At 39.9% G+C, this 234,069-nt stretch overlaps 8 protein-coding genes across 12 annotated transcripts; 2 read left to right on the forward strand and 6 right to left on the reverse strand.

Annotated features, from left to right (window-relative positions):
- Positions 1-37,728: 37,728 nt before the first annotated feature.
- shisal2a (shisa like 2A) lies at positions 37,729-52,795 on the reverse strand. Of its 2 annotated transcripts, XM_088928327.1 has the most exons (4): positions 52,614-52,795; positions 46,140-46,284; positions 43,575-43,596; positions 37,729-37,889 (listed from the first exon to the last, which is right to left on the reverse strand). In XM_088928327.1, exons 1-4 carry the CDS (start codon positions 52,793-52,795, stop codon positions 37,729-37,731), a joined length of 510 nt encoding a protein of 169 aa, XP_088784453.1. The 2 variants fall into 2 exon arrangements, with proteins under 2 accessions (XP_088784453.1, XP_088784454.1); XM_088928328.1 differs by lacking the exon at positions 43,575-43,596 and having other exon boundaries at positions 37,729-37,913; positions 46,148-46,284.
- Positions 52,796-88,580: 35,785 nt separating this feature from the next.
- Positions 88,581-140,329, forward strand: slc1a7a (solute carrier family 1 member 7a). The gene is made up of 11 exons (XM_088927366.1): positions 88,581-88,721; positions 108,048-108,127; positions 126,301-126,516; positions 132,280-132,322; positions 132,896-133,121; positions 133,955-134,054; positions 134,373-134,606; positions 136,809-137,003; positions 138,665-138,799; positions 139,427-139,526; positions 140,081-140,329. The coding sequence occupies exons 1-11, from the start codon at positions 88,581-88,583 to the stop codon at positions 140,327-140,329; spliced, it is 1,719 nt and encodes a 572-aa protein (XP_088783492.1).
- A 4,893-nt stretch (positions 140,330-145,222) lies between these two features.
- podn (podocan) lies at positions 145,223-162,042 on the reverse strand. Of its 2 annotated transcripts, none has more exons than XM_088928346.1 (12): positions 161,843-162,042; positions 161,162-161,296; positions 159,039-159,212; positions 156,174-156,462; positions 155,691-155,784; positions 154,933-154,997; positions 152,664-152,773; positions 152,139-152,295; positions 151,317-151,432; positions 149,908-150,565; positions 149,089-149,237; positions 145,223-146,769 (listed from the first exon to the last, which is right to left on the reverse strand). In XM_088928346.1, exons 4-12 carry the CDS (start codon positions 156,447-156,449, stop codon positions 146,613-146,615), a joined length of 1,782 nt encoding a protein of 593 aa, XP_088784472.1. In that variant the 5' UTR covers positions 156,450-156,462; positions 159,039-159,212; positions 161,162-161,296; positions 161,843-162,042; the 3' UTR covers positions 145,223-146,612. The 2 variants fall into 2 exon arrangements, with proteins under 2 accessions (XP_088784472.1, XP_088784471.1); XM_088928345.1 differs by having other exon boundaries at positions 156,174-156,569; positions 161,843-162,026.
- Positions 162,043-166,492: 4,450 nt separating this feature from the next.
- On the reverse strand, positions 166,493-190,358 carry scp2a (sterol carrier protein 2a). Of its 2 annotated transcripts, XM_088928348.1 has the most exons (16): positions 190,221-190,358; positions 188,869-188,926; positions 188,434-188,505; positions 187,807-187,938; positions 186,430-186,494; positions 185,492-185,618; positions 184,871-184,934; positions 184,419-184,505; positions 183,402-183,552; positions 181,735-181,882; positions 180,794-180,901; positions 175,927-176,080; positions 173,438-173,537; positions 170,819-170,948; positions 169,638-169,717; positions 166,493-167,687 (listed from the first exon to the last, which is right to left on the reverse strand). In XM_088928348.1, exons 1-16 carry the CDS (start codon positions 190,344-190,346, stop codon positions 167,592-167,594), a joined length of 1,698 nt encoding a protein of 565 aa, XP_088784474.1. In that variant the 5' UTR covers positions 190,347-190,358; the 3' UTR covers positions 166,493-167,591. The 2 variants fall into 2 exon arrangements, with proteins under 2 accessions (XP_088784474.1, XP_088784475.1); XM_088928349.1 differs by lacking the exons at positions 187,807-187,938; positions 188,434-188,505 and having other exon boundaries at positions 190,221-190,307.
- A 528-nt stretch (positions 190,359-190,886) lies between these two features.
- cpt2 (carnitine palmitoyltransferase 2) lies at positions 190,887-195,855 on the forward strand. Of its 2 annotated transcripts, XM_088928350.1 has the most exons (5): positions 190,887-191,289; positions 192,026-192,106; positions 192,344-192,450; positions 192,605-193,912; positions 194,650-195,855. In XM_088928350.1, the coding sequence occupies exons 1-5, from the start codon at positions 191,099-191,101 to the stop codon at positions 194,976-194,978; spliced, it is 2,016 nt and encodes a 671-aa protein (XP_088784476.1). In that variant the 5' UTR covers positions 190,887-191,098; the 3' UTR covers positions 194,979-195,855. The 2 variants fall into 2 exon arrangements, with proteins under 2 accessions (XP_088784476.1, XP_088784477.1); XM_088928351.1 differs by lacking the exon at positions 192,344-192,450 and having other exon boundaries at positions 190,918-191,289.
- Positions 195,856-196,108: 253 nt separating this feature from the next.
- On the reverse strand, positions 196,109-200,135 carry czib (CXXC motif containing zinc binding protein). The gene is made up of 8 exons (XM_088927624.1): positions 200,113-200,135; positions 199,949-200,032; positions 199,145-199,201; positions 198,661-198,742; positions 197,548-197,579; positions 197,010-197,087; positions 196,846-196,911; positions 196,109-196,515 (listed from the first exon to the last, which is right to left on the reverse strand). The coding sequence occupies exons 1-8, from the start codon at positions 200,116-200,118 to the stop codon at positions 196,438-196,440; spliced, it is 483 nt and encodes a 160-aa protein (XP_088783750.1). The 5' UTR covers positions 200,119-200,135; the 3' UTR covers positions 196,109-196,437.
- Positions 200,136-201,985: 1,850 nt separating this feature from the next.
- Positions 201,986-205,021, reverse strand: magoh (mago homolog, exon junction complex subunit). The gene is made up of 5 exons (XM_088927788.1): positions 204,848-205,021; positions 204,135-204,193; positions 203,807-203,917; positions 202,829-202,911; positions 201,986-202,195 (listed from the first exon to the last, which is right to left on the reverse strand). Exons 1-5 carry the CDS (start codon positions 204,933-204,935, stop codon positions 202,096-202,098), a joined length of 441 nt encoding a protein of 146 aa, XP_088783914.1. The 5' UTR covers positions 204,936-205,021; the 3' UTR covers positions 201,986-202,095.
- A 1,773-nt stretch (positions 205,022-206,794) lies between these two features.
- uck2a (uridine-cytidine kinase 2a) lies at positions 206,795-233,802 on the reverse strand. The gene is made up of 7 exons (XM_088927675.1): positions 233,587-233,802; positions 220,855-221,014; positions 217,929-218,025; positions 215,702-215,844; positions 214,695-214,792; positions 213,112-213,160; positions 206,795-211,929 (listed from the first exon to the last, which is right to left on the reverse strand). Exons 1-7 carry the CDS (start codon positions 233,689-233,691, stop codon positions 211,793-211,795), a joined length of 789 nt encoding a protein of 262 aa, XP_088783801.1. The 5' UTR covers positions 233,692-233,802; the 3' UTR covers positions 206,795-211,792.
- Between the last annotated feature and the right edge of the window lie 267 nt (positions 233,803-234,069).

Raw genomic sequence — 234,069 nt, forward strand, 5'->3', positions numbered from 1 at the left:
ATGATTTCCGAGTGCGGTCAAGGGAGCTGTGAACCAGAAGTTTATGTAGATTGGGTGGTCGGTGGTATGAGATGATTGAGCGGTTAGAAAAAAGGATACCGATGGAGGGATCACCTTGTAAAATGGAGTAGTTGTTAATAATGTTCCTGGGGATAGAAAGTGTGTTAGAGTGGTAGGGAAGCACCAAAGGAATGCAGTTGTGAGACCAGGAGTTCATGGTCCAGTTGATGATCTGAGGGCTGTTTTTGGCCCAGGTGTGGGCCCTATCAATAACCTGGGTGGGGGTATCCTCTGTTGATGAAAAAATAATACATTTTGAGTGCTTGGTTCTGGAAATCCATGTCAACATTGCAGAGTCAACTTGGCCTCAGGAACTGTGAAAAAGGGAGAGAGTTTTTGGTGTGAGTGGTATGAAAAGAGCTGTACAGGAGATAGCTGTGTGAATCTGTGGGTTTGTAATAGACCGAGGATGAGAGTCGTGGATGGTTAAAAAATAATTGTATTGGTATTAAAAATAGAAAGATAGAGAAAGACCTTGAGTGCACATACAGAGGGCTCCTGTGCTGCTCAAACTGTAAGCACCTCTGGTTGGAGTGTGTCCATGGTACTTACACTATGCACAGGTTTTAATTCTGCTCATGTGTTCTGAGGGTTTGAGCAGTAAAAGCTGGTTGATAACTGGTGGTTTCAAATAGGGGTAAAGTGAAATACAGCCGATTCCACATTGTTAAGAAATTTCACTGACTTTTGTTTCTATGTGCTGTAGCAATGGTAAGAACCCTTGGGAAACTTATTTGCAAGCAAATTCATATTCCTATGTAATTATATTTCAGGTGCAGCTATTTAATCTTTTCAATTTACCTGAAAATGAATGTAACCCTGGGAAGCTTTTAAGAAAGTGTCTTTATCTGTCACACTACTACATTAAAGGAATAGAAGGATTTTTCTGGAGTACAGTGCAAATCTTTAAAGACTTCTTTAAAGGTCTGAGCTGCATAATCATTGCTTTTATAAGATGCAGAAATCATTAGCGTTGATAGAATTTAATTCAGTATATTTATACATTGGAAGCAATTTAAAATGCTTCCACATAATTATATAAATGTTTAACCGCTCACTGGGTTTATGGACATGAGTAGTCATAAAACTGTAATTTTTACTGTCTTCAGTAGGGAAGGAAGTATCTTTAAATGTGGCCTTCAAAACTTTAACATACTAGTAGCTCCAATAAGCACATTTAACAATTTTTGAAATTATATCTCTGCAGGACTTCCATTTCATTTAAAACAGATTGCACACCAAGGCATCAGCTGAAGTAAAAGGAGTAGCACAAGATTGAAACACAACATAATTTCACAGTTTCAAGTAAGTGAGCAGGAAATAAGTATTCAATACAGGCCCTAACAGCATTGGAATCAGCTAATATAAACTAATGAATACTAGACATTTTCAGTTTCAAAAAGAAATAAATCTGGGTACAGCAAAATCAATGCATAAAACTCATACAACTGACTTGGAGGAGTAAAGATATGTTTGTGAATGAAATACAGTACTTTGAATATGTTACTCTGAATAAACTTCCTCATTGGTTGATTTTGTTAAGTCAAAAATAACTTCCCCTGCTTTCATTTGTTCTGCACGTAAAGGTGCTGCTGCATACCAGATGTCACTACTTTTGCAGTTTGAAATGATCTTCACGTGTACATGTATTAATTAAATTCCAGATTTTCTAAATATTCACAACATACAATAGATGAGTAACAAAAAAGGCGTTTTTAATTGGTCCTTTGACTTTTGAATCCAAGAGTTTGGAGGCAGTTTAAACTATCCAATTAGGTTGGACACCTCCTGGCAGAGTGTCTCTTTTGAAGTTTTGTTCCCTAGAGATTAAGAACTTGAAAGACATTTTTTTGTTTTAAGATAAAATAAGATAAGCCAGAAAGGTTTAATAGCAGGAAAACCTGCTATTAAACCTTTAATAATCCTTTAAGGATTTTAAAAGTAGATCCATATTGCTCTTGCATATCATTATTTCTCCTTAACAACTATGGGGGTGTTTCATTGAATTCAGGCAGTGTTGGCCATGGGCCCTTTAATAGGATAAGTATGTCTTTCCTGAAAGGTTTTAAATTGTTAGTAGACCAAAAGCCAGTGCTGTGCTAAGGGGCTCTGGTTTTTAAGCAACAGTGTATTATGTACACCTCTAAAGGTCTTTTGCATATTATTCATCTTATGTTTTTATTAATTACATTTAAACGTGGCATGGGTGCATAGGTCAAAGAAAATATGGGAGGAAAAAGCAAGAAGAAAACAAATTCTGCCCAGGCTGCCATTTACATAACGTGGTGTCAGAGTTCCCAAGCTTCACGGTTGAAAAGGCTGCTGCTCCTTCTTTAAACACTCAATTGTTTTCTCTGATATCAGTGTCTCCAAATGTAAACCATTCATCTGTCATCATACATCTGACTAATACTTTAAAAAGATTTTCTTTTTAAATTATAGTGAATATATTTAATATTGCCCAAAACATATCTATTGGTTCTCCTTTAATACACTTCCAAAACAAAGAATCAACTACCATGGTCCATCTCACCTGCTTTGAACAAATCCATTCCATATGCCCTTTTGCTTGTAGTACTAACAATTACATTCACACACCTGAAAAGAAGAAAATGGATAAGCGATCTCAGACCTGAGGTATGCCGAATCAAGTCATTGTAATAATGCAGAATATGCGTAATAATTTGTATTTCATTTGGTTTTGAGTCTGTCAGCCCCATGTAACTAGCGAACAGTGGACACGCCAAAGAGTAGACAGTTGCTAAACGAACTGTTTTCAAGCTAGACACATAGACTGTATGAGGTGTTTTAATAGAAATTCAGATTCATGTTTCCCATAATTGTACACATGCGTGTGGGTCGACTGCCTGGCCAAACAAAAACGTGAAAGTGAATGTACAGTACATTGTATAGTACAATACAGTACACTGTTCATTAATTATAAGTAATTGGAATGAAATGCATTGTTTTCCTTGCGAGTCCTCCTGTATTTCATTAAATGGGGTTATTGTGAAGTTAATCTGTAGTTCTTTGGATTGCAGTCACTCTCCCAGTGAGAGTGGCAAGAGCAGAGAGGAGGTTTTCGAAGCTCAAATTATTTAAGTTCGAAAATATAGGCAAATTGGTAGAACTTTTTTTATATAAAACTCTCTTACCTGCTCAGCCTTACTAATCTCACCTTCCTTGTTATTGAGGGAATTGTTTCTTTATTTCGTAATTTAATATTTATTTCTACTTATTTATCTACAATTCCATTCTACAAAGGTTTCAATGCACTTGTTTTGCTATCATTTTGAAGTAACAGAGGTCCTGTGTATCCTTATTTATTGTCATTAATGTTCTTGTTTATTACTTTCAGTGTTAAAATATATTATCTTTTAAAATGAGAGCTTGTTTATGTTAGTGTGTGTTCTTCAAAGATGGTTAATAAAAGTTTTCTGTTTATATAATTAATTTATTTAATTGTTCTAGATATTCCAAAATTTCGCTTAGGGCCCCCAGAAAGCTAAAACCGGTCTTGAATGGAACAGTAATATTGTAGTAATGTGACTTTTGCAATGTAAAGTAATACTTTTTTAATGTATTACTAGTGAGACTCATCTAACAGTGAAACGGGGATAGACTGTATTTGAGTAACACTGGTTTAGATCTGATAAAAGAACTGGTGGTGGCTCTTAACTGGCTTTTGCATATCACATGCATGTAAATTTAAGATGTTTTTCACATTTCGGATGTACACAAACATGTGTTACCCTTTATTTTGGATTTTACTGCTTCTAATTGCTTTGGTACCTTTTGAGAAGGATGTCCAGCATATTGTTGCTGAAGCTGAACTGGTTCGGTAAAGGTAAGTAATAATGTTACGTAGCTGTATATCCATTGAGATCTTAAAAAAATGTAAAAGTTTTTTTTAACTATAATGTGTTACTACTTGGTAGATTAGTGGAATCTTACCACAGATTTAAGATTCCAAAACAACTACAAAATGTGAGGCCTTTTGCTAGAAATGTATAGAAGGGTGCTGCTGCTTTTCAATGTTGAAACATAGACAAACCCCTACAACAAAAACATTAACAGCAAAAACTACTCCCAGGCAAAAAATGTGTAGACAAATACTAGGCTATAACTGGGAAAAATTATTACGAACAAGAAAACATGAGGACATAAGACAAGAGAGGAGGCCATTTGGCCTATTAACCTTTGAGAGTTAGCAGTTAATTAGCAGCAGTTTATTGATTGACCCTCAAATGTACATCTTTATCCAGTTCTTAAACTGTGGTAATCCCACAATTTCATACACTGAGAGAATAACTTGGGGCAGAGTATGGAATGAGTACAGGCATGCAGATAATAAAACAACCTGTGGAGGAAATGTTTTTTTATGAAAGACGAAGTCCCAGTAGATCATTACACTGAAAAAGCAATATAAGAAAAACAGTATCTGATGTTATTGTCACGGATGTTGGAAGGGACGAACCGTGGAGAGGCAGGAGAGCGGAAAAAGACCCATATGCATAGTTCAGGAGTCGTATAGAAACCAATGCCCTCAGGCAGCGGATGTAGGGCAACCTGGATGCTAGGCGGGTCTCAGGACATCCGAACATGCTGGGTGAAGGTGAATCAGAGACCCGAAAATATATAGCCCCAGAGAGAGAGACACCAGAAGGACAGCAAAGCACAGGAAACTAGGGACAGGACAGAGTAGGAGCAGTTATATCCAAGCTGTAAGATAAATGACTCTGAATGTGTTGAACATGTCTTCGGTTAATGTCTAGATGATATTCAGTTTTATTTCAATAAATGTAGTTGGTCAAATCGAACTCTGCAACTAGCAAGATCTATTTTATGAATCTGATAAAGCACCAGTATACTATAACATAAATCACATTAGATGGCTGTGTGGTCAGGACCAAGTCATCTGCAATCATTTGATTTTAACTGTTCTGAAGCAAAGAGTGTGTCTTTCAGGATTAGAGAAGTGGAAATATATCATGCAATTCATTTCATTTAATTTAGCAGCTGTGTGGGAAATATAAAAAAATGAACTTGAGCATCAGCTACAATTGTCATTCCTCTTAAAAAGGATTTGTACCAAAGCGCTCATCTCACAATTTCCTTCTGCAGTTCGTGTTGACATCTTGATTGAATTTCCTTTTTCCTTTCCTGGACATCCTTCTTCAGCTTTTTTGCCCCCTTTCACTCCCGTCTAAAGAGTATCTTGTAGCCTGTTCTGTGTTTTTTTTCCATTTCACAGAGCTGACTGATTCTCCTTTGAATTTTCACCGTTATTAAAATTGGGTAGTTCAAAGCAGGGGTATGCATATCATGACTACTCCATTCTGTTCCCCTGAAAGACTATGTTCCAATTACATTCTGGGTCAATCACATTGTAATAATACTGTCTGATGTCCTGCCAAAAGGGGCTTAAAAAGCATAGTTTGGCAGTGCTTGATTTACTAATGTATTACATGCTATTGGATAAAATGTACCCTAGCAAGTTGAATGGATATTTTATATATACAAAGAGGTATTAAAAATGCAACATGAGTATTGAAACCAACATATTGAACCCAATATATGGTAAATAATCGCTTCATAGTGTTAAAGAGCAAAATGTATTTTTATCACAGTAACACAGTGTAAAAAATCTGTATTACTTTTTACTTATCTTAAAAATATTTTTTTCTCCCAAGATGTGTGGACCTGTTTTCACCAAAAGTTAACATCGCAAACTAGCTCGGAAAAGAGTCATAGCAAAATTATCGCCTTAACTCTCTTCAGCACTCTTTAAAGGATTTAAAGGTTGACTTTTGCTTTCAAGTTATGAGAGCGGCTTCTGGAATGGTCATTGTTAATAATTGTTACGGATTCGGCCATTGAAACCGAAACCAAGTAATGAACCCACTTGCAGGAGCCGATAGAGACAAGTCATGATCCAAATACCGTAGACAAAGGAGAGAGCCGAGAGTCCAGGGGAAGCCAGAGATCCAAACTGGGAGAGAGCAACTGAAGCCGAGCCGTAATCCAAAAAACGTAGTAAAAGGGGAGAAACCAAAGTCGGAACCAGAACAGTACGAAGAGGTAGAAGGTGTAGTGCAACTAAGTAGCTCGAAAGGAAAACCAATACTGAGCGAGGAGGTAGGGAAACACTAGTGCTTAAATACAAGATGAGACGGAGGTGTGGTGGTGAAAGTGTACACTGATCGGTAGACTAATGAACTAAGACTATGCCTTCTTCTGCCTCTTTCGTTGCCGGGAGGCAGGGATCGTAACATTACCCCCTCTCTACGGGCGGCTCCCGACGCCCTAGCGGGACGATTAGGGAAACTGTTATGGAAATCCCGGATCAGGTTTGAATCCAGTATATCCTTTTCCGGTACCCACAACCGCTCCTCTGGACCGCAGCCCTCCCAATCCACTAGGTACTGCAGGGATCCACGAGACCATCGGGAATCCAGGACCCTATCTATGGTGTAGGCAGGGAGTCCATCAATTACTCGAGGCGGTGGGGGTTTTTGTTGCGGTTTAGACAGAGTGGATCTGTGAAAGGGCTTAAGGAGGGAAACATGGAATGTAGGGTGAATCCTGAGGGTAGGAGGCAAGGCCAGCTGATAAGTTACAGGGGTAACCCGGGTAAGGACACAAAAAGGACCGATGAACCTGGGAGCAAGCTTGCCAGAAGGTTGCTTTAGAGGAAGGTTGTGGGTAGACAACCAGACAAATTGTCCACGTCGAAATCTGGGTATGGTTCGACGGTGCCGATCCGCCACGGTCTTCTGCCGAGCTGCAGTGTGAAGAAGGGCGGCTTTAGCCTTCCTCCAGAAGTCCTGCAGGTTTGTGATATACTCCTGAACAGATGGAACTTCTGTGTCCGGCTGGGAATCCGGGAAAAGAGGAGGCTGATAACCTAAGGCACACTTGAAGGGTGACATGCCAGTCGAAGAAGTATACAAAGAATTATGAGCATATTCTGCCCATGGAAGCAATGACACCCAGTTATCTTGGGTAGATGAGATATATGCCCATAAGTAGGTTAGCAGTTCTTGATTCATACGCTCAGTTTGACCGTTGGCCTGAGGATGGTAAGCTGAAGTAAGCGAAACTGAGGCTCCCAGTGACTTACAGAAGGCCTTCCAAAATCATGAAATAAACTGGGGGCCCCTATCAGAAACAATATCTTTAGGGATGCCATGAAGGTGGAAGATATGCAGTACGAACAAGTCTGCTACTTCCCTAGCCGAAAGCAAGGAAGGCAGGGGAATAAAATGGGCGGATTTAGAGAAACGATCTACTACTACCATGACTCCTCGGCTTGGTGGAAGGTCAGTAATAAAATCAACTGAGAGGTGGGTCCAAGGACAGTCGGGGATAGGTAAGGGTTGAAGAGGGCCTACCGCCCTCATCCGAGAAGACTTAAATCGGGAACAGATAGAGCAGGCCTGGGCATACTCCTTGACATCTTTAACCATGGTCGGCCACCAGAAGTCTCTAGAGATGAAATCCAAGGTACGTCGGAATCCAGGGTGTCCGGCGAAGTGGGAGTCATGTCCCCATTGTAAGACATAAGATCTGACTGGGGTTGAGACAAATAACTTGTCCTGAGGGCACTGAGGAGGTACAGTTTGTCCAGCCAAGGTGCGTCTAACTACGACTTCTATGTCCTATCTGACAGCTGCCAGGAATTTACCAGAAGGGATGATGGGTTCAGGAAGCAGTTCAGCCTCAGGGGGGTTGTGGATCCGTGAGAGAGTGTCAGCTTTGATGTTCTTAGAGCCTGGGGTGTAGGTGATAAGGAAATTAAATCTGGTGAAAAAGAGGGACCATCTGGCCTGGCGAGGACATAGACATTTGGCCGATTGTAAATACTCCAGGTTTTTGTGATCTGTGTATATCAAGAATGGATGATGAGCTCCCTCCAGCCAGTGCCTCCATTCCTCCAATGCTAACTTAATAGCCAGAAGCTCATGGTTACCAACATCATAGTTCATCTGTGCAGGGGATAACTTCTTACAAAATAAGGTGCAGGGGTGAAGAATCTGCTTTTCTCCATGACGTTGAGAGAGAACAGCGCCCACACCATGGCCAGAAGCATCCACCTCAACAACAAAAGGCAAAGAAGGATCAGGGTGTTTCAGGATGGGGGCAGTAGTGAAAAGGTGTTTCAGGTGCTGAAATGCCTCTTCTGCTTGGGGGGTCCATTTACCTTGTCTGGGTCCTTTGCGAGTTAAAAAGGTTATGGGAGCAACCACCGAGCTGAAGTTTCAAATAAACCTCCTATAGAAGTTGGCAAAGCCAAGAAACCGTTGTATGTGTTTAAGGTTCTTGGGTGTGGGCCAATCAGTAATTGCGGAGACTTTACTTGAGTCCATTTCCACCCCTTCTGGAGAGATGATGTAACCTAAAAGTGAATCCTAGAAGCATTAAAAGTGCATTTCTCCAGTTTGACATAAAGTTTATTCTTTATGAGTCGGGAGAGTACTTCTCTGACATGGAGAACATGATCCTGGAAGGTATTAGAGAAAATTAGAATGTCATCAAGGTATACCAAGACAAACCTTTGTAGCAGATCACGAAAAATATCATTAATAAAGGCTTGAAACACTGCCGGGGCATTTACCAAACCAAAAGGCATGACCAAATATTCATAATGTCCATGGGCTGTCATGAATGCCGTCTTCCACTCGTCCCCTTCCCGAATACGGATTAAATTATTGGCCCCTTGTAGATCGAGTTTGGTGAAGATCTTGGCCCCATGCATAGACTCAAGCGCTGCCGGAATTAGGGGCAAAGGGTACCGGTTCTTAATAGTGATCTCATTAAGGCCATGATAATCAATACAGGGACGGAGCCCACCATCCTTCTTTTCCACAAAAAAAAACTGGCACAAGCAGGTGAAGTGGATGGGCGTATAATTCCAGCCTTCAGAGAATCTTGTATATATACTTTCAGGGCCTCGGATTCCGTATTGGAGAGCGGAAATATACGACCTTTAGGAGGAATAGTTCCTGGAAAAAGGTCGATGGCACAGTCATAAGGTCGGTGGGGTGGGAGAGCCAAGGCCTCTTGCTCATTAAAGGCTTCCTGTAGATCAGAATATTGGGGAGGTATCGTAGGAACACCAGAAGGGGGCGTTTCCATGAGTGCAACTCTTACAGGCAGACGACAGCAACTACCAATACATTGGGGTCCCCAAGTTAAAATTTCTCTACTGACCATGAAATGTTAGGGTCATGCTGTTGGAGCCAGGGAAAGCCTAGTACAAGGGGATGTGATGGGGTCTTGAGGAGATAAAACCAGATATCTTCCACATGTGTGGTGCCAATTTGCAATCTTATTAATTCAGTTTGCCATCTTATAAGTCCTAGAGACACTGGGGAACCATCAATAGATTGTACATGAAGAGGAGGAGTCACCTGGGTCAGGGGTAATTTCCAAGCTTGTGCTAAGGAGGCGTCGATGAAGTTCCCCGCTGCCCCCTAGTCAATAAAAGCAAGAAGTGGCATCTGTTTATTACCCCAAAACAGTGTAGACATAATAGAAAATCCTGAGGAAAACTAAGAGGATTGAGTTAACTCACTTACCACAGGATCTTGAGTAGTTGGGAGGCGCCTCAAAGACGAATGTAAAGCAGGGCAGTCAGCTTCCACAGTACATACAGCGGCCCTCTTGTCTGCGTCTCTCTCTTTCTTCCGGAGTTAACTGGGTGCGGGTAATTTCCATAGGTTGTTCCGAGTCTAGAGTGTTGGTAGGTGGTGGCCGAGGAACCTCTAGTATCTGTGTCCGAGATCTTTCTCTATTCCTCTGACGAATTCTAAACTCTAATTCCAACACCTGGGAAATTACTTCCTCCAAAGTTCTGCCCAACTGTGGCATAGTTACCAGGTGATCCTTTATTTCTTCACATAACCCTTGCAGAAAAAGAAAAATTAGGACCTCATCATCCCAGTGAGTCTCTGCTGCTGCTACTCGAAAGTCTATGGCATAATCCTGTGCAGACCTGCGGCCCTGGTGGATAGATGAGAGGCGGTAGGCAGAGTCTTGTCCTGCTGAGGAATGACAAAAAAACCCCCCTTAAATTTCTCTAAAAAGAGATCATAGTCCTGTACCTCAGGAGCCCCACGATCTAGTAGGGCAGTAGCCCATTCAAGAGCAGGGTCAGTTAACAGAGAAACTACGAAGGCAATCTTGTCTTGAGGAGAAAAAAAAGTTTCCGGATGGAGCCTGAAAACCAGTGCACACTGTGCTAAGAAGCCCCGACATTTCGTAGGGTTGTCGTCAAACCTGTCAGGTGGTGTAAGTGGAAGAGGTCGAGGAGCGGGTGTAGAAGCTGGCGGGGGCGGAGCCGAAGCGGCAACTCCAGCGTTATTTTCACTATTACTGGTAGGCGGCATTGCCGACAGGTACGCCGAAATCTGCTGGACGGAAGCCTGTAACTGGAGTAAAACTTGCCAGTGCTGATCCAAAACCGAGCAAAATTCCTCTTGCTCTGCTGGGTCCATGTTAAGTGGCTCAGTATTCTGTTACGGATTCGACCAGTGAAACCGAAACCAAGTAATGAACCCACTTGCAGGAGCCGATAGAGACAAGTCGTGATCCAAATACCGTAGATGAAGGAGAGAGCCGAGAGTCCAGGGGAAGCCAGTGATCCAAACAGGGAGAAAGTAGCCAAAGCCAGACCGTAATCCAAAACCGTAGACGAAGGAGAGAGGCGAGAGTCCAGGGGAAGCCAGAGATCCAAACTGGGAGAGAGCAACCGAAGCCGAGCCGTAATCCAAAAAAACGTAGTAAAAGTGGAGAAACCAAAGTCGGAACCAGAACAGTACGACGAGGTAGAAGGCGTAGCGCAACTAAGTAGTTCGAAAGGAAAACCAATACTGAGCGAGGAGGTAGGGAAAGACTAGTGCTTAAATACAAGATGAGACGGAGGCGTGGTGGTGAAAGCGTACACTGATAGGTAGACTAATGAACTAAGACTACGCCTTCTTCTGCCTCTTTCGTTGCCGGGAGGTTACTGATTTGAATCTCAACTAACCAATCATCATGCACACACTTTTAAATATGAACAGTCTGCTGCCATAGCATGTCTATCTTAGTTCTAATGTAAAAGTATTTCATATGCATTGCATTTTATTTGATTAATTAAAAAAATGAATTATGAAATTTGCCAAGAGTAGCATTTCATGGGGAAAAAATGATTTATTGGAGTAAAATCCATCAATTTACTAAGACTTGTGTGTTACGAAGTGAATATTAGGGCAGGTCACGCATTTGTGAAAATGAAGTGATTGCTGAAGAAGTGAAGTAATGGGAAGACAGATTTATAAATATGGTAGTGCATGCTAACTGGATCTTTTACAAAACTGAATACCTTTTTCTTCTATTGCTCCTGCTTTTATAATACTTTTTGAAAAAAGCTAGAATCCTAACCTACCAGTATATCTTTGGTCTTTGGGAGGAATCCCATGTGAACATGGGGAGACCATAAAAACTCCACGTGGATAGCACATCATGGATTTGAACCCAGGGCCCCAGTGTTGTAAGGTAACACCAAAGTGCTCGCCAAGTATTTAATATTAGATATAAAGTTATTCATAATTACAGTTAGCTTTGTTTGGGCTTAATTGTTATACTAATAGTAATAATAACAATTATTTGACTGTTTTTCTGTCAAAATACATTAAAGCTAAACATTCATGCCTAATTTTTCTCACTGAGTTCTCAAAGTAGGCCTTAACTAGTCCAAATTATTTTAAAAGGTATTCATTGCTGCTGCTCATGTCAGCTTTTCCATTTCATTACCCCTTCCCTGAAGGTTTGCAAACAGCTAAATATCTATTGAACCCACTTTGCGCCTATATATACTGTAACGCATATGGCCACCATTGGTTGTGAGAGCCGGCTTACCAGCGCGGCGACGTCACCGCCCTTCCCTGTGGATAGCAGGGACCGCAGCTGTTGGGCTGACGGGAGATTTCCCTTTAGCTGAAGTGGCTGGGTCCCTGTTGAGTGACACCGGAGGCCTGGGTTCGAGTCCCTGATGGTGGGGGGCCGACCTGAGGTGGCAGCGGTGAGGGTGCATACCCAAGTGAACCCTATAGCGTTACATTACATAATTGTATTGTTGGCAATAAAACATTGACCACCTACCTCAAAGCCAGGCCTGGCACACAGTGATATCCCTTACAGAAGCTCCTAGTTTGCAAAAGTTACTATAAGTCTTGGCTTCAGATGCCTGACAGATTTTCGCTGTGCTGGATTTGACGTGATGGCATCACAAATTTGGAGAATGTGTGAAAATGTGTACCAAGGCTTTGTTGTTGCTTATCCCGAAGCTATGTACAAATGAATGCATTACCATGAGAACTTGTGTGTTTATTTACCAAAACACTCAGACACATTAGAGATATCTCAATAGCCCTTCTTTGAAATCAGCCTTAGAGAAAATGCAATGTGATTTAAAATGTGAGTTATATTGTTTGCTTCATTTGAAGCCCCATCAGTATCCAGCATAGATGCTGAAGAATAATTTTGCATCAGAAATGGAATGAAAGGATTGTAGAATTAACTAGTGACATCAAAACATCTTTGTCTGATTTGTTCACCTCTATTTAGTAACCTATGTTAAAACTCCACACAGAACACTACGCAGTCTAAAACTAGTGACAAAAATCCTTCTGTGTCTTGTTTTCTATCATTATTGGTTTGTTGTTGTGTGAAATGATTAATTGCCCTAATGTCTGAATGCAACCAGGAAAAATTACACAACTATCTTTCAAAGATCAGTCTCTTCAAATCAAGATCACTTTATCTGCCATATACAATTTCTTGCATTCGGAATTTGTCTTTTTGGATACTGCAACTTGCTCTCCATGTGTTTCATTCAGGTATTTATAAATTGGCTTTTCAGAGTGATAGTGATGCTAATGCATAGAAATGGAAATTAGAATACATTCATGTACAGAAATTCAAATATTTGTTGTTTGATTTATTATTTGATTATTGCTCATTTCCTTAGAAAGCAGTGGGAAAGGATCAACTTTAATTCTAATGAACTGGAAGAAAAGATATGTCTGCTAATTCAGAAACACACAACTACTGTTCTGGCACCACATGTTTTTTTTATCTTATGCATTATAAAGTTTATTTCTCACAGAAAATTTCCAGAATCATAAGTTATCATTAGCTTGGTTTAAATTGTTCCCCTATGTTAATTTATTAAGTGTAGCTATCCAGACAAGCCAGAATTGACTGGAATAGGTCTTCTTAGCTCATGGAATGACCTTCAGGATTACCGAAAATATCTACGGCACATTGCCCTGTGAATGACTGGCGTCCTATCCATGGTGTATCCTGCCCTTGCTGCAGTTGCTTGCGGGGATAGTCTCCAATCCTGTACTGGACATAGCAGTCAGAAAATGAATGGCTGAATCTCCAGGACATTACAAGATAGCTTGATAGTTTAAAATGTTTTAATACTTGAAAATATAGACTGTGCTGTAAATGAACTCATAAATAAGGCACCAGTATCTCCAGAAAACCACGGAGTAAAGAACTTAAAGCTAAAGGCTTTGAACTGCTGCTAAATTTTACTTCCAGCTCTTTTGTGAAATGTTGTCTTTGATACTGAAAGAGTATTTTGGATACATACAGTTCATAAAGCTTCTGAATTGTATGGCTAAGTACAAGCAAAGTGTTGGTGAGGGACCTCAACAAATAAAATCCCCACAACATCTAAGTTGCTAACCTTTATGAATGGGAGACTGGTGGTAACATTCTGCCTTCCTGCTGACACTGAAGAATGGTTGAGGCCATTCCAGCACACAGTATGATAGGGAAGGACTGAATGCGGTCTGAATGACTCAGGCAGTGTGCATGTGTGTTCATTTCCTTAAGATCAGCATAAAACGGGGAACGAATCTGGGCACGAAACCCAGCTGCTGCTGTTGATTTCCAAAACATCAAACAAATATTAGTGAGGGAAACAGGCAACATCAGGTGCGCACATATGAACCCGATTCTGGTTTACTTTGCTACTCAGATGCACGGAACTTTCTTTTCAGGTAGAAAGTGCATGAAGCACAAACCTGATACCTTTGCTGATACCTGATACCTTTTGAACAACTTTAAAGCATCTCAAAACGCTGAATGAATATAAGAAAAGAAGAGCCTCACATGGCTGTTTAGTCAGGTGACTCAGCCCAGGGAGCTGTCACAAGGCAGCTATTGATATGTTAAATCCACAAAATCAAAGCATAAAGCTTCGAAAAATAAATTTATATTATTTCACCTATTCGCCTAATGGAGTTCTAAGAAATGTCATGAGGGATGAAGGCAGCTGAACTAATTAAACAGTGCATCTTGTACCTAATCCCAACGTAATCGCCTCAGTTCACTTATACTGTATATGCCATAGCTCTTCCTCGCTTGTTTTCACATCCCTCCTCCACCCCATCTCCACCTTTATAGTTACCCCTTGGTCACCTTTTCACCAAGCATTGAGGTCCTATGGCTGGGAGGTTGGCCCTCAGCCAAGCTGGTTAAGCCAAAAGTTTCACTAAATTCAATAATTTTTCTACAGTCACAAACCCTTCGGTTGCTGTCGTTCTTTGTGAAGCGTTTTAATGTTTGACAATAAAACAAATTGCATTATACAGTAGTGCACTATAAAGTGTGTTACTCCTTGTCTAACAAAGCCAAATGTTCTTATTAATTAGCAAACAGCAAGCAAGTGCTGGTTAATCCCTTGTTTTTCTAACTCCAAACCCTTTCAACCAAAGTGAAGTATTCTTTTCTACTCTCTAGAACAGTTGCCGAGTGCAGTAGTGCCCTGCAGAGTTCCTCATGACTTGAAAATGTCAATAAACCATTTGGAATCTCAAGCTCTCGTCTTCTTGCCTGTTGGGAAGCTTTCAATGAATATAGATGATGCCCTAGTAAACAACTGCAAAACAATGATGTCATTCGAAACACTGGCAGGACAAAATAAAGCATATTTCAGGTTTCCAACACCAATAATAATTTAACTCTAATTAGTTTTACTTTTACACATCTATTTCTTCTCCATTGGCAAACCTGTGTTTTTAAAATTGCTTTAGCAAATTGGAAGCTAATTGTGATCTGAATCTGTACATATATTTATTCATGTGTTGTAATGCATTTATAGAGTTTAAGAATAAACATTAATTTACTGAGCAATATCACTACATTTTCTGTTCAGTTCTGTATACTTTAAAGGAATAAACAGCATGTATTTAAAAATCCCTCTCTATCTGAGTCTTTACAGTCAATCTTAAGTGCTATTTCATCACCTATAGATATATGAAACATACTTTACATTTGTGTTTTTTTTCAGGAGGCATAGATTGAGAAAATTGCAGTTATAAAATAATCATGCTATGACTACAATAAAATATTATTTATTATTACAACCCATTAAACTAATAACTGCCTCTGGTTGTAATTAAAAAAACACTCTTGTGCTGATGGGATTAGGAGCTGCATTGCAGATTAACACTTGTGTTAAAAATGATTTTACCATAATGAGTATGGTTTTTCCAGAGTTTGAGCCCAGCGTTTATTTATATCAGTAATGAGATTTACCAGTTGTAAAAAATATGCATTGGAAGTGAGCTGTAGGCAACACTTTAAGGCAAATGATTCATTAATGAGAAAATGGTTTGCTTTGATAGTCTATCCAAATCCTGGATCTTTTGGCTGTGATTTCCATAACATATAACTCTGCTGAACCGATTAGTGTGTATGTATTCTTAATGCTGTTGTAACAGAAAGAATAAGGTTCTGGATCCCGAGATGAAGTTAAACAGATGAGTTTATTGCATGCAAGGAACAATAAAGCCGAAGTCTTGTTTCCCGCAAGAAACAACAAAACCGAAATATTGTTCAAGGTGCTGGTACAAACTTTAGGTTTATATATCCTTTCCTTTCCGCTTCTGACATCACTGTTATTATGGTAAAGGGGGGAGGTCACGTGTTTGGCCAGTTTACAGCTTTTTGGCCAAATGGTCAGGGATTAAGTCCCCAGGGGGTTCCCAAGCTCTCCTAGCTCACATCTGGAATCCTTATCAGTTAACCCCCTTCCTGCCATAAACTCCAGCCTTAGAAGTCTAATCTTCATGCAGAAAGGACTTAAAATTAATCCCATCTTCACATCTTACTTCAATGCTAAATCCATCAAGAGGTTTTTCATCCAAGCAGGTTTGTTCATGGCTTCTTTGTCAGCATTTTGTCAAATTTCCAGTTCCATGCTTTTGTAAGAGAAGCCTCTTCACCTGAGGTGTATTTTGATCAGCACGAAATCAGATTTTTTTCCACTCTATGACTGTTACAGAATGCCGGCCAAAATAAAGGTTGAAATGGACCCTATGCAGTAGTCGGTGGCAAAGTAGAAACAGGATCAGGGAAAGCGAGGCATTCTTAACCAATTCGTAGAATGAAGAACCATAGTCTTGGACGAAGCACAGGTCAGGAAGCCAGGGGTTTGGAAGATAAGCAGCAATTGTGAGGTGTCTAGGAGAAGAACTAGGAGTTCCACTGGTAAACCCAATACTGAGCACCATGTTGATGGTAAAGAGACCTTAAGTACTGTGAGAACTCAGAGGTGTGGTGAAGACCGAGAGGTGTGATTGGATGATTATTTAATGTGTTGGCGTTTGCGGGAATTGGACAAGGCTGATCTCTGGGGTGGGGTGGGGCAGAGCGGAGGCTCTGTGGCTAAAGGATCCACACCTGTGGCTGGAAGGTTACTGATTCAAATCCCACAGCTGGCAGAGGAATCCTACTCTGATGAGCCCCTGAGTAAGGCCCTTAACCCCAACTGCTTGAGGGGCCCCATGCAATGGCTGACTCTGTGCTCTGACCCCAAGCTTCTCTCTTTTTTTATTTATTTTTTATTTTTTATTGAGAGCAAGTTGGGGTATGTGAAAAAGACAAATTCCTAATGCAAGAAATTGTATATGACTAATAAAGTGATCCTATCTAATCTGATCTTATTTTATCTGATTATGTGTGGCAGTGACAATGACAAGTGATGCATAATTATGTACATCTACATTGCACCTATTTTTGTACCAGAATAACATCAATCATTGCATTTTTAATGGCGCACAACATAAAACTGTTCATTTCTTTCATGATGTTATCAGTGAATTTATCATATCATGCCGTTTTGACAGCATGTATTGAACTTTCTCTGTCCTCTAAAATATATTAGGGGATGAAAAATTACACCTATTTTCTAAATTACCCTAAATATGACATTTTATTCTCTCTAGATAAACTTTTAAGAAAAAATGCAAGGACATTGGTTTATACCTCTTGCCCCCATCCCTGAACTGGTAATGCTTCAACAATGATCTATAAAATTAAGGCACAAATTGGAGAAGAATAACACCTTGATCCAACATACTAAATACAGAGCATGGAAAATAGGGATAAAGTCACACAATTAAGTTCAGGCTGTTATATCTATACAAATCCATTAACAAGCTAGCATGGAGCCAGGGTAAGGTTACATAAGGCTGTCTGCTTTCCCAATTAAATATGATATTTAAAAACTACTAACTAAAAAATGTGCATTTCAGTTGAATTATCTCAGAGAACAGTAAATAAGTAAACAACAGTTGCATAATCATGTCCAAAAAGATATATAGAGCTATACAAAAACACACAAAATACAATGAAAGACACCACACCAAAACATTATGCATGATTACATAACGTTACACAACAGTGTATGTTCATCAATAAGAGTGTCTCAGTTTGCTATTATGGCATGCTATGGGTGTGACTGAGGTGCAGATCTACTGTATAAATCTGAGTTTGTTTTGGAAATTTACAGAGAAGTGTTACCTGCCTAATCACAATATATATCATCCAGATACCAAGAAATGGCCTCTGTTACCCTGGGTTATAGAAATCCTACACCTACGTGTGTAGATGGATACTAATTCATAAGAGAGAATTCACATAAGAAGCGCAAAGCATCCATTAACCAAACTTTTTTAAAATGCCTTTCTGAATTCTGTAAGCTTTTAAAACTGGAGATTAATGCACCAAATAAAGAAGCTTCTGTCTTCAGTTGCTAACTGAAGAATAAAGAGAATAGCATTTCTTTGATTATTAGCAACAAGAATCACCACTTTAAAAGTAAGAGTGCATTTCATGTTTGACATGTAATCTTAGCCCTGGTACTGAAAGACTGAGCTGGTTTTCATTTCAGCTAGAACCTTAATCAACAGTGCTATTAGATTAATTTAATTGATTTTGCTCATTTGTTAAGCCTTTTTTGCACTTAGGTCTTGTTTTAAAAAACACTTTTGCTAAAGTATATAGTTTCCAACACATTCTTCATAAAAAAGAACTTTATGCAGTCTATCTTGAACTTGCTAATTAAACATTTGCTCCTCTGTTTCTGACTTACCAACTCTTAATTGGTGATCAATTTATGATGAACATTCAGGTGAGAATGACAATTTATCTCCTTCTTCCTATATCTAGTTTGTTACATTTTGAAGGGGGTCCTGATCTTCAGCAAATGGCACTGCGTTAGAAACTCCATTAAACTTTTTAAGAGAAAGAAAATGTATGAACTTTACTAAAATTGAAAGCTAAAATCCCTTTGCCTGTGATTAAGAACTTGGCTGGAACAAAAACCATTGTGTCCTTTTTTTTCTGCATGCAAGATGTAACTACAGTAAGTGTTGAATAATTGCACATCTTAGTACATTAGTTTTCTAAACTCTGATGTCTTATCCTCTCACAGTGTAAAACTCTGCTAAAGTTAGTTGGTGTAGGGTTTTGTTGCTTATTTTCTTAGTTGAGCAAATGTGTATTTTCTAAACACCTTTATAATTTGATAGGTGGAAACTGCGTTTGAGCTCACAATGTCTCATTCTGGGACATATTTGGTCCTTTTTTGGAAGAGCTAATAACTGTAGTCTTCTAAAATGACAAGAGAATGGTTCTGCATTTAAACATGTCCTCCAAAATATTCCCCTTAATCCAAAAATGTATCATGAGTAAATTTAATTATTTAATATTATGTCAATATTGCTATTTAAAAAAATAAATCAAATGTATTTTTACTTTTTCTGTTTTTACTGTATTTGTTTTTTATATTTACTTAATATATAATATTTTAGGTTGTATACAATAAGTGGCTCCATACCAAACAAATGAATATGTGAACATATTAATCTCTTTAATATGTTCACATGATGGAATGACTAACAATATCAACTTCAAAATGTTCATTGAAAATCAGAAAGTAGAAGCTCATGGGTTAAGTTAAAAAAACCTTTTTTGTGTAGTCAGTTCCCTTTAACTGGCTGAAGCAATGTCTTGATTAGCTGTATTAGCTGTATTGAGCTGTATGATTTCAGAGAGGTTGATTAATACTTATGTCTGAAGAGTGACTGCAGGAGTTGTGTGTTCTGATTAATCCAATCTATGTGAACAGGAATCAAAGAACATATTTACCTTATGAAAGATAAAACACCTTTCTCACAAATACAGAATTTGTCTGGTGCTGAAACTGTTTTGTATTAAAAGGCCCAGATTCTGGCATTAATTCTGAAACATATTTTGTCAGTTCAACTCATGATTAAATTATGAATAATTTTGAATTAATGACTTTGAACCTAAAGGTTATGTCAAACAATATAAAATGTAAAGTATATAATATTTTATGTATGTAAAATGTAATATGTGTAAAATACAGTATAATGTAGCTGTTAACAGCAGTGCCCTCTAAAATTGGGTTAATGAAGTGTAATCTGGATTTTTCACTATGAACTCTAATAATCATTGAACATAAAAAAATAGTGTAACTGATAAACATGCATTCCAGGTATTTTTAATTTTAATAACATCAGTTTATTTATATGCTTTTGTGGCAATTAATTGTTTAGGGGTGGAGTGGTGGCACTGTGGCTAAGGATCTGCATCTGTGGCTAGAAGGTTGCTGGTTCAAATCCTGCAGCTGGTGGAGAACGCCTACTCCGTTGGGCCCCTGAGCAAGGCCCTTAACCCCAACTGCTCCAGGGGTGGTATACAATGGCTGACCCTGCACTCTGACCCCAAGCTTCCCTCTCCCTGTCTGTGTGTCTCATGGAGAGCAAGCTGGTGTATGTGAGAAGACAAATTCCTAATGCAAGAAACTGTATATGGCTAATAAAGTGATCTTATCTTATAATAGAGTCGAGCTAAACATCTTAACAACTTACCGCTTTTCCGTTCAATGTTCACAGTCAAAAGTCTATAAATCTATAAACCAAGGAGCTTTCTGTTAAAGAAAAGTAGGCAATTTTGAAGCTGCAAGAAAATAAAAACCCAATCAAAACAGTAGCACAGAAACTGGGCATCAGCAAAAGCACAATTTGGAGTATCTTGAAGAAGAAAGCACAGGTATAATTACCAATTAGTGAAGACTGGGTTAGGCGGAAAAATATCTACAGATGATGAAAAAATGATCAGAGTTGTCAAGTAAAACCTTAAAACAACTGTGACTGAAATCACCAACGACCTCCAACTCCCAACTTTGCTGTCCTACCACTTTTGGAAAGGTGAAAAAGTTTAAATTATATAAACTGTTGATCAAGAGAAAACACTCTAGGAAGACAGCAAATATTTTGTATTTTAGCTGTTAAATCATATGAATAGAATTCCTGCAAGGAAAAAAGTAAAATAAATACCACTACCTGCCTGTTTTCCAATTTCACGTTTATCGTGTATAGTCTCAATATGGTGAAATAAAAATGTATTTATCACCATTTAAATAACCAGCAGATGAATGTTTTTTTTTTTCACCAGTGCTACTTGGAATACAGCAAGGATAGCGGTCAATGTTCTTCTAATCTTAACAGTCATAATTTAAATAGGTACAGGATTAAACCAAAGTTTCAACCCAACAGTCTCTTAGACTAACAATATTTGGTTTCATTTTCACCTGCAGGTTCTATTTCCTTTTTTGTGCGAGTTACTTGTATTGGAGCTTTCAAACTGAACAAATTCCAACATTCGAAATGAACCAAATTCTAAATAACTCATACCTGAAGAAGGGTCCACAGCTGAAACACACTTTCCTTTACCTTCCAGCTTTGAACCAAGTGTTGGAATGAGAACTCGTAAGAAAGATGCCCAAAAAGCATGAGAGTTTTATTGTGTCTCTATTTCCTTTTAAATCCTCTAATAACCTTATGGTAAGAGATAAAGGAAGCCTCACAAATTGCCAAACTAAAAAGAGGGGGGAAAGTCTTAATTGAGGTATGAAAATGTATTTAAAAAGTTTCTGTGACATTTAACAGAAATTCAAAATGAAAAGTCTTTCTGCGAACCTTATTTAAATTGTATTAATACTGTTTTTCTTTTTTCAGACACCTAAAATAAAATATTTTCAGCAGATCCGTTCATCTCTACAAAAATTCCTCCATATCACTTGTGGCCTTTTAGTGGCACAGTAGTGTATCAGTTCATATCGCTTTTGTTAGTTTAAACCTTGGAATTTCTCCTTGGAATGTTCTGCTGCTCTAATGCCAGCCAATTTACATTACTGCATATAGAATCACAGAGAAGGTAGAAAACATTAGTTCCAGCTTTTGCTTCTATCTGAAGAGTTTTTCTTCAAAAACATTTTTCTGCAATTAAACTTTGTTCTTTTCTTCTTTTCAGATGTAAACTCTTTCCTTCCTTCTACTCTTTTCAGTGCAAAATATGTTCATTTTGTAGTTTGTGGTTAACACACATATTTACCGTCAGCTTGATTGGCATTGTCATACATTCATAATTTCTTTCAGAAAATTAAAGAACTTAAGTTCTCTCTAGTGAAAAGCTTTGAAATTCCCACTGTGAGTTATGATGATGATTATAATTGTTTGCAAGATCAAGGTTGGATGAATATGAATTTAGCAGTTCTTCAAAAGAGTGATTCTATACCTATTTGAAAACAAATCACAGATATCCTCCCTGGGGAGAATATACAGTGTTAGATAGATGATTTCAGATTGTGTTCATTCTAGGAAGTACATTTCAATAGTTTTTCAGAAAACGAAAACATACATTTAGATATATTGAGAGGACCTTGGGTTTCTCTGCTCCTGTGAGTTGAACGTCATACTTTCAAGGCTTAACAATATATTATTTAATATGTTTCAGGGTCAGTAATACAACCTATGTAGAATCAAACTCATGCATAACCGTACAGTTGTCGTTTCCTTAAACTATGGAACACCTAATGTGCTTAACACTGGAAAAACACTCATGTTTTTACTTATAGTGAAGAACAAATACATTACTGCCATTTTGTCATCAGTAACGAATAAGGAAGCTTTGTTTTAAGATTTCATGAAAAAAAGCAATTTTAGAAAATCTATATAATTAAATTCAAGGTAAACAAATCTAGAATAGACTTTATGTTTCATCTACGTACATTTAAAGCTTTGTGCCTTGTTGCTGTTCTTTTTTCCATTTTGCATTTTATTAGTGGTCTGGACAAGTACAGAGCAGATAAAAGAAAAAAAATGTGTTCTATACAGCTACCTGTATTATAATACCTGTAAGTGCTGACATAGACACAGGATAATCTGCCTCAATCTGTCCTCACGCTTATGTACAGTAGGTGTAATGGCTCAGATCTCAGGACTCTGTAAGGAACAAATTTGTCTTTAACAAATTGCGAGGTGTTCATAATGTGTTCACACAATCCAAAATTAAACACTTGTACTTTATATTTGTTAGCTTGTTTTTCTGTTTTGTCTGTTTAACAAGATAGTAATTTAATCCTGCAAAGCTTTGCAATTTTATTGCATACTCTCTGTAGTGTCAGCATGTTTGAAGGGTATCTGTCCTACATTATTGAAATTCCTTTAATTAGGTGAAGTGTGCACAAGTAAGATTATATGTAGGCTAACTTTGAAGGGAATGCAAATAGATGATATGAGCTCCTACTTAATGCCTTATGGGTTTTAATTTTTTTCTATAAACCGTTAATCTCCTAAAGCGTTTTCCTGCACAGTCATTGATTAAAAAAATCAAACTGACAGATACCAATTATTTACAGTGCATGAGTCTTCTGCATGTGTCTGTGTTTGTGTTTTGACATTTCCAAAGATGAGCTGCAATGGTAATGATGAATAGAAGATGACTCCCACATGGGTGACCATAACAGAAAAAAAAAATATGTACAGCAGGCACTGCAGTTTTTGTAGTCATTTGTTCCCAAAACAGTGCTAATGTGATGAGTGTGGTACTCCCAGTCAAGGCCAGGATTCAGGATAACCCTTTACTGTAGCTCGCCGGCAAGTAAGACTCCACTCCTAAGACTCCCTGAACGGTACAGCACCCTGTCTAAAGAAGCATCACTGATTTTTCCTTTTACCCAGCTATCTCTTCTTACTCTTCATACTCTTGGTATGAGGCAAAACATGGCCTTCATTTGCTTGTCCTCTTCACATGATTCTAGCTTTTTTAAAATCTTTTTTAGTGGCTTCTTTATTTTGGTCTCATCATCATCAGAAAATCTGTGAAATCTTGGGATCTTAATTGCTCTCCACTTTTCTGGCTTTTTTTCTGAAACATGTTATCAAAGTACATATTTCATAACATACTGACTAAATGGAGTTGCAGCTGAACTTTCTGATTTGAGATTTAACTCCATTGAAGTGAATTCAGGACTATATTCTATTTGTTCTTGAAACAGGACTTTTTAACCACTTTTCTGTGGTTTGGATGGTAAAGTCTTTTTGATTACATATTTCTTCCCAGCTTATATAACTGAACTGATAAGTGGTTATAAGGTCTGCAAATGTTAGTGGAATGGCATTCCAGGCATATTTCAGTTCTGTTTATCAGTTATTGGTTAGAAATGATTACACATTCATCACTATTAATTTTTTAAAAAGACATAATAAATTATTTTAGTTAAATTCTGTGTCAAGTTTCCAGTTCATCTGATTTTATATAACATCAGTACTTTCAGACTTATAAACATTATCCCATGATATATATCTTACAATGACCACACACTCTGACGTAACATAGAATCTGTACTAGGTTATAAAAAGTTCTTAATCGGTTTGCTTTGCCGGTGGTTGATAGGGCTGGACCCTAAAATAGTCCCTCCTAGCCCTTCCACTGGCTGTTGTCCCTGTATCTTTTCCCTGTCCTGGCTCTAAAACTGCAGTTGTCCAGTCCTCTGCGGTAGCTCAAAGCAACAGGTTTTCCATCCTTAGTCCCTGTAAAGGACCCACCGTCCTTTCCAGCGCTCCTTCGCTCCAAGTGGAAAAAAAACACTTGGCGATGTTGCGCTTCATCTTCCTGCTGAGGTTCACAGGGATCCTCTCCTCCAGCTCCCTTGCTCCAGACTCTATGTTGTGCTGGATGAGAGAGTTCCTCATGTTCCTCAGTCCTTGACTGCAGCCATAGTACTGTAGGTACTATGTCCCTGTGTCCAAACCAGCTGGATACACTGGTAGCTGTTCCCACGAGTTGTACAATGTTGTCCAATCTGGCCCACACTGCTTTGGAGAAAGAACAGCTCCAAAACATGTGTTCCTGCATCTTCTCGATGCAATGCGTGTCCTGGGGCAATGTGGTTTTCTGGTGATCGAGTGGCTGTAGAAGACGTCTCTGGTCACCAGCCTCTGGTGTGTCACCCATCCAGTTGAGGTCCTTTAACTTATTGTCGAGTTCCAAAGCTACATCCTTTCCCAGAATTTCTCCGGGAACCCGCAACCTCTCTCCGATGACCAGTTGCCCCCTCACCTCGGGGCCTTGTGGTTTTTGCACTATTCTGTCTCCACTTGACAGAGTGGGTGTAGGTCTCTGGTCGCTTTTCCACTTTTGGTCTAGTGTTTGACCACTGGATCAGGTGGCTTATTGGGATGGAGAACCACAGCCTCACAAAGTACTGGTATTTGTGGCTGATGGATCCCACAACTGACAGAGGTTGCAGAAAATGATGCAGTCGGGTTTCAGGGGAAAATGCGGCACATCTCTCCCCCCTTCCTTGACCGCCTGACACATCCGGTTTCTTGTGACATACTCACAGGGCCTGTCCTGGACATAGGTGACCTAGAAGACTGCCTAGGGCCCCATGGTCGCCAGGTCCCACCCTCAATGTGCAACACAACATATTTTAATCTGAACAATCAAATGTGAGATAAAAAAAATTCACTATAGTTGTTGTTTTTTTGTTGCTACTATCAATTATCCTAATGGTAACCCAACCAAAAAATCAATCATAATCGAGCATGTGATGTTTCTGAAGCACAGAAAAGAAGAGCAGGATAAGCGATCTCAAACCAAAGGCAGGCCAAATCAAGTCATTGTAACAACGCATAATGTGCATAATGTAATAATTTGTATTTCATTTGGTTTTAAGTCTGTAAGCCCTACGTAACTAGCAAACGGTGGACACGCCAAACAGTAGACAGTTGCTAAACGAACTGTTTTCAAGCTAGACACATAGACAGTATGAGGTGTTTTAATAGAAATTCAGATTCATGTTTCCCGTAATTGTACACATGCGTGTGGGTCGACTGCCTAACAATTAGCACTGCCCTGCTGAACAAAAAGGTGACAGTGAATGTACAGTACAAAAGGCTGTTCCACGACTATTTTTCATTTGCATAAAACACATTATTTTCCTTATGGTTTCTCCTATATTTCATTAAATGGGGTTATTGTGAAGTTAACCTGTAGTTCTTTGGATTGCAGTCACTCTCCCAGTGAGAGCGGCAAGAGCAGAGAGGAGCATTTCAAGTTACTTAAAGCATACCTGAGGTAAAAAATATAGGCAAATTGATTTATAGAACATTTTTTTCTAAAAGTCCATCTGCTCAGGCTTACAGATCTTACCTTCCTTATTATTGGGTGGGCTTGTTTATTTATTTCCTACTGAATTTCATATTTATTTCAACAATTCCTTTCTACAAAGGTTTCAGTTCAGTTATGTTTTGCTATAATTTCGAAGTAACAGAGGTTCTCTTTATCATTATTTAGTTATTAATGTTTTTTATATTACTTTGAATGTTAAAATACAGTACATTATCTTTGTAAAATGTGAGCTTTGTGTTCTTGTTTATAAGTTATTTATTATGTGTTCTTCAAAAACCATAAATAAAAGTTCCTTTTATTAGGACACTCTTGCCATACCCCGGACTCCTGGGGCACGAAATCCCCCAGATGTCTGTTCACATTGACCGTGCTGCATTCAGTACCCTTCAGAGTACAGTATCTTTATCTAGTGGCTGAAACTTTCTAAGAAACTGATGTGTTCCAGCACTCTGACCTGTGGTTTACTCTGTCGAAGGCTTTCTTCTTATCCAGACTCACTATAATCATGGGCACGATTCTGTCATCGACCCAGGCGATGGCATCCCATCTGATTTTCTAGCTGACAAATCACCCTTCCACCCCACATGTCTGGTTGCTGTTGATTATGTGGGGCACGGTATGTGGCTCAGGATCTTGACGTACACACAGAGCATCGCTATCGGTCTCCAGTTTTTGAGGTTGGTGGCAGCCCCCCTGAATAGCATGGAGATGATGCCTTCTCTCATAGTATTGCCGAGCTTTCCAGGGCAAATATCTCACTACCTCCACCAGGTCAGCCGGCAGGGTATCCCAGAAACAGGTGTAGAATTCCTTGGGAAGTCTGTCTGGCCCCAGCACTTTGCCATAGTCCATGACCAAAGTCCTCCTTAACTCCTCCGGCACTCTCACCTTGAGCCTTTCCAGAAATGTATCGCCCACCTCCGCCTCAATCTGGTTTCCTAAGAGTAGCACCCTGTAGAAGGCAGTCGCTGCCTCTATTTTGTTGTCCTCGTCCAGCATCTCACCTCCATCTCTCTGTCTCACACTGTAGATTACCCTCTTTTTCTGGGCTCCCCAGACCTCTTGGCCTTTGCCACCACTGACACGCAGTTGTGGTTGGAATATCACACCGAGGACACAGCTATAAACTCCAGGTAGTAGGTTGTGTGCACAAAGATGTAATCCAGGTGACTGCACACTGTCACAAATGACCCACTGAGAAATTAATTAATTAATTGGAATTAATTGGTCTGATGGAAATCGAGGATGAGTGTTCGGTCCAAGATATCCTTTTCGGGAACCCAAGATCTCTCCTCTGGTCCGTAACCCTCCCAGTCGACCAGGTATTGTCGTGAACCCTTGTACCAACGTGAGTCTAGAATTTTTTTGACTGTGTATGCAGGGAGACCATCGATCAGACGAGGGGGAGGGGGACGGGGTTGGGGTCTGGAAAGAGGGGAGCGATAGAAGGGAGACATGAAAAGTGGGGTGAACCCTGAGTGAGTGTGGAAGAGACAGACGGTAGGAGACCGGGGTAATCTGGGAGAGGAAGCAGAAAGGGCCAATGAAGCGAAGACCGCGTTTCTTAGAGGGTTGACGCAAGTGTAGGTTCCTGGTGGAGAGCCGTACGAATTGACCCCTCCTAAGTCGAGGAGCCAGACGCTCCAGACGGTTGGCAGCCGCAGCGTGACGTAGGGAGGTCTTCTGGAGAGCAGCCTTGGCAGATTTCCAGATGCGACTTAGTTTAATTTAGTAACGGTGGACAGAAGGAATATCCGAGGCTAGAGAGGTATCGGGGATGAGTGAGGGTTGATATCCCAAGGAGCAGAAGAAGGGGGGCATTTCAGTGGCTGTGGTGACTAGGGAGTTGTGTGCATATTCCACCCAGGGGAGAAGAGGAGACCAATCATCTTGAGCAGAAGAGGTGTAGAACCTCAAGTAGATGAGGAGGCTCTGGTTTGTCCTTTCAGCTTGACCATTAGCCTCCGGGTGGTAGCCCGAGGTGAGAGAAACAGAGGTGCCTAAGGACTTGCAGAAAGACTTCCAGAACCTGGAGATGTTGTGGGGCTCTGTCGGACACAATATCGTAATGTATACCGTGGAGGCGGAAGATGTGTTGGACGAAGAGGTAGGGCGGGTAAAGGGATGAAATGTGCAGCCTTGGAGAACCGGTCTGTTACCACCATAATGGTGGTGTTACCATGACTCTTGGGGAGATCAGTAATAAAATCCACTGATAAGTGGGACCACATGGCAATCCAGAGTGGGAAGGGGTTGGAAAAGACCAGCCTTCTTACATCGGGGGGTTTTGGACCTGGTACACACAGGGCATGCCCGGACATAATCAGAGATGTCCTGCTTGATGAAGGGCCACCAGAACTCTTGGCTGATAAGGTCCAGAGTACGGTTGGAACCGGGGTGGCCTGCTGAGCGGAAATCGTGCCCCCATTGCAAGACAGAGGAACAAAGTGGGTTGGGTACAAAGAGTCTATCAGAAGGACATTGTGGGGGAATAGTTGTGTTGGCGAGGGCACGTCGAACCTGATGGTCGATGGGCTCAGAATTCTGGACGAGGTCCGGAGGGTCATGCGGGCGGGAGAGGGCGTCAGCCTTCAGGTTCTTGGAGCCAGGCATATATGTGATGACAAAATCGAACCTGGAAAAGAAAAGAGACCATCTTGCCTGTCTAGGATTCAGACGCTTATCAGACTGGATATAAGCTAGGTTTTTATGGTCAGTAACAATCACAAACTGGTCTTGAGCTCCTTCGAGCCAGTGTCTCCACTCCTCAAGAGCCAATTTAATGGCTAGGAGCTCACGATTACCCACAACTTCGTTGACCTCGGCAGGGGATAATTTCCTCGGAAAAAAAGCACAGGGATGTGGAAGGTTTTTCTCCCCATAGTGTTGAGAGAGCACAGCCCCAACACCGTATGCAGAAGCGTCCACCTCTACTACAAACAGAAGGGAGGGATCAGGGTGATCAGGGGGGCTATGGTAAAGAGGTGTTTGAGTCTAAGGAATGCTTGGTTGACTTCTGGGGTCCATGTACCGGTGTTGGAACCCTTGCGGGTGAGGGCAGTGATAGGGGCTTCAATGGAACTAAAGTTCCTGAAAAAATACCTGTAAAAGTTAACGAAACCAAGAAAGCATGGAATTTGTTTTAGATTGTGAGCTGCGGGCCAGTCCTGGATAGCCGAGACCTTAGCTGGGTCTATCTCCACACCCCCGGAGGAGATAACATAGCCGAGAAAATGGGTCTTGTGCATATGAAAAGAGCATTTTTCCAGCTTGGGGTAAAGATTATTCTCAATAAGGCGAGATAGGACCAGCACGTGCTCTATATGATCCTGAAAGTTAGAGGAAAAAATTAGGATGTCATCTAAATAAAACAGTACAGATTTGTGGATGAGATCCCTGAAGATATCATTCATAAAAGCCTGAAAAAACGATGGGGCATTAACGAGTCCAAAGGGCATCACGAGGTACTCGTAATGCCCGTGGGTGGTCATAAAGGCAGTCTTCCATTCATCCCCCTTAAGGATCCGAATAAGATTGTAAGCTCCTCTGAGATCCAACTTGGTAAAGATGGAAGCTCCACGTAACGATTCTAAAGCAGCTGGTATAAGAGGCAGGGGATAGCGGTTCTTAATAGTGATTTTATTAAGATCCCTGTAGTCAATAGAGGGTTGTAGGGAGCCGTCTTTCTTCTTAACAAAAAACCCAGCGCATGCCGGAGACGTGGAGGGACGAATAAAACCAGACTGCAGGGATTCCCGGATGTATTCCTCCAGGGCTCTAGACTCCACCCTAGAAAGTGGATAGATACGCCCTCTGGGAGGAAGAAGATCTATCGCACAGTCGTAGGGGCGGTGCAGAGGGAGTGACAGAGCCTTCTGTTTACTGAATGCTGAGCGCAGATCAGCATATTGAGATGGGATGAGGGAGGGGTTGTCCCACGGGAGTTGAGCTGAGGAAATCCTGACAGGACGACAGCAGCATGAAGACAGGCAGCGGGGACTCCAGGAGAGGATTTCGCTACGTGACCAGGAAAAGTTGGGATCATGTTTAAGAAGCCAGGGGTATCCTAAAAGGAGCAGGTGTGATGGAGAATCCAGGATGAGAAATTGGATTTGTTCCCTGGAGTGGTTCCTGCATCATTTGGCCAACACCTGCCGATGTTATCTACGAGGGAGAGCAGCGACTCCAGCTCTACAGAACTAGCATGGCCCCCCTTCTCCCAGCCGAAGTTGAAATCATCTGTCTGTTGTAAAGCAGATGGCCAGGACAGCAAATTTTTCCTTCCATTCCGAGGGTTCAGTTGGTCCAACAGAAACAAAGATCACCCTCAACTTCTGCCCTCTCCAGTTGATGTCTGCGACCAGGATACAGCCCTACACCACAGAGAAAGTGGCACTCAACTTCGTGTCTTTATGTCCAGGAGGATTCCCACACTGGAAGAATGTACCCCTACTCTCCAGCATGATTTTGGTCCACTCTTTTGAAAAAGTCACCTTCATTCCTCATGGACTTCCAGTAAGAAACATACTAAGAACGGCACAGAGGCCAAGTAGTAGTAGGCCAACTACTGTCTTTTCACTCGGTCTCTTAGACCCCTGACATTAGTCAACATGAAAGTGAACCGCCATGATTGATTTAGTGCAAGATTTTCTACTTTCTCTGCTTGTAACTTACCTAGGCAGGAGTTATACATCTAAAGACTAGTTTTGCCTTAAATGTACCTCCTGTCATTCAGAGACCAGGGAGAATACTCCGGGCTCCCTCCTGGTCTTGCTGGGGAGTGGAAGGAGAAAACCCTGGCCAGGTCTGTTCCTTCTATCATTTCTAGCTCATCGGGGGCTCCGCAGTCTTCCCTGTCTGAAACAAAAAGGCTTTCTGGCCCCCTCATAGGGAGGCTCTTCTTCTCCTCGCTCGTCTGGGGCTCCTCTTTTACCTCCTCCGTCTCACTCTGAGCCCCGGAGGAAAGTGTCTCCGGAAGGGCTTGGAAATGGTTCTCCTCAAGGAACTTTTTCTTTTGTCCCTCAGCCCTGCTCCGGTTCTTCCCCTTCCTTTTTGCTTTTTGTGTAGGGATGATCCAAGGACCTGCCTCTTATTCCTCTTATTCCTCTAACTGGTTAGTGTCTGGTGTCGTTGGGGGCGTCTGATTCAGAAAAAGGATTTCCCAACTCCTTTTTCCTCTTACTGCTGGGTTTCTGCCCTTGAGCACCTGTGCAATAGATTGCTTGCTTACTTTGCACTGTCGGAGCAGAAACCCTTCAGTGCTGCATCTGTTGCACTTCTTGGCAGCCTTGTAGTCCTTGGCCATGTGACATTTGACCTTATGGTCATGCAGCTCTTTTCTTTACGGCCATAGTTTCTTCATTTTGCTGCAGAAACCCGGTTGTCTCTGGTAATAGAGGTGTCATCTATCTCCCCGTGTGGAGAATTGGGCTGGTGTATTTGGAGTCTGTCGATGGTATCTGGGTCTTCCCTATATACAGTATATAGATATCAGTTCACTGCACTACATAGTGCAATGGTTTAGAATGAGGCTGGAGGCCTCACAAGATAGTGTAGTAGATGACATCACAATGCCAGCCTGGGTTTTGGAATGAAACCAATATACAGTAAGTTAATATTGTTAAAGTTTACAAGGCTTTATTAATCTGCTAGGGATAATCTACAATTTCAACCTCAAAGAAAAAAAGAATCAGTGGTGCACTTCTCTCATTAACAGGCCTGCTGGGACTTGTGTTGTGATGATGCAAGGTTATGCAGTTCTGAATACATGTGAGAGGGAAAATCATTCAGAAGTGCATTGTCAGCATGTTCTCCACTTATTATTTAAAAATTGTCTATATTTGAAAACGTAGTGTATAAGAAGATGTGCTTGGTCATTGGGTATTCCTGTCATTGTTCTTCTTAGTATCCAATGTGCTTTAAACTACCCGTGTAGTAGCATTCCTTTGACACAAGCCTCTTATCATGATGGCTGTCCTCTTGGTTCAGCAAATTTGTTCCCTTACTTGTGTACTGTGCTGTTTGTAGGGTGCTGGAGACTCCTAAGAGATGAAGGCTCAATTCCTGGACAGGCATGTTGTAATTCAGATTATTCTTTCAAAAGACTCTGAAAAGCCCATGTATACATGTGTAGCTCTGTAAGATTTGTATCTGAATACTTTTCTCAATAAGATTCTAAAATAGGCAATATATTGGAAATGGGGATAATTAGACAAGATTTTTTTTCTCATTTGAACATGTTCCTCATATCTGTTTGAGTATAGAATCTCCTATGAGTGTTTAACTCGTAATACAATAGAAACTGTTTCTACTTCTTATTCTGTGTTCCATGAGTGACTGAGGATGTTTATTGTCCTCACTTCCAATACCTCAGCTTTTCTGCTCCCAGCATGAGTATTCCATTCACGTGCTCAGGACAAAAGAATTTTAATTAATACTTCTAAAAAACACCTTTCATTTAACAGATGAAAGCGTCCAATTCCTTAAATCAGTCTTCTTCACCCACCATCACAGGACAATTCGGGTATGAACTGCAAATTCTTGCTGTACAGTATCTCACCATGATGCCACCTTCCCTTTAAACCTACCATTAGTCTTAATTAGGCAAGCTTGTGTTGAATTTGTTAGCTTTGTTTGATTTGTTGTAATTTTACATAGTCTTGAATGATGAAAATGATACATTTTTAGTGTGGTTTCTGTTACTGATGTTGTGAAAGATGACAAAAAAGGAAAAACAGTATAAGTGAGACTGAAATGTCATGCCGTTTCTTTCCATCTTTAATAGCGTTCCGTAGTCACACACCCCAGTGACAATAACAAACACCTGGGACAATAAGACTCACTTGAATGATCAATGATGATAAGATTATATACTGCACAAAACAAATGATCCATAAGGCACATGAAGGAATCTGTAGCCCACTTTCTTATTTCCTCATATTTCCACCTTTCATGTTAAATTATTAAAAACTACTCAGAACTGTCCCAGTGAATTCAAAATATATTCCTCTATACATATTAATATCAGCACAATATCTACACTTTAGTACTTTCATAAAATATGTATAAGTTTTCAGTTAGTAGTTTCAAGCATTCTGTACTTTCCTAAGCAATGTTTCAATTTGGAACGCATCAGAATGCACCACTCAGTATAGGAATGTTCATAGCATCCAATGTTAATTGTAATATAGAATGAGACAATGTTACTTTGACCACTTGTTTTGTGTGGCAGTGATTGAGCACCTTTGTGGCACAAGTACCACACAGAACAGCATAAAGAAGGACAAGATTTTCAATTTAAACTATGAAGTGTAACTAAAAAACACCCTATGCGGACGACACAATCCGAAGAAGTGAGGAAACACTGGGGAAAAGTCATGCAGGAATACGGGGATGAAAACAGGGGGACGTGTCCCAAGTGCGCTGGTGCATGGGGGAGGTGTGGCCAAGGCAAACAATCCAAAGGTAATCAGTCCATAGGTGAATTCAAAACCACAAGCATAAGTCCATGGCCAGGTGATCAATGCAGGACAGGAACCGGGTCGGAACCAGCAGGGGGAACAGGAACAGGAACAGAGACAGAGACAGAGACTTAAAAACATGACGAAGCCAGACTCATCAGGACCCGGGCTCGCACTATATGGAAATCAGATGCAGAGCCCGGAACTGACTGAGTGTCTGGCTTTTAAGGGGAACAGAAAGGAGTCTGGAACAAGGGGCAGGTGCACAGAATCAAGTCCAAAGTGAAAAGAGCCGAAACGCCCTTAAGGAGGAGGGACTACAATTGTGACACTGACAAGGAGTGTTCTGACACACATGCTTTGAGATTACCATCCAGACCACGCTTTGAGTATCAAAGGTTACAAAACAACTTTTAAGAAGTCATGAATTCCATGTGCTGTTACTCTTTTAAACTCTGATATATGGGCCTCTTTAAAGCATTGCATGGACGTCATATACTGTATGTGCAAGCAGTCACACTTGAATCTTATATTTTTGTAATGTGTTGTGTGGTATGACTATATTACATTGATTTTATATATGTGTAAAAGTAGTTCATGTGGGTAGCTGCGTCAGCATGCGTAGGCTGCAAAATAATAGGTAAAGTAATAGGTTTATTCCATGCTGAAAGGAGAAGAAAGAAATCACAACATTTCGGATGTGGAGCCTTCTTCGGGTGTTCACTGAATGTTTTATGCCTTCTGTATCTACACTGCTTTTATTGTTGTCTCAGTGAGGCCAAAGGAAAATTTCCCCTGTGTGTTGACAGTAAAGTATATTTTGATTCTGATTCTTAGCAGAAGGGATCAATCTTCTTGTCCAATTGAATATCTCAAAGTCAGTCTTCAGTCACTTGTTTTAAAATCCTTAAATCTGGGACATGCCCCAGATTTGTGTGAATGTACAGTGTTAGTAGAATGGACTGCTGACTACAAACACACTTTATTACAAGTCTGCAAAATGACAACTGATAGAAACAGATTATTTTTATGTTTTTGTTAGTAAAGCTTGATTATGTATGAAAGAAGATACTTCACTGCTACATGCTAGAAGTTCTTTGGATATTTCCATTGGCCAGGTGGTGAACATGAAATGAATGCAATACTACAATATATTCCTGTTTGTTTGGTATTATTTTTAAGCTAAAGGCATTTCATAATAAAGAAATATCTAACAATGTCATGTGTCATTCAACACATGTCAAGGACACTTGCTTTATTTGTTCCATAGGTGTAAGGATGGTATAAAACACTACATAGCTGAAATATTACTCAGATAAAACACTTAGTTATCAATAAAATAAACTCAACTGAATGCTTAATGCTTGTCTTGACAGCATTCAAGGCTATTGAATCACATTGGATTACACAGTATGTAAGCACAGACCTGCTGTAGTGAGCTTTTGCTTTCAAAGTGATTGCTGCATATAGCTGAATTTGGCGTCATAAAGAAAGAACTTGCACAAATTTTCCTACTGCAGCTTTATGGTAAATCCATTTTTGGAGATGGACAGTTTTCCCTGGGTTGGTTTCTGTCCCCTGCTGGCGCATAGCTTAGTGCAAAAGTAACAAGTGACAGTGTTACACACGGTCACAGAGCAGGGCCGTCTCAAGGGGCGTTATGGGTGTCGCGGGGCCCAGCGTAGGGGGGTTCTTGTATGTAGTGGTGGCGGCAGGGAGCAGCGTTGAGGTGATGAAACAGCTACCTAACTGGGCTGCGCAAACAGACATACAGAACCGAACAGAACTACTAATCGTCGTTGTTGCTAATGCTATCGGTACCATCAGGCGTCTCAATGCTAGCATCCTTGTCATCGTCGAGATCACCGCCCGTGTCCGTTTCTACAACGAACCTTTCCAAAGACCCTTTTAAGCGCCACATTTGCACCTTCCCTCTTCTGCTTCCTTTTTCTTTTCTCGCACCCAGTGTAGTATTTTTTAAATCTGTCCCCATCTCTGCGTGTGCTTGCCATTTTTCCACCGGCTAACTTTTTTCCAAGCTAGTTTAGTTCTGCCGCAATCACTTTTAGCTGGCAGCTGATGGCCTACGACGTAGTTAGCGCGGGACACACCTCCAGTTCTGAATAAAGCACCTGCTCTCCCGCTATTATTTAGATTTCATCTTGCGTTAAAATAAGAGTTTTGTGTGTCGCTTTATTAAAATATTGAAAATGTATGTATTTATATTTTTATATGTGTGTGAATCGGGATTGGGAATGGGAGGGGGCTGATCTGCGCGGGCCCCCAAAGTGCGGGGTCCTGGGCAGCCCCCTCCCCCCTTTGAGACGGCCCTGTCACAGAGGGACCCTAACCACTTAAACTCTCTTCACCCCTCCCTCATCAATTGCCATGAGTGTAAAAAGCACCAAAGAGTGGTGATAGCCCCCATTTTACTTGAACACTACACCACTGGTTTGTGCCCTGCTCCCCTGATTTATTCCTCTTATTCCACATGGATCTGCCTTGATTTAGCACAACATACTGTATATGAAGTATGTGTGAACATGCATACATATACTGTACCTGTAATTCAATGTATTTGTCACATACTATATATAAAAGTATATAATATTATATAGTAAATAATATTTACCAGATACAGAAAGAAACGCACTGCTGTTCCTTTGTCTATGAACTGCACAATTATAATCAGAAGGAAAAATGCACAACCTTATAGCACACATTAACAGTGACAATAAAATTACACCCTCAGTCATAGGACTTCAGTTTCTTAAGCATTTATAAAATAAAGTTATTCGTATAGAAAGTGTTATGGCGATTGTAAATATATTTCATAACTTTATTTTAAATGATGACAAAATCTAAATGCATAAATAAAGCTTACATCTTGATTTGTAAACATCAGGTCATCTGCAGCATTGAATGAAAATTGCATTCTTCTGACACATCAAATACAAAGACACCAAAGTAAAAGTCACCAGCTGTGCAAGTTAAAAGCGTAATCTAGTACAATAATCACTAGTACAATAATTCATCATGAAACAGGCATATTGCATACAGTAGGATACATTGTAGAAGAATTATTCTTGAGACACAAATGATATTTCTCTACATCAATGACAGGAAAGGACACTTAAAAGTTGCTTTGGCACTGGTAGTGTCTGGCAGAGACTTCATTGGGTTCATGTGGCATCTGTGTATATACTATAAATATTGTATAGAACTATACAGAGAGACACCTGCACCTGTTTTATTTTAAATGCACAGATGTTACTATACCTATCACCAGATTTTCTTTAAGGTTGCTCAGTCTGTTAACAATTCATCACATTTGAATGTTCAACAATTTGTTTTTCATTAAAGGAAAGCTAATCCCAGTGCTGTGATGTATTAAGACTCAGGCGAACTAAATACACAGAGAAAGCTATTTGATCCAGTAATTGTTCCCTTTGATTCTAATGTAACAAGACTAAAATATGTTTCTGTCTTTATCTGGGTAAATGAGCATGGTAGTTCTAGGATTAAAAGCAGTCTACATAGAAAAGAAATACTGAAATGATTGAAGCTTATTAAATTGATAAGCTTCCCCTCCTATTGAACATATTGTTAATGCAAATTGCTGGTTATCATTGCCTACAAAAAACAACACAATTAGAGAGCTGAGAGCTTTGTTAGTCATGTCAGGGTTTGTAACAAGCAAATATTGAAAAAGAACAACCACATAGACACACATACTGTATTTATCTTTAAAAAAACTAATTTAAAAAGCATAGAACATGTTACTTGTAAACCCTAAAGTAAATTCAGTCCAGACTTTTGATTTTTACAAGGTTCATATGGAGATTTGTATCAGCATGCAGGTTGCAAATGAACAAGAAAGGGTTCCACTCTGAAAAGACAGCCTTTTTTGGACTCCTTCTGTCATATCCCTTTCTGTCATCATCTCTCTTAGAAAGCTGCATAGCCAAAGCATTGTTTCTGCTTTTCATCCAGGAATCAACCTCCACTTGTTCATCTGTATTTTTGCTACCTTGTGCTGTTAGCTCTGTGGAAAAGGCCTTGAAGCTGTACAAACTCCATGTCACGTGAAATGGAAAGAGGTGTTCTTTGGCAATGTTCCCTCATGAAGTTTCTGGACTTGGCTTTGTGCAAAGCTAATAGCCACAGAAGCACCCACAGTGTTTCCGTCATCTGCCTTAAACCGACATCTTTCATTTCTACCGATATCAGTTTGCTCAGAATCTAGCATGCTCAGAAGGCTGGTTCTTTTAAAAAAATATTTACATTTTAGACTTCTCACACTGTCTTGAAAGCAGACTGCTGTAGAATGTCTGCACAGTTGTTGTGTCTGCCGTGTCTAGGAGGGCCCCTCAACATTTATAGTGGTCACAGTGGCCATGAAGCACCTCTGAAAGAGTCGGTCAGGGTCGGGGGGCTGGTTGTCACAGTCCAGTTTGCGACTCAGGAAATGCTTGCGGAATCCCTGTGGACCTGTTGGTGCATTGGAGTGGCTGGGCCCTTCCAGAGCCCCGAGATCAGCACCTGTAAGGCACAGAAACAAGCTGTTGCTAAAGGCACAGCGCACATCTAGGCAAACATCACTTAGCCAAATAATAACCATGCTCCTTGTGCAAATCAAAAACGTTTGAGCGTCATTACTAATGTACAAGGCACCACAGTAGATTAAAGATTGTATGCATTTGCGTACATTGTATAATCAGATTTTAATGACTTCAGACATCTAAATTCTGAATAATTTATGAATGTGAAATATTGACTCAGGAGGTGAAGAACCTCACAGGAGGTTCTGCAAAAGGGCTTGCAGATTATGCCACTGACTCCAATTTCAAGCTCTCCAGCTCTTGCAGGCTGCTGAACAACAAGAGAGCTTAATGTCAGAAAGGAACAGACGTCTAGAAGATTTAGTGGACTTGAGACTAGAGCCAGTGATATTATTAGGCTTGTGTTACAAAAAACCCATACAAACTGTTTGGTCAGAATGAGAAAATGCACACAAGAATGTAGAATCATACATCTAATGAGACAGCTGATATAGTTGTAACATATTTTAAAGGGAAATTGTGTTAGAAATTTAATTGGCCTTTAAACATGACTAAAAGGCTCTTGCATTAATAGGGTCCTTAAGAAAGAACTGGTTGACCACTGAATTTATCATATAATTAAAATTGTGATTAAACCTGAAAGATAAATGCAGTTTATTTCAGCCCTGTCTGTGTCTACTGTCAGTGAAAGTTTTTGAGTATTGAGTGATATTAAATAGTGAGACTGGACAACCATGTTGTGACTCCTCAGTCATCAGTCTTGGTTGATCTATTCTCCAGATTTGAATCCCTGTGAATTAATTTAAGACAAAGTGCACAAGGATAACAAATGGGTAACTGAAGATCTGGAAAGAAAACTGCTCTACCGTTGCAATGAGTGGTGCAGAAGAACTGAGTTCTGCAGCAAATACTACTGGGACAAGTTGTCAGAGTGGATGGAGCATGTATCGTTTTTACACAAAAAAAACATGATCTTCTTCTAAAGACCCCCAAATATTATAATATATAATACACGTTATTGCTAATAAACTGTTTATTGCTAATAAAAAAAGACCTTTTGTAAACACTTTGTAATGTTATGTACAGCCCCTGTAATTCCACTGTTCCAATACATTGCATTGCTTCAGTACTGAATATTACACTGAACAAATTACCAAGGTCATCAGCTGTGCTAGCTAACTACCTATGGCAGTGATTGACTATGCAAACCTGTATTGCACACCATTTACTGATGTTTCAATATCATACATTTCTCTGCGTTCACAGTCACGGTGAGCTTCCATTACACAACCTATTGGTTGTTTGTCGTTTGTTAAATAATGAAATGCCACTGAAAATAATATGACAAGTCACCTAGCATGGTCTGCACCTTGTTAAGGTATTGTAAGTGACAGCTGTAATATCAGTAACTTGGAGGTTAATCACCTGAGATACAAATACATTTATCATTGTATTCAGCAAATATATTAAGTGAATACTGAAACATTGACTTACTTAGCTTAATAAGCAATATTAAGTAAGTTTATCATGATTAAATAACACTGCAGAGAAAATTGTGAGAATCTTTTTCCGACTCTTTTAATACAGTTAAATGTAGCCCTTTTTCGGCATTTCCATTTTTCTTTACAGATGCATGTTGCCATGACTCAAATCTGTCGCTAGTGCCTAGTTAGTGAATAAACAGATGTCAAAGTTCCTGTAAATGTTAGTGATGCTGAATGTTAATGAAATTGTATAACATCCCTGGCAAAACACCTGTCCTCAAGGGCTTTATGCGTGGGCTTTATAAAAATAGATATTTTTAAAATCAGACTTGGAAAAATGCTAAATTGGTGCGCATTAACAAATCATTTTATGGCTAGATTAACAGATGGAACTGATTCTCTATGTAGATATTTATATGCAGACTTAATAGAACAGTGATATATCAATTTCCCACTACTTATTTGAATTTTTGGTTTGAAGTCTAAGTCGCATAAATCTATATTAATTTTCACAACGTTGTGGTTGAGTCATCAATCTGAGCAAGTCTATCTTAACTGTCATTATGCCTTAAATATCACTGGGTCACAGAAAAATTGCCAAATGATGGGAATCTTTATGTATCAATATAGGCCCCCAAATCAAATTGTCAACTAACAAGTGCTGGATGATGAAAAGGCAGTGTCAGATGGAATATTAACAGCCTGGATCTGCTTCTGAAACAACTGCTTTTGTTTCACTGTCATTAATTCTGATAAGAATATATAAAAATTGCATTGAGAAAGAAACTAATGTAGAAGCTTTGTGTTCATACACCTTGCACCTGAAGAGATCTGTGAAAACACTACTGTTTTATCATTTTTCATACTAAATTCATCTAATGGCAACTCTTCTATAAAAAGTGCACGGAAGTTGCAAACTGTGCCGCATTAGGAAAAGCTTTGAGACCCGTACAAAGCACCCTCTAATTTTAAATAAGATAATTGACTCTGACCTTCTCAGTTGATCAATCCTCTGAAAATGTAATGCATCCTAATCAGTAAGCAGGGCTTGGCCTAGAGAAGTTGAATATTTTGTATTATTCTGAACTCTATTGATCGCTTATTGTGTCACACGGTGTACTTATCTACAAAGCTAATGAGACAGTGAGACCCCCTACCTTATCACTTGTAAACAACACAACATGTCATTATTCCCATTTAACCAAGTCTAAATTTAAGGAACATTGTGGCAGTGAGTACAGGCTCTCTAATCCCTGAAAGCAATTATTATTGCATCATCTCTTTTTTGAGATTCACAGTAGGGTTCAGAAACTCAACAAGAGAAAAAAACACTCAAATATAAAAAGACATTCACTATGTTTAAGGACACCTGGAGGAAGTGTATCTTCTTGCTGGGCCATTTTGTCTTTGCTATTATTTTATTAGCAATATACAGTAAATACTGATAATGGGTAAACCTCATGCTCAAAAGGGCTGGTCAGGATGAGATATGAACATAAACAGTTGAGTGGAAAATTGGTAACAGTAAATAGCATTCTGTATCTGTTTGGCAATAGAACAAACACTGATTATGAAAAATCACTGTAAAATCTTTTTAAAATATGTGAATGGCACATTATGTGTTGTACAAATGCTGTAGTCATGCAGCAGAAAATAAGCTAATTTTGATATGGCCATTGTGCAAATTTGTCCTCAGTATCCCAAACGTAATAGCTGAGAATATTCAGCTCAGCTAGTGAAGAGAAAGTCTAGACAAGGAGTACAAAGAGAGGAGCTAATTTTGCATCATTCTCTTTCTCCAGTGTAGACTTGTCTACTGTGTTGATGGTCTATCAATAACATTTTTAAGAGTCTGTATTGCAGTCTTCTATCAAATAACCTTCCCAGCAAAAGGATTTCTTGCTGAACTGCTTAAAATATTTTTCTTACTTTGAATAAAACAAAGTACACCATGGTAATAGTCTTATGATCTACAGTCTTAAATACTCAACCTCATAGCTTTCAATTTTGCCTTCATGTTTTATCACTGAGCATAAAGCTATTCATTGGGCTGACTTTGTCAAAAAAAAATTTCAGTGACCTTTCAGGACAATACTTGGAACAAGTCCCCTGATAGTGTTTTGTGTCCTAAAGTACAGACATTAATTTTCTTTAACTTATCAGTGAATGTCATTCCCTTTAGACTTAGAACTATTGTGGTGGCCTAAATGTTAAGAAAACAATTTTCAGCTGATTGCTGTTTTTGATTGTGTTTTGTGTTTTATACTTTTGTTGATACCACTGTCTTTCTGATTTTTAATAAGACAATCCTGCTTTTTAAGTAAGAAATGATTATATGCTCTCTATGAGAATAGAGAATGTCAGGTATATGTAAAATCAGCTGTTCCAGGTCTAAGCTGAATGTGTGTTTGAAACAATACAATATGGGAAAGCTAAGTAAATATACATTCCATTTACTTATTTTTTATAGTTATCTGAGCAGCTCTGCTACTGTATAACATGCACTCCTGCCAGGACAGCCTAAAGAGAATAGCTTATGATACTTTAAAGGGATTTCTGGAAATGCATTCCTCTAAGCATGCCGCAAAATATTAGATGTCACTTAACACCAGAGTAACCCATTAATGATTTGTTAATTGCAAAACAGGCTGCATCATTTTCAGTGCACACACTGGTATCTGTTACTAGTCACTGATAATGTGAAAATGGCCTTAAATTATTTAAATCAGTTCTATTTAATTATACACACTGCATTATTTAGGAATCATTTGCATGATAATATTGACTTTTAGCTCATCAAAACAGCATGCGCTATCATTGAGAGAGTTTGCCCCTGCACTTATATTATTACTGTCTTGGGACACAGTTTGTTTGGCGGTCTAGGTACTTTCTATGCAAGCTGACACAGTGGATGCTGTTCTACAGAAAAAAAAAGATTTGTTGCTTGTTGGCAGGACTCTTGGCATTAGGTTCTTGGTATAAAGCATTATACCACAACACAATATCTCTTCCAATATCTCAGAGCTCCCAGATTTCCGTCTGGGTAATAAACAGAGCTGCTGCCCTGTGTGAACTCAAGGGCTGACCCTCGCTACTGGTCTTGTCTGTTTCAGTACCTTCTGAATCTTAGGTTCTTTATTTCCTCTCAGCCTTTTCCAAAGAACAGCTAATCTAGCCTTGTTTGCTAACTCTCTCCTGAGAATACCACATTTGGTTTTGTTACAGTATGAAGATTAATGTCATACAGCGGCAGTAACACCCACAGATGTGTGTACTTCAAATCATATGTACCTGTGTGTATGCAAATCATAAGATACGGTCACATATTTTGAAGCGCTCAAGAAGTAGAATGAGTAGTTAAAACTCCTATGTTCTGTACTATTCAAATTCCATAAATTATAAGTGAAGGAATTAACACTGAAATGCCTACAAAAAAATGTTTTTACAGGTTTGTTCCCCATTCATTTCTTTTGGCTGTTGAAAATATGTTTGAAATCACTAAAAATCAGGACCACCTCAGAACCCTGGTGAGTACAGCACTGGACCCCCTGCAGTTCGCCTATCGGTCACACCTGGGAGTGGAGGATGCAGTCATCTATCTGCTACACAGAGCTAACTCTCACCTGGAGAAGATGGGGAGCATTGTGAGAGTTATGTTCTTTGACTTCTCCAGTGCCTTTAACACCATCCATCCACCTTTACTGAGAGATAAGCTAAGGGCGGTGCAGGTGGACACTCCCCTGCTGTCCTGGATTATAGACTATCTGACCTGCAGGCCACGGTATGTACGGCTACAGAGCTGTGTGTCCGAACAGATTGTTAGCAGTACTGGGGCTCCACAGGGGACTGTCCTTGCTCCATTCCTGTTCACCTTTTACACCTCTGACTTCAGGTACAACTCTGAGACATGTCATCTGCAGAAGTTTTCGGATGACTCTGCAATTGTGAGGTGTATTAGAGAGGGGAGGGAGGAGGAATATAGGAGCTTGATTACCAATTTTGTGGAGTGGTGTCATCTTAACCATCTCCAGCTTAACACCAGCAAGACCAAAGAAATGATTTTTGACTTTCGAAGGAATAAGTCTCCGCTGAACCCTGTTTCCATCCAGGGTGAGGACATAGAGGGCGTACATTCCTACAAGTACTTAGGGGTACACCTGGATGATAAGCTGGAGTGGTCTGGTAACACTGATGCCCTGTACAAGAAAGGTCAGAGCCAACTCTATTTTCTTAGGAGACTCAGGTCCTTTGGTGTGTGTGGAACACTGCTACACATTTTTTATGAATCAGTGGTGGCGGCAGCCATCTTCTACGCTGTGGTGTGCTGGGGCAGCAGCATCATGACAAAAGATGCAAATAGGCTCAATAAACTCATCAAGAAGGTTGGCACTGTGCTGGGGATGAGCCTTGACCCCATGGAGGTGGTGGCTGAGAGGAGAATGCTGAACAAGCTCACAGCCATCATGAACAACACCTCTCATCCGCTTCATGGGACTGTTACTGGGCAGCAGAGCACATTTAGCAATAGACTGCTCCAGCTACGGTGTTCAAGGGAACGTTTCCGCAGGTCTTTCCTCCCGGCAGCTGTCAGGGTGTATAACGCTGCCCTAGGCTAGGACTGTTAGCCCTTCATTTGCTCGTCTATGGACAGCATGTTTACTCCATTGTACTTTTTGGACAATCAGTCTGTATAAACCTATGCACATTTTGCACATATTTTATTGTTTTTACAGCGACTATGATCAGCACATTTTGCACACACCTATGTATTTATTTATTTTTATTTATTTTGTTTGTCTTTTGTTTTATAACTATTCTGATGTCTGTTTTGCTTGTCTTGGGCTGGACTGCTGTAACACATCAATTTCCCTACGGGATTAATAAAGTATTATCTATCTATCCATTCCTCTCCAGATTTTACCGTCTGCATAGGGTCCTAATTACTCACTACACGGGAGTCAGGACTGGCGCCCGTGACAATCCCAAGCATTAAAAAAAAAATTACTGGGTTAAAGATTTAAAATTGCCTGTTTCCTGATCTTTTAGGTCCTTTCCATGTCAAACACACGTAATCAGCTTCCATTACACAGCTGAACATATCTGTAGGACTATTGTCTTTTATCATCCTTAGTAGATGCTGTACTTACTGAGAGAAATTTACAAAGCAAGATTAGCAAGCCAAATGAAGAAAATTGCCTACAATGTATGTGAATTGCCATTTTATTTGGAAAGCATGTTCAAACCATCAACACAATGCAATAAAACTTCTTTCAGTATCTAATTTTTAAAGAAGGTGACCGACATTAAGTCATAAATTAGGTACCAGAGTGCAGATAACCATTTTTGCACCCAAGTCAAAATTCCTTTTTCAGCATCCTTTCAGTCATCACTATCTGTTTTACATTTACAGACTTCAGATCTAGAAAAGAAATACTCAACAGTGTGATAAAATCTGCTTTTTCCAAACCAGAAAGCTGAAGCTACATAAAACATGTCAAGATCAGTTTTGAAAATGTCAAATTCCTTAAGCTGTATCATCAGTTTCAGGAGTTTCTTCCTCATGTTTTACTGTGCAGCTGGGTAGTGTTAAATGATCTATCACAGGCACATTTCCTGATCATGATATTTCACCAACAGAAGCAATGTATTTACAAACTTGAGGAGGCCATTGAGTCAATCTAACTGCTATGGTTGTTAGTAGCTTAATAATCCAAGGATCTTTTTTAGTCACAGTAGATTCAATGGACTTAAATAGTTGCTCTATCATCAGGATATACACAGATCATATTATCTAGAGAGGATGATAATCTTGTCTTTCCAAGTGCAGTATAGCCATGCGCTATAGTGTTATGATGGAGATCATTCCATGGTGATGCTACTTTTATACTACATTGCAACAACCTTAAATGACGGAATCTCAATGTTTTTAAGTACTTTCTACACTACATATTTGACTAAAGGTGCAAATATAAAAGTAAAAGTTGCAACCACTTGACCTAGCCATCTTGAGGTCTGGGCAATAATATCAGACACCATGAAAGTACTATTATAAAAGATTATTGCTCGGGAAATGTTCGGGAATGTTTTCTTCACTTTTACCCTGTTTTTCCTCTTTTTATTATAGAAATTTATCTCACAAAGCTTTTCTGTGCTTTTAACCTGCTTTTGTGTGATTTATGACACTTGAACAGCAATCCTCACTCATTGTCCTAGAGATCTACAGCCTTGCAGATTTAATAGAAAACTCACACGTAATGCCTAAAGAGTTGTAAACAGTGGAAATTAAGGTCAATGATTTACAAACTCAAGGAGGCCATGATATACTCATGAAATAAGTAATTAATTCAATTAAGTTATATGGAGATCAAAACAGAAAACAGAAGTGTTTCTCCAGGACCAGGAGTGAGGATCAGAGCATTGTGATGACACTGTGACTAACCAGGTCAGTAATCATAAAAGCTTTGCAATGCTAATATTGTGAATGTGGACTGTGTGAGTTGTATTTTCAGTTTAGCAAAGTTCAGCACAATTAAAGCGTGATACAGTATAACTAAAGAAGATCACAGTGAAAGTATGCTGCTGTATATTAGTACAACCTGTAGAGAAAAACCACAGTGGTGGAAGCCAAAAATTCACCAGGTTAAATTTCAGAAGGGGTGTCGTTCAAGTTTTTGGAGCAGCTTGGTATCCCATAACCCTGAGCTACTTCTTCCTCAGCGCACTGTCCTACCTGGGGCTCGCAGCGGAAGTCCATTGTCCAGCCGGCTGGGCTTGGTAGCAATGAAGAGGTAGCAGAGAACACACACGGTGATGACAAAGGCAAGTAACACCACTGCTGCAATGGACAGGCCTACCAGCGCCCCCACACTGCCAATGCAAAGCCAGAGAAAGACAAGACAAGAAACAAAGGTCAGGAAAACAAATAAGACTCCAACTGCTTACCGGTTTGATAATTTACAAGCTGCACCCTCAAAACGCTGATTGATTTCTACTAAATATGTTAGATGACATAGAGGCATCCATTTCTCTTCTAACTGCTTCGTGCAATCCAGGGTCACGGGGGAACTGGAGCCTTTCCCAGGAAGCAACAAGAGCAAGGCAGGATACACCCCAGATGGGACACCAGCCCATCACAGGGCACTCACAGGCAGACACATACACACTTACACCAGAGCCAATGTTCTCAGAAGCCAATTAACCTACCACAATGTTTTGGATTTTGGTAGAAAACCAGAGCACCTGCAGGTGGTTCCATACAGATAGCACTTCAGGTCCAGAATTGAGCTCATGATGCCACTTTATCTGCATATTTTCTCAAAATATAATGTTACAGCTTTAGGTGACTGTGAAGTGTCTCTTACATTTCTAAGATAAAGTTTGTGACACTTGGCATAGTAAACACTTCTAGCTTCAAACCTGAAAGGATGTTTGCTGAGGTCTGGGGGGTCCCTTCAGCAGATACAATTGTAAAGTTTTTCTTAGTATACCTAGGCAAGTTATATGATTGCAAAGGAGCATGACAGAAAGAGACAATATAAGATCACATTAAGAGCACAGGAAAGAGAGGGAAAAAACAAGAAGGAGCAGGGAACAAGGAAAGAGAAGGAAGTCCAGAGGAGTTTGGACTTGAAGCTTGGGTCAGGTGAGAGCCCCTACTTCATGATCATCCAAATCAAACCTGACTGGAGCTAAGTATTTGAACCTTGTTAGAGAGAGTGTGCTGTTCTGTGTTTTATAACATCACTTTATAAACCCTATACAATCTCTTGCATTAGGAATTTGTCTTTTCACACACCCGAGCTTGCTCTCTATGAGACACACAGACAGGGAGAGAGCACTGGGGTCAGAGCACAGGGTCAGCCATTGTACAGTGCCCCTGGAGTAGTTGGGGTTAAGGGCCTTACTCAGGGGCCCAACAGAGTAGGATTCCTCTTCCAGCTACAGGATTTGAACCGGCAACCTTCCAGCCACAGGCGCAGATCCTTAGCCACAGAGCCACTGCTCCACCCATGTTTTTAGGGAACTTGTGTAAAAGATACCTCAGTTAGAAAAGTCTTTCCTGCTTAGGGTGCATTTTTATGGACAGGGATATAGGCTCCCATTTATTTTGTGGCATCTCGGGTGCAGAGAGAGAGATTGAACTGCAGGTTGCATTATATTTAGTTAGAAGGTAGCTCATCTCTTATGTGGCCTCTGTAGACACATTAAGAGCTTAATGCTTAATAGAAGTCTGGGGTTTTCTGGGTGACCAGAATGTTAGGCCTCTGAAACGCCTTGTTTGTAAATACTGTAACTTATATGTTGTATGTTTTGTTGTTTGTGGTGTAGTTTGTGTTTTGTCATTGTAATAAATATTTGTTTAATCAAGTGTGTCTGGATTATTATCCCTCTTAACAAAGCTGTGCCAGAGAACAAAGAATTAATTTGCTTCTAGTCTTTCATATTAAATAAATGTCTTTCAGTTAGAATCTCAAACAGACCTCCAAGGTCCTCCAGACCTGCAAGGGACCACATAGAGGAAGGTCACACCAAAAAATGTCTGTTACAATTGTAACAATGCGTGTATATCTTGGACTGTGTTTAACACCGGCTTTATATTAAATACCCTTGAAGGAGGTAGAGGGCCAATGTGGAACCAGTCTATAGGCATCATGTCGATCAAAGGGTTAAGGGATGAGCAGATAGTTCTATTCTCCTTTTTAGAGAGAAAATACTTGTGCGTCTGAGCTCAAGTGCTACTGGCATGGTTCTGAGACAAACCCTGTGGCAGCCACATGAGTATCTGATATAGTGGTACTAATTTACTAATGCGGGTGTTGTCAAGGAAACTGCATGTCCACGTGGTTGTCAGAAAAAAGAAGACGAGTGTGCCACCTTCCTTGTTTAGGGGGCCCTCTAGAGGTGACTATTAGAGACACAAGGTGAGATAAACCTCCACCATGTCCCCATAGCTGAAAGCTGCCTATGAGTGTCCATACAGTGGGTCCTGGAGAGAGCATCAGCATTCCCATGTGCTGAACCTGCACAATGTTCCAACGTACACCTGTAGGGTTGTAGAGTCGGGAACTACTTGGTTACTCAGGCGTTTTTGTCCTGTTACTCTTCATCCAGGTGAGCAATGCATGGTCCGTCACTAGGGTGAGTTCCCTGCTGAGCAGATAGTACTGCAGGGATTCAATAGCCCTCTTCACTGCCAGACATTCCTTTTCCACAGCAGCATAGTTTCTCTCTTGTGGGATCATCTTGCAGCTGAGATAAAAGATGGGATTCTCAATCCCATCAAACTTCTGAGATAAGACAGACCTCAATTCTCTCTCAGAGGCATGTGTCTGCAGAAGGAAACAGCGCGAAAAGTCTGGCACCCTAAGCACTGGATCTGTACAGTGTACCACCTTCAGGTCGGAAAATGCTTTAGCTGACTTTAGCTGACTAGAGTCCAAGGAATTGTCTTAGGGCCAGACCGGCACGTCATATCGGTCAGTGAACTGAGAAATAAATCTGCATTAATAACCTACCTGTTTTGGTGCAGTTGGGTGATAATATCCTCTTTCTCTTTTGGCCAGTGACAAAGGGAGAGGGTTACTGATTTTTTCACTTTTTTCAACAGCTCAAATGTGAAGAAGACCCTTCGCCAGGGTTAAATTCATGCCATTATTATAATATGTTGACATGGTAATTGTTTTCTTTCTTTTTATGATCGGAATGGTTTGTTCTGTATGTTACTGGCCCATTTGTTTCACATACCTCACAGGGACCTTTCCACAAGACATAAAGTTTACACTTAGGGGTGGTTTGTAGTAACATTACCCGGTCCTGATTTAAACTTTAGCAGTTGTGCCTTGAGGTTACAGCTCTGTTCTTGTCTGTCCTGTGCCTTTCTGAGGTGGATTTCTACTAGCATTCTTAATTGCTTAAGTCTATTGTAAAATGTATTCATATAGTTGAGGACATTGTGCAATCTGAGTCTCCTGAGCCACATCAACCATTTCCTACGGTTGTCTCCCACACAGTAGTTTGAATGGGGAAAACCCCATCAAGGTTTGGGGGTTCCATGATAGCAAACATTAGAAGAGGAAAGAGTTAATTCTAATCATTTTGCTTGGTTTGAGCCACCTTTTTCAACAGCTACTTCAGGGGGTGGTTAAAATACTCCACCAAGCCATCGGTTTGGGGGTGATATAGTGCATTTCTTAAGAATTTAATTTTTAGAAGAACCACAACTGCCTGCATGAGGCGGGAGGAGAAGGTAGTTGCCTGGTCCATCATAATCTCTTACGGTAGTCCGACTTGCATGAGCAAATTGACCATGTCCCTTACTATGTATTGCTGACAGCCCTGTCCAGGTAACATGAGGCATAATCCACCATTACTAATACGTATCCTTGACCCTGGGAAGCTTTAGGGAGAGGATCTAGCATGTCCATTGTGATGCGAGCAAAGGATTCCTCAATGATGGGTAGGGGCTGCAGCAGTTACATGCAGCCATTGTTTTGGAGAGCTAAGCTGACAGTCAGGACAGTTATTACAGTAGCACCTGATGTCGCCATACAGCATATCATGGCCAAAAAAATCTTTTTAGTACCCTTTCTTGGGTCTTCTCTATCCCCAGGTATCCATCAAGTAAATGTAAGTGGGCCAGTTTAGGCATGAATTGCCAATATTGTGGTTATGAGAAGTTGCTCCAGATTCGGGCCGTCAAGTTGGTAAAGGAGATCATTTCTGATGATAAATTAATGAGTTAGTCGTGAGCATCAACAGGTTGTCCATTGAACTCAGAGTCTTGTTCCCGTGTGCGTTTCAATGTAGGATCCTCAACCTGGTCTCGTTGAAAATGTGTGGTCAGTATTCCCATTTCCCAAGGTGTCAAGGGGGTCGGTACAGGCAGAGACACCATCTTCGGTGTTTTTTCTTATCACCAGCACTTCTGTGTCTTAAGAAAGTGAGACAGTGCTCCAGCAAATGTTTTCCAGAGAATATCTGAATATTAGGAATATCATGCAAAGAAACATTACATCCTAGACAGAAGGGTTAAGGGATGACTAGATGGTTCTATTCTCCTTTTTAGAGAGAAAATACTTGTGCGCCTGAGCTCAAGTGATACTGGTACGGTTCTGAGGCAAACCCTGGGGCAGACGCATGAGACTCTGATATAGCGGTACTAATTAGTAGAGCGGTTGTTGTGTAAGTGGACCCTCTAGAGGTGACTAGTAGAGGCACAAGGTGAGATTAACCTCCACTATGTCACACAATGCAACTTTTCTGAAGTGCATTAAGCAAGGAAAAAAACTGATCAACAAACTATATTTGGGAATTTATAAAGAATTCAGATGGTTATAGTAATATTGCACATACTGTACAGTATATGACATTGTCTGCATACAGTAAATAACTACTGGATGCAAATAACATATAACAGTAGATTTGCACTGACTAGCTGTATGATACTGCACACTGTTAACTGTCCAGTCTGCCCCTAAGTTAACAGCCTATTCAAACCATTTATACCATTAAAACTCTGCACCTTGAGCAGTGAAGTTTGATTTTGATATGGAAGCCTTCAGTGTGCACTATAATCAACCATGGGAAAGTGTTCCTTGTGGTCTAGTTTAGATGTGTAATAATTTTCATTGCTCTGGAGTGTGCAGATTTCATCTCATCGATGTTATACTTGTTCAACTAACTTAATAAATTGCCTTCAAGATCTTTAAGTCACAGGTCTAGTGTAACTAGTGTAAACTTACCAGTTGATGAAACTGGTGTCTATTCAACAGGTGAAGCCACAGAATGGTCAGAAATGAAGTTGTGGAGAAAATGACTGGTGAATAATTGGGGTTGCTGGTGAACAGGAGCATTTTCATTAGCATAGGCATAAGGACATAAATCTAATTTCTAAATTCTAAATTCTGAGGATGAGGAAATGAAACAATTCTCGTAAACCTACTTCACTGAAAGTAGATGTTGTAGAAAGGCCAAAGCATCATTCCAATATTGCTCTCACCCCAGTTTGTTTGTTTTTTTACATCACAGGACATATTCATTGAGACATCATGATGACTGTACTATATTTTATTCCTCCCTCAAACTGACATTTATGTAGAGAGGTGCAAAGAAATATCTAGGGATGGTGTATTTACTTCAGTCATAATGACCACAGAAGTAGAACTGGAGACTTTCAGCAGTCTTTTTATTTGGTGGATGCAAATGTTCTGTGGACTGAGGTGACCTCCAGTTACTTTAAAATGTAAAATAAGATTATTGTGAGCCACCACAATCCCCTTTAGCTAATGAACCTCACTCATCTGGAGAAACATGTCTGGAACTGGGAATAAGGTGATAAATCTTTTTGTAGAATAAACTGAGAGACAACTGGTTCCCTGCAGCCAATTAGTAATTTAAAAATGAATAATTTATCAGCATCAATGGGGACAAAAACCTATTTAGATATTTCATTTCATATTTTATTAATTATGTATTCACTAGTCATCTACAATTCCTTGGCAAGAATTCACTGATTCTCAACTTTTTAACTTAACTTCTGTGTTAAAAAAGTGATGCAATGTTCCAACAAATATTTTCCAAAGAATATTTGAATATTTGGAATATCAAGCAAAGAAACATTACATTAAAAAAATTATGACAAAGCAGGGGAAATAATAATTGCACACATAGCAATTTAAACCAAATAACTACGTGAAATAAGTGAATAGCTTCGGTTATTTTAAAATACTTTTTTAAACAGACGGGATAATTGAAATAGTTTTCTTCTTCGTCAGTATGTTGTTTAATATTTTCATTACTTCGTTGGATTTGTGAGCACAATAGATCGTGCACAATGAAAAGGGTTGTCCATTATCATTCATACAAACCTATGGTAGCTATAACAAGCCTAGAAATTGCCAATTTGCTTCAAATTGCACGGGCATTAAATTTCTCTTCAGCAGTAATGAGAACAGGAAGGCATCGAATTAAACTTGCTTATCACATTGCATTTAATATTATACTCGCCAGAAAACACATTGACAGCGAATGTCTGAAACCAGAAAACCCACAAAATTAACAGAGACAGACGTGCCGGTTGGTATTAAAAAAAATTGCATAGGCATAAGGACATAAGTCTATGAGGAAAAGAAAACCATTTCTTCCGAGTAAACACCTTAGCAGTGAAAATGATAATTTCGGTCAAAAAACAGCCTTACCTCAGCCACCACATGTACCCATATTCATAGGGAAAAAAGCTGTTAGGGTCATCACAGCAGTATTTGATATCATTAAATCCACAGCAAAAGACCGCACTGGCATCGTTGCCCGGTTTGGGACACGTGAACCCACTCACAAACACGTTTTCTGCACTGTAGTAGCTTGTACAGTCCGCACTCATTCTGGTCCCTTTGACGGAGAGGTGAGCTGCGTCTGAGGCACCCCACACGCAGGTAAACAGTTCAAGAACACAAGCGAATCGCAGTCAACTTCCTTTAAAGTAACCGTTTCCAAGACTGTACATAAACTGTTGCATCCCTGAACTATCCCATTTTTTAAAGTGTAATAAACACTAGAACCGAAGGTAAGATACGTTATATACTGTACTGAATGGGTTTTGGAAGGGTGTCCGCAGATGGTGTTCGCCGCGTATGCCTATGTGAGGGAATGTATTTTGTAAAAATAACGACAATATTTCAAGCACTCTGATTATCCCGCTTTGTGCTGACGTCTCTCTCGCTCGGTCTCGCACACTCGCTCTACAGTGATAAATGAATGACTGAAATTATATGATCAAATGACATAATTATCATAAATCTGAGTATTTTATAAGTGTCTCATTTTTTTAAATGACTGATTTTTTAACATAGCTCCCTAGTACATTTTAAAAGAAATGCCTTTAATGCAGATTACATTTTAATTTAAATGGCACGTGATAAATCTAACTTTTAGATTTAGGCAATTAATAAAATAATTGGGCACACATTAAAGAGATGAGAATAAAAACTCACTTTGTTTAAATAAAAAAAATGTGCCAGTGTGTTGAGCTCAGAACAGAACCCTTTTTACCAGTATATTTATATTAAAAGCTAACCATTTGAGAGTTATTCAATAGAAGGAGGGTCAGGATCTTCTATGGTATTTATGCATAACAGGTATAACCAATAAGAAGACCATTGATACACTTACTTTTTCTACATACTCTCCAAATCTCCATAGTCACATGTCCCAACATACAGTACAGTAAGACCTGTGCACAGAATCTAGTGTAGTGGAAATGTGGATCAAAGCCCTATGGCCACAAAGGTATTGCTTTCTGCAGTTCTTCACCATTTGCAGATCTGATGCTTCTGTAAAGGATCAAAGTGATTTAAATCCCTGGGAGCAGGTGAGGCTGTGCACCATGTCCAAGGATAAGTATACTATTGTAACGAATATGCCCCTGCGCATAACAGGGATGTTTCGGTGAACCCTTAGCTACTCAATGCATGTAGTCATATTGCTAATGTAATTAATGGGGCAGGAAAATCTCCTTTACTCCATTTATAGGCCAGAGCAGACTGCCTGTACCTTGATTGTTTAAATTTGTTTTTCAGTCAGTATAAAAAATACCTGTGTTGATGAAACTGCATTTACATTTGAAACACTTCAATAACATAAATTAGGCAGTGATGGATCCTCTCATATTCAAACTAAGACATTAATAATTGGGTGCTAGAGAAAGCAGCAGTAGTTTTCACATGTGTAAGAAAGAAAATAAAGCAAGTAATTCATTTAAATTAAAATTGCCATCTCTGTGATTTTGTTCCTAACCTAAACATTAATGTATTACACATTCTCTGAATATACCAGGCCACCCCCAAAATGAGGTGCCCAAGCTGAATATTATCTTGTAATTCTCCAGCATTTCTGTTGATTGTCTCATTATTTAAAGACAGGGTGTGACTAGACCTTGTGCTCTTTAAACTTAGGTGCTTGCTTGGCTGTGCACTGCAGCGTTATGGTGAAATAACAGATAAGGAAAGAAAATTAAAAACAAACCCGATTTTCATATCCTTTGCAAAAATCTTATCAGACTTGTTTATAAAATCCTCATTACTGTCTTTAAATGATCAGCTCTTGAGTTAACACGTGCAAATCTAATAGATCTACTATCATCCTCTTTTATTTCAAATTCCTATGCATACACAGAAAAGGTTTTCAATAAGACACACTGCCTATTGTCCCTCTGTCTTACAAAGTGTGAAACCTGAATCCTGAGATGTGCAAGGAAAGTAAAGACAAAGGTTAGATTAATACTAGAGAATATTTTAATTGCTTTCAGATACAAGCTGTGCAAAAAAAACAGGCAAAAACTGTATTGGCCAGGAAGATCATTTGGCACATGTTCAGAAACCTGTAAATTGGTTAGATCTGGGGGGCTGCATCAGTTTCAAAGGAGCAGGCAGAGGCTAATTTCATGCTGGAAAAGTAGAAAATGTACAGTACTTTCGTTTTTAAAAATGTTTTTCAGATTCTGTGGAGCCTTCTTCACATCTGACGTAGTGAGCAAGGATATAGATACAGTTGAAAGGGATTACAATTGTAGGGAAATTATATTTGTCTAAAACTGTAATACCCTAACCCCAACTAAAGGAGCATATTTAAATAAGACGAGAGAATAAGACTAGAAAAGAGATTTATTAATCTCAGTAACTTAATTATATTGCAGCTCTCAACCACCTTGTTTGATACAGGTTTAGTTATTCCTTCAGATAAACTGAAGGAAAGAGTACGTATATTCAGAAAAAATAGAGCAAATGTTGCAAAGAAACCAGAAAGTGTATTGTACCAGCAAGAGATTGCTTGAAGAATAATATTACACCAGCAAAACAATAAAGGATGCAGTGATAGTCTCATTAATATTTTCCTTGTTGTCTTCTAAAGTGAGTACAGCTGTACAAGAGGAATCATGCTATATAATGTCCCACTTGGTAGTCACCAGTAGATTCTGTGCATTCTTTCACTTTGTTACTTTCACACTGTCTCCAGCAAAGTTAAATTTATGATAGTGCAGCACTTAAATTTACTAAAAATAATTGTATTACAGCCGCAAATATCGGTGCTGCCCAAGCAACAAAACCTGGAGATTGTAGAATTTGTAGCACCTCTATGTATTCAATTTTCAGGATAGACAGGAAGATACTGTCAGGATACTTCTCAGGATAGCCTGTAAGATGTACAGTACATACAGGTTCTGCAAACTATAATTCAATTACTCAGTAATTTAAATCTTTTTAAAACAATAGTCTCTACAAACTGGCAATTACATAATGGAGACAAATGCAACTAAATCAAGTGTTTTTAATCTTTTGTGTGGTACGCAGAATTAGATGGATATGTAGGTATGTAGATACAGGTAAATAGAATTAACACTCAATCAATCAGTTTTCCTAACTGTTCTAGTCCAATGCATCATGGGATTGAATGCACCTAATTCTAATAAGCAGTGTCTTCAAGAATTTCTCACAGTATTTTATAGCTTTTTTGGCAAGCTGCACTTTCTGTACCTAACTACATTACACCAGATGTTAGCATCTCTAATTCTATCTCAGTCTTTTAATTTATTCTGTGTGCTTTCCACAATGTTTGCTGATTGTCCTATTTTGGTATCATCTGAGTACTTGACCAGTTAGGTAAGTATACCAGAAACTCTAGATCATTGACAGAAATTAGAAAGATTGTTGTGATATTCCGCTAAGAAAATCACCCCAATATGAGCATTCTCCGTATCTTATCTGTACTGCTATTCATCCATTAACAAGCAGTTAGTCAGTCAGTGCAAGCGTTTCCCTGAATGAGTACTGCCTCCACAGTTTGGGAACTAATTTTCTTTAAAGAACTGTTTTAAAAGACTGAAAATATGAATATGCCATATTGAATACTCTGTTGACATCTATTGCTTTGGATGCTATTCCAAAAATTCTGATTTAAGCAACATTATGTTTTCCAAATTCCTGTTGACAATCTCCTAGAATCCTAGTCATACTGACGATCCTCTAATTATTGTTTTGATAACCTTACGAGCAATATTTTTTCAAACATAATGGTCTATAATTACATGGTCTGTTTTTTTTTCACCCTTTTATATGGATGGATGCTAAATGAGCAATTTTCCAGTCACTGAGTATTATCCATGTCTTGAGAGACTGCTGGAAGTGTTCTCTCATGCTTATGAATAGCATGTCTTCTTTCTTCAAGTGAGACACTATCAGGCCCTGTAGATATGTTGATCTTACATGCTTCTAATATCTGCAATATGTCTGACTCTTATGCTAATATCATTTAATATACAACTTTGTCTTTGCTCAGCCCAAGGTGTGTAATGCATCAGACTCAATCTTTTCATACTTTTCATAAAAGTTTCACATTTTTTATTTCTGAGATACTTTAATTAATCCTTTATGATGATTTTGTATCTGTCTTGGCCTTTCTTACATCCATTCTTTACTTGATTGTGGATCCAGGATTTTCTTAACTGGGTCTGGTGCTTTCTTTCTCCTCTTTTTTCTTAATTGATTTTTAAACCATGGGAGTGACCGCCTTCTAGCCTTTGATTCGCCTGAGACTCGCTTTGATTCTGCTCTTCAAGCAGAATATCTTTAATCGTATGCCATACATTCTTGGTTGATTCCATATCTATCCTATCTCATTCAACTTCTTTTACATTCTGTCCCATTCCTCCATAGCCTTCTCTTCTGACATTGTAACCTTCATTTGGACTCTACGAGTACAGTTTAAAAATATCAAGCATCGAGCATACCATATCATGATTACGGTTCCCTGGTAGTTCTGTTGCTTTTGTATTCTTTACTCTCTACTTGAAAATAGTTAATCAATACAGGTACCTAACAGATACTCTAAAATAGCAGAAGGAGGCAACCATAAGCCATTTTTGCCATTTTAGTTTTAGCTGCTGACAAATGTGAATAATATTTTTTCTCCTGTCTCCTCACAGAATGCTACGTGTCCACACATATTTCTTTTGAAGCCATTACTCTCGTAGTTGTGTTTTAGGGATTCCAGTAACTTTGTGCTGACGAGCTCTTGTAATCACTTCTATATCTTGTATTTTGTTCCTAATTCTCTTGACACTTAAATGTAGACATTTATTTTCCTAGTCCTTTGACATGGCTCATCTTTTGTCTCTATTCCTTGTGTATCTCAGAATACTGTACATATTACTGCTGATGCTGCCATTCCATTTATCCCAACATGAAAACCGGCTGTGTCTTCAGTTGCTTTTTTCAACTTGTCTAGATTTTTGACAATGTTAGGCGGGAAGCTGCAGGGAGACAGCTTACTGTTGTTAACTAAGGTACCTTGATATATTTTCTATCGTACAGTATGTTCCAACAGTCACTATTTTTTGTGTTTCATGTGACTTTGGGAGCTCTTGTATATTTGAAACAGATATCTGAACATAATTATCTGGGAAGGTGGTGTCCCAGGAGCTGCTGCCTAAAGCTTACAAGTGCTGATTGTCTGTTCCCAAGTCCTGGAATGGAGCGGATTTATTTGGAGATATGATGTATGGTGTGGTTTTAGGTTAGTCTACTGTATTTTATTTCCTTTGATGAGGTTTTTAACACAAGGCTGATTTAAGTACATGCTTTAGTCTTTAGTACAAGGGTACTTAAGTAAAACTGAGCACAGGTTTAACTTTTCCAGCCCAAAGGACTGTGGTACTATGGAACAAGTTTCCTAGCCATGTTGTTGAAGCTGATACCCTGGGCTCCTTCAAGAAATGGCTGGATAAAATTGGATCAATTACCTGCTTACAAAAATGGTGATGCTTTAAATGGTCTCCTGTTGTTTCTAACAATTGTCAATGTCTTAGAAAAAGTATGTCATCTGAAGAAAAGAAAAATTGATTGAGTGTAAAGGTGGCATGGTGGCACAGGGGTTAGCATTGCTGTCTTGCAGTGCTGGAGCCTGGAGTTCAATTCCAGAGTCCTCTCTGTGTGGAGTTTGTATGTTATCACTGTGTTCATGTGGGTTTTCCTCAGGGTCCTCTGATTTCCTCCCACAACACAAAGACCTACTAGTAGGAAAACTGGCCCTGATGTGAGTGTGTGTGTGTTTGTGTCTGTGTTTCCCCTGCAAAGGGCTGGTGTCCCATCCAGGGTCCCATGCTCCCTGCTCCCACTGCATGCTGGGATGGGCACTGGCTCATGGTGGCCTGTGACCCCAAAGTGGTTAGAAAATGGATGGATAGATGTTTGAGTTTACATTGTTCCAGAGAAGTCCCCTTTGCAACACTCTACGTGCTTAAATGCAATCATTCCATGTCTGAGGGTCATAACAACTGTACTGTTTCAGAAAAGATTCATGATTAATATGTTATCATTTGTTTTGCAAACATCCTTATTCAAGGCACTCTTTTAATATATTTTGAAAGTTTTCATCATATGTAAGTACAACAAATTCAAACATGCAAGTACAATGAAATTAATGGGAAAAAAATAAAGCTGGCTGTGAAATACACGTGCCACAAAAATGAAATGCTCAATCCATTTTCTAAACACATTATCCAATACAAAGTAGTGGGCAGCCAAAGCCTATCCCGGAAAGTGATGGGAGCAAGGTAGGGTAGAGTCTGGACAGGATGCTAGTCCATCGCTGGGTGCACACACAGACACAAACACACACACTCACACCAGGGCCAGTTTTTACAGAAGCCAGTTAACCCACCTGTGGGAGAAAGCTGAAGCATCTGGAGAAAACCCCTGTAATCAAACCCAGGGTCCCAGCACTGCGAGGCAGCAATGCTAACCATTAGAACAGTAATCATAATTTTTATTTCAAATCTAAAATTAAAAATAAAATAGTCATTTTAAAATAGCAGTAGATAGTGTGGATACAAAGCAGAAATGTAAATGCACTTTAGGCACTTATTCCTCATTTACAATGAATACAATAGCAAGTTGCCATTTTCTGTATTAAAATAGTACAGTGTAAAAGTTACTGAAGGATGTACTGTAGTTCAGTACGTAGAGATTGTTGATGCTGTGTACACAGATACAGATCTCATGCAGGTGCTGAGAGAAGATCAGGGACTTCAGTCCAACAGGGTGGGGAAACATCATGCTCTGAAAGTGGACAAATGGAGGCAGGGTGTGTCAAGGACGTCCAAAGGAACTAAGCGTGGAGAGCAGGAGAGCGGAAAAAGACCCAGATGCGTAGCAGCAGAACGGGAAAAAGGCCCGGGCTCAGCAGTTCAGGAGTCAGGTAGAAACCAATGCCCTCAGGCAGCGGACGTAGGGCCACCTGGGTGGTTAGGCGGGTTTCAGGACATCCTAACGTCAATGCTGAGCGAGGGCAGAGTGCAAGACCCAGAAATATATAGCCCAAGGGAAAGAGAGGGACCGGAAGGACAGCAGGCAGGAAACTAGGGACAGGACAGAGTAGGAGCACCCTCTGGCCGCAGAGGGCGTGACAGGGTGAAGTGAAAGGGGTTGATTTATTAACACAACAATACTTTGTACATGTTCAGAAACCTGTACTTCAGTTAGATCTAGGAACTGCATCAATTTGCAAGGAGCAGGCAGAGTTGAATTCCATGCTGGAAAAGCAGAAAAAAACTATAGTTCTGGAAAAATAGTTTCTCAGATTCTGTGGAGCATTCTGCTGTACACATCTGAAGAAGTGAGCAAGGATACAGATACAGATGAATGGGAGTATGATTCCATGGAAATTATATTTTCCTAAAGCTGTCCAACACAAGGAGGATATTAAAATAAGCGACTAGAGAGTAAGACCAGAAAAGAGATTCATTAATCCCAATAACTAACTTATCTTGTTGCTAACAGACATCTGGTGGAAAACGAGGAGTGAAGAGTGAGAGACTGAAGACAGGTAGAAGCGATCATTGAGACAGTGTTCGCAGAGAACTGTTAAATTATTTAATGTCAATGTGTGCACATGCCTTTATTGTTCATGTTCATTTTTCAATTTAAAAACACCAGTTCTTTTTTGTTATGTTCAGTACCCACACGAATCTCTAGTGGTGTGTTTCCTCATATTGGCTCACTGAGATGAAGCCAGTGACCACTAAACAGGTAGAATGAGAAAGTGTAGACGGACTCCTGCAACTCTCCCACCTTTGAGTAATTCAGCTTTTACCACTGCATGTACCTCCATACAGGAGGCTGAGCACTGATTGCAGGAGGGGCATGACCCTCATGACAGCACTACAAGCCTGAAGGCCTGAAGGCCCCCCAGGGGCAGCTGGGTCACCAGGAGCCGAGAAGAGACCTGGCCAGCTAATCCAGCTGTGTTAAAGTATTTGACCACATCTATCACCTCTGCAGCTTAAGTAAAGTCATGATTTATCTTGATTTCATATATCGTGCTTGAAATATGAATAATAGTCCATTTTTGGGGGTGTACCAGAGAATATTTCAAGTTGCTTGTACATATTGTTTTGTGTTGTTTTTATAACAAAAAGTATTTTGTCACCATGAAGAAAGACATAAAAAGACACAGAAAGATACATAAATGCATGCACCTGTCCTTCATAAACACTTCAAATATCGCTTTTAAAATCCACTTTGTACAATTTATGTACACCAGTAATAGCTCTCTCTGGGGAAGGAAATTATTGAGCTGTGTTGATTTTAAATGTCTAGTTTCCAAGAAAGCTCATTCTTCTATTTCTGTCATTATAATGATTCTACTTTCCCTTACTAATTCATTGAATGAAAGCTTCTGATGATCCTTGAATGTAATATGATTTCTACCTTTATTTAAGACCTCCAAGGATCATTTTTAATGAGTCAGTACACTTCATATATCTTCATATACCATGTCTAGTAATAACTAGACACAGTATTCTCAGAACCATGAATTCAGAGGTTTTCTGGTTCCATTTTCATGGTTTTTCATGGTTTTTAAGCATTCTATTTATATATAAGAAATATCCTATTACATTTTTTCTGCTTCAGTGGCTTTGACACCATTTCACTGGGACACTAACTTGCACACAAAATGTGTTCCGCTAAAATGTTAAGAACAGTTCAGACGGGGTCTAATTCATTTTCAGTGTTTCCAGATGTCAATTTTTTTTAAATGTGTTTAACATGCCCGCCTTTTAAGAATTTCAGTGTGAATCAAAATTAAATTTCTTCACATCTTTATGAACACTTATGACACAGCATTGTTTTAAATGATCTTTATATACTGTGATATTTTTCTAACGTTTTATATTAAGCAGGAATCATTTATGTTGTACTTACTGTTGCTTGACATTTACAGCAGCAAAACACTTATGTTGCTCACAAACAATAAAAGAAATGCAACCCCATTACACAGTAGGATGTGAACTATTTTTAGCTTTCTCTCTCTCTTCAATCTAAACATTGATCAGTGACAAAACCACTGCAAGGAAATGATAATCAGGGTTGATAAATTATCCTGGAGCTTTAAAAATTGATTTTTTTTAATTGTCATTGTGGTCATGGAGTTATAGAAAGCACTGTGGAGTGGACAGTAAGTTTGCTCTGATATATGTTTTGTGTGTTCTTGGCTATCAGTATGTTATTGAAGCTGGAACTGTCCGAGGTCCTGATCCAATGGACGGACATAAAGAAAAAATGTTGCAGGTACTAAAAAGGTTTTTTTGCTTCTATGGCATTTAGAAGGGGTTTTTAATGTTACTTTTTTCCTTTGACACATCATATTCTTTCAGTACTTTCACGCTCTCATGCTTGTCAAAGAACTTTAAAACAAACTGGGTTTGCAATGTCATTTCTACTTTTAGTTCTAACAATTGTGGTAGAGATGTGAATAAAATCTGTATACCCCCTTGGCAAAAAAACTCACAAAATAATACAAAAGAAAGACCATAGTTTACCAGTGTGCGCTATGGCAGGTGTTACTATTCTCATGTTATGCTAGTATGGATTTCCATTTTCTGGATTGGATTATGCTATCTGGATCAGATAAAACTGCGTACACTAGTACTCTGCTTATCAACAGAAAGTGACAACCCAGCTCTTTTCCTAGAGTTACAGAATATTAAAATGAAAAATGGATTGTATCCCATGAGATGGCAACTTTCAGGAATCAGAATCACTTTTTGTTTTCTTTATTTCTTCTGTCAATTTTGGCAAATGAATACTGTGTTTAGCTCTAATCACATTATTACAAATGATCTGTCTACTTGCATTGCATAAGTATTCTTTTCACAAACAATGGAATGGCAAGGTAAAGAAGTCAGATCATTCATGATGCCCATTCAGTGTTTGAAATTGCTATTAAAGCTGGTTTGTTGTGCTCTATGAATATGGCTAAATATAGTTGTGTAATTACTTGGTATTATTATTTTTTTCAGGATGCGTATACTTGGCTTCACAAAACACTCAAATTTTCACTTGGATTTTCTTAAGGTCCTCCAGTTTCCTCTCACAGACCAAAGACATACTGGTAGGTTATTTTGCTTCTGGTGAAATTGGCCTTAGATGTAAGTGTGTGTATGTTTGTATCAGTGTGGGTGCCATGCAATTTACTAGCTCCCCCACAACCCTGAATTGGATGAAGCCATTAGAAATTAGATGCATGGAGATAAGAGATAAGAGATAAGATAAGATCACTTTATTGGCCATATACAATTTCTTGTATTAGGAATTTGTCTTTTCGCATACATACTTGCTCTCCATGAGACACACAGATAAGGAGAGAAGCTTGGAGTCAGAGCCAGGGTCAGCCATTATTATCTCCATTATTATCCCCATCTCAAACTTACCCTTTCTTGGAAAAATTCTAGAATGTGCTGTCACATTTCAGTTGCATAACCACCTCATGACAAATAACCTTTTTGAACCCCTCCAATGTGGCTTCCGTCAACTTCACAGCACAGAAACTGCCCTGATCAAAGTCACTAATGATCTTCTAATAGCTTCTGATTCTGGTTCTCTTTCTATACTCATCCTTCTTGATCTCAGTGCTGCTTTTGACAATGTTGACCATGATATCTTACTTTCTCATCTTGAGACTGTTTGGAGTTTCTGACACTGGTCTCAAATGGTTCAAGTCTTACCTCACTGATCACTGTCACTTTGTCTCTCTTAATGGGTTTAGGTCTGCAATTGGTCTTGTTAAGTCTGGTGTTCCTCAGGGCTCAATACTGGGCCCCTTGCTCTTCAGCATTTACATGTTTCCACTTGGTCAGCTTTTAAGAGCACATGGCCTCAGCTATCATTTCTACACTGATGATACTCAAATATACATCCATTCCAAACCTGACACTGATGTGGCTGTTTCTATTCTATCTAATTGCATCTCTGACATAAAAACTTAGATGACTCAAAATTTCCTTCATCTTAACTGTGACAAGACTGAAGTCATGCTTACTGGCACCCCCCATCAACTTTGTAAAACCAATCCTGTAACCCTATCTGTTCTGTACGGTTCTGTACTTGAGCTTCAGTCTAAATTGAAAAACCTTGGGTAGATATTCAATTCTGGCTTTACATTCGACCCACATGTGCAGCATATTGTCAAAACATCTTTTTGTCACCTCAGAAATATTGCTAGACTACACCCTATGCTATCACTATCACTGTGGCTGAAAAACTAATCAGCACATTTGTGTTCTCTCGAATTGACTACTGTAATGCTCTACTCGCTGGGGTATCTAAATCTACTTTGATCAAACTCCAGTATGTCCAAAATTCAGCAGCCAGGATCCTGACCATGTCTAGTTCAAGTAATCACATTACTCCTATCCTGGAGCCCTTGTACTTGCTTCCTGTCAAATTCCGTGTGGACTTTAAAGTCCTCATGCTCGCCTATAAGGCTCTGCATGGCTTGGCACCTCAGTACCTGTCTGAACTATTATCACCCTACTCCCCACCTCGCAACCTTTGCTCTTCTAACTCTGGTCTCCTTACTGTCCCCCAAGCCTGTCTACATTGTATGGGTGACAGGGCCTTCTCCTGTTATGCCCCCAAACTCTGGAACTCTCTGCCCAAGGATATCAGAGAGTCACCTTCTCTAAACTCCTTTAAATCCAGACTCAAAACCTTCATCTTCAGAAGAGCCTTTACTTAACTGGTTCCATTCTTCACCCCTCTGCTTTTCCTAGTACCACCATCCACGGTCTCCTCTCCATATTGTAATTGTGTTTTATTTTGTGTGTTATTTTTATTTATTGTTGTTTTCATTCTGTAAAGTGTTTTGAGAAGCCACCTTTAAAGGCGCTATATAAAATAAAGTTTATTACTATTATTATGGTGCATTTTTACTGATGATATATTTTAATTTAAAATTGCAACACTGTTATTGTATAATGTAATATAATACTGTATCTTGGTATGGGAAATGGAAGTGATTGACATGAGGTGAAGTGAGAGGGGCTGGTTTATTGACACAAGAAAAGCTTGATGCAGGGGTCGAGAGATTTAGAGATACTAATAGGCATGGAGTATTCAGGGTGTTAGTTCCCTTCAGAAGAGAAATGCCAAACTTTATTGCTCAATTTCTAGATACAGCTTATCACTCACAAGTCTTGCAACATATTTGAACAGGACCCATCTTGAGAAATTCAGATTTATACTCTAATGGCTACTGAATACCAATCTTATACACCAATATGTGCTCCCAATTAATGTGTGGACCAGAGGACAGGCACAGTCAGCATGCATAAAGTGGACAGGCACCAATTCACCACCATTATATCCTCGTGGTATAACCACAGTGTTATTTTCTGTCTCATCAGGCTCACTGTTCAAAGTATGGCAAATTCGCTCTACCATTTTTAAGCAGTTTGACATACTGCAAGCTCCACAGCTATGCAAGAGAGCATTCAATGTGCCACATGAACGAAGTTCTGAACAATCCCAATACAGTATTTAAGGTGAAGGCTCAAAGCTGAAGATTGACAACAACTATAATGTTATTCAACGGATTTATGGGTTGTAGACCCACAAACATGGCATTGATTGAAATTCAACAATGGCAGGAAAGACTGCTTTGCTACTCTACGAGTGTTTTGTCATCTTTATGTTTCAAGAGATGTCGGAAATTAATTTGCAGCTCATTTATGAAGTACTGCTCAGTAATTACAATCTTTTCCTTATGATAAATAGCCATTATTTTGTCTGCAGTCTGCTTCATAGGTAGACAGCATCTCCTTCATTAAGTAGGCTATTTAGTTAACGCTGCGCCTTTCTCTGGCTATCTATAGTGGTGAGAAAAACACAAACCTGAAGGCCATTTTATCCTGAACATTTCATAAATCCCAATCTCATAATTGACAACAAGGGCAAGGCCATAGCTGGGTTGATGTTTTGATGGCCTACAACTGATTTCCATAGTCCTGGCAGGGAACGAACAGAGAGGGTACTATGGTGTTTGCTACCATTGTATCACTTGCTGTAACGAGGTTTATGATATCCGCCAGCTGCTGCTTATATGACTTTGTATTTTGAGCTCCTTTGAACTGTTACTTTGTTTCAGATAGTGTCAAAACCTTTTGAAAGAAAAACTTGGAACATCAAGAAGTACTGTAAACGTCTAAAAAAAACCTCAGTTTTTTTGCACTCTTGTTTCTAAGCTTGCACAACCCACCCAATACCCTTGCCAAATTGGTATGATTCATTGCTTTCTCCACTGCTAACACTAGTTATCATATTGCTTCGGGTTAGCTGAACTCTTTTTTGATTGGGGTCTGATGTTCTTGCATGCTTAATTACTGTCTCCATCAGTCATAGCCGTTTCAGCATTCATTCTTTCCTTTGGGTAGTACAGGTGTCTCTATTTAGCCAGGACATTTTCCCTTACTGTGTCTTGCTCAACTGAATGTAAATGATTTTTTTGTTTTTATACTCATTTTATTAAATGAGTATTTCTACAGTAGTTTTATTTTAGGAATGATCCCATAAGAGAAAAAGGTGAATTCAATTCATTATAAATTTCCCTTTTTATAATACTCACAGAATTGTTCAGATGTTTGTGTTACACTTAGTTTTCTTTTGCTTTTATTTGTACAATTCATTCATTTGATTTGAAAAAGGAATGGCCTTTCAGTGAGAGGAAATGGAAATAGAGCTATTTTGAAGTTAAGCACAGTTGCTGGGATGAGCATGAAAAACAAAATGGAAGAGGTGAGGCCGCATTTGTTTCTTTGATGATTCTTTGATGATGGTGAATAGGGGGGCTCTCTTTCAGAGTCCTTTAATTAACGGAGCACAAAAGAAAACTAGACTAGAGCAAAGGGAATGTTTGAGTGAATTGCAGAAGGGAGCAACAGAGCCTAACCTGGAAGGCAGTGTCTTGTTCGCAGCAGACCTATGAGGTTGTCTGCCAAAAGTAGGGTCCTTAAAACCTGAAGAACAGGCTTGGATTTGTCACAAATCGCACGCAAGCAAGCAGGCATCACCGCACATACCCACGCACTAATTAACACCACGCTCCTCCCTATTTAAACGCCCTTGTCTCAATCCGTCCTCGTTCACCATTGAGGCCTTCCTCAGCAAGAACTACTCCTCATCCCGAATCTCTAGTTCTCTCGCGACCTTTTGATAACGACCTTTTGCTCACGCCCTAGACTCCTATTTTGATTAACCATTTGGATACCTTCGCTTCGTTCTGCCTTTTCTTCGCCAGCCTCACACAGGGTCCAGCTAATTAACCTAAGCTTGGGCATTATTGACAGGATTTGGCCTTCAGAAAACTGCAAGCAATTAAATAAAAAATGTAAAAATCAAACAGTTTCTAAAAAGCTATATAATTCCAACTAAAGCTGACATAGATATTATTTACAAAGGAACGAGTAATAGGTTTATTCCATGCTGAAAAAAAAGAAGAAAGAAAACACAACGTTTCAGCCGTGGAGCCTTCCCCAGGTGTGAGAGAGACAAGGCAGTAGGCAAAGGTAATGTAGCAGGAGAACAAAGGCTGGGAGGGAGGAAAAGTGAGAGGTGGGAGCAGGGGACAGAAAGAGAGGCCAATCAAGAGGTGTGAAGTCAGAATGGGTGTAGAGAGGTGTGAAATGAAACTTCCAATGAATGGAGAAAATTTAAAAGAACACCAGTCTGTCATTAAGAGAACGGAGAATGTGTGATCCTAGCTGCAGAATAATTTTGGTGTCGGTAGTCTTTCTGATGTATGAGTTTGGGAAACCGTCTTTGAGAACACAGATGGAGAGAGTGGTCGTGGCCGTCAGAGGTGAAATGAGAAACAATGGGCTTGGAGAGATCTGTAATCTTCACAGCCCTGACGTGTTCTCTGAAGCAGTCTCCGAGTCTTCTTCCTGTTTCTCCAATGTAGATGGCTGGGCATTTACTGCAAGAGATGCAGTAAATAAGGTTGCTGGAGGTACAAGATGCCAACTGGGTGATCCGGAATTGTCCTGAGGGGCCTTGAATGAGTGTGGTGCTGGATGTGTACTTGCAGGTGATACAGGGAGCTCTGTTGCAAGGGACAGTGCCTGGTGTGGATGGTTGCTGAGAGCGGTCAAGGGAGCTGTAAAAAAGGAGGTTACGCAGATTAGGTGGTCGGCGATATGAGATGATGGGGCGATCAGAAAAGGGTGCCCCAATGGAGGGATCATCCTGTAGGATGGAAAATTGTGGTTAATAGTCCTGGGGATAGGAAGTGTGTTGGGGTGGTAGGGAAGCACCAAAGGAATGCGGTTGTTACGGTGGGTATTATAAATAATAATAGATATTATTTATAAATTTGGCTGTTATGCTGCACTTTTTCGGAATTTAAAATAATGTGTTTTTTTTATTTTTCCTCTGAAGTTCCCACATAGTACATTAGTCTTTACATTTTGCCCACATAATACTTTACTCTAGTCCCTTTGGGAGTTAGGAGATGTTAAATGTTACAGCAACAATTCCTCTTTCCTTCTTTAAAAAAAAACGCGATGACTGTGGCCTCAGCGATTGAACATTTTCTTCACTCAAACACAGCGATTCAGTAGCTGAATTTGTTCTATTATTTTCACAATGGCAAATTATGTGGATTGTATTATGTAGTGTCTAAAAATGATGTCTACAGTATAAGAAGATTTCAAAGTTGACAGTTAAATTACATTTCATGCTAAATCAGTCTGCTTTTTCTCATTTTAGAGCAGATACAGCATAGCAGGCTAAGCATGCTCTCACTAAACTCTTTTCTTACGTGTAAGAGAACAGAGTACAAGAAAAGCATGAGAAATATCAAGATAATTTTTAATCCTCCCCAAAAAATCTAAAAATGTCTGTTTGTCTGCAAACTGTTCAACTTTGAGGTGGCATAATATAATTTATGGTATGAGCAGTAAACAACTTCTTTTAAAAAAGTCCAATAATTCTCTAGGTACAAAAAAGAGAATTTGATTATACAACCATAAATACTCATTGCTGTGCAACAGCTGTAAAGTGTACCTGAATTCAAAAGAAACTCACAAGGTAGAATCATCAGAGAAACATGGACTACAAACAAGCTTCTGTTAAAGTACCTAAAGATTAGAACGGCAGCTAGGGCCAAACCTATACTTTTCATATCTTGAAACAAAAATGATACAATAAAAACATTGTAGTAAAAATTGTACTAAAGGGTTTCTTACATAGCATATTTTTTTAGAATTTTCCAAATATTATTGATACATAAAGGGAACATGTATAAAAATGGAATCATATCTCTATACCTTTGTTCTTTTGCTTTTAATAAATGGTGTCCTTTAATTCTGCAGTGTAACATATTTGTTTTTCTTTACAAATTGATTATAACACAGCAATATTGTGAACTTCAGGAAATATTAGTTGTCAAACAACTGTCCTGTAAGCCTTTTTGTTATGGCAACAAAATTGATTGCTTTCTTAGACATTTCATTAACTAACCTAGACTGTTACCAGGCTGAACTTCCTCAAGGAGGTTTAAATATGATCCACTTAGCTGCACTTATTATTTAGCTGAATTAAGGCATTGCGAACAACCTCCATCACTTAAGAGACTGTTTTTCCAGTACTATGCTTAAATGCTCTTACTCAGGAAGTCACAAACAATTTCGAGTGTGTTACATATGCGTAAAATGTGCACAAGAATGAACAATCCTTTCAGGCTGATCTACACACAATTGTCGTTTGTTCATATTGGCCTCTGAACATTGATTGAATAGATTAACCAGAAGAAAAGCAGAATTAGTCTACAATTAAAAGCATGGTTGGAGCACCATCTAGACGTCTCCCCTGAGTATTGCTTTCTTACTCTATTTACTTATATGTGGGAAAAAATTAACAAAAATGAAAAGCAACACAACACAACAATCAAAGATATCCCAAACTCCAAGCCCTCCTACTCTTTCCCACACTATCCCACAGATGAACTCTGACAGCTTAAATCTAAAGGTAAAGGATAATGATTAATATAATAGCTCTCATACAACGTCAGCCACCTTTTCCTTTATAGGAATAGGCTTTTTAGTCTACTGTAGTACACTGTACCTATCTCTTAATCACACACGGTTCCTGGAGAAGTAGGAGAAGTACTTTTGCCATTCTAACACTAGAGTCTCTGAGTTAGAATTGACAGTCCCTCACTTAATAAACTAGTCACAGCAAACCTCACAACTGCATACATCCTTGCTAATTCCTGAATTTATACCTACATGAAGTGTTATGCACATGGAGGTCTTCTAGTCTTTCCTAGTGAAGACCTCCACTCTATATTTATTAGTGGACTTTTTAAAAAATTCCTTCCATCCCCCCATCCAAAGATGAGAATATAAAGTTTGGTTGACTGCTCTAAATTGTCCATGGGGGGGGGGTTATGAAAATAGAGAAAGAGAATTGAAGCTTGATGAATTGAATGAATTGAATGGCCTCCCATGGTTTGTGACCATTTTGATGTTTTTGTTAATGACTGTGACTCATCCCCTAAGAGATTTAGTGAGTAGCTATTGCCGAAACAAAGTGTGCCATTTAGCTCATAAGACAGCAAACATTACAATACGGTAACATAATTTTTCCAGGGACTTGGATCAAAGCCAAAAGCTAAAAACGCTGTAAACATACAGGTACTTATAGTCAAAAGCTTTTTCCTGCTCAGCAGATATAAACCTTGCATCAAAACAAAGCAGCTTTTATGCTACTAAGATATTCTGAAATACAAATGTCAATAATGGACCTTTCAGGTACTGGTTGCTCAGTGTATTTAATGAGCCTCATTGCAGTTCTCAAGTAGTTTGCCAAAGCCATGGACAGAATTTTAGAATCTGAGCAGAGGAGACTAATAGGACACCAGTTCTTCATATAGTACAGCTTTTTGTCAAGGTCAACACTGTACAACAGCAGCTCAGAGGCAATATATTATACCTTACGTACTCTGGGAAGACAGCAGATCTCCTCTAATCTGAGGCCACACAGTCTTGTTCTACTCCACAGATTGTCCTTTACTGCCTGGGGCTTTTCATGCTTCCATTCATTGCCTCAGACAGCTGCTGGAGTGTCAGATTATTATTTTTCTTCTTCAGGAAGCTGGTGCATGGGACATGTACAGTGCCACTTCCCTTAAAGAAAGAACAGTGAATGAGATTACATGATCAAATTGACTATAGTGCAATGTCTGCACCCAACTGTCATAACATTACCAAAAGTTAATGAAATAATCTTTCATTTGCCCCCTGTTTACATTTCCTACACAATTGGACTTTCAATTTCTTATTACAAAATCTGTTCATTAACAATAATTATTTCTTGTTTACTTCAATCCTGAAATTCTCTAAAACAAATCCTGTTGTGGATTATATATATATATGCATACTGTACAATCTACATCAGGTCTTTCAGCAAGTGAAAAATGAAAAGAAGCACATTTTAATTAAAAACAAAAATGCAGCTGTAATGCATTGTCAGCCCTGGAGAGGATCAGACCTTCTTTACGTTAAATATTGGATACCAGTATTGTCAATGAATTTGATTGAACAATACTGATATTCTTTCTATTGTCATACTGTCATTTTTCTGATTTAGCTTGAATTGGAACATCCCCACTGATATGCTGAGCAGTGGCTCTTTGCTTGTTTTGAAGATTCTGAACTCGTTCTGAGCCCCATACTCAGCTAGGTCAGGACGCCGATAGGAGGCCTATGCCTACAAGTCGAGGGCGTAGGGCGACTTGGTGGTAGGCGGGCCTCCGGGTGTCTGTCTTCAAATGCAGGGCCCGGAATAGAGAGAGCGTCTGGCTTTTAAGGAGGGGCAGGATTGGAGGCAGGTGCACATAATTAACTAAATTGTGAAAGAGCCGGAGCACCCTTAAGAGGAGGGATTACAATCGTGACACCATTCTTAAAACAATGATTGCAAATCATATTTAGTACTTCCAGCTTCTTTTGTAAATTACATGCAATTCATACTCACACACATACTACAAATGAGTTTACAATAATTAGGTAGTTTATCATTAATATTGTTACAGGCTGAAGTACATGGCAATGGAGGTGTCACTAAGAATCTGGACACAATGGGTAAGACCTAACTTGTGTCAATATTCCACTACCTAGAGCTTCAAAGCTTCAAGGGATGTTTACTCAATTGTGCTGGATGTGAGATACACTGATCAAAAGAATCTTCTGGTTTACCTTAGTTAATTAACTTCTGGTTAAATGATGAAGTATCAATCAGAAGCTCAGAAAGACACAATATAAGTTAGGAAGAGGAAAGAAAGAGAAAGATGGTCAGACCACAAGAGAGAGAGGAGTCAGGAACTTGAAGCTTGTGCCAAGCAATAGCCCTTACTTCATAACCATCCAGACAAAATCTGAGAGAAAGCTTGCTATTCTGTTTTTTTAGGAATCTTTGGTTTCCTGATTCGGTAATACCTTGTTTAAAGAAGGCCTTCCCTGCTTATGGTTGCATTTTTAATAGGGAAATAGGCTCCTTTTTATTTTGTGGCATCAGGGTGCAGAGAGAGAGATTGCACTGCAGGTTGTATTGTGTTTATTTTAGAAGGCAGTTTATCTCTTGTTTTGGTCTCTGTAGGCCAGAAACAGTTCTGATTTAGTGACTCCTCAATTTCTGCAAGTTGTTTGTTTATGTATGTGTTTCTTTTCTTTTTCAGCGTGTGTTTGTAAAGTTTTACCGTGTCACAGTAGCTGAGGCATAGATCTGTGTTGTGTGGTTGTCTGTGTTATTGATTTGAGAGTTTTCGTAGTGCATTTCTGATGTTTTTACACTCCGTATCAAACCACTTTTCTTTTGCTTTTGTTTTTTGGTAGTTTTTTTATTTAGTTGTTTTTACCTTAGATTTTGATGCTAGTTTGTGAAATAGGTGATTTAGTTTTTGTGTGGCCAAGTTTATGCCTAATTTGTTGGTTTAATATGGATTGTTTAGAAATATGTCCAAAGTGTCTGAATTTTGTCATCGCCCAGTGCAGTTTGGTATCTGTCTAAGCTGTCTGTGTAACATCTGTATGCCTGGTTGAGGTCATACAGCAGGCTGGGCTGTGTCAGTGTGTCTCTCTGCTGGTGTGCTCTTTTCAAGTAGAGTGTGATCTGGCCGTGGTCGGAGAGAGGAGTTTGTGGCCTGACAGTGAAGGCACTGATACAGGAAGGGTCCAGGTCGTTGATGGCATTGATAGATACTTTATTGATCCAGTGAGGGAAATTGCAGTGCAACAGCAGCTTAACACAGACAACACAGCAACAGTGTAACGAATGATACGATATATAATAATACAATACATACAATACAATCAGTACAGTGAGAAGTGCACTAAGAAGAGTTACTCACAGTCCAGAACACACAAAGAACAAACCAGAACAGAACAGTACACAAAAAAAGTCGTATTGCACAGTATAAATATAAATGTATTGCACAGGTCCCTGGCATATATTGCACAAAAACGGTTGTAAACGGGAAAAAGAAAAAGAACAGATGTATCAGTTTACTGTTCAATCCAGAAACAGGTCACTGTCAATGTTGCCTCTGCCCAGACGCAAGGTGGATGCGTTGTACAGTCTTATGGCAGAAGGCAAGAATGACCTCCTGTAGCGCTCCCTGTCGCACCGTGGATGGATCAATCTATTGCTGAACGTGCTCTTCATTTCTACAAGCATGTCATAGAGGGGATGGGAGACGTTGTCCATGATGGCCTCTAGTTTGGACACCATTCTCCTCTCAGCCACTACCTCCAGGGGATCCAGGCCAGAGCCAATGACAGAGCTTGCTCTTCTGATGAGCTTGTTCAGCCTTTTAGAATCCACTGCTCTAATCCCAGAGCCCCAGCATACCACCATGTAGAAAATGGCGCTTGCCACAACTGACTGATAGAACATACAGTATGTAGCATCTTACTACATACATTGAAGGACCTGAGACTCCTCAAGAAGTAAAGTCGGCACTGACCCCTCTTGTAAATGGCCTCGATGTTCTTAGACCATTCCAGTCTATCGTCGATATACACTCCCAGGTACTTGTACGAGTCCACCATCACCACGCCACTCCCATGGATGTAGACAAGAGTAGGTTTGACCCTTTTCCTCCTGAAATCTACTACCAGTTCCTTCATCTTTGTTACATTCAATTGCAGGTGGTTCTCCCCACACAACTCCACAAAGCTGCTGACCAGTCCCCTGCACTCCTCCTCCCGCCCACCCTTGATACATCCCACAATTGCAGAGTCATCTGAGAACTTCTGCAGGTGGCACGACATTGAGTTGTATTTAAAGTCCGAAGTATAGAGGGTGAAGAGGAATGGAGAAAGAGCTGTCCCCTGAGGAGCCCCTGTGTTACTTACTACCTGTTCAGACACACAGTTCTGAAGTCTCACAGACTGTGGTCTGCCTGTCAGATAGTCAGTGATCCATGAGCTCATGGAGGCACCGACTTGCATCTCCTCCAGCTCCAGTATTGAAGGCACTGGAGAAGTCGAAAAACATAATCCTTACAGTGTTGCCAGCCTTGTCCAGGTGTGAGTAGGCCCTTTGCAGCATGTAGATGATTGCACCCTTCACACCAACACTGGGCTGGTAGACAAACTGTAGGGTGTCCAGTGATGAACTAACCAGGGGTCTCAGGTAGGATAAGAACAGCCTCTCCAGTGTCTTCATGACGTGAGAAGTCAGCGCAACTGGTCTGTAGTCATTTAGGACAGAGTGGCGCCTTTCTTTGGTACCGGGACCAGGCATGATGTCTTCCAGAGCACAGGGACTCTCTCCAAGTGCAGGCTCTGGTTGAACAGTCGCTGGAGGACTCCCCTCAGCTGATCAGCACAAGCCCTCAGAACTCTGGGACAGACGTTATCTGGTCCTGTGGCCTTACCCTGGTGCAGCCTCTTCAGCTCCCTCTTCACCTGGTCAGCTGTGATGGTCAGCCTGGCCTGGGGGATGGTGCTCATAGCGCTGTCAGTGCTGCAGGTGTTAATGGTGGAGGTGTTGGAGAGTGGCAGCTGTGGGGGATGGTGGGGTGAGTAGCTGTTGGGGGATGTAGTTGTAGGCGGCCATGATTGTGGGGGGATGGAGGAGATGTTGGGCAGTCGCAGCTGTGAAGGCTTAGGGAGCGTGTGGCTGTGGGGGGATGGGTGTTGAGCCACAGAGGGCCCTGAATGAAACCTGTTAAAGATCTGGTTCAACTCGTTGGCCATCTCCAGGTTCCCCTCCGTTGCACCCCCAGCCTGTCTGAAGCCAGTGATCTCTCTCATGCTGCTCCATACATCCCTCACACTATTCCTTTGCAGCTTGTCCTCTACCTTCCTCCTGTAGGCGTCCTTGCTCTCTCTTAACTTCTGCTTTAGTTCCCTCTGTACATGCTTGACCTCTTCCTTATCCCCCCTCCTAAAGGCTCTCTTCTTGTCATTAAGAAGAGCCTTAAGGTCGCTGGTGATCCAGGGTTTGTTATTGGAAAAGCAGTGTACGTCTTTGTTGGAGATAGTGTTGTCAACGCAGAAGTTAATGTAGTCAGTGACACAGTCCACCATGCTGTCTATGTCGTCCCCATGTGGTTCGCACAGCACATCCCAGTCGGTAACCTCCAAAGCACCACGTAGATCCTCCATAGCCTCCTGAGACCATCTCCTCACAGTCCTCATTGTTGCAGGTTGGCACTGGACAATAGGCTTGTATAGTGGTGTAAGCAAGACAAGGTTGTGATCTGATCTGCCAAGGGGGGGAAGAGCTGTGGAATTATATACATCCTTAGCATTGGCATATAATAAGACCAGTGTTTTGTTTTCTCTGGTCGGGCACTTAACAAACTGGTGGAAAGTAGGCAAAGTGGTGGAAAAGACGTGGTTAAAGTCCCCTGAAATAGCCATAAAAGCGCTAGAGTGCTTTGTTTGTAGCCTGGCTATGACTGTGTGTATGACGTCACATGCTGCCTCTGCATTTGCCATGGGCGGAATGTAAACAACAACAAAGATTGCGCATGTAAGCCCCCGCTGCAGATAGTATGGACGCAGTCCTATGGCAACCAGTTCAATGTCCGGGTTACAGAAGCTCTCCTTAACAGTCCACCCCACTGTTAAAGAGCACCACACTGCTGCCCAGAGCTGAGCTGTAGGTGAACCTGCCTAGAGAGTCCCCTCTGGTCCTGCTGTTGACAATGTACATGCCCAGCCTTTGACAGAGCTGGAGCAGCTCGCGCCTGGTGCTGTTGACCGTGGTGTCATGGCTGCACCTGTGTGAGGTGACCGGTGTGTGGTACAGAGGGGATTGTCCGAATACATGAGTGTTTCCCTGTGTGCTGGTGAAGTCTGCCAGTGTGCCTGTTCGTGCATTGAGGTCACCATAGAGCAGCACGTTTCCCTGGCCCTGGAAATGACCGATCTCCACGTGGAGACTGGGGAGAATTCCCTCACTGTAGTTAGGGGATTCTGAGGGCGGGATGTAGACAGCACACAGGAAACCTCATTTTCTGTACAGATTATATTTCTTTTGATTTTAAGCCAAGCTCATGACTCTTCTCTCTTTACTAATTGTATGGAGTGACTGAGCTGAGCTCTGTACCGCACAATGATCCCCCCAGAGTCTCTGCCCTGGGTGATTTGGGTTTTTTTGATAGAGGGCACCATGATCTCCTTGTAGCCTGGGGGACAGTGGGTAGCCAAGTCTCCCCAACACCATGTCTCCTGTAGGATCATGATGTCTGTCTCCTTTACATTCTTTCTAAACTCAGGATCAGTGCTCTTCAGCCCAAATGTGGACAGACCCAGACCTTGAATGTTCCACATACTAATTGTTAGAGATCTCATTGTGAGCGTTTGAATTATCTTTTCAATTTGTTATTGTTATCTGGAACTGTATCAGATTCGTGTCGGACATTTACATCATCAACAAAAGCAGAGTATTGTGTAGGCTTTATTTAAGAGTTGAATACTTGAAAGCAGTCTGGGGCTTTCTGGATGATTAGAATGTTAGGCCTCTGAAAAGCCATGTCTGTACATACTGTAAATATAGTAACTTTCGTGTTTCATGTTTATATTGTGTGTAGTGTATTGTGTTTGTATTGTCATTGTTAATAAATATCACCAGACATATGTCAGAGAACAAAGAATTCATGTGCTCTAATTATACCAACCACTCAGGTATATTCTGGAAAAATCACTTACAAGCTTTGGGGATATGAACAATTATTTTACTTATTGACTAAACCGCTAGATCAGTTCCTGATATTCACCATTTTTATAACCCCCAATTTGTAACAATATAATTATAGTTTACAGTATATGATTTATAAGAATATGTATACATTTTCCTTGGTTAATCCCTGAAATCTTTTATTCGCTCCACTGATGTTACATGGAGAAACTGAAACATTAAATGTCCTCAAAAACAGTAGCATTATTGAATGTGTTATACTAATCATAATTTTAGTAGGCAGAAATATTCAAACAAAATTTGTTAATAGACATGGTTCAGTAATGCTTTAAAAAAATTAAATTGAAATTTTAAATTTAAAAAGTTATTGACATTATTGCTAGGTTAGCCAAATGAGACAGCTGGATTTTAAAGGTGTCCTGAAAATTAAATTAAATTAATGCGTACATTTAGAATACAACCCCAAATATTGCTGGTTAACTACCACTTGGTACCTGATATAGCATTTTGGATTAAATATTTCCTTTTTACTTGACCATTTTCATTTATATGTTTTGAAATAGTTGCATCTTGTCTCTGTTAAATTATAATCCTAATTTACACTAATTATCATTCTAAAGCCTTCATTTATAAAAGCAACAGCGCTCAAGTACAGTATTTACTTATTTAATCATCAGGCTGTGCAAATTATGATAATCGTATAAAGGCAATGTAAATAACAACTTTTAAATTAGGATGGCTTTATATAACAGGTAGACTCAAATACCTGAGTATCTATTTTATATGCCATTTTACTATAAAAATTCATACATAATGCAACTATTGTATCATCAGGTACCTCTTATGCAATGTCAGTTTACAAGAGACCTTCAATTTATGTGATAACATATTTCAGTTTCAAGGAAACAGTGTTTTTTAATTTAGAATCATCAATATTTTTTTATTATATACCTGCTCAACTTGGAACCATAAATTGTGTCATTTTCACATTTTAGCAGTAGGCTAAAGGCACACTGCTACAGGAACACTGCAACCACACACAGGAGAGAATGAGAACCTGCTCACCTTTGTCTTTGAACACATCTTATTAGAGAGAAAGCATGCCTGTTACCAAGAGCACCCATGAGGCTACAGCGGTCCCTCTAGTGCTGCAAGTCAAGAGAGCCGTGGCCAACTAATCCCAGCCTACAATCAGTGGCGCTAATACTGCATAACCGAGGAGTATGTTCTCTGATGCTTGACGGTCACAGTCGACTAGTGACATGAACCAGACTCGAACCACTGATCACAAAGCTCAACCTGAGCTTAGGAGAGTGCCTTTGCCAGTTGCCAGTCAGGGCATCAGAAGGAAGCAGGTGGGCAGTAGCAGCAGCAGAAGTGATAATGGTAGCAGGCTATCTGTGTAGAAGCAGTATCATGAATCACTGCCATGCCTTGGGTAGAAACAGAAATAGTGTCCTTAGTGGAAGCGGGATAATCTGCAGAAGAGATCATTGAAAAACTGAAAAATGTATAGGCGGGCCCATGTACCCTCATTCTATGCTGTCATCATTGCCCCTGGGTCAGCCAATCTGATCTGGTTGTCAGGTTCATAAAATATATGTGCAGCTGCAGTTTCAGCTCCCAGAAACTATTTTTTTCTGTTTCATTTGTTTTAGTACTGGCTGTATACCTGCTTATAACCCATAATAACCCAGCAAACTAACTTATGATAATTAAGATTTGGCCACCCCCTTTCCTCAACAGTTTTAAAAATAGGATCCTTGGGTTCTTCTTTAAGCTTGTTGACAGAATCCTTTGTATTTCAATCAACCTTTGAAAACAGACAAAAAACAAGTACATGACAGCATGAAAAGATTTGTGCATTGCCATTAATCATAGCCATTGTTCAATTATTTGTATCTTTGTTTTACAATACACATACAAATATATACAGTTTATATTTATTTATAGGGGATTTTTCAGCTCTAATCTCATGCAGTTGGGTTTGAGTGGAGTTTGCTCATGTGTTTCTTTCAAGGCCAAGTGTTGTGTATTGGCTTCTAAGAGGACATGCACTGGGAAGTGGCTCTAAAAAATTGTGGTGCTGTACCTTTTCTGACCAATAGGTGGAAGTTGTGCTTTGTGTTGTTACTTGGTTTCTGACGTCATCCCAAACACCATTTACAAGGTTTAGGTGAGGCAGACAACCATTGCTTTTATTGGGTAGAACCTCGTAACGTCTGCTCCTTACTTATAAAGCCTTAGATTAAAACATAAGGTCAAATAAATGTCACTTTACTTTCATCTTAAATAGAAGATCCTATCACATGTTATAAAAGAAGAAAGAACATATAAAAGTTCTCTGGTCATTCTGCACCAGCAAGGGATATACTGTATACTGGATGAGACCACGTATCATAACTCCACTTCATTATAAACTGGTTAGATTGCTGTGTGCATCCAGACTCCCTGAAACTGTACTAGAAGTCTGCATGGTACTAAACATTTTAATGCAAAAGACTAATATCCTTTATTTATTTTTGTTGTTTATTTAATAGTTTTTCTTTCTTGCACACAAAAAATATACATTCATTTTATTAATGAACAAGGCAAACCTTTGCAAGCAGAACTCCCATTAATCCTAAATAATCCTGGCCAGATGAATCCTGAAGGAGGGAAAATACTGGCAAAAGAGAAGGATTAGGGACCCTGAGAGCTGTGACTGTGTACACTGCAAGAGAACACTCACACATGGCATGTTCATTCACATTGTTCCTCCCAGTTCCACACAGCTTGATGTTCTGACATTTTAACCTGTGAGGGATTTGAATAACCGAATGGAAAACTAAAAAATGCATCTGTTTCAGAACCCATTTGCATTTTCCCTCTCCATCAGACTAACAGTCTAAAACAAAAATACAGGAGCAGGATTTGTAGGGGGGGAATATGCCTATTTAATAATCAAAGTTCTCATTGTTTTAAATGAGGATGGGGTTAAGCCATGCAGTTTGTTTTTAAAGGGTGCCTGATATTTAAATGTTGAATTTGCTTTTTCTATACCTGACTTGAAGGCTTGTTTTTCCGAACTGTTTACAACAGACAATGCTACGGCACTCCTGTGTCTCTGTAGACCTATTGGAACAAAGCTCTCTTTTTCTTTAAGCAATCCAAATTCCAATGCAGTTGATTTTTATTCATCGTTGTGTTACAGCTTTAGGTGACCTAGATTTTAGATAAATTTTGTGACATTTGGAAGAGTAAACACTTCTAGCTTCAAAGCAGAGAGGATGTTTGCTGAGGTCTGGGGGGTCCCTTGAGCAGACACAATTGTAAAGTTTACCTTAGTATACCTAGGTAAGTAGTGGAGTATTGATAATCAATGAGCAGTAGAGAAGCACACAATATAAGATCACAGAAGAACAGAAGAGGAATCAAGAAGGAAGAAAGAAGAGCAGGGAAGAGAAGAGAGAGGAGAAAAAAGTCTCAAACAGTTGGAACTTGAAGCTTGTGCCAGGCTAGAGCCCCTGCTTCATGGTCATCCGAACCTCCTGACTGGAGCTAAGTATTTGAACCTTGCTAGAGAGAGCGTGCTATTCCATGTTTTTTTCCTGGGTAAAAGACACCCCAGTTAAAAACTTACTCCTGCTTAGGGTGTATTTTTATGGGTAGGAATGTAGGCTCCCATTTATTTTGTGGCATCTGGGGTGCAGAGAGAGATTTAGCTACAGGTAGCATTGTATTTACTTAGAAGGCAGCTTATCTCCTATGTGGCTTCTGTACACATTAAGAGTTTCATGCTTAGTAGAAGTCTGGAGTTTTCTGGATGACCAGAATGTTAGGTCTCTGAAATGCCTTGTTTGTAAATGCTGTACATAGAGTAACTTGTGTGTTGTATGTTTTGTAGTGTGTAGTGTAGTTTGTGTCTTGTCATCGTAATAAATATTTTTTAACCGTGTATGCCTGGATTATTACTTCTCTCAACAAAGCTATGCCAGAGAATAAAGAATTTACATGCCTCTGATTATACCAACCGCTCTGGTATATTCGAGAGAAATCACTTAGGAGTTATGAATATTTATTTTATTTATTGACTAAACCGCTCGGTCAATTCCTGATTTTCACAGTTTCGTATTTTCAAAATCTTGGTTTGGGATCCAGTGGCACATAATCAATTAATATTTATAGTGAGAACACAAAAAGCATAGAAGAAAAATGAGGGCATACTGCATCTATGGTATCTATTGGTATCTATTTGCATATATTCGATTCTCATCCTGTGGCTTTCACTTCAGTGGTAATGAGCTGTTTTGTGCATCTGGTGTTGATACGTTTGCAAGTGATAATCCAGGCTTTAACAGACCCACTCCAGTTCACATACTGTACAAGTAGAATAGAGAAGTGGATGATGCTGTTTTGACATTGATTCATCAAGTTTGCTCTCACCTGGAGAAGCCTAGGGCAGAGACCAGACTGGTGTTTGTGAATTGCTCGTCTACTCAACACCACGTGATGGACAGGAAACTTGTTAAGATGGGAGTATATCCACAGCTTATTTTATGGTTTATTGTTTTTCTAATAGACAGGGCTCAATATGTCAGATTCAAAAAGCAGTGCAGCACCGTGAAAGTAATCTCCACTGGCTCTCCTCAAGGCTCAATTTCTCCTGTTCTTTTCACATCGTATAGGATTGATTTCAGGACGTGTTTTTTCCTGAGAATACTCTGATAGCACAGTGATTGTAAAAACGTCAGATGATAGCTGATAGTTTTGGCCTGTGGTGCTATGATCATTTCCTTGACCTGATTCTGAAAAAAAATTATCAGCAATGGAATAACACCTCAAAGTCCTAAAGCCTTGTAATAATAATAAGCCTAATAATAATAAATAATACCTTACACTGTATATAGTGCTTTCCTGGACACTGTACTCAAAGCACTTTACAGGTAATGGGGACTCTCATGTAACAGTGCACCAGAACACTCACCACAGATCAGCTATCATTGGGGAGGAGAACAGAGTGATGAAGCCAGCTAATAGATGGGGATTATTAGGAGGCCATGATTGGTAAAGGCCAACAAGAAATGTGGCCAGGACACCGGGATAACACCCCTACTCTTTTCAAGAAACAACCTGGGATTTTTAATGACCTCAGAGAGTCAGGGCCTCGGTTTTGTGTCTCTTCCGAAGGACGGGGCATTTTTACAGTATAGTGTCCCTGTCACTATGCCTGGGCATTAGGACCCACACAGACAGCAGGGTGAGTGCCCCCTGCTGGCCCCACTAACAAACTTCCAGCAGAAGCCTTAGCTTTACCATGTCTCCCATCCAGGCTCACTCCTGCTCAGCTTCAGTGGGTTACCAGTTGTGGGTTGCTGGGTGATATGGCTGCTAGCAATCAAGCCTTAATCAGCAGTATAATACAGTTATAAATAATAAATATCTTGGTATTATTATTGATATTAAACTTAGTTTGTGAGAAAACTGTGAGGCCTTCATCTCAAAATGTCAATCTAGATTTTATTTTTTAACATACATTTAGGAAATTGAATACTAGTTTACCTGTTCTGCAAACCTTTTATAGATGTTTTATAGAATCAGTCCTTACATTCAGCTTCAGATCCTGCTTTGGTTTTCTTGCCAACTTCAGTCAGAATAGGTTGTAGAGAGTGGTGTCCCTAAGTAGCATCATAGTAGACAATAGACCGTGTAAACTTATAGACCTCAGACCTATATTATTTGAGAACATATAAAAAGGTCAATGATATTTTCCTTGATCCTACTCACTTCCTTTGTAGTCAGTAAGATATTTTACAATCTGGTTGTAGGATACATTCCCTAATGACTAAGCAGGAACTTTCCAGCTTGATGCCTGCATTAGGCTGCTGAATTCTAGGGGTTTCCCTGTGTCCCATTCTCCACCCTAATAAAGGAGATGCTTAGATTTATGGACATAAATCTCCTCACCTCCTTCCTCTTTTTTCACCACTTTCCTCAGTTTGTCTGTCTATAATATTAATGGGTAATGTGAAAAATATATATAACACACTGGACTGCTGACCTTTTTTAATATTGCGTGATCTGTTTTTATGCTATATGTACATCTTTCTGTGCTACATGAGGGATGTTTTTATGTATGCTTGAATGTACTGTATGTTTGAAGGATGTGTTTTTTAATGTACTCAGCAACAGAAAGGAAATTCCTTGTGAATAAAGGTCTTCCGATTGACTTTGGTGTGATGAAAGGGGTAGGGTACTGTAATGCAAAGAGGTACTAATACATCACGTTTTGTTTACTAAGGCCTGGGCTGACATTTCCCCTGACATTCTGCAATAGACAGTGAAATTGCTGCATTGCATGTAACTGAAATGTAGATTTATTATCTAGAGTAATTACACATCCATGAAAATTCATTTTATTTCAGATTTAAAATGACCCAGTTCAACCTGTTTCAGCTCCATAACTAGTCCAAAGCTGGGCACCATTAGATTCTTAAATGGGAATCCATATAAAAATTGAACTGCAAGGCTTATATTCCATCCACTGCCAGAATAACGGCACAGCTGTAGGATTATAATTACTAACATCTATCGTCTAAAGCTCATTAAGCATAGACAATAGGAATTGATGTCCACTATTTGTTTTTTGTGTTTTTAATGACATGCAGTAGACATAAAATGAGTTAGATGTAATTCTCTGTTTCTCTGATTGCATTTAAAACATCAGTAGAAGAAAAGGTAAGGATTACTATGACGAGAGAATCGCCTCTGGAGAAACAAATGTACAGTAAATGCTGCTTAAGACGATGACAGTCATACCGTGGGCTGTATATAGGGGTAAGGAGATCAAGGATTTAAATGTGAAAGACCTCTCTGCGAATGTAGCTATTAGTATCGTTTTTTTTGCTTGTTTTTTTTATCAGTATCCAGAATTTCTCACAACATCTACAGCTACTAAAAAGAACTTTTACTTCTCTTGTGAAGACCAATCACAGAATAAAATTAATATGCTGCACTGTGCCCTAAAAAAAAGCTTTGTTTTAGGTCTGACCAGGCATGTAAAAAGAGAGAGTTAAAATAGGGCTTTCTTATGGGTGCTAATGAAATAGTTGCATTCACTTTTGCAGCTCGATTCACTGGTGGCCTGTAATACTCCATTTAAAATAAATCAGCTTTAGTTAATAAACATATATTCACATCACAGCCTTGGCAGTATTTTAAGTGTATGAGATAAAACCACAATTTAAAAACCATATACTTTTTGAAATGTAAATGAGTTTACAACAGACATTCGGGAAGAAGGTTAGATGCATCTATATATGGAAGTCTCGCACCTGGGACTTCCTTTGTGTCTCTCTCTCACACACACTCCTCCCAGCCCCCCATCTACACTCTAGCAGCAAACTCCCTAGCTCATCACACCTAGCAATAGTGAGGCAATATGATAGACAGCCACATCAAATGCTTTTTATATACAGTATATATATTTCATCCCTCTGTCCTATCAATTAGGATATAACTGAACTACTGAAATAGAGTTCAGCATTCTGGGGATTTGAGAATGGTTTCATGGTGATCTCATTATTGTCTATGAGCAAAACAGGTTTTCAACCCGAATACAACGTTTGAAGTATTTCAAGAAGCATTCAATTACACACATCTTTAGACGAGGTTACCGATTTAAGGTAATCCAGAAAAAGAAAAAAAAATCCATAGTAACAACAGTAAATTTCACCCTGCTGTCCATGTGGGTCCTAATGCACCAGTATGGTGACGGGGACACTATACTGTAAAACAGGCTCCATCCTTCGGTTGAGACATAAAACTGAGGTCCTGACTCTCTGTGGTCATTAAAAATCCCAGGGCGTTTCTCGAAAAGAGTAGGGTTGTAACCCCAGCATCCTGGCCAAAAATTCCAATTGGCCTTTACCAATCGTGGTCTCCTAATAATCCCCATCTATGAATTGGCTTCGTCACTCTGTTCGCCTGTCCACGGAGAGCTGGTGTGTGGTGCACTATAGCTGCGGTCTCATCATCCAGGTGGGGCTGCACATTGGTGGTGGTGGAGGGGAGTCCCCATTACCTGTAAAGGTCTTTGAGTGGAGTGGCCAGAAAACGCAAAATAAGTGTAAAGAATTATTATTATTCTTCTTGTTAATTGTTCTTGCCCCATCTTTCTGTTACATAAATAAAAAGTATTAGTAAGAACAAATATTTTTTCATAAAATGTAGATTTAATGCATGGTTTTAGAAGTACCTGGTTTTGTAATACTGAATAATAGCCTTCCTGAGAGCAAAACTGAAGAAGGGTGTTGATTTTCTTCTGTGATCCACTTGTGTGGTTGAAAAGAGAGATCTGTAATGGTGTAAAGGAGCAGGAGAGAAGCAATGTAAGTCAATAAACTGAGGAAATGGAGAGATTAAGGATAAATGAAGAAGAATGAACAAAGGCCTTCTGTTAATACAGAAGAGAGAGGGATAAGAATTGAAAGAGGGGTGAATGAGAGAGAATTAATTCTGTGCACATCAAACAGCAGATACACTACATAAGAGTGAGCAAGCAGTGAATGCTGTCTGACAAGAAGATTAAACCAGGAGGCTGTTCATGCTACGCCTGCCCCTGACTGGGCGAGTGTCTGGGTTAAGCCTTTTGAGTAATTTCTTGCACTGTTTTCTTTATCCTGAGAGTAAAAAAATGTTGGCATGGTGATTTAGCAGTTTTGTCAGCATTGTTGCTTCATTCCAGATCATGTCCATACATGTTTTTGGCTAATATGTAAAATCACAAATGTACAGAATTACCCCTGAACCTTTAGGTGGAAGTTAGGGTTGAAATATTCAAATGTATTTAAATGCAACCAGATGTGTCAAGCTAATACTAACAAATGATCAATGAGCCAGAATCACATTAATTGTGATCTATACATCCAGGTTTCACTCTCTAAGCTCTGATAGAGTTGATAGGTCATGCAGACAAAATAATGAAGTTACGTATCTGATGTATGTCTGATTTAACTATTCAGTTAGTTATTTGGTTATCCATTTAGACATTTGGGCAAAGGTTCAAGTGAAAGGATTCTTATTCAGTCTGAACATTATTGTGAACACTTTTTTCTTTCCTCCCTTTTCTTCCCTTCATGGCTGGCAGTCATATCACCCTAAAACTCGTAACTGGCAACCCACTGAAGTTCAGCAGGTGTGAGCCTGGCCAGTACCTGGATGGGAGACCTCCTGGGAAAAACCAAGGTTGCTGCTGGAAGAGGTGTTAGTGGGGGCAGCAGGGGGTGCTCACCCTGCCGTCCACGTGGGTCCTAATGCCCCAGTATAGTGACGGGACACTTTACTGTAAAAAAAGGTGCTGTCCTTCAGATGAGACGTAAAACCTACTCGAAAAGAGTAGGGGCGTTACTCCAGTGTCCTGGCCAAATTTCCCATTGGCCCTTACCAATCATGGCCTCCTAATAATCCCCATCTATGAATTGGCTTCATCACTCTCTTCTCCTCTCCACTGATAGCTGATGTCTGGTGCACTATGGCTGCTGTCGCATCATCCAGGTGGGGCTACACACTGGTAGTGGTGGAGCGGTCCCCATTACCTGTAAAGATCTTTGAGTGTAATGTCCAGAAAAGCACTATGTACTGTAAGTGTAAGAAATTATCTTTATTAAAATGTTAAGAATACCCTCCATAATCTTTCAAGAGGTTTAAAATGACTTTTTATGATATTCCATTGACATATTAAAATTCAGAATTATTATAAAATGTCTGCATGCTAGATTGGGTCGATCTGTCCAGAAAGTGTTGTTATTTTAAATGGGGAATCACAGAATTTCTAATCTGACATCTTTCATCTCCTGACATGTAAGCAGCTAGAATCATGTTGCAGTACATAACGTCTTTGTGTTTCAAATGTTGAAGGGCTAAAAAAAACTAAAATTGTATCTAATGGATCTGTTCTTGGAGTAGTGCTAATTGGAAGTATTGTTTGCAGGATAATTTTCCCAGCCTTTTTGTTCCAGCTGTGAAGTGTGCTCTGCTTTCTCTCTCTCTCCAAAATAAGTGCTAGGCAGAATTACCAAATCTCATTTGTAAAGGGAGAAAAAGCCTTTGTTTAATTTTTTTATGATCTATATCACATCTTGCTAGATGTGAACCTTTGAACATTTCCAATTACTTCCTGATGATTGGGGGGGATGGAGAGGTGGGTGTTCTGCAGAGAAAGGCTTTGACAATCAACTGTTATGTGGAGAAAGAAGATACTCATGCAGAAAAACAGCAGGTGGGTATGAAAAAGTGCACAGCAAACCCTTCCTGAAGTGAAGTTAGAATTTAGGCCCTTGGACCCATTTCACTCTAGCCAGCACAGCTGTAATGGGAGTCTATGTGGAAACGTTTCTGAAGCCCATCTTGTCTACTGAAATGGCAAAAGCACCAAAAAGAGCTGAAAAGACCCATATGGTAGTCAATTTATGGAGATCATGTATATTCCTGTTGGTGTGGTTATAGAAATGTAGAAATATCATTCTTCTTCTGGGGTTTTCCCAAAGGACAAATGTGTTACTCTGAGGTACAGCTGTCAGTGTGCTTTGCTTTCTTTTCACTGAATAATTTATGGCCAATAAAATTACCAATTTGCCAATGTTGTCAAGGTGTCTCTAAGTTGTCAGTACCCCTTAAATAGTCATTTTCATGCTGTGATTATGTTTGCGGTAGTTTATTCCTCTGCCTTTTCCATATTGAATTAAACATCCATTCTATTTCAGTGGTCTGAGTCATAATGTATGCCTAGATGCCCATATCCAATTTCATCTTTAATACTATTGCGACTGTTACAAAGCATTCATTTAAAAGAAGACATTTTTAACATATTGTGTCCATTTATTTCCATTTGTTCTCCATTAAGATGTAAGCTTAGTTTTTAATTTCACAATCCATAATTGATGGTGTCTATTGGCTTTTTTCAAGCCTTGCCTGTTGTCCTTGGTCTTGTCTCTCTCAATAAACAAAGGAAGAGTGGCAGATGTGAACTGTCCCAGCATTCCACGCTGATGTACAATATCTCTCCCCAGTCTGTGTGTCGCTTAATAGTATAAGAGGGATCAGGGAAAGCTGTTCTACAGTTGCACTACCTGGAGACCTTTGCCCTCAACCCCGCTAGCTCCCAGGTCCATCCCATTGACTTATTTTTGTACACATGTTTATTTACTTCTCTATTGCTCTGCCCATTCCCCCCTGTGTTTATTTGGAGCAATCCTCTGTCCAATTGTTCAGAGCTCCTTAATCCAGCTTCAGACCCCATTGCTGTAGTGCCTGCTAATAGGATTGGTGGTATTAACCCGGAGGACAATAATGCCAGCTGTTGCAGGCCCTCTATTGGCAGAGCTGCAGAACTGGGGGTGGCCTGGGGTAGGTGGGGCAGGGGAATGTGCCTGGAAAGTGTGATGATCTCCTTAGTCCTGTACAGCCAGAGAGAGCTGCTTGGTTGAAAAGCCGTAAGTGCTTTGGAAGAGGGGATCTCGGGCTGCCTTGTTCGTGTCCATCACTTTTTTCCCTCTCTCTCTCTTTCTGTCTCTCTCTGTCTATATTCCACCTGGACTCTCCTATCTATATATGGGGTATTGATTTTGCCCAGGCTGGGGTGTCACAATGGCTGTTGCGTTGGATGCCGTGTGGGTGCGAGTGAAGGACGTGTGTAAAAGGAACGGGCTGCTGATTCTGTCGGTCCTCTCCGTCATCATCGGATGTCTGCTGGGGTTCTTCCTCCGGACACGGCACCTCTCTGAGCAGGTCAGTCTGCCCACCTTTTTGCAATGAGGAGTCCCTTTAGAGCCGGGTTCCTTCTTCTCTCTTCCTTCCTCATATAGGGTCTGTCATATCTCAACATATTTTATGCGCTTCCAAATCACATATTCCTATTGGTTTCAATTTCCTGTCTTATTTTGCTTTCGACCCATTATGTCTGCCAATGTACGTGGAATATAGGATTGCATTTTGAGAACCTGTCTCAAACGTATTGAAAAATGTACTCTCATCTTAGGTACTGTATGAGAGGAGATTGTGGTATTGATGCACCATTCATGTTACCCATTTAAAACAGCACAGGGTATTATTTTTTAAACACAAATGCAGCTTTAAGAAAATGAAAAAGTACAAGATGGCTCATGAAAATGAATGAAGAAAAGGGGCAGAATGCTGTAAAAGCCTTCCTCGATGAGCACCTGCTGGAATATTTTGTTACAAACTTAATTTCCAGTAAAAGCAGGGTACAAAATTGAATTCAAACTTGTCATTTTTAAATTATTTCTAAAAATAAAGAGCAGGCCATTGCTTTGAGTGGAGGAGATTACCATGCAATCACACAGAAATGCCCTAAGTAATTGCACATTAACAAGGAGCCTTTTAGCATTGTGTGTTAACAGCAAATTGAAAACAGAAGGAAATATATATTTTTTAAATTGCAAAGACTTTATTCAGGTTTCCTATTCAATCAAGTGTTAAAGGGGAAAACTCTATAATTAAATCCTGAAAAGATCAAGTTTCTCTGTGTTCTCCAAGCATTCCAAAACTTTTTTTAATTACTTCAATCACAATTTTGCCTTTCTGCACATTAAGTAACCGCTTCATCTTTCCGTATGCAGTTCAAGGGTTTCTTCTATTTGACTTCTTAAAGACACCTTAAACATGAAACAGCCATGGACTATTGGAAATGCATTTTTACAGTTTATCAAGGTGACTTTGCAGAACAGTTGATCAAATCAGTACAGCACATTTCCACAATGGATGGACACCTTAATGCAACACATTTTCACAGCAGTATAGCTCATTATGTTAAATCTGTAAGGCTGTTGTACAATTTATTATGATGCACTTCCACAGTTACATAACCCAGTACAATAGGACATTTTAACAGGGTTCTGTTATTTTAAACCACAGGATTCTTATCTGCAGCTTCAAAAACTTAATCATAAAATCCATAGAGAGCTAAAAGAAACTGTATAGTACTGTATATCTTGCATTTCTTCCACTTTTATAGTAGCAAAGTCACACAGTAGCTTAATTTTTTTGCATAGGCAGACCTGCACAGTAGTTACCATGCGGCATCACTGCAATTTCCTCACATTACTTATACTCAACACATTTATCCTGGCTGGCATGATCATTCTTGTTTCTTCTGTACTTTAAACGTAATAGAGCTTGGCAAATGGTGTTTTCAGATTCTTCTGGTCCAAAAACTCCCAAATGCAAGGCCTATTATTTCATTTGAAGTGGAAATTGAAGTTATATCCCAGCAGTTATAATCAAATGGGAATACTACATTCCTTCCACTCTCATTTACTGTACATACCCCAGTACATATAATAGGTATTCAAGGGCCACAGAAATCATGTACCTGAGGTACAATACTAATGTACAATGTTGCTCTCATCTCGTCTATGCAGTGGGTGTATAGTATTAAGTAAAGGTAGAACCTGAGGGAAATGTACCATAAAGTCACTCTAAATCTCTTGTTTTCTACCTTCCTGCCTCAGTCTGAACTTAAGTCTTTCTTTTCCCAACATTTTCCAACACTTTTGCAACATGCTCTGATTACTTACACAGTATCTACCATTTTCCCGACAACCAAATTCGATAGGATACTCTCCTGTGTTTTTGTGCCTTTTCTTTTAGTAGACTTCTTCAAAGTACTGTACATTTTCTTTTAGCTTAATATCAGTTCACCTCCTCATACAGTGTCAAACTGTATGACTGATAGGTATGGCTAAAACATAATTATCCTGTCACCTTCCAGATGTAAAACATTCCGCAGGCCAGGTGACAACATATTTTCTGATATAAAATTATATTTTTTTAACCAGTCAAACTTTTTGATCTACTATATGTTGTCTGTTGTGCTGTCGCCTCTTTATATTGTCCCACGTTATAAAATAACGAAAGTAAGAATGTTATGGCAGGAATGTTCCTCACTGTCCTTTTCAGTCCTGATTGAAATTGTTCCAAGCTACATGCCCAGGACACCTAATGACAATTAGACTTAATCAAGCAGGAGAACTGCCAGCATCTTCTTTACACCTTAATGTGTTAATGCATTTTGCTCTGGACTGTTGCTTCTTTGCTTCTTTGCACATGAGACTACAGGATTGAAGGACAGTTCCAGGGATGTCCTGTTTGGAAAAGGTCGTGAGGAGAGGTTTTCTGTGGTTTTTACAAGAGCTTTATCACTAACTAGCTCCTGTACTAGAGGGTACAGACCTTTGAAATTTTAATTGTTTCAGCCAAACAGTACTCCCGATCAATAAAGAGGCTTATCTCAGGACCTGATATATACTGTATTATGTGTGGATGTAGGGGTTGCATATAACTCTCAGTAATTCTTTTAATCTCATTGACAAGTTTAGAACAATCTGGACCTCAAGAAAGATTCCTGCTTTTTTCTTGTCTGCTTTTATTCTGCACTTTGCTTTTTCTGCGACTTATCTTCAAATTGGCGGCTTGCTTCTGTAAACAGTGAACAAGAGCTTGTCTACCCATAGTTTTGCTACACCATCATTTTATCAAAGATGTAATTCAGCTCAATAGAAACATTGAGGTACCCTCTATCCTGCTGTGACAGAACACACATCAGGAAATATATTTTTCTACTGTATGATATGCCTTTTTACACACATAACTGTAGTGAAGTCCAATTCTCTCTTCATGTTCCTATAGTATTTGGTATTTAAATCTAGACTCAAGAAATGTGTTAAAGTGTTACATTAAATTATTTAAATGATCCTGGTTAACAGGGTTAATAATAAAATTAGTTTTTGGAATATTGGTCAAACCACAGTTCTTTAGTGACGTGAGCCAGAAGAGACAGAAAACATATATATTTAAAGGCAATAATCGTAGTATTAAAAGCACCACTAACACAGTCCATTTAAGCCATTTGGGACTCATCATTTTTGTTATGTCTTGAGTAATTCTGTTACAATGTGAAGATGGATTAAAGATCTTGAAATATTGCCCTGTGCAATTTGACTAGGGGATTTATTCCATGAATTAATATTTCCAAACTCAGTACTCAGCAAATCAGCAGCTGCTTGAAAATGGGTTGATTCCAGAAGACACAGGGAAACAGAATTCCACCTTTAAGCGAACCTTGTGAAATATCTTATGACAAAACCTTATTGTCTGATTTCTTGGAAATTTGTCATGCATCACCGCAGCTATGTTTTATGCACACAGAAACTTACAAAACATAAAACAGTGTGAGTACATATTACATTACAAATAAAGATTACATTACATAACAAACATCTACCAACACATATTCATTTCACATCATTCCTACAGAAACCCAGACAACTACACCACAAAAAAGTAAATTTACTCCCCTCACAAGTACACTGAGCCCATATAATTCCACATTGTCCACTTTTAACCATTACTCATTTATTTTGAACTAATTTGTTTCAGCATGGGACTAAATTAGCTTATTTTGTTAAGTCTACATGAGGTACTCAAACTGACTGTTTGAAGACATTAGATACTAACAGCTAGTCCCCAAATACTCTTAAATGTATGAAAGTTGAAAGCTCTGCTCAAGTGGCTGCCCCATTATCTTTGAACACATACTCAAGAGTCTGGACATCTTAGCTTTTTCTTGCGCAGAAAGTCTGTTATATCAAATGACTTTTGGTTCCTGTTGGTGGGTCAAGGTTCAGTATAATCCAAAGCCTGTAGGCTATCTAAAAATGAAAAGAACAGGATTCAATGAGCGAATGGCCTGTGAATTAAAAAAATTCAGTTCCAGATATTCTGAAAATTCTGAATCCAGATAATTCAGATTATCTGGTCAGCAAAGTGTTGGTCTCAGAAAAACTAGTAAATCAGAAATAGTAAAACTAGAGTCATTATGCTGTGATAGTATTAATAGTATATTTTATACTATTAATAATTCCTTGCATTTTTTTACAGCTTTTTTTCACAAGTGTACTGTACATATAGGAGGGCGCTAACTTAATCCATTATCTTATGCAACCCTACCTGGGTGATGTGTGGGAATCATTATGCACTAGCACCCTCTCTACACAGCAGGCCAGGGGGAGAAAGAAGAAGTCCCTTCACCAATTGAATTAGAATGAAACTTTTACGTAAACCAGATAGTTCAAGCCCTGAATGGAACTGAGCCAACACACTGGAGTTTACCAATTAAAACACTTAACTTAGCACTATTTGCAATAAAATAGCAGAAGTATTTATTTGTCTTCCACCAGATGGCAGAAACTCAGCATTATCTATTTTAATTTATTTAGTGTGATAAATGCTAAAATCCATGTCATGAACATGGAAGGTTACTGCGGAGGGAATGAAAAAGAAATGTTTTTCATAATTTTGTATTCTTTTCTTTAGCTGTTCTGTCTCCAGCACTAACTATTTTAATGTATGTACATGAAGAAAGCTACAATCTACATCCTGAGGATTGAAAAAGTACAGTGGAGGGAAACCAGTCCAGGGTAAACAGAACGTTTCACTTTCACAGTTAATGTTGATGGTCTTCTGGCGAGGCTGTTTCTCAGTTTTCCTTAACACACATTTCTTGGGTGTACATTAAAGAAATACTCTTAAATATTTGATATAGACTCTTTCAGATATTCTGAGTTTGCTGCAAACATACAGTATATCGCTGGAGGCCTAAGACCTTGTTCTCGGCCTAAGACAGAATTGAAATCCAGTATTGATGAATGTGTATGCAGTACTATTGGAAGATACTGTTTGAGACATAGCTTAACTGAAGAAGTTAATGCTGCAAGGTCTTGTAAGTTATTATTCGTATCCATTATTAAAACATGTTTTCATCCTAAAACAGCATCCCAAGAGATTAAAATACATGCCAATGTAATATAAAATATGCAAGATTACAAAACCAAAGAGTCTTGGCAGTTTTTAATTTACTGTGCTTTTTCCTAAGGTATAGGGTTTTTTTTTGTTGTTGTTGTGGTTTTGGCAGTTTTAAACTTGTGTTTAATATGGAGAACCTGACTGATTAAATATTCAGTGATAAAAGGTTTTTTCTCAAGTCAACGATTAAATTAATAGGCCTCTTTCTGTGATTGCTTGATTATGCATCAGTATTCATTTTAATGGAGGCCCTGGAGACTTTCTCTAGTGTTAAGGATTTCAGTTTGGTCTGGAGTTGTTTAGTTGAGGAATCAGGCAAGATTACAATTTGCTCTCAGCTCAAACCTTTTATGACTTACTGTATAGTGTAGTGGTAGGAAGGAAACTTTTTATAACCAGTCCAGGGATTCAAGAAATCATCTTGGTCATAGAAGAGTCTGTGAGTGACGTTTTTTTCAGTTTATGTGCCACAGTCACAGGCTGTGTATTTATATTCTTCTCTTGAATCATACCAATGTAGCAACAAAATAGCCATGTTATCTGGCTGACTTGATCTGACAAAATCAACACCAGCAGTCCTCAGTACTGGCCATGCTATGACAGGTATCTATCAAAATGGCTAATTTAGCACATTACTACTTTCATTTTGATTAATTAAGGAAATCATTTGTTTATTTAAAATTAAGTGTGACTAAAGTAAGTGAGAAGCTGGTTGGAACAAAAGCCCAACAAACCAGTGGACCATTCATTATACTAAGCAGCTGAAGGATGTCAACAGATTCACAATGTGAGCTCAATGCCAGTTAGTTTTCTAAAACCCACCATTTAAGTAGCTTGTGCTCGAAGGTGCAACAACATTACCCGCAATACTCAAAATTCAGCATGGACTTTACATTCACAGAGAAATAAGAAATACCTAGACTAAAACTACATAATACAATTCAGGAAACGTTTTAAGGTATTTCATTGATAAAAAATTTTTTCAACACTTAAAATATGGTTTCTGAATTTATTGGTCCAAAATAAATTTAATCCAACGATACAATTCAAACCATTCTCCACTCATAGTTTACATTCCAATATTTGATTCTGAACTGTTTTCTATCAGTTTCTTGCTACTTCCCTACAGAAACTTTCCACCTTTCCATCAGCTACCATTTTAAAACTTGCTCTTGGCTCATGGTTTGAAGTTTTGATTTTTTCTGGGTTTGGTTCTTGTAGGTCCCCATGACAATTGCTTCTTTGAATCTTATATTGAACAAGAAAACTGGTCAGAATGATAAAATAATGTGTTGGGTCTCTATAAGCAATAAGAATGACTTGAAAAGGATACAACTCTTTATGCAAAGAGCTGTAGAAATATGGAAGCTGATATCCTGACTTCTTTCAAGAAACAGCTGGATGAGATCCTTAGATAAATTAGCTACTAATTGCCAAATTAGTTAGACATGCCAATTGGTCTCTCAGATGTAACCATTCTTACAGTATGCTCTTATGAGCAGGCAAGTACTCCTTGAGGTTGTGAAATTTTGGCAGGCCAATTTTATTCTGGCAGGATCAGCTCAATTGAGATTTTAATGAGTGTTGTGTTGAGATGCGGTTTGTGGATTTGAACAACACATTCCACTAATTCCACCATTGTTCAATAGGATTGAGGATTACTTTGTCCAGAGAAAATGTTCAACTCTGTCTCATGCTCCACAAGCCAACCAGACATTTGTTGTCACTGAGTCAACATGTTTGAGTTAAGAGTTTGTCTATGGCTTAATGATAACATTTTGTTTCCTGCTTCAAAAAAATGGTCTATTGAAATAGTTATGGTCTATTAAAACTCACTGTTTTAGAGACTAAAACAATAAAAAGCTTGAATTTACTATTCATTGGCACAGTTAGAGATTAAATTACATAGCTAAGAATTTTGCTAGAGCAGAAACCAGAAGACATTTGGGTCCCTAAACTTAAACAGTGTTTTTTTTGCTTAAGGCCTGTTTATGGATTGTTGTGCAAGCTTACAGTAACGGTGAAGAGCAGTGGGATATCAGATCACAGCGTGCTTTCAGGCACTGAGAATGTTCTGTCACCTGCTGTCAGTCTCCGTTAGTGGAATGGGGCAGTTATGGGTAACCTGATTCCTGTGTCTGCGTGCAGACGGCTGGATTAGAGAAGCATCTCATCACCAGCTGCTTTGTTTCTGCTGAACGGTTGGTAGCTCCCCCATTAGCGGTAATAGATCCGCTGTCAGATCTCTTAATCAGTGAGCAACTGACCTCCACACTGCTGCCTTAGTTCTTTCCCATCGAGATTATGGAAGCAGAATGGCTGGGACAGAGAATCAAGTGTTTTTTAAACTGCTGATATCCTCATGTCTTTCCATGTATGCCGGATATAATGCACAATTTGTGAACTCTGATAAATGATAATTTTAAGGACTGTGCAATATGAAATAGTGTATGCATATACACTATGCATATGATTTCAAAATGCTTACGTTTTATGCTCACTAAAGAGAGTGTATGCAGTGCTTTTCCTTTTCATGCACATGTGTTGGACTTCCCTGTTGCAGAAAATCAGAGGATGACCACTTAATGCTGCAACTTTAGATAAGGGCTTGCCACCTTAATATGCCTAAAGCCTGTGTAGGTTCAGTTGGGTAATTAGTGGCGACTGTAGCCTTAATACAAAGTCTTGACCTGGTAAGTTTCCCAGCCTTCGTTTGTAGGCTGCCCTGTATTGAAGGCTACCATGCAGTGTGAGATTTAGATCGGAATACTTTACTGTGAACCAACTTATTGTCTTATGATTTCTGAGAAGCAACTGTCACACAAGATCCTTGTGCCCCTTTCACCCAGTTTCTATTAAGGTGTGTGACCATCCTAGTCATGGAGCCTTAACCCCTGGATTTTCTCTTCAAATAACAATTAACAATATATATTTACTTATATTTAAGACTGCATAGACAGGTATCTAATATGACAACGTGGTGATTTTGTTGTTTTGTAATATCTAGGAATAAATCAATGTATAAATTGTATTAAATGAATGAATGTTGACAGATTAGGTGCTTCTTGTTTTAAAGATATTTTTTACGATGCACAATTCAATATTTTGTATTTATGTTCTTGTTCTTTTGCATTTGTACTAAAACATTAAATAAATGTTGCACAGCAGTCCTCTGATTATACACTCTCCTCCTTTCGGAATAAGGCTGATGACTCATCATAAGTTAGTAAATTATCTTTATGTGAGACCTATGAGAATCATCCACAGATGAAACTGGGATTATTACCAAACAAAAGCTTGGTGGGTGTTGGACACAGAACGAGCACGCTGTTTTTTGTTAACAACAAAATTTCCTGTAAATTGAAAGGAATTGATTTCAGAACTTGAAAGATGTTTTTTTTTCTGTGCTCTTTGAGGTTTGGGGTTTCTAGGTTGTTTTGGTTAGCTACAGCTTAGAGGTGAAGGGTGAGTCATAGATTTGTGTAAAAAAGAGAAAGTAGCAATGAAAGTTGAAGACGTGTTTGTGAAAACGTGGAGCTAACAATCCTTGGAGGTTTATATTAGTCTGCATTGCAGTGGTTTGGAAATGAAAATTAGAAATTGTATACATGACTGGTGTTTTCTGATGCAATCCACTAGCCTTTTCTTTGACTATTGAACCCTTAGACTTACATTAAATAAAACATCTAATTATTTTCTTAATATTAAAAGCATGAATATAGTGATGTACTGTGAGATTTTACTTATGAAAGAAACTATTGCTAGAACATATTTTCAATTAAGGTCAACTTTGATATACTGTATATAACAGACTGTCGTGCTTTCCAGCACTTAATTTACTTTGTATGCTTGACAATTTAATGAGTTTTTTACTCTAATGCCTTACCTTCTCCCTCTCACTCACTCTGCGTCACTCACCAGTGCTCTGCTGATCCTCCTCTTAAACTGAAAACTAAGCTTTCCCTTCATAATGCAGAATAGAAAAGCTCTTTAGCTGTTATTATCAGCTCCCCTCGCTTGTGTTCCCTGCCCTGCTGCTTCAAACTGGCCCTAAGACAGCAGAAATGACAGGAGAAATTCAAGCTGATGCCAAAGCATTTAGCAAGCTTTCAGCTTTATGGGAACGTTAAAGGAGTTCATTCTTATTCTCTAGGAAGGTTTTGATAGCACAGCATAAAAACAAAATTACTCACAAAAATCCATATTATCTTAATGAACCTCATAGCTGAATTGTGTTTTTTTTCTGAGATCTAGATATGCTCTAGACTTTGCAACAAAAAGTAGTGGTTGAAAACAGAATTGCAAGGGCTCAGTATCATAAAAAATAAAACTATTCAGTCTTTGCTTCTCACTAGATGCCACATTTAATTTTCTGCATTAAATGTTAAACCAGATATCTTGTGTTTGTCACATGCTCTACAGCTAGAGGGTGCTCCTACTCTGTCCTGTCCCTAGATTCCCTATGCTTTGCTTGTCCTTCCGGTGTGTCTTTGTTTGGGGCTATATATTTCCAGGTCACCCTTTCCTCCTCGTTCAACATTGAGGGTTCAGATGTCTTGAGACCCACCTAACACCAGGTCGTATCTTCCACGGCCTGAGGGCATAGGTTTCTACCCGACATTGTCTGACCAGATGAGCCTGGGCTAACCCCCCATTTAGCCGCTACGTATAGGGTCTTTTTTCACTCTCTTGCCATTCCACGGCATGCCTTTCCTACATTTGTGACAGTGTTCTCTTAATAGGTAATGTAAACACTAGATATCAGTTGTTCTTTTCTGTTAAATCCTCTTCTTTTTTTGTCAATATCAGTTTGGGTTTCTTTGAAAGGTTGTCTTCTTAGAGCAGAGTGATCCTCTAGGACATTCTTGGTGTCCTTTGATCTGAGCTATAAATGATCTAATTAAGTTGTTTTTCCCCCTTTGGTCTTTAACTTTTGGCATACAAATAGGACCATAACAGTAATGGATTTGGTAATGTTAGTGCTCTTCACCTAAGCTACACCACTGTGTAGCTGGAGTAAAGCTTATAACACAGGAAATGACAAGAGAATAAAGAGAGAATTAACATTGCAGTGTGCATTACATTATTCCCTAATCTTAGTGTTTAGGGGTAGTAAATTATGACTATGTGAGGATAACACACTGAACAGGAGAAAAGGAGTGGAGACAGACCAGCAGCAAGGTCGACCATTAGCAGTTTTTCTCCCAGTGCAGGGGGAGGTCTCTGAGATTAAAGAAACCGACTTTGTTTGCGGACCTTGTTTGTCATTGAAAAATTTAAGATGAATGGCATTGAAAAAGTATTGACAAGCATTGAGATAGTATTGCCAAGCATTGTCAATAACTCAACGTCACTGCCAAAGCCAACCCAGTGAACTTCTTAGGCTTCTTTGACCAAATGGGTTAGATGGGCAGAAGGGGCTCCTCTCAAATTCTTAATTGTAACTGTTCCAATGTAACTGATTAACAGACCTCCAAGGTTTGATAGTTACAGTATATACTGTTACGAAGCATCTTTCAGGACCCTATGCAGACGACACAATCCGGAAGGGAGTGAACACACACAGGGAAGAGATGAGGAACAGGGCTGGTGGACGAACTGGGGGGGGGGGGTGAGCGTAGTCCAGGGCGAATAGTCCAAAAGGGAGTCCAAAGGGAAATCCGTGGTGAGGCAAATGTCCAGAGCCAGGTGATCAATCCAAGACGAACAAGACAAAGTTAAAAGCCGGAGCGGGATCCGGCGAGGGGTCATAGACAGAAGAGACAAAGTTAAAAAACCGGAGCGGGATCCGGCGAAGGGTCGGGGAGGGAAAAAGGGGGAACAGAACCAGACGCTCCAGGTCCCGGACTCGGCTGGTTCAGGAAACCAATGTAGAGCCCGGAACAGAGTGAGCGTCTGGCTTTTGTAGGAAGTCAGGAACAGGGAGGTGCACAAAATCAACTAAAAAGTGAACGAGCCAGAGCGCCCTTAAGGGGTAGGGACTACAATCGTGACATATACTGTAACTAACAGGTCCAGTACAAGTGTCTCCTGTTAATACTCCTCGAAGAGTGGTGGGGAAGCCAATTAATCTTCAAAGAAGATACTTCACCTCCTCATTTCACAGCACTCAAGTCTTTTTTGTGCTATTTGCTCTTGTATGTATGCAAGCTTTATTGTTTTTAGAATTTGTTTTTCTGCAGTTGCAAATAATGGTTAATGCATCAGAAAAATTACACGCACAGCAGGCTCTGAAATAAACAGAGAAATAAAATCCTGGGAATAAAATTTGATTATATCACTTTCTATTTAAACATAGACTGGGATTATCATTGCCCTTTTATTAATACAATGAACTGTTTCAATCTGCTGTAGACTTAATATACAGGTTTGTAATATACATGCATGAGTCTGTTTCCCTCAAAGGTGTTCCTTCTAAGATCCTTTTCTTACATTAAGTCCTCTACAGTAATGCTTCCCAAACCATCTGTAAGAACACCCACAGATTTCCAGGCTATTCTAGCATCTAATCCTGCATCAAGATCTGCATTGTTTCTGTTCCGAATTAGTAGTGAGGACCCTATGCAGAAAAACCAGGACGAACTCCAGAGGCGTAGTCGATTTAACAGTCCGAGGTCCGAAAGCCGAAGGTAAACAAACCGGTAAACAAAACCAGAAGTGGAGCCGTAAGCCGTGAGGAAGCCGAGAGTCAAAGCTAAAACGAAACCAGGAGATGTAGTCGGAGAACAAACCAGGGTCAGGAAGCCAAAAAACAAGTAGTAATTCATTGTGAAAAGTCGAGGTAGCCCTAACCAGGATAAATCTAATACTGAGCACTGGGGAGAGTGTGAAGCAGCATTAAATAGGCTGGGGTAAATGGGCTAACTGGGAACTGTGTTGGAATGCGAGGTAGAATGACGAGTCCTCCGGGGGCGCCACGTAACAGTTTCAACTTGTTTGAACTACACTCAGCATCTCCTCTAGTATTTTAAAATTTAGATCACACATGTGTGTTATTTAATGTAAAGTGGGAATTTTTGTTAAAGGTGATCCATTGCTGGGTGGAATATTAACACTGATTGGCACAGCAGGCCCAGGGCAGGTTCAAGGACCTAAAGCTCCACAACTTTAACACATGCTGGAAATCCTGGAAGAGTCTGTGGAACAGCATAGTGCTAAGCCTTTTAAATTTGTAAATTGAATGATTCAAATTATATTCATGAGGGTTTTCACAGGTTATGTAGGTCTTAACTGACCATGCTTTATCATCATCATCTTATAAAGGCCCAAGGCAATTATACAATATGTTTGTGATTAAATAAGTGTGGTTTGTGTCTTAGACTACCATCACTCAGGCATCTAGCATTACACAGTATGAATGGACAAGCCCTTTGGCACAGAAGACATTTCCAATGGCTTTGGTATTGATGTCACCATAACAGTCTCATATTTCTCAATATGACAGCAGGTACATAAGCAATGCTTTTTCTCAAGCATGGACTGCTCTGGTCCTGGTAGGCTGCTCCATTTTTATTCTGATGTCTAAGTTTGCTTTGTTTTAGAAGTGATTTAATAAATTGCTCCATATCTTTGGAGATTCCATCTTTGACATCTTTGACGGTGACCTGTAAAACCTTCAGAAATTTGCCTTCCCTGGAAAACTGCTGACTGCCACTGATATATGCATTAAGATGTATTTTTAAATTTATAATAACCCCTTTTCCTGTATGTAGCACAGGAGCTATATTAACAGACCAGCTATGTTTTTAAATTATTCATTTATGTTTTTTTCATAGTAGCAATTGCTAAGACTGAACATGGTTGGTTTGCATATAAAGAAAAGCACCAAGCCTTGCTTCAGTTGCTTGCATTTACCAGATTACATGCTTTAAAATTACAGTTTGGTCAAACATAGCTTTGAACATTTCAGCAATAATAACTCTATTACTATATTAATAACATTTTCATGTCTTTCCTCCTGTTTAATCACTTGATCCTGTGACATGGTATTACACTTCCTACATAATCTTTTTTCAAACATTTTTTATGTTCTTTCCCCAAGATTTGTCATTCTGTTACAAAAAGTGAATCCCAATCACTTGCCTATGAAAATGTATATCTCTCAGTGCTTCAGTCTTGTGTCCTGGGCTGGATTCCAGCCTGAAATGTCTTCTGTGTAGAATTTCCTATGTCTTTATGTGTGCCCTGCTTTTTCTTATTTTAATGCTAATGAAAAAAATCATAACATTTTAAGAAAAGGGATGGTTGTCTTCAGTGTAGCTCTTCTTCCAATGTATGTAGCTGCAGAGTACTGCAATTCCATGTTTAACCACAAATGTTTACAGAAACTCTCTGAACCTTAGTGCACTTCATTCTGTAGTGCATTAATGTAACCAGTTGCTTGTGAGAGGAAGTGCACCATGTGTTTGCATTAGTCAATGTTTTAGTTCCTCTTCATTCATAATTTTGAGAGGTTTTATTCACCAGTATCTTCTTTTTGCTTGTATTAATTTCTCTCTATTTTTTACCATTTTATTTTGTTCTTATAATAGCTATAAATAACTCATTATTTCTTGGCCACCCTCGTCCTCCAAGTTCCCAAGTGGCAGGCGGGGTCAGCCGAGCCCTTTCTTTGCCTCTTCAGTGTTTCGGTATTTGCGGCTCTTGTCACAGTCTGGAGTGGTGCTCTCCTCCGCCAAGTGTGTAGCTAATCTGAGATTGTCACCTGCCTCTGCTCTGTGTGCGACTGGCTCCTCATACCGCTGCTCTGTGCCAGGAAGGTTCACTGTTCCTCTCATTGCTCCATCCTGCGGTTCACTGTTTGCCCCCACGCCGGGACAATGGCATCCACCGCCGTTGTTGGGTTATTTTCCCAATACTACTGCACTTTGCTGACTCTGTTCACTGTGTGCTGTGGCTGGCCCTGTGTTGCCTGTGACCATTGGATTCTGGGTCCTGGTTAGGTTCTGCCTGCTAGGAGGCTGCTTGTTGAAGAACCCTGCACCAGTGGGGGATTGTTAGCAGTAAATTGGTAATAGAAATTAACCAACATTCCCCAACCTCAACCATGCATGAACTTCAAACATGGATGATATGCTCTCCACGTTTCCACCCAAAAAAAACAGCACAGTTTTACAATAATATTTAAGAAGACTGCGAAATCCCTTGACCTCCTATCCAAAATATATTGTTTTGTTATTTTATATTTTAATGGAGTTTTTAATGAAAGTTCGGGAGGAATGAAAGCAGCCGAGCTCATTCGACACAGCTGCTGCAATTCTCACTAATTCTGACGTAAGCAACCGGTCTCCATATATATCAAATGTCACCCTCTTCTCTTCTTCGTTCGTTTTCTGCATCCCTCCTCCACCCTCTCTCCACCTTTGCAGCTGCCCAATTGGTCCAATGGCTGGAAGGTTGGCCCTCAGCCAAGCAGGTTACGCCAAATCTCCACATCCCAATAAACGATTCTAATTTCTCCCAAGCTTTCGGCTGCTGTCATTCCTCGTAAATTATATATTGTTTAAAAATAAGTAATATAGGGAATGATGTAGCATAGTGTGTAAGAATATAGACTCATGATTGACAGGTTGTCAGTTCCAGTCTCCACTGCAGACACTGCTGCTGTATCTTGAGTGAGGTACTGTACCCCAATTGCTCCAATCCACATACTGTAGATGTATGACTGAGGACCAGCACTGATGGGGGGTAAATACTGTACCTATGATAGTCTGGAGTCCCATTTACAGGAGGAGTCACTCCCTAGTTTGCTTAATATTGTGGTAACTAAGATGAACTCTGGCCATTGCATACATCTTTTGCTCATATGCTAAAGCAACTGCTTAAAGAAAAGCAGCTTTCACAAACTGTTTAACAAACTGGCAACCTCACAGATGAAGGGAAAACCAGGGCAGAGGGGGTGATGGAGCTGTTATCTGTAATCCATTTAAATTAGATAAATAAAGATCAATAGACAGGCAGTTAAACAGGGCACTATTAACTCCACTATTTTTATATGCTTACAATATAGGTGATCTCTGGGAACTTCACTCGACAAACTGGAAATATTAGCAATTCCTACATTATTTTCTCTTAGAAAAAGTGTGGCTGCAGCATCTTGTTGGAATATTTCACACTTGTTTTACTTGTTAAAGAGTCAAGCACTGGAATCTGTGAATCTCTTTAGACTGCTTTCATGTGAGATAGCCAAGGCGTGAAAACTGCTGTGTGCTGAAAGGCAATTTGTAGAGGAAGTTATAAGATAAGATCACTTTATTAGCCATATACAATTTCTTGCACTAGGAATTTGTCTTTTTACATATCCCAGTTTGCTCTCCATGAGACACACAGGCAAAGAGAGAGAAGCTTGGGGTCAGCCATTTAAACAGCAATCCTGGAGTAGTTGGGGTTAAGAGCCTTGCTCAGGGGCCTAATGGCGTAGGATTCCTCTGTGGGATTTGAACCGGCAACCTTCCAGCCACAGTGCCACCGCTCCTCCCCATTCAGGAAGACGGCTAGATTCTTTCTTCTTTGTCTATCTCCTAGGTTTAAATATCTCGCATCCCTATCCCACCCCACCTGCCACCTCATCTAGATCATCCCTAGATTTTTCCTCGCAATAGTGAAAGAAGGGGATTCAGGCAGTATCATCCACACTGCTAGACTGCCAGTCCCACAACTGGCTGAACATGCCAAACGGCCCCCACACATTCATTAGAATTTAATTTTACTGCTGATTTGGTATTTCTAGATTGCAAAATATTCTGAAATCATTAACTGATCATGACCAGGATTTCTCAGGGGACAACTTGCATTTTGACTAAGTGCTGCAAGAATTATGTGGTTTTGAAGTCAGCAAAGCCTCCTTCTTGTTGTGCCTACAGCACCACCTTGTTTGGTCAGGTGTCTATACTGTAAGTCAGCCACTTCGGTCTCAGTCTCTGCTATTTACTGTGTGTGCCTGCAGCGTGGAAAAGAGGAGATGAGCCGTCAGTGCAGGTTTAGGAGGGCACATGTATATTGTCTTCGTTTCTTATCTGTCTCTCAATGAGAAATCAACTATAATTTCAAATTTAAATGAAAAAATACACTGTAACCCCCACCTCAAAAACTGAAAGTGAGAAATCTGGATGAATCATCATTTCACTTGAGGAGAATTTGTGTATTCATGATCCTATTTTCAGAGATGATGAAACAATTGCATGCCCTGTTAATGGATGTTGGATGTTTGCCTGTTATGCCTTCCGGCATGTAGGGGCAGCAACATCCTGTTGCTGTTACCATCACATTCGTTTTTTACGGGACAGGGTTGTTAGCCTTGTGCCCAACCTCCAACATGGAGGATCTGGCGCCCGATGTGGAACATAAATCCACTACCCTGCGATTGTGAGTCTCACGCTCTACCAACAGAGCTAGTTGGGGCCGTGCCCTGTTAAAGAGATAATTAAATTCAACTTTCTCTTTTTTAATCAACCTGTTCCTCAGAGACCCTCAAATATATTTGTATCATTTCAGCAGTAAAATGAAAAATTAAAGACATTACTTTGTCTATGCTATACATGATACTGTAGATGCCATGAGATTTCAAACAGCAGGAGATTAAATCATTAAAATCATACCAGAAGCTCAGTAAAAATCAATAGAATATTTTTCACCCACACCTATATATTTTTTTTCAAAATACAGAAATTATTTCAGAATTACAGAATTCTGTCATTTTATTTTTGGGATCGTAATTGGATACCTCATTATGAATTTTCTACTGTACAGAGCTTTTATAATTGTACTTACTGTATAAGAGGTACTATTTTTGCGGTTTAGTTTTATAGTTTAGATCTTTGCTATACTTTTAATGTTATCCTAGCCAAAACAAAATTAAGAAATCAGTTTAAGCCCTTCTAAGGAAATGTACGATTTCCACAAAAACATAAAGAAATGGAGTTGGTATTTACTGCTTTTAATTCCAAAGAAGAGATTATCACATTAATTCCTTTAATAGGGAATTAATTAATTCCTTTACAAAGGAATTGATTCAGAAAATTAACAGCACAGTACCATTTTACAATTAAAGAAGTAGTGTAATAGTGATCATTGTGCTTGTGTGTTGGGTGAATTAAAAGTTGCTGAAAAGTTGAAAAGTTCTCCACCAGTAAAAGACCCTTACTCTAAGTCCTTGCCTCGTACATATCACTAGCCAAATGTGACTTAAATCTCCCAAAAGGTAGCACACAGTTTCAGAATGTCACCTAGGGTCGGGATGTACAGATGAGATTAGTCATCCACTTCTATCTCAGCAAAACAGAGATTCCCAGGAGCCTGCCACCCTTGTGAGATACAGCCCATCTTCCAGTGATCCTCACTCTGCTGTACTGTAAATCAAAACAGATCTAACAGCATGTCTGAAACTGAGTGGCTCCCATCTCCACTTCCTCACTCTCCCTCTGCAGTGCAGGAGTGATTTCAGGGAGTCACCAGCTCAAAGAAACTGCTGGGGGCTCCAAAATGGAACTTTTGAAAGTTGAAAGTGCGGAAGAGATGACTACAACCAAGTTCAATCAGAGTCGGTTGTCAGTAATTACCAATCACTCCTGATGTCATTTCCTCTCCTAAAACACTATAAATACTGTATATGATCCCAGGGCTGGATTTTGGTGTTCGTAGGCCCTAGGCACTTTCACTCCGAAGTGTGCAAAACGAGGGGTTAACGCCAATTGAATTACATTGATTGACATGATGCACTTTCAACTATTCTAATGCTAAACCATGTGATTGATGGAGTCAAGCAACCATCACTTCAATACTTCCAGTTTCTAGAACAGCCGCTAGATAGTGTATAATTATTGATTTGGAGCACCTAGAGTCGATCGCAAGCATGTTGTTTCAGCTCTTTTTCGGGTTTTTCATTAGTCACTCGTGTTTCCCTCCTTCGTACGCCCTAACAATTTTGTAGGCCCTTGGCACTGTGTCTATAGTGCCTAATGGGAAATCCGGCACTGTATGATCCCCTTCTCCCCCTCACATACATCTTTTGCATCCCACCTCATCCCCATCTCCACCTCTACAGCTGCCCCTTGGTCACTCCTCACTCTGCATGGGGGTCCTGGCCTCCTTGTCCTGTGGCCAGGTGCTCAGCCCTCATCCAAGCAGGTTACACCAAATTTTCGCTAAACACTCCATAATCCTTTCAGGACGCTTAATCATTGGTTTTGTTATTCCTGGTGACATAAGTTTGGGTACAAAAATGATGAAAATGCTGCACCCAAAAGTCATTGGAAACACACTGTCCAAAAACTGTCGAAAATCCACTCCAGTTTTAGGATGACGTTAACTGAGGGGTCAAGACATTTTCTGCTCGTTATTTAATGCTCATGATGTCACTTGAATTGTACCCCCAAAGGACAAACACACTCACCATTCACACATGTGACTCCCTTGTAACAGACTCTGTGGTTCCTGGAGCTGTCTGCACGCGTGTTGATTCTGGCTCAGCTTGTTAGGAAAAAGGCAGCCAAACCCTTTCCACTCATTGCAAAGTACTGTGCAGTCAGTCTTTTCCATCTCTGCAGCCAGAACTAATTATCTGTGCAAATAGGAGAGAGAAGGAGAGCTGGGGGGGTTGCAGAAAACTGGAGAGAAGACATTAATAGTAGAAAACCAAAATCAGTATATTTATTTTTTTGTATTAAATGTGGATCTTTTTCCAACTTTGAGAGAAAATAATTCCTCAGGTTATTATTCAAACAAATTAGAATACGATTACATTTAGAATATTATGGGACAGAGGTTTTTACCCCAGAGACCCACAAGGCTACTGGTATTCATTCAAGGTGAGCTCAGATCAACTTAATGAACCTATTATGTCCTTAGCTATTAATAGTTAGTGTGTTTCTTGCTCTCTCCTTGCCCTTTACATCCATTGAGTTACATTTATTGTAGTCTTAGCGGGACTGTGGCTCTTTAAACCAGAAGGTTCCGGGAGTCTTCATCATTGCCCCATTTTTTGTCTCACTATGTAGCTCTGTGAGGATTTGAAGACAGGGTTGTGATGGGTCTCTAGTTTAAAAGTATGCAACTTCTGAGTCTTATCAGAGCCCATTTCTAAAACTTCTAAAAGGGAAACTATTCACATGGGTTTTACATATAAATCTACATAAAGCAATTAAGAAATGGTTCCATTCCCCCCACCCCATTTTGTATTTGACACTTTTCTCTCTATGCTGGCCAGTTCTAATGTGGGTTTTTTTTCTGTCGCAGGAGGTGAAATATTTCCAATTTCCAGGAGAGCTCCTGATGAGAATGTTGAAAATGCTTATTCTTCCACTTGTTGTTTCCAGGTAAGATCTTCTCCCTTCCTCTTGTCTTTTCTCTCTGTGTCTGATTCCACCTTCTCCACTGCTGCTATACTGCTCTACCTACAGTATACAGGAGATCCAAGCACAGCTCTGCTGCTCACGACTTACACACAAAATGTTGTTTAATGCACTTATCAAGCGTGTCTCTCTCCATAAACTTTTTTGCATCTGTTGGTTATGATGCAGTCGCTTACATATGAAAAATCTACCACATATCTTTCCACACAATGTCCTTCTCCAGCTCTCAGTGGTTTTTAAAAGTTGGAATACTTTATTTCTGTATTCTTCAGTGTGTTACTCTTGTTTGGATTTTGAAGCATCTAAAAAATGACAGGTGCTCTTGATCACAAAGAGTCTTAATTTCTGAAAGGACTGACAGAAAAAGAGAATCCTGGGATAGTGTTTAAAGTCACGTGTGTCAGTTGTTTGCAGGTCAATATTCCACCTACCAGAGGGTGAGAGACTATTATATTGAGGCTTGCAATAAGGAGATTAAGGCAATGCCAATTTAATTTTGTGAGAAAGAAAGGGATTATCAGTGAGTGGAATGTTTTAATGTCTGGGGCAAGATGTGGATCAAAGCAAGTGCCTTATGTTCACCTACAGTAGGAAATGGAAGCAGAAATGCCTTTCAGGGACATTTTTTAAATCTACATGAAAGAGAGTGAGATAGATTAAAAAAATATGTTGATAAATTAAAACCTTCGCCTTTGTCTTTTTTTAGATTAAAGGAGAGAAGCTACAATAAATGCAGACTTTCACTTTTGATATTAAAATATTTGGCAGGTGCAGGAAATTGCAAATTTACTCTTTTCCATATTTTGACTACAGTCCCCCAGGGGTGTCTGTACTAGCTCAGTGGGTGTCTTGTAAATACCTTGTTATATTCATGTTTTATATGTTAATCCATGTCCAAATCCAATGGAAGGTATTAACTGAAGTTCGGGATGGATAACAAAAGCAAGTCAATTTCACGATGCTGCACCTTACCACCATCATCACATAAACTGAACTCAAACGCCTCCCTTCACATTCATCTCAAGCTTTCCTCCTCCACCCTATGTCCACCTTTCAGCTGCCCCTTCCTTCACTCAGTCTGAATGGGTGAAGTCTACTTGTCCTGTGGCCAGAATGCTATAGTTTAACGCATAACAGTAGCAAAACTGATTTTCTGGGGTCCTGTAAATCAAGAACAGTCTAGAAGACAGATAAAACTCTGGCATATCAGGTTGTGTCAGAGCCTAGCATTTTTAATAGTACCGCAGACCTGATTATAGAGGAATACAAATTAAAACGTAGGATTTATAGCTAAAAAGGTGTGCAATATGTGATGGAATTGTGGAATTCGAAAAAACCTGTTTATATTGAACAACCAATAAAATGATCACTTGTACAAGCCAGAAACTTGAAGGAAGTTGGGAGTTTTTTGTGCAAAAAGAAATAAGAGCTCACATGCTCTGGGATTATTTAGTCTTTGAGATGCCATGTGACGTAAGGATGTGGGGGTTGTATTTTTATTAGCTGCTGGGGCAGGGCAATGAGTAGGATTAAGTCAGCTGCAGATGTGTGATATAAGCCTTTGACCTTATTGCATTACTGCAATCATATAATAGAGTGCTCATTTGCTGTTAGTAACCGAAAACTGTTTCGCTCTTGTTACCATGTTGCTTCATAATCATTAATAAGCCCTTGCCTGGTGTTTTTAGGCAATGCCTTATCCTATACTACATTATGCTCATAAAGAACCACCTGGTGTACCTTCTTTATTATATGAACTCCAGTAAGGCAAATAAAAAACATACTTGTACACCTTTTGCTTTGAAAAACTTCTAGCGTCTTTTAAGACTTGGACGGTCCTATATTTGTTTGAGCTTGACTGATGGCCATAAATGATTTTAAAAAAAAAATTTAAAACAGGCATGAAATCCTACATGATAGCTGGACAATTGATTTGCGTTTGCCAAGAGAGCAGAAGTGCTAAAAGTCACATCTCCTACCAGACGGCAACCAATTTTCACACCAGAGTTTAATTGACCTCCTATCTCTTTCTTAAGAAATAATGATAAGTGTTTCAGAATTCAGATGGCAGGGTTTGAAAGCATGACAGTACAATTGTGAAGCTGCTTTGCAAACCTGATTTACCAGAAAACCGCTAATGAAATAACTCGCACATGTTTGTACTTGCTTATTGCATCCGTTTGTTAGCTACTAGGATGGAAGCATTAATGGGATGTCGTCTTCACACTTCATCCATTATCTGATAGTAGCTTGTTCTGATAATGATTTTGACAAGCTAGAGCCTGCCCTGGAAGCATAGGTTACACAGCATGATTAAAACACCAATAGTCTCCTCCTGGATGGGGCACCAGTAATTCTCAGGAATGATTTGGAAAAGCCTGGCTGTCTTTGGGAGGTGCAGCATGTGGTGAAATTCTATACAAAACTCCACACAGGGGTACATCCACACAGATAGACGACCAAGGCAAGAATGGACCTAGAATACTGAAACACTGTGCTGCTGGTTCTTCATTGTTATTATGAAGATAGTATGAGACTTTGGATACTTGCATTTTTTAGAGAGATAGATAATTAAATCTACGACCTGTGCTACATTAAAGAAGAGCACAGCCATTAAAGAATTTGAATTCACTAACAACATCTACTGCCAAGAACACTTGCAGTAGTAATAGGACACCTCAAGTATGGCACTGTACAGTGTAGGGATGCAATAAATCACAGCAGACCGTCAAAGTTTTGCAATATGTTTCTTACAAAATACCTGAAACATATCTCTTTAAAAGAGAAGAAGAATCAAGCATGAACTTTGCTGAGTACCTTTTATACATTAACCGCAGCAGAGACCAACCTTTTGTGTTACCTTATAAAGAATGACATTTTGTGTCAGGAGGCAAAGATATTGTAATGCATATGGCCGTCAGTGGTGCGTAAGAGCCAGCTTACCAGAGCGGTGACGTCACCGCCCTTCCCTGTAATAGCAGGACTACAGCCACTGGGCTGTAAAGAGATCTCTCTTTAGCTCAGCAAGCTGGGTCCCGGTTGAGTGATGCAGGAGTCCTGGGTTTGAGCCCCCAACGGTGCGGGGCCGACCTGATGCGGCAAGGGTGCCCACCTGAACCCTGTTGCGTTACATTGGTGTTAGAAGTGGGATGGGATAGCCCTTCGCCGAGGATGGCGAGTTAAGCGGGGGAGAGTGTAACACTTACGGCCATCAGTGGTGTGTAAGAGCCGGCTTACCAGAGTGGTGACGTCACCGCCCTTCCCTGTAATAGCAGGACTACAGCCAGTGGGCTGTAGAGAGATCTCTCTTTAGCTCAACAAGCTGGGTCCCTGTTGAGTGACGCTGGAGGCCCGGGTTCGCATCCCCCACGGAGCGGGGCCGACCTGTGAAGGCAGAAGGCAAGGGCGCCCGCCTGAACCCCCGTTGCGTTACAATATATTTGGACTTTCAAATGACAAAGTACACAGAATGTTCAGCTACTCGTGCAACAGTTCTCAGTTTCCTGCCCTGGTTAGCTTAAATCATGATTTTTACTGCAACAGGGTTAAAGAGGAACTGCAGTCCCAATTTCTCAGACCGGTTATTAAATCTCAGGAACAAAATAAATTCATTCATAGAACAATTTTTCAAATTTTGAATTAACCATAAAATCGTGAACTTTGTGAAGATGCTGTAAGTCACTTGCATTTCAGTTCCCACAAATTGCGACGTGATGTGGCACTTCGTGCTTGCTAGTTTCCATAATGACTAATGTAATGTGAAGTTTTAGCAAATAAGTACAGGTTGTACCGCAGACATTTAACAGCAGAAATGTTCCAACATGATCTGCATGCAGAGCTAATAAGTTAGTAAATCAAGTGCAATATTTCTATTGGATTAAAAGAGATTTATTCACAAGCCTGTTTGTTTACAATGTAATAAGGCAGCAACACATCATCAGAAGTTTTGTTGCCTCATTCTGAATTGCAGATCATGGCGCTGGGCAAACCTGGAAATGTTGTCTATTTTGTGATGTAAATTGAAGGTTTTATAAGTTACTGTGTCCATTTTATTTTTATTGTGGCTTGAAATGCACTGATCACTGCTGATTCTTCCTAACCCCAAAATCCAAAATAGTGTTGCAGTTCCACTTTAAAAGTGGAGGACTGCATCTAAACAGGAGGGGGGTAAAAATAATTAATATTACCTACAGTAAATTCCAAAGCCTTCAAGAGAAAATAGTTTACTCCATATTCATTATCACAAAACAACAAAATTAATATCCTGTTCATGTCTCAAAAGATTGGCAGATGCGGGGGGCACATGGTCATGTGGGAAACTAGATTAAGAATAATTTATTATTAATAATAAATAATAAAAAAAACATTGAGAACTGCATGATCAGAACACATTGCAAAATTCCCATTTTTGAGTTTATGACATACCCATGAACAAGTTTCTTAACTTCTTAGTGAAGACTTAAGCTAAGTTTTACATAAAGCTGGAAAGTGTAATGCCATCAGTAAATGCTCTGCAGAATAAGCTCCTTATGTTCATGTTACATGTAAAATGGCACAGGAGAAGTACTGATCCCATGGTGATGGATACTGGTTGTACTGCTCTTCATGTAACTCAGCACAAGTAGATTACATTATGGTGTCCCCAGCCAGCAGCAGAAGAGTCCCAATGGGCATTGTGTCACTTGCCAGTGGACACATAAAGGCTGTAGATCCTAATTAGAACTATCAATGACATCATGCCAGTGCTTCCTGATAAAAGCTAAAAACAAGAACCCTGAGATATCATACTCTTTTAATAACTGACACCAGTTCAGTATTCCTTCTCAGAATCCTCATAGACAGTGCATGCAAGGGCAATGGTGCATGATGTTGATGTCCACATTCTGAGAACTGGATGCAATAACAATAACAAATTATGACCAGTATAGATTTGGAAAATATCATTAATATTGTTACCAATAAAGTTTGTAGTAGTGGTCAGCAGTTGAGTTATCTTACTAAAGGCAAAATCTTGAGCTGTTTTCTTCCTTTTCATTTTAAGTTTGTGGTAGCCAATTATGATTATTTTTACAGCCTGCTAATTCAACATAACCAAGCTGTAACTGAACCTTCATGCAGGATCGGGCTGGTCTGAGGGCTGTGGTATCAGGAAGAAGTAGCAGTACTTATCCAATCGCAGAACCTTTAAACTAGTCTCGACAGGCGGAGGTCAGGAAACCAAAACATCAGATAAATGCGCAGTACTAAGGTTTACAGGGAAGTGGAGCTCCTCTGGTGAACCAATACTGAGCATGGTGAATAGTCTTTATATGGTTGGGTGCCGATGTGAGTGATTGGGTCTGTGGGAATTGGTGAGGGATTGTGAAGGATTGTGTGTAACCGTGACATGCCTACAGGGGAGTCAGTGCCGTGGTGAGGTGAGGTGCTCTCCTAATTATTATTATTATTATTATTATTATTATTATTATTATTATTATTATTATTATTAATAATAATAATAATAATACTTTTTACTCATGGATACTTTCTGTGGTATCCTTCTATGTTTAGACACATATAAAGATAGTTGCTTCTGAATTTTCATGCAGGTAAATCAAATAGGCACCATGTTGTCTGTTTCTAAATTGTTTTTGTCTATGCAAACAAAAGCAATGGAGCCACATTTCAGTTTACTATTCTGAAAATAGTTTTGTGTGTAGATTTGGGATGTACTGTAGATACTGAGGATAGATGTAAGCCATTTCCCTCTAAGGCAACATTAAAACAGTAATATGTAATTACAATGTGCAGAATCCCTGATGCCCTCCTGGATATGTTTTGTGATTTAATCAAGAGGGCCTCAGATCACAATTCAGGTGGTTGATGAAAATGTAGTCAAACACAGAACCCAAACAAAAATGAAAAAAATGAATTCTCTCTCAGATTCAGATTAGTTTTCTTTGGTTCTGTTCTTCTTTCAAACAATTTCAGAAGAATAAAAGCACTCCCTCTGCCTCCCCTCAAGTTGTGAATTTGAATTCCAACACAACATGTGGTCTTGTGGATTATATGTCCATTATTCTAAAAAGAATTCTTTATTTATTTATTCTGGATGATTACTGGACTGGAATAATCTGCTGGATTCAGTAAATCATTCACTAACCCCATCATTTTGTGGATTAGGCAGTTTGTCATTTAATTTCTCTCTTTGTTACAGGCAAGGGGAGGGTATCTCAGGCCAGTTCTGACAGACCAATCAAGCCAACATTATTAACCCTACCTGTCCTATTATTAGTGTGGTGCATTAGCTATTTTGCTCTGTAAAATATTCTTTGCACGTTTTGCTTGTCTGAGGTTCTTAACCTTTTCACAAATATGTTGGAAGAACATACATGCAGGGACTGCAATGCTCTTTCCTATTTGATAAATGCGTGGAAGGCATTTGCAAATTATTGGGAAAGAAGAGTGGAAAAACAGAACTGCATCTATCAAAAAAAGAGCTTAATTGAGAACCTGCTCAAACAAAGGTAGTTTCCCTATCACATCCAGGACATGCAACCTGATGAAGGTGGCTTGGTTTTCCCTGTCTAATACTGATGAGGTGGAGGAATGTTCAAGGTCTGGTGAGGAGCTGCTCAAGGGATCCTTAGTTCACTGGTTGTTTTCAGCAAGGGAAGCGTCATTTCTCTGCGTAATATCAAAGATCTTGATAATAATAAAGATGAACAACTCTAATAAAAAAGCTGTGTGGCTTGCCATTGCATGATTTGGAGATCTCAAACAGGTGATTTGGGGATATTACAGACTGCACAGCAACTGCTAATTTCAAATCAGGAAATACAAATACTTTTAAATTATCCCTTTCAGTTCCTTTTAAAAGCTGCTTTTTTCTTCATCTGTGTTCTACAGTATAAGGGCATTCATTTGTGATGAATAGACAGGCAGTAAATAACAAACATTTACCTCAGAAATAAAATTTATTTGGATATTTCAGGTGTTTGGTTTTTTGAAGTTTACAGTATATGTAGAGCAGGATTGCGTGACAGACTGTGACCTTTGAGCCTGGTAATCTGGAATTCGTGCTCCGTTATAAATTGATTGTTTCACTCTATATTCCAGCTTCATTTCCCTTCATCCATTTATTCCTCAGTACACACGTGTATGTGGTTTTGTTTTGACATTGTTTACTCTGTGTCACACAGCAGGGTTCTGTTCTTTAAAAGAACTTTGGAAGGGTATCCTAAATCCTCCCTAAATTCATCTTAAACATTTTCATCAGCAATAATTAAACCTTTCTGACTAAAGGAGTCTTTTGTTTCTCACAAATCATGTCACAGAAGGAAAATAAAGTGTAATAACCCACTTCCCTGAGAGATTTTTTTAAATTTCTTTTTAAACACACAACATGTATAACATAAAAGGGGTCTACATATAATTTGAAACACATGGAAATATATCTGTTCTAAAGGAAAAGCGAAAAAGTGAAAATATTTACCAGATTCCATTTGGAGAGTCTCGTGTTCGTGTACGAGTCCTTTTTCTAATCAGGTATCTTTCTCATGTACCAGTTATGGACACCTCTCTGCCATTGAAAATGAATGTTTTGGAACATTTTCAAACAGTTTCAGTTAATTTCTGAGGAGATTGTATGAGTGCTGATAGGCGTATTTTAGGAAAGTGGTTAGCTATCCAGAATACAGTAAATTACATGTTTTTAAGCAACATTATTATACCAAATTAAAGGTTTGATCAATATTTTAGACGTGAGTCACTTTATAAGACTAAGTGTCAACCAAACTGCTCCTGTGCTACTGACGAATGTCAGCTGAGCTGAGCACTTATGATATATTTTTTATGATATTTGCTGTGAAAAACATGTCTCCTCATGCAAAATCAAAAATTCAAAAAGAGTAAATTAAGCGAAAGTAAGACGGTTTAACAATATTGGTAACAACTCAAGCTGATTATTTCTGGGAGCAGAGCTGTGGATTAATTGCTCTAGATTAGTTATACCAGTGACGTCCCAGCCTCATTTGATGTGGTTAAACCCTGTGCTGAGACCCTGTGAATTGTGCTCTAGTTACAACCAACAGGATTTCTTTCACTGTCAGATGAAGAACATCTTTACCTACTGCTCACATCAGAGCAGACTTTACCTTCACTGTAAAGAGTTCATTTGTTTGTAACCCCATCATTTTGTGGATTAGGCGGTTTGTACAGCCTTGTACAACAGACACAGGCAATTACAAACGACTAGATCTAGGATTTCCTGGACCCTAGCTCTAAAAAATAATGCTATTAGAATGTTGTAGCAGTATGTTGTATTTTTGTTTTAAATTTTTGTGATCTTGATTGCAGTCTTTCAGGACTTATTTGTTGCTTTCTACTGTTTTTTAGTATGGAACAACTGTATATTGCTAATATCTCTAAACTAGGGTGGAGTGATGGCACAGTTAGCCTTGCTGTCTTGCAACTCTGGAGCCCTTGGTTCAATTCTGGACATGAGGTGCTATCTGCATGGAGTTTGTATGTTCTACCTATGTTTGCATGGGTTTCCTCCTACAGTCTAAAAACATACTAGGGCGTATCCTGCTTTGTACCCATTGCTTGCCAGGACAGGCTCTGGCAACCCTCAATTTGATATTGAAGGGGTTAGAATATGGGTGGAGGGTTTCTAAACTAGTAATCAGCATTGCAAGATAAAGAAACAGTAACAAAACAGAAGTGTGACAAGAAGCATGACTGGAATTGAAACAGTCAGATTATATTCAGAGTAGTGTTCAGCAGTTATATAGAATGTTTTTCTGCCAAGAAACTGTCAGGTTACACTTCAATTGGAAAATGATGTTGAAGTAGAAAAAGAACCTGTAACCCTCAGGGCTGTATGCAAAAGGAGCTGCAATAAGGAACACTTTAATATTAATAATTCAATAAGAAGGTTTGATTAATAACTGAATTTCTCTTGGTGAATTGGGTTGCATGGTGGTGAACATGGTGTTGCTAGTCCAATGCTGGAGTTAGCAAAGTGCTCTGTTTTCCTGCCAACCTACTCTACAAACACATGGAATTCCAAATGCAGCGGCCCACAGCTGGCCACACTAGGGGTGAAATTAATCAGCCTGGACTTTTCCAGCACAGACTGTTACGGCAAACATTGCAAGTTCCCGGGCACTTCTGGTGCTGTTGGTCTTTCCTCCAATTGGCGCTGAACTTCCTGTGTGCTCACATCTTGTGATGTGTTAAAAATGGATGGTGCAAAGGTGGGAGAGCAGGAGGAGTCTGTCTTCATTTTCTCATTGTGTCCGTGCGTGGTTGGATGGTTTTTGGAAACCTGAAAAGTCCATTTTGGATGGGTATATAACAAAAATGGAAGTTATTAACTGAAGTTCAGCAGGGATAACAATGACAAGTCAATCTTACACAGCTGCACCTGATCACCATCATCACCAAACTAGCTACATAGACTAATCTCAAAGGCCTCCCTTTGTATTCATCACAAGCTTCCCTCCTCCAACCCATCTCCACCTTGCAGCTTACCCTTGGTTTTCTCAGTCTGAATGGGTTTTGAGTCTCTTAGTCCTATGACTATGAGGCTATCCATTAACCAAGCCAGTTAAACCAAACCTATTTAACTAAATATTCCCAACTAAATATACTAAATACTAAATATTCCGCAAAGTATTCAATCTTTTGTTGTCCCAGTGAAACATAAATTGGAAAATATGTAGAAATGCATGAATTAATTCATTGGAAGAAAAGTGCATTTTCATTTTTTATGCCACACCATTCACCACAGCAAATCAATATAGAATTAAGTGATGAAAACCCAATCTAAACTCACTCTTCCTAGCTCTGTTAAGGGTCCTTGGTGCTTTTAGTTAATGTCCTTCACTCTTTATTTTACTTGAGAATGTTTCTTGGCTCCCCAAATGAAAAACAGTTATAGACAAGCCTTGTGTCAGTCAGATGGGGCTCCAATTCTGGCAATATCATTCCTAATATAAGTGAAAGTCATGAAAAAATCATGAAGGCAGAACAAGCAAGTGAGGACAAAGGGTTTAATCCACGTACTGTGTATTTGTTTTTAAAATGCCGTCCTCAAGCTTTTTGTGAGATAATATGCTAGCATTGGACTTCTTTGTGCAAACGTGACTAGTCACTGAGTGCTGGCTGTTACTGTTCTGCCATTGCTTTCTTCAAGGGGTTATTGTGTTTCTTCTAATCACTCTAATTTCTCTGATATCCTGATCCATAAAGTTAGCTAGCCCTCTCCACGGAAACAAAAGGAAATTCCTATGGCACTATCTCTCTGTATTTCACTCTTTATCCCCATTCCTCTCAGTATCTCTATGTTTCTCTCTTGGGAACAGACATCTTGGGAAATGTCATATTGGTCTGACAATATGAGTCACTGCAGTGGTAATACTAAAGACTCAGGCTGTCTGCATTTTTTTCACTGTTCAAAAATGTTGCCATTCCACAATTTTCCTTTCTGCTAGAATTGCCTGGCAAAGTACTTTTTTTTTAATGGAGATATGGTGCCACACAACACTTTCGGATTTTTAAACATTTCGGTCCTTTTGATTTCCTTTGATTTAGAAAACCATTTGAATGTGATGATACATGCAGGAACACATAATTCTGATTCTTAGAAGTGTTTTCCTTAGACTTTTTGGTTTTACCTTTTTCAAACCTAACCACATCTGGAAACCTATAGCACCCTCTGTACAACATGTACACAAAGGGCAAAGAATAAGGTACATCAAAGAGTGGCAAGTTCTAAAACTTAAGGGGGTCATTCAATGATAAGAGTTTTTGGAAACCAATCTATGTTGTTGCAGTTATTGTCCCAGAAAATCTATTCATTTGGAATGTTAACGCAATTGCAGCAGACCTCTGTAAAAAAATTCAAGGCCATAAATCTGCTATGTAGACTCCATATTGACTCAAATAAGTGAAGATATATACTTACAAAAAAGTAGTTAGCAGTGTTTAGTTTTTTATTCATTTTATTTTGTTTTATCTTGGAGGGTAAATGAAATCCCTACTTCATGTAGCAACAGCTGTTACAGGCCTGTATGAAGCCTGTAACATGATATTGTAAACAGAGGAAGTCAATCTCTTTGTTTTACCCCCGATTTCTAACAAAATTTGCATTGGTGTATAGATGAACCCCCCCACTAGATACTATAGGTATACATTTCCGAATGGAGACGTAAGCAAGAACTGAAAAAGGAGCTCGGAGCATATATTGAGATTGCAGGTCCTGGAATGAGTGAAGACCATCCTCATAGAGAATATCCATTAGATTCTGAATCCCTTTATCCCTCCAATGTGAGGAAAGGAAAAGGGAAATGTCTGATACAACGTTTTTCTAACAAATACAGAAGAACTTAGTTTATATTTTCATGCATGTTGCATTTTCTTGCTGTAACTTCTACTGCAGTCATGCTTCAACCATAAAAAAAGTCATTTAAAAAAATGGTTTTCCTAAAAGGGTCTGTTAGTCTCTGGTAGCTTGGATTGAGGTCAGAGCCCCTGGGATTTGATGAGGAAATGAGTGAGGTGATATCTCATCACTCTCACCATGTGTCCATGTCTGAAACATTCAGCATGGCTGTACACTGTGTGCTGCAGTCTAAACCATTGCAACTGCCTTTTGAGAACGTTTGTCCATTATGTTTCTTACTGGAGGTGATGTACCCATTGTCAAAGCCACACTTTCGTTCAAGTGGATTATTTTAACAACCCGCATAATGAGTTTTCTTATCAGCACTGTACTTCCTGCACGAACTCTCCCATATGGAAATTTCTGGTTGACGAGTTGCTGGTTTTCATTATAGGAACTTGGGAGTAATTGGGAACTTGGGAGTAATTGGGAAGTGAGGTTCAGATTTAAAATACTTTACCACAGAAAATATCTGAGAGCTTGCTTTATTATTTTTTTTAGTATTTTGCAGAAAATACCACTTCTGTCAGATACAATCAGACACTGAACAAAAGATTGGTCCACTGTTTAAATACAGAGTACAGAATTCCTTCTGTCTCTTCCTTTAGCACAATCCAGTTTAAACAAATGTATTCCTTATATGTAATTTACCTCCTGGAAATTGTGAATACATGCAATTATTTGCTTTTCAGTTTGACTGAATTTTGCTTCTGTGGTGTCTTGTTTTTGCAAAAACACTGTTTGATGACCATTAAAACTATGAGTGCCACTAACAGATAATTTGCTGTGCAATGCTTTTAGATGTTTTGTTTAGTAGTACTCCAGAGACCATTTCTATGAGCACTCATACACAGTTGATTGTAATGGATATATCCGTACATAATAGTTCAAGTCATAAAGCTACTCCACCATTCGTAAAGCAGTTCAGAGAGAGAAAATAAAATGCCACTTATACAGACATACTGTACATTTTCAGTCATTGTGTTCCACTGTCCTCAGAAATATTGTTTTTCATTTCAGATTTTTCTTATGTAGCTCGTACTGCATTATTTTCAATTATTTTTTCTGAAAACTGCAAATAAAAAATAAAAAACATCCTGCTGAACCCTTTTAAAACAAACCATATTTTACACCTAAAAATAAGTGCTAAAAGGTTTAAGGTTTAAGTGAGTTCCCTTCTTGTCCCATTTGTGCTGAATCTCTGGATGTGATGAATTCAGATTCATCTGTATATCATGTGGTTTCAAATCATAGTTGAATATGAAAAATGTTTTATACATTTTCCTGCTTCTTTATAAGAGTCATACAAGAAGACATTAGTGATTACAACTGAATGTAAAATTTAACATTAAAGGAGAAAAAACAAATATTTATGGGTTAGTTATGTAAATCAATTTCATAGTGTGCCCTTTCACATACCTCAGTCCAAAAATGCATTCATACCCACATAGTTTAGGCAACATTCGCTCAAAGCAAATGCTAAGAGGCTACTTTTAGTAAGACTAATGGTTGTAGATAAACGACAATATCCATTTTATTTACAATTACCACAGCTTCTGGAATACACAGTGTGCTAAACATTTAGACACCACTCAGTGTAATGGAAATTTTGCAAGGGAAGAAATGATTATGAACACAGATAGTTATTGCATATTGGTTTAGGAAACAAAATCCCCACTGCACTTTGATCCATTCTTTGAATAGAGCCTCCTGTAGCAGGCTCATATTTAGATAATACCAAAGTGACTGAGAAGTAATTTATTTTGCATCATTTTCATGCTTCAAATCTTCCTATGCAAAATTATTCAAAGGGCAAAAGCTCATCACCCAGCAGCTGGAAAACCTCAAAATTGCTAGTCCTAATAAGCAGTGGGGAACTTATCTCTTTCCCCTCATTGGTAGCAATAAAAGTAATAGGGTAGGAATTAGGGTAGCCAGGGGAATAGGGGAATAGGTTTAAATTGGAACAAGAGGAGGGCAGGAATGTGCAGTTATATTGCAAAGGTGACAGAGAGGCTTTTCATGCATAATTCTGCTCTCCATGCATAACTCTAAAGTGTTGGTTTGTCATATCCCCACATTTTCATACTGCTTATTGAGAACCTTTAATCCTCTCCTAGCCACCCTGTTTCCTCTTGTATCAATTCCTCTGTGCCGAGAATAGTTTGCAGTGCAGTCTCACCCTGTGAAATAAATCATATACAATTCTGTGGAAAATCAAAGTATAAAACTAAATACCCAGGAGTCCTTTTTCTTTTTCTAAACCCACAAACTCCTTATCTTTCTCTGCATGTCATTTATAACCCAAACTGAGTTCATATTATATGCCTGTTAATACTGTGAACTATTTTGTCCATCAGAACATTTTATTCTATAAAATTAGCTGTGACTGATGCTGCTAGAACTATATTCAGCACTTTCTAGTTAATTGATTTTTAGTACACGTTTCTTTATTTAAATGTAATGCATGGTTGTGTCAGAGTCATGGTAAAATGAAATTTGGTTTGATCATATTCTTATTAGTTTTGCATTTTGAGTTAAAAAAAACAGTAGCAGCAGTGTAGTTGCTGTTAGGGTTCTTGGCCTGTTTCTGAAAGGCTTTGGGTTCAAGTTCCATGTTCAAACATTAGACACCACTGTTGAACCCATGAGTAAGGTAATTCACCCAGACTGCTCCAGTACAATAAATACCCAACTGTGTTTGTTGGTTGCAAAAGCAAGTCACTTTTTAAGTCAGGAATTTTTATGTGTTAATGTTTGATTGCCAGCAAAAAAGCAAGAAAGATCGGACGAATTATGTATTCTCATCTACAGTATATCCTGTTTTAGGTAATGAGAAAGGAAAAATTTAGATTAAAATTTTAATCCCATATCAAATAAAAAGAGCAGTCACTGTATGCTCCTTATAATATTCAGAATATAGCTATTACTATTCATAATATAAGCATATACAGTGGTGTGAAAAAGTGTTTGCCCCCTTCCTGATTTCTTATTTTTTTGCATGTTTGTCACACTGAAATGTTTCAGATCATCAAACAAATTGAAATATTAGACAAAGATAACACAAGTAAACACAAAATGCAGTTTTTAAATGGAGGTTTTTATTATTAAGGGAAAAAAAAATCCAAACCTACATGGCCCTGTGTGAAAAAGTGATTGCCCCCCCCGTTAAAACATAAATCAACTGTGGTTTATCACATCTTTGGAAAGCTGAGTTCAATTTCTCTAGCCACACCCAGGCCTGATTACTGCCACACCTGTTCTCAATCAAGAAATCACTTAAATAGGACCTGCCTGACAAAGTGAAGTAGACCAAAAGATCCTCAAAAGCTAGACATCATGCTGCGATCCAAAGAAATTCAGGAACAAATGAGAAACAGAGTAATTGAGATTTATCAGTCTGGAAAAGGTTATAAAGCCATTTCTAAAGCTTTGGGACTCCAGCGAACCACAGTGAGAGCCATTATCCACAAATGGCGAAAACATGGAACAGTGGTGAACCTTCCCAGGAGTGGCCGGCCAACCAAAATTACCCCAAGAGCGCAGCGACGACTCATCCAAGAGGTCAGAAAAAAACCCACAACAACATCCAAAGAACTGCAGGCTTCACTTGTCTCAGTTAAGGTCAGTGTTCATGACTCCACCATAAGAAAGAGACTGGGCAAAAATGGCCTGCATGGCAGAGTTCCAAGACAAAAACAATTGCTGAGCAAAAAGAACATAAAGGCTCGTCTCAGTTTTGCCAGAAAACATCTTGATGATCCCCAAGACTTTTGGGAAAATACTCTGTGGACTGACGAGACAAAAGTTGAACTTTTTGGAAGGTGTGTGTCCCATTACATCTGGTGTAAAAGTAACACAGCATTTCAGAAAAGGAACATCATACCAACAGTAAAATATGGTGGTGGTAGTGTGATGGTCTGGGGCTGTTTTGCTGCTTCAGGACCTGGAAGACTTGCTGTGGTAAATGGAACCATGAATTCTGCTGTCTACCAAAAAATCCTGAAGGAAAATGTCCGGCCATCTGTTCGTGACCTCAAGCTGAAGCGCACTTGGGTTCTGCAGCAGGACAATGATCCAAAACACACCAGCAAGTCCACCTCTGAATGGCTTAAGAAAAACAAAATGAAGACTTTGGAGTGGCCTAGTCAAAGTCCTGACCTGAATCCGATTGAGATGTTGTGGCATGACCTTAAAAAAGCGGTTAAGGCTCGAAAACCCTCCAATGTGGCTGAATTACAACAATTCTGCAAAGATGAGTGGGCCAAAATTCCTCCACAGCGCTGTAAAAGACTCATTGCCAGTTATCGCAAATGCTTGATTGCAGTTGTTGCTGCTAAGGGTGGCCCAACCAGTTATTAGCTTTAGGGGGCAATCACTTTTTCACACAGGGCCATGTAGGTTTGGATTTTTTTTTCCCCTTAATAATAAAAACCTTCATTTAAAAACTGCATTTTGTGTTTACTTGTGTTATCTTTGTCTAATATTTCAATTTGTTTGATGATCTGAAACATTTCAGTGTGACAAACATGCAAAAAAAATAAGAAATCAGGAAGGGGGCAAACACTTTTTCACACCACTGTATACATAAGCAAGTTCTAAATGTTAATATAAAACAAAGCAAAGGTATGAAAAAAAATATTTCCTGAGGAGACTCTAAGGGTAAGATGCACTATTTTATTTGAAATATTTATTATCTATTAAATTTACTATTTAATCGATGCACTATTTTATATGCAGTAGCAGAAGAAAGAAAAAGAGGGCCCTGAGACTTTGTGAATAAAGCTCTGTGAGTGACTGTTTTAATGGTAATACTTCAATTGGCAAACAAAAATATCAGATTGACACTGACATTTTCATAACTGATCTGGTCCACTGGGACAAATCCCACTCTATTCCATGTGTTCCAAGGATGAACCATTTGGCTTCCAGGCTTTGAGGGCAGGCAGAGCGCTCGACTGTCAGAATGGGGGAAAACAGAGGGCTAAAAACGCATGATTACACGGATATCTTAAAATAAGATGATTTCACTGCAAAACCAATTCTGCAGATTGAAAATTGTTAGAGTGAAGATTCTGAAGGATCTTCTAGAAAACTCACGATCCTAGTCAGCTCCATACCTTGACTTTAATGATACAGGTGTAACGCACAGTTCTTTCCGGACCCTATGCGGACGACACAATCCGAAATAGTGAGGAAACACTGGGGGGGGAAAAGTCATGCAGGAATACGGGGATGAAAACAGGGGGGCGTGTCCATGCAGTGCTGGTGATCCGGGGAGGTGTGGCCGAGGCAAACAGTCCCAGACGAAGTCCAACGGAGAAACCAAAACGAAGCAAAAGCCCATGACCGGGTAATCCATCCAAAAACTAGGGAGCGGGAGCGGGAGCCATAACGGAGCCAGGCGCAACCAGGTCCCAGGCTCGCATGATGCAGAGATCAGATGCAGAGCCACGATTGGTGACTGCGTCTGGCTTTTAAAGGGAGAGGAAGGAGACTGGAACAAAGGGCAGGTGCGGGGAATAATACAAACGAGGAAGGGCTGGCGCGCCCTTAAGAGGAGGGGTTTGCGATCGTGACAACAGGCTCTTAATGGAAGGGCTAGCCCATGACAAAGCACTTATTTTGCCCATTCCTGGAGTCCAGAGCCCTAACCAGACTGAGTCTCAGAAACATCCTTCTAGTTTTTTACAAGGGCTTACAAAAACACAAGTTGCTGTACAAACAAAATCTGTGTACTGCTTTAAAATGTGTCTTGTCTTACAGAGATTCCTATTGCACTGCCTTGGAAGTCAGTTAACTTTTAGGATTTATACACATTATCGTATGATATATTACAGTGCGTTAAAGTCAATAATTAGTATTGTTAATAAATTGGTTAATGGCCAGATACCATTCAAAACTATTACTGACCTCCTGCTGAGTGCTACAAAATGCTGAACAGTTAGAAAAAAAAGGAATTTATTTAAAATTTGCTTTTATAGTGAGAAGAAGTTTTCTGCTATACAATGTTATGGATGCTGCTGAGTCATCCTAATAGTCCTGTTAGCTAAGCTCTTGCCACATGCACTACCTGTCCGGTCTCCCCTCCCCTCCGAGTTTGCCTGGGGTTGTGGCCCTGCCACAGCAGTGGCTCTTATTTACCTCAAATCTCCCACGGAAAAGCCTGCTGCTCACTCAGCAATCAACAGGGCCTTATTGGATCCCATTACCCAGCTAACTTAGCACATTTCAGCTATGCTTAAGCTCATTACTTTAACAGTCCCTATGGTTTCAGGCTGAATACTCCCTCTGTGCTCTGCATGTAGAGTGTTGTGCCTGAAGCTGCCAGCGGCAAAATGTTTTCCGATAGCAGAACTTAAACTGGTCTTTTGCATAATGTTACTGCGGTCCACGTTTATTTCATGATTGAATCGATCTTGCTATTCCATTTCTGTTTTGATCTGCTTGTTAATCCCGTGGTGAATGAGAAGGTCTGTTTATTTTTAATCTCCCCACTGTATTAAAGCTCTGCTTCCTTCCACGAGGGACTCAACATAACGGTCAAGCATCTTCTGGAATACATGCTGTTTTTTTAAGTACTGAAAATGCCTTTAAAGGTAACAAGATCAATATTAGCTGCAAGATAAGACCTTAGGATCTAGCTAAGATGAAACAGAGTTAGAAACCTTAACTGAGGTTTCTCCTTCTCCTTCTTTCTCCGGGTCAGTTTGATGTCAGGATTGGCAGCGCTGGACGCCAAGGCCTCCAGCAGACTGGGCATCATCACTATTTCCTATTACCTGTGGACCACTTTTGTGGCCGTTGTGGTGGGCATCATCATGGTGTCCATCATCCACCCAGGGGGCGCGGCGCAGAAGGAGAGCACAGAGGACAGTGGCAAGCCCATCATGAGCTCCGCCGACGCCCTGCTCGACCTGATCCGGTAAGAGAGAACTGTCTCCCTTCCTCCGCCACTAGGAGAATTAACCCCCCTCCTGCCCCAATAAGAGACACTGACCCCCTTCTGCCCCCTCCTGCCCCAGTAAGAGACACTGACCCCCCTCCTGCCCCAGTGAGAGACACTGACCCCACCTCCTACCCCAGTAAGACACTGACCTACCCCTCCTGCCCCAGTAAGACACTGACCTACCCCTCCTGCCCCAGTAAGAGACACTGACCAACACCTGCACCAGTAAGAGACACTGAAACCCACCTGCACCAGTAAGAGATCCTTGCATTGATTACTGCTTTTGTGTAGTACCTGTTCTGCTGTATTATTGTACTTCTACCTGTTCATACTGCAGAATACTTAAACAAAGAGAGCCAGGGGTTTTTAATGTTAATGGATTCTATGCTTGGATGCCTGGTGTTTACTGTATATAAAGTGGAATGTAACTTTAATTAGTCCATTTTAACTAATCCATGCTTATTTGTAAATTGCAGTAATATTGGTATACTAGAGTTGGTATACTAGAATAATGTTAAAAGCAAAATTATTTCCTTTCTTGCTATTAATTTAGTGAGGCTAGTAATGCAATACAAAAGCAAAGTTCTGGGACTAAATGTCTACGAAACTCGTATTGTATTGCTACAAGCTTTAATATCAGATGCTGCTGCGAAGTCAGTGTCTCGGGCTTTTTAGAACAAGTTACATAAAAAGAAAGTCAGTGTCTGCTGTTGCTAAGAAACAGACAGGTTGTGGCAAAGTATTTCTGGCTGGCCACTACATACGCACTACTTACTGAGAGTCATGGTCTTCTCAGTTAATACACCATGTGACTGGCTTTCCATCAGTTTGTGGTCAAATAGTTAATAAGGTTCTGTACGCAACAGTTATTGTTGTTTATTCCTCCTCTTTCCTGTATGCTGATCTCACAGTTCATGAGACTCACAGCTTCCTATGAATGGCTACATATAGAAAAACGTAGGCACAGATTATCGCCACATCAAGTTGTAAGGAGGTCATATCTCTAGTAACCTTTCCCCTTCAATCCAATTGAAGATCACATTTGTTGGTGGTATCTTAATAAGATTGGAAAGAGTGATAGTGAAAGTGCTTAAGATCAATGCTTCAGCCTTTTCTTAGATCCTTGGAGTACTATTATGTAAGGTACTATTTAAAGCAGGTAGAACTGACCTGCTTGTTACATTATTGCCCTTAGTGTCCACTTTAGTAGACTGCTGGAACGCATTTGGTTGCAACAGACTGGCAGTGGGCCAGACAAGGAGAGAGACAAGATTGTCTGTAGCAGGAACTGCTAACTAGAATCAGGAATTCAGGGAAAAACAGAGATTAAGTATTATTTTAAGGAGATACTGAAATAAATCAAAACTGTGCCACATTCTCACAGGAACTATATAGTGTGCTGGTGTTAAATTTCCATAGAGTCCCCCTCATCTTGTACAAGCTTTAGCAGAGTTACTATATAATAATTACAGATAACCTTAGAGTACATGTAAGCTAATTAGTGTCTGGGGACAGAGGCTCTTGTCCTTCAGCAGGTGCTCTAACAGGCTAGCAGGATCAGTTGTCTCAGAAGTCTCGGCGAGCCTGTACTTTGCTGGAATAGATTCACTCCAAGACATTGTGAGGATTTTGTAGTGTAGGCTTTGATGTCTCTGCCCAAAGTTGAATTAGGCATTGATGTCTCTGCCCAAAGTTGTCTGTCTGATACAATAAAATCATTAGACATAGGAAACACACATCTGATTCTGTAGATAATACTTTTCGTCTCAATGGCAAGCTGGGTGTCCAAGTAGTTTTGGCTTTGACATAATTACCATACAAAAACCTCCCGCAGAATACGATGACTAAGATTAAAAACCTTTTGGTTGGCCGTCTGCTCCAACCACCATAGCTCTATAGATTACTTGAGTAACTAGTGAGGTTAGGGGATATCAATCAGGCCTCAGTCTTTCAGGAATGACCATTCAGTTTATGACCAAATATACAGGGGATAAATATTACTCTATTAAGAGAAAAACGGATACAGAACAGGTAGGAGGATGTGCATGGCTTGTGTTTTTCCTTTTTCAAAGCACAGCTGTGCTTTGGATTGATTATAAATCTCATCTAGAGCAGTACCTCCTTTCAATTTGCCAGTAATACCCCTAGAATTAATTAGAAACATTGGGGTCAGTGTCCTGTTCTGTTACAGAAAAAAAACATTAGCCAGATTTTCTGCAATCTGAAAGAATACATGGATTAGAGAGTCAGTTTTACTGTTGCCTCATTCATTTTTCACTCAGACCCATAAACCACTGTGAAAGCTCTTAGATGTCAGACAACGTTTTACAAAAAACACCAGCTAATTTAATTTTTCTTTTTGGTGTTGAATGTTAGGACATTTCCAAGATTAATCTGCTGTTTTAATCCATTGCCTGGCTGTTCTTGCTGGGACAAAATCTTCAGAATGAGTCACTGCTATTTTATATTTGATACTGCAGGAGTGACACTTTAGTTTTAAATGTTTTTTTTCTGAAATATTAGCCATGGACCTCCAACCTTTACCGAACAAAATACAGCTGTGGTGCAATAAATATTCTGTAGAAACATGTTTCATGAGATGCTGAGGAAAGCAATAGAGAAGGTTCTATTTTCTTCAGTCACAATTCAGTCACAATTACTTGAGGGCTTAGTATCTTTTAGGTCACTTATATTCAAAGAAATGAATTGGATTTTCTTTAGTCCTTTTATTGTTGAGTAGTAAAAACATTCAATTTTTTCAATGTAGAACTCTTAAAGAAACACCTCAGAAACTAGTTAAAAATATTAAAATTATTTAATCAATTAAATAATTTGATAAACTATGTAACTCAGATCCCGGGTGAAACAAAAACCAAATGACACTAGGTTCTGTTTTGAATTTGAGACCCCTGGGAAAGAGCATGTGTGAGGCATCAGTTACAAAGTTTCTCTCATGTATCAGTGGTAAACTCACTGACAAAATTTATGATGAAAATGTTCGTCAACAAACTGCTTTTCATGTTAGTCAACAATGATGAAACTCTCACAAAAATAACCCACAATGATGATGCTGTAGACTAAATTGCTTTTGTTGGAGTAAATTAAGATGGGAAAAAATCACTTGTCTGACTTCAACTCTTGCAAAATGGAATTTTGTCATATAAGTTTCAGCTTTCACACATTTACTTTATGTCTGGCGAATAGCAGGCTGGCTGTAAGCAGTATATCTATGTGCTGGCTGGCAAGTATCGGGGTGTGCCATTTTCTTTCCTCTTCCCTTTTGTTTTGTAAATTGTATCAGTCTCTCACTTCCACATCCCATGTCATGTCATGATACTACTTTCTTGTAGTATTCCATGCTTTCAGCTGGAAGAAAAAGATCTAGAGTCTAGCAGTACTTCGTATACGAAGTGTACATCATAACCCTGTATGACAAGTTATGCAGTTATAGTTATTGGCAAGGGCTTAAGGAGTAAGATATTGTCTTTCCAGCGGGTCGAGATCTTTTAGAGAAGAGGTTATGGTCTTGGCTTGGAGATTGGGGTTTGATTCATGTTAGACCTCCCTACCCAATTAATGCAACATTGGTGTCAGCAGTGAAATTACTGTGGTTGCCGTGGGAGGTGTGGAGGCTTCCAGGCGGTTCAGCAGAATTGCAGCAGGACACACAGTAGTGTCTGAGCTTGATCAGCTGTGGTTACAGCAGAGAATCGCCTTTAGCAAGTGGCATGGGACAGGGGCAGTGTAATGGAAACACTCTAGAGGGTGACAAGGGGAGAGAGATTCCTTCTCGTCAGCATGTTATGTCCTTTTGGCAATGAACTATGTGTTTATCCTGGAAGCTGGAAACCTGGATTTGATTTACTTTTGGATCTACCCGCATCTTAAGCATTACAATGCAGCTTCCCTAGCGTACAATGTCCTAATACATGACTCCTGTGAGTATTTTTTCAGGGATATGCATGTGTTTGCTGTGAGGAAGGTTCCTGCAGAGTGTAGGGGTGGACTCTGGGTGGACAGGTGCTTGTAGTGTGATTGTAAGTACTCGGCCTCTCCTCTGGATAATGCTAGTCCCAGCAGGGTACGCAAGGTAATGAGGGTTAAGCTCTGTAACTTCTTATGCCAAAGACCTGACCCTTTTGTATGGAAGCTAAGACGCTTGCATGGAGAGCACAAGGTTACAGCTGGCATGCTGTGTGTTTCTCCAGAGGCACAGGAAGCTCACGTCCTTTGAAAAATTAAACAGATAAGCGAATGAGACACCTGCATCTGCTCTATAGGGAAAATAGGAACTTTGCAAGTATTTTTCCCTTCGGGTCCTACGTTGTCATGAGCACATTAAAATAACATTTATTGAAGGACCTACCACCAGTATGCCTCAGCATGTCCAGTACTATCTGAAAGTAGCTTGAATAAAGTCAGAACCTCGAGCGAAATCATTTTGACTTCAGCCCAGCAACAAGTGCTAGGGAGGGCTAAATTTAGCTAGTAGATTTAGAGCTTACAAAAATGCAAAATAAAATCTGCAAAGCTATGTAATACCCAGAATATTTGGAAAAATCTAATTAAAAGTAATTTACTCTTGTATCCCTTGAGAACTAGTTGATTTCTAAGAAAGGGCTGCCTTAAACTTAAACTGCCTGTTATTTTTCTCAAATATTCTTACATTATGTCTGTTTCTGTGTGCTTGTAACCAATCTTACTTTTGATGTGGAATGCCCCTGAAATGCAGATATTCTCAGTCCTTATGGAGAATGTTTATTTAATTTGTTTTTTGCTTCAGTGTTTAATCAGTGCTATTTTTGTATCTTCCTGTAATAACATTACAAACTAAAGAAATGGCTTGCAATACAGGTCCAAGGGCACTTGCTCCCGTGAGAAACAGCAACCATTCCAGCTTCTCTTGGCAGAGAGAGGTCACCTTGAATCCAAAACCTAAACGAAAACAGAGTAAAAGAAATTAATATCCCAGATATTCACACAGGGATTAACATACTGTATCTTCTAACATTAACATATTTAGCTATTCAAGCCCTGAAGTGCAGTACCAAAACCATCATTGTGTTTTCAAGCTTGATAAGAATTTACAAAGTTTAATTTGATTAGACATTTTAAAGTTCACCATGTTTTCTCAATCTGATACCGCACAATTTATTGGAATTACATGGCTCACCCTAGTTCATCTCATAACTCTGCCAACCTAGGTTGCTATTTTTATTATTTGGTACCACTTTCCATTTCCAGTCACATCTGTATTGACTTGTAGTTCCAGTGTTTACCATATTTTTTAAAATACGGTTAATACTGCATTAAGACAATACACAACGTCCTAGACTAGGAATTTATCTACACATGACAGGTGTGGGTAAAGTCTTATTTTATCTGTTTAGTATGAGAAACATAAGAACATTTGCCTGTGTTATTTTAAATCCTAAACTGCTAGGGATTTTCTTCACAAAAGCTTGTAATAGCAATTTCTAATTATTAGGTAATATTATACATCAACCAGTAGAAGCAAATTTATGGGACTGGATTGTAATGAGACATGATTTCATATAAAATACTTTTCCAGCAGGGTCAAATTGTGAAGGCAGAATGACCGAAGAGCATAATCAGGATTGCTTACAAGCACCATCAAGTTTCAGTGCGTGGAAAAACACAGGCCTTTCCTAGTCTGATTTAAAAATGTTCAGGCTCTCTTTCATTCAGATGAGTTACAAATATTCTCTTCTTTTTCAGCAACATGTTTCCGTCAAACCTGATTGAAGCGACTTTCAAACAGGTGAATCCTAATTCATTCAATGTTTTCCATCAAAAGGTTTTTGTATGATTAAATTATTTAAAGAGCAGTCTTTAAAAGGCATCTGTAGAAGACCTACAGTACATTAAAATGGCAGGTGGTAGCAATGCACGTGAAAGGAAGGTTGATGTTGCTGTCCACTGACTTCAGGGAGTTGATGAATAAGTTGGAAAATCTCCCCTTGCTTGCAGGGCCATCTCTTGATACTGATATATGATCTTTTGTCTCAGTTTGATTCCTTACAATCAATTTGAAAAAGTGTGTGATTGGTGGCTGACTCTATTTGACTGGAACATTTTATACTGTTTTGATTTTACATCTTTGCTATGTCATGAATACTGTCGTGCAAAAGCATCACAGTTTTTGATGCACTGAATCTGTGTGAGGGGGTCACATTCCTTTCCTGAAGACGAGATAAGACTTGGGGGTTATCCAGTGTGTCCTAGTTCAAGTGATCACCGGGAGGTTTAAACAAACTCGATAGGGACTGTGTGCTGACACAAAGACTTGCGTGCCTTCCCCTCATGCAGTTCTTCTTGTGTCCCACCCTCGCAGTACCAAACCAAGATCACGCAAATCATGAAGTCGCCCAAGTCAGCCGCCATGACTGAAAGCACCACCCGCAGGATTCTCATCTATGGGATCCAGGACGACAATGGCACAGACATCCAGAACTTCTCCCTGGATCTTACACCCCCTCCTGATGTCATTGTCCGCTCACTCCCCGGCAGCAACGAAGGCATGAACGTGCTGGGGATTGTCATCTTCTCGGCCACCATGGGTAACTACGTCTGGCTGGCTTTCCTTCATACAACATGACACAGCAGCAGTAGAGCATGCAAAACACAGAGAGATTTTCATTTATCATTTAGGAAGAATATTTATCTATCCATGTTCTAACCACTTCATTCAATTCAGTGTTGCAGGTCACCAAAGTGAAACTTAGAAAGCAAGGCTGGGTACACTCTGGATGGGACACCAGTCCATAGCAGGCACACGCAGACACAAAAGTGTACACTCACACCATGGCCAATTTTCCCAGACGTCAACTAACCTACCAGTATGTTTTTGGACTTTGGAAGGAAATCAGAGCACTCAGAAGAAACCCACATAAATGCTGGAAGAAAATACAAACTCCATGCAGCTAGCATGCTAGGTCCAGAAGTGAACCCAGGGCCTCAGCACTGCAAGGAAAGGATGCTAAGCATTGTGCCACCATGCTGCCCAGGATGAATATTTTCTAGTGACACCTTCAACAAACTAACCAATTGAACTTCCCAGCCCAGCCTGCTCAATGGTCTGTTCCATTGATTAGAAACAAGAAAGCATATGCAAAGACAATTCTTCATTTTAAGCACAGGTTTATAATGCAACTGTCACATGAGTAAAAACATTCTGATACTGTTTTTTTGTTGCTATTACCAACCTTTTGAAGTATCTTATTAAATCCACTTCTTGTTGGTGCATCACTACACCAGCAGGTATTGTTTCAGGAAAATCCTTCAGTCGTATGAGAGAATTGACAAGTTTTATTGACTACACATTTTCTTTAGTGTTGAAAACGAATCATCCATCTGTATATGCAACTAAGAAGCTGGGTCTCTGTGTCCACAGGATTAATGCTGGGGAGAATGGGACCAAATGGGAGCCCTCTCGTCAACTTCTGCCAAAGTCTGAATGAAGCTGTCCTGAAAATTGTAGCCATAGTTATCTGGTAGGTTCTTGGAACAATAGTGTACAGCCCAGCCACCATCAAAGGCAATGAATGTTGATAAATCATAACTCTGTCCAGGGGTGTCAAAGTGCAGTGGAACACTTGACAAAAGGTTCTAAACTAAATCAGATCACATTAAGAACTTACCAAAATGATAGAGAACATATCATCTTTTGGAGATATGTAGAGATATTTCTGAAAAAAAAAGACAACTGAATTACTTTTTGAGAAAGAGGTTTATCTCCATGAGACTTTAAAAAACATGTTAAAAACAAGACGTAGTTGAGACTCTTTTTTTCTCTGTTTTGTGTTGTCTAGGTACTTTCCCTTCGGCATCGTCTTCCTGATTGCTGGAAAGATCCTGGAGATGGATGACCCTTCAGCCATTGGTAAAAAACTGGGCTTCTATGCCATCACAGTGGTGCTGGGGTTGGTGCTACACGGCCTCTTCATCCTCCCCTGCATGTACTTCTTCATCACCAAGAAGAACCCCATTGTCTATATCCGGGGAATCCTGCAAGCGCTTCTAATTGCCCTGGCCACCTCCTCCAGGTACTGCCTCCTGACAGAAAGCTATCACTTTCTCCCTGTCTGTTGGCAAAGAGTCTTTTGTACTCTCCAAACAGGTTTTGATTTTAAACATGTGAAAAGAAGAATCATTTGAATTACACACAGATGTGCGTATTTGTTTAAAGAATACATTCTTCCTTTTATAGACATGCACATGTTTTTGTTTGAAAGGAACAGCCTGAAGATTTGTTGTGGACTAGTATTTGCATGTCTGATGAATGGCTTCACGTACAGAGTCCATAACAGAGTTCTTGAGGGCTCCTGAGCAACCCAGCCCAGTTATGGTGCTCGTTAATAGCAGAGATTGAGGCCTAAACCTGTGCAGTGACCCTCAGCTAACTATGACCAGTATGGAATTGCCTGGTTGCAGCCGGAGCTGAATGAGTTTGAACTGGCTAGGGTTTCTTTGGCTTCCTATGCAGCAGTGACCCCTGGGATTTGTTTGGACCTGCAAGCTTACAGTGTTTTTAGGGAGAGTCACATCACCCCTCCAATCCATGGTAAATAGAAAGGCACTTGTGTGCTTCAGTGGGTTAAATGGCTCCACTGTGCATGTGTCAGAGGAAAGTGTGCACATTCTTCACACCCCCATACTTGTACAAAGGTCATCTTCAGCCAAGGAGATTAACAATTGACCATTCAAAATTTGGACAGCATGTAAAATAAATGTGGCTTTCAGTTTAGGGAAAAAAATGTGTATTATCCTCTCAGGCATTCATATGAATGGAGTCAATTAAACGTACAATGCAGATATAATTTCTCGCCATTTTATTTTAATTTCAGATGTTCCACAAGAATTCAATATAATTGTTTATCCAGAACCACAGCACCACGTGGAATTTTTTTGTGCATTCTGAACAAACCTTCACCAAAAAAATATTTGAACAGTCTTGTTCAGATTTTTTTACGAGGATGATTAAAATCTCCTTTTCTGACCACCCTGAAGTGTTAGATGAAACACATAATCTTTATACACTTCCTTTTGAGTTGTGCATTTTTTCTAGACGCATTGTTTAATCTCTGGAGTTGTGAGGATCAGAAACCATCTGGTTGCTATTGAACGAAATGTGAAACTGGGAAAAGCACTGTGGTAAGGACACTGCCCCACTGTGTTAACTGGAATTGTATCCCGCAACATCTGGGCAGTTTGGATTAAACTCTGGCCCTGAAGAGAAGCCTAGGGACAGAGCAGGAGGAAAATTTTGTCAGCAATAAAAATGAACACTTACAGTATATACTATATAGCACTCTTTAGAGCTGGATTGCAGTAATTTACTTGCAATTACTGTCACACACTATTTAAAAAACACTTCAATGTGAATCATAAAAGTAGAGTATATGATTCTCATAACTACCCAAGAAAAGCACTCAAAGAGTGAGAAAGATAATTAGACAGCATTATGAAAAAACAGTGTAATTCAGATCACTTTCATACTTGGTGGCACTTACTGTAATGTCAGGAAAGGTAACAACTAAACAACTCCAGGGGTTGCTGGAGTCAATGCTAGAGAGCAATTTAGACAACAACCTAGATTCAGAAACGCCATCACAGGCACCACAACAGTCTCACTTCATCACACCTGCTGGACCTTCCTCCAAGGAAACCTAAGTAACCAATATAAATAATGATATGTACTGTATATGATAGTTTGAATGATTTTGACCAACTTGCAGGAGTGACATGATTAACCGTTTCATTTGAGACTATAAGAACCGACACACGTACGACCCCCCAAACTCCAGTCTCAAGTTTAAAAAAAAAGGATCCAATGAACTAGCAAGCATCATTATGAGCAATCTGTACAGTAGATTTTCTTTGTTTTCCTATTTTAACTGACAAGCGAACAGTTGCACAAACTGTCTAACAAAACTGTTCAGGAGCATTAAGATATTTGAGACACCTACCAGTCTGTATTCCTCTGCTATAACAGGTTTTGAGTTCAGGTGAAGGCTGAGATTAAGAGTACATTTTGAGCTAGGGTCAGCGCTGGAAGTAGGTAGGGTGTTAAGGTTGACAGATAGAGAAAGAGTTCAATTTAAGGTTCAGGCTAGGGGTCAAGGCTGGCACTGTGAGGGGAAATGCGGTGGTTCTGCAGTTGTAAACGCCAGCTCCATACTTCTTGGAGTTTTTTCTGCCTGTGAGAGTGTGATGACAATAGGAGTCTTGGCTGCCTCTCCCTGCAGCTCCGCCACGCTGCCTATCACCTTCAAGTGCCTCCTGGAGAACAACCACATTGACAGGCGCATCATTCGCTTCGTGCTGCCTGTGGGCGCCACTATCAACATGGATGGCACTGCGCTGTATGAGGCGGTGGCTGCTATCTTCATCGCCCAGGTCAACAACTACGAGCTGGACTTCGGCCAGATCATCACCATCAGGTAAGAGACACTGCAGTGGCGATTGCAATCAACACTGTTTTTATTACTTGCAGATCCAGTTTTGCTCATTTATTTTCAACAATTTATTTGAAAACAATTTTATTGATACTTAACAAATTAAATGTATTGTAGACTGTTGTTGTGAAGTTTGTATGGCCTTTGGTGACTGAACCTGATACACGGTTCCCTTTTGACCATTTATGTTAGGTAGGGCGGAGCGGTGGCTCTGTGGCTAAGGATCTGTGCCTGTGACTGGAAGGTTGCTGGTTCAAATCCCGTGGCCGGCAGAGGAATCCTACTCCGTTGGGCCCCAGAGCAAGGCCCTTAACCCTAACTGCTCCAGGGGTGCCGTACAATGGCAGACCCTGTGCTCTGACTCCAAGCTTCTCTCCCTGTCTGTGTCTTCATGGAGAAAAGCTGGGGTATGCGAAAAGATGAATTCCTAATGCAAGAAATTGTATAGGGCTAATAAAGAAACATCATTATGTTAGGATCATTTGTTCATATAATTTGGATTCAGCATTCTTGGTTAACTATGGACATAATAAAAATATATCAAAATCTTGGCAGGCTTTAAAAATAATGAAAACAGAAAATTATTCATTCAGAAAAATGAAATGTACTTATAGTACCCATTTCCAAAAAACTTTGAAGAAGGAAATCTCTTACGGGTGAGAGTAGTGCTTTCAATGGCTGTATTAATTCCCCAGTCCTCTTGTGAGTTTGAGTGAAAAATTAGTAGTTAATCTGTGGGGAAATGATCTAATAGTTTATTTTATCTTGAAAACTAGAAGTGACAGTGTACCCACTCAAGAGATAACATTCTGAACAAAAATGTTGTGAGGTCAATTAAGTTTTTGCCGGTAAAAAAGACAGACAAACTGTATAATACGTGTTGATTTATAATCATTTTGGATGAGACATTAAACCAAGGTCATGATCACTTGGTCATTGAAAATCGCCATGGCACTGTTGATAGGAATAGGGGTGTTAACTCAGGTGTCCTGTCTGAAGTCCATTCTGGGTTGACACTATCTGGCCTCCATACAGTTTCCTCTTAATTCAATTGATGAAGTGGTTTCTCAGTTTTCCACCTGATCTGCTGTATGGTGAGGCTGCTGATGTTTCATGGCTAATATCAGCACATTGGACATTGCTCCTCAGTGATGGATATATAGTAGGAGATGCAGGGTCGAGCAGTTTTGGGATCTTTTCGGATTTAAGTTTTCTCCCATCCCCCCAATCATGTCAGAATCATTTTCCCATTGTGTCATTTTTGCTGTTGTATCAGATACAGCTCTTTCTCTCCATGCAGCAGCAGTATCAAAACATGCATGGGTTAAGGACATCTGTGGAATCGTGCAAGGTTTCGCTTCTGCTGACTTCAGAGATTATGAATAATCTTTCAAACTTTCCACATCTGGGAAACACCTGGGTCTGTCCACACACATCTGGGGGAAAGAAGGGGAATGGAAATGATAAACAGTCACGTGTTTCTGATATTTTTCTGCCTGTAGTCACTTGACTGAAACTGTTTTATGAAAAACAAGCCAATCTGGGGATGAGTGTCAAGAGACAGCCATTTAAAAGAGTAGGATGTTTTCACAATAACAGAAAATACAAATATTAAAGACATTTCTTTTATCATTACTACTACAAAGCATCACCGCCACAGCAGCCAGCATTGGAGCGGCAGGGATCCCTCAGGCTGGACTGGTTACCATGGTGATTGTGCTAACATCTGTGGGATTGCCTACTGATGACATTTCCCTCATCATCGCTGTGGATTGGGCACTGTAAGTATATCTTTCACACTGGTGCAGCCTCTGGCCTTTTTATTTTGGCTGTAAACTTATGAACTCTTAAACTCTACTTCTGTCAAACTTATTGGTGGAAAATGTCTCAAACTTACATAAACAACTTTCTGAATGTGCAAGTATATGAGTCAGTAAATGTCTGCTTGTAAAGCTTAAATATTGAAGAGCCTCAATGTTCATAAGTACCAAGAGCCTAACAGATGATCACGCTCTGCACAATTTCCTGCACGTCATATATTAATCTCTGTCTCAGATCCCACACACAGTATGACATGCTCTAGCTGGCCCTCCTTTAGTCAGTGTGAGTGATAGTAAGCTTTTTAATTTGCTCTTTTGAGATGCTGGCAGTGGTTTGCAGGGTCAGACAGGGCAGGTTGAGTTCAGTGAGAAGGATCTTCTGCAACTTTAGCCAACCATTTTAGTATTACAAAATCTAATTAAGAAGAAAAATACAGTCTTATCATACAAACAACACACTGCCCGCCAAAAATAACAACTCACATTCATTTACCATAGAGCTAATCCACTTCTGAATTGTTTCTAAACTAACCAGACTGCTGAAGTTCATCAACTAGGTGATTTACATAAGTCCTTCCTGTTCTCTAGTGACAGATTCAGAACCATGATCAATGTGATGGGCGACGCCCTGGCTACAGGCATCATGGCCCATATCTGCCGGAAAGACTTTAACAAGGAAGGGGATGAGGTGAGGCCCATATTTCTCCTAGATAATGCTCTTTAGCCAGAGTTTTACATGACGCCTTTAAAAAACAGCAAAGTTTCTATGCTCCAGGGGTTAATGCAGAGGAGAATGGGCACAAATGGCTAGCCTGTGGTCTGAATGAAGCTGTCCTGAAGAAGCTCTACTATATAGCAGAACTGTAGGAGGTTTTCAAAATTTCATAGCAGAACAACTGTAGCACTGTAGCATAATACTCTGTAATTAATAGCATGATTCATAATGGCTCTCTGAATGTAAGTGCTATTAGGTGACACTTTATATAAGGGGGTTGCATATATTCATTTATAATTTCTTCATAGCCTGTAATATTTTAACAAATCGTGGCAACAGCGGCAATCATCTGGTAGGAAATTTCCTCTGTGAAAGAAAATAAATAACATTTTAAGAATCCAAAAATCCAATTTTGTCTCATACATAAATGTTGTAGCAAAGCATAAATGGCTTTTCACATCTTGGGCATTTGTCAAGTGTCACTAGGAAGCCCTAGACTACAGCGATCCCTTTCTCCTCCCCATCAGGTGCCACTGATCTGCGAGACAAAGCCCATGATCAGCATCCAGCAGCTGATGGCCTACCAGAAGAACGGGTGCTTCCAGCCCCCCCTGGGCGGCAAGCTGGAGCATGTGCCCCCCGACGTGGCCCGCCTCATGCAGCTGGAAGAGGGCGTGCGGCCAGAGAAGAAGAAAGTGCAGCAGCAGCTGCCGCCGAAACGCGCCGAGAAAGACCACTGCGCCATTGACATGAACGGACTGGAGACCAATGTATAGGTGCTGCCAAGGCAGAGACTACAATTCACGAGCAACACCCATGGGAGAATTCTGTCATGTGCTTTTTTTTTCACTCCAGTTTCTCTCAATTTTGTATTATTATTTTTTTTTTGCTTTTTGTACAAGCGCACTGCATTGTCACATGCTTGCATGAGGCTGGGTGTCTGTGTGTGTGTGTTGGGTGAGAGTATTTCTTGGGAAGGCAGAGACAAATTTCAGAACAAGAGGAGGTCACTTGGCCCTTCTAGTTGGTTTTCTTTCGCTAGAAGCAAATCGCAGCATCTGCTCTTGTTGGCCACAGAGATGAGAGAACCAGAGCGACTGTCTGTTTGGGAAAGAGAGCTCAGCTAGACCTGCTCTTGTCACTGGCTGGTGGAGATGAAGAGTTATGAACAAGAAGTTCAAGACATTCAGCTCTCAGAGTTCTCTTCACTCAGGTCAAAGGCATACTTAACGGAAGGCAATGGTAGGAGGTACTACAGAAACATCATTGTCTTTTGGTTCTCCAAATCCATTGTGCAGCTACAGTACTGGTCAGAGTCACATGCAATCAGAATTCACTGTGTTCTGCTTCCTCTTGCCCGATGTTGTCTACGATGTCTCAGGGTCTCCATAACAAATGCTCTTTTATTGCTGTTGTGGGTGATGTGGTCTTGTTATGTGCGCAGGTGTGAGAGTACCATCAGTGTGTGTGTGGATGTGGATGACCAAGCTGGTTTACATTACCATTCCTGAGTGCACTGTCCCTGTTTGAACACCCCTGTTTTGAGCCAACCTGGACTACCTACAAACAGAAAGTGCAGACTATTTTGTTCTCCTTGATGCTACTGCATTTTCTGCCCTTTTGGTTTTTGTTTTATAGGTTTTCTTATTTAGCTTTTTTGCTCCCACTGGAAACAAGAACCCTGGAACAAAGCACACATCTGCAGATGCCAGAACCTAATGTCAGGGAGTGTGCCCCAGAAATTTTTGAACACCCACACTGCCTGCAGGCTCCTTCATTGTATAGATCTCATCTTTCTCTGTCATTGTCTGTCTTTTTTTGCATGACTTTTTTATTACTTTATACCCCAGTGTCTGACAGATTTTGCAGTTTAAGCTTCAGGAATTCTTTCAAATTATTTCCTGCACAAGCTCAGAAAAGAGGAATGCCCAAACACAAACACATGGGATAAACAGTATAGATTTTGCATACAGTGGTATCATATTTATGGGATGTCGTTTTTTTTGCACTGGATCTACAATGCATGGAGGAATACCACTTTTCTCACCTACACAGACTGGGTAAGAGGTGACCACTAGCCCATCAGAGGATATTGTTGGACAGAGATAAAACAGACTCTGCCTTGGATCCATAATTCCCTGAAGATGGCTAGTCTGTGGTCTTCACTATTGTCCCAGAAGGTAGTGTATTCCCTTCAGTTATTCTACCTTCCTACACATGCTGCAGTGTCGATAGCCCAATTTTATTTTTTTTCCTTTATTATTAGTGTATTGTTTTATTATCACTGTTCATGAACTTACAGAATCTGCTGTGCTTGGTGTGACAGAGCACTCACACTTTTCAGTACTGGAGCTGGATGATTATTATAAGGTGGACTGACCCAAATAACTCGAAGTTTTGCAGTTCACCTACTAAATAAATATTCAGTTCAGTAATGCCTTGGATTAAAGCTCTTGTAGAAATGTGACAATTCTACAATTCGTATAGAAATTTTTCTGCCTCGTTTAAAGACAAGTCAATTAACTTTTTTGTCATAAGCTACGCAATATTTTCAAAACTTGTGTAACAATTCCAGCGACTACATTCTGCAATCACTTGTATTTAAAATTAGCCAACTGAACAAATTCAAAATGTCCCTCTTTAAATATCTATATTATAAAAAGAAATTCAAGTCAGCTAGTTTTGGTTACTTTGGTCTTCTGCAGTGCTAATTTTAAGATGCACCTAAACAGCTGGTTCAAATTATACTATTAATGTGAGAAAAAAAGAAAACCTCATAGTACTTCTTTACAATAGCAGATCTTACAGCACAATCCTTGACTACTTTCATTGATGGTTTAGCATTGTTATTTCAGAGATATTCTCCCTGACATTTAATCAATGTTGTATTTAACATCAGCTATACTTTAACATCACTTTATTAACCCTTTACAATTTCTTGCATTAGGAATTTGTCTTTTCACATACCCCAGCTTGCTCTCCATGAGACACAGACACACAAACAGAGAGAAGCTTGGGGTCAGAGCGCAGGGTCAGCCATTGTACAGCGCCCCTGGAGCAGTTGGGGTTAAGGGCCTTGCTCAGGGCCCCAACGGAGTAGGATTCCTCTGCCGGCTGTGGGATTTGAACCAGCAACCTTCCAGCCACAGGCACAGATCCTTAGCCTTAGCCACTGCTCCGCCCATAAACTAATAGCTGACCTTGAGGTGATTTGAACACGCAGCCTTCTGATCTGGAGTCAGACGCGCTACCGTTGCGCCACACCAAACAGCTTAATAAGCTACACTGATCAAGCTGATCTGTCAGGTCATTTAGGGAATCACAGGTATATTAAATTTGAGGTAATTGAAATTAACAGCAGCCCTCTCTCAAGGAAAAAGTAGTTATGTATTCTACTTGCTTTTAAGCCAACAAAGAACATATTCCCAAATGCAAAGCTATGAAAAAGAAGCTGACTTCATCATTCAGAACGTGCTGCCAAGTTGTTAAACTGAAATACAGCATTTCATCACCTTTTTATGCTCTAATTTCTAAAAAGAATACTGTCAAGTAAGCAAACATTTCTTTTACAAACTTTAACAGTGAGTGACTAAACTCCTTCTTAATGTTTGCCCAATGGTGCTGCTTGCCTTTCTTTATGTTTAGAAACTATTACTCAGAATCTAGCAATGTTGTTCTTTGTACCCTGTCAAAATGTTAGTCTTTCAAGGGCCATTAACTCCTGCCAGCAAACACACTGAATCTTGGTGACCTCTATACAGATCGTCTACTGGGAAGATCGTCTATTAATGCGAAGAAAGACAGAATGTACTCATGTATCCCAATTTCTTTGTGATGTGGGTCCACTTACAGGGCATACAGTATGTACAATACTCCATTGGGAGAGGTTTCTGGAACAGTGTGGCCAGAATTTACCAACTCTTATTCTCTGTGGACTGGCAAAACAAGAAGAAAAATCTTCTAATGATCCACTTCCTGAGTGTGCTGAACTCTAATGTCACCTTACTCCTACTCTGCCTTAAAGAAAAACAGCATGACAACAGCACAAAATCAAAGCGTGGGGAGCCACAAAATAAAGGGGTGACACTGCAGCCCAACACAACAGAACAGAAATATGCAGTGCTGCCAGTAAAGTCAAGAAAATCATGGGAAAACATGTTGGGGAAACAAACGGGGTATATGTAATTATAAAAAGTATATTGTAATTTGTATTTACTCTACAAACACTGTCTACGATTGCAGTGTCTCTTTTTTGTTCTTATCAAAAGCCATTGTTATTGTATCATCCAAAAAGTATTTAAAAAACATAAAACATCAATCATTTTGAACGAACACAAACATTTACTGATAGTACAAAAAACATTAAAGGTACTGTGGCATATAGGGTTCTTTTTTACATCATTTGCTTATTTACTGGGTTAGACATTCATTCTTTTCCTATTATTTGTCTGTGTGATGTGTCGGCTGAAGTTTGCAGAAATGCTCTATATATGAAGAAACGAACTCTCGGAGAAACTACCTCATGGAGTTCTCCTGCTCTTCAGAAGAACTTTTAGTTCAGACCTGTCATTAAAATTTGCATTTTTTTCCAGAATCGGGCTGACATTAAGTCTATATGTCCCGGGATCTGAAGGAACTATAGTTCTTGTCCATCTGTTTTATCTCTTCATTCCCAAAAGCAGTTGAAGTGAGGGCAATGTCTCCAAGGAGAATCATTTCAATAAACATGAATTCTGATTAAATAAAAAAGGTCAGTGAGTGATTCTCAGGCACTGGCCTCAGCTGTCAGGATACAACATGGCGTGAATCACCTAACTGAACCCTCATATAAACTTCTAGAGTTAATTAGACTATTTACATTTTCAGCATTCTTTTAAGTAAATTATTAATTCAGTTTAAACACAAAACAGGAGATGCTGAAGTCTCAAAGGGTCAGAAGTAGGGAGCCCTTAATTTGTAATATTCTTTAAGATGGAGGTGACATCAGCTTTATTAGAAAGTGTACCCCCAGAGGAGTCTGCATTCACGCATGTTCTAGAAGTAGCACTCATTTACTGTAATTCAAATTCTAGTGATTTTTTTATTATTCATATTTAATAATGATGCCTCAGAGCATCTTTGGAATTGGAATAACTATGAATTTCACCTTGGACCTCCACTGCAAAATAAACCTTGTGTGTAGTATATTCTAGTAAAGTAAAAGCTCACACTGTGAGGCTGACAAACATGCTAGTTCAGCTGAACCCTCTGAAACCCTAAGCAGGTTTATTTCACTGTAAATCAGCACCTACAAGACTGATGTGTACATTCTAAGTGTTACATATCAAGGAACAAAATAATTAAAAAGCCTAGTGGTTTTGTTTCTCTTAGTAGTTAAGAAAAGAAGGAACCTATCTGCTTGTCATAAGAATGAATGCTTTGTACATCACTACAGTTGCTGGCTTGTGTTTTTATTTTTGAACAATTGAATTTCTTTCTGTTTGTACCCCACATCTTCAGTTTATAAATAAAATCATCATTTTATATTTGTTCTGAAGATGTTTCTTATTCATCACTATGGTTATGTTGTCCTATGCAGAGCCATAGCTGTCCCAGGCTTAATTGTGACTTTGCTAATCTTCCTTCGCCCTGTAGTGCACAGCAAAGACAAGGCATCTCTCTCTCTCGTGTTCCACAGTCCATCAAATAATTTATTGAGTAATAGCATGTTCAACATAAATGTGAACGTGAGATACAATGCTTCTTCTATAGCGTTTGGTGAAGGAGTATTTCCATATAATGAATCATAAAAAAAATATAAACTTTATCTTCAATAAGAGGAGTGAGACATATTCAGAGTACTAAAATCAAAGCAAAAGTTAAAAAAAGAAAGCAGCAGAGACATCTCTAGCTGCACAAAATAAGGTGCTTGCATTGAAGGATGCAAAACAAGCTAAAAGGATGCCAAGGCTGAACTTAAAGCCAGTCAACGTGTGCGAATAGAGTCAAGCAGCATATCTGAAATGCTGAAACGTGCAAGCACAAGAGGTCTGAGGAGAACCTGTAAGCCCCAGTGATTTCTGACAAGGCGTCTCCTCTTAATTCCACTGACTCAGGTACTGAATGTGTTATTCCTCATGTTGTTCAAGAGAGGCAGGCAGAACTCTTGAATCCAATCACAGAAATGTCTGCAGCTTTTAGATCGACAGTGCTGGCTTGGATTCCCCTCTTCTGTCACTGGCTGTTCTTTAAGCAATTGAAAACCAGTCCAAATAGAGTTTTCAATTGGCTCATTACTTTGATGACCCCCAGATGACAAGTATGCTATTTTGCTAAGAAACTGCTGCATTCTAGGATTACATGTGGTGTCCATGAACACATGATGCTGCACGTGATGCAGAAAAAAAGAACATGCAAAGGCAAGGAAATGTAATGGCATTAACGACAGTAAGAAAAGCAAACCCAGATGCAACATATTTGGCATCCTGCACCAAATATCAGTTTGACTTCTGCTCTCATAACACATTTCTCTTTTACAGTCTTCATTTCTGATCCGTTGCTAAATTCTTGTCCTTTTCATTTTTTTTTCTCATGATCATTGCATTTGAAAAAGAACGGGAAAAAATATGTTGGAAAAAAAATCTGGTATCCGTGTTCCTTTTTCAGCTTGACAAGTATTGCAGATGCTGCGCTCAAAACATCGGCTTATTCAAATCTTCAGTTTCTCCTCGAGGAGATTCTGAATGTCGGCCCCATTTGGCATCCAGATGAGGAGATGAAAGGATGAATTTCTTGATGTAAAAACTCTGGCTCCAGCACAAAGTGGGTAAAACTTCTCTAATGTTCTCTTTGCTAGTATTCTCCCACTTTCCAAAGAGAATGGACATAAGTGTATCTGTGACATGTTTACTGGATCTGTTACTTTAGAAGTCCGAGTGATGTGGAGGTCCTCACTATGGTGGCACGAAACAAGCAAAGTAGATGCACAAAAGGCTCCATCCTGTCTCTTCTACAATTCAGAAAGTAACTGGGAATGGGGTTAGCGGAAGGTGTCTGACCAGTCACTTCACTAGCAGTGGATTACTTGTAATCCTCCTGGCCTTCCTCTTCCCCTCCATCCTCCTCTTCCTCTCCCGGGATGAAGCTCTTCAAAGATGTGCCGATGTCCAGCACCTGCAGGTGCTTTAGGCTGGCAAAGGAGCTCTCCTTCACAGCGTTCACAGACAGTCGGTTAAACCTGAGAAGAAACAGGTACTGGGTTAGGGTTAGGGTTACACTTCACTGTAATGGAAAAAGAGAGGGGGAGCAGGACCAATACGCCTCTACTGTCCTGCACACTACAGCTCTCTTAGAAACAGAAACAACAGGAATGAAAAGGCAAAAGTGCTGAAAAAATATTTTTACCACATTGAAAGCTCTATTTACCTATATTTAAGCACCAAACACCCATATTTATTGGAAATTAATTGCATTTAGACATAAAAATAAAATTAAAAAGATCTGAATGTCCTTATTGCAGACTGGAATATTCTTAATGAATTCTGGTGTATGGGTCTGTATTTCTGTATCTGCCAAAGTCTTTTTTTAAATAAAACTTACCCTTGACCCATTCTAAACCTAAACCTCTACATATTACAAACTGGTACTGGTAAAGAGACTATATACAGTAATAAAACTGTAGAATCTCCTTTAAATGATTGTTAATAATTACAGCTTTGAAAGGTATGCTTGGGATATTTGTCTTGTTTGGGACAAGACAAGGAACGTAATATCACAATATAACCGGATTAAATTAAGCAGTTTCTAATAAGATATAGTAATATCTTTTAGAGACAGTATGTTGTAAGAGGACGGTAGACAGAGACAAGACGGAGGTTCTTGTGTGAGCCACATTGCCCAAAGAGCAATGACCTTGTAGGGTGACATTTAAATCCAGGAAGCGGAGACTTCCAGTATCAGTCAACATCTGCTGTTTGGGAAGAGAGCAGATCCTCTGTTATGTGTTTGCACCAAAGGGAGAGAGAGAAGGAAGGATATGTCTGTCTGACTGACCGACAGATCTTGAAACCATGGAACTTGAGGTTTAGGAAGAGTCAGACTTTTTGAATTAATTACTATTTTAGGGTTTTGAAGCCAGTAAGGAGTTTAGCTGCTCGGCAGTATTATTAGAAAGGAAAGAGGAGCTTAGACTTTGTTTTGTGCTCTGAATATCATCTTCTTCACTCTGTAAATAAAGGATCAAAATCCTTTTCTTACCTAGTAGCTGTGGTTGTGCATCTGTTTTCTCTGAGACCTGCTCATTCAAAGATCCTATTATTATCCCCCCAGAAAAGCCACAAGCATATTGATCAGAAGTTTGTATGACAATTACTAAACCAAGCTCAGCAATATACTTGAAAAAGTTTGGAAGATGATGATTTTCCGGATGTAGAAAACAATCCTTAATATTTATTAAAAATAATCCTTACACCTTTATATCACCAGGCAATAGGGACTCTCCTCCACCATCAAGTTGTGCAGCGAAAAACTCATGAAGCCAATTCATAGAGGGTGATTATTAGGAGGCCATGATTTGGCCGGGACAGACAGGGGAAATTTGGTCACAATACCTGTGTAACACCCCTACTCTATTCGAGAAATACTGAAATGATTTTTTCTTCACATAGTGAGTTGGGATTTTTAATGACCACGGAGAGTTAGAACCTCGGTTTTACTTCTCATTTGAAGAATAGTGCCTTTTTTTCCCATATAGTGTCCTCATCACTCTACTGGGGCATTAGGACCTCCACACAGACCAACATCTCTTCCAGCAACAACCTTCACTTTCCCAGGAGGTCTCCCATCCAGGTACTAGCCAGGCTCACATCTGCTTAGCTTCAATGGGCAGCCAGTTGTGAGTTGCACGGTGATATAGCAGCTGGCACATTATTATTCCAATCCATTATTGCAAAAAATTGCATTTCGCATCCTGAGCAAAAAGAAAGTTTTTCTGCTTCAAATACGCCCAAGGACGGAATCATAAGTGTCTCAGGAATTGTTGGTGTTCTCATGATGACTCTTAAAAATGGGGATGTTATTTTTGTTTCAGAAAATACAATCACCAGTGCTGAAATGACTGCTTGTGAAAAAGGCTAGACCTTTTCAAAATCACTCAAAGAATAACGCCCCCACAGAAATAAAATAACAACAGGCTTCAGTGGCTGCCACTTACAGTACATAGTAAAAAATTTGTTCAGTTTTTCTTTTTAAAAGAAATCCATGGTCTAAGGCAAAACCAACTAACCATATGGGTAAGACAGGAGATTTTGTTCTGGAACTCCACACAGCAAATCTCCAAAACATGTTAATAGACACTTTCATTATTGAAAATATACAAGACATGTAGAATTCATCAGAGAGTCATGGCTGAAATGTGCCCTCTTTTTAGTTTTTTGATGATAAATTATTTGATTTAACTTATGGAGTAAGTCCAATTTGAGGAAGATTCCAGAGCCTGACCAGGATGGAACATGGGATTTCGGCCACCTTGGAAGACTCAGGGAGGGTAAGGACTGACCTGAGGAAGATGCCCTTGATGTTGGGCGTACTCTCAAAAGCACTCTCGGACACGGTGCTAATGCGGTTACTCTGCAGGTACAGGTACTCCAGAGATTCCGGCAGGTCAGAAGGAATGTGGGTCAGAAGATTCCTTGACAGGTCCAATGTCTGAAGCAAACACACAAAGTAGATTCTTAAATATAGCAAGGTTCTTACAGGGAAACATTATCCTCCACAGTCCTGAAGCTGATGCTTGTTTTTCTGTATCAACCCTGCTGTCTGCTTTTACATTTTGGATATTAAAACAGATAGAAGAACTCGGGTACCTTCTTAGCTCCACCAGTTACAGACAACTGTAGTACAGGTGGGGCTTTATAGCCCAGATATGACTAATTCATCTGCACTGTCATTGGCTGGATTTCCAAATAAGAGCACAGAACTGTTCAATCTCCACCAGGGTGAGGTGACCTTATGTCTGGCCAGTGGCCCTTGTAAACACATCTGTGAGTTTGCAGTATTATATTTAACAGTTCTTCCTGAACCTGCCTCTCATGCTTCCAGTCAGGGCTTTGTATTGTGAGAAAAATGAGTACGTGGTCTGTCAACATCCTGGGAATCTGTTTACATTTACAGTATTTTTACTCTACTGGCACACTGCTTAACTCCAAAAATAATTGATGGTTCTAAATCAAAAAGATGGACTGAGGCAGTTAAAGGGGAACACACTGAAACACCTTCTACCTTCTAGTAGCTCTAGTAGAGTGTGGAGGTGACAAAAGTCATGACAAATGGACTGCGCAAAGAAAGAATGACCCCAGTGCCAACTGCCCCCACTCACGGTGAGACTGCTGAGCTCCTGCCAGGCCCCCTGGTAGATGGAGTTGATCTTGAGCTGGTTGCTGCTGAGGTTGAGCTCTCGCAGCTTGGTCATGCCGCCGAGAGCGCGATCAGGGATAGTGACCAGCTGGTTGTCCTTCACCTTTAGGATCTGCAGACTCCTGGGCAGGCCAGCAGGGAGGCTGTGGAGCTCGTTGCCCGAGAGGTCCAGGGACTCCAGCAGCCGGAGCTTGCGGAAGGCCTCGCGGTGCAGGCGGGGGCTGGTGAGCTTGTTGTAGCTGAGGTTGAGTTCGGTGAGGGTGTACAGCATGGCCAAGTCATTGCGGTTGATCTCCAGGATCTGGTTGTGCAGCAGCATGAGGGTTTTGGCACGACGGGGGAGCCCGCGGGGCACGCGCTCCAGCTTGTTGTTGTACATGTGCAGTGTGTGCAGCTTCTTCAGGCCCTGGAAGGCCAGCGGGTGAATGGAGCGGGCCCGGAGCCTGTTGTTGTGGAGCAGCAGGTACTCCAGGTTGCGGATGGGGGTCAGCGCGTCTGCCGGGATGCTCTGGAGGGAGTTCTTCTCCAGGTGCAGGAGTACCAGGCTGCGAGGGAGCCCCTTTGGGACCACGGTCAGGTTGTTGTTAGACAGGTCCAGGTACTCCAGGCGGTTCAGGTTGCTTTGAAAGAGACATGAATTAATACAAACACTGTTGTCCTAAAAGGAACCTTCCGGAAACATGCTTAGAGCCACACATCCGATCAGTGCACCCCCTGACCTTAGCTCTGCCATTGTGATATTTGTTCTCTCATGATTTCCTCTTTTTAATAAATGACGATGTCTCAGGTTATGAAGCCATCCTGTGCCTTTAGCAGACAAACATTCCTCAGCTTCTTATCAACTTATATGCTTCCTGTAAAATGCTTATCTTTGCAGGGCTTCATCCTTTATTTTGGTTCATTTGTATCATTTATATTTCAAACATGTTGAGTGGTGTCCATATTTAATAAAAAAGCACAAAAGACAAGAGACTCACAAAAAGTCAAAAAGCACTTTGCTGTTTATGGCAAAACATGGCATAATAAGCATTGATAAGCAATAAGCTAATAAATACAATTCATGAGTTGCCTTATAAACGTCTGGTTATCTGCATTTTCTTACACAGATAACACAAATATCACATATGTTGTTAGCCTGGGGACCTGGGTCAGTATGCAGACTGCAAAAAGATCAAAAGTATAGCATAACTGTAGTTTGAAAAGTAAAAAAAACTTTCTTCAACTGAAATGATTTTTTCTTCACATATAATTGGTTGACAGTTTTGAAGGTGGGTACAGTGCGATGGGTCTCCAGATAAATTTCAGGAAGTCCTATGTACGTTTATTCTTCCAGTAATGGGTTCCTGAGTTCAACGGTGAACTTTTGCTCACCTGAAAGTCTCGTTGTCCATGCCATCGTTCCTCAGGAGGTTGTTCTGTAGGTACAACTCCCGCAAGTAGGGCAGTTTGTCAAAAGCTCCCTTAGGGATCCTCTCCAACTTGTTATTCTGTAAAATAATTAAGAAAGGTATCGAGACGCCTGGTTGGAGCACAGCAGACATTTTTGTAAAATTGTAAAATATTACCTCCCTCACCCCCCAACTACAGCCTTGACAGACTGGAATATGTGTTATTTTAAAATTTTAATTTGGTACAAACTGGATTGCCAAGCACGCATTCCTACACTTATCTGCACTTATCTAGACATGTCTTTAAATTCCCAGTGATCCCAGGAAACTGTGCCAACTCCAAGCTGAAAAGAACATTCCCACCCATTACTGCTTTGTCATGGTGTGTCAGCCTTCATATAATGTAGAATTATATCCTAGATTCTCCTAGGATAACAGCCTCCTGTAACATGTGCCTACAGTTTATCCATTACCAATATACTGGGCTATTTTATTATCACAGATAAATAAGATGCTATTTATAAAACATATTTATTATCACATGCTCTTATGCTTGGATTTAATTTTCAAACATTCTTCCAACAAGAGCTGTTAAATGAAGATTATGTTACATAAAATCACTATACGTAGGAATGGATGCAGCATCTAGATGCAGTGGAGTACAAATTGAAAACGTTTACCCATTCGTTTTCACTGTTTGGTTTCAAAGTGAGCTGGCGCCTCTCAGGTAAGTATCACTGAATTGTGTGAATTAACACTAGAGCAGTCAGCTTTAGAAAAACTCCAGGCCTCTAGGTCTGTGTACCTTTAAGTGGAGGCGGTAGAGGGCAGAAGGCAGGTTCTTGGGCACGGATCTGAGGAAGTTGCTGGACATGATGAGGATCTCTAGGGCATCAGAGCCATTGAACATCTGGTCAGGAAGGCCAGCATCAGTCAGCTTGTTGTTGTGAAGATACACTGACCTGAATCAGGCATAATGTAGGCCCAACACGCAGAAGCAGAGAGGGGGGAAAACATTAAAAGCTGAGAAGACTTCACTCCAATCAGAATGAAACAACCTCTCTTCTTATTAAGCAATGAAAAAAAAACAATAATAAGCAATAAACCCATGCACACCACAATAGAGCTATTTTTCCACTCACAGTAGTGACATTCTACTTGAATTCATATCAACGCAGATTTTAACACTCACATTTACAATAAGTGCATATCTTTAAAAGAAAAGCTGACTTTGCACTCTTCTGAACAACTGATTTACTTAGCATAATTTCCCTCTCAGGGTGTTGTGACAGCTGTCAACGAGATACTAAAACACAAGTGAAGTCTTTACTTGAGATGTGGCTTCTGTCCAAAGGTATATGGGTAGATCTTGGTTAACTGGTTGGCTGCAAAGTCTGCACTGACCAGCGAAGAGGGCAGAGACTTGGGGGCAGTAGTGAGCTGAAAACACAACCCAGTACAGTGTTTGAGTAACAGTTGTACAGCAACACCCAAAGCTATGGATGACTGACACTAGGCGTCAATTGAAAACAGAAAGAATTCTGGCAATTCATCTCCCTTTGCAGCATAAAACTGTGCTGTGATGACCTGATTGATTAACACCTTTTCAAGTTCTTGCTTATATACTGTAGACTGTTTCTAATTAGCAAAGCAAGGATGTGCCAATGTAAACATGTAAGATTTTTATATGCACAGTTATTCTTTGATTAAATCAGATAAAATGTTTAGAATATGATGAGTGTTTGAACAGTGAGTGTTCTGCATTTTTTTTTACAATGACATACCTCTTGTTAAAATGCAGTTAGCAGTTACTGCCTCTTCACTAGATCTCAGGTCAACTAATCTGCCATGTAGGTACAGGATGTTTTGATTCTTATTAACTTATTAACTAGTATTATTGCAAATTCAAAGCTGTAATTATTCTATATTACAGCTGTCTCTGTTTTGTTGAAAAAATATTATTAGGATGTCTCATTCAACAACTGGTGATCTAAAATGAGCAGCCACATCAATTGCATTGATGCAGACTGATTTTGATTAATGGTCAGAATCACCTGTGAACTCTGCTTCAGTGACTTATGAGGTAGAGCACAAAGTTTAAGTTTGAAGCAGCATGATTTGTTGCATAATAAGCAAATTCGTAGTCTTTTTAACTTCCAGAGATCATGAACGCTAGAAACGAAGAGCACACAATATGAGTCACACATGAAGTTGGGTGTCAAAGAGCAGAGAGAAACTGAATCTTCTGCAGGATCCGGATCCTTTGCCGTTACCCTGAGATTTTTTCTTCATTTCTTTTTTAAATGGAAAAAAACATCCCGTTTCCTATCACAAGACATCTCATAAATACCTCAAGGGATTAAGTTAAAAGCTCCTGGCTGCTCTTGGAAGTAAATATTTGTTTAGAACCTAGTCTATCTTAGGCAATGTGCATGGTACATAGATTAAAACAGAGCACGGGTGTCTTTGGAGATTAGCAAGCACTTAAAATCCCCACTCTGTATCCCTAGCACAGTCATCCTTTTAAAGTTAAAGACCAATAAATCTGCTGCATGTCTGCTGTCAGAGGGCGAAAGTGCCAGCAAGCCTAGCCATGAACATTCAGCAGCTTTTTTAATTCTAAAAGCTGGCAAGCGCAAGGGGAGGGTGATTAGGAGCAGAAACTGGCACCCAGAGAAGGAAAAGCCACTAACAAAGCACAGTACACTGGAGCCAAGAGGGTGGCGACAGATTGGGACCAGAAGAGGAATTATTATCCATCTAAATACAAAACAAGGGAAATAGGGCAAGAAATCTATAAACTGGCACAAGTATAAAATTACAAGTGCATCAGCCTGTGAGAAAGAATAATTACTAACAAAATGCAGACTGTGTTTATATTTTAGTATTTATACCCACTCTGACATGTATTAGTGATGAGAAAAGTAATTCTTTTGACTCCATTATGGTGATCCAGTTAGCAAACCCTGAGTTAATGAGCCGAGAGATATGACCATGGATAATTACATGGTGGTACTGGAATACACAAGCAGCAGTCCAAACTCCCAACATCTATTATTGCTATGGGCTAGCTGAGCCACAGGGAAAGACAAACAAACAAAAGAAAACCACACAGAGTGTGTTTGAGCTCACTGATTCTAGAATACATCAACAAAATCAGCATGGTGATAGAACAGTGATCAATCTCACAATGACCTTTATTGCCAAAGCCAGAGGTCTCTTCTTAGAAGCAAGAGATTAATTAGGTGGCAATATGGAAATTGGAATATCTGACCAGCCTCAATCATGTTGATGCATTGTAGGCAAGAGAAACTGAAGCCATTTTACGCCAAACAAAGTCATGCTGTGGCTATGCTTTCTTTCCATAAACAATGATAAAATCTTCAGTGAAAGTCTAAATATGATGTGATTTGGAGGTGAAATACATGAGTCATCTGGTGGTGTATATATACACTTGTCTAGGGTCCCTAAGTGGCCTGAAAATGACTCAGATAAAAAAGCTCAAACTGTGCTAATGTACATTTTGAATGCCAAGAAAAACCTAAAAAGGGACCCCTGGAAAGGCGCCCCCTTAATGTGTTGGACTTGTAATCACTTACCTTGTTGTTTGCCAAGTATAAATAACTGAGGTGATCCAGCAGTTCAAATGCCTCATCATCAAGACCTGTGAATAAGCAAATCCAGCCTGACATATTGCTTAAAAGAATCTTAAAAATTACAAGTTGTCTTGTAAAGGCATGAGGTTCCTGGATTAGTGAAGTATATCTGTCAGCTGTGTGAGAGTGTACAGGAGGCAGCATTTCTCAAATTCAATGTAATTCTAAGGACCATCAGGCATATTTATACTCAATTAGTTGGACTGACATAATTGCAAAAAAAAATAGACTGATGAGGAAATATTTAACAAAATGAATGTCACTCTTAGATTTGTTTTTTAAAAAGAGAGCAGGAACATTGAACATGTCAATAAAACACGCACGCTCCAGATGTTCTGCTCTCTGTTACTCAGACCTAGGCTACATAAAATACTCTTCCTGACACATCATGTGACAAAAAGGAAGACTTGACAAAATCTGAAAACTGGCACAGCAGACATTTGTGAGCTGGCTTCAGTTGCCATTGTGTACTGTACTTTACTTCATTTTTTAAGATTTAATAGATCGGCTTTTGCACTCATTAAATGTTGTATCCAGGGGCATCAGTTCTAAATGACTAGCAGCAGCATGACTTGATCAGATGTACTACTGTAAAGAGTCGGGGTGGAGCGCTGAAAAGAGACTCTAATCCTGTCTGTGAGCTGTGCACGTGTGGGAATCGTGTCGGAGGTGCCGAATGTGTATTGTGCAGGTACTCTCACCATGAGATGTGAGCCTGTTGTTCTGCAGGTTGAGTGTCTCCAGTCTGAAGAGCCGAGACAGCTCATCCACCGTCACTGCTTGTATCTGATTGTTCTGAAACACGAGAGCGACAGGCCCCAAATGCAATTTAATTTTGCTGTTTGCGAGATTTATTACCACGCCTGTGCTACATATGAACTGTGTTCCAGTATTTGTTATCATATTTTACATCGCAGCCACCATGAGATCATTGTGCTTTTCTTTGACATGGTTCTTTTTTCACCTGTACCAACTACAACAGACTTCTACAGCAAGGTACAGTCAAAATAAAATGATCGTACTGTACTGTACCATCAACATACTTCATATTTCTTAAGGCACAAAAAACAAACAGATTATAATTAAAGTTAGCTTAAGATATACAAGTAAACCCATGTACCATGCAATAGCAGGGCACTTGTCAGATTGCTTTCTTGTGCTGTAAAGAGCCAGTAGGGTTCTACCTGTAGAGAGAGGTGCCGAGTGGTGTCTGGCAGCCCACTGGGAAAATGCTCCAAGTCCACCCCAGCACAGTCCACCACCCCCTCAGGAGTACAGGCACAGTCCTCAGGGCAGTCCACCACCTCCGTCAACTTAACAGTGGGGGGGGCTGTCTCTTCTACCCACTCCTCCTCTTCTTCCTCCTCCTCTTCTTCCTGCAACTCAGCTTGGCACTGCACCAGCCCCCAGCTCAGCGACAGCACCAACAACACGAACAGGAGCCCCCTGGCCTGCGTCATGTTCGGTATTACTCTGGAAAAGCAATCGTTCGAGACGGCAAACGAGTGCCTCCTCAGCCTCTCTAAATGGGGTCCCTTTCGCAAGGCTTTGAATAGGGACCCCTCCCTGCCAGCAGCAATCTGGAACAAAGCACAGCCAGCAAATTACAAATGGATTTCTGTCTGCATTTTCAGTTCTAAATCATCTCATGGGTCTCTATGAGAGGAAGGCAAATCTAATTAAAATCATTTGCTGACTTTTTTTTTCCATAAATTGAATACATCTTGGGTTTCAGAGAATGGCGCTTTCTCTAAAGAATAATACAAGTGAGAAAAGTAAGTAAAAGCAGAAAATACACTGGCTTCTAACACAATAAAAAGACTGGATTATAATAGGACTGAGCTATTCCGTGCCATTTGAAGGACAGAACACAAAGATGTAATGAACATAGAAGCAGCAGCAGAACCCAGGCTTGAGCCAAGAGATTGTCCATTGATGGAGACATTTAAAGTCACTAAGAGAATAAATTTGTTTTGTCCCTGGTACTTTGGGAGGTCTCCGTTTTCCTAACATGGCTGCTGTTACATAATCAGGAATGTGGAGCAACACACCCAGACAGTCAGTCTGTCTGAACACATCCCTGAACCCTTCTTAACCTCTGGACGTCACCTGCTCTCACACACAGCTGTGCAGCTGTAAAATACAGACATCTACATAACACAGCTGGAGGCTTTAGGAATTATCTTGACAATGCATATTTGCAGAATACAGTCATGCAGCTAAACCAATTTTATGTCGCTTGTCATGACTGAAACGTTCTATGTAAAAAACACGTCACAGTGGGCAGTGTTAAATATACATTAATTTGCATTTATTTTTATGCAATTTCACATTTTGTACATTTTCTTTTGAACCAGTGAAGGAGTTTTGTTCTTTATTCTCTGTGGAAATCAGAAATACTCTGCTTATTTTGTTAATCAGAATATGCCAAGGTCTGTGAAATTATGACTGACTGCTCGTAATCAATATGGATATGGATGAATTGCAAAGTGTATGGGTGAATTGCAAAGCCTCTATTAGCTCTAAATCATAGCAGCTTATTCAGCTTATTCTGCATTTTACTTTGGTAGAGTAGGAGCACATAGCACTTACCACTCTACTACTAAATTCAAGTACATATTGGCAGGCATCTCCCACCAGCTCAATCTGTCCTAGTCCTGCCTGCTAACCTTTTTGTGTCTTCCTGATGACAATTCCCAAGGCCGTGAGGATGAGCACATTTGACCTCTTTTGGAGATTGTTTAAACTCTTTTCTCATTTCTAATGGTAAGATTCCACCAAGCATTTATTGTTAAACATAAGAGCATGAGTGTTGTTTGCAAAACACTAAAGCATTGTTTGGACAGCTGACATAAAAGGATACAACACTAATTACTGCACTAATTATTGCAATTTTCCTACTGAAACTTCCAAAAAATATATAGATTTTTTTAGGACACCTGCGAAGAGCTCCTGTGAACATGATATATTTATTGGATTTCTAAGCAAACCAAAGTATGTATTTCTTGGTGATGTTTTTAGTTTGGAATCAGAGACGAAAATTGAAAGACACATGTACAATACCTGGTACTGCCACCAGTACAGGTAGACACTGGTACAGCCACTCTATCTGAAACCAGGCTGTTTATCATTAGATGAAGTTTTACAAGTACTGAATGTGCTCTAAAAATGTTCAAAAGCACAGTCAAGCAAGTTGTTGATAAGAGGTTCTAGTGAAATAATTAAAGAAACAGTGTGCCCATTCTTATGTCTACATATATAAATTTTTCTTCACAAAAGCAAAACTTATTTTCTGATTTTGAAGAAATCCCTTGATTACTGAAGATTATGGAGGGAGATTATTGTAATCTTTTACAACAAGACACTGGCAATGAAATCAAGGTTAAAGTTTGGTGAACTGTGGAATTATGAATCAAATTCATGATGACTGCATCCGTAAGGCATAAGCCTGCATCAGGACTTGCTGCAACATACAACAGTGCACTGCACAAGCTTATCTGTGGTGAAGCAGTATCTCTGTGTCACGAGAGACAGATTAAAGCCCTGTAACCTGCTATTGCACAGCATTCTGCTTGGAAAACCATCTTCTTAGAATTGCCAGCAATCTATTTGGCGGTAGTGGAAAAATTCCAGCAGGCAATATGTTTGCACTGTTATTAACTTCTCCCAGACAATCACTCAAAGCCACATTACCTGTCTCCCAGAGGATCTGCTCCATATGTATACACCAAATTATTATGTACTCCATTCAACGACACAAAACCACTTTTAAGTTAAGAATATTGAGATATTTATATCTATTAGTTTTGAGATCATAAGTAATAAATTCCTAATTCATGGTTGTTCACAAATTGCATACCACGTAGTGCAGATTGAAACTAATCACAGTATCCATATATTTCTACGTCATTAAAGCATTATGGTAATAATTAACTGCATAGTGAAAATTAATAGTTTTAACTAAGAGGGTCGTAAGAATCACTTCTCAAAAATGTCTGATTGTCAGATAACAATGGAATGATAGCATTTCTACTGTGAAAAAAACTTACCTTTATTGGCTTGGGTTAGTGCTGAAGGAAGTGATAAAGTCTGACTTTAAAATCCACAAAACACAATCCCATGTCAGGACTGGAAGAAGCCCTGAACTCGACAGAGACGGTGCCACTACCACCAAGCGATCCTTTCCAGATGTGTGTGCGTGTGCGAGGGAGAGCGAGAGAGAACTAGTGAGAAGGAGAGAGAGAACAACTGAAGAAACTAGGAAGACATGCTCAATCTTTCCAACTAAGAATTTCCTGCTCTCTGACTTTTTTTTTTTTGTCCCACGACAGGTCTTTTCCAGTCCCCGTATGGAAATGTCTTTACGTTGCAAAGGAAAGATTCATTTGTGCAGAATAAAAGAAATATCCCTTTGCATCGTGGAAATCAGCCCATTTCCTTTCCAAGATTTAACAGAACCCAAAAGTAGGGCAAATAGTTGTTGCCTACAATGAATGTCACTGGGTTTTAAATACATTGTTACTTTCATACAGTAAAATCTATCTTAAAGACAGCTGTCTATGTTGAATGCTGCTTTCTATTCTGTTACTGCCTTAGAGTTTCAGCACTTAGAGTGTCAGAAAATTATTTTGAGCAACATTGACAAATTAAAAAAAAATGGATGCAATGTATTTGTTTTCTTTGGTCTGGATCTCCAGATTCCATTCCAAACAATGTTTCAGAAAGTTTACAAGCCAGAGGAGGACTTTTGAACCAATTCTCACCCTTTCATTAAAGTTTCCTTTCAAAAATACCTTTTTGAAACACGAATTCAGCGGCCAATTTTCAGACACTTTGCTGTCTTTACAAGAAGGTTACAAAAACCTTACCATGCAGTAATAAAATCCTCCAAACAACTCTCCAGGACTTTGTGTTAAAGCTGAGCCGCTGAGATTACCAAGAAAATGTTACTTCTCTTATTCCTAAATTACAAAAACAAGCCTTTTTGTACATTACTGGGAACATGCATGTATTCACTCAAGAATTATATGACTAATACTGCCTGATGCTCCTGAGTACAGTTATAGTTCAGCTGTGGTCTTGATTAAAAACAAAACACTTGCATGAAAAGGTTTTCTTTAAGTGTGATGCAATACTTTTTGAAAAGCCTAAGTGAAGGGGGAAGAAAAAGCACATTTGCTTTCTCTGAGAGATGTTACAGGTGAATGCTCCAGCAGGAGGCAAGATCTTCACTTACTCCCCCTTTAACATTCCCTTCACTATAATTGCCCCCTTTTAAGTTGCCCCCTGGGCATGAAAAAAGTTTAATTGAATTTTTCCAAACCTGTAACAGCGGGAATGTAGTGGAAATGTCAAAAGAAAAAGGATAGGCTGTTAAGGGCTCAGTGTGATCACTTCTGAACTGCACCTGAGATGAAAACCAGACAAGCAGCCAGGCTAGGAAAAAACAAATCAGAAGACAGGGTCCCTTGTCTTCTCAGAGCTTGTTTACAGATTTTCTCATTTCTTTGTCTTTCTCTCTCCCTCACCTGTAGCACACTGTCAAACTTAATCAAAGCAGAATTGTTGGCACAGATATGTTGATTTCACCCTCCCATATCCATAAAAGGTCATGAAAGAAACGTATCTGAAATGATTTAAAGCAGAAAACCGCAGCTCCACTGCCTCCCCCAAAAGATCCCTAGTGATTCCAGTTTCTCCAGAAGGAAATATGCAATATTTCCATAAGGATTGACAGATACCAGACCCCACATTCCTAATATGAAGCACCCACCCGAGATTTCTTATAGCCAGATCTTAGTCTTGTAGGATCACCCTGGAGAACTGATAGTCACTTTCAATCAATATAATTTCTAAAATGCACCATGTTATTGTTTAAATTAACGTCATAATACTGCAATATATTATTTGAACTAGTGCATTTTTAATTCCCATAGTAGCAGTTGCTGGTGTTTACCAAGCTGATGCCTTCATTCACAGGAACTTTAAAAAAAGGAGACGGAAAAGCACATTTGCTTTCTCTGAGAGGTGTTAAGGTGAATGTTCCAGCAGGAAAATTCAAAAACGGTAACAGAAATTCTACTCGGTAGTAAAGATCAATGCAATTAAAAGACTAGAGTTTAACACTGAGCAGTTATATAGCACTTAGAGCAAACAGAGAGATGGGTCTTACCATGTACTGTGCAATCTGAACAGGTGGATCTTGAAGAGGCACGTAAAACACTGCCTTCAACAGGGGTGGGTGCACTTGTCCTTTATAGAACGAGCTCACACATTTCCTGCTGTGCTGTCTTATCTGAAACTTTACCTGAGGAAAATATTACACTGACTGGTATTACTAAGGCAACAAGTATGACCGGGATCACACAGAAAGTGTGAAAGTATAACATCTGGAATGTGTTTGAAAGGCAGTGCTGCAACCATTTATATTAAAAAATATTCTCTTATAAAAATGTGTAAACCCATATAAAACCTATAAAAAATCAAATGGGTAACTGCTACCCTACCAGTATTATATTTTGATTTGTAGGTTATACAGAACAATGATGAAAAATACCTTTTGGTGTCAAAAATAAGTGTTAAAGATTAGCAAAACTGCAGAATTTCTTAAGTCTGTTAACATAAATCAGATGGCTTAAAACAATAAATCATATAGGATTCCATGGCTCTAGTCCAACTGCTACAGTCTTTATTTTCACACAACAGAACACAGCCACTGCAAAAACACAGGAACCAGACCTCAAAATGAATCACTAGCTACATAATACAAGTATTAATTGCAATAGCCAATGCATTTTACAGTCCTTCACACACTCTCCCGATAAATTCGACCAGCAGAAGGTTAGAAACCTACCAAACAGACATTGTTGGTCTTTCTGGGCTGCATTTGCTTTAATAAAAATGTTTCACGCATGGTTCTCCATGCAGCCTGCAACAAATTCCCTGGGCTGCCAAGTTTCAGACTCAGAATTTACTGCTTAAAAACTTATTTCCAGACATGTCATCAAAAATATTCATAAGCACCTCTGATCCAAAGTAAAAAAAAAGGGTTGTGCTGCTCTGATTCACATGCAGGTCTAATCAGCCATCACTCCACATCCTGCATAGCGAGCCAAGTCCAGCCTTATTGTGCACAGCCTCCAAAAACAACTTTTGCTAAAGTGTGCAATTCCCTGTTAACTCTAAAAACGGACTGTGTGTTCTACTGCAGTTGAGAAGCAATAATTTCGTATGCATGAACTGAGCAGAGCTTCCATTAGAAAACTGGCCCATTAGTAAAACCGATTAATTGCCTGGATGCTGAAACTCTTTGCTCAAGTAATCACAGACCCCTCAGAATCACTTTTATGCATTCAAGGTTCTGAAACTATTATTAAGAGTTAAACTAGACGTCTATGTTTTAACAGTAGAGCTAAGGGATAGCCAGCATCCATGTAGAAAAGGTAGTCTTAACCAGCAATCTATATTTCATGGTTGAAGCAACAATGGTACTGACCGGTAAAATTCATGATATGGTTACATTTCCAGGAGACGTTTGATAAAATTCTGAACAGAAGAGTAATTTTCTATGTGAAAATACCCCAAATCCTCTGTATTATATGTAAATGTAAGGATTAAGAACTGAAAATGAGCAGAACACACACTGCAGGATAGTTGTGTCAATGCATGTGTCAATGTGAGGTAATTAGGGGAGTGCCACTGTTTTAGACCTCCTACATTTCACACTGCATATTAATTTAGATTCAGAGTCTAACATTGTAGTTATTCCATTTCACGCAGAAATTGGGAAGGAGACGGTTATACAAAGAAATTGTGTGTGATGTGTCTATGAACGTAGAACATTTTGGAGCTGATAAAGAAGAACGCAGAGTTCAGTTTTGGACCGGACGTTTACAAGTAGGATATTGCTGTATTGAAAAAAATTGAAAGAGGGACCAGAGACATTTTCCAACCTGAAAGCATATTATACATAGCAAGGCTAATGGAAAAGAATCTCTCTGGTCTTGAACACTCTGCAGGGCAATTTGGTTCAAGATTCAAATTGTCCTCAGAGGCAGGGGTGCCCTAATCCTGTCACTAGACAGAACTACAGGTTTTTATAGACAGCCTCCTTTTCAGAGTCGATGAGCAGAGATATGGAGCTCCTGTTGCCCTCTCCTGTTTAAACTATTGATTGAGCCAACTACTTCACAGCAGTAACAGAAACCAGAGTCACCCCAAACCTCCAAAGTCATCCAAAGTCTTACTTATAAAGTGCAAGGTACATAATTAAACCCTTGGAAAAAGTTATATCCGAACACATACCACGCCGAAATATTCAATTTCAACACCACGCTGACAGTCTTAATGAAAATGTCATGGAGATCAAAATGTTGACTATAAGTAGGGTGTTGTAAAAATATTTGCTGCACTTGAAATAAGTTGCCAGTATTTTTTGACTGGCATAAAATCAACAATGAAACAAAGACCCAGGGTCACAAGTGGAAATTAAGAGGAAATGTTTCCAAGAATATAACCAGGGGGCCACTTTAATTACACAAAGAAAATGAGCTGCGTTGACCCAGGCCTGTCGCAGAGCCTGAATCTGACAAAAGTCTGCATGATAGTCTACAGTATATCAGATTGATAAAGAAATCAGCATATAAAAAAGAAGAACGGACTATTCATTTGCAAAATATTGGTTTTAGTTCTTAACATGATTGTGATGACTGTAAAGTTTTTACCAAAATACAAAATTACAAATAACATACCTAGTAAATAATGGTAGAACAGTGAACCAACCACTGTCAAACAAAAAGACAATTAACTTTTCTATGTAATCGGACCATTTCATTGCCAATACTGCAGAAGACAGCTGAAGTATTGGTACAAGTCAGAATTTCCTTGTAGTCAATATAACCATTCAGACTTTAAACTCAATTGCATGTGAAAGGCACACACAATCTCAAGGATCCCAGAGTTATCTTCTTAAGCATCAAAACGTTTTACATTAAGTAAAATCAGCAAAATATTTGCAGGCTCATGCTGTTATCAAAGAGGCATCAGTCATGTCGCCTATCTTCTCCTTGTTACCCAGAACAGAATTATTTTATATTTAAAACATACAAATGTGTATCATATGGTTTCTAACATACTCATATTGGAAGCCAGTTGCCACTGCAGGACATTTCAGCCTGTGCAACACTGAAATGATTCCCCATATTAACTCTACTGTCATGTTCGAGAAATCTTTTAGAAGTCAGACTGCATACTCATTGTCTTGTCACAAGATGCTGGGAGAAAACATGCAAAACATATCATAACCATTATACCTATAGTAAAAAAGACAGATTCAGATATGAATAATTCCCTAGTGTGTTATGCATCACATTATAATCAGAACATTTTCTCTAAAAGTTCAGTCATACATAAAAATCCATGAGGATAAACTGCTTCAGAGTCTATTATTGCAGCATTAAATCCTTAGAGACTGGCAGCAGGAAAACAGCTGGTAGATTATTTCAAGAAGAAAGATTGAGAGATTTGACTTTCTGTGGCAACAATAATGATTGCAAATCCTGCATACTACACTGTAACATATGTACAATGCACAATATATGTCCATACTTGTTCTGCTGAACATGTGCTACAGGACAATAAAAAGGCAATTAAAACTTTTCTATGAAACTTTCATTTAAATAGACCAACAAACATAAGTATTTCAGGTGTGCTCTGTCCAGTTGTACTAGTATCTAAAAAGACTCAACTTTTCATTCTAGGAACATATTACTCATTATTTAGAATTACAGGAATATTTTGTATATATATTTCCCAAATGCTTCAATTATCAGGAATATAAGAATGTGACATTTCCCCATTTTATTAATAATATTTTCGTGTAACAGCCAGTTTGTAATGTTAAGTACATACTGTACACTAGCTACATCCAAGAAATTCCACATATCATGAAAAATAATTAAATTAGAAAACAAAGACTGTAAACGAGGTAGCTGCAGAGGAATTACATGGTACACAACACCTAATGCTGTAAAAATATCTTTAGACCAGACTAAATGATCTATATTTTCGTTATGAGATTTTAGATCTCTTAGGCTTTTATTTCTATATTGTAGAATTTAATACTGTGACAGCAGTAAACAAGTCATGACAAAACAAAACCTGCGGCCAAGAACAAAGACAACAGAACAGCCCATTATTTTCTGAATAAAACATTCTTAACTGATTCCAAGAAGTATGAGAGACTAACCATAATCTTAACTCTCCAACCTCAACACTGACTTTAATAACGTAGAAGTATGTAGAACTACTTTGTTTCGGTAAGCTTGCCCAGAGTCATGTGACTTAGAGTAATGTGAAACGGTTCGATGGAAATAATTATTCTGAGTGATGACAAGTAGTCCCCAAACTTCAGTAGGAAACATTGTTTAATTTAATTGGTTCTACATGCAAAATGAAAACCATTTTAAATAAAGGTCAAGTAAGATGTGCTGCATATATACACAAACCTGAAATCCTAATAGAATTTGAAACTTCTGCTTTTCTTGTAGACTTTAAGGAAAAACTGCAACTACTAGTATCTGTATGAGCATATATGTGGAACAGGGATAAGCTTTTTTGTTTGTTCTTATTTCTTTGGAATATTTGACTCTCAGGCATGGAAATGACTTTAAAGCATTTCGAGTAAATTTTTGTTTTTAACCACGACTCTAAACTTATAGCACAATGAAAAATCTAGTAAAAGTCCACAGTAAAACACTGTCATTAAGATATATAGTGTGTAGATACACTGTTCCTAAGAGGATGTATCAGAAGTAGCAAAGATGCCACAGTCTAAAACCATTTATACAGTACAGTGTAAAGACGTTGTGACAGTAGCTGTGAAAGAATGGTTAGGAATCACTATACTGTAGTACCATCATTAGAGTTTCTAAACAGCTGGAATTTGGTTGTGTATTTCAACATCTTAAAGAAAACATTTTATTTTACCAAAAACGCTGAGTCTACCCAAGCTGTTAGGGTTATATTATATACATTTCCCCTTACACAATACCTTTCACCACAGGGTGGAACGCAATAAATTCTTATTTGAGATTATGAGTGGCGCAGTAGTCTGTGAAGCCTAACCACAATTGCCTTATAACTGCAGATTATAGCTCCGTATGGCTACAAGCCATTCATTTGTAAAGGAATCCCAACCTTTACAAGGTGAAGCATCACATGATGGACACATAAGATACAGCCCAACAGGTCTGATAAAATCTCCTGTTAGATGGTCTGCATTGGGTCTGTCCAAGAAAACGATGAATGCGGCCACTGTTGTAGTGCCTACAGCTGCTAGGGTATCAGCAACAATCCTAAGCAGGAAAAAGCCGCTCTCGAAAACAAAACTTCAAGTTGTCTTTGTGACTTTAGGTCCTTTTAAACATTTCAGATATAGAAAGCATTGCTTAAGAGACAAAGGAGGTGTTTGTTCCGTTTTTAGTGTTAATGCAATAATTCAACATTTTATTCTGGGACTTAAAACAGTACTTTAATATCTTTAGTCACAAGCTTAATTGGTTTGCATGAATTTCACATTGTCTTTCCACCAGGATTTTCAAAATCAGCTAAATGGATTAACAGAGACTTTCTCCAATTATTTGTCCATCAGGTTCCAGTAGGAGTTAACCGTACAAGTACAGAACAGAGTGACTGACTGACAGCTGTGAAGCTCACAATGTTTTCAGGAAAAACTTCATGAACATGATGCACTACAGATGTAACAAGACTGGTTAAGTGACCCCTTATATCACACACAGCTTTCTCATTTCTCTGTACAATACACAAAGACTTTGCATTCACTTTATCAAGTACAACCTCTGTGAAGAAGATAACACTACCAGTAAGTAAGCTGCCAGTGCTGATATTTTGGCAAGACCATGGCTGAAACATTTGTGGCTGCAGCTGAAGAGTCAATTAATTCCAAAACTCACAATTATTTAAACACAGGATTTTGTTCAAGTCCAAACATGATCAGGTCAATAGCATTAAGCTTAAGGGTCACTCTTTGATTTAAGCCTGTGTTACAGAGATCTAATACCTTATTATGAACATTATTAATGATGATATAAACAGTTCTAAAAATTATTTCATACCCACAGGGTTATAAGTATCACTTATGCTATAGTCAGGATTAGGTTTTTCTTACTAACATCGATTTTATCTACAGTAGAAGTTGGTTATCACAATCTTCATAATACTTTATAAACATATTTCATTTATAAAGTTCTTAAAAATTCCATTTGCATTTCCTAAAGTGTTAGCAGTTTCAGACCTGTACATAATCATACAGTATTGTAAAAAGATCTTTAAAATTAAGATGATTTTACTATTACAAAGTCCCAGTGCAATTCTATATTGCTAGTTTTTCACCGAGTTAGAACAGGGGGAAAAGACATTGGGAAGATGCTCATCTGGCAATTGTCCCCTCATCCATCAGCCTACCCCTCTCCTCTTTCACACTACAGAACAGATATACAGTGTGGCAAAGACCCCTCTTTGCACAGAGACTATCCTGGGGAGACCAGGAGGGAAAGAAACAGGACTCTGAAGGAAGGATTCCATTACAGCTTTGCTTTTCCAGGCTGGAGCTGCAGATTCTGAAGTTTCATGGCCATACCCATGTTCCCCGTTATCTTCAGCTTTCCTTGGAAGAAGGCCTGTACAGAGAGCAAAAGAGGAAGACAATGATTGTTATACAGAGCCTGTCAGGCACCCCATGGTCTATGTAACCGATTCTGCTTTCCTTTAAGGAATCAAATCCAGTTGTATCCACCTGTAATGGGTCACTGCACTTAACACCTAAAATAGTCATTAGGATTAGTGGTGGATTCAGCAATTAGTGATAAAATTGACCACAATTCACAGCTCCACCTCACAGGCAGTAATGTGTGTTCTGTTTCTGGATAAAATCATCACCACAACATATGAAATTAAATATAAGCATCACAAAAATGTGAAAGAAAAGCATATGAACTCCAGACAGCAAGTAGGCATGATTAAAGGGTTAAGGTTACCCACTGGCCAGATTAAGCAGAGACCAGAAATTGGGACATCAACATCAATGACAACAGCTTGCCGAAAAGCCCTAGGTCTTCAACATCACAACAGCAGCTTTTGAAGGTTATCTTTGCATGAATGATTGAAAGGTGAAACAAGATTAGAGCAGACCTCATTTTCAAAACCTACAGTTTATCCGGTCTGGAGAGCCTCTCAGAAATAAAAAATATGCATGCAAACCTAGTTTTGCAGATGTTATTTTTTTCAATAAAAATTATAGTAACCTTTTTTGTTTCCATACAGCCATGGCTGTGCATAAGGACTGACTTTCTGAAAAGCCAGCAAAAAAGCAGCATTTGTTTTAAGAGGTAATGCAGCATGTCTGTAATCTAAAAAAAAAACACTGCAAGACCCAGAGAGGAGGAGATGTGAAAATAATGACTAAGTTTCTAATCAGACCATTGGCAAGAGCAAACAGGAAATGTCACGAATCTGAGCAACACTGGGCATCTTTCAATACCAAGAGACCTTGGCCAGTGGGAAGTTAATTGTATCCATGAACCATGCTGTAAAACTACATCACTTCGTAGCAGGTTACTGCAAAGAGCTTCAGCTAGGGTGGACGGCACACTAGCCCCCAGAGACGAGGTTAACAAGATGCTGGCTATATAGCTTGCAGTCAGCTTTAATCTAAAAGGCAACAGGAGGTGGTACCCCGATATATCTTTTAATCAGAGTCTGAGAATAACCTCTGACAGTCTCTAGAACAGCCTATATTCCCTATAAAACACAACTAGAAAATCACTTTTTGAAAGAAAACAAAAAATAAAATAATAAAAAACTATTTTTTAATACTTTAGGTTAAAAAGAAAAACTTGTTTTTAAACGGTGCTGAGCTAAACAGCTTTACAGACTACACCCAAACAAGCTGCTGGTACGTTAAAAAAAAGAACAGAACAGGATATTCTGGAATTCTGTCAGAGTGCCAGTAGCACATTCTGCAGGTCCAGAGGGACCTCCCTGACTGAGAAGTGTGTTTCCTGCCTGCCCCTGTGTCAAAGACAGGTGTGTACCCTTGACAAGGTGCAAGGGGGGTTCTGGCAGCAGCACAAAGGGTGCTAAGCCAAGAGCTGTGAACACTGGGCAACGAAGGACAGGTCTGCTGCAAGTTCTTCTGTGCTGGTTTCAACACCGCTAGTTCACACAAACAGCTCCCAAACCACAACACCTTCTCATTGGTTCGTTATCAGAAGGCGCTATAAGTATAAGTAGAACTGAAGTATGAACATACTGTAAATCAGGGAGCACTAGTGCTTGGATTCCCAGTTAACTCTAGATCAGCACTACAAATGCAAAGGTGCATTCAATCCACTCCACTGCAGTATTGGCCCACTGCAATCAGCACCTTGACTGCTATACTGATCACACTCCTTAAAAATTCAATAGGGAGCTACTTGCTGCAAATCATTCAATGGCATGGATTAGAAGTGCCACCAGTTGAGCCCTGCTCTAGACCACCCAAAACAAGCACTTTTTAGCCAATTCTGCACTGTACCGCACCTGATCCACAAAAAACCCATGAATAACATTTGTGTGTATTCATAACTTACAGTCTGAGGATTCATCTTCCCAGTCATCAATGACAGCAAATCACTGTCAGACATTGTGATGGTACAGTCTGCTTTCTTAGCTGTGGAAAAAGAGAATAAAAAATGTACTTAACATTGAAGTCTGGCAAATGCCTGTTGCATCTGCTATGGTGTGTGCCAAACCACATGGTTGCAAAGACTAAGAGTGGCAGGCTTTCACCAGATCCCATGAGATCTTATCCCCATCTGAAAACAGACACAGCAGGCTTTGATTGATTCTTCTGATATAACTTCTCACACGCATTCCAGCTCCTACAGCTGAACCAAGGGGAAATCAGGCACAGCCAACATCTTGACAACACAGTTTTAATTAGGACCAAGGGAGACAGCCTCTAGCGATGTTTTATTAACCGGGAGCTTTCCTTAACAAAACAAAATAAATTTAAAATATAGCCATAAAACGTGGAAGGACTTGTAATATGTCTTCATTTCACATTAAAGAAAAATAAAGGTATTGAACTGTTTAAAACTATCATAAATTCTCCTATCTTTATCCTTTAAATGGGCCATTTAGTGGCACAAAAATAAAAATCTTTAAATGATCTAAAGTAATTTCAGCACCTTACAAACAGCTGGAACCAAGTGGTACTGTATATGCTGAAAGAGTTCAATGAGAAAAACAATTACATTAAATTTTCATTTTTAAGAGCAGCATACATATGAATGAAGAAGGCCTGAAACAAGTTATTGGCAAAAGATGCAGGTATAAATTTAAAATAAACTGTTTAAACCACAACCTGTCTCTACAGGTTGGTAGTGTAACAACCAACGAGGAGCAAGATGGCTCACTTCACCTCGAACAACAGCCAAACCTGTTTCTTTCACAATAAAAAAGGTCATTTTTAATAATAATTATTGCTTACACTTATATAGCACTTTTCTGGACACTCCACTCAAAGCACTTTACAGGTAACGGGGACTCTCCTCCACCACCACCAATGTGTAGCCCCACATGGATGATGCGACGGCAGCCATAGTGGGCCAGAACGCTCACCACACACCAGCTATCGGTGGATAGCTGGTGGTTTTTCTGCCATTGTTTCATTTAGGAGTAACTCCCCAGTGCTGTACTTTCCTTTCCTGACAGCAACGTGTGGTAAGGCAAGAAGAGGGGCCTGCGGACAGAAACATGAGCCCCAGACCTGCATCAGTGTCCACTGAGCCTTTGTCATTCTTCACATCCACGATCCAGGTGGCCTCCTTGCCTGCAGGCCCATCCTTCACCTTGAATGCAAACACTCCCCCGATCTTCTTTACAAACTGCTCTCCTTCCTGCAGCATGAGAAGACAGAACACATCGTGAAGGAACCACACCATTTCCCAGTTCTTATCTACAATAAAACCACCCCTCTATTGTGTTTCACACATACAAACACTGTGCATTTAAACCAGGATCAGAAACATTCCAACACAAGAGAGAGCCAAAGCACTAAATTTATAACAAAAAGAATTAATGTGAATTAATTTCTGTCCATTCGGGTTGACTTTACTGTAGCAGAAATCTTTTAACTTTGAAAAACAGATAGGAAAATGCTTCATTAAAACACAAAGTAAAAAATCAGGCGTTCATTAATTATCATTATTATTAGGCTAACACTTTTATCCTGAGTGAATCTGAGTGAAGTACCTTCCTCAAGGGTACAACAGCACAAACCCTCCAGTGTCCTAACTACTACTCCACACTTCTGCTCTAGTGCATAATGCTCAGATTTTCTCATACCCTTGAAATCCATATATTTACTATGACACTACTTAGTTTGATGTACAGTGATATTAACTAGCACTTCCTGTATAACTTCTTAATTTCTCATGAAAGAGTATGACTCCTCCTCCATACCTAAGCTCTCACAAGCTTTCCTGCAACTCCAAGTTTGCAAAACTTAAGGCTTCAGCTTTTGGCGATAATATTTTGGCAGGACTTTGAAAGCTATCTGCCGCCTCATTTTCACCAAAAACATTGGCACCAGAGGATGTAAAACAACTTCAAAACAAAAAAGGTCCATTTATATCCTTTAAAGTCTAAATTAGGTAAGCCATACTGAGGAGTGCCATAATACCTCTAAACAGGCCTTTTTGTCCACTGTTATAATCTCAATATGCTTAGCTTTAATAAGCTGTTAGGATTGTTTTCCTTTGACTGAGGAGACCCAATATAGAACAATGAGAGAGAACAATGCAGCTAGAAAAGAAAGATTAACAAAAATAATAAGGGAAAATGACAAGAAAGCCCCAGATGCTCAAGGGGTTTTTTAATAATACACTATAAAACAGATACACATTGCTGGAACAAGATCAATCAGTTCAGACTTCCACGTCAAAACAAATTGTATAATGTAGTTTCAGAACCGACAGTATTACACACTCAACAGAAAATAACATCAAGCATTGTGAATCTGGTGAATGTAATTGTTAACCAGGAATATATACAAAGAGTAGAAGACCAGACATTTTGAATGCCCTTCATAGGATTAAAATAAGACTCCCCACAGATACTGCGCATTTAAATCAGTTCTGCAGAATTTGTAGCAATTTGTCATAAGTTTCAACGTAGTTTCAACGTAGTTGAAACTACAATGTAAAAAGCACAAAAAACAATAAATAAAATTAATACTTCAGAAGGTTTGTGATGCTAACACAACAATTCCCATATGACGTGCACTTTATTTCTTTGAAACGTTACAAGTGTAGGTGCCTTGTGCAACTAAGTTCTCATCTGTGAGAGCCTGACAGATACTGCTTTTCCTACATTACTGGAGGTCAGTGGTGCTCTGCTGAGAAATTAACCTCTCCTTCCTGGTTTAATGTTCTGGTTCTACAGAGACTGGCAAATCAGGTTGACAGGCATGGTATAAAAAGCTTTTTTTTTCCCATTTCATTCCCCAGTTTCTGTTGCAACATCTTCAGCAGATATATTTATACAAAATCACATGAAGAGTAGGGAAGACTGTTTTACCGAGTATGTAGTATTGTTAAAAAGTTTAAAAACACCACCTTATGGTGCACAAAATTGTCTTTATGTGTTCAAAAATTGACTCCAAGACAGATAATGAATTAACAAATGAAATACTTTGTAAAACAATTTACATTTTACTTTGTCTACATGCCCAGTGGAAGTTTCGAAGGGACATATTAAAAATTGACTTTTGCTCTGAATATAATTTTTATCAAATACATTTATTACGTTTAAAAAAGAATCAATAAAAAAAATTATACACTATTTAGAATTAAAGTAATTATAAATAATTGGTAATCAGACACCGTAGAAATTACACTATAATCATGGATGGAATATTATCAAGAGTTACGGCTCTAAAGTCATATTTCCATTGGAAAACAATGAAAGTGTGGAAAGCACATCACCAGCACAGACTGTACATCCTGCAGTGGCAGGAGAGGGCAATGGTTGAATATGCCTCATGAGGCACTTGAGAACCTTACAGGACCAGCCTCTCCCAATACTGATAGGGTATGAATATATTTAAAAATAAGTATCTGACAGACATTTATATTTATATACATACAGTATTGCAAGCCATAGGTTTTTGAGTACTAAAAAATATTGAATGCATTCCTGGATTTTCATGCTAAATTAAATTTTAGTTACAGTTCTTTGAGCAAATGAATAGATTTACAGGGTAACATATTAAGAGAGGAACCAGTCCTTAACTGTGGAGCCTTCCAATGCTGAATGTAATATGGACTGCCCAGAATCTCTGTTTGCCTTCCATTTCTTCTAAAAAAGGGGAGTTTTGAGTTTTTACCTCTTCCAGTTTCTTCTCAATCTCCTTGAAAACAGCATAAGCCTTGAACCCCTCCAGCCCACCTGCCGCACTGGTGTGCACTGCCTGGATCCTCTGCGCTCTGGAATACCATGTGCAAATTAGACTTATGGTCTATAATTATTAGAACTGTACTTACAAAAGGCTGTAATCAAGTGCAGATCATTCAGCCCATCTATCTCACCAAGGATCCTTACATATATTTTGTAAGCCTGACAATCAACCTTGCATAAAAGTTCAAAATAACTTAGCAACAAAGGAAATATTGATAAGGTGACCATCCTTAACAAAGCTTTACTGCAATGCATTGCAAGAGTTATGATGCGAGAAGGCCTTAAGAGCAAATATCAGAAGACCTCTTTGAAGACACCTCTAGAGGTGGACCAGCTTGTTTATAGATGGACAACCGTCTGCTCGGGTCAATTTTAGAAAACGTTTTTTTCTCCTGTGACTGGTTATGTTTTGTGTGAAACAGACCAAGCATTGGTTTCTGTAGAGAAAACACGTCAAGGTTAGGAGCTGAGCTATTAAGGGCTAATACAGCTTTTTATTTCCAACATCAAAAACATGCAAGTGACGGACGTAATTTTCGTCCCTTCATATAAAATTATGATCGATATCAAACACTGACACCGACCATAAAAACAGATTATCTGCAGTTAAAACTGTAAAAAAACACAATTAACAAATAATGTATTTCAATATGTATTTCACCAGCTTTTCATGTTCCTTTGTACTGCAATTTATAGAGGAAAGAAGATACTGGTACTTGAAGAATTTTACTGAATATGATTTTCAATACTGAATATGTGATAAATAGCTCAGAATACATCTTCTGTCTCTCGCAGTGCACAAGTTGTTTAAAAACTCTTGTAAGTGCAGAAAGATTTTATTTGTGCTGCCTGACTCTGAAGCTCGGTACTGAAGCTTACATGAAATAAAAGTGGAGTTTCAGAAACTAAGGGTTCCCTATGGGAAAAGCAACAGCAGCAGTTGCACAGTGAATTCCAGGCATGCCACGCAGCAACACTTACACTAATGGGAAGTGACAAGGCAAAGGATGGAGACAAAAGCGTACAAGACAAGAAAGACAAATACAGACAGAATAAACTTATGGATTAAGGATCTCATTAACCCCTTGCTGGACAGATGTCAGCTCAGATGTAGTGCAGGGATCCATTTTAAAATCAAATCAAGAGATGTTATGTTAGAATTGTATAATGGTACAATTTGTACCAATTGTGGTACAAAACAGGCTTTTGCTCTTATCTGGAATTATTAGCAGCAATCAGATGCATTCTGTGAAATAAAGTAATGCCCAACACTGACAGGTGAATTACAAAGCAGACATACACAAAATCCAGGACTGAGCAGACATGTAGTAAATGAAATTTAATTTTGATAAAAAGCAAAGTGATTCGCACAGGAAGTAGAAACATACAGCAGACACTGCAGAGATGATCCAGAGCTGAAAGACATTAGGCATAAAAGGGAACCATATTATATACAGTAGATTCTTCTATGTCCTCCAATTTGGGAAAGTAATAACAAACCCAAAATATTGCTTGGGTACATTGCAATTACAAGTCTGGAATTTAAATAATGTGAAGATATGCTCAGCCTTTATAATGCCTTTTGTAATATGATAGTGGTCCATTTTGATCGTAACATAAAATGTATATTACAAGCCTTAGAAAGAGCTGAAATAAGTGCAGACATTCTCTAAAGAGAATATTCTCTACAATCCACTACATTTCACAATAACATAAAGCTGAATGATAAGCACTGGTTCCTTCTCCTGCTTGTAAATGTTTGTAAATCTTGCACGCTTTTGTTTGACTTAATTTAATGGCAGCAACAACTCCAATACATTTGTTTCTGGACGCACAAATGCGATGGAAATTTAACCTTTAGTACACACTGTTTGCTTGTTAGTTTAGGTTTGAAGGTATGGTATTTGGCTTGCTGCACCCAACTTGGAAGAGCAGCCTTTTTTCAAAGAAAATATAAACACAAACCAAATTCTGCTGAGTCTTTCTATGCATTGATGTGGACTGCAAATTACTTTGTAATTTTTGTAATTACTTTTGTACAAACAAGACACCTGAAACGGAAACGGGAAATGGTTTTCATTTGCATATTTTTGTTACAGGCGAGTCCAGTTGACATGCTGGTTTCATATAAGAATATCATACATGAAAATTATACTGATAATAAACAGTATGCAACAGTCTTTATTAAAAGTAATGAAAACACTGCACTTGTCTAACTACACGAAGAAACAGTATTTTAAAATTCACGGTAATCTTATGTAACTTTAGACTTCAAAACAATGAACTCATTATGTCATCCCTTCTTGAACACTGCTTCTCTAAGCCGGTGACAGTGAGATTACTTAGACTGCATAAGGAGATTAATCGCATAATGATTTTATTTTGTTAATTAGTCAAACTAATACTTTAGTACCTCACCTTGTAACCTGAGGAAAACCCATTCTATACAGAGTTACTACCACAGCTCCACCGACACCGAAGTTGTGCTGCAACGCAACCTTTGCACCCGGAACTTGCCTCTTCCCAGCTTCCCCTCTGAGCTGCCAACAGAGCTCAGCGCACTGTGCCAGACCTGAAAATCGAGCACAGAGAAAACAGCGTGAACAGTTAGCGACGCTATGTTGTCTTAGGCACAATTTATAATGAGACCGTACTGTATGAGTGAAATCACAAACATTAAACTCGCCTTTCAATCCAGCCAGCCGCGCAGCTTTGTATATGTATACACACTTAGCCCACCCTCCCTTTTTGTTGAAAAATAATGCATAAAGAGAATTTTATTTTTAAAGCATTTAAAAAAAAACGACATTCTATATGTATAAATAAGCCGTATAACATGAGCCAGAACACACGTTCAAACTACATGGAAGTGCATTTAAAACGCGACAATTCTATACACAAAGAGTTGTAGGGGTGTGGGACATGCTACACATAACAGTCATTTCTACAAGAAAAATTATAAGGTAAAAGCCTTCCAAGTGAGGACAGTGACAATGCTGACAACTACATACCTGATAATGGAGTGGCTCCTTTATTAGAGCATTAGCATATAAATGAAAAGGAACAAGGTTCAATCGCAACTAGCCAAAAATCAACTTACCTAACCATGCCAATGCTCTTACCGACAAGACCTTTATCCTGCAATATGAGTTACAGCTGGACATTTCTTTTCTTAAAATATATTATAATACAATTTTATTTCTGAGTTATTTTGGGAAACAAAAATATTTTTTTAATTATTTTATATGAACTTATAGGTATATGTCCACTGAGTCTTGAGATAAGGTGAACAACACATTTTTAAAATAAGTGAAATTGATGGAAAAAAAATAATGAAAAAGAATGAAAATATTTAAATGCTATTTTTTAGTATTTAAGTGTCATAAACAAATACAAGAGTGTCATCATCATTTATCGTCCACTCATCCATTTTCTAACTGCTTCATGCTATACAGAGTTGCGGGGGAGCCAGAACCTACTGGACACAAGGCAGGATCCAGCCTGGATGGGACGCCAGAGTCCCACACCAGGAACATTGTTCGCAAAAGCCCATTAGCCTACCAGGATGTCTTTGGTCAGTGGAAGGACACTGAAGAACCCAGAGGAAACCCACATGGACATGGGGAGAACATGCAAACTCCACATAGACAGCACCCCAGGAACTGAACCCAGGGCTCAAGCAATGCTAACTACTGCACCATCATGCTACCCAACTTAAAAATTCCTAACATCCATTTATGTAATAATACTCAATAAAAGTTATCTACTCCCAGGCTTTGTGCTCTACTGTCTGAGAGGCAATACAAATATAAATTGGAATAATAGCTCTGGTGATGAAAAGGTATGACGGATTTTCTGAAATGAAAGACCTCTGCATCAATTTTATGCAATGTTTCACTTACCTCACTTGGTTAAAGTGAATTATGAGATAATTGTGGTCTCTGCCCTCATGCAACATTTTTCTGAGTCTCTGTGATGAATTGAATTCACACTACAACCCCCTGGACTGTTCAACCATGTAATAAAACTGTTCTGTTCTTTTTGTCACAGGAACAGCCTGAGTGGATGAGTTTTTTGTTTTTTTAAACTGAATGGCAGCATGATAGTCACTGTGGTGTTGCTAAAAAAAAGTAAAGAGTAAGATCAGAGTTACTGTAGTTTGAACATATGCTTTGAATTACTGCATACTGTTATATTTAACAATAGCCTTTTAAAATGTAACAGTCTATATATGCACAGTCAATAGCACTCTCTCTCACCTCCTGGAAGTTTTCCAGACCAGAAGAGCAGAACACAGATAACGAATTCTATCCAGATAGACAGCCCCGCAGGGAGACATTTGCAGGAGCATTGGCTTCAGATTATTAAACAAAACACACGTATATCAGTAATCACTAGTGAACACTTAATAATACTGATTAACCATATGGCTGAAACCAACAAAGTCAGAGATCTCTGCTTCTTGAACTTCTCTATATTTCTGTGAGTGGATGTCAAGGTCCAGTTCAGCAGAACTAGATGTCGATTAAAATATTAGCCAACATCCAGTTTCACTAAGCAGCTGCAGAATGTGCACAACCTTTACATTCCCTGCCGTACTCTCATGCCCATTGAAACAACTTCCTAAAAAACAATATATAATCTTCAATTATGACTAAAGCAAAATATAAAAAATAAATACAGAAAACTAAATCTAACTCCTGTGACTCATATTGTCATCCATTTTTCATGCAAAATGTCTATTAACCAGTATTTCACCTGACTGATCTTCTTCCTTGTTTAATTGTTTTTGCACTTGTTCCTTCATTTAAAAAATATCCCCACTTTAAGCACTTTGTATCCAACTTCAGAATGTAGTTTAAACTTTAAACACTCTCTCATTAACTTGCTTTTAATTGTCTGTTCCCTAAATATGCATTATTAGCTTTTAATAGGTGATCAACACAGCAGGAACAGACATGGGAAAAAACTATCAGTCTTTCCCATACAGAGTGTTTTTTCTTCTCCAGAAATGGAAGAAGAAAATGTCGGCTACACTTCAGGCAATACACCTGAATGAGAGCAGTGGTACAGCCCACTACAAATCTCAATGAACTTTCTAGGACAGAAAAAAATTAGAAATGCATTAAAACGCCAACTGAAATAAATTAGCACGTGATCAAGAATTCAGCGACAACAAAAAACAGAAGAAACAGTGGTACCCCTGGACGAGGGGTTGGAACTTCTGCTCTATGATCATAAAAAGTGCGGCCACTTTCATTCTAGCGAGACCTACTATTGCCACTTGCATTACATTTCCTCGTCACACAAGCAATAAAAGATAAGTGATGACTCTCGTCCGGAAGCAGCTGCAATGTGAATGTGTTTTTCTGAGACAGTAATAAATGTCTAGGACAGGAAATCAGTAGAGACCGATCTCAGCCTCATAGTGCCTGATGATTGTAATGTTTGTAGAGCGTTAGACAGCATATATAAAACTTAGACACTTTTAACAAGCACAGGTGTAATAATAAATTTAACAAGTGTATTGGGAGCTAAAGATCAAACACAGCATTATCTGTTTACGTGGCCCATCTTCACAGAGCTCTCAGCAGGGTAAATTTGCGGAAACTTGACAACATCCTGTCTCCAAATGACACAAAGTGAGCAACAACGCAAACGGACAGCGAAGGAAGACATTGCTAGAGATGCTCAAGTGAGAAGAAAACACTGAAATAACAAAACAGATGGGGGGAGGAAAGGACAGTCCCAAAGAGTGTGTGTTGTTTTATGAAGGCAGGCTTTTGGCAGATGAATCGGTTTTAATGCCAGGAACTGGACTCAGAACAACATTAGAAAATCTCAGAAAACATTAGAGAATCTCATCAGTCTAATGGAGCCGGCGAACTATCACCTTCTTATCTCCCCAACCCCCCCCATAACACACACCATCCTGCACGGTTTTTTTTCCCCACAGCTCAGAGGCTGCTGCTGGCCGAGGCGCAGGGGATGGGTTTGGGGGGGGAAGGGGGGGAGAGAACAAGTGTCACACAGGATTACTGCGTCTCACCCTGCAGAATTAAAACCGTCTGGCCCAGGGAAAGGCTGCCAGGGCCACAGCACAGGGCAGCCAGGAGGCTAAAAGTGAGGATGGAGAGCTGGCTCTATAGCGCACACCAGTTAACTGTGTCACGACATGGATTCCACTCCCCACAGCCCCCAGTTTAGTGTCAGGTTGTGTCCCCTTGTCTCTTGTGTTTTACTGAAGCCATTTTATTGGGCTGGCACTTTTATCCAAAGCAACTTACACTTGTACCCATCTATACAGCTGGGTTGTTACTGGAACAGTCCAAGTGAGGTCTTTTGCTCAAGGGCAGGACAGCAGTGTCTCTCCTGGAATTTGAACCCTAACCACTGCTCCACACTGCTTCCCTTACAAGCATGGTGTTCTGTCTGTTCTTCTGAGTAACCTCTCATATTGTCATAAATATTTCTTCTGCCAAAGCGTTTTTTTAAAATAATTTAAGAAACAAAAAAAAAAAGTTCAGTGCCTGCATGCTGTTTAACCTGGTTCATTAGAGATTATCTTGGGAAATGACAATGACCTCTCATATATGGTAATCAATATGCACTTTTATAGATTTTCTATAAGCATCATCTCAGAAAAGCATATTCAGATGTTAGTCCGCCTAGGCAGTTGAAATTGAAAGAGAATAATTTTATGCAGGGTATTGATTCCATATTTTTCGTTGACTTCAACAGACTCTGGAGAAAAAAAAAACTTTTATTCTTGAAAATTGAATGACCCTTATTAAAATAGCAGAAGGTCTGGGCCCTGCACTGACATAATTCGACGATTTCAAACCAGTTGAGAAAAGGCAGTAAGCGAACAGCTTGCTACGGAAACTCTTTCCACCGGCTCCATCCTGCAATTTGCTAGAGCAATACTGCCCTCTGCTGGTCATGTTGCAGACGCAGCTGTTACTTTGTGCAGAGAATACAAGATCTTAGAAGTTATAAAAGCGGTCGGTATAAATCTCAGGTATCATAAAGGCTTGATATTTCTACTGCTTCATCAGAACTATGAATTGGCCTTTAAACAACTTCAACAACTGATGCAAGTCTGGCAAAGAGTACTTGTCAATCCCAAACAAAAGGTTACATTTAGTTACTTCCAGTGGGCACACAGCTTTGATATTGTTCAGTCATTTTTTAAAATACACCAAGAAATGTGCTGTGATGTGGGGTCTGACAAGCCTAGGGCTTCACACAGCAGGCAAAAGGAGAAAAAGGCAGCATGGTTTACCTGTGGCCCCTAAAGGGTGTCCCTTTGAGATGAGGCCCCCACTGGGATTAACTACCCACTTTCCCCCATAGGTGTTGTCTCCTCTGTCAATCAGCTCTCCAGCCTTCCCTGTAAACACACACACAGCTTCACAATTACACAGTGCACTGAGTCAGAAATCTAGCATCCCCTGGATAATGGTGAACCAAGGCCAAATAATTCCAACCATAACTTGGAATCTGGGACTTTGTTCACATTTTGCTATGGACTCGACTCTTGCTCTGGCAGCTGTAAAGTAAGAATTTGTACTATACTCAACGGCCAGTTAGGTCAATGATACCTTTATGACAGCAATGACAGACCTCTGGCGGGCTGAAGGCTTTCTAATATAACAGCTACAGGGTGTTCCATACTATTTCAAATCTTTTTTCTGTTTAAATGAGAAAAACAACAGCACCCTGCTCCTTGGGTTTGACTTGCTTTTACAGGTAGGCCATAACAAATACTGAAAATAAACATTTACTGAAAATAAAGGCTCAACACAGACACTAGTGAACGTGGAACCAATGGAAACTGAAGAATTTGTGCTGGGTGTGTTCTCTTGCATCACAGATTCTGTCACCACAAAATGTCTGGTTTTTGATTTGCCACCTGTAAAGATCAAACTTCAGTGCAGGTTTTAGTGAAATGTAACAGCGATAGTATCTGGTGTTTGCTAAATGTCATGGTCATGTCATGGTCAGCTTTATCAATTCCCTATTTGTTTTCCCTTATGTGTACGCTTGCATAAAAGTTGCATAAATCAACATTTCAATTTCAACACCCTAGTAAGGAGCTGAGCATGCATATTTGAAAATTATGATGTTCTGGACCTATGAAGTGTTATGCAATGAGTCAAAGACTGTTTGGAGCCACCATCCTGGTGTGATCTCTGCCCACCCCTGCCCACTGGTCAGACTCACCTTCTGGACACAGCCCCAGGGCTTCGTAGGTGATCAGCTCGTTGGCAGAGAAGCAGTCGTGCAGCTCAATGACATCGACATCTTCGGGCCGCAAGCCAGCCGCCTGGAAGCATCGTCTCGCTGCCTCCTTGGTCATGTCATACCCCACCTGGGCACACAACGCAGCACTCGTTCACTCTGGCACGGCCAACCACCCTGCCAAGCCCGCGGGACCCTAACACTGACGAACGAGACACGACAGCGGGCTTTCCTCTTCAAAGAGCTGACCTCAAGCTTCATTAAGTAAGAAACTGCTTCATAAAGTGCCAGCAGCCATATCACCCTGCAACTCACTACTGGCAACCCACTGAAGCTCAGCAGTTGTGAGCCTGGTCAGTACCTGGATGGGAGACCTCCTGGGAAAAACTATGGTTGCTGCTGGAAGAGATAAGATCACATTATTGGCCATATACAATTTCTTGTATTAGGAATTTGTCTTTTCGCATACCCCAACACACAGGCACACGGACAGGGAGAGAAGCTTGGGGTCAGAGTGCAGGGTCAGCCATTTATATGGCGCCCCTGGAGCAGTTGGGGTTAAGGGCCTTGCTCAGGGGCCCAACAGAGTAGGATTCCTCTGCTGGCCGCGGGATACGTACAGGCAATCTTCCAGCCACAGGTGCAGATCCTTAGCCACAGAGCAAAACGTGTTAGCAGGGCCAGCAGGGGGTGCTCACCCTGTGGTCTGTGTGGGTCCTAATGCCCCAGTATAGTGACGGGGACACTATACTATAAAAAGGCGCCGTCCTTTGGATGAGACGTAAAACCGAGGTCATGACTCTCTGTGATCATTAAAAATCCCAGGGTGTTTCTCGAAAAGAGTAGGGGTGTTACCCCGGTGTCCTGGCCAAATTTCCCTTACCAATCATGGCCTCCTAATAATCCCCATCTATGAATTGGCTTCATCACTGTTTTCCTTCCCACTAATAGCTGATGTGTGGCGAGCGTTCTGGTGCACTATGGCTGCCATCGCATCATGCATCATGTGGGTGCTGCACATTGGTGGTGGAGTCCCCATTACCTGTAAAGCGCTTTGAGTGGAGTGTCCAGAAAAGTGCTAAATGTGTAAGCACTTATTATTATAATTATTATACAGGTCTGAAATGGTTAGAAGAAAGCTCAAGATGTTGGCAATGCTGAAGAGAAAGCTTAAAGTTTGCCCACCTACAAAAAACATCCACTTACAGCACAACAGGACACATCAGGACTCAGCTCTCCAGTCAGTACTGGGAGGCTATGAAAGCAAAGCTCTGAACACAGAGGTACAGAGAGCACTCCTGTCTCAGCCTCTGTGCAGTCTCTGGCGTTGACAACTCTGGGATATATTCCTTTACCACTACATTACATTTATAACACTTTTCTTTCATATTAAGAGCTTAGAACAGGTTACAAATGACAGGAGACCAGTCTTGCTCATTTGCTTGTGAGAAGCTAAGTGATCCAAGGATCTTTTCCAAAAACTTCAGGCAAGAAGGCCACAAAAAAATTTAGAAAATGCCATATAAATCTTTCAAGACTCTAATTTGTACTGTCTGGGGAGTTTTAAGTGCAGCAGATTTATAATGATGGAAAAATGTTTTACGATTGTGGCCCTCTTGCTTGGCTGCAATCTGTCTCCAGCCTCTCACCATTTTAATGCAGCTGTTGTCCTGAAAGGTGCTGGCAAAGTCAGTCACCAGCTCCTGAGACAGGATCTCCACCGCCTTTTGCTCCAGGCCATGTCTCCTCACAAAGTCTTCACTGGCCAGCACTGCAGCTCCCGCGCCGTCAGAGGTGGGGCTGAAGATAAAAGAGACGTCTCATGTCACTTTCCAGTCACTCAGTCCCAGAATATCCACAGCCTCAGTCCGCTCCAGCACAACACATTTTAAAGGAGCTGCCAAGAGAAATGCACTTACATACACTGCAGACTTACAGTTTAGCCTTTGTGTAGCCACATACTACAAGCTATCGATATAAACACATGAAGGGTGTAAGTGGAGATTTGAAACAATGCTGATAATCGACATGTGAAGAACAGCAGGTCTTCAAGTTGCCTTTAAACCATCAGTCAGTTAAATTATGAGGTACGGACTTGGCCATTAATGGCTTAACTTGACCAGCATGAGAAGGGAGCTAGGTCCCTTTTTTTAGGTCATAAAGGCCCACGAGGGAATGAGGGGCAAGGGCCACCATTTTTCTCAACCATCAGACACTGGTTCACTTGTCCTCAAAAGCCACAGGTGCTTCTTGATTGCATCCCATGTGTGATCGAAGCTTTTTAACCAGAGCTACTTCATCTTTTAGGTTTGTTTTTTTTTTCCAATTTTACAATATAGGAGTTTAAAAAGAGGCAAAATTCTAGATCTCCTCCACTGGACTCAGCTATCACTCATTTACTATGCTATCCGAATGCAAACTGTAAGTAAAAAGTGTATGCACTGCAACCTGAACCCAACAAACATCTAGATCTTACAATAACAGCAAATATTTTCAATCTATCACGTAACACAGAAAGGAAAGAAACGTTTGATTTATAAGAACTGGTCGTGCTGAATAGCTGTTCTGTATTTGACAATCTGGGTTCTTTTTTTCCATGTCTCTTTTAATGGTATCTCTCTGTGCTCTCTGTCCACAAGCCCCTCTCCCAGGACTCATTTTCTTACCAGCATTGCAGCAGAGTAAGGAATCCAAAGACTTTCCGAGACTTCAGCACTTGATCCAGAGTGTATTCTTCTTGGAACTGAGAGTACCTAACGCACACAGATGTACAAAAAGGTCTAAGACTGGATTGACTGTTAGTATGTTTTCTTGCACAGACACAGTAAATGGGTAGCTCTTGCACAAGGTTACACTGCCAGAGGTATAATGAGAATCATTGCTAAGCAGACATACTGTACAACCAGCTTCACAGCATATAGAAAAAAGATGCAAACTTAGATTGCAGTAATCATGATAGACAAAGTGTAATCTAAGTGTAATCAGTACAGGACCATATATCACATGGATTATGCTGTGCGTATACAGTAAATAACAGCACAACATTTGCTAGTTTACAGCAATGATAAAATCTGCTTGGATACTAATGGAACGTCAAATGCAAAGGCCTTCTTCTTACGGGTTGTTGATGGAATGTTTGTGGTTCTTCCAAGCGATTTTGGCAAAATGCTCGGGCTTGGTGCCTGTAATTCAACATGAGAGAATTAACAATCATATTTTAATTGTCCTGATTATCATATTTGACCGTCCAGTTACGTATAGCTTTACAGTGGTCAGAACAAATATGCAATCTTAAATACAGTAGCAGTAATCGTGGTGGAAATAATGACAAGCTGCAGCTTTTTTAGGTTAAAACAATCATATTTGTTCACAGTTCAATCCTTTATCCTCCAGGACTATGTTAGGCTCCAATCAGGTTAGCTTTCTATTCTAGTGTGCCCGCATAATAACGAAGGTAACATATTTCAAACATTCATACTACAAAACATCACTAACAATTTTTATCATGAGACAAAAAATCCTCAATCACACAATAAGTTGCACAAAACTTAATTATTAGAAACTTGGCATTATATTTAAAAGGTGTGGGGTGAATCTAAATTACATAACATGAAGGCAAGAAACATTTTTTTTTCATTACTGCTGAACCAATCATGAAATTGTCACCCTAGTAGTATTATGCTTCCTTCATTTTAAACCGCCAAATCTCCATCAAACCTGCAGACCCCAGCTGTCCTACCGTATTTCTCCATGTGCTCCTGACCAGCATTGCCAAACATCTGGGGGGCGGCGGGGGCAGCTGCCAGGCCGTACCGATTGATCATCACCTCCATGTGCTTGTCAATAGGGTTGGTCCGGTCCGTGTACTGCAAGACGTTCAGAATTAACACCTTCAGAGTCCATTTCCAGCAGGGCTCCAATACTTTAACTTACAACGAATCTTCAAAGCACAAAAATTGGAATCATTCATAAATTCCAAAGGATTTCTCTTCTCCAGGTAGTAGACTGGTTAAGGTGTTTTTTTTAGGATGATTTATTCTTTGTTTCCTTTTTGATTTGTCTACTTTATTCTGGGTCATCCCTATAATATGTCCCACATTAGCCTGCAATATCTTGAGGATTTAGCCTGCTCTGTTCCTCCTAGCTTAAATAAACTCTCTTAGCTCCTGTTCCAACGATACTAGAGCTCAGTCACCCCTGTCACTGACTGCTTAGTCTCCCTGTGAACATCCTGGTCGACAAACTCCAAAGCTTTTCTAGTGCTCTCTCCTAACTCAGTACACCTGGACTCAGTAATGGTGTTACCACATGCAGCAGGAGATTTTCCTCTTATTTGTGGAAATGCCAATATCATCTTGGTTAGTCCGACAAATCCCAGCATCTCTCAACCATTTTCCCCATTTACTGTGCCATTTTGTCAGAGATGACAATGATAATGACAATTAGAAAACTGTTATATATATCACAGAAACAAATACGATCACGATCTTGAAGAAAGAACCAAGACCAGATAAAATGTCTTGAAAAACAAAATAATGTCAAACTTTAGTATAACACATGGAGTACACCAATAAAAACTTTCTACCAGAAAAGAACAAAACCCCTTTCAAAAAATCCCTATAACAACACATTGTTTGATGGTAAAAATGAAAATCAATGAAGAAAAATGTGTAGTACCTTGGATGACAGTGAGCCTCTCTCCATCTTCTCAAATCCCAGAGCAAGGACACAGTCAGCCAAGCCTGTCCATTAACAGTTGATAGAAAAGAAAAGAGGACAAAACTCTCAGGGGGAAAAAATCTCAACAAAGTCTCCACTCCCGAGTACTGTAGATGAATGGGTCAGGATTTCAAAGCTATCAAGGTACAGGAGTAATAATTGAAGTAAGTCTATTCTGCTCAGTCTAAAAGAAAATACATAAGGAAAAAATAGGTCATAAAGTAATGGGACACAAACTGCAGAAAGTAGAAAATATGACGAAGAAGGGCTCTCTAAAGGCACTTGTTCACAACGCGGGTTGAGTTCTGTGCTCGCGGGTTCGAGTCTGGCTCTTGTCACTAGCTGACTATGACACAGCACATCTGGCTGAGCACCACCGAGGGTAGGCTTGAGGACTCGGTGGCTAGGTCTCTTTTGGGTCTGGGCAAAAGCAGGACTCCTGCAACTTCCCAACTTCCTGACAGAAGTATTGCTTCATTAGAAACTAAGTAATACCTGGGGGAGATTATTTTGACAAATTTAACAAGAAATTAGAATGATGTAAATTAAAGGTGGCCTGAAATGAAAACCAGACATTCCTGGAAAAATTGATTAATGACCTCTTTTTAAATTGATAATTTTGCTACTGCAATTAATCCGAAATGTCACTGTTTTAAGGTCTTTTGCTCCATTGTTAACTTACACATAACTTTTTGTGTACTGTTCTGGTTTGTTCTTTGTATATTCTGGACTGCGAGCAACTATTCTTAGTGCAATTCTCACTGACTGTACTGATTCTATTGTATGTTTTGTATTGTTGTATTATTGTATCATTTAGTTACACTGTGCTGTGTTGACTATGCTAAACTGCTGTTGCACTGCAATTTCCCTCACGGGATTAATTAAGTATCTATCTATATAAAGCACCTACAAATACTTAACAGAACTTGGTTAATTTACTGCAGCTGTTTCAAAGACAACTCAACCAACTTTCACCTTCCAGGTTTCAACTGGACATATTGTTACCCAGTAGAATCATCTACAATACTAAAACTTTTAAAAGACATCTGAGCCACTGCAAGCGAAAACAAGTTTTCAGAGGCTTATGTACAACTCAAGTTACATTTCTCAGGGTAGATAAGGGGATGGAGCTCATATTCAGTAATTTTCCAGCTGCTCTGACCTTGGTTCTTACTTGTTCCTGCCATCTGGCATCTTACAACACTCCTTTATTCTACTTTATTCTATGACACAAGTCATTCATTTGTACCATTTGTACTAAGGTCCAGTTTACCCCTCTGACTGCTCTACCTTCCTGAAACCCTTCAAGAGTGCTTGTGTGACACCCATGCTTACCTCCCTGCACCACCTGGCGTGCCAGGAACAGTGCGGTGGAGCCTGTGGAGCAGTTGTTGTTGACATTGACAATGGGGATGCCCGACAGCCCCAGACTGTGGTAGATGGCACGCTGTCCACAGGTGGAGTCCCCTTTCAAAACAACACGTGGCACTGATTGGTAATTGGGCATGCACAAGACTGAAGCACTGGACAAGGACTCCAAGACTCCAGTTCCATTTAGAGTCAAAGTGAAGCCTCCTTCCATCCAGTATCAGAAAACCTCTTACTCCATGTAAGAGTCACAGTAACCAGACGCCTGTCCCAGAAGCAGAGGCCATAAGGCAGGACTATACCCTGCATGGAACACCGGTCACCTATCAATGCACATCTGCTCAAAAAAGGTCATATTTATGAAATAACCACCACAAGGCAGAGGCTTGTATAGAAATAAATGCCTACAGATCAGAACATGTGAAAATATTACACAGTGGAAGCCTGTTACTTCATTCCTTACACATTTCAGTCCACTGCCCAATAAAAAAAGACCTGCTCCTTCTCTCCATAAAACACAGATGAGGTAAAGAAGGCTTTCTCTCTTCTTTAAAGCTATGGTGATGGAGTAGTACAGAACACAGAATCACTCACCATACACATAGCCAACACAAGCCTGCTCCACAGCAGAATAAGAGATCCCAGCATCGGCAAGGGCTTTCTGACCTGCAACAAACAGTTTTCCCATTCAACTTCTCCTGTGGCAAAACTCATATGATCTGCTGTACGCACATAGTGCATCTTTAAATATACTGAATACCCTGTTCAAGACAGATAAAATCTGATCACTGACCCACAACTAGGCTATGTCAAACTAATACTGTGCAGGACACAATGCTGTCCACTGTATTTAACCTTTAATAGAAAGCTGCGTGTGTGACCATTCGTTGGATCCCTGGAGCAAAAAGGACATCTGTGCATTATTAGTCTCTCTGTTGTATAGTCATCCTATTTGCATGAAAACTTACATGCCCACATACTTATCTCCAAGTGAACTCCCTGTCCACTTCCTATCAAAAAAAAACTTACCAGCTTCTTTTGCCATGTCAGGGTAATCAAAATCCTCTCTTGCCCCCGGCTTCTCAAACTGAAAAGAGAGATTGTCACAACAAGGACCTCTGTCTTGTCACTTGTCAAGATGCACTGCATGATTTCCACACAGAGTTGGGGGTAAATCTCATTTTCCAAATCAGATTCCTCTTTGGAAATCAATTTCCACCTACAATTCAATTTCAGGAATTCCAGTTGCATCTGTAAGGAAGCCACATGCAGTGTTCACAACTTCTCCATGTGCTTGACAGGACAGAGGCTCTCAGTGAAGCCTGTGCTATAAGGTGAACTGGATTTGTAAAAAAATGATTATACATCAAGTGTAAGTGAAACTGAACAGGGATTGGGAAGCCACCTTAAGAACTACTCTGAAATATAAATGAATTGATCTTGTCATCATTATTTTTATTCTTTAACCTGTATTGCTTATAATGGCCTTAGAACTATAGAGTCTGTTTCTTGTGCCCCACATGGACTCATATGCAGACTAGTGTGTTTACAAGTCCAAGAGCACAGTTAAAGTTAATTTTTAACAGAATGAGACAGCAGACTAGTACAAAAGGACAAGTCAAACAAGAATACTGTGCTACACAGCCGTGATTTATCACTGTGGTGTATCTTCAGAAAACAATGACTAACCCAGATCTCTGTGCAAAAGTGAACTAGAGTCATGCAACACCTAACCACTATCAGATGAACTTTGTGTACTTGAACTTTACATTAAGATTAAAATTTCAAAGGCTTCACCTATTTCAGGTAGAACACCTTGCAGACAGTAATATGCTCAATAAAGGTCAAAGTCTTCTACCATGCTTTAATTTTAATTTTGACACAATAATTTTTTAATAAAGAGGACAGATCTGTACTGTTGTAAAAATGCAGTTCTCCTTCACTTTATCCAAGCACAGATGAGCGGACATAAAAATATTTTATTTCGATTCACTGACAAGAATAAACTGAGGATGAGCAGCATGTAAACGGTACAGTAGTGCATTGCAGGGACAAAACTGAATTAAGAGGGAAGAGACTTAATACCGATAGAGTGTGGACCAACTAGTGAATTTAACAGAATATTGTATACGTTTTATGAGATGTACTTAACACTGACCGAGATATTAAAATATAACAGAGTAAGAAATGCTCATCGTCAAAAGTAAAACAGCTCTGCATTTAGCCATTAAAATGTCAAATCAGGAATGAACTTTGACACAGTAATTTCACAAGACTGTAAGGCAAGGGCTTTTACCCACTCTAGACACACGTACAAATCTATCCTACATAAAACTTATTTCTATTCGAACTTTAAATTGCGGTCCGGGTATTTACTATACCTTGGACATACCCACTCCCACAACAAACACTCTGCGTTTCTGAGGAGCCATCTTTCCACAGCCTACAAACACCAGCTTTCCACGGCAGACAGTACACAGCCAACGCCAGTTCGCGGAGTCTAGCATGCACCGCCCTCTAACACTAGGCGTCACAGACTCTTAAAGAGACAGCACACTGCTCAAGCAAGATACACTTGAATCCTTTTATTTTGAATTAGATAGATACTTTATTGATCCCGTGAGGGAAATTGCAGATTGCAGCATTAATCCAGTAGCGCGTTTTCCGTTAAACTGATAAATTGGTATTAAACTCCAAACATCTCATAGTAAATAAGATGTTCTCTGATTTTCATATCATGCTGTATGCTTGTTACGTATACAACAATAGGACGTTTAGCAACGCCTACAGAGATGCCGAGTAGATGAATCCAGATTAGTATTGGAATGCAGCGAACGCCTCCTAATTTTGAAATGCAAAAGGAAATTTATGGCCGGGTGTCATAGCTCAAGCGGTTTCACACATAACTATTGTTATCTGAGTTGTTTTATTTTAGCAGTGGATTTTAACAATGCGTGGAAAAATTGTTAATAGTAGGGTAGGGAAATCGTTGGGGAAAGACAAGTTGTAGCAGGGGGGACTATATTTAGTGGGACACCGATTATACCTACTTCCTGATCGGTGGAGTTAGTCTGGGGAGGGGGGGGTCAAAGTGAATGGGAATAGGGATCGTCTAGGTTGAGTCAGTGTACTGTAATTTAAAATAAATTGGAATTGAGGATCAAAATAACTTTTGATGTAGTGTTAATGTCGCTGAACTGCTTCTATAATTGAATTCATCCATCTTTTTGCTTGTTGTTGCGGGCTGTAGCTAAATCAGATGGCAAACTTGGTATTTGTGCAGTTTAATTCAGCTATGAGAAGGTGTGGGAGACTGTCTCCAGTCAACGGTGCTATTTTCACCTCGAACTGGTCCAGCCGGCGGACTTACAGCAGTGAACTTGATCCTGGTTCAGAATACCTTCACAAGAGCATCGTCCCAACAATGCACTACCAGAAGAGTTTACCCAGGTGAGCGCATTTTTAATATGCCTGCTCCCACATTAAGAGTAGTTAGAAAAACGTTTTACAATATGCAGTCAATGAAAACACAACAAAATTAATCTAAAGAAATGTATTAAGAAAATCCAGATTCCAAAGTTGTGCTTTACAATTAAATTGGGAGATTATTCCCAAAAAGCGTCTTTAAATTTTATACATTTTGAATGTGAAAGGTTTTAGTAAATTGCCAGCGGTTTTGACATATACCCCCTGTACGGTGCTTTACCCCCTTTGCTGTGCTTTTATGTGAAGTCATAATTTAAAGTTATCCTTTCATCAATGTAAATAATCGTCTGAACCTTGTAAATCTCCTACTGTTATTCACGTTCCAAAACTTCTCTTTATTGTTTTCTAGGTTTAATATAATCGAAAAAAATAATTGGCTTAACAGGGCAATGAAATGCTTTACCAGCATAGTACATAGGAGGTATGAGGTCGCTGAGAATGTAGGTGAGAGGTCACCGACACTGTGAATAAAGACAGCCAATCTGCTGCGAGTTTTGAGAGACTGTTGTGCGCTTCGCAGTGTTGCATGTAAATACATCCTCTTTGCAACCCCGATAGTTAACGTAGCATCCAGAACTCGACTTCTGGCTGACGTATCAATTGAGGCCGACAGAAACCGATAAAATTGCAATATACGGATACTGTTGCGTGTGATTGTCCTCTTTATGTATAATATTGTAAAAGTGAGCTTTCTTTTTAGATTGCCTATTCCCAAACTGGAAGATACAATAAGGCGATATTTAGCAGCCCAGAGACCCCTATTAAATGATCAACAGTACAGGTAAGAAATATGGTCCCATGTTCTTTAGCTTTGAATCCTTATTTTTCCGTTTTCCAGCACAACCATTGTATAATGGAGCCTCTTTGAAACCTCTTTCTTCAGTGTGCTATCATATATTAAAGTTAGTGGACATCTTTAAGATCATTTATTTCCTGCATTAAATCGCATATCGCTGCAGGGAAGTCTGGGACAGGCCTATTCCCCTCTGCCTCAAGCCCTGTTGTTGTGTCTTTGCAGCAACACTGAGAAGCTGGCCCGCAGCTTTCAAAGTGGTGCAGGAATGGAGCTGCATGAGGAGCTGGTGGCCCAGAACAAGAAGAATAAACACACCAGCTATATCTCTGGTGGGACAGCAAATCCTCCAGAATCTATGCATCTTAAGCAGCATACATAGGCTCTTTGAGGTTTAAAACGCAAAACATGGCGGGTTATTTTGAAACTTTGTTACTCGGGTCACTTCAGTTATTCTTTTTTTTGTGTGTTCCTCTCCGTTTTTAGCCCCCTGGTTCGACATGTACCTGTCTGCCCGGGAGTCAGTGGTGCTGAACTTCAATCCCTTCATGTCCTTCAATCCCGACCCCAAGCCGAAGTACAACGACCAGCTGGTGCGCGCCACCAACATGACGGCCTCGGCCGTGCGCTTCATGAAGACGCTGCGCGCCGGCTGCCTGGAGCCTGAGGTCTTCCACCTCAACCCAGCCAAGAGCGACTCGCGCGGCTTCAAGAAGCTCATCCGCCTCGTGCCCCCTTCCCTCTCCTGGTACGGCGCCTACATGGTGAACGCCTACCCGCTGGACATGTCCCAGTACTTCCGCCTCTTCAACTCCACCCGCATCCCCCGGCCGCGCCGGGACGAGCTCTTCACGGACGAGACGCAGAGGCACCTGCTGGTCATGAGGAAGGGCCACCTGTACGTGTTTGATGTTCTGGACCGCAACGGCCACCTGGTGAGGCCGGCAGAGATCCAGGCTCACCTCAAGTTCATCCTGGACGACCCCGCGCCACCCCCGGCCTTCCCACTGGGCTTCCTGACCAGCGAGAACCGAGACGTGTGGGCCGGGCTGCGGGAGAAGCTGCTGGAAGCCGGGAACGGGGAGGCCCTGGGGAAGGTGGACAGCGCCCTCTTCTGCCTGTGCCTGGACGACGAGTCGATGAGGGACCACATCCACACCTCTCACAACATGCTGCACGGCGACGGCTGCAATCGCTGGTTCGACAAGTCCTTCAGCATCATCCTCACCAGGGACGGGTCCGCGGCCATTAACTTCGAGCACTCCTGGGGGGACGGCGTGGCGGTCCTGCGCTTCCAAAACGAGGTCTTCAAGGACACGACGGAGCGGCCCCTCGTGGGCCCGGACTCGGCCCCGGCTCCCGGGGCTGACTCGGCCTCTGCAGTCCGCAGGCTGGAGTTCATCCTGGACGGCCCCCTGCGGGACGGCATCACCAGGGCCCGAGAGAGCTTCCAGGCCACCGTGTCCAAGCTGACCATCAACACCATGGAGTTCAAGACAGGGGGAAAGGAGACCCTGAAGAAGAAGAAGCTGAGCCCCGACGCCATGGCCCAGCTGGCCTTCCAGATGGGCTTCCTGCGGCAGTACGGGCAGACGGTGGCCACGTACGAGTCGTGCAGCACCGCAGCATTCCGACACGGGCGCACCGAGACCATCCGCCCAGCGACGGTGCACACGCAGCGGTGTGCCAACGCCTTCGTGCGAGAGCCTGGCAAACACAGTGTGGACGAGCTCTTCACGATGTTGGGAGAGTGTTCCAAATACCATGGCCAGCTCACCAAGGAGGCAGCCATGGGTAGGCACCTTTCCCATTTACTTGCATGTATGTCTTATCTGAAGAAGAGGTACAGTTTAATCACCAGGCGGTTGATAAATATAGCTTTATAGTTTGTTGCCATTTAATAATTGCTTACACTTATATAGCTCTTTTCTGGATACTCCACTCAAAGCACTTTACAGGTAATTGGGGCTCCCCTCCACCACCACCAATGTGCAGCACCCACCTGGATGATGCGACGGCAGCCATAGTGCACCAGAATGCTCACCACACATCAGCTATCACACATAGGATTGTTAGGAGGCCATGATTGGTAAAGGCCAGGGGGAAATTTGGCCAGGACACCGGGGTAAAACCCCTACTCTTTTAATGACCACAGAGAGTCAGGACCTTGGTTTTACGTCGCATCCGAAGGACAGCACCTTGTGATGTGTGAAGCTTGACCAATTCCCAATAATAACATCTTAACTACATGGGTGATAATATTAACAGCTCATCAAATTGTTAGACACAAAATGCACTGAATTTTTAGCCAGCATTTAAGTTTGCCAAATTCTGAGGGAATTCAACTAAATAAATTATAGAAAAAGCAAAAATCCAAATCTTCAAGAAAGTTAAGATATTACAGTAATTGACATTTTAAGCAGTAAACTTGAGTGGATAGTTAAGTCGGGCTTACTTAAATTTAGTTGCAACTTCAAAAGTTTTTATTAACATGAGTAACTGGTTAAACCATCCTCTTGTTTTCCTAATAGGCCAAGGGTTTGACCGACACCTGTTCGCCATGAGATACCTGGCCAATTCCAAAGGGCAGACTCTGCCCAGCTTCTACCAAGATCCTGCCTACGCAGCCATCAACCATAACATCCTGTCCACCAGCACTCTGACCAGCCCTGCAGTGAGCCTGGGTGGGTTTGCACCGGTGGTCCCTGATGGTTTCGGGGTGGGCTACGGCGTCCACGACCACTGGATCGGCTGCAACGTCTCCAGCTACCCAACCCGCAACGTGCATGAGTTCTTGCAGTGCGTGAGCAAGTCACTCGAGGACATTTTCACAGTGCTGGAGGGGAAGCCCATCAGCTAGAGAAGCCACTGCAGTCTCCGCAGTCCAACAGTCGCCAGATGCAAGTGCTAGCAGTGCAGATTTCCTCACCAGGGAATGCCTGGGTTCCTTCAGAGGAACCTGAGAGGCATTTCAAATTCACAAATCCAAATCAGTTCTACTGTGCTTTGTTACATATGCTTTCTAGTCAAGCAATATTCCCTCTCCATCTATGGGATTGTTTTATCAGTAATGAAGCATGGCAGGCTACTTTATAGGGTTTTACAAAACAATATTCTAAATGACTTCAAGCCTCCCAACCTGATGCAATGTTATAATGCAACTCTGGCAGAAATGATAATGCCAGATACAGCTCTGGCAGAATTTAAAAATAATCTGCAGTATTCTTTACGGCACCTACAAAGAATTGTTTTCAGAACTCTAATTAACTCTACAAATGTTGGAAATTATAACATTGAGAGCAGAACACAGAAATGATTTACAAGATAGACCTTGCATTTTAATCTTCCCAGCAGCTGACCGAAACAGTCTCTAACCGAATGCATATACTTTTATTCTAAAGCACTGTTATTGAGGAAATTGAAAAATAGCAGTCAATATTATGTTTTTTGAAGACCTACTATAAGGTATTGTGTTAATAAAAAAATCAATTTAAAGTGCAACCTCATGTGGTGTGGAAAACAGTTTCATTACTGAGTCTCACCAAATGTTTGTTATTGAAAATTGTAGCAAAAGGATTGTGCTAAAAAAATGGATTTTGCACAAGAAATAATGCTCTATTCTGAAGCACTGTGAAAGGAATTTAAAACCAACACAACCTCTACATGACTCTGCTTGTTTGATTTTAGAGCAGATATACTTAAAAATTGTGCCTTAATAAAGGAAATTGTTTGCTTTATTGACTTCTCCCCTCCTTTTTTCTTTTGAATTGGACATTACTAGCACTGTGCTAAAAGCTAATGATGGCTACTGAAACCCACTTTGAATAAATTAAATAATTATTGTTTGTAAATGCAAAATCCTACATTGGAATGTTGCCCTCGAATTGTTCTTGCAATAATTAACCTTCTTAAAAGCAATTTGTATCAATTGCAGAACATTAATCTAATAATCATCGTACACAAAAAGAATACAGTGTCTTACCAGGGACATCTAATGCAAGAGATTATCAGTCTTGATTTTATTAAGGCTTTTTTACACCACAGTCAGCAGTTTCTCTTTTTAATAAAGACTTTTTTACCCATGTGGACAGACAGCATTAAGGCTTTGCCCTGCTGTCAGCACTGCGCTGACCTGCCTCTGAACTGGCAAAAATGAATACAATGCCGTCGGCAGTATTGAATTTGTTCAGATTCACCACCACCCCACACACTGTCACTAGAACAGGCTTAGCACATGACACATTAGCATGTTTCTAGTTTGGTGAGGTGATGAGGTCTTGGAGTATCCAGGAAGCTGGAGAATCATCCATCCAAGGAGATCAGCATTTGATAAACTTGTGAGTGACTTCATAGATGCCCACTGACTCGCTGATCTTCTCATCATATTCATTCCAGTCCTGAGTAGTGGGAGAAAAAAATGACTAAATGACTTGAACCTAATGTTTTCACAGCACTGTATTATTGAAAGGCCAACTATGGAACGTGTTATGATCAACTAGTGTGCCTTTGTGTGTTCCATACAATACAGGATGGCACAGTCTGATTTACCCCTATTATTCACAACATTCAATCTAAAATGAAGAAAATTCATAGGTCTATTCACTGTGTAAAATTAGTAGTAGGTCCAATTCTTCATTCAAGATCTGATACTATCATATCATATCAAGTGAAAATGCAGATGTAATGAAGGATTGTTCTGGACTATCTAGTTAAAAGGAGCCACTTACTCCTTCCTGCAGGTTGATCTCTGGAAATGGGGTCCCAGATTCTGCTCCGTTTGCAGCAAAGCCAGCCTAAAAAGACGAAAATAATCAAGCCGCAATTGTAGTACAGTCTTACATATAGTATCCAATACATATCCAGTACATACATATACAAAAAGTCCATTCACCTGGGGCTGAAAGTCCACCGGCTCCAACCCTCGACATTCAAACTGCACAATCGTCTTAAACCTGTCACTGTCCACAGCCTGGAGAACAAAAACACAAGTCAGTGCGGTGTTAGAGGTTTCTTAAAGTAGAGTTGCACCACACACTTATTTTCATTCTTAATGTGCTCATTGTCCTTAAAAGTATTACTTTGATTACTGACAGAAACAAGTGTTTCGTGTCAAGCATTTATATAATGATAAGCATGTACTTTACCCATGCCTTTCTAAAGGTTTAAGCTCAGATGCTAAGAATTAGATATTGTAATGCAATTCAGCAGCTACACGTTATTGTGAAAAAACTACACTTTAAATTGCTGCAGATGGCATTCTTTCATTAGATCACTGTATATGTGTGTATACTGTAGGATTAGTGATGGAATAGCTATACTTGTCATATAGAAGCTTGTGAACAAATATTTTATTTTTAATACAGCACAATCCACTTCAAAAATCACAGAATAAAATCTAAATCCATGTAAGTAATCCAGGTTTTACTTACATTGTATGGAGTAATGGTATCCTTTAAGATATCTGTTGAAACATTAATATTATATTAATAATGCATAGAAGTGCACTCAAAAATAAATGTCAATATTTGAAACCAATTATTATGCAAACAGAAAAAGTAAAAATAACATTCTCTTTCAAATCTTTCTATTAGCAGAGTCATTAAAATCCTGTCATATATACAGATGAACTCTTTTGTCAGTTCTCTACATACATGGTTACTCACCAATAAGTTCCTACAAGGAAAACCGTTCAGGTTAGTAACATAACACAACCTCACCAGCAGAACTCTCCAGAAGGAACATCACCCTACCAACAAAATCTTCCAGAGAGAACACCCCACCTCAGCAACAGAATTATCCAGAGAGAACACTCCACCTCAGCAACAGAATTCTCCTGACAGAACAGTCCACCTCACCACCAGAATTGTCCTGACATATCACTCCACCTCACCACCAGAATTCTCCAGACAGAACACTCCACTTCACCACCAAAATTCTCCTGGCAGAATGCTCCACCTCACCACCAGAATTGTCCTGACAGAACACTCCACCTCACCACCAGAATTCTCCTGACAGAACACTCCACCTCACCACCAGAATTCTCCAGACAGAACACTCCACCTCACCACCAGAATTGTCCTGACATAACACTCCACCTCACCACCAGAATTCTCCTGACAGAACACTCCACCTCACCACCAGAATTCTCCAGACAGAACACTCCACCTCACCAACAGAAGTCTCTAAACAGAACACTCTACCTCAGCAATATAATTCTCCTGACAGAACACTCCATCTCACCAACAGAAGTCTCCTGACAGAAAACCTCACCACCAGAATTCTCCTGAAAGAACACTCCACCTCACCGCCAGAATTCTCCAGACAGAACACTCTACCTCACCAACAGAATTCTCCAGACAGAACACTCTACCTCACCACCAGAATTCTCCAGACAGAACACTCCACCTCACCAACAGACGACTCCTGACAGAACACTAAACCTCACCAACAGAATTCTCCAGATGCAACACTACCTCACCAGCAGAATTCTCCACAAGAAACAGCACCACACCAACAGCATCCTCCAGACAGGACTAACTCACCAATAGAGTTCTCCCGGGAACACAACTTGCACTTCTGGACCATGCTGGCACTCCCCCTCCCTCCTTTCAGAGGCATGCTGTCCTGCAAAACAGCACTCCATCACACCACAAGCTTGATGGCAAACAGCAAAGAAAGACCCATGCTGGCCAGTTACGAAACATAGTCTCCTATGTGGATTCCGTATTTGTGATTGTTTATCTTATTCACAAGAAGCAATCTATATTTAAACTTCTATAGTTTGTAATGTGTCATTTTCCTATTGCACAGCTTTATTGTACCTATATAAAAACCATAAATGAATTAACTAATCTCTCAAGGTGAAAGTAAAAAAAGAAACGTAAGGTTACATCATACAGCTGTAGTGACCAGAAAGGACATGAATGTTTGAGCACTCATGCCCTTTCTCTAAGCAATGTCAGGACATCAGGAATATGACAAGACTCTCTCAACAGGTTTTACAAGCTGTGTCACACCCAGACCTACCATTAGTGTGATGTACTGCCATTTGTCTGATACTTCTCCGCAATTTCCACACTTCAGCTGCATCAAAATATCAATTAAAAAATGCATAAGGAACAACATATACACAAATGAATTTCCCCCCATACAGCTACTTTATATACAGTAAACACATCCCAAAGATTAGCGGCAGAAACGAGACTTATGAATAGTCAAAAATAACGTTAAAGGAATTAATTGGACAGAAAGAAATAAAATCAACACTTGTAGCCTTCTATTTATTGCAAAAGAATAAAGCAACAGATTTTGAAAAACAGGATATAAATTCTTGCACACAGCAAACGTGAAATACAACCTAGTAGGTTTTTCACGATATCATATACTGTATAACCTATTCTGTACTACACAATGTGCCACGTCTGTACTGTCCTTCGGGATTATGAGTAGTACACTGCTAAAGTAAAAAAAAACCGAAAAGTTTAATATGAAAAGTTGATCAATTAAATATAATAAATGCATCTGAAATAATGCACGTCTATTATCAATGTTATCACGCAGCCGTGAGTAACAGTAGGGGTGTGTCTTCCAGCTCATTTTAAAGCACGAATTGCAGTACAGTACAGTATGTTTTTATTTGTGCTGTCAACAACAATATTGCATTTCGGGAAATACATTTTTAAGAAAAAAATGTTTTTTATTTAAAATCGAATAATATTTTAATGTATTATTAAACAAAATAATGCAAATCTGTTTTGTCAATAAGTCTATTACTTTATAATTCGTTTTGACTTTTTGAATGGCCAACGTTAACGTTTATAGACACAGTACCTTCAGGAACCAGCGAAAATCTTCTCCCTCCGGCCGGACATTTGTGATATTTTCCAAAGTAGCTTTAAACTGCAGACCAAATTTCTGAAAAAAAAATTATATATAGAAAATATAATGCAAATAATACCTAGCTACTTAAATTGACACATTTTACTAGTACTTACCACCATCTTGAACTTTCTCACTGGTGAAGTACCGTAATTTTTTACGTTTATCTCTATTGGTTAGGCTGTGTTACACTAATTCCTTTGCGTAATGACAACATGAATCTCCGAATATACGCCACGCTTTCTGCTTTCTCACCTGCGCCCTCTAGTAAAAATAAGGACACTTGATTTGAAAAATCGACTAAACTAATTTTTCTGTCTTGAAATAGCGGCAGTACTGAGAAACTTTAGTATTGTAATTGTTTTGTTGTTGAACTTCGTGATTGTTGCCCTTAACCAACGAAACGCAAAACGAAAATGATCAAGTAAGGGTTTTGTCGACGCATGATGTTGATTAATAATCTCAGAATATAATTAAGTGACTGCAGGACAACTTAAAAAATAATTATTTAAGAACTTTTGAACTCGTTTTATTTTAATAATTTTTGAAAATCCTACTGGTCTATAATTTACAGTGCCTAGGTCTTTTCCGAGATTTATAGCTTTTGCACTTTGAAAGGCTTGTATTTTCCTAAAAGATTAATAAAAACAGCGATTTCCATCTTCTAATACAACGGTCCTATCCCTTATCCTAAGAGAACCACCGTGTTTGCTCGTTTTTATCTCTAAATCACCATGTTAATTGATGCCTTTAACTGATCTGCTCATTTTGGTTTTTCATATACGGTACTTAGTTCTGCACTAAGTCCCAAGTTTCAGAAATACTCCACTTCAAACAGAATGTTTCCAACATCACCATTACAGAACATTAATCCTCCACTCTTCAGCTCGGTCACTCATATTTCTGACTAAACAGCGAGTCATCAATTTATGATTAACACACAGCTGGGGATGACTGCATCACGTACTCCAATGCCAAGTTCCATTTCTTTCTGCAGTGGACCAATTGATTACATACAATAGATGGAGGTTCTGAAAACCTGACATCAAAGAATAATTTGGTACAGTAGAGAAAGAAATTCCAATTCCAATTCAATGTTCTAATGCTGCGAGCCCACCAAGACCAGGGTTAGGAACCGCTGCTCAATAATAATAATAAAATAATAATAATAATAATATCACTTTATTAACCCTATACAATTTCTTGCATTTAGAATTTGTCTTTTCATATACCCCGGCTTGTTCTCCATGAGACACACAGACACACAGAGAGCCTGGGGTCAGAGTGCAGGGTCTGCCATTTTACAGCACCCCTGGAGCAGATGGGATTAAGGGCCTTGCTCAGGGGCCCAACAGAGTAGGATTCCTCTGCCGGCCACGGGATTTGAACCGGCAACCTTCCAGCCACAGGCGCAGATCCTTAGCCACAGATTCACCGCTCCGTCTCAAGCCTGATCTCGTTAGATCTCAAACACCAAGCAAGGTTGGACCCAGTTAGTGACCTCTAAAAAAAATGTGCTGCTCCAAGTGGTGATGTGGAAGAGTATGTAAAACTCTTCCTTTTAAACCATAATTTTTTAAAGAAATGTCCCACTATGGCAACTGGAGACAATATGCTACAGAAGGTGCAATCTTTCGAACCGAGGTCCTGGCTTCTGGGTCTAGATCCCAACACCCTGAATTCCACCATGAAATTGCACAACTGGGCCTAACTACAGCTCTCTGTAGTTTAGATGATGAATCACTTTCTTTGTCACCTTATCAGTTATGTAGTGAGGCTGCTGCACATTACCCTCTAGGGTTCCCTTCTATATTTAAAACACTTTGGGATGTATTGGGATAAAAACCACTAAAAACAACTAAGATAACCACTTTAATAATAGAGGCTCAAAATAAACCTAATTGGATTTTTACATCTCCTGTTTGTTGTGACAATATGCAAGCAAACTGTCGATTTCTACAGAACAAATTATTTCATCACACAAAGGAATATGAGACATTTTCATTCATTATTTTATTTAAAATAAAAAAAGTTCCCCCAAAGCAATGTACAAATAACCCAAAGCAAGCACACAAGAATCATAAGAAATATCTTCACTCTTAGATGGGTTTGATCTTGAAGTGCAAACCAATGAGACTGAAGACAAGACATTTAAGGTCTTGAACCAGGTAGTAAAATACCCGGAGGCCCTCTGGATCCCTGAAATAAAGGAAACATTTATTGCACCATACACACTACATTATCACCGTTATGAAAATAGGATATTCATGACAAATGTGCTAAAATAAAATCTCTTTAGTCCTGAACAAAGGATTATGAGGGGACCTGATTTAATTCTAAAGGACTAATAAACCGAACCCACAGGAAAGTGCATTTAAAACCGAGAAAGGGAATCACAAAGGGCTGTGCAAATCAGCAAAATGGCTGGATGAGATCTGCAGAACAATTAGCTACAATAAATCAAAGGCACTAGATGGGCCAAATGACCTCCTCTTGTTAATAATCATGTGGTCTTAAACTATAAATGAATTATACCTGCTGTGCACAAACTATAAACATTTATATTCAAGTATCACAAACATTTTCCACTACAATTGTTTTAAGGAGTAAGGATTGTTCATTTGTATGTTAAAGTCAGTAAGATGAATGCTATAAAAAATGCAGCACATTGACATTTTGAAATGATCTGATTTTAAAGAAAACAAATATATTTTAAGGATATTTGTAGAAAAGGTGAAACAGCAGAAAACAAAAATTGACACATATACCAAGTGTAAAAAAAAAATCACTTATTTTACAGGGTCTTCTTTATACCTCAAACTAGATACTTACTTGGACTGGTTGACATCAATCAAGGACCCAATCTTGGAGGTTGTGAATGAAATGTGTTCATCTCCTATTACAATCTCCAGCTCCTACAAGACATTTAGCATATGAGTTAGGAAAGTTTAAGTTAAACCTCACCTACTGAGCAAGCCTTAAGATATAGACTTGGATTTAAAAGATTGTACCTAGCTAAAAGACCATGATACCAAAAGAACTGCAAAATCCATTCGGTATGCCAGTCATACACGAAGCACCAGCCACTTCTCCATTTCAATACTTCCAATCCAACAGTGCTACTGAAGAGACTGAAATTAAACATTTAACATCTAAATGGCACATTGGAACAACAGCTATCATCCAGAACTGCAAGGCAACTTTTTTCCCCATTAAGGCTCGTGGGAGTATGGAACAACCTGCCCAGCCATGTACTCAAAACTAACACCTGGCTTCTTTCAAAAAGCAGCTGGATGAGATCCTCAGATCACCAACCAAACTAAGAGGGCTAATGCTGCTGCCATTTACCATTACTTATTCCCATATCCCATGTCTGTGGTGCACTTTTAATATGTGTCTGTCTCCAGAAGTACTCTTCATAAATCTAAACCCAGGCAGATGCTTTGATTATCAAGTATCACTTTTTTGCCAAAGTGGAAGTGAAATTAAGCAGGATATGGAATCAAACAAGAATACTGAGACGTAAAAAAGGACAATTTGTTAGATGACCAGAACACAGTGGTACAGTGGTTAGCATTGCTGCCCTGCAGCACTGGGGCCCTGGGTTCAATTCTGGACATGGGGTACTATCCGTGTGGTTAATTGGCTTGTGGGAAATTGGCCCTGTGTGCAAGTGTCCACTTGGCATCCTGTCCAGCATGTATCCTGCCTTATGCCCGCTGCTTGCCATGTTAGGCTCTGGCTCCCCTGCAATTGTGAATTAGATGAAGCAGTTAGAAACACCTTGAAGGAAAACAGAAGCACACTGACCTGTCTGCCCACTCTGTCAGGTGGTGGCCACAGTGCATCATCTTCCTTAGTGATCTCACTGTCATCTATTATCCTTTTCAGTTCCTCCATCACACTTTTGTGTACATACGCCTTGGGAAAAACAGAAAGGTCATTATAAAGCTTCAGTGGCTCATGATATGCCAATTTTATCTCCTCATTCTTAACGAATTGATAAGAGACTGCCCTCTAATGCTAATGTAGATGACTGCAAAAAATTGAATATAATTTGTTTAATCGCAGAAAATGAACAGTCAAAAATACTTCCTAAAGTATTTCATAATGTAAGATAAGTCTCAGGCATACACACCTCTTTTCTGATCATGACATCGTTCTTGTAATTGCTGTTGTTGGCGTATCGTAGCTTCCCTGTAAACAAAATGAAAGTAAGTCTCACTTAAAGAAACAAATACTCCTGATCTTTTCGTATTTTGAAAGCGTGCAGTGTTTCCATTAGGAAATCGAAGTTTTTCAACAATACGTTCAGACGGGAAAAATGCAATTACCCAAGAATGAGTTCAAAACATGTATATCACAAGTTTCCAAAGTCGTGAGGAAATACTGCCACAGAAGGTAATTTTTTAAGCATACCGTGCAATCGTGTATTACTTCGGTTAATTTTGTATCGGTTTTTGCCTAGTGAAATTCGCATTCGTTTTGATTTTATCGATATATTCTGAATAAGTAAACAGGGTCTTTCAACATCGGCACTTCATAGTTTCATTCATTTTCTGAATGGCATTTTCTCTTCATTGTTTCAGAAACAAACTTAAGATTATTATATCTAAGCGAGATGGGGTACTAAAAGCGTATCATACGGGACATATTTTCACCATCAGTTGGTGTAAGTATCCAGCCTCAAATACCTAAATTAACCTGGTGATTCAACTACATCCACGTTTACAGTGAGAATCCCTCAATTGGTGCCCCGACGATCAACTTCTATATTAGGATTCAGGACTTAAGTACTGTATAGGCCCAAATCCACAGCTACTCAACTCTCGGCCTCTTTTTCTGACTTACCATCGGGTCGAAACTCAAATTCCAGAAACTCGTGCCCAAATTTCCCTTTATGTCCCACATAGTATCTCAGGTAAAAGTCGCTCGACATTTCTCAGCGTAGCACAGTGCACCGTTCAACCGGGAATCACAACGACACACACTGCTCAGCGCTCTCCCTCACAACGCCCGCGTACTGAGGGCACAGTTTACTGACGTCACCCCGCCTGGTCGCTCTATAATGACGCCACGAATGCTCAAGAATGGGAGATTGTGTTCTTTCTTTTGCGTTTTTCCAGTTAATATTCTAGCAACAGACATTACTGTGAAGATATTATAGAGAACACGATTGCCTCATCTGAACGTTTTCAGAATAACCTACGATTATTCCGCGAAGAGAAATAAATATCACAGGCACGTGCTACTACACTTTTCTTATAATGAAATGGAATAGCCTCCGCTCCAATAGGGGGCAGTTCAACGTTTATTGGCGCAAACAACACATTTGAAGAACAGACAAAAATAAGAATAATAGGGCGGATATAATTTAGAAATAAATACAAGACCCTCATGTAAAGTCGCCGCCTCTCTTTGTATAGTTCTTTGGTCGTGGATTTGATTCAGACCAGGAAACCCTTGTGTGTGAAGTTCGCATGTTTGGCCACGTGGCTTTTCTCTGTGTGCTTTAGTTTCCTCCCACCTTCCAAAGACTGTGAACGCCCTGCAATGGACTGGTGACACCTACCAGAAATAAACAGCTTTCTGGTAATGCATGCCTGCACAGAAAGTTAATGTACAGCATGAGTAATAAAATAATAATCAACATATTATAAACATTACTAAGTCACGGGTTAAAAAATGTAGCAGACTTTGGTTGTATTCTTCTATCAAAACCAGAAGAGATAGCTAATTTTATTTACAACTTGCAAACTGAAATGGCTGGGGTCATGCTTACATAATCAGGATTGATTATTACATTCCAAACAGTGTGTTTTGATCTCTTGTTCAAATGTGATTTTGTCATATACTGTACTATTTCCTATTATCTTTTACAACTGGCATTGTCGTGATGAACCTCTTTTTCCCCACTTTTCCTCACCTAATGCCATATCATGGAACAATGTAAATTAAAACATTTTTAAAGAGCAGTTTATTGGAAAGTCTATTACATGATAAAGGTTTTGTCCATCTAAGATTCTGAAGTTTTTCTATTTTAAGTAACAAATACTGCATGTTAATCTAAGAAGAAAATCTTTCTACAACTGTTTTGTCAATTTTTTATATAAATCCTACTTTACAGAATACCCCCAAAATAGTGTCTCCCATGTGCAAATTATAGTACCTCACCGTGAAATTCAGAAGGTATTGAATGGCCCAGCTCCAGGTCTTGAAGACCTGTAGCATATGGCATAGTTCAGATCTTAATCTGAGATCTGCTGATTTGAGCTTTCTTAGTCTCCAGAAGGGCTACTTCCACACAATGTTAGACATAGCCTTGAGCTGTGCAGCACTACATAAGTGCTCATTCATTCAAGACCTATTGAATGTCATTTTTTCCTCCCTTTTCACCATAGCTTTTAGAGAATAATTTAGTTTATAATTGGTTTCACTAGGACAAATGGTGTTTTTACTTTCGACTTCTCTTGCGTATTACGAATGCCATTTTACAACAGCTTGAGATTCTTGAAAAAAGCTTAAATAATTAAAATTGTATCATACTCAAATGTGGGTGTGCTTCATGCGTATCTTACTTGCTTTTTCCACACTGTCATTTATTCCCGGCTTCCCTCAGACGCAGCAGAAATATTAAAGAGAATATGACCCCTTTGAGTGTCCTGAAAGTATCTCCGCAAAAACACCTTCCCACACATCTTCAGAAGCTTTAGAAACTGCAGACTCCTAGCAGCTCTGGCATGGCTAGTTGAGAAGGAAATGTGAGCTTTTGTTGTTCAAAAAAATGACAAACAAACATTTGTATAAAATCTTTATTTTTTGTTGTTTAATTACACTTGACGTGTTACAGTTTGGCTCCCTGTATGTGCCCATCTTTAAACTTACAATCCATTTACACTATAATACATTGGTACAAGCAGGGGGTGGGGGAGAGGGTAACATCTCATCATGAGGAAGATTCAACACTTAAAACTCTGCATTCCTGATTAAAGCCACCCATTAATACTCAGGGCAGCCACTGCTATTCAAAGTGAAAGCCACTTCAGCACACCCCACCCTAAAGCTAAAATCAGGAGTGCAGACATTCATACAGGACAAAACAATTCAGTCCTCTGGTCTTCTCCGCTACCACTACCATGTCAGCTTCAGGGTCCCAGAACTGTCCCTGCATAGTGCTCCCTAGCGTGTTCTCACAGTATGATTGCCTGCACATTCACGAACACAGTCTTTCTAAATCAAGGAATCAAGGTAACAATGTTACTTATAGCTGGAAGCAGCAGAGTTTTTTTGGCTTTGATATCCAAAGCTGTTGGTGGCCGCAGGGTAGCAGATAGTTGCTGCATAAAAAAAGCTGACAGTGTGCTATTGCTTGCAGATGCACCCCTACCAACCCTCCCCCATAGCCAGGAGTCTCAGCCAGCACCAAGAACAGTTTATTATCCAACACAAAGGAGGTACAAATTCTCATTAGTTTTCTAATTGCACCAGAAAAGCTCTTTATAAGAAAAGCTTTATGAGAATATTAAATGACACGTGTCACCATTGCCACAAATATTTATGTACACTGATTTCTAGACAAAAAAAATGCACCCAGAAAAGTGAGGATATGTTGTACCAGAGGTTTCAGGTTGAGGCAACTTTTCAAAGGTTTTTGCCAAACAAAGCTAATGTTACATTTTTTTCTCCCTGGCCAATATATGGGACACATGTCCCTGTACACAAAATACAAATACTAGCCTGCTTACTGCAACATCAAGAACCGATTGAACATTACGGTAAAACCAAGTTCTACAAAATACAGAGCTTGCGTTAACACTCCAGTGCAGAGTTAATCACACATGTAACTATGCGCTGAAGAAAACCAAAAATGGGATACTCATCCTTGCTTGGCTATGGTGTACCTGGTTTGTTATTCACAAAATATTTTTTAAGGCGTAATTCGTCTCGTCTCATCTCTTAGTTGTCTGAAGCACTGAAGAACAGATTCACTTCAGCATGCCCACAAAACCGTCACCACTACTGGCAAAACTAGTCAACCAAATGTTTAATTGCAGTGTACTTAAAATGCAAATTCAACCAGTATGCATTTACACATTGTAACAAATATCAGCACTAATGTATTGGGGTGTAAAAAAAAACGCAGACATTCATTCACAACTCATTTCATTATTGTCTACACTCTTGCCTTAACATAGTTCAGAAATCTGGGAGACTGCAGTCCCCTCTCAGGTAAAAAGTGAATGACAAAAGGCTCTTTTCGGAACATGTCCAGATGCTTAACAGTAAAAACACAACACTAGCTGATGGAGTGTGCTGCCGTTCTGTAAATATCACTTTAAAAGGTGTTCTTGCTGAACTCTTACCATTATAGGCATACATCTACTGAAAAACTATCCTCCTTATTTGAAGGGAAAAAAAGGAGGCATGCAGCCCTCAAAATATACAGATACATATAGAGTGACCTCCTAAAATTAATTTTTTGACTGCATTGTTTCATGCAATTTGAAGCAGCCCCATGCAAATCTGTCCTTATACAACCTGCAACACTCGCACAACAGGGTTAAAACTCAGACTCCTAAAACTGACACCAAATATATCTTTTACACTTATGCACATCTGACACTGATAGAGGCCACAATTTGGATGAGGCTAATATGGCGCATAAGTGTTCTTTTCACAGATGAGTAAGAATGACTTGGAAAGTGTTACCCCACGATAAAACAATAATGCAAAAGGGGAATAAGGATTAGAAAAAAAAGAGATGGTTTAATACTCTACTATTGAGAACAATTGCCATTTGTTTTAAGTAAAATCAGTATAGAAACAGAAATGACAACTTTAAGTAGGTGGTCCTATACAATCAAGGGACAAAAGCCTTTCACTCACGTATCACTCTGGGCTCAATCTGTTTATCCTCCCCCACACATTTGTAAAAGAAATGGTTGAGACCAGAATTCTTATGCAAAAATTCGACACTTCAACACATATTACAAATACAGTACAACCACAGTGCTCTGTTTAAACCTGGCTGTTGGTAAGAATCAATAACCTACCCTGGTTTATAGCAGCAGAACCTGAAGTTAAGAAAAATAAATCGGAGTTTAAACCAATTACACCAGAATAGCTTTTTGTAGCGAAAAAAAGACGATGAAATGTTCATCTCGTAACTCCCAAATGCTTCTGCCCAAAATTTCCCCATAGCATCGTTAACCTCTTAAAACTGCATTTTGCCTCACCACTGTACTCAGCTGGACATTCCTCATCGAGTTTAAAATGACATCCTGATAGTTAACATCACATACTGTTTGGATGTGTGATATTACAGAGTCGGGTATAAAACCAACCATTTCATGTTAGCCTGTGACAAACTACAGCACATCGGATCGAGTCAGGATCGAAAAGGACTAAAATAACTGCAACCAATTCCAAAAATTACCTAGGGCCTCTCATGACCCTGGATAACTCGTCAGGAGTTAAAGAGCGACATTCGTCAAAATATGTCATCACATACCTTAACTGAAATCTATATTAAATGCAAACTGAGGTCAAGGAAAGCTTTCCTCCGAGAGGGGTTCACACATTTGTGCGTTTTCAAACACGGAACTGATAACCATGAAAATAAAAACATCACAAAACAAGTGAAAACTGACCAGAGTTTGATTAGATAAAGAATTACCCTTAAAAAAATAAGGGTGATTATCCTGCTTTGAATGGCCAGTGTAAACAACCAGTGAGAAATTCCAACTTGTAATTCCTGTTCATTCCAGAAGACATTTTTGGCGAGAGGAACAATTTTCAAAGAATGCTTTAGTCAGATGACGAAGGGGTTTAAACGGATAAGGCAGACAGAAATGCAGACTGACTGCAGAGGAGCTTGAATATGAAACTGTAAACTATTAATAATACTGAGAGAAACCAAGTCTGGTGACATGCATTGCAACATCAGTCCTGAGCAATGGAGTTATGGCACATCTGCACACTGATGTTGATGCATTTAAGACATAAACCCCTGTGGTCCTGAGTAGATAACAGGGGCCTGGGTCTGGTCTGTCCAATTAATGGAAACCATCAGGACTACCATGTTGTATAGAATAACAACCAGAAATCACCCTGCTTGATCAAATTACCATCCACGTGGTCGCTGTAAAAGCTATAAGAGGATAAGACTAAGTGAAGACTTAGATCCATGACATCTATTGTCCATGGTGCAAACAGAACCTCTGTTCTATCTGCAGAACAGCTGGGTTCATAACCTCACAACCAAATCACCAGAGACCAGCACAGATCTCTGAACACCTGGTCCTGGACAGCGACCGGCCTCTGGTTTCATCCCTATTTTCTGAGTGATCTCATTTGACCGATTTCCTGCCAAATCGTTCCTCTCCAGGACCAGAGTTGCAGACCCTGTTGCCCCCTTGCCCTGAGTAATTTAGTACATCTCCCCCCCCCTCCCCACTCACCCACTATTTGGCTGTCCATCCATCTTGATTCCCATTTTGGATTTTTATCATAATCCAATTCTTTCATGATATAATAGCTGGAAAAAGCCACCATGCCTCACCCTGGAGGGGTCAGGACTTTTACTGTCAGCAGGGTACTGTTAATGGGACACCTGGAGACAGAGAGGTGCATCCAATCTCAAGCGACTGCATAATCAAAAGCTGCAACTGCAAAGCATGACTACTTAATGTGACGAGTGAACCTCTCCTTGCCCCTGCTCTCTAGGAAGCAGGTCCCAGCAGATGAGTCCACCACACCAAAAAGGCCACAGCACAATTTTACACAGACTAGATTATATTTTATTTTACCTGCCTCAGCTGTGATGTAGACAGCCAGAGCAAACACTTGATTCACAATGGTCTTCAACAGTCGGACAATACTGCTCTGAATGGGCAGACTGAAGCTAGTGTCATTGTCTACACCTAGGAAAAGGAGAAGCTGTCACATTTCACTCAACTGTAAGGCTGCATAAAAGGGCACTGGGCTGGCCTTCAAATCTTCAATGAAGGACGGGCAGTTATCTTCACACGTTAAACTGACTCCTCCTTCGTCTCCAAAAAAAAAAACAAACAAGACTGAACTCTGGCACCTTTAAAGATGAGTCATCTTTGCATAACTGACTTTGGATGTGCCTCTTTTGTCCCAAAGTGAACGAAATTCATTAAGAAGCAACCTGGAAGGCGAAGCTTTGCGCACTCCAGGGCGAGACCACACTAGCAGACTGCAGGCAAAGCCGAGAGCATGTGACAAGAGGCTGGCAGGGACAGACGCAGATGCTGTTGACCACAAACCTTCGGAAGAAAGGGCAGCGACAAATTACCCGAAAACAAGTTTAACACCCAACCACAATTTCAAGCTTAGACTAAAAAAAAAAAGCTTCTCAGCAACCAGTAACAGAGGACAGTGAAAGTGTATAGCATATTAGTGTTGGTGCATTTAGTCTACACTGTTCACAAAAAGAAAAAAAAATATATAGCAGGCTGCCTTCCATAGACTGGGCCATAAGTAGCCAAGCTCCACTGCTACCCAGCTCACCCAACATTCCTCCCAACTAATCCATTGTTGTAACCACAAAGAAAAGGCAAAAACCAAAAATAAATCAGAAACAAGTCACTTTGTCTTTGACCTAGAGCTGTCCAAGTACTAGGGTTTTTTCATTTAAAAAATAAAATTAAAGGCCTTGTACTGTTTTCTTTTTTCACTAAATACAGTGTGGCTGACTGGCGGTTATGTACAAAGCTATCCCTCCACCCTCCTCTCCTCTCCCTCACTCTCTCGGAGAGAGATGCCGTGAGGTCAGTGTGGCCGGCTGCTGGACTCCGAGGCCTGTCTCTTCCGAGGCGTGCTGTAGCCATTCAGACAGCCGTTATGTCTCTTTGTCAGTCCGCCATTCAGAATGTCCTGGATGTGCTGCACAATGAGGTTTATGGCCACTGGAAAGAGGAGAAGCAGAAACCTTTCATTATTGCACTGTGATATCACTATGCATCACTGTACCCTGCCACCCCAACATGGGCATGACCAACTGCTAAAACAAAACTTGCATTTGAGCTCAAGCAGCTCATTTCTTTTCTATTCCATGAAGGAAGACAAATTCTGTTAAAGGTATTCCCAGATGGCTACATACAGTAGGATGAGAATGATGACTGTAAACCAACACAGCCAAGATGGCCTCTATTTTGGTACATTTGCGGTCTACCTACCTTTACAGCTCTGATCAACAGCAATTAAGCCTATAAAACCTACCTAAAACAACTGTTGGAAGTGAAATGAGCTGTTGTAGTTTTGTGATGCAACATGGAATTGGTTTTGTTTTCTACAGAAATTCTTCAAGCACAAAAATCATTTTTGGAGACTGCCACGTACTGAAGCACTAAATATATTGAACACAAATACAAAACAGAGGGTCAAAATGAAGCTGGTCAAGTTTTCACTGACATTTTCCCTCAGGAGAATTATCCTTTTCAAGGAGAAAGCAAATCTTTTCTCAGAACCCAGTTTACACTTGGCCTTCCCTAAGTTATCAGAATTCTGGCCAAACAAAAAACATCTGCCATAGATTGTAAAACACAAAACTCAATTTTCTCTTCCATCAGCTGAGACATCCACAATCCAGAGGACAAAAGTGGAAACATCATGGAAGGACACAAGTGGCACTTTGTGCAAAGGATTGTGGGAGTTATGGACAAGCTATGGAGTTATGTTGTTAAAGGCAAGAGGCCAGGATTTTAAAAAGGCTGGACAAGATCATCAATTTGATTAGATATCACAAAGGCCAAAATGGGTTAAATGACTCATCTTTTTTTTTTACTTTTCTTATCCTTCCAGGACAACTGCTCACTAGAAAAACTGTCAAATATACCAATAAACTGAATATGCTTTTAAAAGTCAGTGACCACATAAAATTTACACATTCTAGTTTCAATTATTTTGTCTAATACTAGCAGACAGTCGTAGCTGTAAATACTGTCTAGGCATGCTAACATTGTTTTCCTTATGACTAAAAGGAAGTCTGGCCCCCCTGTTGTAGTTTCTTGAGATTTTTAACCACATCGAGCATCCACAATGCCACAGCTTTCATGGAGTTTAGGGAACGGAGAATAACAGGCCCTTACCAAGGTTATCTGCCCCGCGCGGGATAATCACATCTGCATACTTCTTTGTCTGGAATTAAAGAAAAATTGACAAGAAGGGATTTGAAATAGAGAATCTTTCACTCCATCATTGACACTACAAAAAAAAAGAAAAACAAAGCACATTTATCAAAACAACATTTTTCCTTTCAATTTGAAACTATTCTATCACCCTGAAAAACAAGTTTGTATAGGATTCTCTGCAATTAATCTTCAATCACAAACTCCACCTATATATTCACAAAGAAAATTACTCCAATTTCACCGTTAAAACAAAGAGACTTTTCAACAACAAAGTTAATCAGATTGAACACCTGGCAGTTGGTGTCCCTCCTTTGTTACAGAGAGCCTTGAATAAGTAAAAGCACTTGTTCAAGGTCGCTTTTCTTCAAAAATGCTTCAAATTCCAATGTATTCAAAGTACACACTATTCGTAGATAATGGGACACCCTGCAAAAGCAAACAATATGCTTCAAATTTCAGAGCTTCAGAAATAGTTTCATTAAACATGGTTAATCAAAACGAATTATTCCATATAAAAGCATCTGACTGCTGCATTGTGGAGCAAACAGGTCCAGTGGGGAGAGCACTCTCAGCTGTGGAGCACAGTATAGGATACAATTTTGGGGAAAGCTCAAGAGAACACAAAGCTAATACTAACGGCAGCCACACAGTGGCAAAAAAAAAAGTGTAGAATTTCAGGTGGCACACGTTAAGCATTTGGAGGTCTCTTTGGCTGTGGTCAGGCATCCTAACCCCTGTACACTGGGACTGATCTATAACTTGACAGGGCTTAAATTGGTCTGATCTGTATTTTAGATATGTAGCTTCATCAGCATTCTTAGGCTGCAAAGGAACGGGCAAAGGTTTATTCCATGCTGAAATAAAAAGAGAAGTGTAACAGTTTCAGATGAAACATTGTCTGTTTGTTTTTCTTTTTCACATGGAATAAATCTTGACCTATATTTTGCCCCATATCTGCCAACAGTAGTATAAGTAGATGAATTAAAAGTTTTAAAGATGTGTCGATATCCTGAATGATGCTGGGGTACATCTATGAACGAACATGCAAAACAAAAAAGCATGGCAAAATGCACAAGGCCTGGAGCAATATCTAGAATGAGTGTCTGAAACATCATCAATTAAAAGTGAAATGGTATTTTAAATAAGTAATCCTCACAGTGAAAACTATGTTCATGTACAACTTGACAAAGGCTTCGCAGGAAACCATATTAGAATATTTAACTTCCAAAGGATTAAAAAAAGGGGGTTGACTAGACTAAAGTATTTTTCCACCACCGTCACTTTCACTGACAGCTTTTGAGAAGGTCAGAGACTAATTCCAGAGGCACTCATCTGTTTCAAAATCAAACTTGCAGTGCGGGAGGTGAGGACATCACAGGCAACAAAGAACCCAGCACCACAGCAACCCGATGTCACCAGGCCTCGCTCTCTACAGGGCCTGTCGCTCACTCTCCTCCCCCACGACAGACCTGGAGTCTGGCTCAGGCACAGCTCTGACAGGAGGACCGGAAGAGAAGCCAGGCCGAGGGGGCAGTACTCACTGGCAGGCAGAACTCCTCGAAAGCCGGCTTGACGAAGGTGATGTACTGGGTGAGCACCTGTTCCAGGTCGCGCCCTCGTTCGCTGATGTCCCGCAACACTGCGAGACAGGACCGGAGAGAGAGTCAGACAAGGAGTGCGAGTGTGTATGGGACATCTTTGGCAAAACAGCAGCCAAAAATCAAGGAGCAATGAATTTACCCTACTCTAGCCTTCCTGCATATTAACACAGAGGTCCCCAATCCTAGTTTTTTGAGGGCATGTTGGTCTACAGGTTTTCAGTTCCTTCAGTTCACAAGGTATGCTTAACCGCAAAGGTTTGTCACTTTCTCTGTTCTTTTTGGAAACTGGTGTTCTAAAAAGACCAAGACCACCTCTCCAGGCCTTCTTACCCTACTACCTATTTTCCCCAATATTCCAAGAACCCAAAACTGTGGAGACCATTAAACACAATGTAACAGCAGATCACATCATTTCTAAAGAAACTCCCCAACCATGTTTTACGCGATCTGACGCAGTGCTGCAGCCCCCTGCAATGACTTTAGGGGTTTCCACTCATGAATTACTGCTCAATATTCAATAATGCTTTCCTTCCAAAGAAAGATTCTAATAAGCTGCTTGATTTTTTTGCAATAAAATGATGTTCTTATACCGTCAGAGCGCTTGGAGAAGAAGGGATAGTTGTCAAGCTTTTTCAAAGCACGGCAAGCTAAAACAATCATGAAAAAGAGAAAGGTTCTAAGATTAAATACTGCATTGCCATTTTCTAGCAATACAGAAACAGATACCCCAGGTATTCACGACTTAATACCTTCCGTTTTGTATTTAAAATCCTTGTGTGCTGATAAAGTGCTGTGGGTATCATTCACGGGACATCAACAGTTTGCATAAAAAAGACCCACAAATATTAAGAACCTGCAAAAGAAAACCTGGGATTACAGTGAGTCTCTACACCCCTACACTGACAGTGAGCCCTGCCCACTAGGCGGCGGTGTGGCAGTGAGCCCACCTCTCCGTGACAGCCGTGTGTCTGCATCGGTGTCCACAAACAGTTTCATCTGGAACAGGTCCCTGATCTCCTGGGAGTAGAACATCAGGATCCCCTCGAACAGAACAACGTCAGCCGGGTACACCGTCACACTCTCCTCTTTCCTGCAGTTCCACAGTGCCCGGGGGAAAGAGCAGTGATCGTCAGAATGCTTCCTCTCCCCTCCTATGGTGCCCACTCCTCCTAGGAATCCTTTAACAGCTTCCTGAGCAACCCCCTTTCTCCTTCAACTATGAGCCAGGCAATACGTTACTGCAAACAGCTTATATACCCCTTCCTCCTCAAGCGTGGGTTTATGTACCCGCAGTGTCAGGCCCTCAAGCCCATCCTGAGTTCTCAAAGCTTCTAGAACAGTGGTTCTCAAACTATGGTACGCATACCACAGGTGGTACACCATATGACCCTGGAAATTTGTTGTGTGCACTGAAAATTGGGATGGGTTTTCACATTTTCTATTTTAATAAAATTAGTGTCGAATATGCAGCCTACGTACTACGATACAACGCGCGCTAATACTTGAGTGGACACAAGAGCTACTATGTAATTCTATACCATTGTATAGGAATGCGTCTAACGAACGCAAGTGACCAATTGTATTTAAAAAAAGTTAAAAAGTTAAAAAATCTCCAGCAAATAGGATGGTAGGAGAATGTGCATGGTTTTGGAACACTGGCAATCTTGTGAACACAGGAAAGTGTGAAAGATAACAGAAAAATATTTAAGGACTGTTCTAGGTTAATTTGAAAAAAAAACATCAAGCGTCTCTGTGTTTTGCTCCCATGCGCATGAAATAAAAACTTTTTAACTTCTGAGACGGACTTCGGAAACGGGGAAAAATGCAAGCTTGCGGATTGCTAAAGCAGGTAAGCCCCACACTATTTGTGAAGAACATTTTTTACCATTGGCAAAAGAGCCGACACGTATCATGCGTGGAGAAAATGCTGCTAAACAGCTCGACCTGCTGCCCCTTTCAAAAGACACAGTCACTCATAGAATTATTGATATGGCAGATGATGTCAAAAGTACGCTGATAGAGCGCGTTAAGATGAGCAGATGCTTTTCACTGCAATTAGATGAGTCTGTAGATGCCTTTGATTTGGCCAATTTGCTCGTTTTTGTTAGAGTTTGAGGCTATGTCCCATGAGGACTTTCTGTTCTGTAAGCCACTACCAACAGGAACTACAGGAGAGCACATATTTCAGCTTCTGAATGAATGCATCAAAGAGAATGGCATCGACTGGATAAAATGCATCAGAGTTTGTACAGACAGTGCTAGAGCGATGACAAGCCGACGCAGCAGTGTAGTTGCACGAACTTCTCACTGAAGTGGTGCTTTTTTATTGTTTATTTTTAATTGTTGTTGTTCCTGTTGTCATTCTGTAAAGCGCTTTGAGAAGCCATCTTTAAAGGCGCTATAAAAAATAAAGTTTATTATAATATTTATTATACGTGTATGTGAGTGTGTGTACGCACGCGTGCTCATGATGGTCATTGAGATTTTCTGGGGTTCCCATGAGAAGATGACTTGTAGGTGGTACTTGGATGCTTTGGTTTGATCAGGGGTGGTACTTGGTCCGAAAAGTTTGAGAAACACTGTTCTAGAACATTCTCAGAGACCCAAAGCTTCCAGAACATTCTTAGAGGCCAGACGTTTCTCAGTGCGTCACCAAAACACAATTTACATTTTGTGCACATTATCAATCACCTTACTCCCCCACTTCATCACAGCTTCCTGAATATTAATCCGCTCAGTAACTGTAAAAGTACATGCTTTTGTTCATCTTTATAATATTCATTCATTTTATATATGAATATATATGAACATATTTATATATGAAATATATATATGAAGGGATATCCTTAATTTTCCTGTGTAGTATTGGATTTGTTTTCTGTCCTGCTATTTCATTATTTAACATATTTCCATAGATTTACATGATGTATTAGGTATGCATAGATAGAGCATGGTAAAATGCATTTTTTTTCCCTGTATACTTGTTTATTGTTATCCATGGATAGTTCAGGAATGTAGCCCTTAAGAATGGGAAGGACTGGGTGTACTAATTAAAAGGCAACTTTCTAACATACACCCCAGTCCTACATGGTGACCTCAGGTCGTCTTGACACTGACAGCAGGCAGGATTAGGATTCCAGTAGTGGAAAAGATACGGCGCTCGCTGGTGCCCACCTGGAATGGGTAACAAAGTCGTACACGGGGATCTGCACCGTTTTCCCTTCCATGATTTCCCAAAGGGTCTTCAAGATCAGCTCGTTGTCGAAAGCGTCTGGACAAAAAGACGAAGAGTTAGAGAGCAGCCAAGAGGAGCCCCAGCAGGTGGAAGGGAGTGGATGGCCATGCCAGTGCTGTTCCATTACCAGTGTGACTTCTGGGATTCCAAGGCGCAAAGTACAGTACAGCATAGTAGAAATATAATTCATTTCTGGCACTTCTCCATCTCTAAATGCACACTCACAGTCTTGTTATGGGTTTAGTGTGTTGAATATTTGCAATATTAGATGCATAAAGGGTTGTGGGAGTGTAGAACAAGATACCCAGCCATCTTGCTCAAGAAGCAATGCTTCTGTGAAATGTGTGCTTCTTTCAAGAAGAATGGCTGGCTGAGGTGCATCAATAAACTACCCACTACCAAACAGGCTCTAGGGGCCAAAAGGCCAACTTTTGCTTGTAACTTCTCTCGCATTCCTAAATTTTACAGATTTTCATATTGTTTTGAACCAACAAAAAGACTTTAGACCACCAGGAGGCTCAATTAACAAAGATAATATACAAAAGTGAACAGAGAAAACCCTAAAAAAAAGAAAGCTTTAAAAAAAACGGGTCAAGCACCAGCGTCTCATTGAAGGCAGACGAGAGGGACAAGGAAAAGTCCGTTTCCGATTTTAGTACCACCAGGGAGGATACCGAATAACTGAACAGGGAGGAAAATCACCCCTTGGTTTCTGCATAAATTCTGCTGCTATTTTCATATTTTGTTGAAACAAATCCAATTTACAAATTATTATAGCATTCAATACATACCCTGTAAAAGACCATTATAAAACACTCAGAAAATCAATTTCGTAAACTGCATTCAGATTCAATACATAAATTGCAAATTTCATAGGATTAAAGTGCCCTATAAATTAAAAAGTAACAAAACCTCAAGTTCCATGAGGCATTCAGGGGCCTTACCAAGGGCAGCTGTTTCTCAAGCTACAACCTACATAAGCACTATGCAAACAAACAACAGGTTCTTCCGTTTTATTCCCCAAAATTAAGGTCAGGGTAATTCACCTTTCTAGAGAAAGCAGCTCCACCTTAGATATTAACTACATTGCTACAACTAAACAGAAAAGTAAACGTTCTTGTTATTGTACTGTATGTTTTTTTTTCCCAGTTGCAGCTAGTTCCTGTTAACCCCAGATCTTCGCAGCTTAACACTCACTCCTGAAAAACTTCTCCTCGTTTACAGTCCAGCTGTGGGTGGGCTCTGGCCCTGGGAATAGCACTCATAGCTGGACGCGAGTCGAAGGACCACCTGACGAGCAGCTGCTCTCCGCGACGGGAAGAATGCACTTACTGCAGAAAACTCCCTTGCCATTAACTCCAGTTGAATTCCACCCGGATACTGCACCTGAATGCCATACACTGCTGCCTGCCAGACTACGCCAAAGCAACAACTGCACAGGACTTTCTGCAGCGCTCTCCAAGACTCGGCAACGAGCTGGGATTAAAAGTACAGCGCATACTGACCCAAAATTGGTTTACGCACAGGATATCATGTAGGCCATTCCATTATTTTTCCAATGGATACATCACAACAACAATACTAAGAAAACTATATTATTAGTAATTCCCTAATCAAACCAGAACTCTGAATGTTAAAATATTTAACAGGGCTTAGTGTACACCTTTATGCAGAGGGTCTTTCGATAACTAAATCATTTTTGTAGTCATGGATACGACACTGTCTAAATTTTCTCTCTCCTCCCTTTCACTTTTCAGGTGTCTGTGCATTCAATGTTATGTTCAATACTGTAAGCGAGGGAGGACGGAGATTGAGGCTGTCGAATTTGGGAAACTGAGGGAAAATAAATGAAATATACAAATAGAGTCAAATAGATATATTTGAGTATAAAAGGTCACAGTGTTACATTCTTTTAACTGCAATTTAATCTGCAATTGTACTACATGGACAGTGTTTTTTATTATAAAAATAATTATAAAATAAATTATAATAGTTAATAATGATTACTATAAAACTAGGACTTTTTATAAAGCCGTCAGAGTGGACCAGCCCATCTGACATTTGTCTGAACTGTCCAATGGTCAGTCTGACCATGACCAGAATCCATGAGGTGTTCAAAGAGTTTCTGGACATTATTCTAAAACTACACTGGCAAACTCAGTCATCATAAAAATGATAAAAGGAGCAAGGCAGTTGCACACAACTGCTCAAAGGCAGCAGAAAATGCCAGTATTACCCTCTACATTACTGACTGCACAGGACATAATTAATTGGGTTTTTTTATCCAGAGATCTTTTCAAGTTGATCTCATAGACATACTTTAGTTTTAGTCACAAGCCTGGAGACGTCCTAGAAAAACTGCATTAAAAGGACAATTGGGCACTGCAAATGAAAGACGGAGGATGTTGTGTCCTTCAAGAAAATGAAGGACTGGCCTTAGGCCCTCAGGCATTTCCTTTCCTTCCCAAGCTCAATGCATGGCAGTATCTTACTGTGCAACACTCAACAAAGATTGCAACCTGCCATCAGCACAAATAAAATGTAGCAAAGTAGTTCAGAGGATAAATGTCCATTAACTAAATTATAGGAAGCGCAGAGTAGAGAATTGCACAGTGGTACAAAATAATTTTTAAGACTGGCAAGTTTAGAAGGGATTGAAAACAGACCACTATACAGTACTTTTCTGCATCCTCCAACTATCAAGCTAAAGAATATTAGGAAGCGCCAATCAAGCTTTCAAAGACAGGAAATGCGCACAACTATTTAAATGTCCCTGCTTCCAAGTCACTGGTCTTCCCCACTGGAAAGCACAGCAGCTTCACATGGGGAAATTGTGTTCCGTTACAGACAGTTTCACCTGCCTACCTGGGTGGTCAAAGTTGAACTGTCCCTTGAGAGCTTTGGCCTTCTGCTCAGGGGTCAGCACACGGTAGAAACTGTCCTGGCTGAGGATGGCCACCTGACGCTGGTGATGGTCAATCTCGTTCTGTCCAAGCAGCTCCATGATCTTCCCACACACTGAGGACTGGAAAAGTCCAGGAAATAAGAGGAAAGATGTATGAATCTATCACGGTCTTCTGAAAAATTCCAAAAAGATCTGAACCACAAGGACAATACCAAATGTTAAGCACCACCTCTGACTTCAATCCATGGGCAAGGGTAGTGTCTCAGTTACCTATGTATCATTACTAGTCAAAGTGCTTAAACAATTTACCAGTTTCATCAACAATCATTGAAGGAAGATTATATATTATGTGTGAATGTGTTTAGAGTGAATCACAATTCTGGCCATTACAAACAGGAAAAACTGCCAAAACCCTAAATGAATTGCTAAACACTTTGCATTTTCCTGTAGCTTCCAAAATCGTCTATTAGAAACTAGTATAACTGCCGAATGAAACAGTAACTGTACACTGCAGCAGTATTCGGCTCTATAATATCTTTATGACAGTTCTGCAAAGAGTTCAACACAAAGAAGGAAGAACCGAGTACAATACTAACTATAAAACTTAATCATACATTAAAAGCTTAAGTGAAAAGAGACGGCTTTAAGCATGTTGTGAAAATATAAGCTGCAGAGAAAAGCATAAGGTAGCCCACACCCCCACATTGCCTCTCCAATGAAGACGGCAAATCAGTGCAAGTCATTAAGAGCTGCTGCAACAAAAGCAGAAGATACTGCGTTTTGCAACAAGTAGTACTGGCTGCAGTCCAGACCTGCTTCCTCCACATCCTAATGATGTTCATTACAAGTACAGAACAACCCCCCCACCCCCAACTCCTAACAAAAGGAACTGATAACTCCACAAAAAAACTCAACCACTTCTCACCCCCAATAAAAAAATCCTACACAGCTCTATTTCTAGCTGTTTTGTGTTGTTGACAAAGCGGCACGTAACAGTGCCAAAAAACACCCACCTCTCTCCCCCAAGTACCTGCTTGTCTCACACTGTACACTCCCTGGCTCCTGCCAAGAACAACAGCTCTAATGTTTTGCCCTGTTCTCAGGAATGCCACACCCCTGCTGCCGGCGGCACTCGGGTCACGGCCTGCGCACGCACGGCTGCCATATTGACAGTGGAACCAATGGTGGCACCAGCCGAGGGAATTTCAAAGTTTACGGAAACATTCTGCCTGCTTACTGTATGTAGAAGAAAATGCTTACTGGGCGGAAGAATGCTTACTTCACCATGCAGCATGGCAATGACCCAAATCCACACCCCAGTGGAACAAAGAAGATCATCAGAAGAAAAAAAGTGAAATGTCTAGGGCCAAGCCAATATCTAGACTTAAACCCACTAAGCATATGTTTTACACGGGGAAGAAAAAATGAGCCAGAAAACTCCAGGAATTGAGGTAAGACCTCAAAGTGCCTACAACAAAGCTTCTGAAATAGTTATTCTGCTTGGGGAGACCTTCCTTTTTGTAATCCCATCTTTATTATGCCCTAGATACTGTTGCAGTTGGTACTCCAGGTCTAATTATCACTTCTATTACATGTAAGGTTAAGGAAACAGGACATATTGGTCTATAATGACTTGGTTCGGTTATAGTCAGCCTTTTTCTGGAAGGTTCTTCGTTAGCAATTTTGCAGACAAAGGCTATGATTGCCGTCTTCAAAGACTGATTCAACAGCTTTGTTGAACTACTGTATGAATAAGTACAAATATCTTTTCCACTTGACACTTCATTAATACTACTGAATGAAGAGCTTCATCTCCACTCTGCCAAGGGAATGCTTTCAATTGTTTCCACAGAAAACACCCAAGTGAAATAATGAATGTATCGGCCATTACACAACACAAGAAGCCAAATCATACCACGAACAGTGGTGAGCTAACACGGGAAAACTGAGCCTTCTCGCACCGAAAATAACCACAAGGCTAAGAAGCCCAGAAGAAATGCCAGCTACAATGACTACAACGGCTTGTAGCAGCTGCTTAAAATGTACCATTAGGGAACATACAGTAGGCCACAGCCTATTCACTCAAAGAGGATAATAAACCAAAACTAATACTAGCTGATCAAGATTGCTCACACAAATAATGTGTCTGACTGCTAGTTGAATGTGTCTGTATTGCAAATTAATCAATCATTTCCCACTATAACTTTTCCTTTCTGCTAATAATACATTGCCAAATGGTACAGATAACCAGATAGAGAAACCAGAATTAGAAAATACACCCTTTACAAATCCATGAAAATATACAAAAAAAGGGCAGCTCCAACTAGAGACCATAGCCACTTGCCAGAAATCGTGTTGCTCTTTTACACATTTCAAAAACACATGCACAGAATAGGCCAAGTTTGTTTTTTTCAAGTGTTCCAGAACAAAAAGACTGGTCTTGTGTTGTAAACAGCATTACTGCGTCGTGCGGGTCAGTGACATGAGGTAACGGCCAGGGCAAAATAATTCCAGGCTACCTAGCATGAGCGCATATGAGCACAGTCAGGAAAGCGCACTTTTGTGTGGCTCAGGACCACGAGGGGATCCTTGTATCAAGTAGACATTCCTGACTGTAGATTTGTCATATGCAAAGCAGTTCTAGTTCAGGGGCTAAGAAGGAACAGCTGATGTCATCTGAAGACTTGCAGTCCAGCAACAAGAGACAGCTAAGGAGCCCCATTTCCAGGACAACAGGATCAATACCATGCACTATTATTAGAAACTCGCACCTCTGCATGCCAGCCGATAATTACACAGATACCCTGACTCCTCAGAGCTGAGGGAATGACAAGATACAAGTACTCCACTGTGACTGTTGTCACATCTCCTCTAGTCTCGGGATATCAAGGAATAAAAGAACTGCAAAACATGGAGGCAGTGGCAAAAGAGTAAATCAAGGAGCAGCATTTTGATCTTACAAAGGATATTTGCATATCCATTTCTGTGATGCCTACTGTATGTAAAACACTGAGCTTTTGCTTTGCAAATGTTTTGCATTATCATTTCCTTACAGTTATAAAGCACTTTCCTGGACACTACTCTTGGAAGCACTTAACAGATAATGAGGACTCCCCTCCACCACCACCAATGTGCAGCCCCACCTCAATGATGCGACAGCAGACATAGTGCACCAGTATACCCACTACACACCAGCTATCAGTGGGGAGGAGAACAGTGATAAAGCCAATTCATAGATAGGGATTATCAGGAGGCCATGAGTGGTAAAGGCCAAGGGGAAGTTGGGCCAGTTAACACCCCAATGTTTCAAGAATTGCCTTGGAACTTTTAATGACCACGGTCTGGAGCTCAGTTTAAGTTTTATCTGCACTGGGGCATTAGGAACCAGGCTGACCACAGGGTGAGTGCTTCCTACTTTGTAAAGAGATGCAGCAAGAAAAAAGGGTCACACTTCATTGCGATCAAAGAAACGCTAAAATTATCAATGTGGAATAGTGGTGGTGGTTGAGGTGTGAGGCTTAATCTTCTCTACAAGTTTGAACTTTTCTCCACCCGTTTAAAACACAAAAGGTAGATGGCTTCAGACATGTGAGAATGTAAATCAAACTTAATGACCCCACTGTATTACACCAGACTATCTCTAATTCAGCACGGAACTGCTGTTCCAGAGTATTTCTTAAAAGCAGTTTGAATTCTGGGTGTTGAAAAGTCTTTTTTGCTGTTCTAATGCAAGTACTGTGAGAAGGGAGAATCTTTTCTTGATCCAGGCCTGTGGCATTCTGGGTATTCCTCAATCTCCACTGCATTATTCAGACTAAGGCTCTTCAAGTAGGTGAAGTGTGCTTTCTTTGGCACACTGTTTGTGGTTTCCAGAGCTATGTAAACACTTGCACTGTATTAACACATGAAATTTCATTCTTACAGAATAAAACCTGCTACATTTCTGTGGGTGTTTGTCATGCATGCAGTAGTCATCCAGCTCTTAACAATTCAATGACCTTGCAATCTTATCAATCCCTTTCTCCAGATAGCACTGCAAGTCTCCAGCACAAAAACAGAGACATCAGTGACTTGGGTGGTGGGGGATCGGGTATATGAATCTGTCAGTCCCCCCACACATTTTATGGTATTATTCAATACCAGTATTCTTAAACATGCAGGTGTTGGATTTGCGGACTTTCCCTGCAATTCAAAGTGTTAGCTGTAAATCCAAGCTGGAGGAGATAGTGTAATCATCACAGGCTGCTCATGAAAGTGAACTGCCATGTAAAATTAGAAATAAGTGAATATAAAATGAATTACTGAAACCAGAGTAAAAATCATTCAGTTAACACTGTTCCGATTACAGATGCTTTTATACTTTTTTCAGGGAAGTAACCCCCTGCACTTGGTTTCGCAAAGATGTGTGAATCTTGTGGTATTAAATTCAAATAGCCACAATACAGGATGTGACTGATGGAGAAAGCACAACACTCCTATTGTTAAATAGCTTTCATTGTTGTTGAATTGTATAGCATTTTTCAGGTTGACATTTTAAATGTAATTGTGAGAAGTGCTATCCCAAGATGCTGTGTTTACCATGTGTCCACCTAAAAACAACATTATAACTTGTGTTAAAGGTTAAAAAGCTGGATCCAAAATCGAAGGAGACAGCCCTAACGGTCAAGCTATCATGCTGCGCTGGAAGAGGTAAAATGTCGTTCTGTTGCCAAAAAGAAAAACTGAATGCTTCCAACACAAAAGCTGAAAACTGTGGACTGTCAGAAACAATGCTCTTCAACTCCGTCAGAGAAAACCACCACAACAGAGCTGCAGGTGGCTCTGGTTTAGAAGAGCACTGAGACAGGAAATGGTCTCCCCCTCTGCCTGCACGTGTGGCTATCGCCACCGATCCGTTGCACCTTTGAGCTCGTGCCTGCATCAGCGCTGCGTGCGACAGTTGTCTCTGCAGTATCGCCAACCAGCCTCTCCGACGGTGCCAGATCAGGCCCTCTCATAAGCTAGCGTAGGCTGACAAAACGCCTGACCTCCTGCCAGTGCTGACTCAACATTCCACAGCTCCGGTCTGAGGCTCTTTTGTGTCCCGCAAAAAGAGAAAACTGCAGCCGGAATGACTGTCTCCCTCTTCCACTGTCTGCCCCCACTTGCGCTGGCTGGGTCAGTGCCACGCTCAGCAGAGCTGCAGTGTCCGGTGCCCAGCCCCACCACGTCCACTGCAGAAACAGCTCCTCCCACACACTGCCCCACCCATACAGAGTCTGGGAAGCAGCAGCAATTCGCATCATGTGCATAACACTTTGAACAGACGCACACGCAAGCTATGTTAACGCATCAGCTGGGACCCGATTTTAAGCCAAATTCAATTTGTTTAACAAGCTTATCTGGTCCCTGCATTGAAAGATAACTCGACTCAAAAAACCAAACGATGACTGCACAAAACGTGTCAAAAATCATAACCAGCCACTTTTTAAAGAACACATACGTATTAAAGACGCATTTCTAAAATAACCACCTTCATTTTAGGCAGGATGTTTTACGCTCCCATTTAAAAACAAAAGCTTCTAGAAACTCTTGTGAGGCAACACAATGGCTCAGACATATTTGTGCCTAGAACAGTAACTGTATTGTGATGACTGTACAATTTAACATTATAAATTTGTCAGAATGTCACTCCTGTCATGGGTACCTTACACAAGACCATTCAATGCCTTTGGAGAATAAATAAGACACACAAACAAAAGACTGCACATCCCCCCCCCCCGAATTTAGAAGGACGATCTAGCTATTGTTACACCAGTACAATAACTGCTGGAGACAGCTGGCATTGGGATGTTATGGCTTTTTGTTTCAAGCACCTGGGCTTTAAAAATACAGGGACAGAGGTGAAAAAGAGAAAAAAGAATTCCAACTCCTTTGCGAAGGACAAAAAGAAAACATGGGTCATTGCATAAAAAAAATTTTCAATGGAAACTAAAAAAAAAACCCAAAAGAACAGGAAAAAGTCCACATCCAAAAAGTGCATTACTAAATCTTGGAGAATTAGTCCAAATGTACAAAATTATTGTACACAGCACTCTGCAGCCTATAACAACAAAGGATGACAAACTGCGGGCTTCAGTGAAACTGGTTCCGACATGGAAAGCACAATACCTAAACTTTTCCCTTTTGTTTTCTTAAAAGACCACAGTCTTGTCCATTACATGGCACAGCTGAACATCTGAATTTTCCTCTCAGACTTCCCTGTTTATTTACTGCATATCCTGTTTTAAGCGTTACGCAATGACCATCTTCTGCCGTTATGCAATTTGACATGCTCATCAGCCCCTCCTGAAAAAAAAGCTCCTGGAACATCATAGAGGCAGGAAATCAAGTCATGAATATCAATACTGCACTTACTTCGATCCACAACTACAGTCAGGAGCAGGACATCATTGACGGACATTTGGGAATTCTTTTCAGAGGCTTCAAAAAAAAAACAGTGAATGAGGCAGGCCAATGTGTGCAAAAACATCTATGGAAACTCAAAGCAGAATACCCTAAATAACATCAACATACCTGCAGCTGAAAGCAAAAATGTATTTGTTAGGTTAGTTTTTAGATTGAGCTGTGGCAGTGCACCTTTAATAATAAAACAGATGAAAATCCATCCTTTTTTAATATTAAAATGATGCCTTTAAAACATAGAATCGGTATTCATAGTGCAGAGAGAAAGCAGCCAGCTTGCAACATCTCCTAGTCAATCACTAGATTACTAGAAGCCAGGCCACAATAACAGGGAACAAAAGGGAAAAGGTTAACACCCCAAACCCAGGGGTAAATCAGCTACTTTGTTTGGAAGGTCAGGCACAGCTTCATTACAAAACCAGGCGAGGGACACTGATTCCGCTTTCAGACTTCAGAAAGTCGATCCGTTCTTTAGAATAGCAAGTTTTGTGCTTCTCTCAATTAATGGAGACAAACGCGGCTCTGAGTGAAGCTGATATAGCAGAATTCCCAACAAAACCAATGCAACAGGGGATAACCTTCTAAAAGGGTCGACTCGGGGATAAAAGCACATCGGGAGTGGAAGGAGTGCAAAACAGGCAGCGATACAGATCTGTTTTCAGAGAAGACAAACAGCTCAACTATGCAAGAAAAAAGGAGGCACTGACCTGCCAATATAACTTAATGGCAGCCACGGATATCTAAATACAGTGGGCACTTGGCCTCTCTCCTTAAACATAACTCCTCTTCTGGGACACATTTACAGGGCCTACTCAACCCATTTAAGCCTCTAATGCATTCGATGCCTTTTTTGCTTCATATTTTGCTCCGTATTTCTTTAAAAAACTTGAAGAATGTGAGCTTCACTTCAGGTCCATTTAGATAAAGCCTCCTCTCTGGACATGGGCAGACACCAGCTGTGTGAGAACTCCAGGCAGAGCCTGGTTAACTGGGTCACAGAGACAGAAGGGGGAGCTGGAGGGAGAGGCACAGGGAGATCACTCAGGGTCAGACAGCCAGCCTACAGATTAAAACTGCAAGCAAAGCGGCACCAAGGCTTCCTAACGGAATAGAATTCCTCAATTTTCCCTCGTTTTCAATCTGAGTTTTTAAATTGTTTAGTCCTGTGATGTTCTTTGCAACCCTTAACAACACAGAGTTCTACACAACAGTTTAAGTTAGGAAGCTATGAACCCTTTAAGTTAAAACTAATTTATTCTTTGCTTCAATCAGATGGTCACTCCCATTTTCAACTTACAATTATTCTGTTTCTATAGGTTCTATCACCACCTCACCTCCCAAAACGTTTCCCCCCATATTACCAACTTACAATCTCAGAAGTTTTAAAACAGATTTCAGTCTTCATTTTACCAGACAAAATTTCAGAGTCGAAATTTGTGACCTAAAAGCAAATTACTGAACAACACAGTGCAGCCAAGTTCTCTGTTTTACTGATCAGTGAAAGCACACTATGTAGTCAAAGCATTAAGTCATGAAGGTCACTCTCAAACGGCAGACAAATAACATTGAAAGACACACCCTTCCTGAGCACCAGAGAGAGAAAAAAGCGTACAGGGTGTTTCGATATCTTGAAATGTCCAAAGAAAACTTCACCTGCAAATTCTAAGCACCAAGCCTGCTAGTCTTTCTTCATAACTGGAAAGTCTTGACAGCTGAGTGAAGCAATATCAGTTCTACCAACTTGGTCAATTACTGCAGCACATGTTCTGTGGACAAGAAAATAATCTAAATTTCCAGGTGCTGGAACAATACCAAACAAATTCTACTAAAAAGTATAATTCACTTCATTTTAGGATGCCTCATGGCAGTGGTGACAACTACATTTTGAAAGGAGACTGCAGTTGCTGTGAATTACAGGTAGGCAAAAAATAACACATCATGAGGGACAACTGACTACACATTCTAGTTCTGACTCACTGTCTGAACTTAGTCTCGTCTCTCCTTAGTGCTTGGTTTAACTTATTCTAAGGGTGAAAATAATGGATCAGACTGATCCCGGTGTTTTCACAGAGGAAATAAAGTCAGCCTAACTGCAGTGTGAATTTCCCCTCTGACACTGCCCCAGGAACCTTCCTCAATCACTTCCCTTTGGGGAAGAGGGGGTTGACCTACTATAACAACACTTCAGGTCCTGTAGTCTTCTCCCTCACACCTCAGAGCAGCACGAAGCAATGGGTGGAAAATAAACCCGTGTCTCAGCAGAACAAAGCCCGATCAGACAGAAATAGGACCCGCGAAGTAAGAACAACAACCCCATCACTGACACAGCACCCTAAAGATGCCTTTATCCAAAATCTCTCACCCCTGTGCTTGTGACTGAAGGCAACATGGAACTCCCCTCCCTCCCCAACCATGAGGCACCCCACGAAGAAGTGGAATTGGAACAAAAGAATCCCCCGTCATCACTGAACTGGCCAAGGTGTAAAACCCCTGTTAATGCGAGTTTTCTGCATTCTACTTCCTATCAACTCACCACAGATCTATTATTTACACAGTCTAACCAAGTCCCTCCACCACCCTGTGTGCAGCAGAACCTTTTATAAATAAAGTTTTTCTCTCCCCATTTCCTCATTTATTATTGACATAATTAAGACTTTTCCACAGCTTTGGCACTATTGACAAATCAATGAGTTTTTGAGAAGCAAAAACGCAGCCATAACTAGGACCAAAGGCCAGACTGAAACTGGTCTACCATCTGCCTTAAATGACTCTGCTTTTGTCTGCCGGAAGGTTCTTGCCTGTACCAAACACAAGCTCCCTGCTGAAGATTTAACTCAATGAGGGCCAAGTTCTTTGGGGGTAGGTTAAGATAATATAAATGAGCATAATATTACAAATTTACAAGTCGCATGAAGGGGCAGTAAGCATCACCGTCTTGCAGCGCTGGGGCCCTGGGTTAAATTCCAGTCCTGCGGGGCTCTGTGTGGAGTTTGTACGTTCTCCCATGTTCACATGGGTTTCCTGCAAGTGCTCCGGTTTCCTCCCACAGTCCAAAAACATAAATCGGCTTCTGGGATAATTGGCCCTGGTGTGAGTGTGTGTGTTTGCATCTGTGTGTGCACCCTGCCTTGCACTTGTTGCTTGCCAAAATAGATTTTGGACCCCCCCCTTGACCCTGAATTTGAAGAAGCAGTTAGAAAACAGAGGGGTGGATAACAAATGTACAGCATTGTGGTGTTTTTTTTCCAAAAAATCTATACAAACTGTACTTTTATTTATCTGCAATGGGACAAGGGAGTTATTTAAGCCAAGATATACAGTGCAGTCCATAAGTATTTGGACAGCTAATGTTAACGTGTCCAATTACTTTTGGTCCCCTAAAATGTGAGGGCTGTGTATAAAAAGGGCTGCGATTCCTATATGGTTCACCCAGTATAGACATAAATACCCTCGAACTAAAGCTGACATTCCGCGCTTTAACCTCATAATCATTGTTCCATTTCAAATCCAATGTGCTGGAGTACAGAGCCAAAACAACAAAACTTCTGTCACTGCACTGTATAAGGTGAGCCTTAGGCTGTGTAGTACTACTAGTAACTCAATCATCCAACTATTTTCAATAGCCACTTGATCATTAGGGAGCCCTGATGAACTGGAATGGGTTCAGAAGGTAGGGTACAGGGTGCACCCTGGGCGACATGCCAGTTCACTGCAAGGCATGTACAAATTCATTTGCTCACACATGTATATGGGAGACAATTTCAAGACCCTAGTAAGACTAGGTGGACTGTGGAAGGACACTGGAGTGCCCAGATGAATTCCAGAGCAGCCACTGGGAGCACATGCAAGCTCAACACAGAAGCAGCCTCTATCCAGAATTCAGCCCAGCAGTTACCACCACAACCCAGTGGCACACACTCAGCAGAAAGAAAACACTCATTCACAGACTTCATCCACCACTAAAGAGCAGCACCAATCAAGGTGCCATATGGCAGCCATTATGTGCCAGAAGTCCTGCTATACAGCAAATCAGGCTGACAACAGAGAAATTGCTTCACCAATCAAATGAAGGGGGAACTTAAGGTTCAGGCCCAATGTGGAATTTAGCCAGGATACCAATGTTAATAACTATATGCTTTCAAACAACCCCACAGGATCTTTAATGACCACACGGGCAGCTTAACATCACAGCTGAAGGTCCCATCTCACCACACTGGGGTATTAAACAGGAAAAGAGGGAAGAGCTCTACCTACTGGTCCATTAACATCACATACAGCAGAAACTAAGCTTTCCTTGAGTGGACATAACCATATCCCTATGTAGGAAACCAATTTCTCCATTTACCTGACATTCTCTGCTTTAAAAAAGTTTGAACAATGAATGAATGAATGAATGGCTCAAACATGGTCAAAATGTCAGTTTTGCCAATGGAAACATGAATCCCTCCATTTGGACTGCCCAAGCTAAACAAAAGGAATCATTGGGATTACATTTCTCTAATTTCAGTCCCAGTTTGTTCATAAATGAGTCTTCACATTATGTATGCGTTTAGACTAATTTTCGCCGCACTAACACCGCTTGTGGACAGGAAATTTTCAATGGTATTGAACGTTTCATGTAAATTAAGCTTGAACTGGTCACTGAAATTTGCCGCCTTATGCCACTCGATACAATTAACGTATTTGCTATGACCTTGAAAACAATTCAAATAAATGAGAGAGAAAACTGTTGAGAACTCTTGATGCATGAAATCTCGATTTTTTTTTGGGGGGGGGGGGGGAATAAATATAAAATTAAGGACAATAACAAAGCTGTTTAATGTATAAAATCACACTGGCGAATATAAAATATCAAACTCAACCCTATCCATCACATCGCACCTAATTAACCCAAATGTTTTTTTTTCTGAACCTGAGGTTAAAAAGATGGAAATCTCCGCTAAAAGATTTCAGAATCCTGTTTTATTATAACTACACAGCAAAAAAAAAAACGTTTCAGCACTAGACGCAGAGTCATGTACCAGATCCCATTAACACTTTCAAATCCTGAACCACCGCCGTTAGCTTCCTCTCAACTCTTCTCACACAACACAAATACAGATTACAGCCTATAACCCACTTGAACTCAAGAGGTAAACCAACTACTGGCGGCCGGACACATCAGGTAACTTGGCCGTGGTGATCATCAGTCTGAGCGCTGACCTCATTATGGGCAGCTGGTACTGTGCGACCCATACGACTCGCTAGACGAGTGCACTGCGTCTCGGCTTCGTTACATTTAATACAAAACAGCTACACAACATAATCATAGTAACAGAGACGGATCTTTTGTTTCCTTCAGATATCGGGCCTAGCAATCTTTCATACAGTACGTCACGTCACAGACGGATTTTACTGACCAAAACATCAATTGTTCCGTTTCCCGCTAACCTCCCCCACACACGCATGTGTTATTCTTCCCTACCTATATGTACAAAACAGTTTTTAAAATGTTACCCAAATGATATGGCAGATTCTCTTAAATAGGATACTGATTCCCAACAGTGGGGCAAATTTTACGAAGCAAAACGACGAGCCGTTCAATTTATAACAGTACAAAGAAACAAAAGATAGCGATATTGACATGGTTTTATTTTCACATCCGTTTGGGGCAGTCTTGGCACTGGAGTTGGTTTGATGTAATCTTAAAGATTTCCTTCAAGGGCAAGGACAAAAAACGTGTTTGTATTCTGTTTAGTTTAAAACATTTTGCCTTATCATTCATCAGAAGCTAAACGAATCCTTGTATACCTTAATTTAGCTAACCCCGAGGTAAGGAAAGGATTGTTAACCAAATAAAAAAAATTGCCAGTCGAATTTGTCCTGGTAAGCTACGCAAATAACTCCTGAAAATGGCAGCGTTTAGTGAATATAATAAATTTTATTATATATTTAATAATTGTATATTACAATACATAAGCAGTAAAATGTTATTTACTTGCTTTTAAATGGAAATGATTTGCATTTTGAACATAGACAAAAAAGTAAACTTTAGCTATTGAAAATAGACAACGTTATTCAGCGTAGCTGCATGTTCAGATATCCTCAACAATCCATTTGGAGAGGAAAGACACTGATGACTAGAGAAGTCTACTTCACATGAACCACGCGGTCGCAGTTCTCGCAATGTGACCTGCCTGGCTCGTGTAGCAACAACAGACAATTTTTAAAAATGCTTCCTAAAAAACACACAAACATCAAATGCCAACCTTGCCGCTGGCAGTGCCCCCGGCGACGCCGATGAGAAAAGGCTGCCGGTTTACTTGCTCGTTTTCGCCTTGGTCCTCCAACTGCCTCTCACTGTCGCCAGCCATGCTTGCACTGAAGCGAGCTGAGCTGCTCAGAGGCGTTTAGCTCAGCCCAACGCTCCTCCTCTCCCGAGTCACCTTCTTTCGCCCAATAATTCAACGCCTGTGTGCGATACTGGATATGATCTCAGACTATCTTCCCAAAATGAAAATCACACGGCGTCTGTGTCGAAGTCTGGATGTGCTCCAAGTCCACTTCCTACACAGACGTGCGTATAAGCGCATCTATGCGGACCAAAGTAAACCCAGCAAACCAATCTAAACCTCCGTGTACCTCACTTTAATTACTTCAGGGTAGAAGGCAGACTAGACGGGGGTTTGTCTGTCAGCTGGGCCTAATTGTTCACTAATGGCCATGATTTAAAAGGAAGATAAAAACAGATG

Source organism: Atractosteus spatula, chromosome 11 (genome assembly GCF_055471065.1).
Source record: "Atractosteus spatula isolate fAtrSpa1 chromosome 11, fAtrSpa1.hap1, whole genome shotgun sequence".
Lineage (NCBI taxonomy): Eukaryota > Metazoa > Chordata > Actinopteri > Semionotiformes > Lepisosteidae > Atractosteus > Atractosteus spatula.

Coding starts and splice junctions, on each gene's coding strand:
- shisal2a (XM_088928327.1), bottom strand. CDS start 52,795: ATGAGTGCGGACTGTACAAGCTACTACAGTGCAGAAAACGTGTTTGTG. Junction 46,285..52,613: donor GGGTACATGTGGTGGCTGAG/GTAAGGCTGTTT, acceptor TTGCATTGGCAG/TGTGGGGGCGCTGGTAGGCC. Junction 37,890..43,574: donor CACTCCAGCTTATCATCCAG/GTGTACCCCTAA, acceptor GGGCTCTGGAAG/GGCCCAGCCACTCCAATGCA.
- czib (XM_088927624.1), bottom strand. Junction 198,743..199,144: donor GGCAGTACATCACACTAATG/GTAGGTCTGGGT, acceptor GCTGTTTTGCAG/GACAGCATGCCTCTGAAAGG. Junction 196,912..197,009: donor CGGTGGACTTTCAGCCCCAG/GTGAATGGACTT, acceptor TCGTCTTTTTAG/GCTGGCTTTGCTGCAAACGG.
- magoh (XM_088927788.1), bottom strand. CDS start 204,935: ATGTCGAGCGACTTTTACCTGAGATACTATGTGGGACATAAAGGGAAA. Junction 203,918..204,134: donor ATGTCATGATCAGAAAAGAG/GTGTGTATGCCT, acceptor GTTTTTCCCAAG/GCGTATGTACACAAAAGTGT. Junction 202,196..202,828: donor ATTGATGTCAACCAGTCCAA/GTAAGTATCTAG, acceptor CCTTTATTTCAG/GGATCCAGAGGGCCTCCGGG.
- slc1a7a (XM_088927366.1), top strand. CDS start 88,581: ATGGCTGTTGCGTTGGATGCCGTGTGGGTGCGAGTGAAGGACGTGTGT. Junction 88,722..108,047: donor CACGGCACCTCTCTGAGCAG/GTCAGTCTGCCC, acceptor TTTCTGTCGCAG/GAGGTGAAATATTTCCAATT. Junction 132,323..132,895: donor TTGAAGCGACTTTCAAACAG/GTGAATCCTAAT, acceptor CCACCCTCGCAG/TACCAAACCAAGATCACGCA.
- podn (XM_088928346.1), bottom strand. CDS start 156,449: ATGACGCAGGCCAGGGGGCTCCTGTTCGTGTTGTTGGTGCTGTCGCTG. Junction 155,785..156,173: donor CTCGGCACCTCTCTCTACAG/GTAGAACCCTAC, acceptor CTCGTGTTTCAG/AACAATCAGATACAAGCAGT. Junction 150,566..151,316: donor ATGGACAACGAGACTTTCAG/GTGAGCAAAAGT, acceptor TCTCTTTCAAAG/CAACCTGAACCGCCTGGAGT.
- uck2a (XM_088927675.1), bottom strand. CDS start 233,691: ATGGCTGGCGACAGTGAGAGGCAGTTGGAGGACCAAGGCGAAAACGAG. Junction 221,015..233,586: donor GGGGCACTGCCAGCGGCAAG/GTTGGCATTTGA, acceptor GGACTTTTCCAG/TCCTCAGTGTGTGGGAAGAT. Junction 214,793..215,701: donor CACACGGCTGTCACGGAGAG/GTGGGCTCACTG, acceptor CCTGTCTCGCAG/TGTTGCGGGACATCAGCGAA.
- scp2a (XM_088928348.1), bottom strand. CDS start 190,346: ATGCTAGACTCCGCGAACTGGCGTTGGCTGTGTACTGTCTGCCGTGGA. Junction 187,939..188,433: donor TTGTGTTGGCTATGTGTATG/GTGAGTGATTCT, acceptor TTGTTTTGAAAG/GGGACTCCACCTGTGGACAG. Junction 170,949..173,437: donor TTGAGAAGAAACTGGAAGAG/GTAAAAACTCAA, acceptor CTCATGCTGCAG/GAAGGAGAGCAGTTTGTAAA.
- cpt2 (XM_088928350.1), top strand. CDS start 191,099: ATGGCAAACTTGGTATTTGTGCAGTTTAATTCAGCTATGAGAAGGTGT. Junction 191,290..192,025: donor TACCAGAAGAGTTTACCCAG/GTGAGCGCATTT, acceptor CTTTCTTTTTAG/ATTGCCTATTCCCAAACTGG. Junction 192,107..192,343: donor TTAAATGATCAACAGTACAG/GTAAGAAATATG, acceptor GTGTCTTTGCAG/CAACACTGAGAAGCTGGCCC.